Source organism: Ascaphus truei, chromosome 15 (genome assembly GCF_040206685.1).
Source record: "Ascaphus truei isolate aAscTru1 chromosome 15, aAscTru1.hap1, whole genome shotgun sequence".
Lineage (NCBI taxonomy): Eukaryota > Metazoa > Chordata > Amphibia > Anura > Ascaphidae > Ascaphus > Ascaphus truei.
In genome coordinates, this window is record NC_134497.1 from 4,507,473 (window position 1) to 4,713,819 (window position 206,347).

General features: G+C 48.9%; 6 protein-coding genes across 11 annotated transcripts; 4 read left to right on the forward strand and 2 right to left on the reverse strand.

Moving 5' to 3' along the window:
• The first annotated feature begins 19,400 nt into the window (after positions 1-19,400).
• On the forward strand, positions 19,401-38,285 carry LOC142466425 (adenosine deaminase-like). Of its 3 annotated transcripts, XM_075571323.1 has the most exons (12): positions 19,401-19,549; positions 21,993-22,054; positions 24,093-24,215; positions 24,945-25,088; positions 29,003-29,118; positions 32,105-32,229; positions 33,294-33,365; positions 34,071-34,172; positions 35,225-35,292; positions 35,834-35,963; positions 36,323-36,396; positions 38,051-38,285. In XM_075571323.1, exons 1-12 carry the CDS (start codon positions 19,514-19,516, stop codon positions 38,055-38,057), a joined length of 1,059 nt encoding a protein of 352 aa, XP_075427438.1. In that variant the 5' UTR covers positions 19,401-19,513; the 3' UTR covers positions 38,058-38,285. The 3 variants fall into 3 exon arrangements, with proteins under 3 accessions (XP_075427438.1, XP_075427437.1, XP_075427439.1); XM_075571322.1 differs by lacking the exon at positions 36,323-36,396; XM_075571324.1 differs by lacking the exons at positions 33,294-33,365; positions 36,323-36,396.
• Positions 38,286-39,981: 1,696 nt separating this feature from the next.
• LOC142466426 (serine/threonine-protein phosphatase 4 regulatory subunit 1-like) lies at positions 39,982-74,581 on the reverse strand. Its single transcript, XM_075571325.1, has 20 exons — positions 74,465-74,581; positions 70,507-70,551; positions 64,872-65,004; positions 60,874-60,980; positions 60,139-60,281; positions 59,683-59,829; positions 57,547-57,654; positions 56,507-56,572; positions 55,762-55,920; positions 54,669-54,838; positions 53,316-53,722; positions 52,091-52,305; positions 51,651-51,812; positions 51,215-51,400; positions 50,685-50,846; positions 49,773-49,873; positions 48,925-49,045; positions 48,052-48,186; positions 46,809-46,950; positions 39,982-43,672 (listed from the first exon to the last, which is right to left on the reverse strand). Exons 1-20 carry the CDS (start codon positions 74,469-74,471, stop codon positions 43,518-43,520), a joined length of 2,871 nt encoding a protein of 956 aa, XP_075427440.1. The 5' UTR covers positions 74,472-74,581; the 3' UTR covers positions 39,982-43,517.
• A 451-nt stretch (positions 74,582-75,032) lies between these two features.
• Positions 75,033-92,168, forward strand: RAB22A (RAB22A, member RAS oncogene family). Of its 3 annotated transcripts, none has more exons than XM_075571327.1 (8): positions 75,033-75,253; positions 78,585-78,619; positions 82,730-82,811; positions 89,615-89,686; positions 89,831-89,937; positions 90,645-90,754; positions 91,426-91,556; positions 91,746-92,168. In XM_075571327.1, the coding sequence occupies exons 1-8, from the start codon at positions 75,218-75,220 to the stop codon at positions 91,812-91,814; spliced, it is 642 nt and encodes a 213-aa protein (XP_075427442.1). In that variant the 5' UTR covers positions 75,033-75,217; the 3' UTR covers positions 91,815-92,168. The 3 variants fall into 3 exon arrangements, with proteins under 3 accessions (XP_075427442.1, XP_075427441.1, XP_075427443.1); XM_075571326.1 differs by having other exon boundaries at positions 75,037-75,253; positions 78,585-78,664; XM_075571328.1 differs by lacking the exon at positions 91,426-91,556 and having other exon boundaries at positions 75,045-75,253; positions 78,585-78,664.
• A 16,101-nt stretch (positions 92,169-108,269) lies between these two features.
• VAPB (VAMP associated protein B and C) lies at positions 108,270-146,079 on the forward strand. 2 transcript variants are annotated; one of them, XM_075571334.1, is made up of 7 exons: positions 108,270-108,740; positions 130,532-130,684; positions 132,789-132,892; positions 134,549-134,629; positions 137,991-138,164; positions 138,725-138,920; positions 145,852-146,079. In XM_075571334.1, the coding sequence occupies exons 1-6, from the start codon at positions 108,683-108,685 to the stop codon at positions 138,881-138,883; spliced, it is 729 nt and encodes a 242-aa protein (XP_075427449.1). In that variant the 5' UTR covers positions 108,270-108,682; the 3' UTR covers positions 138,884-138,920; positions 145,852-146,079. The 2 variants fall into 2 exon arrangements, with proteins under 2 accessions (XP_075427449.1, XP_075427448.1); XM_075571333.1 differs by lacking the exon at positions 145,852-146,079 and having other exon boundaries at positions 108,271-108,740; positions 138,725-139,018.
• On the forward strand, positions 139,812-144,381 carry LOC142466429 (uncharacterized). Its single transcript, XM_075571332.1, has 2 exons — positions 139,812-143,178; positions 143,243-144,381. The coding sequence occupies exons 1-2, from the start codon at positions 142,371-142,373 to the stop codon at positions 143,386-143,388; spliced, it is 954 nt and encodes a 317-aa protein (XP_075427447.1). The 5' UTR covers positions 139,812-142,370; the 3' UTR covers positions 143,389-144,381.
• On the reverse strand, positions 144,093-179,188 carry APCDD1L (APC down-regulated 1 like). Its single transcript, XM_075571329.1, has 4 exons — positions 178,874-179,188; positions 150,241-150,415; positions 148,834-149,365; positions 144,093-146,908 (listed from the first exon to the last, which is right to left on the reverse strand). Exons 1-4 carry the CDS (start codon positions 178,911-178,913, stop codon positions 146,150-146,152), a joined length of 1,506 nt encoding a protein of 501 aa, XP_075427444.1. The 5' UTR covers positions 178,914-179,188; the 3' UTR covers positions 144,093-146,149.
• Between the last annotated feature and the right edge of the window lie 27,159 nt (positions 179,189-206,347).

Consider the following 206,347-nt stretch of genomic DNA (forward strand, 5'->3'; position numbering starts at 1 on the left):
CAGAAATGTTGTTTCAGAACTAAACTGATACAAATAAGAATAAGACGTCTTCTATTGCTGCACAAAAGCATAGCGATAAGATGCACCCTGACGTACTTTGTTGTTGTACTAAGTTGTTTTTAAGCCGTTGTTATTAATGTTTAGTGACCTTTAAAATGATAGGTTATAGAGATATATTTTAGCTTGTGTACGTAATTTTAGGCAATAACATAAGAAGATATATTGTTTCTTTATTAGTAATCCAGCCCCTTATGGGAGGAACGATATGATTATTAAATGGGATAAGAAAGCATACTTTGTGACTAGGAGTCAGATCTGCTACCTGTAGCGGTCTCCGTGTGTGTACACCTGTATACAATAAAGCTCACGTGTTATTCTGCTGAACCCTAATATTTTATTGTTATTATTTCTAGGCTTTCACAGGGCCTATCTCCAAAAAATTTAATGTAGGCGATATTAAACACTGACTATCTAATGAATAATGTTGTCTTCATGTCTAGCAGAAGATTGTTTAATTGAGGTACATTTAATATAAACCCAGATCTATTCAGCAAAATTTGAATTGGGTCCATAACTAGGACAGTAACAATAGGGGGTAGTGCCTGCAACCTATATATTCTTAGCAAAGTTCTTTGAAGAAAGGATATGTAAATCCAATGATGTATATGTTTAATATAGTAGCAATATTGATCGCATTGTGAAAACCAGCAACAAAGACTAGCATTTGAATCCTACTTGTAGTCCCTTCACAACAGAGTTTAAAGCAAACTATAAAACCAGAGGAAGCAGCTCAGATCCCACTCGGAGTAAAGACAATTGGGCTGAAGTGTCCCCAACGTAAGGATCCAAAATGCCTCTCTCTGATACAATATCTTAGTTCTATGGCCACCTCTGTTGGGAATGGGAATATGCGCCAGTGCTATACATTTGAGTGACCGAACTGAACCTAATTTACATTCTAGAAAGTGTTCAGACTTTGGGTGATTGGTATCCTTGTTAGAAATGAATCCTATGTGCTCCATAATACGTAGTTTAAACATTCTCATGGTTAATCCCACGTATTGTTTGAGACAGCCACAAATGAGAAGGTATGCTACACAGCTTGTCTGACACGTAGGAAAGGATTTGACAGTATATTTATGTGTCTTGTCTTTATTCTGAAAGGTTAATGTTTTCTGGACATAGGGACAAATCGATGAGAAAAAATCCTTTATTCCGATTTGTTTTGTATGTTAGAAGCATGCTGGGTGAAACAAAGTTACCAGTAGTTTGTGATTGGGAAATTACTATTTTAGGATCATTTGTTACCATATCATGCAAATGGGGATTTAGAGAAAGAGAATTCGCCAACGCTTTCTAATAATGGCAGGTATAGCTGCAGATTGACTGCTATACCGGGTAATAAAGTACGGAGGTTCATTGGCGATGGCATTGGATTGTGTACTGATATCCATGTCAGTTTTGATGTTTGTCATTGAAATGAGATCAGTTCTGTCCATTGACAGTGCGTGCGTAACCGCCTCGTTCAGAACATGACTATCATAACCTCTTTGTAAAAAGCGATGGGTTAGGACAACTGACCTGATCATATAGTCATCCAATGAGGAACAATTTCTACAAAGACGCAGAAATTGTCCTCTCGGAATTCCCTTGAAAAGGGATCTGTTGTGGCAACTCTACTAGCACCCTCTCTATCCACCTTTAAGACCCACCTTAAGACACACTTGCTTAAAGAAGCATACGAATAGCACTGTAGATATTACTAAACATGATACATAAAGCTTGGCCCCCTGCAGAAGCACTTACCAGAACTCCCTCCTACTGTCTCTGTACGTTCCTCCTACATACCAAATGGATTGTAAGCTCCCCGGACGGAGCAGGGACTCCTCTTCCTAAATATTACGTTTTTCTGAAGCACTTATTCCCATGACCTGTTATTTATATCTATTTATTATTTGTTATTTATATGATTACCACGTGTATTACTACTGTGAAGAGCTATGTACATTAATGGCGCTATACAAATAAAGACATACCATACAATACAATACAACTCCCCGCATGCAACAAGGCATTACGGGAATGGTCTTTGCGATAAATATCGCTTTGAACCTTGAGGTTAAGGTCTACAAATAAACACAGATGTAAAAACTGAAAGTAATGTCTGTGGAAATGGTGAGTGAACTGGAAATTTAATCTATTATCTCCCAAATATTCAAAAAAGAGCATAAGATCCTCAACAGAACCATTCCAAATTATACGCTGGTCCTCAATGTAGCGCCTATAAAAACACTACATTGTGACAAAACGGATTATTATCTCCAAACCCGTGGGACATCTCCCACCAACCCATGAAGAGGTTGGCGTAGGAAGGGGCAAAGCAAGTCCCCCTCGCAGTCCCACGTGTTTGGAGATAAAATTGGCCGTCAAACTGAAGCTAGTAATGATTGAGTATAAAGACGATGATGTCTTAATAAAAATGTGATAAGTGCAGGTGATAGTGTAGATGTGTTTTCTACGTAATGACGGGTGGCAATAAGGCCATGTGTGTGTGAAATAATAGTGTTAAGTGAGGCCACATCTATTGTGACCCATAGATAGTTGGAATGCCAGGTGAAACCGTGACCGAGAGATAAAACGTGTTTGGTGTCTACTAGAAAGAAAGGAAATGTGCGGACTAAGGGTTGTAAAAAGTAGTCAACATAAATAGATAAGTGCTCCCCAAGGGACCCAATGCGGGAAACTATAGGTCTACCTGGGGTGCAGTGAGTGACTTGCGTACTTTAGGTAAGTGATGACAAATTGGTGTGACCGGACTAGTGGTGGAGCGATAATCCCATTCAGTTTTAGATCGGGTCTTTAATACGATGCCCTCGTGAATAAATTCGGAGAGCTCCAGCTGGTAATTTAAAGTAGGATCATGTTGAAGTTTAGAGTATGAAGTCATGTCATTAAGTTGTCTGAGGGTGGGGGTAGTTACCCTGGGGAGGATGGTTAGGCCTCCAGGGTGGGTAGCGGGGGAAGGGGGGTTAACCCCTTCATTAATATAGCGGTCACTAACCGCTTAGAGGATTAAGGCGTTAGTGGCCATTATTTTTTTATTTTTTTATTGAACTGTTGCTGCCCAGTAGTAACCGCTAAGGTAATGAAAGGGTTAACTCCTCCCACAAGCTCTCCCCCCCTGCAAGGCCTAATCACACACCAAATACCACCTTCACCCACCCCCTACCCACAATAAACCGGGCACTAGTTTTTAACCCCTTCATTGCCTTAACGGTTGGCCGCTAAGATAATGAAGCTGCTTGTAAATGTATTTTTATTGAATAGGATTGAAGCCGGGGCTCTCCGGCGCTGGTATTAATGTGCGTCGGCTCCGGAGACTCCCGGATTCAATCCGACGCGGGAAAAATACATTTTTTTTTCTAAGTCCCACTCTCAAATCCCATCTCGACACCCTTGGGACGGTGAGATGAGATCTGTGATAAGGTCGCTATTTCAGAGCCTCGATAAGATTATCGGAGCTACTGGAATAAGGTGATCTTATCAAAATGGCGCTATTTCGCTTCTTGAAGCTCCCGCTCGATGTGTTTGTCAGGAGCGAGACCACTCGGGGAAATGAACTCCCCGTACGAGTTTGGCAGGTCATCGAAGCTTTCTGAATTAGCAAATCTGCCCAATCGTACGGGAACTGCTCAAAAAGCTCGGTGAGTTGGTTATCAAACCTACGGGAATAGCCCCCTTGTGTGGGAGAGATTTGTGGTCAGATGTGACAGAGTCAGTTTTGTCTCTAGGGTGAGTCTTCAAAATAGATTGTCAGAGAATGTACATTCTGTTTTCTAAACCTGTTAGGCATTTTCTTATATGCAGATTTATGCCCCAAATAGAGTTTATTGTGTTTATAGTCTGACTTGTCTCTGTCAAACTTGTTTTGTTTGGTAATCATGATATTTTTCTCTAATTTGTTAATCCAGAATGCTAGTTAAGAATCTAATCCCTTGAAACTGTCACTGTGTAGACATGCTTGTAATGTGTCCTGTCCACCATGATCTTTTCTCTTTGTTTGTGCTGTATAATCTAGCCCATCCACTTCAACCAACAGTCACCAAGTATTCAACACCATTGTATCACAAAGTCACAGTTCTCACATACAAAGGATGGCCCTTTGGTCAAACTGAGCCCCCTGGGTATGCGTTTGGATTTAATATAATTTTCTAGAGTAACAATATCCCACCAGGTGCGCAAATCTTGTGTCAAATACAGCGAGAGCAAAGCATTTGGAATGAATCCTCACAGTATAGCTGGTTGGTTCCGTCAAACACTGATTCAGCTCCTTGGTTCCGAGTAGATACATTAATACAATTAAAAGCAAAGTGTGGAGATATCTCTGGACGGGAATCCATAGTGAGAACTGCCGAAATGTGTACGTCTTTGCTTCAAAGACGTTTCAAATATATAAATCTGTAGGTAACGTCCTCCAGTGAAAATTCTTCAATGCAATAGTCAGAGTTAGTTACACAAAGCCCACACTGGGACCCGGTGAATCAATGCAGATAAACAGCGCTTGTACTCCGCGTAAGCGGACAGTTGAAAAAAAATCGCAAATGATAATGTCCGCTGTCGTGTGCTCAGGAGTGGGATTACAAACAGTCTTATTATTTGATGTTCCACAGGGGGATATAGAATCCGAGGTACGGAACTTATAACACACTAAATAGGGTCCCGGAGGAATAGATATGGAAATCTTACCTCCTATTGTGGACCCAAGGATAGGTAGTGTGTGTTAGTGGCTGGGTGTGCGGCAGCCTGCTTGTGTACGGCGGTGTGTGGAATCCTCGCAATCCCCAGCCGCGTGCCTCCCGGACAGGACGATGACGTAGAGAAGCAGAGAGGATCCGGAGCAGCAATGAGAATCACATCCAAAAATGTTGCTAGGGAACCCAGGCGATTGCAAACATGTAAATAGGCTTTATTTAGACATACATAAAAGAGCAGACTCAAAAAAAGAGCCTCCCACGCGTTTTGCATATCAAGGAGTAAAATAGCATATATATATATATATATAGACACATAAATTGTAAAAGAATCAGACACAGCCGAGTATAACATACATTCATCATACAATTAAAACCCGTCCAATGAGATGGTGTAACTGAGCTCCCCACCTGAGCCTTCCCCCTGAGCGCCCCCCACCTGAGTCCTCCCCCTGAGCTCCCCACCTGAGACCTCCCCCTGAGCGCCCCCCACCTGAGCGCCCCCCACCTGAACACTCCCCCTGAGCTCCCCACCTGAGACCTCCCCCTGAGCTCCCCACCTGAGCCTTCCCCCTGAGCGCCCTCCCCATGAGCGCCCACCTGAGCCCTCCCCCTGAGCTCCCCACCTGAGACCTCCCCCTGAGCGCCCTCCACCTGAGCTCCCCACCTGAGACCTCCCCCTGAGCGCTCCAACTGAGCTACTCACCTGAGCGCTCCACCCGAGTTTTTCCCCTGCATTCTCCACATAAGCCCTCCCCCTGAGCGCTCCACCTGAGCTCTCCCCGAGCTCTCCCCCTGAGCCATGTGTTCAATGATCTAGCTATTAATACATTTCACGGAATCTTAGACCTTGGGCTCTATGCCAACCTCATGGTCATTAATAAACAAGTTACAACGTTGCTCTATTTGGACAACTTTTTTGTGTGGCCATGGGGAGTCTGGGGGTGTTTTCCTAGATGGTTAAGGGAATACTCGGAAATGGTGGCAGATTTCGGGGTTGCTTTAGCATCTGAGAAGAAGGAGAGGCCTTCCATGATCTTGATTTTCCTGGACATAGAGTTGGACTCGCTTGTAATGGAGTATAGGGTTTCACAGGTTACACTGAAAGCATTGAGGTCCAACAGGTCACACTCATGTCGTTAGTGTGATAGTCACAGGTTTCCCTACACACAGAAGCCAAGAACATGTGATATTAGCTTTGTGAAGGTTTGGCAGGTGATGGTTCAGAATATGGGATGGACGGACTACCTGGAACACAATTAACAGCTGTGTGACTCGAGTCCGCGAGTCACCAAATCAAATAATTGACTCTTTTAAGCCCATTTTCCCTTAAGCATTTCACGTTTGACTCCCACACAAATGTGTAAGTTAAGACGTTCTATGGTCCAACACCCTTGAGTAAATATAGGCGTGGGGACTCTTCTCTCTAATAATAATAATAATAATAATAATAATAACATAGTTATACCTGTTATTGCTAATGTTTGACATTTTGATCCTCTTGTCTTATTTTGCTGCTTGAGGTTCCCGTATTTATACATGGACGATGGACCTGTTACTGCCACTGACAGCAGTGATTTAATTGCATGGTGTGGGTGACAATTATGGGGGCTATATGAGAATAAGGATTTTACCTCCTACTCCTGATGTGACCTCAACAATGATTGAAGAAAAGGTTCTGTATCTCAATGTCCATTCACGTTATGAAAGTTATTCACCAAAACATATATTAAAAATTAAAGAGCGTCAGTGAGTCACGAAGACCACAGGACTTACATAAGGTCTGGTAGCACCGAAAATATGATGGACATAGTAATTTGGGGCATAACACTGACGAGACCTCACAGCATTTAATTTCTATACACACCCGCCATAGGAATAACCTCTATGTGATCATTGGTAATATGGATTATCTGGGTATAAATGAGCAGATTTCAGATTTGTTGGAAAATAAATATGACAAACAATTGGAATCTTAGAAACATATATATTTAGCCAATAACCCGGAGGGGACCTAGTGCTGAAGAAGAAATGGAACCCAGACACGCATCCCTTCTGAAACAGCATCACCTTTTTGAGCCCCGCCCTCTCTAGCCGTGAACCAATGGAATCTAGTGCCTGCCTGGTCACATGATCTTCCTCACAGAACTTTGGCTGTCAGTGCTGCAGAAGATTTCCCAAGATGCATTTAGTGAACCCCCGAGCCGAATTTTCAGCGATCGATTACAGGAGAACGGATCGATCGGCAATTTAGCAAATCGCTTGTCAGGGTGCAGATTGCATTGATGCACATATTAAATGGGGGGAAAAACAAACATTTTTTTTTAAACGACAGCTTGAACTGCATCTTTAAGTCCCTGTCAGATAAGGATTCCATTGTGATCAAGAACGCCGACAAAGGCGTTGCAGTCGAAGTCCTAGAGAGAGACTACTACAAACTCGAGGCTTTCAGACAACTCAACGCTCTTTCCTCATATTCCAAGTTAGATTGCGATCCTACACTTTCCTTTCATAATGAACTAATTGAGCTCATAGAAGGTTGTATCATGTTACAAGTTGTGTCCAGGGCTGAGTGGGATTTTTTGAATGTCTCCGATCCCATCAGACCTATTTTTCACCACCTACCCAAGATACCCAAGTCCCTCACTTCACACCCGGGTAACCTATAGTTTTTAGTATTGGGTCCCTAGGGGAGATTTTATCTATTTACTTAGATCACCATCTACAACCGTTGGTGGACACTACCTTTATCTTGGATACTAAACATGTTCTGGCTCTTCTTAATAATTTTGAATGGCAGGGTTCATACTTATGGTTCACCTTACATGTGGCCTCACTTTATATGGTAATAGCACACGAACACGGCTCATTAGCCATTAGCCACTTTTTAGAGCCCACTTTCACTTTATCACTTGCGCACATCGCCTGCCTATAAGATAGCATTCACTTTTTACTCAAGCACAGTTATTTCCTTTTTGACGATCGTTTCTATCTCCGAACACGTGGGACAGCGATGGGCACTTGTTTTGCCCCATCCTACGCCAACCTTTTTATGGGTTGGTGGGAGATAGGAATCCGTTCCGAGACAATGTAGTGTTTTACAAGCGTTACATTGATGACTTGCTTATTACTGTATTTGGAACGGTTCTGTTGATAGTCTGTTGCAATTCTTTATCTATTTAGCAGACAATGTATACAATCTAAAATTCTCTCATCAATATCATCACATTCAGTTCCTGGACCTTTCTCTTTATATTCACAAATCTGTCCAATCGGACATTTATCGTGAGGAGAACTCTCACTACTCATTGTTACATGCAAAGAACGGTCATCCTCGATCTCTCTTTCCCACGAGGTCAATTTTTATGTTTGCGTCAAAATAGTTCCTCTTTAGACGATTTTCCTAATTAATGTCCAGAGACATCAAGCATCGCTTTCGGAGAGAGGTTATGATCAGAGTGATTTGTCTGAAGCCTTTGAGTTTGCCTTATCAGTTGACAGAACAGATGTAATTTATCTAGACACAACTATCAATGAGTTCAGTGATCATGTGGCCGTAGAAAAACCAAGAGCAGACAGGTTGTCTCCAACACCGTCACTTCGGGTCCCCGTCATTTTATAACACAGTGTAGCAACCAAGCGTCCGCCATAGTCTTAATAGTTAGGAAACACTGGAGTATTCGCTCTCTAGATCCTCTCGTTCGAAACATAGAATCCCCCGACCCCAGAGTTGTCTGTAAAATGTCACAAACATTAGGCAGCATAATATCACCTAGTATGCTACATGCACCTGGGCAAAATATCAGTTTATTCCCTCATCTGAAAGGTTCATTTGGATGTGGCCGCTGCAAAAAACACAGATCGTTGACAATAAAAACAAGACCAGAAGCTTCACAATAAAATCCTTTATTACATGTCAGACTAATTATGTTGTTTATCTACTGATTTGTGGTTGTCAAAACAATATGTACGGTAGGACTGACTACTAGACTGTTGAAAGTACGAGTTATGGAACGTATAAGATTAATTGCTAAGACAGACACCAGTCACCCGCTCTCCAAACACTTTGCCAAATGTCCGTTAGGTTCTCTAAATGCATTCACATGTATAGCTTTGGAACAGGTCCGTGTCCCCAAACGTGGTGGTAATAAGACCAAATGAGTCTATCATTGGGGTGCATTCTGGATCTTTACCCCCAATACTCTGCGGCCGCATGGTGTAAACACGGAATGGGATTGAAACTATTTTCTTTGAATCCAACATCACATACGTTTCCCAGCTTGAGACGTTTTACTTTATATAATTATATTATTAATTTTCTGCCATCTATATAGGGGATATCAATGTGTTCATTATTGTTCTATATCTATATTTGCTCTGTAGGCAAGTTTAGCAATGGTTAAATACTGTGTTTATATTATATCTGCATATCATGCATATATTTTTATAAAATTTGTATATCATTTTATGGGTATTTAGCTCATGATATCCTCTTACAGTATCTCATTGATCTACTCCTGTACTAACTCTATAAAGAATATTACAATTGTTTAATTCATTGATTTCAGCCATTAAGATTCCATGAAATGTATTAACATCTAGATAATTGAACACACAGGCTCAGGGGGAGAGCTCGGGGGGAGGGCTCAGGGGGAGGGTGCTCAGGGGGAGAGCTCAGTTGGGGAGCTCAGTTGGGGAGCTCAGGGGGAGGGCTCAGGGGGAGGGCTCAGGGGGAGGGCTCAGGTGGGGAGCACAGGGGGAGGACTCAGGTGGGGAGCTCAGGTAGGGAGCACAGGGGGAGGGCCCAGGTGGGGAGCACAGGGGGAGGGCTCAGGTGGGGAGCTCAGGTCGGGAGCACAGGGGGGAGGGCCCAGGTGGGGAGCACAGGTGGAGGGCTCAGGTGGAGGGCTCAGGGGGAGGGTGCTCAGTTGGGGAGCTCAGGGGGAGGGTGCTCAGGGGGAGAGCTCAGTTGGGGGGCTCAGGGGGAGGGCTCAGGGGCAAGGCTCAGGGGGAGGGCTCAGGGGGAGGGCTCAGGGGGAGGGCTCAGGTGGGGAGCACAGGGGGAGGGCTCAGGTGGGGAGCTCAGGTAGGGAGCACAGGGGGAGGGCTCAGGTGGGGAGCACAGGTGGAGGGCTCAGGGGGAAAGCTCAGGTAGGGAGCTCAGGTACACCATCTCATTGGACGGGTTTTAATTGTATGATGAATGTACGTTATACTCGGCTGTGTCTGATTCTTTTACAATTTATGTGTCTATATATATATATATATATATATATATATATATATATATATATATGCTCTTTAACTCAATGTGCAGTACTATGTGAGAAAGCACCACTGAGGCTCTTTTTCTGAGACAGCTGTACTGACTAACCTTAAAACTCACCCCACAAATCAAGCTTCCCAACAGCCTGCACTCATGGTTACTGTCCCACACCCACAGTCACCCCTACCCACCATTGTGACCAAGCACTGCCATCTACTGCACTTAACCACCACCAAGGCCAGGCACTGTCATCTACTGCACTTACCCACCATTGTGACCAAGCACTGCCATCTACTGCACTTAACCACCACCAAGGCCAGGCACTGTCATCTACTACACTTATTCCCTCACCTGCTGTCTCTGTAACTCTCTCACAATTTACAATTTAGATTGTAAGCTCTTCGGGGCAGGGATTTCCTTTCCTATTGTCTGATTTTGCTGCACTTATTGTATTATTATAATTCCCCGTGCTGTATTCTTTGTGAAGCGCTGAGTACACTTTTGGCTCTATATAAATGAAGACATACAACACACACACACACACACACACACACACACACACACACACACACACACACACACACACACACACACACACACACACACACACACACACACACACACACACACACACACACACACACACACACACACACACACACACACACACACACACACACATACAATACATACATACACACATACATACATACATACGTACATACATACATATATGTCTAAATAAAGCCTATGTACATTTTTGCAATCACCTGGGTTCATGTGCAACATTTTTGGATGTGATTTTCATTGCTGCTGCTTCGGACCCTCTCTGCTTCTCTTTGCCATCACAGCCCCCCTGCCTGTAACGTGCAACCAAACACGCTGCCTCATCGAAGGACACATAACTAACTGCACACAGATCCGTGCCAATGCGAATAGTGACAATATCATGTCTGAATGTGCCCCACTCCTTCTTGGGCACGGTCCCCAACAGAGACACCCTTAATACAAGCAGAAGGGGGTCTACAAACCTGCCTCAACCAACCTCTTTCCATATTTCTGCCCTTGCCACTCCTGCCAACTCCCATACCAACTTTAAGTTACTTGCTCTCACTCCCGCTGCCCAAAAATGGAATCCAAATCTCTTGCTTGAAACCATCTCCGAGTAGCTGTGCTGCGTTCCCATTATCGTAACACTCTAACCAGCGCGCCATATTTTTCACGCTCACGACACCGCAAGCATGTGCTGTTGGAGCCAGGCAGACACGTCTTTGCCACTTCGCCCAGCCACAATGAAAGGTCCTGTATTGCACCCTCTATACCATCCACCATGGGAGGTCTTCTTCTGCACCCTCTATACCATGCACCATGGGAGGTCTTCTTCTGCACCGTCCACACCATCCACCATGGGAGGTCTTCTTCTGCACCCTCTATACCATCCACCATGGGAGGTCTTCTTCTGCACCGTCCACACCAGCCACCATGGAAGATCCTCTTCTGCACCCTCTATACCATCCACCATGGGAGGTCTTCTTCTGCACCCTCTAATGCAGGCACCATGGGAGGTCCTGTCGTGCACCCTCTATACCATGCACCATGGGAGGTCTTCTTCTGCACCCTCTATCCCATGCACCATGGGAGGTCTTCTTCTGCACCTTCTAATGCAGTCACCATGGGAGGTCCTCTCGTGCACCCTCCATACCATGCACCATGGGAGGTCTTCTTCTGCACCCTCTATACCATGCACCATGGGAGGTCCTCTTCTGCACCCTCTATACCATGCACCATGGGAGGTCCTCTCGTGCACCCTCTATACCATGCACCATGGGAGGTCCTCTCGTGCACCCTCTATACCAGACCTAAAGTAAGTGATTTAAACACAGCAGATTTCCTCACCCTCCTCATCATATAGCTGACCAACAGCCCTTCCTCCTCCACGCTGGTCCCATCCGACCCCTCCGTTACAGTAACCTTTCCTCTCCCCCCCATCCCGCACCACAGTGCTCCGTCCCACTGGAAGGGGCCACATGCAGTCCCCCAGCCTTGCCTGGCCATGGGGATAGATATCCACCTTTACAGCATGGCAAAGACGGGGAAAGGGGCTCAGTACCGCGGCCATGCAGCCCGTCCCTAACCCCCAAGGTTCTCTTTGCATACTGTACCATCAACACACAGATGGATAACAATACTACAGTACCTTTATGGAGTAATGTTTTGCTCATGTGGGCTTTGAAAGCAATTCGTGTGACAGAGAGCCCTCTAGTGGCAAACACCGGGTAATGAAACCTGCATCGGTGGTTGACAAGCAAAGTGGAGAAACGTACTTAACAACGGTTTCTGGCAATGTGCAAGAGATTTGTCTGGATGATCATATTAGCATCTCTCTCCCAACTCCCAGCCAAGATCCGGCACTAAAGCACTAAGGCTTTGGTCCCGATGCGTCCGGCGGCGCGCTCGGCCGCGGGCCACCAGCCCCTTTCCTCCAGTGTGGAGGTCCCACCGGCTCCTTCCGACGTGGCTGACTGCGTGCTGTGACGCGTCAGCCGGCCGATGCTGCAAGCTCCTGGTGATTTGCAGCTCTGACGCGTCACGTGGTGCGGCAGTCAGCCAATGAGGGAAGGAGGGGAGGGAAGGAGCTACGGAGGGGAGGCAGCATGGCAGGGGAGCAGGGAAGGAGCTGCGGGGGGAAAGTGTGTGTGTATATGTATGTGTGTGTATATATGTGTGTGTATGTATGTGTTGTGTGGGGGGGGGGCGGCACCACGGTCTCATCTCAGACCTGGCAAAGTTTTTGAGAGTCAAACAACGCCCCCGCCCCCCTCCCGCTTCCTCTCCCTACAGACCGCATACAGCGGTCAAGTGCCTCTCCACGCGCCGCCTGTCTGCAGTGCGGGCGCGAGGTCTGAGGCAGCGGGGCCTTAGCCCAAGGCAAGGGTGTGACGGGAGGGGTAAATATGGCTGCTGCACATACAGCTCAAGCCTGCATTACCCCTACCTGTCAATAATACAGTGTATTATATTATGTTATATATGTATTATATCTGTATTGTAAACCTGGTTCCAGCACCTCAGGGAACAGGGGTTAATGTGGTTGCAGGAGAAATGTTGCAGAGCTGCATGTCACCTTTCCCTGTAGCAGTTTATATGTTGGTCTTTTTAATGTTGCATTTCTACCCACCAATCAGGGGCTGGGCAAGTAGGCAGCACCTTCCTACCCACCAATCAGGGGCTGGGCAAGTAGGCAGCACCTTCCTACCCACCAATCAGGGGCTGGGCAAGTAGGCAGCACCTTCCTACCCACCAATCAGGGGCTGGGCAAGTAGGCAGCACCTTCCTACCCACCAATCAGGGGCTGGGCAAGTAGGCAGCACCTTCCTACCCACCAATCAGGGGCTGGGCAAGTAGGCAGCACCTCCCTACCCACCAATCAGAGGCTGGGCAAGTAGGCAGCACCTTCCTACCCACCAATCAGGGGCTGGGCAAGTAGGCAGCACCTTCCTACCCACCAATCAGGGCCTGGGCAAGTAGGCAGCACCTTCCTACCCACCAATCAGGGGCTGGGCATGTAGGCAGCACCTTCCTACCCACCAATCATGGGCTGGGCAAGTAGGTAGCACCTTCCTATCCACCAATCAGAGGCTGGGCAAGTAGGCAGCACCTTCCTACCCACCAATCATGGGCTGGGCAAGTAGGCAGCACCTTCCTACCCACCAATCATGGGCTGGGCAAGTAGGTAGCACCTTCCTATCCACCAATCAGAGGCTGGGCAAGTAGGCAGCACCTTCCTACCCACCAATCATGGGCTGGGCAAGTAGGTAGCACCTTCCTATCCACCAATCAGAGGCTGGGCAAGTAGGTAGCACCTTCCTATCCACCAATCAGAGGCTGGGCAAGTAGGCAGCACCTTCCTACCCACCAATCAGGGGCTGGGTAAGTAGGCAGCACCTTCCTACCCACCAATCAGGGGCTGGGCAAGTAGGCAGCACCTTCCTACCCACCAATCAGGGGCTGGGCAAGTAGCAGGGAGGGAGACCCCCAGCAGACAGGGAGGGAGACCCCTAGCAGACAGGGAGGGAGACCCCTAGCAGACAGGGAGGGAGACCCCTAGCAGACAGGGAGGGAGACCCCTAGCAGACAGGGAGGGAGACCCCAGCAGACAGGGAGGGAGACCCCTAGCAGACAGGGAGGGAGACCCCCAGCAGACAGGGAGGGAGACCCCCAGCAGACAGGGAGGGAGACCCCCAGCAGACAGGGAGGGAGACCCCCAGCAGACAGGGAGGGAGACCCCCAGCAGACAGGGAGGGAGACCCCCGGCAGACAGGGAGGGAGACCCCCAGCAGACAGGGAGGGAGACCCCCGGCAGACAGGGAGGGGGACCCCCGGCAGACAGGGAGGGAGATCCCTATGTAACTCGAGCTCCAGTTCTGGTTATATGTGCAGTTGTGAGTATGTGTGTTGTCTGGTTATATGTGCAGTTGTGAGTATGTGTGTTGTCTGGTTATATGTGCAGTTGTGAGTATGTGTGTTGTCTGGTTATATGTGCAGTTGTGAGTATGTGTGCTATCTGGTTATATGTGCAGTTGTGAGTATGTGTGTTGTCTGGTTATGTGTGCAGTTGTGAGTGTGTGTTCTGTCTGGTTATATGTGCAGTTGTGAGTATGTGTGCTGTCTGGTTATATGTGCAGTTGTGAGTATGTGTGTTGTCTGGTTATATGTGCAGTTGTGAGTATGTGTGTTGTCTGGTTATATGTGCAGTTGTGAGTATGTGTGTTGTCTGGTTATATGTGCCGTTGTGAGTATGTGTGTTGTCTGGTTATATGTGCAGTTGTGAGTTTTTGTGCTGTCTGGTTATATGTGCAGTTGTGAGTATGTGTGTGGTCTGGTTATATGTGCAGTTGTGAGTATGTGTGCTGTCTGGTTATATGTGCAGTTGTGAGTATGTGTGTTGTCTGGTTATATGTGCAGTTGTGAGTTTTTGTGCTGTCTGGTTATATGTGCAGTTGTGAGTATGTGTGCTGTCTGGTTATATGTGCAGTTGTGAGTATGTGTGCTGTCTGGTTATGTGTGCAGTTGTGAGTATGTGTGTGGTCTGGTTATATGTGCAGTTGTGAGTATGTGTGCTGTCTGGTTATATGTGCAGTTGTGAGTATGTGTGTTGTCTGGTTATATGTGCAGTTGTGAGTATGTGTGCTGTCTGGTTATATGTGCAGTTGTGAGTATGTGTGCTGTCTGGTTATATGTGCAGTTGTGAGTATGTGTGTTGTCTGGTTATATGTGCAGTTGTGAGTTTTTGTGCTGTCTGGTTATATGTGCAGTTGTGAGTATGTGTGCTGTCTGGTTATATGTGCAGTTGTGAGTATGTGTGTGGTCTGGTTATATGTGCAGTTGTGAGTATGTGTGCTGTCTGGTTATATGTGCAGTTGTGAGTATGTGTGCTGTCTGGTCATATGTGCAGTTGTGAGTATGTGTGTTGTCTGGTCATATGAGCAGTTGTGAGTATGTGTGTTGTCTGGTTATATGTGCAGTTGGGAGTATGTGTGTTGTCTGGTTATATGTGCAGTTGTGAGTATGTGTGCTGTCTGGTTATATGTGCAGTTGTGAGTATGTGTGTTGTCTGGTTATATGTGCAGTTGTGAGTATGTGTGCTGTCTGGTTATATGTGCAGTTGTGAGTATGTGTGTTGTCTGGTTATATGTGTAGTTGTGAGTATGTGTGCTGTCTGGTTATATGTGCAGTTGTGAGTATGTGTGCTGTCTGGTTATATGTGCAGTTGTGAGTATGTGTGTTGTCTGGTTATATGTGCAGTTGTGAGTTTGTGTTGTCTGGTTATATGTGCAGTTGTGAGTATGTGTGCTGTCTGGTTATATGTGCAGTTGTGAGTTTGTGTGCTGTCTGGTTATATGTGCAGTTGTGAGTATGTGTGTTGTCTGGTTATATGTGCAGTTGTGAGTTTGTGTGCTGTCTGGTTATATGTGCAGTTGTGAGTATGTGTGTTGTCTGGTTATATGTGCACTTGTGAGTATGTGTGTTGTCTGGTTATATGTGCAGTTGTGAGTATGTGTGTTGTCTGGTTATATGTGCAGTTGTGAGTATGTGTGTTGTCTGGTTATATGTGCAGTTGTGAGTATGTGTGTTGTCTGGTTATATGTGCAGTTGTGAGTATGTGTGTTGTCTGGTTATATGTGCAGTTGGGAGTATGTGTGTTGTCTGGTTATATGTGCAGTTGTGAGTATGTGTGCTGTCTGGTTATATGTGCAGTTGTGAGTATGTGTGTTGTCTGGTTATATGTGCAGTTGTGAGTATGTGTGCTGTCTGGTTATATGTGCAGTTGTGAGTATGTGTGTTGTCTGGTTATATGTGCAGTTGTGAGTATGTGTGCTGTCTGGTTATATGTGCAGTTGTGAGTATGTGTGCTGTCTGGTTATATGTGCAGTTGTGAGTATGTGTGTTGTCTGGTTATATGTGCAGTTGTGAGTTTGTGTTGTCTGGTTATATGTGCAGTTGTGAGTATGTGTGCTGTCTGGTTATATGTGCAGTTGTGAGTTTGTGTGCTGTCTGGTTATATGTGCAGTTGTGAGTATGTGTGTTGTCTGGTTATATGTGCAGTTGTGAGTTTGTGTGCTGTCTGGTTATATGTGCAGTTGTGAGTATGTGTGTTGTCTGGTTATATGTGCACTTGTGAGTATGTGTGTTGTCTGGTTATATGTGCAGTTGTGAGTATGTGTGTTGTCTGGTTATATGTGCAGTTGTGAGTATGTGTGTTGTCTGGTTATATGTGCAGTTGTGAGTATGTGTGTTGTCTGGTTATATGTGCAGTTGTGAGTTTGTGTGCTGTCTGGTTATATGTGCAGTTGTGGATTACTGTTTTCCAATAAATGAATTTGATAAACTCTTGGGTTTCTGTCTGGCGATATTGATCCCTGGTATTAGTCCTGGTCTCCCGTGTTCTGTCTGGCGATATTGATCCGGGTATTAGTCCTGGTCTCCTGTGTTCTGTCTGGCGATATTGATCCCTGGTATTAGTCCTGGTCTCCCGTGTTCTGTCTGGCGATATTGATCCGGGTATTAGTCCTGGTCTCCTGTGTTCTGTCTGGCGATATTGATCCCTGGTATTAGTCCTGGTCTCCCGTGTTCTGTCTGGCGATATTGATCCCGGGTATTAGTCCTGGTCTCCCGTGTCTGTCCGGCGATATTGGTCCCTGGTATTAGTCCTGGTCTCCCGTGTCTGTCCGGCGATATTGATCCCGGGTATTAGTCCTGGTCTCCCGTGTTCTGTCTGGCGATATTGATCCCTGTACTAGTCCTGGTCTCCCGTGTCTGGCGATATTGATCCCTGGTATTAGTCCTGGTCTCCCGTGTCTGGCGATATTGATCCCGGGTATTAGTCCTGGTCTCCCGTGTCTGTCTGGCGATATTGATACCGGGTATTAGTCCTGGTCTCCCGTGTTCTGTCTGGCGATATTGATACCGGGTATTAGTCCTGGTCTCCCGTGTTCTGTCTGGCGATATTGATCCCGGGTATTAGTCCTGGTCTCCGTGACAAAGGATTCTGAACTCCAGTCCTCAAGAACCCCCCCCCCCCCCAACAGGTCAGAGTGTAAGGATATCCCTGCTTCAGCACAGGTGGCTCAGTCAGTCCCTGCTTCACCACAAGTGTCTCAATCAGAGGCTCTGTCTTTGACTGTAACTCTGATTGAGTCACCTGTGCTGAAGCAGGGATTGATTGAGCCTCCTGTGCTGCAGCTGGGATATCCTGAAAACCTGACCTGTTGGGGGGGGGGGGGGCTTGAGGACCCCCTGCCCTAAGGGAAGAGCAGCAGAGACATACTTAAGCGCAATACAATATTGCATGAAAAATCATTTATAGATTGTAAGCTGTTTGGGCTAATAAATGGTCGTTCACTCTTTATGCTTTTGAAAACTCATAGGTCTCCTCTGCAAAATGTGGGCAAAAATGGAACATGAAGTTGCCCCAGATTTACTGAGGACGATGAGTTCAGTGGCAGGCAGTGGGAGTGGTTTTGCACGTCCCTGACGCTGTTTTGCTCGCTGTACGTTTCCCCTGATTTTGCCTGTGGGAGACTTTGATACATATCCTAAATCAGGGTCACCAACGGGCCAGGTATTAGGGGTACCCCTGCTTCAGCACAGGTGGCTCAATTGATTGCATCTTATTGCATATCTGAACTGCCCGCTTGGCATCAATCGTACCCTAAATGCTTTCATCTTCTTGGCGTTGCGATAGACATTTAACAAGACATTAATGATGATTTCCTGATCTTCCTTATTATCCAGGATATGTACCGGAGTTATTTATAAGCAGCGTTCGCACTGCAGGCAGCAAGTCTGGGCCACAGCCCCCTTAGTAACTGCAGTCTTGTAACATACTAACCAGCGTCCGACTAAGGTATTAAGGGCCCCCGGGGGGGAGGGGAACAGAATGTACGGCCCAGTATAGGGCCATAACACACAATGATGGACTCATTCATACTGTATATACACAGGCTTAGCTAGGGATTCACTTGTGCATATATACACACACACTCCGATACATACACTCATACATATAATCATTGATGCAGAGCAAACAGACTTGGATAGAGATATACAGTACATACTGTATACTGAGGGAAATGACACACTTACACACACAGAGCAGAGTGATGCAAATACACACTGTATTTATACACACACAGCAGACTGACGCAGATACACACATAACGTACATAATCTGATAGACACAGATCAGCTGCGCGCGCACACATAACGTACTGTACACACACACACACACACACACATGTACTGTACACACACACACACACACACGTACTGTACATACACACACGTACTGTACACACACACACACACACACACACACACACACACACATGTACTGTACACACACACACACACACACACACGTACTGTACATACACACACGTACTGTACACACACATACTGTACACACACATGTACTGTACACACACACATACTGTATACACACACGTACTGTACACACACACATACTGTACACACACACACACGTACTGTACACACACACTGTACACACACACATACTGTACACACACACACACGTACTGTACACACACACACGTACTGTACACACACACACCGGCTGCAACCGATCCATGATTTCTGGAGTCTTCTGGCCACTGTGGGAGATTTGGCTAGTCTGGATCCTGAGTGGCTACCTGATTTCCCCAGTCACCCAGTTGTCCAGCCTGAGCCGGACTCTAACCGTGTTACGTATCTGTCATTGAGCTGGCACACACAGCGCTGTAACGCTTAGCACAGCGCTGCTGCAAGGAACTTCCGGCAGTGATAAGGTTAATCACACACCTTCCCCTACAAAACAGGTTCTGACAAGGGAACTGCAACACCCAAAGGTCAAGGTACGACACAACACAACACAGCATTATATTCTGCTCCAACGCCGCGTGCTTCCGGAATCATCCAGGGAGCAAACGTTAGGACAATGGAACGAATGGTTCCCACTTTTAACAAGCCCAAGGTACGTATCCCGCATCTCTCACTGGGATTAAGGAACCAGGAATTACAATGGCTTTTAGTAAAAAGGTTAGGATTCATCTTGGAGTCACCGGTCCACCGGATTTATACAACCATTAATAAAACGCAGCAAATGATTGTGTCCGGAAGTGACCGCCAGTAATAACGGTGACCTGCATTAATAGCGGTTATAACACAATGGCCGTGTGATAGCGTCACTCCACTTGTAGCTGGTGAACCCAGTTTGAAAACCACAATGAGCTTCTTGTAATCCTGGTTAAATTACTCCCCCCCCCCTCCCTGCCCCCATTCCTATTCAACACAGTGGGAAGCAGTGCAACGCTCAGTTAATTATGCAGCACCTTCCATTAACTGGAAGGGGAGACCAGGCATGGTTAACTGTGCGCCAACCCGCGTTTCGCTTTATTGAATAGGAGGCGTATCTCAGGCACCAATAATAGATATTATTGATCATATAGCAGAATGAGGCTTCTTCCTGAATATACTGTGTGTTGTACACAGGGAATAATATTGTATATAAGGGCTTCATGAATAGGTGTCCATGTGTGTGTGGCGTGTGAGCACTAATGTATGTTGGCATTTTGTGTGAGCGCAGTAACACATCAGTGAGGGCATTTGGGGAGGAATTACTTCTAGTAACCATGTAATATGATGTATCTGAGTTTGTTCCCAAACCGATGTAGGGGTTCTCCTTCTTTGCACACCCCTGTAGTTTATGGCAGAAAGGGGGGTGATAGACAGCACTCTGACTGAAAAACTCAGCAAGGTTGCAGGGTGCACGGAACAGGAAGGGACCCTAATTCCCCTCACAAGTACTAACAAACCAAAAGATAGTACCAGCACTCTCTGTCTCACAGCTACAGATACTAACGAATACCAGTGTAGGGAATATGAATAATTTAATGACACTAATAATAAACTGAAATTATAGCAACAATAGCCAATGCGCCAATGAGAGAATTAATACCACCACGGAAAAAGTCAAAGTATAGGGGGTAGAGGGGAAAGAAGGAGAAGGGGAAAAAAACACATGCACTCCACAGGGCACGAGGAGCTGAGGACAGAGGGTTTGCTCACTCTCATTAACTGTTTGACATCACATATCTGCATATGCACTTTGTCTCTTTCACAGTCCATGATCTCTCATTAATTGTTTGATATCTGATGTCTGCACATGCCCTTTGTCCTCTCCATAGTTCATGATTTATATCTTGGGTTAGCTGAGTGTGGGATTATTTGACAGTGGGGAGGGAAGGCTAAGGGAAGTACCTCTGGGACCCTTTGGGACCAGGGGGAATGGGCCAGATGAAGAGGTCACCCCTCAAAACGTCGCCCCCCCTAGTTTGCTTTCCTTTTTCCATTTTGTGATTTTTTTCCTTTTGTTTCATGTGTTTTTTTCCCTTCTTGTTGCTATAATTTCAGTTTATTATTAGTGTCATTAAATTATTCATATTCCCTACACTGGTATCCGTTAGTATCTGTAGCTGTGAGACAGAGAGCGCTGGTACTATCTTTTGGTTTGTTAACACCTGTAGTTTAAATCTACCAGCTCTGAAGAGGCCAAAAGATTAGGGTCCATGAAGGAGACGCATTAGGGGGCTTTTGGCCTCGGGAATATTAGTAACAGTACTAACAGTAACAAGTACTTTTGTATCTTGTGTTTATATGCGATAATAATCAGTGTGCCCAAGTGCCTGTGCAAGGAAAATGTTATAAGGAGGAGTTCCGGAAGCGTTAAATAACACAGATTATAGCAATATGTAAGAAGCTGTGCCCCCCTGTGCATCACTTTCCCCTGCTTTGTTCCCGGTGAAAATATCCACTAAATGAATGTGGTCTAACTGCCTGACTTCTGCCCCAGTTTTAAGAAGCTGTTTCTTACATATAACATAACTGCGTTCCAAAAATGCGATGTGTCAAAATACACTTTCTACGCCCCAAAACTGCCCTAATATATAGCGCCCACTCGTAACTGTTTTATATTTTAACGTTTGATGCCGGTGCACATTGATGGAGAAAAATGTCTTGTGCCACTTCCGGCTAGTGCAGGAGTGGCCAAATCCAGTCATCAAGGGCCACCTGTGCTGAAGCAGGGATATCCTGAAAACCTGACCTGTTGGTGGCCCTTGAGGACTGGAGTTGGCCACTACATGAAATTGTAGTAATGTAGAAAAATGGTCATCGAAGGCAAAATGAATACAAAAACTACAGTGGAATCAGCCCGTCCGGTAAGGAAAGTGCGCGGATAACTACACTTAGAAATATTTAGTCCACTGACTTGAATGAGGTGTTAATGCGTCTTCTTATGGAAGAAGACAGCTTAGTAGACATGGCTCTACATATGCCTAAGCGTAGTTACCCCAGCGCCTTCATTGCAGAACGGTTGGAAACCCATTCATTCTCCTGCTTTGTGTTGGTTGTTACAGGTGGAGCTTCATGTCCACCTGGATGCGTGTATAAGGCCGGAGACCCTTCTCTACTTTGCAAAGTGAGTTCTTGGCTAGTTGATCTCCAAACTGATCTACATGGGGGGATTTATTTTGACTCCTACACTTCCTAAGAGAAACTACATTAAACTAAGATTACTGCCCATGTTTACTAAGCCGGTCTAACCCAGGAGAGGCCGTACTAAGCCGTAACGGTTATAGACTCCAAGGTGTATTATACTGCCAGAAAGGTATCTTTTAGGGCATAACTAGCTGAGAAAATATGGACCTATAGATCTCCCAGAGAGATCTCCCAGAGAGATCTCCCAGAGAGATCTCCCAGAGAGATCTGGAGTTAAATCAGCCGATTCCCTCGTGTTTATAACTAAATCACAAAATTATGGGGGGAAAAAAAATCTTGTTTTGTTATCCTAAGCGGTATATCTAACTTGTAGAGAATGATAGAGGTCAGTCACTTCTTGCCCTTTTCCAAAATGGTGCCAGGCTCATCAGCACCAAAATGAAGGATGCTCAACTGTGCCGCAGTACAGTATCTACACACAACACAAAATGTCACAGTAATTCAGCGGCAATATTGTTGCTTTTGATACATCCTTGTATATAAAGCAACAGTAAACCAGTAAACATGGCTACATCTGCAGGGCGAGGAAGAGTGGGGACTCCGAAACACGACTGTGTTATCCACATTTAGTCGTTTTGGGGTCTCTGGTTATTAGTCGGATGTATTTAGAGGAATTCTACACCCGTTGCAGGCGCGACTTGTGATAGATCTCATTATAATATTGCTCTGACCATCTCCTTCCCAAACTAATCATACACCCACTCCCAAAGCGCTCAGAAAGCAATTAGCAGAAAAAGATTGAGCTAAGCACCTTGATACATAGTTGCCCCCAGATACATAGTTGCCCCCGGATACACAGTTGCCCCCCGGATACACAGTTGCCCCCCGGATACACAGTTGCCCCCAGATACACAGTTGCCCCCAGATACACAGTTGCCCCCAGATACACAGTTGCCCCCGGATACACAGTTGCCCCCGGATACACAGTTGTCCCCAGATACACAGTTGCCCCGGATACATAGTTGCACCTGGATACATAGTTGCCCCCGGATACATAGTTGCCCCCAGATACACAGTTGCCCCCAGATACACAGTTGCCCCCAGATATACAGTTGCCCCCAGATATACAGTTGCCCCCAGATACACAGTTGCCCCCAGATACACAGTTGCCCCCGGATACACAGTTGCCCCCGGATACACAGTTGCCCCCAGATACATAGTTGCACCCTGATACCAATTACAGGGGCCATGTATCAGCGCAGATATAAATGCTAACAGAAAGCTGACACATTGCTCCGTCTTGTGCTAACCACAAATGTTTCAACCACCAGAGCTGACAGATTAATATTTTTTTAACGCAAATACATGATTTAAAAAAGTTTCATAGAGATCTGATACATCTCATTATAATCCGAGAGGTAATTCGTCCCTGACATCTTCTATTGGCCTCTCCCTAATCCCAAACGGCACCGAGTAAAGGCGTTGATACACAGAGGCAAAATAAAAATGACATATGTGCTGCAAATTTGCCGTGAACAATTCAAAGTACACTCACCCCCACCCATGTGACACACACACACACACACACACACACACACACACACACACACACACACACACACACACACACACGCCTCCTCTAATATCAGACTATTTAAAGCAGCAAATTGCTGGTTTTGGGGTCCATTTTTTCCCCTTTATATTTACCCCAGAAGATCTCTTTCTGCCCTGTCATGGGATGTTTTAGATTTCTTTGCTCAGGAGATAGGAGCAATTGAAATATTAAGTGCCTGGAAGGCCCAAAATGGAGGCTCGCCCTGGAGCCCGGCCTCAGAGACTCAGACTTTTAAGACAAAAATAAATAAAAGATGAGGGTTTTCTCAGGGGGCCGGTCACGGACATTGCATACAATAAAACGCATACTACAGAGTCCTGCAGGGTGGCCGACACTTCTTCCTGGCGACTGCAGCTATAGTAACCCAGAGGATACACGGAAAATGTTCTATTTTCACCCATAGAAAAAGACACCTGCAGATACCTGGGGACAGCGTTGAAAGTCTTCTGGAGAGCATTGTCTGCACGAACCCGGGGAGTCTTTCCCACTTCCTTTCCAAGTTTCATATCTACATGCCCATTGTTGCGTAAGTACACTATTTGACACTATTTTGAGTGTGTGTTTGTGAGCACACATGGGCCTCGCAAAGTACTGCAATGTTTACACTCACCGTGTTCACCAAATAAAGCGGAATCATTATTCCTGGGTATCTAATTAATTCACCCCGTGATTAAACACCTTTAACACTGTCACCACTTCGGCCCACGTACTGAAGAGTTTGTCCACAAACGCTTCACCGAAATATAATCCCCACGTCAGCACGAGATTCCGACTCGGACCTTGTGCCTCACGCCGCTTCTAACTGTTTGCCAAGCATAGGGTTTACCAGGTGTCCAGTACTGGACCGGACTGTCCTGTATTTGGACTATCCAGTAACAGATGTGAGGTAATACTGGAACCTCTGCTTTATAAAGTGCTCCGTTTCCATGGTAAATGGAGGTGCGGAGACGCAGCACAGGGCTAAACTCCGATGATACGGGGGCAAGCTGGCAAAACCGAAACAAACCTATTAACAGAAGACGATGAAGGAGAACGGATCTCTCACAGAAACATTAACTGGCGGTGATCCGATCAGACTATACAACCGTTAAAATACCTCCTGCGATCGCTGGCGGCACCGCCACTAATATTAACCCAGATCCAACCTCTCGGGCAGTCTTCAAGTGCCACGAACGGGTCAGTTTTTAAGGATATCCCTGCTTCAGCACAGGTGGCTCAAATGTAATGATGCTATTGCTTGTTGTTTTCTGTTTAGCGGCGACAGAGAAGCCGTGAAAAGAATCGCCTACGAGTTTGTTGAGATGAAGGCCAAGGAAGGGGTGATTTACGTGGAGGTCCGGTACTGCCCTCACCTGTTTGCCAACTCTAAAGTGGACCCTATCCCGTGGGGGCAGGAAGGGTAAGTCCACTAAATAGCGAACATGTAAAAGACGGCGAAACATGGGGAGGCCGTTAAAATAACTGGTACCATTTGTCTGTACATGTTGGGGACGTGTGCATTTAGATGCACATAAAAACAAGTCGTGTTTTGCCTTTGTAGGCTATGTTAGCTTTTAGGGTTCTTTATATACTGAATTATAGTGCACACAGAGCTCACACGTGTACATGTGAAGATGGGACCTATGAGGTTTGGAACGGTAACACAACCTACAATGATACTACATTACTCCTGACCTCTACTAGAACTTGGAGTGACACCTCTGTCTGACTCGCGTGTCAGAAACGTGCTCAGGAAATGTGGTTTCCCTTTATATAGAGAGAGGGCACAGACACAGAATATAACACACCCCATTACATTACGTGTGCGGGGAACTCCTCTCTAACACACCCCGTAACCTTTGGTGTTGGTTTCCCTCAAACAAAGGAGATGACACAGTGAAAGTATTTTGGGTGTACTTATCCATGCTAATCAATATAGGGCTGTAATGGAGCCCCCCCCCCCCCAAGGGAGAAGTGTCTGAGAAGGAGGAGGCCGGGAGAACATTTCCCCAAACTTGAAGGCTTTAGTCCAGGAACGGCCAACTCCAGTCCTCAAGAGCCACCAACAGGTCAGGTTTTAAGGATACCCCTGCTTCAGCACAGGTGGCTCAGTCATTGACTGGGCCACCTATGCTGAAGCAGGGATACCCGTAAAACCTGACCTGTTGGTGGATCGAGGACTGGAGTTGGCTATTCCTGCTTTAGACCGATAAATATTGAAACTTAAACCTTCAAAATCTGTCCTTAAGCACAAAGTTACTGTAAAGAAAAATCCATATACTGTATATATAGACACAATACAAATACCACACCGGAATCGGGAATACAAAATCAGGGGAAAGTTCACCTGTTCCTCCAGCAATGTCGTGTACCTCATCATGTGCATGAAATGCCCAGGGGGCTGCTACTACATAGGTGAGACGGGGCAGGGGCTAAACAAGAGAATTAATCTGCATCGCCACAGCATCACACGCGGAACAAGAGACGGCCCTGTCGGCAAACATTTCTCTGACTCTGGCCATAAGATGAACGATCTGAGGGTTGCCATACTCAAAGGTAATCATAAAACCCCGAAAGAGAGGCGGTTGCATGAATACAAATTTATGCAACTGTTCGGGACACTTAGCAGTGGCCTAAACAGAGATCGAAATTTTATGAGTCATTACTGACACAAGTGAACTCTCTTCCCATGAGCGCCTAAGACCATGTCTGTACATACTGTGCTATATGTATGCACACACAGCTGTCCCTTACACATACATATACTCCTTGTTTTTCCATCCCTATACACCAATAGGGACCACATAGTATCTACACACACTTTTTTAGTTTTCTACAATCTCTCAAATTTCCACACCTACCCACACCCTTTATATTAACTCCCACTCCACACACATCTTTTGTAAAGCACTGTATACACTGTGGGCTCTCCATTAATTTATATTCACACAGATACACACACACACTCTTATATCACTTACTTTCAGGAACCATTTAACACCTCTAGCCATAAATCTCATCCACACGGGGGAAGGACAAGCACAGATAACATTCCAAGAGACACTGTTTTTAAGTATACCCTTTGCTTGCTTCATTCATTGTAACATCGCCGGAAGAAGAGATCAGTATATCTCGAAAGCTCGTACAAATAAAAGCACCTCGTTAGCCACAGAACGGTATCGTCTATTTATTTTTTGATTATATATATATATATATATATATATATATATATATATACACACACTCTGAAATCCTATAAATTTCTTTTCTGCAGACATATTGATGTACTTTTCTGTAAATCCCACAGTCTGACAATTTAACAAACTATTTCGCTTCCTTAAACGAGTTTAACAAGGACTTAGCTTCATTTCCCCTTGAAATGAATTCCAAATTGCATTTGTTACGGGGGCCTCGAAATGGGGGAATGTTTGTCTTATCCCACTCTGTCCTTATCAGAGAAGCCATAGATAAGAGGAACAACGGGGGTCTCTGTCTGTGCAAACTCTTGTTTAACACACAGTGACATCATTCCCATACTAAGACACAGTGACATCATTCCCATACTAAGACACAGTGACATCATTCCCATACTAAGACACAGTGACATCATTCCGTGACTAAGACACAGTGACATCATTCCCGTACTAAGACACCGTGACATCATTCCCATACTAAGACACAGTGACATCATTCCCATACTAAGACACAGTGACATCATTCCCATAATAAGACACAGTGACATCATTCCCACACTAAGACACAGTGACATCATTCCCATACTAACACAGTGACATCATTCCCACACTAAGACACAGTGACATCATTCCCATACTAACACAGTGACATCATTCCCATACTAAGACACAGTGACATCATTCCCACACTAACACGGTGAAATCATTCCCATACTAAGACACAGTGACATCATTCCCATACTAAGACACCGTGACATCATTCCCATACTAAGACACCGTGACATCATTCCCATACTAAGACACAGTGACATCATTCCCATACTAACACAGTGACATCATTCCCACACTAAGACACAGTGACATCATTCCCATACTAACACAGTGACATCATTCCCATACTAAGACACAGTGACATCATTCCCATACTAACACAGAGACATCATTCCCATACTAAGACACAGTGACATCATTCCCGTACTAACACAGTGACATCATTCCCATACTAAGACACAGTGACATCATTCCCATACTAACACAGTGACATCATTCCCATACTAAGACACAGTGACATCATTCCCGTACTAAGACACAGTGACATCATTCCCATACTAAGACAGTGACATCATTCCCGTACTAAGACACCGTGACATCATTCCCATACTAAGACACAGTGACATCATTCCCATACTAAGACACCGTGACATCATTCCCATACTAAGACACAGTGACATCATTCCCATACTAAGACACAGTGACATCATTCCCATACTAACACAGTGACATTATTCCCGCACTAAGACACAGTGACATCATTCCCGTACTAACACAGTGACATCATTCCCATACTAACACAGTGACATCATTCCCGTACTAAGACACCGTGACATCATTCCCATACTAAGACACCGTGACATCATTCCCATACTAAGACACAGTGACATCATTCCCATACTAACACAGTGACATCATTCCCACACTAAGACACAGTGACATCATTCCCATACTAACACAGTGACATCATTCCCATACTAAGACACAGTGACATCATTCCCACACTAACACGGTGAAATCATTCCCATACTAAGACACAGTGACATCATTCCCATACTAAGACACCGTGACATCATTCCCATACTAAGACACCGTGACATCATTCCCATACTAAGACACAGTGACATCATTCCCATACTAACACAGTGACATCATTCCCACACTAAGACACAGTGACATCATTCCCATACTAACACAGTGACATCATTCCCATACTAAGACACAGTGACATCATTCCCATACTAACACAGTGACATCATTCCCATACTAAGACACAGTGACATCATTCCCATACTAAGACACAGTGACATCATTCCCATACTAAGACACAGTGACATCATTCCCGTACTAAGACACCGTGACATCATTCCCATACTAAGACACAGTGACATCATTCCCATACTAACACAGTGACATCATTCCCATACTAAGACACAGTGACATCATTCCCATACTAACACAGTGACATCATTCCCATACTAAGACACAGTGACATCATTCCCGTTCACTGAATAATGGGTCAGGAATTAGTCTCGGAAAACAGGCGGCGAGTGGAAACGCCGCTAATATTGTGCATTTGTTCCCACAGAGGGGATCTCACCCCAGAAGAAGTGGTTAATCTCGTTAACGAAGGGTTAAAGGAAGGCGAAAAAGACTTTACCATAAAAGTCAGATCTATCCTGTGCTGCCTGCGCCATATGCCTGGTAATATCACACACACACACACAGTGACACACACAGTGACACACACAGTGACACACACAGTGACACACACAGTGACACACACAGTGACACACACAGTGACACACACACACACACACACACACACACACACACACACACACACACACACACACACACACACACACACACAGTGACACACACACACAGTGACACACACACACAGTGACACACACACACACACACAGTGACACACACACACACACACACACACACACACACACACACACACACAGTGACACACAGTGACACACAGTGACACACACAAACACACAGTGACACACACAAACACACAGTGACACACACACACACACACACAGTGACACACACACACACACACACACAGTGACACACACACACACACACACACACACACACACACACACACACACACACACACACACACACACACACACACAGTGACACACACACAGTGAAACACACACACACAGTGACACACACACACACACACAGTGACACACACACACACACACACACACACACACTAAGACACAGTGACACACACACACACACACACACACAGTGACACACACACACACACACAGTGACACACACACACACACACACACACACACACACACAGTGACACAAACACACAAACACACACACACACACACACACACACACAGTGACACAAACACACACACAGTGACACACACACACACACACACAGTGACACAAACATTCACACAGTGACACACACACACAGTGACACACACACACACAGTGACACACACATACACACAGCGACATACACAAACAGTGACACACACATACACACAGTGACACACACACACACATACACACAGTGACATACACACACACACAGTGACACACATATACACACAGTGACACACACACACAGTGACACACACACATAGTGACACACACACACAAACAGTGACACACACATACACACAGTGACACACACATACACACAGTGACACACACACACACGATGTAATATGTAGTTACCACTTAGAGTGTAAGCTCTCCGGGGCAGGGATTGCCTTTGTTTGTTGCACTTATTGTATTAGTGCCGATGGGTCACCGGATCCGGCATTCAAGTCAACGGGACTCAGCACCGGATCCGGTGAGCTAACCTGTACCGGCAACAAATACTAAACCAGACAACAGGAATGGAAATCCCTGGCCCAGTGAGCTTGCAATCTAAGTGGTTGATGCGAAGCATAGTACCATTCTCACCATGTACTGATACATTTGCTTAATAAGACGCGCTGAATGACGCCTCTCCCGGTGAAACCTCGCTCACCATCACCTAGAAACATGTTCCACGTCTGTTTATACCAAAGCAGCGTGTTCAATTAATTTCCTGCGTCTCATCAAGACTATAAAACAGGCGATTATTGGATGTTTTTTTTATTCATCCTAACATTCTATGTAATTATTTCATGCACTATAATAATAACTTTATTTCAGATAGCGCCTTTCTCCCGATGGGACGCAAAGCGCGTTACAATCGCAGTGTAGCGCGCGGTACGCAGCATTGTACACAAAGCCCTTAAAGTTAACCCCAACAGATAAAACCCCTAAAGTTAACCCCTGACCCTAAAACGTTCCTTCTCACAGAAGTGGCCGGCAGCCGAAGGTCCCTCTGTGGCTAAACGCCGGCGGGGGGCAGGGAGTTGGTGATGGCGGGGCGGTTGCGATCAAAATTCTCATTCCGAAGAATTAGTAATGACTAAAAGGAAATTTGTATTAAAGAAAAGCAGTCTTCGCTCCCCAATAAGATTTTTTTTAAGACAGGATTGGAGCCAGGGGAACTCAGGAGCTGAACCCCACTATGTTTAGCGCCAGGGACCCCGCCCCTCCCCCCCCCCCCTTTTCCCGGTGAAGTTACTGGGTTTAAATCTCCCTCCTAGGGATACTAAAATAAGAGGAGCGGAGGGCGGGCGCTGCTAATCTGGTAGTAATGAACTAAACAATATCTCAAAAAAAGACAAACACACATGGATCTCCCAAAAAAATCTGGCGAGTTTCGTGCCACGCGGGGGACTTTGACAAAAGTCCTCTCCTCCTCTTATTTTTGCTTTGTATCCCGGCTGGAGCACGCCTCGCGTTTACTGCCTTCCTCATGCGAGTATGCTTATTTTTGGCTTCTCTAGACCCAGTGGGGTACACCAGGGACAGTTCGGGGTTGCCGGCGCAGGGGAGCACATTCTCATTGGGCGGTTCTCTTTGCCGGGAGCGCTATGGTCTGGATAGCCCCCCCTCCCTGCTACATTCACCCCCTCCCTGCTACATTCACCCCCTCCCTGCTACATTCACCCCCTCCCTGCTACATTCACCCCCTACCCTGCCATATAAGCCACACTTGCATTGGGTTTTACAGTATATGCTCAGTCTTGATTACAGCATTGCCTTATACCATTATATTATCGTCTTCATTTATGCATCAAGTGATTCATTTCTATTGCCTTATAATTCTTTGAGCATCAGATCTGGGATTTGTTCCCCATTTTTCGTTAGGGACGCTAAAATAATACTAAATCATGGGCCAATAGGAAGCTGCATCATCATCGGTTCCGGCTTCCTATTGGGCGGCCATTTAAATCCCCCCTTAACAACCAGGAGGCAATACTGGTACCGTAACCTCACCGGTAAGTATCTCAGAACCCAGGGGGGACAGTGGGATTGGGGGTTCAGCTCATACGAACCCCAGAGTTCCAATCCTACATAAAGAGGTTCAGATGACTGAACCGTGACTGCACTTTTAAAGTGCGTCATTGTACACCTTTATTTATACAGCGCCCACAGTGTAGTCAGCACTGTACAAAGACAGCACAGCACAGGGAATTACACTGCAGTAAGCGCAACAAAGCCAGGCAACAGGACAGGAAATCCCTGCCCTTTACGTGGGTTAAAGTCTCTACAGAGTTCACTGGACACTGGCTTGTGTTTCTAACAGACTGGTCACTGGAGATTGTGGAGCTCTGCAAGAAGCACCGGAAGGACTCAGTGGTGGCCATTGACCTGGCCGGAGACGAGTCTCTGCAGAGTGAAACCTCGCCTGCGATTTTTAAGGCTTATGAGGTTTGTATAAGATACGCTGCGCTGAAAACGTTTGGGAAAACAAAGGCGTCGGAAACCTGTGTTACCCCCCAAAAAGCAGGGGCGGTTGGTTTCTGATGGACACCAATAGAAAGTGGTGACAGGGCGCCCCGATGATGTGGCGGATTCCTGTTCGCCTGCGGGAATTGGGCTGACCAGGTGGGTATTTTTTTTTAAGTAGTAGGTGTCTTTGCCTGTGTTCTGTAATCGTTTTATTTTTAATGTAAAATAACACTAAACCCTCGCCTGGCAGAGAGGTCGGCGAAGATTTACTATAAACGGTTATATTATCTCACATTATCCGTCTGGTTCTTGGGATATTACGGTTTTATTCCCTTACACAGGAATACTTGTACGGGAGAAACAATATGGCAGACGCGGTTAGCATCACGGCACTGGCACAAAAAGAAAGACGTGACCAATTTCTGCAACTCTGGGGTGTATCGGGAGCTGTAATTAGTGCATTTCAACTGCGTGGGACCTGATTACAACAACGTTACAAATAAATAGCAGTTTCTGTGGGGTTTGCACGCTTCATCAATATCAGTTTATATGATATATTCTTGGACATTTGCTTTGGGCCTTTCACAGTCAGGCGTTTGGGCCTTTCACAGTCAGGCGTTTGGGCCTTTCACAGTCAGGCGTTTGGGCCTTTCACAGTCAGGCGTTTGGGCCTACACATTGGCAGCTCTAATAAACCAAAATACATTTTAAAAGCAGGCGTAGTATGCAAAGCTTCCTATGCTCCCAGGCAGAGTTGGTGTTCCACTCACACTTATTGACTCTTAATAGTAGTGTTACTAGAGGGGGTTGGGGAACAGCTAAACCAGGGGTGGGGCAACTCCACCAGTCCTCAAGGACCACCCACAGGTCAGGTTTTCAGGATATCCCTGCTTCAGCACAGGTCGTGCAGTCTTTCACTGAGCCACAGATTGAGCCACCTGTGCTGAACGCAGGGATATCCTGAAAACCTGGCCTGTTGGTGGCCCGGGAAGACTGGAGTTTGCCCGCCCCTGCTGTCGATTCTGACAACGATGTTCTTTCAGGAAGCCGCCAGGTGTGGGGTCCACCGAACAGTACACGCTGGAGAAGCCGGGCCACCTTCAGTGGTCAAAGAGGTGGGAATCAGTCTCTAGCTTTTACAGGCGACTCTCTTGGGCCTCGTCATTAAATCAGCGCAGACATTTAGACCCAACAAAAATTGGGAGTTCAGTAAAAAATATATATATATGAGTCTGCCAAAAGTTCACTTCCTAATGTATTGTGCTGGCGGTGGGTGATCTGACGGTGATCCAAGTCACATATAGAGAGGGAGACTGTGTGACGTCAATCTTCCTCCCTCTGCTCGCAGGGCCGCCGGCAGCTTACCTGGGGTCAGGGACTAGTCTCCACCTGGGCCCCAGGTTGTTGAGTGGGGGGGGACGTGCCTGTTTCCTGCCTGTCGGCGGCCCTGTAACTCCCCCCCTCTCACTCATGCTTTCTCCCACCCCCCCTCTCCTCCTCTCTTCCTCCAACCCCTCCCCCCACCCTCAAATATTCTCCAGCACTGGGGAGCATACTGCAAAGGGCAGGGGGGCGCTGAACTCCAGTCCTCAAGGGCCACCGGCAGGTCAGGTTTTCAGGATATCCCTGCTTCAGCACAGGTGGCTCAATCAGAGGCTCAGTCTAAGACTGAGCCTCAGATTGAGCCACCTGTGCTGAAGCAGGGATATCCTGAAAACCTGACCTGTTGGGGGGGGGGGTCTTTGGGACTGCAGTTCAGCGCCCCTGGATAGGGGACACTCTTTGTGTGTAACATTGATGTCTTTCTTCTGCCCTTGAAGGCTGTAGAAACGCTGCAGGCTGAGAGAATAGGACACGGTTATCACACCCTACAAGATCCTGCGCTGTATACCCGGTTATTAAAGATGAACATGCATTTTGAGGTAATGTATACGCTATGTCCGACTGAAGTGCTGTGTACAAGCTATACTTGACATCTCTGCCGACTCTCCCACAATGGATGGGAAACTCCCAAGTAGTCCTCTGGGAGTCTGGACATATCTCCTGCAATCACATCACACAGAAAACCTTTGCTGGAACAGATGCCCCCCCCACGGGTCACGGATTCCGCTGCTCTCTGCCCGTGGCTGCCGGGAGAAGAAGCCTCTCGGAGATTAAACTCTCCTCAACACCAGATATTGGGTACACGGTATTCATGTACCGGCGGTCCTCGGTTATCCAACGGGACCCGCTCTGGGAGTAGGGCTGGATAGTGAAACCGTTGTAAAGTGAGTCCCATGTTAATCAGTGGCGGTGAGCGTTGGATAGCGCATTCTGGCGTCGGATAACGGCCCATAGGGTTGCATTGTAAAGCGTTGGATATGCCATTCGTTGTAAAGTGAAACGTTGGATAACGAGGACGACCTGTATAGTGCGAAAAATGAAGATGATTTGGCCAGGAACTGGAAAGACGGCAACTTTATTTAGGATGCAAGTTTTGTCTTTCCTTATACATTTACAGCCTAGAAATGGGGGGACGATTCAGCGGGAAGGACCAGAGATGTGAGGATTGCAAAACACCATTATTTTAGCGGGTTTGGATAGAATAGTGATTGGGGCTTTGAGCCTGATGGGCTCTAAGCCAGGGTGACCAGCTCCAGTCCTCAGAGCCACCAACAGGTCATGTTAGCCCATTTAGTTAACCTGTTTATTCTTGCTTCCCAAATGCATAACCTTACATTTATCTGTATTAAACCTAATCTGCCATTTACCTGCCCGAGTTTCCAGTCTCTCCAAGGAGAGAAATGACATCCCGCTCTGGTTCTACTACCGTACACAATTTAGTGTCATCAGCAACATTGGGACTTTGCTCTCGATGCCAACCTCAAAGTCATTAATAAACAAGTTAAAAAGTGTTTACAAAATGTTGCTGGCTATGCAGGATTGTACCTTTAATGCAGATAACTAACATATAACTAATAATTTTCAATTACAGATGTGCCCGTGGTCTAGTTACATCACTGGAGCTTGTGACCCCGATTTCACAAAACATCCCTTAATCCAGTAAGATTTATTTAACCTTTTACCTGGTAAACATCAAACGATTTGGGTTTTGTTAATTGAGTATTAATATTATCAAGGTGAACTCCAAACAAATCAAGACTTAGATTTGGCACAGCAAGAGTGGGACAGAAAATTATCTGCCCGGCAAAATGACCTTCTGTACATTGATACAGAGAGCCCACAGATTATAGAGCTGCCACCCTGTTAAATATGTTACTGGTGGTTAATGATGCCAAGTACTGCCAGCCTGTCACGCTCAGATCCCAACCCAATTCTGGTTTTCCAAGGGTCAATTATCCTTATAGAGGGAGAACTATTAACAACCAGATTTAACGAAGATTAGTTAGATTGGACACAGTCTCGTGATGGCTTGGAATGACAATATTAATGGATGTTAATGCATTGTTAGCGATGTGTTGCTCCACTCACCCCCACATTGAGTAGAAGGGACATTGGTGATCAACAGCTGTCCTCGTATCTCAGAGAATTACCCAATTTTTTCTTTTATCGGCATCAAATTTTTTTTTTTTTTTTTTTACAGGCTCAAGAGAGATAAAGCAAATTATTCTTTAAGCACGGACGGGCCTCTCCCCTTTGGCACCACATTGGAGAAGGATTACGCCATTGCCAAGAAGCACATGGGGTTTAGCGATGAAGATTTCATGCGCGTGGTAAGGGTATGGACAAGGGTGTGGGTAAGCGTGTGGTAAGGGTATGGGTAACCGTATGGGCAAGGGTATGTGTAAGCATGTGGTAAGGGTATGGGTAAGCGTATGGTAAGGGTATGGGCAAGGGTATGGGTAAGCGTGTGGTAAGGGTATGGGCAAGGGTATGGGTAAGCGTGTGGTAAGGGTATGGGTAAGCATGTGGTAAGGGTATGGGCAAGGCTGGGGCAAGGGTATGGGTAAGCATGTGGTAAGGGTATGGGCAAGGGTGTGGTTTTCATGTGCATCATAATATCACCTCCATCCCACCAGATCATGCAGCTACTTTTTATATATTAAAGCTTCCTTCCCATGTTATGGCACAGGGCGCATTTCCGCCTTTCCCACGGATTTTAACCTCTTTTATACCTGCCACTGAACGGGAACCGTCTCATCAAAGGTGCAATTTTATATCACTGAATTATATTTATTTGACACATTTGCACGTTCACTAAAAGTGAGCACAGTATTATTATTTAATATAATTTATTCACACTGTATTTGTCTCAGAGGAGCGCCTTAATCACTTTTTCTTGCATTGAACAGGACCAAGCAGAAATCTGCACATCTTTATTTTAAAAAGTTAACTCTGTGCTTCTTTTTGGGGTCGATCACGTGAGAATAAGCAGCACAGCTTTGCTGTGTGAACACCCTACAAGCCGGCGCTGGGTCTGTTTCAGTAATAATAATAATAAAACAAATCAGAAACAGATGGGGGAAAAAATAAAACAAATAATTTGCTGGCACAAGCACGAGACGGAGCTCAATTTCAAAACAGACGGATTTTGTGATTAATTTTGCCCTTTGACAGCAATATCCGGATGTCCCAATTATTTTCCTACCTCTCAGTACCCAGAGGTTCTTTACCTTGCCGATATTGTATTGTATTGTGTGTCTTTATTTATATAGCGCCATAAATGTACATAGCGCTTTACAGTAGTAATACATATCATATAAATAACAAATAATATAAATAACAGATCATGGGAATAAGTGCTTCAGACATACTATAAAAGTAACATTAAGGAAGGAGTCCCTGCTCCGAGGAGCTTACAATCTAATTGGTAGGTAGGGGTAACGTACAGAGACAGTAGGAGGGAGTTCTGGTAAGTGCGTCTGCAGGGGGCCAAGCTTTATGTATCATGTGTCCATGATTATCCACAGTGCTATTCATACGCTTCTTTAAGCAGATGTGTCTTAAGGTGGGTCTTAAAGGTGGATAGGGGGCTAGTCGGGTATTGAGGGGAAGGGCATTCCAGAGGTGTGGGGCAGAAAGTGAGAAAGGTTTAAGGCGGGAGAGAGCTTTAGATACAAAGGGGGTAGAAAGAAAACATCCTTGAGCAGAACGCAAGAGTCGGGATGGTGCATAGCGAGAAATTAGGGCTGAGATGTAATGAGGGGCAGAAGAGTGTAAAGCTTTAAAAGTGAGCAGGAGAATTGAGTGTGAGATAAGGAAACCAAACATTGATGACTGCGAGGTCACGGTAGGAAATCTCTGTTGGGTGCTGAAGCGAGGCTGAACCCTGGCGGTCAGCTCTCACCCATCACTGAATGTGTCCGAGTCTCATGGAGCTTCAGCCGTCTCAGACGTCTGTGGATGTCTCCGAGTCTCATGGAGCTTCAGCCGTCTCAGACGTCCGTGGATGTCTCCGAGTCTCACGGAGCTTCAGCCGTCTAAGTCCTCAGTGGATGTCTCAGAGTCTCACGGAGCTTCAGCCGTCTAAGTCCTCAGTGGATGTCTCCGAGTCTCACGGAGCTTCAGCCGTCTAAGTCCTCAGTGGATGTCTCAGAGTCTCACGGAGCTTCAGCCGTCTAAGTCCTCAGTGGATGTCTCAGAGTCTCACGGAGCTTCAGCCGTCTAAGTCCTCAGTGGATGTCTCAGAGTCTCACGGAGCTTCAGCCGTCTCAGACCTCAGTGTATGTCTCCGAGTTTCCATGGAGTTTACATGTTGCGCGTTATAATCGGCTTGCGCCACATTTGGCAGCTATCACCATTCCTTGTCACGGGATTGTCACGCACGCGGTAACGCTTTCCCCTTTATCTGGATTTTCAGAACATAAACGCGGCTCGCTCCAGTTTCCTCCCCGATGAAGAAAAGCAAGAACTTCTCCGCAAATTATACAACGCCTATGGAATAACAGATTTGTAACCAAAATGTTGAGTTCATAAAACTGTAAATTGTTTGGATATAAAATTCCCATTAAAAGAAGCGCAGACTGCCTAAAACCTGCAGTTCTGCCAGTGCCGGTTCTTCTTCTCTTGACAATAAATAATGTGAATTGTAACAATGTTGCTTTTTTGCATCCAGTTCATTTTCTAGCTTTTGAATAGTGGTTTGATTTTCGCCTGCACCAGAATCCAGCCAGCCATATGAAACCAACACAGTGGGACAAAATCCCAAGTGCAAACCACTCAGGAGCTGAGCCGCTAAATCTCTGCAAGCGCTCAGGCAGATTCCCCACGGGTCACTCGGGCGGAAAGATCTGGGACAATGAGCCATGTGTGAGAAACACCTGTAGCCATTAATCCATCCCCTGCCAGAACGCGTTGTTGAGACTGTTTCTGACCTCTCTGGGAGCAGACGGGACGATTAACTTTATTTGGCTCCAGTCTCCCTCTTCTGGAGGAAAAAACATCTGGGAATAACGCTAGGTGGGGGACCACACAACCTACCTGTGTATTGTAAATATTTGATATATTTGCATTCCAAGCTGTTGATTTTGTCCTTGTTTTATTTCAAAAATCTTTTGTCTTACAAAATGGTGTGTGTGTGGTGTGTGTGTTCCTGATCCAAAAATGTCTAGGTTTTGAAATGGCCCAGATATTATTCTGTGCCTGTGCTTTATAGGATATGGGAGGTGCAATTTAAAAAATAGTTGAGCCTTGGTGTAAAGATCACAGCAAAATGTGGGCGAGACGGTGCTTTGCCGCCACTGCACATTTATGACCCCGGTTTGCAGGCACCAGCGGCTCTACTGGAAACTCTAATTTCCTATAGATCAGACAGGGTTTTTTTTTTTTTTTTTTAACAAAAATATCTCATCACTTCTATTCATCAGAATCTATTTCCTATCACACTGTCAGACACCCGGAACTGCAAAGATTTATTTCCATATTACAAGAGAAGTGGAAATATGCAGCGTAATAATTCAGCTTCTGACAGCTTTATTTAGAACAGAGCTTTATGTTGCAATAACGTGCAAATTCAACACCTTTCTGTCTACTATATTCCCTCCTGCACTGTACTGGAGACCCTCTCGCTGCACATAGTGGATGCTGTGTTGTTACATGGTACCACTGGCTCCCTGGAACATCTTTCACAGCCTCCTTTCTCAATCCGGACACAGGGGGAACTTATTTACAGAAACAAGATTCATTTTATATCGGTGACTGACTCTTAACAGAAAAGGAGCGAAGATCTCTCGCCCAAATGTAAAATATTTCTTATATTGATTGCCACTGGGGTCAGCCTCACTGGCAGCCAATAGAAGGCGGTGGCATCCTCATGAGACGATACTGCAGATTCCGACCCAGTCGGGTTTTACAGACAAAAAACATTGGCACTCTGCATGTCCCTGGGTACCTTAAATGCAGCAGCTCAGGCTCAAATCCTTCTCACGGCTTCACTGTCGGGAAGGTGGCAACAGGCGCTCAGCATGAGATATAGTGGTAATTGTGCTGGTAGGTTCAACAATAACAAAAATATCATGTATATATTATCTATAGACTACTGTTTTGCCTTTGGGTGCTCCAGGCTGCAGCTACTATGTAACGAGGTCTGGCATTCCTGGCTACAACGCCGTGGACCCCCTGTCAATCTACACGCTTGTTTTTGTAGGGGAGATGGCATTCCGCCAAACGCGATCTTACAGGAAGCGAGGACGACGTGATGGCGAGTGCCTGTGGCATTCTGGTGCCGCGGGCTCTCCGGGCGCTCAGAGTTAAATCCTGTAGGGATGCGAGATGATGCAATCACAACACACGTTTCATAAATCAAAATCTGCAAGTTTATTGAGATAAATACAAATTAATAGTAGTTACACAGAATCTATATTCTGACAGCCAGCGGTACTCCCAGAGTGTTTATACGTTCCGGCTCTGAATACTGTTTATGCAGAGCTGCCACTAGCAGGGCAGTGTACTGTTAACACGGGCCCTGAAGAGCACCCCCCCTCCCCCCCAACAGGTCAGGTTTTGAGGATATCCCAGATTCAGCACAGGTGGCTCAGTCAACTCAGCTACTGATTAGCCCCTGCTTCAGCAAAGGTGGCTGAATTAAGCCACCTGTGCTGAAGCTGGGATATCCTCAAAACCTGACCTGTTGGGGGGGTGGGGGTCTTGGAGACTGCAGTACCCCTATGCAGCCAGTAACACACAGCAAAACCTCTGGCAGCGAAGGGATTAAATGCTAAACCGTATCCCAAATACAGTATGAGAAAACAAAACATGCTCTGCCTACGCGTGCGTATAAAATGATCCCCGGTAATATTGCACCAGTATAACAGCTACATACATGTGCCATCGTCCATGAAAAGCGAGAGACGTCTTGTGCTGGCCTCGGACATTACAGTTATAACAGCGTTTTATACACTTGCGTATGGCTGTGAAAGCGATGCGGACTGATTATAACGGTTCAGTGTGGCGTAGTTTCTACAGAGAACATTTACAGCTGCCGATCTCCACCTTCTCCCTAATCCAACAGAAAAGACTACAGGGAGAAAGCATCCTTTTTCTTTTTTTTTGTATTTTATTTTTACTGTGGATTACAGGAATTCCTAACAAATGCATCTAAAGAAGACAAACTGCAAGACACGAGACAGAGTAGCATACACTTCAACCTGTTCCTTTCCTGGAGGGGCTGAAGAAATACTTTATTGGGGGATATGAAACGGTGTTGTAGATTACAATTGTACAGAAATTAACAGGATATGGTGACCCGTTCCTCGTTACGTTTGATAACATTTGCATATAAACATATCTTTAAAAAAAAAAAAAAAAAAGTAAAGTGCAGATAGGGAATGGCTAAATTATTTTCCAGTATAGCAACTCAAAAAAACAAAATCAGGTGGTCTGAGAGACGGTGTGTAACACAGGAAAAATAAACACACCGTAGCACAAAAACTGCAGAATGAGCGATTGTTACAGAGTTACGGAAATCCTGCCGTGCGCATCACCGGAGACCCAAGAAATATCAAAGGGTTGAAAAACTGGAATCGGTTCGTAGTTTACCCGGAAGTCATTCGTAATACTGCGTAATGTTTGAGATATACACACCCCCCCAAACAAATATTTTGCGCCACATTGCAGAAGACGCCGGAATAAGTCGCTCCGCAGTTCGCTTCAATGGTGCAAACATTATTTTCTGCGAGCGAGTTTGAGATTGTGAGTGTGGTTATACAGCAAACCTTTACCAGCTCATTAAGGGATCTTGAAGGAGCAGTCCTACCTCACTTGGAGAGAGATATATATATATATATATATATACACATTTTAACATGGTTGTGAAGCAGGGGATTCCCAGAGCTGAACCTCATTTCGTATCGCACCAGAACATGTGTATTTAACCCCCGTCTGCACCCCTCCCCCCCCCCCCCAACGCCAAGAGGAAGCCATGATGGATGACGTTTGCGACTCCTGACTGGCCTGCATGACACGGGTCTCTAAACCCCCTTATGGGAACGGTCTCCACATACATGTCCAATTTAAAAAAGGGGGGGGCGGGGTAAAAAAAATAACATAGGAGGGGGAATGCTCTGACACAAAAGGTCATATACATTAAGCACTTTATACACAATTTGTTCTGTGCTGACATGGTGTCATGAGTTACACGCAAGGAAAATAATAGCGATCAGTAGTACAAAAATACTGATATATATTTATTGAGAGAAATCAGTGCTGAATAGATCTACACAAGAGGCATTATTTGCAAACTAATCGGGTGCGCGGTTACAAGCCCATATTTGGAAGCCAAACCTGCACTGCGCTGGAAATAAGCCGCCGTTTTCTGGCTGTGTTTAAAGATGGAATCTGCATTTGGAGCCGTTTTTAAATTGTTCCCCGTTTCCTGGCAGAGGGGCCCTTAAAACCCATTCCTTCTTTAATTATTGAAAAACCCAGGCGAACAAGCTCGCAGCAAAATCCGAACTGCTTTGTGCAAAACCAGGGGTGGGACAACTCCACTCCTCAAGGGCCACCAACAGGTCAGGTTTTCAAGGTATCCCTGCACACAGGTGGCTCAATCGGAGACCAAACCACCTGTGCTGAAGCAGGGATATCTTTGAAACCTGACTTTTTAGGGGGTCTTGAGGACTGGAGTTGAGCACCCCAGACTGAATCTGGCTAAGGAAAGCAATTCCACAGATAAGTTGCTTACATATTTTTTGGGGGTGGGTAAAGGGGACTGCACCCCTAGAAAGCCGGCCTAACAAGTGATCCCCTATCTGGCCTTTTAGTAAGAGACATGTTGGAAACCGTGTTGTATATAGACCACAAACAGAAGCGGGCCTTTGCAGTGAAAACCTAAATCATTTCGCATCTACTTTGCCTTTAAATTCCTTTGTTGATCTGTTTTTGTTTTTAAATCACACTCCCCTCGCATTGTTTCCCTCTTTAAAGCTTTGTCTTTTTGTTTTTTTAATTACGCGCCTCCGCAATGCGTGCGCCCGTCCTACACACCCCGGCGTACCCCGCTCTGGTCCTAACGCTCTTCACCCCGAAGCACGTAAATAAAAATCGCGTGTGACTTTTCATCCACAGGTTTTTGTTAAAAAAATATATAAAATATATTTAAAAACATATTACAGAAGTAGGTCGTGTACAGGTTTGTCCTTCTTATACACGTATATACAGAGACACACGGGATTGTGGTGATGATGATGGTTAAGCCCTTCGTTCCTGGATGGGGCTTGCTATGAATCATTGCCCCCCCCCACACAGTGAATGGGGTAACCCAGGGGTGCTCAACTCCAATCTCAAGCCTCCTCCCCCAGGTTTTCAAGATATCCCGGCTGCAGCACAGGTGGCTCAATTAGTCCCTGCTTCAGCACAGGTGGCTCAATCAGAGGCTCAGTCTTCGATTAAGCCATCTGTGCTGAAGCAGGGATATCCTGAAAACCTGACCTGTTGGAGGCGGCTTGAGGACTGCAGTTGAGCACCCCCTGGGTTAACCGACAATGTGTAAAGGTGACAGAGCAACCAACTCTCAGCCAATCTATGCTTCGTGCACTTTTTTTTTCTTTCTTCCCCATGTGGCTTTTTTTTGTTATTTTTATTATTTTTTTTTTTATTAAATAAAGCGGTTATAAATATACATATATAAAATAAAAAAAAAAGAAGCTAAATAGTGCATTTCATGCCATATAACCCCTTCACTGCCAGAAGGGTTCCTGCAACACATTGCACAGCAACGTGAAGGGATAAAAAGAAAGCCTCACTCCCAGCCTCACCATACAAACCCCAATGTGCGCAGGATGCTGGGGCTGGATTAGTCACATGCATTGAACTGGGGGGGGGGGGGGGGGTCAGTCAGCCGGCTGCTCCAGTGTTGTGGTGTCCACGTGCCGCTTTGCCTCCGTGGCAGAGAAGAAGCGAACGTCTTGATCCTGGTCCAGTTGCATGGCTAGGACGGTTTTTTCCACGGCTTCGAGGTGGGGGTTCCCCGTGCTGGTGAAGTACGCTGAAAATACAAGGCAGGGGACACACCGGAGTATTCAGTCACGTGAACCAATATGGGCTGCGGCTCCGCGAGCAAAGGCGCCGACTCGGGTAACACGCAGTTTGAAAAACGCAAAAATGTCCGCCCTCATATACATTTGCCGCGGTCTCGGGCCTAATGGGAAGGCACTTACATGTGGCAACCACTTCCTTTCAAATCACAGCATCAAATGACATCCCACGGCCTCTCGTTACCGTGGCAATGTGACGCCGTGCGGCGTCACGTTGGCGACGTCTGCGGCGTCATTAGACACTGCGATTCAGAAGGAGGGCGGCAGTAAGGAGGCGGCCACCACAGCTAAGTGCCATGGGGCGGTGGACTTCAAAATCCACCGCAGTATGTATATCTATATCTATATATATCAAATGTAAATATTACTGTGTGCTCATCTGCATGTCTTAGGCAGGTCTGCAACCCGCCTTTCACCATTATCACCCAGCATACAGCACTTCCACTGCAGCAAGGGATTCTGGGAAATGACATGCAAATGAGCACACAGTGCCACTTTTTGCTTCAAAAACCATTTTATACATGGTTCCCTATAAGACATGCAAATGAGCATACAGTATTTTTACATTTGCTATATGCTTTGCTGTGGAGGGTTTTGTCACTTTTTTTACTCACCATAACTTAACTCATTATATATATATATACAGTGTTCGACAAATCACCCAAAAATCTACTCGCCCAACCAAAAAATCTACACGCCACCTAGCCCCGCCCCCAGCCTGCCATTAGTCCCGCCCCCAAGCCCCACCCCCACTTTTATAAAAAGGCGTAAATTGCTACTAAGAAGCGAGTGTGTGACTAGTCGGGTGGGTGAGTGTGTGAGTAGGGGATGGGAGGGTGACTGGGTGGGAGGGTGACTGGGTGGGAGGGTGAGAGGGTGAGAGGGTGGGAGGGTGGGAGGGTGAGAGGGTGACTGGGTGGGAGGGTGAGAGGGTGACTGGGTGGGAGGGTGAGAGGGTGACTGGGTGGGAGGGTGAGAGGGTGACTGGGTGGGAGGGTGACTGGGTGGGAGGGTGGGAGGGTGACTGGGTGGGAGGGTGAGAGGGTGACTGGGTGGGAGGGTGAGAGGGTGACTGGGTGGGAGGGTGACTGGGTGGGAGGGAGAGAGGGTGACTGAGTGGGAGGGTGACTGGGTGGGAGGGTGAGAGGGTGACTGGGTGGGAGGGTGACTGGGTGGGAGGGTTTGAGAGGGTGGGAGGGTGACTGGGAGGAGGGGCGCAGACGGCCCGATGGGAGGAGGGGCGCGGACGTCCCGATGGGAGGGGGGGCGCGGACGGCCCGATGGGAGGGGGGGCGCGGACGTCCCGATGGGAGGGAAGGTGCGGACGGACCGATGGGAGGGGGGGGGGGGGTGGGTGGATGGCCCGATGGGAGGGTGGGGCGGCGGATGGCCCGATGGGAGGGGGGGCGGCGGATGGCCCGATGGGAGGGAGGGGGGGGGGGGCGGATGGCCCGATGGGAGGGGGTGGGGGGGGATGGCCCGATGGGAGGGGGGGGGGGGGGGGGCGGATGGCCCGTTGGTGGTGGGGTGGGCGACAGATGGCCCTGCAGGGGCCTGTGGCAGACAGGCGCGGAAGGGGCTGGCTGCCGGAAAGGGGAGGAACAAGCGGATGACCTCACACGGTGAATAAGGATGCCGAGCAGGTCTTGGAGCGACACTAGGAGATCCACAGCACACCCAGCACTACGCGTTTCATCAGCTAAACTGATTCCATCCCATGATCCTTATTCACCGTGTGACGTCATCCGCTTGTTCCGCCACATCGAGTGTCCCTGGTGGGAACCCAAATCATCTGGAGGTGTGTTCCCGGGGAAGGAAATCTGTGGAGAGCCTGATGTCGTGAGTTCCTGTGGGCGGTGATTCACGAGGGCCAAATCGGATGCGGTGGAGTCACGGAGCAGTGTAGCAGAGCAGCGGCGTTTCCTGATCCTTTGGAGCATGAGTATTATCTCATAACATGCTTTTTTACTTCTTATGTTTGTGAGTTCATTTTATGAGCCTTTTTTGGGAATTAAATACCTTTTTGCACAGTACAGGCATACCCCGCATTAACGTACGCAATGGGACCGGAGCATGTATGTAATATGAAAATGTACTTAAAGTGAAGCACTAACTTTTCCCCACTTATCGATGCATGTGCTGTTCTGCAATCATCATATACGTGCATAACTGATGTAAATAACGCATTTCTAACAGGCTCTATAGTCTCCCCGCTTGCGCACAGCTTTGGTACAGGTAGGGAGCCGGTATTGCTGTTCAGGACGTGATGACAGGCGCATGCGCGAGCTGCCGTTTGCCTATTGGGCGATATGTCCTTACTCGCGAGTGTACTTAAAGCGAGTGTCCTTAAACCGGGGTATGCCTGTAATGCACTAGGATTGGGCGCTTTTTTCTTCTATTTTCTATGCAGGTGGAGAGGGAGGTCGTTGTGCCCTTTAAAGAAGCTGCCATTATCCTGATAGTGCCTTTTGTTTCTCTTATATTGGACATATTTGGACTTCAAAGGACCAATTATATAGTTTGGTATTGAGTGAGTCCACAGCACACCTTTGTGTAACAATTCATGCACATTTCATTTAGTGTCATTGATTTTACAGCAAGAGTATTATTGCTTTATAGGTCATTATTTTTATTTTGCATTTTCTCTATTTTTTGCTGTCACACTACACCCAGGCGCATATATATATATATATATATATATATATATATATATATATATATATATATATATATAGACACGGACGACAATGAATGAGTGTAAATCAGAAGACACTGGTTCAATTCCCGGTGTCAGTCAGACCTTGGGCAAGTTACTTTATCGCCCTGTGCCTCAGGCACTAAAAACAGATTGTAAGCTCTGTGGGACAGCAAAAATTCTATATACAGCACTGCGTACCGCACGCTATACCGTAATTGTGGCGCGCTTTGAGTCCCATTGGGAGAAAAGCGCTATATGAGATAGTTAGAATTTATTATTAATATACAATTATTATCATTGTCAAAGGAAATGTTATTTTCTATGGAAAAAGCGATACATACAAAATGAAATCACACGTTTTATCTTAAGACAAAAACAAAGTGCTGTACCTTTCTCCAGCAGGGTTTGCCTTAGTGCCTTAGCGAGCAAAACTCTTACGTTGGGGACGGGATCGGATGCCAGGCTGAGGAGGTTGGGAAGCAGGTGGGTAACAAACTGCTCTGCGGGCATACACTCCTCCTGTACCACGGCCTGCAAAAGCGCAAACCAAAATGCACTTAGGTTTCTTCACCCTTTCACTGCGCCTCTTGTTGCCAGAACGGGCGTCAAGATAATGGGAACATTGTAATGAATAGAAACAGTGCACTTTTTATGCAATTAAAACACCCAGTACGCATGCGGCGGGTTAAAGCTCCACTTACTATAGACATTTACATGTCTGAGGAAGCTATAAATGTACTTTCTGCCGTGAGAACTGGTTTATGGGAATTTTGCATTCATGGTTCATGGTTCACCGCCTTCAGTAGACCCTCTCCAAATGGCCCTAGTACACCCCCTGCCCCACACTTCAATTGTATCTGTCATAATACCCAAGAGCTGCCTTATACTGAGGTACTACTCCCCTGTTAGATGACAGTGAGGGGGAGATATACAGAGACAGAGAGAGAACGTGATAGAGAAGACACAGGTAACATTCTTCCCTTTCCCAAACCGCTGCTTTGTAAGAGCAGCCCAAGCGCAGCGTCTTCTTTATTTAAAAAAAGGGGGTCTCCGGAGGGAGCCGAACCGCGGTAATGTCATCGAGAGGGACCCCCTGCTTCCTGGGATACTTGCCTCGGAAGGGGCTGCAGGTAGCCGCTCCGGCTGGGCTAGCTGGGGTTCGCGTAATGGCGGCTTAACATTTTCTGTATCACGAGGGCCAATAGGAAGCCTTGACATCACCCCCTGCGGCTTCCTATTGGCCAGCGTGACCGGGACATTTAAATGGAGGATAAATCCCAGCACACCTCACGGAGGTAAGTATCTCCGGCGGGAGGGGATTCCCGGAGCGGAAAATCCACGTAGTTCAGTGCCAGAAGACCCCCTGCTTCAAACCTATTGAAGTAAACAAGAACCGCTGCGCTTGGGACTGCCGCAGTAAGGAAGACACGGCGCCAGTTTATTGCAGTGTTTTTATGGCAGAGATCACATGGTGATAGGGGTATATTTTATGCTCTGCGCTCCATTCTTAGTAATGCGGGATGGACGGAGGGTTTTAACCCCGCGTTGCAATGAACGACAGCCCACTTTTTCCTCTGAAGAGGGTCAACAGTACTTCGAACCAGTAAAGAGGGAGAAACAACCGCCACTCACTTGGCAGATGAAGGCAAATGCTTGGCGTCCCACCCACTTGGAAGAGTGTCGGAACTGCATAACCAGTTCGTTCATGAAATTAACGCCCAATTCGTTTTCCCCGTTTGCATAGAACTTCTGTAGCATCGCCACAACCTGTGAGAAAACAAGACTATTACACCAACGTATTTCAGTTCTCATGCGTCGGTGTGTCAGAAGCAGGCGACTGCACACACATTCTCCCCCCAGGCTGGCTTATAGGACAATGAAAGCATCACAGGACACCAGGAAAATGGGGGGAAAAAATGGTAAAAAACAAAACTATTTAACACCTACATCTACAATGAATACACCTGACATGGATGTTTCTCGGAGTACGGGTGTTGCGTGCGTATGAAAAAAGTCATGTCAAGTTGTTGACACTAAACATTTTTTGGATTACACCGGTTTTCACTTGGTGCTCACACCACATCTAAGGTATCCATTATAAAAAGACTATTGGTGAACGGATTGTCTGTAAAAACGAACAGGAAATCGACATCAGCCATTATCAGTATAAAACTATTTAAACAAACATAGAAATGAAAGGCACAGAAAGATGATTTGTTACATCATCTGCACATTTACTGGAAAGCCTAATCTAGTCCATGGGGTTCAATGCCAGTCCTCAAGCCGTCTCCCAACAGGTCAGGTTTTCAGGATATCCCTGCTTCACAACAGGAGGCTCAATCAGTGGCTCAGTCAAAAAAAACTGAAAACCTGACCTGTTGGGGGTGGCTTGAGGACTGGCGTTGAACTCCTGGTCTAGTTCGCCCTTCCAAATCATGTGCCACTTTTTCCCCCACCTGCAATATATAACAATACAGGTTAATGTCCTAAAGCACCAGGACTCACCAGTTTGAAAGAGATCCATCTAACCTCCGACACTTTATCCGAGCAGAGGGTCAACGCGATCACTCGTAAATAGTCATACACGTCTCTTGGGTTATAAAGTTCTAGGATGAGAATCAGCTGTCTGAAACACAGAACATACAGAGTTATACACGGTGTTATTGGGCTCAATAGCATTGGCTCACAAAGTTAAAATCACAATTGCCTCCAAGTCATATTGTATTCCTCAGATATTATCAGCGCCTACAGGGCTCATGACACTGCCTAGCGCAAGGGTGGCACACTCCAGTCCACAAAGGCCACCAACAGGTCAAGTTTTCAGGATATCCTTGCTTCAGCACAGGTGGCTCAATCGGTGGCTCAGTCAAAGACTGAGCCATCTATGCTGAAGCAAGGACTGACAGCCACTTGTGCTGAACCGGGGATATCCTGAAAACCTGACCTGTTGGTGGCCCTTGAGGACTGGAGTTGGCCACCCCTGGCCTAGCAGAACACCCCCGGCAGTAAATGTGTTTAAAGCAAAATGTCTACTTTTCAGTATTACACTGTTCCCAAATGACATCAGCCTGCCTGGGACTCATGTCAAAAATGAGCAAATCATACTTGCAACAGACCAAAAGCTTGTAAAATCCTATGAAGATATCCCCGATAAGATACAACGTTAAAGAAGAAAGTTAGGATTTAACGGGGAAGCCACCAAAGTAATTCAAGCCGAGGGCACGCGGTGGAGAAGCCTGTTTTTAATGGCCGATGTCTGCTAAGGAGCAATGCATCTTACACCCGTGTGGAACAAATCAGGAACGAATAAGTGATTACCATACATTTCTACAGAACAACTATTTCCTACTTACTCAGCCAACTCGTAACGGAACCTCCAATTCCTGACGTTATCTGTCGTCAGAAACTCCTGCAGCTGGTAAAGGTACTCCCTCCTCGTGTCCACATGGAGCAACTACAAAGACCAGTAAAAAAGAAGTGATGACACCAGGCACATACATTTATTTAACCTTTGGCACATTGTTAATTCTTCTATAACTACAATCCTATAATCCCACTACAGCTGGATGCAAATCAACTACCTAGAACAGGAGCGGCCAACTGCAGTCCTCAAGGGCCACCAACAGGGCAGGTTTCCTGCTTCAGCACAAGTGGTGCAGTCAACGATTGTGCCACCTGTGCTGAAGCAGGGATATCCTGAAAATCTGACCTGTTGGTAGCCCTTGAGGTCTGGAGTTGGCCGCCCCTGACCTAGAACAATGTGCTTTAGTGCCAGAAAAGTAGTACTGCCATTAAAAAAAAAAGCCACAATGCTTTCACCAACGGCGTTACCAGTTTGGTTAATCCCCTTGTATACAAATGTGATGCAAGAACTTCTGTATGTTTACGCTAATGTAGGCGTCTCCCTGACTAACTTGTGGTTTAAGTGTCAAAATGTTGCCTTCAGTATTCGGCATAATTTGAACATTTAGAAAGTACAACGAGCGAATGAGTAATACTTTTCCAATTCAATGTTCACAAGGAAACCTGAATCATCTTTCATGAGCGCTCACCTACAAAAAGCTTAATCCTACACACTATTCGCTGCGTGAAATACCTGTCCCCGTGAAACGCGCGCAGCACACGTAGGGTGAATGAACGTCTACATTCCTAAACACAGACCAAAATGATCAGGTATTCTCCAGCTTCACATGTTCAGCACCAAGCATATCAGTGTGACTGAACAAGGAACAGCAATGGCAGTTCAGACAGATCGTTCCGCGTACCTTCAGGAAGTCGTAGAGATGTTTCAGAACGCCGATGCGCACTTCATCCAGATCTTTCAAGAACCCGTTGAAAATCGGCACAAGGTCGTCCGCTGTTAACTTGTCGCCAAGGATGACCGCCAGTTCGTGGATAGAGAAGGCCAAGGTACGGCGCACCTTCCACTGCAGAAATGGAAACAAGCGCAACATGGCGGACATTTCTTATTACAACTAGCCTGGTGCAAGTGGAACTCGAAATGCATTGTCTGCAATTAGGGCACGGGCGGCCAACGCCAGTCCTCAAGGGCCCGATTATCAGGATATCCCTGCTTCAGCACAGGTGGTTTAGTCTTCGACTGAGTCACTGATCTGATGGAACCACCTGTGCTGATTCAGGGATATCTTGAAACCCTGAGCTGTTGGTGGCCTTTGAGGGCTGGAGTGGGCCACCCCTGGCAACTGGCTTTTCTGTTGCATCCAACGTCCCATCAGATTGGGCTGGTTGTGATAATCCACCATCTACTTCACATCACACGACGCCTGCTCATCACCTGCACATCAGCAGCTAGAGTTTCGTACGTGTCCTTCAGGCAATGCCAGTTCTGCCTCCCGAGCGTTAACGCCACCCCTGGAAGGCTGTATGCACAGTGCTTGGTTATTTCTGTGTCCACCGTCTGAGCACGAACTGGGTCAGTCATGGATAAATATTGGTCTAGTAAGGGCTGTGGCACCACGTCCTGGGGGGGGGAAGGGAAATAAACCAATTAAAGCTTACATTATAGGGCAAAGGGACGTCAAAATAAAAAAACAATTCTGTCCAGAAAAGGATTTCAAGATATCCAATTAAGATTATAGATATATATTAAAAAAATACAATTTAAAATGGTTTGCAATAGGAAACAGAATGTAATATTGTATGGCCGGTGAAAGCAAGAAGTGGGGTGTATTTTAAGAATTTGTAGCGATTTAAAAATAACGGATTCTGACTTGGACTTTAGATTTTTCATCCTCAGGACCGTCTGCGCTTTGCTCTTCCTGGAGAGGTCCACAATAAACATCAAGTTCGCCGGACACGTCTATCTCGCCGGACACGTCTATCTCGCCGGACACGTCAAGTTCGCTGGACATGTCAAGCTCGCCATCTGACATCTGTAATTATAGAGCCCATAAAAAAACCGAACACATCCCCAAAATGTTCAGCATTTTAATGCAGTGGAGTAAACCTGTAATACCAACTCCTTCAACGATTAAAGAAACGGCAACGCATTGCGCGCCCCCCCCCCCCCGAGAGGTGGAACGGCAACGCATTGCGCGGGCCCCCCCGAGAGGTGGAACGGCAACGCATTGCGCGGGCCCCCCCGAGAGGTGGAACAAAGACAATCTGTATTAACAGACAATCCTTTGATGTAGAAAAAAAAACTACTCACTGTGCTTTGATCAACACCAGTTGGTTCTGCTGATTCTGGTTCTGCTGGTTCTGGTTCTGCACAGGTTGGATGGTCTGCCTCCTCTGAGTCAGCGCAGGGATCCGATTGACACTCTTCCTGCTGTGGGGCGCTGTGCTGGGCGCCCTCCATCTCTTCGTGGCTTATGGAATCCAGCTCGGCAGCTCGCAGAGCCGCAGACAGAACCTGAACTTGAGCTGGAGAAATAAATCCCGATGAGAACTCGCGGCGGCGGCGACGTAACGCCGCGATCACGGACATTTCTACTTCATTTAATAACTGAAGAGCGGGAAACGGCATCAATATTATTACCCCCCTGTCCTCTCTGTTTCTGCATCCAAATCCTTCTAAGCAAATGTCATGCTACATTCTGCACATTTATCACAACATTTAGCATGGAGCAAAAGCCCCCTATGCTTACAAGGCTGGTCTCTGAAGTGGATTCAGAGCCAGTTCGGGACCCATTACAAGCTCTGTGCAACCTACTTCCCTTTGTCTCGGGAACCTTAAAATCAGACTAAGATATTAAGGAAAGCAATATTTATCACGCGCACGGAGTTACAAATGCAAAGCCCGACACGGGGCTGGGTGGCCTTGGAACGCTGCGGGAGGTTACATTATTGTATGGAAACTGGTGGCTGCATTCCCTCTAGGGCCACGATTACAGTGCCTGCGTGAGCTCACGCATGCGCGAAACATGCACGGAGGATATCGGGAGGTGTGGCCGTGACGTCAGCAGTTGGCCCTCATTGGCTGAACCGTGCACGTGATTCCGGCCATCGCACGGCATAGAAATGTATTTGTCTGTCCGAGAATCGCGCCCCCCATGGCCTGCCCCAGAGGCCTTTAGTTCGCGGCACGCGCAGGCACTATAATCGCAGCGTAAGAGTTCAATAAACAGAGATGCTACCATCTTGCAACATCTTCATTTGGAGTATAGCGGTTTCTCCGGTGCAGTTTTTGAGGGTCGGTCCAGATTAGTAATTTTGGGCGCTACAATGTCAAAGGACTATCAAGAAAATGCTTTGTAGTTGCAGCGGTGTGCGCGGTGCTTCTGAAAGCTCACGTGCGCTTGTGGTTCGACTATAACCACATCCTATGAATCCCTTGTTGGCCTATGGGATGGAAGCGACATATTGCAGAAAGCCATGCAGCCAGCTTTGCACGACACTGCGTGCAAACAGAAAGCGACGCAAGAGTTCTTCACCTTGCACATCCGGATCGTCCATGTGTTCCTGCAGGCTGCGGAGCACCTTCTGTATGTCACTGCTGGCCATGTAGCTGCTGTACGCCGGAGCGTGTTTAAGATAAAGATCCCTGTCCCTGCGAGCTTCGCCTAATTGAAGCAGCTCCAATTCCTCACTTATATCCGGCAGAGGGCTCCGCCAGAACATGAAAGAGTTAAACGCGTCCGCGATGCGCGCTGCGCCTGGGATGCCGTTGGAAGCAGGTTTCATGTTGCCCTGGCTCGTAGCGCCTTCCAGGGCACAGAGATAGGGGGCCAGTCTGTGCTGATGCTCTGCGATGCTCCGCAGGGGACATGCACTCTGCTCCATCTGGTCCTTGCTTTTGGGAATGCCGTGGTCTGGTGCGGTGTGTTCCTTTCTTCCAGGGCTGAGTGTAAAACAAAAGCACACCGAATTTGTGACTACAATGGTTACATTGGGCATGGCAGCTCATCACGGCTAGCCTTACAATATACGGGCTACCGATAGATAACACTTGTATGGTGTACAGACCCCGACAACCATGAATACTTTGTGCGCTATATTTTTTAGAATGGAAGCTTCTCGGACAAGGGACCTCATTAATCAAATGTTTCATCATTTTTTATGTTGTATTTTGCGTGTGTCCTTACCCACACATTGTACTGCGCTGGGGAATACGTTAGCACCATATCATAATAATGACCTTCATTAATAACCAGCAGGAGACTATTCAACAGTAGTTGCCATACTGGGGAAATAGAGGATAAAACATTATTTTTAATATGAAGTCATCCAAACAAAGAGTTAAGGAGCGGCTCAGCGAGTAACGACACGGATTCGAAACAACGACACGGAGTGTGAATCGGGGGGGTCTGGTTCAATTCCCGGTGTCGGCTCCTTGTGACCTTGGGCAAGTCACTTTATCTCCCTGTGCCTCAGGCACCAAACACATAGATTGTAAGCTCTACAGGGCAGTGTCTGTAACATTCCTATGTGTTGCATACCGCGCGCTATATTGTAAGTGTGACGCGCTTTGAGTCCCATTGGGAGAAAGGCGCTATATAAACTAAAGTTTATTATTATGATTATTTTCTTTTTGGGTCTTTCCATTTGACAGACGGGTGTAACAATTCTCAGCATGGTTTTTTTTTACCTAGCACAGAGGGTAACCAGATGTGCAAAACGTGGGCTTATACTGTAACGTGATTGAGAATACAAGAATGAGCTGCTAAATGTTACTTAGCTGAAGTATAACGGGGTGACCTGTGAACGAGGCCGTAACTCCTGAAGCGCAGCTGCATAATAAAAGAAACAAGATTACAAAATGCAGCGGACTCTGTGACGGAGATTACCTGCAAGGAGCAAGATGCGTGGCATCCTCAGGATAGAGAGAAGGTACCACGTCCACTGCGGGGGGTCGGATGCTTAGGGTCCCATCCTCTTTGACGTACAGTCCCGCATTGGAGGGATTAGCAAAGGTGGAAATGAAAGGGCCCAGAGACTGAAAAGCAGTCTGACGAACCTGTGAGAGAGAATCTTACTGGGCTGGATTTGTGGCTTGTGAGGATAAATCAGAAATACAGGAGTATAACAAGTTGGTGTAAACTAACTCCAGTCCTCAAGACCCACCCCCACCAACAGTGCTTCCCTGCTTCAGCATAGGTATTGGGTTTGAAACCAAAACAGAAAAGTCTGACATCACATGGGTGACGACATAATCACAAGAATAAATGATCATTGTTGGACAAAGATGGAGATTAAAAGACCACGATGACAACCAAGTGTGAGATGGGAGGATGAAATCAGAAAACTTGGGGCTACGTGGGGGAGTTCTCTCTCCATTTGCCTACATGGGACTTTCATCCTTTAAATTTGCACTGGAAGCAATAGTGTAAAATCTAACAAATACAATGTATCTATTTGTTCCTACACTGCGCGCGCATATGTGTGTGTGTATATATATATGTATATATGTATATATATATATCTATCTATCTATCTATCTAACACACACACCACACACCACACACCACACACCACACACCACACACCACACACCACACACCACACACCACACACCACACACCACACACTTTCCCCCTTTTTATGCTCATGTAGTGGGCCCCTACCTTCATACATCAGTCTAACATTGGGAGGTATAAAAAAACCAAAGCCTTTTAAGTAAGGTGAAAACCACTGAATACAATCCAAGTCTTTAAAACCCGAGAAAGACCCCCGAGCATGAATTATACAGCAATATATAATGTGGGTGTTTATTTTGCACTGGAGGGAGGGGTTGCCAAACATTGGGCAGCATGGTCTCTCTCTTTACACACAATACATGGCCTGAAAAGACCTTCACAGATTTGATGTGTGCAATCTTCTTTATCCTGTCCGGCCAAAGCAGTACATAAGAACATTACCGACAACAAAAACAGAACTCACCCATCTGCAGGGGTCGCTGATTAGATTTATGAAGAGAGGGGAGAGCTTTGTGCGCCTGATCTCACTGGAGGTTGTGTAGGAAACCGCCATGAAGCATTCCGCACAAACCTTGCGCATTCCCCACGCGCTGTCCGAGCACAGCTCCAGAAACTTTGGGATCTACCAAAGGAAACAAAGGCCTTAAAGCCGCAAATCTTCCCTTTTCGTATTGTTTTATTTTTTAAGAATCCTAACCGTTTAAGTGATCCGGTGCTGAACTGCGCCATTTTTGGCCCCGGGCTACATAATAATGAGGTTGAAAGACAATATCTATCAAGTTCAACCTATGTTGTATGTACTTAAAGTTTTAGTTGTCTGTGTTTTTGCAATAGGAAACCGCAATAGCTCTGAAAACGTCGCGGTTCCCCATTGGCAGGCGGCGGCGGTGGGTTTTGGCAGCCATTTTGAATTACTGAACGGGCGCTGACACACTGGCAACTAAAACCAAGTATCTTGAGAGGTTCCCAAAGTGAAAAATAGCGCAGTTCGACTAAGGAGGACCCTCCAGTTCTTTACAAAAAAAGAAGTAGGTTCATAAGATGATATTTGATTACCACGAGTCCAGAGACCCACCTGTCAGGGACAGACAATACCGGTAAATGCATTGTATAGCAAACCAATAAAATACACAACGTTTAGCGAGCACTGAATATGCTTCAAATAATGCAGGCGAGCCAAACTGAAGCTCACAATCTATTATACATACCAAGAATTTCTCTGTGGCTTCTTGGCCAACTGAATTGCAGACATCTCCAAAGTTTGCTGCACAAACCTAAAGAAAAACCATGGGTCCAATAAATCAAGGTCTGAACATTCATAAATGTTTGTTTTCTTTACTGGCAGTTTATGCTGTCATAACACTTATAATTGGCCTTCTACTCCAATTACCCCTAATGAGAAACAAATTGTGATGGCGAAACTGCTGCTTCTTTAAATTACCATCCGAGTGCATTTAAGGTTTGCTGAGTGCAGCCAAGGGCGTATCCTAATAACTGTGTGTGCTAAAAATGACTGATCTGATCGTACACGGAATAAATATATCCAAGTATGACTTCTATTAGTCAAGATTAAAGTTTTGTACACAGAATATGACAATCCGGATTCCAGCTGCTCCATTTCAAATGACTATTTACAGATAAACATATTTGGGATAAACATTCAGCGAGCCAACAGCGAAACACTTTTTTTTTTTTAAAGGCTGCCAGCAAAATGTTAAACTCAGATTTACGCACGCATATTTAAGCGTTAAGCTCTATTCTTATAGATCACTACATTTTTTGTTCCATGCTCCCCTACTCCCCCTCTTGCCTCAAGGTGATAAAGGCCTATTGTCATATCCTACTTGTGGGATTGTTACCAAAGACATGTTATTTCAAGAATGTATCTGAACTTGTTTTTGATTGTTTTCTCTGGCACAGAGCACAGCTGGTAATCCTGCGTGCTGAAAGGTGTCAGCTGTACAGAAAAGAAAAAACATTCAAAAACAAAAAATGACCTCTCGCTCAACCACAATACGAGGCTAAATACGTTCGTTCCAGGTAGGTGCACCTGGGGAAAATAGGGTAGAATGCAAAAAGTAATCCCACATGATATCCCTGGACATCATGTGTTTGAGAAAAGACCAGGTTTGAGTGCAGTTAACCTGGGGGCTTGTTTCTGATCCCAACTTTGAGATCACTTTCTGCCAGAAAAGAAAACAACCATCTTCTTTCAGCTCATAATAGAAATGAAAGACACTCGTCAAACCTTCCGAACTTGAAATAATTTCCCATCGCTGCAGAGATCGCAGAAACGTGGAAGTAACATCTGTTCGATGGTCTGTCTGCCCAGCATGGAAATCATTTTACAAATAATCTAGGCCAAAGAAAACAGTGAAGTCACTTACACATTGTGTGAATATAGCCCGAGACAGAGTTGTGAAAAACAATACACAAATACTCACTTTGGAGGACACTATGTAAATAAAATGACATTTACAATGTGACATTGTCAATGTGTGACATTGTCAATGTGTGACATTTAAATGGAGACAGATGTTGGTAAACGAAGGTTCTCATTGTTTAAGTAGGTGGGGAAAATGTCCTGTGATACGTGTTACATTAGAGAGGTACATAGGAGGAGGTTGGAAAAAAAACATGTCCATAGAGTTTAACCTACACTACATTTAGTTGACGGATACCCGCCCTAGATTTGTATTTATATTTATACAGAGGAAGCCAAACAAAAAACCCCAGTGACGTCTGATAAGGGGAAAATAAATCCCTTCCCGACTCCAGTAATGGCAGATTTCTCCCTGGATCGACATCCTTCTCATATTAACTTATTTGGTATATCCATGTATACCTTTCCTTTCTAAAAAGATGTCTAACCTTTTCTTAAACATATCTATTGCATCTGCCATCACAATCTCCCATATGTAGCAAATTCCACATTCTAACTGTAAAGAACTCTTTCCTATATGCTAGTGAAATCTCCTTTCCTCCAATCTCATAGGGTGGCTGTGTCATGTGTACTGTCCCTGGGATGAATAGTTCCCTGTATGGGTCTTCAGAGTATTTGTAAATACCTGCTCCCACCATATCAGTAATGTGACCATATATTTGTTTACAGAATATTCCTTTCTATAAAAAGGGTATTTATTGTGATGCAAACCACAGCCAAACTGAAACCTCACCCCCGCCATGTGCCGTCAGGGCCAAGACAAACGTGATACAACAGGCGCTTTGGCTTTGAGATATACCCAACGCAATAAGAATAATGTCCGCCAAATTCTTTGATGCTTCATGGTCGGGGGCACACAGGAATAGTTACTTTCAGGTGAGCACATGGAGTCAAACCAGAACCAATACATCTTTTTGAAACCCATTTCAGAATCACAAGATTGTGCTAGGCAGAGTGCACAGAAATATCTGTGTGTTACTGTCAGAATCAATGGTCTAGTACATTGTTTCCCAACTCCAGTCCTCAGGGAACCCCAACAGGGCAGGTCTTAAGGATATCCCTGCTCCAGCACAGGTGGGTCCATCAGCGGCTCAGTCATTTTGACTGAGCCACCTGTGCTGGAGCAGGGATATCCTTAAGACCTGCCCTGTTGGGGTTCCCAGAGGACTGGAGTTTGGAAACACTAGTCTAGTAGAAACACATTCTTCAAATGCCAATTGTTCTTAAAAACACGTTTTGCAATGCCTTTTATTTGTAAACAATCCATCCGTTACCTTCCTCATTGCGATACCACCCCATGTCTTCTTCTCAAGCACTTGTATTTCAGATGTTAAATGAGCAATTCATGCTTTTCTATTTTCACACTGGATTGAAGCGGGGCGTCTCAGGAGCGGAACCCCGTTAATTTCAGCTCCGGGGACCCCCTGCTTCCCGAGATAGACCTCCAAAGGGGGGAGCTTGTATCTCAGCAACGTTTAAAGCTCCCGTGTCACACGGGCCAATAGGAAGCCGCAGAGGATGAAGTCACGACTTCTTATTGGCTCGCAGGGAGCGGGATCTCTGAAACTCCGCCATTACGTGGACACCCCATACGAGGGTCTCTCAGGAAGCAGCGGGTCCCCGGAGCGGAAATTAATGGAATTCAACTCATCGCTTCAATCCGAAGTAAAAATAATAATAATGATAATGTGCAAAACAAAAACGATGGCTTCTTTAAATAAAAATAACAAATACATTAATTATCCCCACTTTCATATTCCCGGAAGTGGTAAAAAAAAAATATATGGCCCTCCAGCAAGGAAAGGGTTAAGGAACACACACACACACACACACACACACACGCGCTAAACAATCTTGCTGTGTACCTGTAATCTGCACACCGGGGCTGCCTGCACAGACATGCACAGAACATTGTGCCAGGATTCCTGCTCTCTTACTCACATTTACTGCCTCCACCTTGTACTCATCATCGTTGTCAAGAGCTGAAAGCTCCAGCAGGATGGGGCAAACCTTGTTCTCCACATCGTTCTGCTCGATCAGGTCTTGCTCCAGTAAGATCAGCAACGCTTCCTGACTCGCCTTTCTGACCTGCAGTTAACAACGTGTAATAAAATATATAACCGGACGTAATAATTTTTTTTTTTTAACAAACGCTTAACTTGACTTTGTGTTGTGCGTGTCTTCTTCGCGCTGGCCGGGTCTAGTTATAATAACGTGGAAACCTGACATTTGGTGCCTACACAATATGCTGTGAAGCGCTTTCCCGTGCTGAAGAAGACTTCGGCCCACTCAAACGAACGCGGCTTAAAGCGTCTAGCACCAGGCAGGCGTCCTCGCTGCACGGTGTGAACGGGGGCTGTTCTCGTGTAAAGTGAAGGGCCCCCAATCAGTGCTCACCTGGTTATTAGGGTCTGTGAGGTAGCGAACAAGAATGGGCATGAGGTATTCGGAGAACGCTCTGGGGAAATGTGGCCGGCTCTCCTGCAGAAACATGGTAATCTGGGGGACCTGCTCCATTAATTCGGTTCGTACAGTAGGTTCTGCAAGGGATTAAAAAAAAAAAAAGTAGGATTAAATGACACACACACACACACACACACACACACACACACACACACACACACACACACACACACACAGATTTACTGTAACAATATACACCTCTCCAGTAAACGTGTAATTATTTTACTGTACTCAGCCACATCTATTATCCATGTACGCACTACTTTTACAAGAAATAACTCATTTCTGCTAATTGTTCTCGCTCTCTCTGGAAACTCATCTCCTATGCCTCATCTATATGTTTAGTGCTTCAGCACAGGTGGCTCAATCAGTCCCAGCTTCAGCACAGGTGGCTCAATCAGTCCCAGCTTCAGCACAGGTGTCTCAGGCTTCACCTGAGCCACATGCACTGAAGCAGGGATATTTTTAAAACCTGACCTGTTGGTGGCCCTTGAGGACTGGAGTTGGTCACTCCTGCTCTAAAGCTGGCCAGTCTGTACCTGATCTCTGCCTCCCCTTTCGTTACACATTGCAGTATATTCATTTCCATTGTGAGGCCAACAACTGGGAGGGAGCGGCCAGTATTAACACAGGATTAACAGAGCGAGAGCAAAAAGCTGACCATCTGACCTGCATCTTCTGACAGGCGGACAACTATTTCCATCACAGTTAGGAAGTCTTCTTCATTGCTGCTGAAGTCTCTCAGTACGTCCAACAGCCCCCTAGCGATAATCTGCCTGCAAGGGGAACACAAACCGGACATATGATAACAGCAAAATACACCGCTAGAAGTGGCAGTGAGACAAGGAGGGTACCCTATAAAAAAAAATGTATTGTACAACAAGGAGTTACTTATTTGCTAACTTGACCTTGACCAGCAACGGATGGAACAGATAGCTGCATTATGTAGCTTGATGTTGCCACAGGGATGTTGATCAATATGAGATTTCATAAGTGCTTATGGAAATGGCCGTATTTAGAAGACCTTTACCTCTGCAGTAATTATTAATGGAGCTGCATTGCTTTGCTATTACAAAACCTGCCATTTTGCACATGGACATATATGTTATTTAGCAATTTAGAGGTATAGCAGGATTTTCTGGCTCAGAGACCGGAAATGCCTACAAAAGTGTGGCTGGCTAATTCAAGGCTCAAATATAAACACACGTACACACGTACACATACACCTTTTTATAGTGTGAACAGGTAATGTAACACTAAGCAAAAGGTAGGTACGATCTTTACCCAGCTAAATGTTTCTCGAATATAAAACAACTAAATCCAAAGATCTTTCATTATTAAAAAAAAAAAAAAAATGAAGTCAAGTCCAATTGGAATATTAGACTCAAATGTACCGATGGTGACAAATCTTGTTAAATAGGAGATAAAAATGGAGGCTTACGGGAGGGTGCATGCGCGGCTCGGCAGGTAATGGCAGAGTGAACCTGCAGCTCCCGGGACCCGCGGCCGAACAACGCATAAATCACAGACATATATCCCGCTCGCCCACCAATTCTGGCCCCGAAGGGTCCCCAGAAATGATGGAGATGCCTCCCTAACAAAAACAGCTGGACGCCCAGGTGGTAACCCACATCTTTCAGCGGAGCTAGCGGTGGCCCACAGCAAAGCAGGGTAATGGCGGTACCTCCGGTCCTGCACCCCCACCCCACGACGTGTCCTCCAAGCGGGGTGGAGGAGAGTGTAAACCGTCCAAACAAGACATGGAGGCACTTTCTAAAAATATATCCAGCATCTTCCAGCAAGAATTGCAGAAAGCAACCCTGGACTTTAGAAAATATCTAAATGCCCCAGAGGAAAGAACGAGCAACATAGAAAATAAGATGGATGAATCTCCACAATGGCAAGCATCATAATTAGTGGTTCATTAGCAGGTGAAGACCGCACCCGAGCAACTGTATATACTCTTAATGACAAACCAGATGAATTTAACCAGTACATTTTTTATTCAGTTGAGCGACTTGAAATCCTAAATCTGTAATTCCTGGAGGGGACATTAATGCAGTCCTGAATCCTGATGTAGACAAGTGGTCACTCCCAGGACCTTCCCAACCTCTTTAAACTTCACACCTATCAAAAATATTCAAATATCTCATTCAAGACATCCCTTTGATTGACATACGGAGGGCACAACACCAAAGACAAAGATTATACGTTCTCCTCCCCTCCTCACGACACATTCTAGAAAATCGATTATTTCTTAGTTAGCCCAAATCTAGTCACATCCATTCCAACCACAAATATTGGTTCCATTACCTGGTCGGAGCATACCCCAATTCAAATTGATTTATCCCTCTCTAATAAACTTTCTCATTTCACATGGTGGAGGTTTAAATCTCCCAGATATCAATGACAAAATGCACACAAGTCTCAAAGGTCACTTTGTGGTTAATGCTGGAAATGTAACAGACTCTTTCTCTCTTTGGGAAGCCAACAAATCTTGGATATCAGAGGCTACTTTATATCCATGACGTATCATAAAAAAATTAAAGGCTATTCTATATTTTGAGACCAAAATAAAATAAACTAGAAAAAGCCCACAAAACCAATTCTAAAAAGCAAATTCAAGAGATTAACGTGGTCAAAATAAGAATTGAGGAGACTTCAATTGGAAGATGTCGCAAGGGCCATTAAATGGACCAAGCATATCTTCTATGACAAAGGTAACGCATCTGCCAGACTTCTTGTGAACAAACTAAAAAGAAATGCTCTAGAATCTTGGCTCTTAAACGTAAGGACGGTAATGTAACCTATAACCCCTGCCAAATAACTGAGATACATAGATTTTACTGAGACCTATATAATCTGAACAAAGAATTAGTACAACGGTATTATATGGCTACACACCTTAAACAGATACCAGCGTGGCACATGGATAGGGGCATAACACGTTGGCTGGATATTGAAAGAACCATCTATTCTCCCATTGCCCCCCTCCCTCCTGAGGTGTGAAAAAGAAGGCCCTCCCAATTTAACATTGACTGCTCCAGTCAAACTTTACTTTAACAATGTGGAGAAAGTCTCGGAGAAAGTTCAGCTTTTCCTCCTCCCCTTTGAAATGTATCCCTCTTTTCCATAATCCAGATTTTCTACCAGGTTTACCGAACTCTGCTTTTAAACACTGGAAAGAAAGGGGGAATCTTCTAAATAAAAGATTTACTTAAAGAAGATAAGATTATTGAGTTTGGTGACTTGAGAAAAATTCTCTCTCCCCCAAAGAGTGTTACCTGAAAAACCTTCAGGCGAGACTTTTTCTATATACTCTCTCCGCTAATGTAAAATTCCCGAAATCGATTAACCATTGAAAATATTTGCAGCTCCAAAACCTCTCAAAGGCTTGATCTCCAACCTCTACAGCAAATCAGTCCCAATTGGAGGAATTCTCCAAACATAACGACATGCTGCAGCTGGAGGCAGACTTCCAAATGGAAATGCCACTGGAAGACTGCCAAGACACCTGGGAAAGGGCATCTAAAACCTCTCTATGCTCCACCATAAAAGTGAACATACAGTATATACACAATTCTGTCGAGGTGGTACATGACTCCGGTTAGACTGAAAACCTGATACATGGGGTCTTCTGATCCATGTTGAAGGGGCTTTAATGCGGTGGGATCTCTACCACATACTTTCTAGTCCTGCTCGATTATTCAACCATTCTTGTCAAGGGTTATTGACCTCCTAGAATTTATACTAATGTCAAGATCCCAAGGGACACTGTAGATACTAGCTAAACCACTCGAAAACCTAATTTCCCGCCACCAATCTCTTCTCTCCCATATACTTACAGCGGCCCACTGTTCAACAAGAGCCTCATGCAAAAAGCCTAGCGCCCCCTTAATGATTCAATTTACCAACAGAATCAACAAAATAATGCTAATGGAAAAATTCAGCCCTCCTAAATCAAAATATCCCAACATTTCACGGGATTTGGGATCCCAGAATCAAATTCTCATAACGTAAGGTCCCGCAGTGCCTGTAACATTAGAGAGATGCTATAATAGTGTACCATGTGAGGCTGTTCCCACCTCCCTGACCACCCAGGTGACCACTATTCACCAATGGCCTCTAACGTGACGAATACTGCCTGGCTGCTCATGGATGTATCCAATTGTTGTATTGTAATCTCTCCCTCCCCATTTGCCCAACCCCCTCTCTTTATTCTGCACCCCCAATCCTTGGAAAACAAGCAATAAAAAAACAAACAAGTTAAAATATGATGGTTTACACCAGTCAATGAGACAGCAGAAAGCGTAAACCTGCCTCCACCCTGTTGAGCAATCTTCTGCCCAGGAATAGCGACTTCCTTATATTTTTTTTTATAAGAGCCATTTTATATATATATATTTGGTCATTATTAAGATGAAGTTCAATGCAATAAAAATCATGCACATAACCAAATCCACTTAACCAAGTAGCAAGACCCACATAAGAACAAGGTTATGAGTCAAACTCTGCGTAAACAGTGATAAATAACAGTGATAAATAACAGTGATAAATAACAGTGATAAATAACAGTGATAAATAACAGTGATAAATAACAGTGATAAGTTTAACTACATTTGTATTCTCACGTGTCAATGTTCTCCAGTTTATTCCCATGCGCTTACCTGTTAAATATATTATCGCTAAATGCATATTTTTCCAGCCGTGCAAGGGGAGTTAGGTTGTCCTGCCCTGGGATATCCAAGAACGCTGTTATCCGCATGCTCTCACAGTCTGGCCCATAATCTTCAAACCCAACTTGGAAAATAGAAACAGAAAAAAGAATTACAACCTGTAAAACTGTGTTGACATAGCAATAATATTGCTGCATACAAGATGACATCGCTGTATGGAAGTTAAATGCAACTCTTTCAGTTACTACTTTGCATATATTATTAAATAAAAATAAATAAAAAAAGCAAGTGCTTGACTAGGTACAAAGTGTTACAGATGTGTTTCATGCATATAAAACACAGAATAACATGACACGGGGTTGCATTTCACACCTGCTTGCTTGGGTTAAGTTACAGAACGAGCAGTAATTGAAGCAGCAATGGTATAGAACAGGGGGGCTCAACTCCAGTCCTCAAGCTGCACCCCACCCCCCTTCCCAACATGTCAAGTTTTCAGGATATTCCAGCTTCAGCACAGGTGGCTCAGTCAGTCACTGCTTCAGCACAGATTGCACAATCAAAGACAGCCTTTGGGATATCCTGGGAACCTGACCCATTTGGGGGGGGGGGGGGAGAAGGGTGAGGAGGGGGGGAGGGAGGAGAAGGGTGAGGAGGGGGGAGAGAGGAGAAGGGCGAGGAGCGGGGGGGGGGGGGGAGGAGGGGGGGGGGAGAAGGGTGAGGAGGGGGGGGAGAAGGGTGAGGAGGGGGGGGGGAGAAGGGTGAGAGAAGGGTGAGGAGGATGAGATGGGGGTGGGGTGAGGAGAAGGGGAGAGAAGGGTTAGGAGGGGGGGAGAAGGGTGAGGAGGGGGGGAGAAGGGTGAGGAGGGGGGGAGAAGGGTGAGGAGGGGGGGAGAAGGGTGAGGAGGAGGGGAGAAGGGTGAGGAGGGGGGGAGAAGGGTGAGGAGGGGGGGGAAGGGTGAGGAGGGGGGGGGAGAAGGGTGAGATGGGGGGGGTGAAGGGTGAGGAGGGGGGGGTGAAGGGTGAGGAGGGGGGGAGAAGGGTGAGGAGGGGGGGGGAGAAGGGTGAGGAGGGGGGGGAGAAGGGTGAGGAGGGGGGGGGGAGAAGGGTGAGGAGGGGGGGGGAGAAGGGTGAGGAGGGGGGGGGGAGAAGGGTGAGGAGGGGGGGGGAGAAGGGTGAGGAGGGGGGGGAGAAGGGTGAGGAGGGGGGGGGAGAAGGGTGAGGAGGGGGGGAGAAGGGTGAGGAGGGGGGGAGAAGGGTGAGGAGGGGGGAGAAGGGTGAGGAGGGGGGGGGAGAAGGTTGAGGAGGGGGGGGGGAGAAGGGTGAGGAGGGGGGGAGAGAAGGGTGAGGAGGGGGGGGGGAGAAGGGTGAGGAGGGGGGGGAGAAGGGTGAGGAGGGGGGGAGAAGGGTGAGGAGGGGGGGAGAAGGGTGAGGAGGGGGGGAGAAGGGTGAGATGGGGGGGGAGAAGGGTGAGGAGGGGGGGGAGAAGGGTGAGGAGGGGGGGAGAAGGGCGAGGAGGGGGGGAGAAGGGCGAGGGGGGGGAAAGAAGGGCGAGGGGGGGGAAAGAAGGGCGAGGGGGGGGAAAGAAGGGGGGGAAAGAAGGGCGAGGGGGGGAAAGAAGGGCGAGGGGGGGAAAGAAGGGCGAGGGGGGGAAAGAAGGGCGAGGGGGGGGAAAGAAGGGCGAGGGGGGGGAAAGAAGGGCGAGGGGGGGGAAAGAAGGGCGAGGGGGGGGAAAGAAGGGCGAGGGGGGGGAAAGAAGGGGGGGAAAGAAGGGAGAGGGGGGAAAGAAGGGGGGGAAAGAAGGGCGAGGGGGGGGAAAAGAAGGGCGAGGGGGGGGAAAAGAAGGGCGAGGGGGGGGAAAAGAAGGGCGAGGGGGGGAAAAGAAGGGCGAGGGGGGGGAAAAGAAGGGCGAGGGGGGGGAAAAGAAGGGCGAGGGGGGGGAAAAGAAGGGCGAGGGGGGGGAAAAGAAGGGCGAGGGGGGGGAAAAGAAGGGCGAGGGGGGGGAAAAGAAGGGCGAGGGGGGGGAAAAGAAGGGCGAGGGGGGGGAAAAGAAGGGCGAGGGGGGGGAAAAGAAGGGCGAGGGGGGGGGAAAGAAGGGCGAGGGGGGGGAAAAGAAGGGCGAGGGGGGGAAAAGAAGGGCGAGGGGGGGAAAAGAAGGGCGAGGGGGGGAAAAGAAGGGCGAGGGGGGGGAAAAGAAGGGCGAGGGGGGGGGGAAAAGAAGGGCGAGGGGGGGAAAAGAAGGGCGAGGGGGGGGGAAAGAAGGGCGAGGGGGGGAAAAAGAAGGGCGAGGGGGGGGAAAAGAAGGGCGAGGGGGGGGAAAAGAAGGGCGAGGGGGGGGAAAAGAAGGGCGAGGGGGGGAAAAGAAGGGCGAGGGGGGGAAAAGAATGGCGAGGGTTGGGGAAGAAGGGTGAGGGGGGGGAAAGAAGGGTGAGGGGGGAAAAGAAGGATGAGGGGGGGTGGAGAAGGGTGAGGGGCAGAGAAAGGGGCTTGAGGTCTGGAGTTGAGCACCCCTGGTATAGAAAATGACCCAGCCTTTGATGATTGCGGTATGTTGAGGCCTGGGCTACCTATTCGTGCAGCTCTATCCTAATGGAAGAGTTGAGACAATCTTTCAGAAACCAGCACCCACCAGGGGAGTTTAATCTCTTCTTACTGCATGTGCAAGCACATCTTTAATTCCTTCCCAAGTATAATTCGGTCCCAGCAAGCAAGCTGGGTATTATGCCGGTTGCTTAGATAACACTTCCCAGTACGGCATAGGAAGCGCTTAAAACGTCTGCTCTCCAACGCTACCAAATGCGTGGGTAACAGAAATGTGACTTGCCACAATGTGATGTTAACTTATGTTACCGTACAATGTCAGAGGAGCATGCAACAGAGCATGCAACAGAGCACATGGAGAGATGTGAAAAGACCTGCCATGTATTCTACAGCTGCCTGTTTTAAGGTGGTGTACTGCTTGTTAAAGAGATTATCTTCTGATAATAAAATAAAGACAAACAGCCCCAATGCTACAGCCAATATGACAAATGATATGGCTAAATACTTATCTGTCTTTCTTCTCATAAGCAAGGTTCATTTAGTTACATTTGTTGGCCAAAGCATTTGAAGCCTGCGACGACGTCACCGTATGGCGCTTTTTATAGGTTTTAGCACTGCGTGAAAGCGTTCTCCTAGGCGGCGTCCATACTCCGCGGACACAACAAAGGAAAGGCCATACCTATATGAGGCAGGCCATAGAGCGCACGACAAAGCGCGACCGTGCGCCAGACTTTAGAGCAGACAACATTTTTTTATTTATTCGCGCTATGGCCGGGTCATGTGAGCGGTTCAGCCAATGAGGGCAAATCAGCTCCGTGGCATCACGGACACGCCTCCTAAAAAAAATAATTCAGGCCACGGATTGCTCAAGCAACAGGCGCGCGTGACGCCATGCGCTCCTACTATGTATCCGAGGCCTTAACCTCTCTAATGGAGGGAGAAATGTCTTAATAGACTGGTCAGTCACAGGAGCATAACAAGACCTGCTATCTAAAAGTGATATGAGGGGTCACAGACCCCCCAAATAATTGTTACCAGTTGACATTTACAAACGTACACGACCCCTGCAAGCTAAAATTTGAGCTTGCAGGAGTGTGTTTTTTTAAACAATTATACAACAATATATGCAATACATGCCCACAATTACTGACAATGTTTAAAGGAAATAAAATTAAAACAAAGAAATCAAAACTTAAAAAATAAAATAAATAAAAAATTAGCCTACCCTTGTATTTCCAAAGTGACAGTCACAAAAACAATACAATGTCTCTCTGTTTCAACAAATCACCTGACAAACATTTTCTGTATTCCCCCTGTCGCAATGAACCATTAGAGACCAGAGCATGGTGTCACAACCGTTTACAGAAACGCAAGGAGCAGAATTCACAGATTTGTTGTCTTCATGCAGCATATGATGCAAACACGCACACATTTCCTTTGTGCCAGCGTGCCATAATATCAGATTATGTTTACTTCAGACACCAGCTGGGAAGGAAAAATGTCTAATTTCATGGCGTTGTAAATATTTATTCATGCACACTTTGCTGCTGGTAATCACGTCAACAAGAGAGTGGCCCAGCTTTAAATCACAGCATAGGACAAGGGTGGCTCAGTCAAAGACTGCACCGCCTGTGCTGAAGCAGGGATATCCTGAAAACCTGACCTGCTGGTGGCCCCTGAGGACTGGAGTTGGCCACCTGTGGCCTAGGATACAATCAAGTCTCTGGGCATTTCACAATCTAAGATTTTCTGATATATTATTGTGACTGCATTGCCAACACTTTAATCCTATTCAGAAGCATTTCTAAACTTGATTTTATCCCAAAGAAAATGTATGACACTCATGAGTTTACCGCAAGGGGTTCACTATAATTAAACTAAATTGCTTACCACCACCAGCAGGAGGTGGTGATTGGGACAAATATAGTCAATGATTAACCTGCATTAGACCAGCAGAAGAAAAAACATTTCTAAGGCCTCGGTCCCGCTGCGCTCGGTGGCGCGGGCGGCCACAAGCGAGTTCCCCACCAGCAGGGGAATCCTGCGGAGCCGGTCCCCCCTGGCTGCACAGCTTACTACACGCTGTGGCGCGTCAGCCGCTATGGGATACAAGAGAATGGTGTTCCCTAGTGTTGACGCGTCACGTGGTGTGGCTGTGAGCCAATGGGGAGGGGAGGCTTCGGGGAGCGGGGAGGAGAGGCTTCGGGGAGCGGGTAGGAGTGTGGAGTGAAAGCAGCGTGAGTGCCTGTCTGTGTGTGTGTATGTGTGTGCCTGAGTGCGTGAGTGCCTGCCTCTGTGTGTGTGTGTGTGTGTGTGTGTTTGTGTGTGTGTTGCTTTACTTACCCGAGCCGTGGAGGGAGGGGGGGGGGGAGAGTAGCGGGTCCCTCCGCTCATGCCACGCCCCCCCTCCCGCTCAAACCTCCCACTCCCGCCCACCTCCGGCTCCCTACAGACCGCATATCGCGGTCTGTGTATATCAGCGCCCCGCCTGTCTGCAGTGCAGGCGCGCTGACTCTGGGAGCGGGGCCTTAGCCTTAGGCAGTAAGTGAATCAAATGCCTTCTACCTTGTGGCCAGTTTACAAATCAATATTTCAAATCAGCACAGAATTAGTGTTTAATACCAGTAGTTTGTATTAAGGATGTACAGGCATACCCCGGTTTAAGGACACTCACTTTAAGTACACTCGCGAGTAAGGACATATCGCCCAATAGGCAAACAGCAGCTCACGCATGCGCCTGTCAGCACGTCCTGAACAGCAATACCAGCTCCCTACCTGAACCGAAGCTGTGCGCAAGCGGGGAGACTATAGAGACTGTTACAGATGCGTTATTTACATCAGTTATGCACGTATATGACGATTGCAGTACAGTACATGCATCGATAAGTGGGGGAAAAAAGGTAGTGCTTCACTTTAAGTACATTCTCGCTTTACATACATGCTCTGGACCCATTGCGTACGTTAATACGGGGTGGGTATGCCTGTAAAATTCTCATCTGGGCTCATGGCCCAAAATGACATGAAGGCAGAAGTCCTGGGACCTTCCTAACAATAACCCCAAGAATCAGAGCAAAGAAACCGCACTTACAGTCGTCCAGATCGTCCTGCAAATCGACGAAATACAACGGGATCCCTAAGAGGAAGCAAAAAACAGGAAGTTAGTGGGACAACGGTTTGTAAGGAGGGAGTTTAGGGCCCTTTTATCCTACCCTAAATTACTGGAATACTTCCTGCCACATGAAGGGATGCAAGTGTGCTCATCACTTTATAAAAGTACAGTCCAATGAAAATGACATGCACCTGTGCATACACATACTACATATATATTTTCCATGTATCATTTTATTGGCATTAAAATAGATTTGCTGTAAGCTTTAGTGTCTCCTATTGAGAGAATGGCTACATTATTCTTTGATCCATTAAAAAGGAACATCTATATTTTTACAAAAAGTATGTTTGTTAATTAGCACTCCACAAAGAACTAAATGTATAAATATACACTGTAGATAAATTGGTGCACGGAGGCAGGGGGGACCTCTGACCCCTCGATAGAATCAGATATATACACAGAAGGGCCCCAGCACGCAAATAGATACAATAGACAATTGTCAATTTGAATAAGTCAATAAAGATATTTGGCAAAATTTGTAGCAGCTGTACCATATCCCCAAATGCAGGGTCTTGAGATCACATCTCGTGAAACAACAACTACAATAAAGTGGAGGGAAAGGAGTGGTTGGCGGTGAAAAAAAAAAGGGGGATGAAGGATAACAACAATGTGACAACAAAAGGAGGAAAAAAGGAAAAACGTACCATACACGTGAAAATGTAGGGTGGAAAAAGTAGGAGGGAAACGAACGTTTCGGGGCCTCCGACACCCATTCTTCAAGCCCCTTCCCACAGATAAAAATGATCTGTGGTACTTCCCTAATTTAACACCCCATAAACACCAAAATCTCTTTTTTTCACCCCCAACCACTCCTTTCCCTCCACATTATTGTAGTTGTTGTTTCACGAGATGTGATCTCCAGACCCTGCATTTGGGGATATGGTACAGCTGCTACAAATGTTGCCAAATATATCTTTATTGACTTATTCAAATTGGCAATTGTCTATTGTATCTATTTGCGTGCTGGGGCCCTTCTATCAATATTTTTAGGACAAAACCAGCAGCCAGAGCTATGCAGGGCTCACTTAAACAATTCGCATGCGTGTCATTGGATCTTGACAGCTTAAGAAGTCCAATCCCCCAAAAAACGACATTTTAGAAAAGAAGTGTTTGTAGATAAAGAAGAGCGCACCAATGATCCGTTAAAATAATTAAGGATGCCCTCACACCACCTGTGCAATCTGGGTACCCAAAACCAGCGATGTCATCCAGCAGGACACGGCCACGGAGAGGGCAGGACACGGCCACGGAGAGGGCAGGACACGGCCACGGAGAGGGCAGGACACAAGCGTACAGAGGAACCGCACAGCGATTTCTGCCCGCATCGTTGGTCAGTCAAGGACTCCACTGACGTCCGTGCTCTTTTAAAGCACGTTGCTTGCGAGTGCAATGATATTATTTGATACCTTTCTATAATAAAAGTTCATACACCACTGGTGGCCCCTGATGTGCTATTTTTTTAATTTTTATATATACAGTAGGTCCAAAGTTGATGCAAGGGTTTGGGGGCGATAGCTCTTGAAGAGGAAGCCCACAGGACAACTTTGAAACTTTATGACCATCTTACTTAACACCTCATTAGGACCTTGCCCTTCTTTATAGTTACATAAATATATATTTTTACACACATGCACATTTTTTACACCAATGCAATGGACACCCACAGCCCCAGTGAGACACACACAATGATGATTATTTATATAAGCACGGGAAACGGTACACCCTACCTGGAACATATGAAGGCATTGCTGCCTTTAGAAATTTAGTACAGACACCAGTCTATTTATCCAGCTCTATAGCATCCTCCCTCGTGCCCCCCATATTTAGTTGGCAATGATTGTATGCAAGTTACTTAGGACTCAGATAGCGCTATTAAGGTTTAGGCTGGCATATTATTGTTGGGTTAGTCTGAACAACTGTTTGATTTTGGGGCAGATTAAAATCAGGCTGGACTTGCCCCTTAATTGTCCATCTGTCAGTTAAATAAGGCTTGATCAATTTATATAAATCTCCACCTGTCAGCCCCCGTCAACATTTGCAACATGAAAAAAGGTACACTTTATTTTGTACGTCAGGGCCTCATGCAAGAGCTTCCACGTGACAGCCTGAGGAAGCATGTAACACATGCAAAGAGATCACCAATAACATGTGTTTGGAGATAGATATATATATATCTATCTATCTCTCACACTATAAGTGGTGTTAAATCACCCATGACCAGCCGATAATTATCAGGAATGTAAGCAATCTCCCAAATGCGTTAATTGGCTGAAGGTTCCCGGCTGCACCCACAGACAGAGCTACAGCCCCTGCAGCCGGGTGTAACAGGTACAATAGGTGGGCAGATTCCCCAGGGAGCTCGCAAACTAAAAGGAGCCACCCCAGCACTGGCACCGCACAACAGGCTGGCACCTCATAAACAAATGATAATGTTACATATGAAGGCCTCTCCCTCCTCCATGTTACTTCCTGCGAGGCCTCTCCCTCCTCCTCCATGTTACTTCCTGCGAGGCCTCTCCCTCCTAATGTTACTTCCTCCGAGGCCTCTCCCTCCTCCATGTTACTTCCTCCGAGGCCTCTCCCTGCTCCTCTGAGGCCTCTCCCTCCTCCTCCTCCTCTTTTACTTCCTCTGAGGCCTCTCCCTCTTCTAAGTTACTTCCTCTGAGGCCTCTCCCTCATCCTCCATGTTGCTTCCTCTGAGGCCTCTCCCTCCTCCATGTTACTTCCTGCGAGACCTCTCCCTCCCATGTTACTTCCTCCGAGGCCTCTCCCTCCACCATGTTACTTCCTCCGAGGCCTCTCCCTCCTCCTATGTTACTTCCTCCGAGGCCTCTCCCTCCTCCTATGTTACTTCCTCCGAGGCCTCTCCCTCCTCCTATGTTACTTCCTCCGAGGCCTCTCCCTCCTCCTATGTTACTTCCTCCGAGGCCTCTCCCTCCTCCTATGTTACTTCCTCCGAGGCCTCTCCCTCCTCCTATGTTACTTCCTCCGAGGCCTCTCCCTCCTCCTATGTTACTTCCTCCGAGGCCTCTCCCTCCTCCTATGTTACTTCCTCCGAGGCCTCTCCCCCCTCCTATGTTACTTCCTCTGAGGCCTCTCCCTCCTCCTCCTCCATGTTACTTCCTCCGAGGCCTCTCCCTCCTCCATGTTACTTCCTCCGAGGCCTCTCCCTCCATGTTACTTGCTCCGAGGCCTCTCCCTCCATGTTACTTCCTCCAAGGCCTCTCCCTCTTATGTTACTTCCTCCGAGGCCTCTCCCTCCTCCTATGTTACTTCCTCCGAGGCCTCTCCCTCCTCCATGTTACTTCCTCCGAGGCCTCTCCCTCCTCCATGTTACTTCCTCCGAGGCCTCTCCCTCCTCCATGTTACTTCCTCCGAGGCCTCTCCCTCCTCCATGTTACTTCCTCCGAGGCCTCTCCCTCCATGTTACTTCCTCTGAGGCCTCTCCCTCCTCCTCCATGTTACTTCCTCCGAGGCCTCTCCCTCCTCCATGTTACTTCCTCCGAGGCCTCTCCCTCCTCCATGTTACTTCCTCCAAGGCCTCTCCCCCCTCCATGTTACTTCCTGTGAGGCCTCTCCCATGTTACTTCCTCCGAGGCCTCTCCCTCCTCCATGTTACTTCCTCCGAGGCCTCTCCCTCCTCCATGTTACTTCCTCCAAGGCCTCTCCCCCCTCCATGTTACTTCCTGTGAGGCCTCTCCCATGTTACTTCCTCCGAGGCCTCTCCCTCCTCCGTGTTACTTCCTCTGAGGCCTCTCCCTCCATGTTTATCAGGCACCGGCACAGGTTCTCCCTCACCCCCCGCCACACACGGTGACGCGGCCGCCTCCCTCCCCCCTCTGGGTGGGACAGGTACATGAGTCCGGGAGACACTTACCGGCCATCTTGACGGCTGAAGCCGGGGGGGGGGGGGCGGGGGGCAGGTGAGCGCGCGCTCCGGCGTCAAGGGGGGACGCGCACGCTTTGCCGTCGTCGTGCGTGCACTAGCGCGCGCGCGGACCCCCTCCCTCTGGGTAGCATTGGGGACGTCGACATGACGTCAGCCGCGGGGCGGGGCGCGCGCAGGGTGTTATTGGCTTCCCGCCCTTTTTTCTTTCCCTCTGAGGAGGAGGCGGTCGCCATGTTTGGTGCCCCGGGGGAGGGAGACTGGGAGGAGTGTCAATGCATTATCAAATAATAACGTGTCGGATATCTACTCATGTACCTGATATTATATATTATGATTATTATTAATAACACTGCTTCCTCGCGTGTTGTGGCTTTTAAAAATAAATGAGTGACGAACACACATTGCTTCCACTTGTGTCTGTGTTAGTTGCGTGTCCGGGTGGTGGGGCGGATGTCTTTATCATAACAAGGGACAAAGTACAAATCTAAAGTAAAGCAGTAAATAAATGGCGGCCCCGGGCGGAGGGGAGGGGAAGATGGCTGCCCGGGGAGGAGGAGCTGCTGAGGGAGGGCAGGAGGGAGGCGGCCTGCTCTGTGACAGGGCCCCGCCGGGAGCCCCGAGGTGCCGCAGGCCGGAGCTCCCTCCTTCCCTCACACACCGGGGCTGACAGGAGCACCGAGGTGTCCCGAGTGCTCCGCTCCTCGGGTCTCTGCCGCTGCTGCTGGTTATTGTGTTGTCGCCATGGCTGTGAGGGAGCTCAAAGTGTGTCTGCTGGGGGTGAGTGAGGAGAGGGAGAGGGGCAGCAACAATAATAATACGGGCAACAACTAACGTCTACTCTGTACATGTTGCACTCTTATAGTGTGTGTGTATATAATAGTATAATGTATGTGTATAATAAATACACACACATGCACAATCCACTAGTAAATACTGTATATTTATATATATTTTGTGTGTATAATAATATATATATATATAAAATATATGTGTGTGTGTGTGTGTGTGTGTATGTATGTATATATATATATATATATATATATATATATATATATATATATATATATATATATAATTACACACATGTATGTACAATCCACTAGTAAATATATAGTGTGTGTATATATGTATGTATATATATATATATATATATATATATATATATATATATATATATATATATATATACATACTGCAGGCCTGGGAGAAAAATGATCATATACCCACTGGGATTTTTTTCCCTCGGGGTATCCTGCGCTGTCGGGGATTAAAATGGTGATGTCTGGTTTACATTAAACCTGCTCTCTGGCCTACTCACGTGTCTGGTATTTTGCAGTATACCAAGTATGACCTGATGTACTGTTCTGGGTGGCGTGCCCGTCTTAACGATATAGATATATGTAGGGGTATCGGTTAGCCGAGCTTAATATATATAAAACCGAATAGCCGATACCGTTCTGTGGCTAACGAAAGGCTTTTATTCGTGCGAGCTTCCGAGATACGCCGGCCTCTCTTTCCGGCGGTGTTACAATGGATAAAGCAGGCAAAGGGTTTTACGTAAAAACAGCGCGTCCTGGGATGTTACCTGTGCTTATCCCTCCCCCGGGTGTAGATGCGACTTATGACTAGGTGTTAAATATTTCCACTATATTTAATAAAGAAAAAATGTGTTTATATCACGAGACTCCCATGAATGTTATAGGGACGGACATTCGGGGTACTCACAATATGATTCTGGTACCGGCGGCGCGGTATTGGTGACGCTGGGTACCGGCTGCGCGGTATTGGTGATGCTGGGTACCGGCCGCGCGGTATTGGTGACGCTGGGTACCGGCTGCGCGGTATTGGTGATGCTGGGTACCGGCCGCGCGGTATTGGTGACGCTGGGTACCGGCTGCGTGGTATTGGTGACGCTGGGTACCGGCTGCGCGGTATTGGTGACGCTGGGTACCGGGCGCGCGGTATTGGTGACGCTGGGTACCGGGCGCGCGGTATTGGTGACTTTGGGTACCGGGCGCGCGGTATTGGTGACGCTGGGTACCGGCCGCGCGGTATTGGTGACGCTGGGTACCGGGCGCGCAGTATTGGTGACGCTGGGTACCGGACGCGCGGTATTGGTGACGCTGGGTACCGGCTGCGCGGTATTGGTGACTTTGGGTACCGGCCGCGCGGTATTGGTGACGCTGGGTACCGGCCGCACGGTATTGGTGACGCTGGGTACTGGCTGCTTGGTATTGGTGACGCTGGGTACTGGCTGCTTGGTATTGGTGACGCTGGGTACCGGCTGCGCGGTATTGGTGACGTTGGGTACCGGGCGGTATGTTTGACAGCTCTGGGTACCGGCTGCGCATTGTTGTAACTAATTATTATTAGTGCAATAGTATCTTTTGGTACCTGTAGCATTGTTACTTGTTGGTAGCTGCTTGCAGACAAGGTGTTGAACCTGACTCGTTGATTAAATAGCTACGTTTATTACTAGCCCGGCTGCTACGCGAGCATTGTACATCTGTGTCCAGTTGTGATAACTTTAAATTACCCCGCCTAAGGTCGCGTCCATACTGCGCGCGCGGCGTGAACTAAAGGCCGTACCTCTGAGGCAGTCCATAGAGCGCACGGCCGCGCGCGTGATGAAGTGCAACCGATTTTTTTCGGTTCATCCAATGAGGGCGAACCAGCTACGGGAAGTCACAGCCACGCCTCCCCATCCCAAAAGGCCACTGATCGCTCAAGCGGCAGGCGCGCGGCCATGCGCTCCGTTCCGTGCGCCTACTATATCCGCGGCCTAAGGCCGAGTCCATAGACGGACAGGCCGTGCTGAGGCGTGCGGACGCTCCGCGCTGAGCCCCTGCATCCTCAATGAGGATGCCTTGAGAAGGGGCTCACGCGAGCGTCCGCAGGCGTGCTGACGAGTTGGAGTTTTCAGCCGAGCGCCAAGCTGTTTTTCAGCGCGCTGTCGGCTGAAAACCTCCAATCACAGCACAGCAGCGTCAACGTGTCGACGTCAGTGCGTCGCGGGCGATTGGCCCAGCGACGTCACTGCCCCGCCTCCAACCACCTCCCCCCGGCTCCGATCGCGCCCGCTGGCTCGCCTGTATGGGCATGAAATCGCCCAGATTTCAGCAGGCGAGCCTCAGCGCGGCTCGGATCGCGCCCGCTGGCCTCAGCGTCAGCGCGGCTCGGATCGCCTCTCTCTTCTATGGCCCGGGCCTAATGCATCTTCTTGGGGCTTCTCCGTCATTCCGTTACCGCTGCCTGTTACGCGGTTTAACTTTCCGGATCCTGTACGTGTACTTTAGTCGGCAAGTAACTTCATAGCATCGTCATCCGTGAAGGCTCCTGCTCCCAGTCAGCAGATCTGCTAATGTTTGTTTGTAATGAAACAATTGTAATAATCCACGTCAACAAAACATCAGTTAAATTATGCGCGTGGTACAATCCGTGCATGACATTGCTGCAGTATTGAGGCTAAATTCAACGCACTCCGGCCCGAAAATACCTATTGAAGTCAATGGGATCTTTTCCCCGAACTGCCACATTCGGGGTGTCGTGAATCCACCCCTAAACCCAGTCACATATTGGCTTTAGATTAGTGAGTACAAAACAAGTTTCATTGACATCCTTTTGGTGACACGTGACATTCATGTGTTATCCATCCCACTTACCTTTTTGGAGAATAATATTCACTTTATTGCATATAGCGCTTTTCCTCCAAGGGGACTCAAAGCGCGTCACCATGACAGTATTGCCCGCAGTACGCAAAACCCAGGAATCTTTACAGATACGAAATCCCCAACGTCGCCTCTCTGTGAAATACGCAGGTTTATTTCTCCTAAATAAGTTGAGCCTGAAGAAATCGGTGATTAACCTCTGTTACATTTGAGTGCTGTGCCATGCGTTTCTATTTCACGCCATAAAAGGGATGTTTCCACGATAGAAAGTGAATGATGTAAATCGTTTTATGCTATATTTAATTTTGTAGCGCGTGCTAAGAACGGCGTAGAGGGTATTTATAAAAGGGTGAAATGAGGAAATAGCTACTTAAACTCAATGTATCTGCTTTAATTCTTGCTGACGCTGCTTTCTCTTGCATATACCATGTCTTCTGTAGGATACGGGCGTGGGCAAGTCCAGCATCGTATGGAGGTTCGTAGAAGACAGCTTTGACCCTAATATTAATCCCACTATCGGGTAAGGGAAGCAGTAAAAGGTGCAAAACGCTGTTTGTTTGTTCATGGTCTCTGCTTGGAGCTGTCTTTATTCGGACAGTTCAGATGATGCATGGTAAAGAAGAAAGATAAGGGTGGCTTGGTTTGGTTTGGGGGGGAAAGTGTCTGTATTGTCCGGACTGATTCAAAGTTGTGAGAACGCTATTGAAGTGGGAAAAACCATACTGCTTTCTGTTTAAAGGGCCTTTACTTAAAGCTGCAGACAATCAATATTCTACATGTGTTTTTTTTTTGTTTTTTTTATCAGTTCTGTGCTGTGAGAAAATACTTGTAGCATTATGTTTTTTTTCTCTTTAAAATCACTCTGAAATACATTTTTAATGTATTATAATGTAACAAGCCGTTTATGTTTTCAATAGCAACCATTTACAAAGTCACATCCCCTTCCTCTTCTGACACAGGCTGTGGCACACCCCTTTTTGAGCCCTGCCTTCTCTAGCAGTGCACCAATTGTATCTAGTGACTGCCCGGTCACATGATCTTCCCCACAGAACTTTGCATCTTTGGTCCTTTTCTGCTGCGCTGACAGCCATTTAGTGAACCCCCGAGCCGATACTTTGCCGATCTATCACAGGAGCACGGATCGATCGGCAACTTAGCTTATTACTTATCAGTGTGTGGATTGTATTGATGCACATATTAAAAGGGGGGGGGAAATAAAATAAAAAATGGCAGCTTGGACTGCTTTAAAGAAGCTTTGCCTTTAAAAAATAAAAATAATAATCATCCCATCCCCCCTTAGGTAGGATGCAGGGGGTCTCTGGAGCTGAACCGTCTTCATTTCCGCTCCTGGGGCTCCCTGCTCCCCGAGATACTTGCATCTGAAGGGGTTGCCTGTATCTTCTGTTTAATTATCCTGCGTTGCGTGGATCAATAGGAAGCCGCAAGGGATGACGTCGCCGCTTCCTATTGGTCCGCGGGGAACTTTTTTTTTTAAGCAGACATTTTCTGTTCCCAGCTGGAGCCGCATCACCTTCCGACGTCAGTATCTCCGGAAGCCGGGGGTCCCCGGAGAGGAAATTAGCTCGGTTCAGCTCCAGAGACCCCCTGCTTCAAACCTAGCAATATAAAAGACCCAGGAGGTAAAGCCACCGGGAAAATTTTCCGCCACTCGGCAACACAAATACATCATATATTTTAGACGCCATTAGTTGCTCAGGGCCCAACCTTTGGAACCTCTCAGGTCTCTGCTTCGTGTGCTTACGGTATTAACATCTATAAAGAAGCCTCCTGTTGGGACATTAAGAGACATCACCACCCGCAAGGAATCGTGCTCCAACCTGATGCGCTTGCGAGATCGCCCAAATAGTTCAGTACTTGTTCTGCGTCCCCTTTTTGTTTGGTGTAAATAGGCGTTTGCATACCTCCCATACGCCTTGCTTTGTGGGTTTGTCCCAGGTGAATAGGTTTGCCTCTCATTCTAAAGCAGCAATGCCGTCTTTTGTTTACCTGTTATCTGTTATTATTTTATTGACGTGATTTGAACCAGGCTGACCGTGGAGCTGAGCTGGGCTGTTTTTAAAGCTCCTGTATGCCCCGGGTTTAGCCCAAATACTCGCCGGTCAAGTTATCAGCGTTTCTGCTGACCTTTTAAATGGGCATCCAATAGGAAGCCCCAAACAATGACCCTGCAAAGCTCCCTATTGGGCCCCCCGGTTTGGACGGCTCTTATTAAGAAGAGATTGCACCTTCTCACCTGGCGGGAAACCCCACCGAGTGTAAAAGAGGATTATAAAAATGAGAAATGAATGCACACACAAAAAAAAGAAGCTTAGTGTAGTCATTCAAGAGAGCAGGAGTCCAGTAATCTCAAATGTACTGACACAGATATTCGGAGTCATTGGCATTGTATGGGAAGATCCACTGTAATTCCCGTTCAGTTGATTTGCACCAATGAGATTGGTACCACAAATAAAATATAATGCCCCCTCCCATCTGGCTAATTGGAATAGTCTCGTTGGAGCAGGTGACGTATTCTCTATATGTTGTGATCCAACAGAGCCAGATAGTCGGCCGTAGATATTTGCTGTTGTGTTTTTAAGACTCGGTGACATCCCAAGTTAAAGATGGACAACAAGTCGGAGAGACGAGCCTGGGCTTTTAATCCGTAGCTGTTAAATTTCACACTGTATTGGCTTCTAGGAGCTTCTGCAGCATTTTCTACCCAAAGTGCAACGTGCAATGCATGCATGCAATCCTACAGAGAGAGCGTCACATTGCAACATACAATGCATGCATGCAATCCTACAGAGAGCGCGTCACACTGTGCAACATGCAATGCATGCATGCAATCCTACAGAGAGAGCATCACACTGTGCAACATGCAATGCATGCATGCAATCCTACAGAGAGCGCGTCACACTGTGCAACATGCAATGCATGCATGCAATCCTACAGAGAGAGCGTCACACTGTGCAACATGCAATGCATGCATGCAATCCTACAGAGAGCGCGTCACACTGTGCAACATGCAATCCTACAGAGAGAGCATCACACTGTGCAACATGCAATGCATGCATGCAATCCTACAGAGAGCGCGTCACACTGTGCAACATGCAATTCTACAGAGAGAGCGCCACACTGTGCAACATACAATGCATGCATGCAATCCTACAGAGAGAGCGTCACACTGTGCAACATGCAATGCATGCATGCAATCCTACAGAGAGAGCGTCACACTGTGCAACATGCAATGCATGCATGCAATCCTACAGAGAGCGCGTCACACTGTGCAACATGCAATCCTACAGAGAGAGCGCCACACAGTGCAACACACAATGCATGCATGCAATCCTACAGAGAGAGCGTCACACTGTGCAACACGCAATGCATGCATGCAATCCTACAGAGAGCGTCACACTGTGCAACATGCAGTGCATGCATGCAATCCTACAGAGAGAGCGCCACACTGTGCAACATGCAATGCATGCATGCAATCCTACAGAGAGAGCGTCACACTGTGCAACACGCAATGCATGCATGCAATCCTACAGAGAGCGTCACACTGTGCAACATGCAGTGCATGCATGCAATCCTACAGAGAGCGTCACACTGTGCAACATGCAATGCATGCATGCAATCCTACAGAGAGCGGCACACTGCAACATGCAATGCATGCATGCAATCCTACAGAGAGAGCGGCACACTGCAACATGCAATGCATGCATGCAATCCTACAGAGAGAGCGTCACACTGTGCAACATACAATGCATGCATGCAATCCTACAGAGAGAGCGTCACACTGTGCAACATGCAATGCATGCATGCAATCCTACAGAGAGAGCGTCACACTGTATTACACACAATTGGCAGATAAAAGCACAAAAAACACAGCGCACAACGCTCACAGTGCATTAAAAATTATATTGACATAAACAATAAATAAGGTGAGTATTGTGCATACATCAAGATAGTTTTAAACACTATGAGCGTTGTGCGCTGTGTTTTTTGTGTTTTTATCTGCTAGTTTAGGGGGTTCCTGAGCCCTCCCTATACCGCAGCTGCAGACGCTCAGATTTGTTCAATTAAGGTCACGTATTTTACCTTATATATTCATCACTTCACTTATAACATTAGCTGCGCACTTTTTTCCTCACTTATTACACACAATTACCTGCACAATGCATTGTTATTATTCTGTATATTTTATAAACTGGTTACTGAGCCAAGGAAGATAGCGGTGATACCTTTTTTAATACCCCAACTCATGATTACAAAGGGCCCATCACATCTGCAGAACCTTTGTGGTTCTCTGAGCTTGCACTCCTTTTAACCACGCGTTGGCTATTAAAGGTATCGCCTCTACCTTTCCTGCTCTGTCCTGCGGAACCAGCCTGTGTTTCAGCTGCTTGCTGTAACTGTGGATATAATACACTGCACATGTTCCTGCTCACGTGGTATTCCCAGCCTGGCGTGGCCCAGTGTACTCCGTGGTATTATTTCTTATGCTGCTTGGAGTTAGTTTGTGAAAGCCCCGCCCCTAGCGAGGACTTGCTAATAACGGGCGGCTCCGCCGGCTTTCTTCCAGCGCATCTTTTATGACCAAGACGGTGCAGTATCAGAATGAATTGCACAAGTTCCTAATCTGGGATACCGCTGGCCAGGAGCGGGTAAGTGGAACCTAACCTTCTAGAATAGTCACTCCTCCTTAAATATACCCCTGCGTGATGTCTGGATCCCCATAGCATCCCAGAGTGGGGCCCAGCATACAACAATGATGTTGTAACTCTTTAGGTGTGTGTGTGTGTTGTGTGTGTGTGTTGCGTGTATGCAGTAAGAGTTGCGTGTATGCAGTAAGAGTTGCGTGTATGCAGTAAGAGTTGCGTGTATGCAGCAAGAGTTGCGTGTATGCAGCAAGAGTTGCGTGTATGCAGCTAGAGTTGCGTGTATGCAGCTAGAGTTGCGTGTATGCAGCAAGAGTTGCGTGTATGCAGCAAGAGTTGCGTGTATGCAGCAAGAGTTGCGTGTATGCAGCAAGAGTTGCGTGTATGCAGCAAGAGTTGCGTGTATGCAGCAAGAGTTGCGTGTATGCAGCAAGAGTTGCAGCCTATTTGTTTAGAGATGCCCTTGGCCTGTCAGAGCTGTAAGTGACATCCGCCTGTGGCGTTCCTTCCTCTTGCAAGTTCCCACAGAACGCAGGAGGTGGCTGTGAAGGAGCGGGGCTCAGTCACGAGGTCTCACCTCCCAAACTATTTCAGCACCGACTTCATGGAGCGTGTGATGGAAACGTGAAGGCGCGACGACTGCAGGGGTGTGGGCGTATGCTGCTTGTTTACATAGACTAATTTATGCTACCTTGGGTATCGTCTTTACTAATAAACGACTTTGCTGCTACGAATTCCCCCCGGACCGAAGCTTTCCTTTACGTTCTGCTAAGTCGGAGTCGCGTTGATATGTCACAGCCCGGCATCCAGGCCTCGCCATTTCATCCCGGTGACCGGTCAGACTAGAGTTTGGCACATACTACATCAGGAGTGGCCCACCCCAGTCCTCTAGGGCAGCGGTGCGCAAACTGTGGGGCGCGCCCCCTTGGGGGGGCGCACGATTATGTAGGGGGGGCGCGGGCTGCATGCGGAGAAACCTGGGGGCGGGCAGAGCTGTGCACGGGCGGCCAGAAGCTCCGTGCAGAGGCTGCTTCTGTGTGATGTCTGCCTTGCTGTGGGGAGGGGCTTCTCTCTGCACACAGACAGCCCCTCCTCCTCCTGTCCCACTTTTCAGCGTACATGGGGGACTGAAGCAGGCTTAAAAGTGAAAGTAAGTATTTGTGTGTTGTGTGTTGTGTGTGTGTGTAGAGGTGGGAGACATATTGGGGGGAGAAAGAGAGCCATGGAGAGGTGGGAGACATATTGGGGGGAGATAAAGAAAGCCATGGAGAGGTGGGAGACATATTGGGGGGAGGGAGAGAGAAAGAAAGCCATGGAGAGGTGGGAGACATATTGGGGGGAGGGAGAGAGAAAGAGAGCCATGGAGAGGTGGGAGACATATTGGGGGGAGATAAAGAGAGCCATGGAGAGGTGGGAGACATATTGGGGGGAGGGAGAGAGAAAGAGAGCCATGGAGAGGTGGGAGACATATTGGGGGGAGATAAAGAAAGCCATGGAGAGGTGGGAGACATATTGGGGGGAGGGAGAGAGAAAGAGAGCCATGGAGAGGTGGGAGACATATTGGGGGGAGATAAAGAGAGCCATGGAGAGGTGGGAGACATATTGGGGGGAGGGAGAGAGAAAGAGAGCCATGGAGAGGTGGGAGACATATTGGGGGGAGATAAAGAGAGCCATGGAGAGGTGGGAGACAGAAAGAGAGCCATGGAGAGGTGGGAGACATATTGGGGGGAGATAAAGAAAGCCATGGAGAGGTGGGAGACATATTGGGGGGGGGGGGGAGATAAAGAAAGCCATGGAGAGGTGGGAGACATATTGGGGGGAGGGGGAGAGAGTCATGGAGAGATGGGAGACATATTGGGGGGAGGTGGAGAGAGACATGGAGAGGTGGGAGACATATTGGGGGGAGGGGGAGAGAGACATGGAGAGGTGGGAGAAATATTGGGGGGAGAGATATGGAGAGGTGGGAGACATGTTGGGGGGAGGGGGAGAGAGACATGGAGAGGTGGGAGACATTGGGGGGAGGGGGATGGAGAGGTGGGAGAGAGACACTGGGGGGAAGGTGAGAGAGAGACACTGGGGAAGGTGAGGGAGAGACACTGGGGGGAGGGAGAGACTCAATGGCTAAACAGTGGGATGAAGGTCAGGCAGAGATGGCAGAATTGAGGGGCTTGGGAGGATGAGTTTTGGGGGGCTGGGGGTTCTTCTTTGGGTCAGAGGGGTCACTTCGGAGTATTGATCAGCAGGGGAGATTCATCAGTACCCCCCTTGAGTTTGGTTATGGGGTTCCCTGATCCCTGGGCAACGTTTAAAACAGGAATACATAAATAATACATAAATCTGGTAGGTAGGAGTGGATGACACTGGGGAAAGCAAATGGGAGAGGGAAGGGATGTAGCTAAGAGGTGGATGAATGCCCCCTCAAATGGACTGCCTTTGTGCACCAGAAAAAAACATATTACCAGATGCCAGCAAACAATAAAATAAACAGTGATCCAATACCAGGATACGCCTGCGCGCACGCCTGCAGCCCAAGCCATTTGTGAACTTGGCTGCAGGAGATTGTAGGCGCCTGGCGGGGGCGTCACAAAGCTGGTTCGCCCTCATTGGCTGAACCAGCTCACGTGCGCTGACGTCATGTGATTTTGATTACATCAGGCAGGGGGGGCCCGAGAAATTTCATGGATGAAAAGGGGGGCTCGGCATAAAAAGTTTGCTCACCCCTGCTCTAGGGCCACCTGCAGGTCAGGTATTGCCTCTTCATCCCTTTCCTGCTCTTCGTTTTCCAGAGTTTCTGAGGTTACAACATCTTTGCATTTCAAGGGCAACCCCTGTGGCAAAGTTACAGAACCCCCCAAGCCAAACCCCAGGGCAGGACGTCTGAAACAGCCAGGCAGGGGAGACTGCCGGAGAATGAACGCTATCCCAGGTCACATCTGTTTTCTTGCTCCAATGAGAGGCGGGGGAGAATATTTTACCTGCTGGCCTTTCTTTTTCTTGGTGGAAAGAAATAGCTGTGTTTGTTATGCCAGGAAATGAGAGTAACACACGATAGATCATCAACTGAGGTTAGACTCGAGTCTCAACCAAGCAGAACAGACTTCAGAAAACCGTCCGGGCAGCGGGTCACAAAATGTGTTTTTTTTATTTTATTTTAAATCGCTTTACTCGAAAATATCTATCGATCGTCGTGGTAGAGGTAAAAGTAATTAACTACATTCTTTGTGTACCGAGGAAAAGGCGATTTAAATGTTCTTTTTGACAGGAAAAATTCTGTGCAAGTATTGCAAAGTATTTTGATGACAAGTTCTGAAGATTAGGCATCTTTAATGAGTTTTTCTATAGAAATATCAAGTAGTGCGTTTAGGGCGTTTTTTTGCCAAAAATGCACCTAATGAGTTCTATCTCTACAACGACCGTGTTTTGTAATCGGAAAATGTGTTGGGGCATCAGGAAGAGGCTTGCAACTGATGTACCTGCGAGGTCCTTGGGGAGGTCTTCATGCAGTAGGGGGTTTCCGAGGCCTGGAGATGATGGGGGGGCCTTCATGCAGCAGGAGATTACAGAGGCCCGGAGATGATGGGGAGGTCTTCATGCAGCAGTAGGTTACAGAGGCCCGGAGATGATGGGGAGGTCTTCATGCCGCAGGGATTACTGAGACCAGGAGATGGTGGGGAGGTCTTCATGCAGCAGGGATTACCGAGGCCTGGAGATGGTGGGGAGGCCTTCATGCAGCAGGGATTACCGAGGCCTGGAGATGATGGGGAGGCCTTCATGCAGCAGGGATTACAGAGGCCTGGAGATGATGGGGAGGCCTTCATGCAGCAGGGGATTACAGAGGCCCGGAGATGATGGGAGGTCTTCATGCCGCAGGGATTACTGAGACCAGGAGATGATGGGGAGGTCTTCATGCAGCAGGGATTACCGAGGCCTGGAGATGGTGGGGAGGCCTTCATGCAGCAGGGATTACAGAGGCCTGGAGATGATGGGGAGGCCTTCATGCAGCAGGGATTACCGAGGCCTGGAGATGGTGGGGAGGCCTTCATGCAGCAGGGGGTTTCCGAGGCCTGGAGATGATGGGGGGGCCTTCATGCAGCAGGGGATTACAGAGGCCCGGAGATGATGGGGAGGCCTTCATGCAGCAGTAGATTACAGAGGCCCGGAGATGATGGGGAGGTCTTCATGCCGCAGGGATTACTGAGACCAGGAGATGGTGGGGAGGTCTTCATGCAGCAGGGATTACCGAGGCCTGGAGATGGTGGGGAGGCCTTCATGCAGCAGGGATTACAGAGGCCTGGAGATGATGGGGAGGCCTTCATGCAGCAGGGATTACAGAGGTCTGGAGATGATGGGGAGGCCTTCATGCAGCAGGGGATTACAGAGGCCCGGAGATGATGGGGAGGTCTTCATGCCGCAGGGATTACTGAGACCAGGAGATGATGGGGAGGTCTTCATGCAGCAGGGATTACTGAGGCCTGGAGATGGTGGGGAGGCCTTCATGCAGCAGGGATTGCCGAGGCATGGAGATGCTGGGAGGCCTTCATGCAGCAGGGATTACAGAGGCCTGGAGAGGATGGGGAGGCCTTCATGCAGCAGGGGATTACAGAGGCCCGGAGATGATGGGGAGGTCTTCATGCCGCAGGGATTACTGAGACCAGGAGATGATGGGGAGGTCTTCATGCAGCAGGGATTACAGAGGCCTGGAGATGATGATGGGGAGGCCTTCATGCAGCAGGGATTACAGAGGCCTGGAGATGATGAGGAGGCCTTCATGCAGCAGGGATTACCGAGGCCTGGAGATGGTGGGGAGGCCTTCATGCAGCAGGGATTACTGAGGCATGGAGATGCTGGGAGGCCTTCATGCAGCAGGGATTACAGAGGCCTGGAGATGATGGGGAGGCCTTCATGCAGCAGGGATTACCGAGGCCTGGAGATGGTGGGGAGGCCTTCATGCAGCAGGGGATTACAGAGGCCCGGAGATGATGGGGAGGTCTTCATGCCGCAGGGATTACTGAGACCAGGAGATGATGGGGAGGTCTTCATGCAGCAGGGATTACAGAGGCCTGGAGATGATGATGGGGAGGCCTTCATGCAGCAGGGATTACAGATGCCTGGAGATGATGAGGAGGCCTTCATGCAGCAGGGATTACCGAGGCCTGGAGATGATGAGGAGGCCTTCATGCAGCAGGCATTACTGAGGCATGGAGATGCTGGGAGGCCTTCATGCAGCAGGGATTACAGAGGCCTGGAGATGATGGGGAGGCCTTCATGCAGCAGGGATTACTGAGGCCTGGAGATGGTGGGGAGGCCTTCATGCAGCAGGGATTACTGAGGCATGGAGATGCTGGGAGGCCTTCATGCAGCAGGGATTACAGAGGCCTGGAGATGATGGGGAGGCCTTCATGCAGCAGGGATTACCGAGGCCTGGAGATGGTGGGGAGGCCTTCATGCAGCAGGGATTACAGAGGCCTGGAGATGATGGGGAGGCCTTCATGCAGCAGGGATTACCGAGGCCTGGAGATGGTGGGGAGGCCTTCATGCAGCAGGGATTACCGAGGCCTGGAGATGATGGGGAGGTCTTCATGCAGCAGGGATTACAGAGGCCTGGAGATGATGGGGAGGTCTTCATGCAGCAGGGAATTACAGAGGCCTGGAGATGATGATGGGGAGGTCTTCATACAGCAGGGATTACAGAGGCCTGGAGATGATGAGGAGGCCTTCATGCAGCAGGGGACTACAGAGGCCTGGAGATGATGGGGAGGTCTTCATGCAGCAGGGGATTATCGAGGCCTGGAGATGATGGGGAGGCCTTCATGCAGCAGGGATTACAGAGGCCTGGAGATGATGATGGGGAGGCCTTCACACAGCAGGGGATTACGGAGGCCTGAAGATGATGATGATGGGGAGGCCTTCATACAGCAGGGATTACAGAGGCCTGGAGATGAGGAGGAGGAGGAGGCCTTCATTCAGCAGGGATTACAGAGGCCTGGAGATGATGGGGAGGCCTTCATTCAGCAGGGATTACAGAGGCCTGGAGATGATGATGGGGAGGCCTTCATGCAGCAGGGGACTACAGAGGCCTGGAGATGATGGGGAGGTCTTCATGCAGCAGGGGATTATCGAGGCCTGGAGATGATGGGGAGGCCTTCATGCAGCAGGGATTACAGAGATCAGGAGATGAAGAGGAGGCCTTCATGCAGCAGGGATTACTGAGGAAGTCTGTTCAGACCGCATCGGGAAGAATATTGGTATGTCCATACCAAGTTCCCTGTGTATATGGATGTAACAATAAAGCTGCTGTTGAATGAATAAAGTTCCAGGCGCCCATCATTGCTAGATCATCGCCCACCCGCCGGAATCCAGCACCCTGACCACGTAACCACATCTGAGTAAGCCACGATAAGAGACAGGGCTGGGAGGGTTACAGATGCAATAAAGAGGGCCCAAACTTGCTGGTTACTGCCCCCAAACATGGAGTGGTATGTATGTACTGTGCAGTTAGTGCCCTTCGTACTGTGTACTGAGCAAGTGAGTGCCCTTCGTACTGTGTACTGAGCAAGTGAGTGCCCTTCGTACTGTGTACTGAGCAAGTGAGTGCCCTTCGTACTGTGTACTGAGCAAGTGAGTGCCCTTCGTACTGTGTACTGAGCAAGTGAGTGCCCTTCGTACTGTGTACTGAGCAAGTGAGTGCCCTTCGTACTGTGTACTGAGCAAGTGAGTGCCCTTCGTACTGTGTATTGGTAAATTGTAACAGGCCAGTATCTTTAATATTTTTGGGACTATGTCTTCTCATTGTTAATATTTGCTTGCAGTTCCGTGCGTTGGCGCCGATGTACTACAGGGGCTCTACGGCCGCCATCATAGTTTATGACATCACGAAAGAGGTAAGCACTTTCTGACGGCGTTGCTGGTGCTGCCAGAAAGGGGTTCTGCAAACCCATTGGTTTTATTTCCCCCAATGTGACGTACATGGGGATGGGGGGGATTATTCTGCAGATGCAATTAACCCTTTCTTTCTGGTGTCACAGGACACTTTTTCAACGTTAAAGAACTGGGTGAAAGAGCTACGGCAGCACGGGCCCCCCAACATCGTGGTCGCCATAGCCGGAAACAAGTGTGACCTCAATGATCTCAGGTAGTTTGTCTTTTCTCAAACGCGCAGACCAGGAGTGGCCAACGCCGGTCCCCGAGAGCTACAGACCGGTTCTGCAATGTTAAAGCGCCAATCCTTTTATTATAGGAATGAAGCAGGGGGGTCTCCAGGGCCGAACCCCCGTTAACTTCAGTTGTAGAGACCCCCGTCTTCCGGAGATGCTTACCATCTGCCGCCCCGTTTGGCTAGCAGGGTTCACGTAATGGCGGAGTTCCAAACCTCCCGCGCCCTGCGGACCAATAGGAAGCCGTGACGTCATCAGGCTCCGCTTCCCACGGGAGCTTATAACTTTGCTGTGATACCGGCATGCCCTCTTAAAGGTCTGTGTCTCGGGAAGCAAGGGGTCCCAGGAGCTGAGAATAATGGGGTTCAGCTCAGGAGAGCCCCCTGCTTCAATCCTATGTTAAAAATAAAAGCGAATCAAATGCTCCTTTTTAAAGGTATTAGTCTGCTAATTTAATCTATCGCACATATCACAACACCCCAATGGGGGAAAAAATACTAAAAGCCCCAATATACATTCCATGGAACGCAGAGCTGATTATTTGTTTTTCGGTTGTTCTAAGTGGGTTTAGTTCCTAAAAAAAAAAACAGCATTGGGGTTTCTATTAAATTTGAGCGGGTTTTTACTTGCCTGTGTTTGTCCGTGCCCTACACCCCCAAATTAAGTGATTATTCCCACGTTTTAGGGAGGTCGTGGAAAAAGACGCGAAAGACTACGCCGACTCCATCAACGCGATTTTTGTGGAGACGAGCGCCAAGATCGCGATAAACATTAACGAGCTGTTCATAGAAATTAGTAAGTACCAGCGCCGAGGTTTTCATATCCCCTGAACCCTCTGTTCGTGGTCTGTAATCCCATTTACTTCGGTTCCATATTTGATATGGAATTTCACTCCGGATCTGGAAGGAATGCCACGGATCTGGAAGGAATGCCAGTGTTCTGTTTACTTTGCACATCCTTTCGTCGTTCGTACCTAGACCAAGGGGGTTGCTAACTCCAGTCCCCAAGGGCTACCAACAGGTCGGGTTTTCAGAATATCCCTGCTTCAGCACAGGCGTCTTGGTTGAAGACTGAGCCACTGATTGAGCCGCCTGTGCTGAAGCGGGGATATCCTGAAAACCTGACCAATTGCTGGCCCTTAGGCCTGGAGCTGGCTACTCCTGACGTGCAAAGTGTAAATGGCAGAATGGGATGCTGGGAGTTGTAGTGTGTGTGTGTGTGTGTGTGTGTGTGTGTGTGTGTGTGTTTAGGAGAAGGCTGTGCTGGTCTTTGGATTTGTACAATGGAAAAGCCAGGGATTCGCTGCAGAGCATCGCAAATCCATCTACCAATAAAAGGGGGTCGATCAATAATACAGCAAAGCGATTACTTGCGCAGAGCGGCAGCGTTTCTGTGCGCACCTGGGAAAATCCGGAGACTGGGGGAGAGTAGGAAGTGTTATTACTTGTTCATTTTCTATTCCGTAGAAGTGAAGCGAGGAGAGCAGCTCTCCACAATAGTGGTCAAGTGGTCCGTGTGTATCCATCCAACCGCTGGCTCCAACACAGCCGTCTCCGGAACCGCGAGGCCGGCGGTGTGGGACAGAAACGTTGGATGGGTAATACTCGCCACTGTTTTGGCTCGCTGCCGTCTTCGCTTCATTGCTGTGGGGTTTAACCGTCGAGGTTCAGCACTCGCTGGTATCTTTAGTCCGCGACTCCCGTAAACCTTTTTTTTTTTAATAGAGTTGTTGATTTTCTACCCGGCGACATAAACTGCATTGACATGTATTGTATGTTCCACGCAGGTCGGCGGATACCTTCGGCCACCGCTACTTCCGGAAAGGGCTTTAAGCTTAGGAGGCCGTCGTCCGTGACCGAACACAAGTGCTGCTGACTGCAGTGTGACTGGTGTTGCTGCGGAATGGTAGGCGGGCCAACTTTGATACTTTGCCATTAATTACCAGCCGCCGCCTGCCTCCTCATTACTATGCACCGGGAGGTCCGGGGCCCCGGAGGGCCACGGGTGCATGCTTCCTGCACTGCTACACGTTCCTGCCAATGGCCAACAATATGCCGTCACTAAAGGGAAAACGACTTTATTTTGTTTCTGTTTTGGGCGCTGTTCACCGTGTCCACTTTGCCTATTTCTACCGTTGTGTTTGTGTTTTATTATGCAGTGTAAAAAAAAAAGGGGGCCATTGGAAAACAATCTTTTCAACTTGAGTGGGGGGGGAAGAGTGGGGGGAGGGAGAGGGGAAGAGTGGGGGGAGGGAGAGGGGGAAAGTGTGGGGGGTGGGGGGAGGGAGAGGGGAAAAGAGTGGGGGGAGGAGAGAGGGAAAGTGTGGGGGGAGGAGAGAGGGAAAGTGTGGGGGGGGGAGAGGGAAAGAGTGTGGGGGGGGGGGGAGAGAGAGGGAAAGAGTGTGGGGGGGGGAGAGGGAAAGAGTGTGGGGGGGGGGGAGAGGGAAAGAGTGTGGGGGGGGGGGAGAGGGAAAGAGTGTGGGGGGGGGAGAGGGAAAGAGTGTGGGGGGGGGAGAGGGAAAGAGTGTGGGGGGGGGAGAGGGAAAGAGTGTGGGGGGGGGAGAGACAGGGAAAGAGTGTGGAGGGGGGAGAGAGGGAAAGAGTGTGGGGGGGTAGAGAGAGGGAGAGTGTGTGGGGGGGGGGAGAGAGCGGGAAAGAGTGTGGGGGGGGGAAAGAGTGTGTGGGGGGGGGGAGAGCGCGGGAAAGAGTGTGTGGGGGGGGAGAGAGCGGGAAAGAGTGTGTGGGGGGGGAGAGAGAGGGAAAGAGTGTGGGGGGGGGAGAGAGAGAGGGAAAGAGTGTGGGGGGGAGAGGGAAAGAGTGGGGGGGAGAGAGAGAGGGAAAGAGTGTGTGGGGGGGAGAGAGAGAGAGGGAAAGAGTGTGGGGGGGGAGAGAGAGAGAGGGAAAGAGTGTGGGGGGGGGGAGAGAGAGAGGGAAAGAGTGTGGGGGGGAGAGGGAAAGAGTGTGGGGGGGAGAGAGAGAGGGAAAGAGTGTGTGGTGGGGGGGGAGAGAGAGGGAAAGAGTGTGGGGGGGAGAGAGAGAGGGAAAGAGTGTGAGGGGGGAGAGAGAGAGGGAAAGAGTGTGGGGGGGGGAGAGAGAGGGAAGAGTGTGGGGGGGGAGAGAGAGGGAAAGAGTGTAGGGGGGAGGGAGAATGTGTTGTATCATTAGATATAGGATTCGTTGTATCTACATTTTAATTACTTAGCACTTTTAAACCCCCGTCGGTGCTTGAGGGGGTCTGTAAAGCAATTTGCAATCGAATGGGTTAATGCAGAGGGTTCAAAACACCCCCGTCCCCCCCTCCTCCCAACAGGACAGGTTTTCAGGATATCCCTGCTTCAGCACAAGTGGCTGTGTTTTAAAGAAATCCTAGTTACCCTGCTTGTGTTATAATAAGTGAACACTGACATTTAACTGTTAAAAAAAAAAAGTTCTTTTTGGATTAAACACAGAAAATCTAAGCATTTAGATCATTCTGTTTTGTGTTCGTTATTCTGATATTCTTAGGCCCATATTCGGTAACAGGAGCGAAGCATTAGCATGTCCTTACACCCGTTCCTGGGAATGGGAGTTAAGTCGTGCTGAAGCTTTGCACCCTTTAGTAAATACTGACCTTTGGTAAAAAATGATGAAAACCAGAGTTTTTCTAAGTCTTGTTATTTGCGCGAGATTGTAGCCAGTGCGGTGGTTGGAATATTACAGCACATTCGCCAGCAGATACATTCATAGTGCTACTGCACAAGCGTGAAAGGAGGCACGACCTAAAGCAGTGTGTTTCAGCAGGGGTTCTAGGGGTATTAGAGAGGGTTGGGGTTCCTTACAATGCATCTGATCTCAGACGCGCTATTAGAGAGGGTTGGGGTTCCTTACAATGCATCTGATCTCAGGCGCGCTATTAGAGAGGGTTGGGGTTCCTAACAATGCATCTGATCTCAGACGCGCTATTAGAGAGGGTTGGGGTTCCTTACAATGCATCTGATCTCAGACACGTTATTAGAGAGGGTTGGGGTTCCTCAGAATTACACAATATAATTATAGGGTTCCTTCACCAAAAAAATGTTTAAAAAAAACACTGCCCTATGAGTATAAAAGGGTATAAGAGAGAACAAAATAACAATGAATAATGATGTCCGTGTAACTACGTGATTCCAGGTGGGAATTCCCGATCCTCAATCCTGCCCAAAAAAGACAACTAAAAAACACCCACAGTATCGGGTGTAATAAGCCACAAAAAAGTTACAGCCGGGAACAGAATTCACGGTGCATAGAGACGAGACTAAGTGTAGGTCTCTCCATTTTCTTTTCATACGCGCAACAGAAGGCTATTTGAAGTCCTATTTGTTGTTTTTGTGGCCTTATTAATGACACTCGCGCCCGTCTCTGGGGTTGCAGTCTCTCGGAAGCCGCCAACGCAATGTAACAAAGCAAAGAATGTTTCGTGACCCCGCGGTCGGGCGGTTATATAACGCACTAATGGCGGCTTCCGTTCCTGACGCCACACAAGTCCAGCCGCTATTTCTCCTCTGGTTTTTAGCAGGAATGGGGTTGACATGTATGTTCCAGGCCGTCTGCCCGGGCCTTCAATAAGGAAATGCCAAGAACACTTGAATGCTTTTTCAGAAACGTCCGTCCGTGTCGTTGACATTAATCTCGCCCGCTCTGAGCTTTGTTTGCATAGCATGAACCCCAGATTCCTATGGCCGCCCACCCGTTAATCCCCATCTTTTCTTTAGCGCATGTTTTGGGCTTTTTTGCGCTGTAATACATCACGAACCACGTGGGAGGGAAAAAAAGCTTTTAATAAGAAAATTGACGCAAATGTAAGGGGGGGAAAAAAGGGTCATGTCCCGTCCCATTGCCATCTGCAAAGTATTACAGGGATGCGCCCAGCGGAAGACTGGCCATGTGGGGGTGACAATTAAACCAGGAGGGTCTGTAAGGGGCGTGGCGCAACCCTACAATTCTCCCTGACCTCTACCTACGCCCGCCGCCTGGCGTATGGCAAAGAGGTTGTGGGGTGGGGTGGGGGGGGGCTGGAAAGGAAGTGAGTTCTGGCAAGGAGTTACTATGAAAGAGAAGACCTCGCCTCAAGTGCAGGGGGGCTCAACTGCAGTCCTCAACCAACCCCCACCCCAAACAGGTCAGGTTTTCAGGCTATCTCTGCTTCAGCACAGGAGGCTCAGCACTAGGGGAATTATGATACATTAAGGCAGAAGCGTTCTTCCTTCCCATTGTTGCCCAAATCAACTCTGGTTCCTCTTCAAATCTTACGTAATATGTATATGTGTATGTGTATATATATATATAAATATATATATATATACACATATATATATATATATATATATATATATACATATACATATACACACTCTAAACTAGGATCCTTGTTAAGCACAGCTGGCGCAGTCACTGATTGAGCCACCTGTGCTGAAGCAGGGAGATCCCTAATACCTGGCCTGTTAGTGGTCCCTTGAGGGCTGGAGTTGGCCACCGCTGTGCTAAGCAATCTTCAGCAACACGGCATCTTGTCCCGCTGAAAGACGCCTTATATATATAGCCCACACAAGTCAGTGTCTTCTAGCCGGAGTTTGCTTCGTGAACATGGGCCATGAGTATAATATACATTTCCTTTCGGACAGGGCGGTGTAATGGTGCCGGCACACGCGGCGCGTCTGGTCCGAGTTCTGCGGATAACTCCGTACGTCGCAGCAATGCCACTTTCATGTGTTTTTACCGGGGTGGGGGGGAAAACCCATTGCGAGCTTCCTCTCGCTTTCAAGTATTTCCTGGGTGCAGAATATCGTGGCGAACGCATGAAATATTACAGTGGTGACCATTGTTTGACGTAAGAAACAGCATCAGATCTTAAACAGGCGGCAGTTTTAAGAGGCGCAGGTAAATCCTTCCAGAAGTGAAGTCCCCGGTAAGAATTGCTATCTTCTGTGGCCATATACATTAATACAGATTGATTGTAGTTCAGAGATAACATAGTCCACTGACCCTTAACATCTGTCCATGTAATATGTGGTTTTTTTTGTTTGTTTTAAAGATGGCTGGTTGATTTTAATTAAAATTAGCTGTTTGGCACTTTTGAGCACATTTTTAGGTATTTGTTTTTTTTAATACATTCAATTTAAATGTGAAAATCTATATTCCGAAGGTGTTGGGAAAATAAAACCGCAGTATTGGAGCACTCGCACAAGTAGAACTGTCTGTGGCAGATTCCCATTTAAAAAAAAATAAATCTAAAGTGAGATGTTTGCAAACCTTTTATATAAACCACTAGCCCATTTTAAAGGATGTCAAAGCTTTACTCTTCCCCCCCAACCTCTCTCTCCTCTCTCCCCTTTCTCTCCCCCAACCCTCTCTCTCATCCCCTTTTCTTTCTCCCCCCCATCTCTCTCTCTCCCTCCCCCCATCTCTTCTCTCTTCCTCCCCCCTCTTCTTCTCTCTTTCCCCCCCTCTTCTCTCTTCCTGCTCGCTCTCTCCCCCGCTTCCTCTCTCCCTCTTCTTGTCTCTCTCCCCCTCTCTGTCTTTATTAGCGGCATAAATCACTGTAAGTGTTATATGGGGGGGGGGGGGGGTTTCTTTTTTTATATTCAAGGACATCACTTCTCTCATCAGCATGGCAAATAGAGCAGGCCTGCCACTCCCCCGGAATAACATGCTAACGAGGCCCTCGTTATCTCTACGCCACAGATGTACATTTTAAGAAGTGTTGTAAGATTGTATAGGAAAAATAGGTTGGAATATTACATTTCTAGTCTCAGAAGGGAGCAGATTAAAAAAAAAAAGGATTATTCCCAATATCCTGCGATGTAAAGCAGTGGGCTCCCTGCCTTCTAGCGCCTGGTTTCCGCGCGCAATACTTTTTTGGCACGCTTGATTATACAGTTACCGAACATCTAGTCTTTAGCGGGTGTAGCGCTCAGTGCTGGTTACCCTTTGGGCCTGTAGAAGTGGCCAGCAGGCTCTGCACAGAGAGGTGCAGACAGGCTGGGACGGGGTGTACGGGCTTGGTGCATTCCTTTTAAAATAATTGCATGGAGTAGGAAGTAAAAAGCAGGGTGACTTCAATAAAAACCGGCATGTTTGCAAATAGGATCCAGATCAGAGCGTCCCACGTAAGAGCAGCACAGTATGGAGTGAAAGCGCTGAGCTGTATAAGGCCTCGGACATGGTCAGCGCGCCGTGATGGGGCGTGCTTACCCTCGGCACTTGGCCCCTGCAGCCGCAATGAGAGCGGCTTTAGCAGGGGCTCGCTTACCCTTCCGCAAGCGTAAGTCTTGGCTAAATTTTACATTTTCGCGCTTGGCGGAGCGCAGGGCCGGTCACGTGAGCGGTTCGCCCAATGAGGGCGAACCAGGTCCGTGACGTCACTGGCCCGGCCCCCGACACGCCCCTGGACGGCGCGCGGTCTAAGGCCAGGGAAAGCACCCGCTTTCCCTCAGCCTCTGCGCGCCTCCGCACGCAATCAGTAAGCATGGACGCAGCCTAACCCAGGGGTTCTGAACACCAGTCCTCAAGACCCCCCCAACAGGTCAGGTATTCAGGATATCCCAGCTTCAGCACGGGTGGTTAAGTCTTTGACTGAGCCTCTGATTGAGCCACCGGTGCTGAAGCTGGGACTGATTGAGCCACCTGTGCTGAAGCAGGGACTGATTGAGCCACCTGTGCTGAAGCAGGGACTGATTGAGCCACCTGTGCTGAAGCAGGGATATCCTGAAAACCTGACCATTGAAAGTTCCCTGTCCAGCAGTAAAGAAGTTAAGTTCACCCTCTTACGGGAAGCAGGGTCCCCCCCGGGGTTTACCGTGTTCATTTCAGCTCCCCCCCCGGGGACGTTACCCGAGATCCATATCGGGGGAAGTGCTGCCAGTACTTCCTTGGGTTTAATTCCCCACTGTCACACGGGCCCAACTGCTTCCTATTGCCCCCCCCCCCCCCCCATCACCCCTGGACATTTAAACCCTCTGTGTGGTTTCCCCTGGAGGGAGACGTGCGGCGCTACCTACAGTGCCAAGTATCACGGAACCCGAGGGGTCGCTGGGGCTGTAGATGGTGCATTCCTGCCGGTCTAAGACGTAGTTTCACCGCGACCAAGTCTGCCCGGTGTTTAGACACCACATCGCTGCCAGGACATCTCTCCGCCGGCCGCTTTGCCGCCACAATAAGCCCCTAATCTTGCACCTTACCCTCAAACCCCCCTAATCTTAACCCCTAATACGAACGATGCCCACTACTCTAACCCGCTAAAAACCCCTTATCCTGTAACCCTCTACGCTTAACCCCTAAAAGCTCGTTGTCCTTAACCCCTAAAAGCTCCTTGTCCTTAACCCTCTATCCTTAACCCCTAAAAGCCCCTTATCTTTAACCCTCTACCCGTAACCCCCTAAAAGCCCCTTAACCCCCTATCCATAACCCCCTAAAAGGCCCTTATCCTTAACCCCCTATCCATAACCCCCTAAAAGCTCCTTATCCTCAACCCCCTAAAGCCCCTTAACCCTCTACCCTTAACCCCCTAAAAGCCCCTTATCCTTAACCCCCTATCCATAACCCCCTAAAAGCTCTTATCCTTAACCCTCTATCCTTAACCCTGAAAGCCCCCTATCCTTAACCCCCTAAAAACCTCTTATCCTTAACCCTCTATCCTTAACCCCTAAAAGCCCCTTAACCCCCTGAAAGCCCCCTATCCTTAACCCCCTAAAAACCTCTTATCCTTAACCCCCTACCCGTAACCGCTAAAAGCCCTTTAAATTATCTTCCCTTATTGGCGAAACGTCCAGCGGCCGAGTGTCAGGCGGGTTACATCGCCGGCCAAACGACGGCGGAGAGACTTGGTCGCGGCGACACGGCCGTGACCCCCTGCCCCATTCCCGCCCCCTGCTTCCCTATAAATAAAGAGAAACTGCTCATTTTAAGGATCGCTGCGTAGAAACGTGCGCTCTTCACACGCGTCTGTCTCACCGCTGGGAGATACAAAGTTGTTCGGAGTTTTTGCTGTGGGCGCAAATAGACATTTTTTTTTTGGTAATGCGCATATGCTGCAAATTGTTGACTGTTGCCCCTTTGAAATAGGGACTTTAAAAAGAGGAATATTTATTTACCCGCTTCCTTACAAAGGGTGATGTGAGCAGTGGCCCTTTTCATTCTACGGCTGTGTAATATTTACAAGTGTAACTAATATTCTGCATGACCGGCGGTATCATAACTAGCATTTGTAATATTTTAATTGCAAAGCTTCAATGAATGTTTAAAAAAACATGTAGATTTTTGTATGTCTGACTTGGGCTGGCCCCAGGAAAATGTAATCCTTGTAATAATCTGTTTTTTTGTTTGTGCGCTAACATTTTTTTTTTTTTTTAATTCTGTATTTGGCATCTAATTGACAAGCGAATATATCACCTTTTTTTTGATTGAATACCATTGTAAACTGCAGGGCCCCAGTCCCAGGGGTGGGCAACAACTTCAGTCCTCGAGGGCCACCAACAGGTCTGGTTTTCAGCATATCCCTGCCTCAGCACAGGTGGCTCACTCAGCCCCAGCTTCATCACAGGTGGCTCCACCAGTGCTGAAGCAGGGATATCCTGAAAACCAGACCTGTTTGTGGCCCCTGAGGACTGGAGTTAGGCTGGGGCGGCTAAGCATTCCATGATCCAATGTCAGAATGTAAATGAAATCACTACAAGTTTATATAATGTATCGCTCAAAAAAAAAAGGATGTGAGCATTTTTTTTTATATAATAAAAGGTGTTTGTTTACAACAACGACTTGTTTGTTGATTTCCCACCCCCCCCTCCCCCCCCTCCCTCCCCCCCCTCCCTCCCCTCCTCCCCCCCTCGCTCCCCTCCTCCCCCCCTCCCTCCCCTCCTCCCTCCCCTCATCCCCCCCTCCCTCCCCTCCTCCCTCCCCTCATCCCCCCCCTCCCATCCCCTCCCTCCCATCCCCCCCCCTCCCTCATTTGTATTAAAAAAATACCACACTTATCAATGTATTTTTGACTTGATTATTTTGTACTGGGCAGCACCGATTACAGGTCGCTGGAGATCCGTCTTGCTACAGTGTGTACATTGGGGTCTGTTTTCACCTCCCTAGGTTGTTTCCCCCCTCCCCCCCTCCTAGTTACTGTCTTTGACTGAGCCACTGATTGAGCCGAAGCAGGGATATCCTGAAAACCTGACCTGTTGGTGGCCCTTGAGGACTGGAGTTTGGCCGCCCCTGCTGCTGTCTTGCACATAGCTACCGTTAATCGGAGCTGACCAATATGTTTAAAATGTTTACTTTTTTGTATGGCCAATCGCATCAAAACACGCGGTGTCTGTTTTTACGGTTTTAAGAGTTTTAAGTGACTCAAAACAGCAAAAAAAAAATGTAAAAAGTGCCATTTTTGAACGATTTTGAGAAAATTGGCAGTTCATCGGGACATTTGGTGAAAATCTGAGCGTATGGTCACCCCTCGGGTCTGTAATTTTGGAGAGGAGAACACTTGTTATACTGGAACTTTAGGGGGAGGGGAGAGGGGGGGGAGCGGGGTTCTCCCCCTCAGTAATAACTGAGCAGAGGGGAGCGGGGTTCTCCCCCTCAGTAATAACTGAGCAGAGGGGAGCGGGGTTCTCCCCCTCAGTAATAACTGAGCAGAGGGGAGCGGGGTTCTCCCCCTCAGTAATAACTGAGCAGAGGGGAGCGGGGTTCTCCCCCTCAGTAATAACTGAGCAGAGGGGAGCGGGGTTCTCCCCCTCAGTAATAACTGAGCAGTGGGAAGCGGGGTTCTCCCCCTCAGTAATAACTGAGCAGAGGGGAGCGGGGTTCTCCCCCTCAGTAATAACTGAGCAGAGGGGAGCGGGGTTCTCCCCCTCAGTAATAACTGAGCAGTGGGGAGCGGGGTTCTCCCCCTCAGTAATAACTGAGCAGTGGGGAGCGGGGTTCTCCCCCTCAGTAATAACTGCCAGATTTTCAACCCGTTTCTTTGACTGCCGTGTAATGGAAATGCTGCCGCAAAAACCCAATTTTCTTCATCTTTCGCTCCTGGGGTTACCACGGTGACCTGTAGCCTGCACTGGGCTGAGGGCAGAGCTCCATTTTAACCACCCGGACACTTCATATTTAAAACGCTGCCCAAACAAAGTTAAAGTATACAAATACATCTACAGACAGAAACATATTGGTCATACCAAGTAAAAATGATGGTGTCTCTGTCGATATAGAACCATATTATTATTATTCCTGCAATAAGCCACCTGAGTGTTTGTAATTAAACACTTTCATTATTTCATTGCACCCTACATAATACCCGGGATACAATGGCCCAGGTTAATGAAACCTTGCTCAAGTTAGCGCAGCGGTTCCGTGGGAGTTACCGCGTGCTAAAGCTTAGCGCCCCTTAGACAATCTGGGCCTCTGAAGGCTAATAAATAGAATGTACACATGAGCCGTGGAGCTCTTTAAACATGACTGTGTTGGACACGTTGATATCACGCACACGTGTGTCTGGCTATACATATACACGGAACTCGCAGCCTTAACGTTCATGGCTCAGAGTTCCGAATATTTCTGCGGAGATCCCCCCCCCCCATTCCCCTCCCCCAGCGACGGATCTAACGCATTCTGGGCCGTGTCATTTAATGCAGGTATCGGTATTCAGGGCGGATGTATTTTTCTATACGAATGGTCACAGTAAAGTTGGGGTAAATGTATTGGAGGAGTTGAAATGCTAAGGCACAGAGGGCGGCAATAGCTGTGTAACTGTGGGGCGCTTCAAAAAGAGACGTTTATTACTAAAACGTGTCTCATTTCCTACACCTGCATTATAACTCCCAGACAAGGGGGGGTTAGGGTGCCACGTTTACATGTGTATAATATGGGACCCCCCCCAAAAGCACACACAATCCCCCCCCACAATATACACAACTCCTCCCCCCCACAATACACACAGAGCCCCTCCCCCATAATACGCACACACAATCGCGTCCCCCACAACACACACACAATGTCCCCCCCCCCCCACAAGGTACACAAACCCAATCCCCGCCATAACACATACACAATTGCCCCCCCCGCCCACAATATACACACAATCTCCCCCCCACAATACACACACAGTCCTCCCCCACAATACACACACACAATCTCTCCCCCCCTAACACACACACAGTCCTCCCCCACCCTCATAATCTTTCCCCCCCCCACCATGCACACACGCACAATTCCCCCCCCCCCCCCCGCCATACACACAGTGGCGCGGCAGCTGAACGTGGAAGTTCGGGCCCAACTTCCAGCGCCGGCCGGGCCTCCCGCTGCCACCAGGCCCGGGACACCTAGCTCTCCCCCCCCTGAATATACCGGACAATTATGCGCCCCAACAGACCTTTCAGGGACCGCAGGACAACGCGACGGAGAAAGGCCCATTCCCGTGCGCGCGGGACAAACAGGGGCCCTGCGTGGGGCTGAATTCCCCTGAACGCGACGTGTTGCGCACGCCTCTGCACAAGAGGTGCTCTTCTTTTACTCTCCGGGGAATATTCTGTGCTAAATGCGCAGCACTGCAGGGGCCTCTGGCAGTTGGATAATTATTTCAACGTTTTGCATGATTAATTGTGTATAATACCATGCAATATTTATACGTTACAGGAGCGTTCTGAATAAATCTGCGATCCTGGGACGCGCGCTGATTCTGCGTCCCACAGGTGCCTTTTTTTTAAATGATGTTTTCTTTATTTATAGGGTGACATTGTTGTGGAATGGGGAGCTATTAAATCTGCTTTATCACAAACATCTGCTAAAAAAAATACATTTGCTAAGCGTGTCACACACTGGAATTGCGTGCTGTGTTACTTCAATGTGTACATATTCTAACACAAAAAAAACCAAACTAACAAAAAAAAGTTGATGAAAATATAGTTACGTCAGATGCTGCCCTAACAATAACTTCGCAATGGTTTAGTTACGCGACACTGGATAATGGATACGGCGGGTATTTTCAGGAGATAGAATAAAACATTCATTGTGGTCTGTTTAAAAAAATGAAAAATACTGCACACGTTTTTGGTCTATTAAAGCAGCGGTTCAGGCGGCTTTCCCCCGTTTAATATTTGCATCAATGCAATCCGCACAGTGATAAGTAATTAGCTACGTTGCTGATCGATCTGTTCTCCTGGGATAGATCGGCGAAGATTCGGCTCGGGGGGTTCACTAAATGGCTGTCAGCGCAGCAGAAGAGGACCAAGGATGTAAAGTTCTGTGGGGAAGATCATGTGACCAGGCAGTCACTAGATACAATTGGTGCACTGCTAGAGAGAGGGCAGGGCTCAAAAAGGGGTGTGCCAGAGCCTGTTTCAGAAGAGGAAGGGGATGTGACTTTGTAAATGGTTGCTATAGAAACAAAAAATGCTTGTTATATTGTAATTAACAGGGATAAGCAAACTTTTTATTCCACGCCCCCCTTTTCACCCATGATATTTGTCGGGGCCCCCCTGCCTTATGTAATCAAAATCACATTAAAAAAAACAGCTTTATTACACGTGCGTCCTCCCCTGAGAAGGAAGGGCAGCCGGTGCAGTGTTTCTCATCATCAGGGGATCCAGCCCGGAATCCCGCCCGGAATCCCGGGAGCTTCCCGGAGAGAGGCAGAGGAGAGGGGCGGTGAGAACGCTGGCGACGCCGGATCCCTGCCCAAACTGGGCCGGTTCATGCTTTTAACCGATTGACACAATGTTCTCTCTCTCAAAGACTGCTCAGGGGTTACGTGGCCAACACCATGGCCACTGATTTGGGGCACGCATCGCCCCGAAGAACTGCTCATTCACAATTCTGCACTATTGTGTGGGCTTTATATCTTTTCGGTGTGTATATATATATATATATATATATTTTTTCTCATGTGTTTCCATCATTTGGACTGGTTTGTTCTCTGATATTCACGTTGTATGGTTTTATTATTCTAATTTTCTTATTGCTTTAATTTTTATTTAGTAATATTATATAAGCACTATTTGATTATTTAATCATTTAGCCCTATTCACCATCACATTAGAACTCACTTATCACACTTATAGCGCTACTCTTTGTTCCTTGTTTTTGATATACTGTATGTATATATATATATGCGCTCCCCACGACCTGCAAATCTACAATACGGGATTGAAAAAGCAATCCATTGAGGGTTTTATAACTGTTTTTTACAGTTTGTATACACTGGGTTTGCATTGTTTCACACATATTCACGTTGGATTCAGTTACACCGCACCTATAATTCACTATACTGTACGTGTTAGATGTGACCAGGTGTAAAATGACAGATTCACAAGTCTCTAGAGATTTTATCTGTAATACTGTAGGTCCACTGGACTTTATTTCACACCCTAATTGTAGGACTTTCACTTGCACGTTAAGTATAAGTGCCACACTTTATTCTCCTTATAGGGAGACCGCGGTGACTGTTGATGAGTTATATTAGAGTTGAATGTACCAGTTAATTTCACACAGCATTTCTTCCCTCAATTAGCAGCAGTGCCTCCTGTGTGGCTGAAGCAGGGTGCTGCAGGGGTAGGGTGCTGCAGGAGCAGGGTGCTGCAGGGGCAGGGTGCTGCAGGAGCAGGGTGCTGCAGGAGCAGGGTGCTGCAGGGGCAGGGTGCTGCAGGAGCAGGGTGCTGCAGGGGCAGGGTGCTGCAGGGGCAGGGTGCTCCAGGGGCAGGGTGCTGCAGGAGCAGGGTGCTGCAGGGGCAGGGTGCTGCAGGGGCAGGGTGTTGCAGGAGCAGGGTGCTGCAGGGGCAGGGTGCTGCAGGGGCAGGGTGCTGCAGGAGCAGGGTGCTGCAGGGGCAGGGTGCTGCAGGGGCAGGGTGCTGCAGGGGCAGGGTGCTGCAGGAGCAGGGTGCTGCAGGGGCAGGGTGCTGCAGGGGCAGGGTGCTGCAGGAGCAGGGTGCTGCAGGGGCACTGTTGAAGGGCAGACACCGGAAGCAAAGACTTCTCTCTTGACAGTCCTCATCCGACTCCATCCTGCTTTGCTCTGGCGGCTTTCTTCAACTGCCGCCGTCCTTCCGCCCGCGCCGACCAGCATGATCCGCCACTTGCCATCATGTTCCGCCGTTCCGCTGCCCGCCATCATGTTCCGCCGCCCGTGCCCACCATTACGATCTGCCGTTCCGCCGCCTGTGGCCACCATCATGTTCCACTGCTGCCACCAGGCTGTACCGGCCCCGCGCCCCCCTTAATAAATCTTGCACCCCCCCCCCAGTTTGCGCACCCCTGTTATAATACATTCAAAATGTCATTCAGAGGTTTTTTTTTTTTTTTAAATGCTACAAATATTTTCTCATAGAACAGAACTGATTTATTAAAAAAACGCACGGTTTGGTGGACACAGATTAAGTCGAACATCTGCAATTTAGTGCACAGTTACGATTAGAAAAAGCAGCTAATTGGAATGTTATAAAAATATCAGAAGTTCCAACGAGTATAATCTGCGGCAGCTGGAGACAAAACGCCTTTTTTTGTCGCTTAATCCTCCCCCTACATTCTTTTGAAGTCATCTATCTGCCTTTTGCAAGTTTTGACCATCTTTTTCCAAGGCGGTCATTTACCAAACTCTCCATTCCTTACCGGCCACGCTTTCAAACTATTAGTATGGTGTATTTGGAAAGCACCAACTCCTGCCGGAGTGTAGTACAAGGACGGTACAGAGTAATGTGTAAGGACAAACATGCACAAACATATACAGAAGGTAATGAGAGGCCTGCTCGTCGTGAGAGCTTACAATCTAGAGCAGGGGTGGCCAACTCCAGACCTCAAGGGCCGCCAACGGGCCAGGTATTCAGGATATCCCTGCTTCAGCACAGGTGGCAGCCACTGATTGTGCCACCTGTGCTGAAGCAGGGATATCCCTAAATGGCGACTAGTTTACTGAACAGTCGGTAAAGTCTCGAGGGAGATGTTGAAAGCACAATCCCAGCAGATCCCAGTCTTCCATTGAATTGCATTGCGAAGGAAGTAAGAGAAATAGGCGCTTCAGACTCTTGGCTGTTTCATTTCGGACATTTTTTCTTTCACCCTTTCAGCGCCATTTTGTTTCCCCGCCCTCGCATATGCAGCCGGGAGACTTTGATGCATGACCGCGTATAAATATTGTTTTACTTTGATACCCCAGTTTCTTTTTTTAGGGGGCATCACATATAGCTTGCCACGTGGTGGGGGTTCTTGTATAAACGGTATTCATGACCACTCAGGAGTGCAGGAACTATTTATTGGGGTGCTGTGCATACACAATCAGTAACATACATACTTTTCCATGTTGTAAAAATAAATACCCAATGGGGTCTACAGCACCCTTTATCCCAGCACCCATGCAAACACTTAGAGGAGCAATCCATGCAATACCCTTCATGTGTGTTTTGCTCTGTTGTATTAGATAATACTTACCACCTTGTTCTTATTTTAAAAATTCAACTCTAAATGCCATTTGTAGTGAGTTTTAATATACCGACAGTGCCGGATTTCCCATTTGGCCCGGGCCTAACGTGGCAGAATTTGGAGGCAGCATGCGTGACTGGTGCTTGCCGTCCGCGAATGCGCCTGCGTGGCCGGCAACGTGAGGTCACACGGCATAACGTTGCCACGGGACGGCGCAGGGCTGGAAGAGGAGGTTGGCACCAGGAAAGTGCCTTAGGGCGCCATTTTTTTAAATCCACCACTGTATACTGAGCATCCTGTGATTCCTATAGCAGGCTTTATCCCACCTCCCCCGCAGTGCAAGATCTTTGTAACACTTTCCTGTTTGTGATAATTTGTTGCCAATGTTCCCAGCAGGTTGAGCTGCAAACTGTAACAATAGATAATGTTACTTTTATTAATATAACAATACACTGTAGCTTCTGAGTTACACTGACTGAAGGATTGATTGAAACTGAAAGGCGGCCATTTAGTGAACCCTGGGAAGCAGGATCTTTGCTGATCGATGACAAGAGAACCAATTTATCGGCAGCTTAGGTAATTAGTTTTCCATTGGTCATCACTCGAGTCTAGGCTCAAAGTTGATCTTTCCTGTCTTGCCTTCATATACTTCCTGGGCAAGCTACCTGTCTACCCGAACAAGCTCCTCACCCCCACCACATGCAGCACCTATCATCTGAGATCAGACTCCAAAAGACTGTTCATGGTCCCAAGGTTCAGCAAAGTATCCGGCCGCTCCTCCGTCTCTTACAGTGCACCTCACAACTGGAACAGCCTACAGGAGACTCTCACAGCCGCCACCAGTCTAAGGCTGAGTTCAGGGTGGCTGCTACGGACGCTCCTCCCCGCGTGCTCCTGCAGCCCAGCGATCTGTGTTCAGGCTGCAGGAGTCGGTCGCGGAGTTTGGGGGCGTGGCGGGGGCGAGGCGAATGTGTCACGGAGCTGGTTCTTGGAACCAGCTCACGTGACGCGACTGTAGCCCGAAATATCATTTCGGGTTGTAGCGGCAAAATGTCGCAGCGTCAACGCTGCACTTTGCCGCCGGTGGAGTTTTCAGTTTGAACACTCCCACTGAACAACCCGAAATTGCGACGGACGTACGCGCGCACATCACATAGCAGCCACCCTGAACACGGCCTAAGGTCTTTCATAACTAAAGCTGTCTCACATTTTAATCTGGTTTCTAACTGTTACATACGCCCATAATATATATTATCTCTAGCTGTGCACGCAATGTCTTGTATATAATGTATACCCTGCTCATTTATGTAACTGTATTTGTAACCATGTATCTGTCATCATAACTCTATGCCCAGGACATACTTGAAAACGAGAGGTAACTCTCAATGTATTACTTCCTGGTAACACATGTTATAAATAAATAAATAAATAAAATTTACTAAGCGGTGCTGTTCAATAAGACACCTTCTGGACCATTGATTTGGACGTCTGTAAGGTGACGTCTGGCACTGGAAGATGTCTTACGGAGTAGCACCTCTTACTATTATTATCTTTTATTTAATGGCGCCAACATATTAAGTAGTGCAGTACAATGTTCCTGGTAAAACATGTTATAAATAAATAAATAAATAAAGCTAATCAAAGGCTAAATATATTAAAACAAAAATATACATTTCTTGCAAACTGCTTGGATTAATATCCTCTGTAAATATTTGCATTATACTTTATTTTATGAATGCAACTGGGCATCATCACCCACCCCCACCGAGACTGCATGTCTCCCTGCTGCACCCGAGCCCCCCCAATCCCTGCACTGGGGGTGGGAGGACTCAGGCATGCAGCAGGCCGGCTCGCGCACACTGCGCACGCGCCGTCCGGCGGTTGGAACGTTACCCTGGGACGTCGCGAGCCCAGCCTTGCAGTGCCCGTGACGTCAGCAGGCTGCCTCGCGCTCCCCAGTCCCCCTTTGCTGCATCACCAGCTGCTCTGCTCGGCTCTATAGCATTGCACAGGCCCCCACCCCCCGGAGCACCCACCTCTTACCACCATCACCCGCTTCCCCTCACATTGCACCCACAGCTAACCCCTGCACCTTACTGCATTGCTGTCTGCTGAAGAGGTGAGAAGGGTGCTGCTGGGGGGAAGGAAAGGGTGCAAGCTCTCTCCATTTGCAAAAGGAGGAGGAGAAGGAGGAGGAACACCCCGCCTAGGAAATTACAACAGTGCAAGAAAAAAAAAAAAAAAAAAAAAGGACACGACACCCAGTGCAGAGGGAAGCACCCAGAAACTGCTGGTGGAGAGACGCAGGGGGTGGGGGTGCAACATGGCGAAAACCGAGCAGATCCTGGTCCTGGAGCCGCCGCACGAGCTCAAATTCCGAGGTGAGCAGCGGGGAGGGAGGGTGCATTCTGCTGGGGAGGTGGCAGCCATCTTTTCTGGGTGGTGGGGCCTGGGTGGCAGGCTGCACCCCCACGCCCTTCATCTGCTTTTTTTGCATGGCAGCAGGAGGGCAGGGGCTATTCTTTTGGGAGGGGCTGGGTGGGGGGGTGGGGGGGGGGTGCTCCACATATGCATGCCCATAGCATACAAAGGTGTAAAACCCAGGGGATGCATCACCCCTCCCCACACCCCTAATTCCAGCCCCCATGCACGGCTGCTATGCAACACACACCGTGTATTTTTTTGTTTGTTGCTAAACTTGCAATGGGAAATCACTGCAACATGAAGCACTCCCTGGTGTTGCAAATCAGATCTATGTCTAGCTCTTATTTATAGAGTGCCCACAGTGTACTCCAAGCTTCACAAAGTATGCAACAGAATGCAGGGGATTATAACACAAAGGCCCCCAATAGAAATGCGTATCCCTGTGCCACAGAGCTTGCAATCTGAGTGGGAGGCAGCAGGTGGGGGAGTGCGTGCGGTAGATGGCAGTGCTTGGCCACCATGGTTGGTAGGAGTGACACTGGGCTAGCAGCCATGGATCCAGACTATTGTAATGCTTCAGATGCAGAAAGTAGGGTCTTCAATGTTTTTTTTACACATGAAAGGGGCTGACCTTGCACAATATCCTCTCTCTGCTGACATTGTGCAGGGAAATAAAGGATCACATTTCATGGCTACACTGTTTGCAATCCATTGTTTTCTAGTGCAAGCTTGTTCCAGCAGTTGTGATAAGCATAGTCCCCCCACCCCCCTATATTCTGCATGCAATGGGGTTCACAGCACAACTTGGCTGCTGTTTGAAGAAAAAACAAACATTGAAATAATATGTGTAATTACTTCTGTTGGAAGAATTCACATGACGTCCTAGATTTTCTTTAGGCCTCATCCCACATATTATGTTTTTTTTTTTTTGTTATTTATGTAAGAATCTGGCTTTTTGTATCTTATCAATTCTTAGTGTGAATATATATATATATATATATATATATTTTTTTTAATCGGGAGTCTTAAGTATATGTATTTTAGGAGCAGAATGTAGAGTATAAATCCAGAGGCTTTGAGCCTGCTAAGAAAAGCAGTGAATCATGGTGCCTATATGGGAACACCCAGTTAGTTCACCCAATGCGGCTATATTTAGTAGAATTATTTAAGTTTCCATGTGCACTGGGTTAGCCGGTGTTATGCAAGGTACAAAATCGTAATGAAATCATGATTGCTTCTGCAAATTAAATCCGGGCTGCTTGTTTGTTCTTTCTGATTTGCAATAACAAGAGGGCAGTGTACTTCCCATGTATTGGGAATGTCTTTGCGTTTCACGAAATATCTAAGTATTCCTATTATATTTGTATATATTTTATTTGTATAGCGCCGTCCATGTACATAGCGCTTTAAAGCAGTGACACAATACGAATAAGCGTGTCATACATAAAAGTACACTTTAGGAAAAGGAGTCCCTGCCCCGAAGAGCTTACAATCTGAGTGCTAAGTCGGGAGAACTTGGAGACAGTAGGATGGGTGTTGTGGTAAGTGCGTCTGCAAGGGGTCATGGTAAATGCATGGAATAAAGGATGCAATTAATTCAATTATGACCCAAGTGCATGCGTTCCTCCGATTTGTCCTAAAGGGTTATCTATTAGGTTATTTATTTATTAAATATTTTACCACGTAGAATACATTTTGTTACTGCTCGTTTTCAAGTACTGTCATGGATATATCGCTCAACACTTTAACCTGCTAATGGATTTTGTGTAGGGCCCCAGGGCGAATCTGGCCTGTACCCCTGATATGTGGTGACATTGTTGCTGGCCTATTGTGATCCATACAATGTTCTTTAATCTGCACGGTGTCTATCCAGGCTGGGCTGAGGGCATGCAAGGAGTTGACCAAGATGCAATATTGCAAGATGCTCCTTTTTTTTGTGCTCCCTGCACACTTTTGCTGAGTCTTCTCTTTCCCCAGCGTATCTTTTTGAGTATTTCATACCACCTGATTTGGCTCCTCAAATGCATCGTGTTTTACATGACATGCAGCCACTGCAGGGGAGGCATCTTATTTCTGTTGCTTGGGCAGCCTCCAAAGAGGTTAGAATCCCAGCGACACTTGTTATCCAATGAAGGGTGAGTGAGTTGAAAGGACAGGAGCATCCTAATAAGCATAGTGTTGTTCTCCGGTCAATGGTGGCACGCAGCCACTAATCTCACAAGCCTATACAGATACACTCAGGACATCTGTCCACATCTTACACACCGTCCCAAACCTGCTATGACTTCTAACATCCTGCAATCCCATTGATACTTATTATTATTTTTATTTTTTGGAAACCTATTCATAACGTAGAAGAGCAGGGGTGCTGAACTCCAGTCACTGTGTGTGTGTCACTGTGTGTGTGTCACTGTGTGTGTGTCACTGTGTGTGTGTCACGCTCAGGAGACGCCAATAGTATATATATATATTTTTTTTATCCTCAAAAACGCGGTTTGGTAAGTGTTGCGCTTGCATGGCAGAAAGTTGAAACAGGCATGTTTATTATACAACGGAATTGGCAGCCTCGCGCCTCCCGTAGGTGGCTGCGTCCCCGTAGTTTTCGTGTGAACGCTGCAGTTGATGGCGGGGCGGCGGCACCGCTCCTCGCGCATGGCTTCTCCACAGATTCTTGCATCACAGACGACGGGTAGCCCACCGGATCAGAACACCTTGTGCGTTCCCAGCGCCACTTTAAATTGTATTTGAACCAGTCACATAACTTTAAAAAAAATGCAATTTTGTATCTCAATGTTTATGTAGCAACCAAGAGATTTACAAACGCTTATTAATAACATTCCTTTTGTGTGTTTGGCTTATTAATACCTATTTACTATTTCCCTGTTGTCAATGCATCAGTAGATCTTGATGCAATCAAATTCTCTATCTATCTCCTATATTTAGCAATCATGAACTTATCATGTTATCTGTTTCAACCTATGACAGTTTTCATAATGGATGATTTGTGAGATATTTACAAATACCCATTACAATTATTATTAATACCTCGAAATTATTTGAAATATTTACGCTAACTGGAAATAACTTTGTATACCCCCCCCCCCCCCCTCCTCCTAAAGGATTACGAACATGACTGTTGTATGCTAGGCCCCACCCTGGGTTGCTATGGGGATTCAGACATCACACACGGGAATTTAAAGAGCGACTATTCTAGAAGGTTAAGTTCCAGGAAGACATGAGGAGAGGAGCCTCGGGGAGAGTAGATGGTATAGACCAGGTCTCCTTATTGATTATCTTGTAGATAGGGACAGTACCAGTTAATTTGGGATCCCTGAAAGAAGGAATGGAGTCCCGAACAATTAATCAAAAGGAATATGGCACGCCAATGGTGGCCTCGGAAAAGATGAGTGCCGGCGGATCAGCTCTAGCCACGGATCGCCGCTAATCTTCATCGGTCTGTGTGGAAGTGGCAGTTCCCAAGCGGGTCAAGTAAGGAAAGACCCATCGGGATTACCGTAGGGGCCCAGAGTAATAGGATCCAATACCGGTGATGGTTCCGAAGCATCAAGGTGGACCGGGTCCCACACTTAGAGTAAACAAGCCAGAGTACCTGCATTGAGGTGTTAAGAATGGGCACTGGTTATAAGAACAGTAAGATATTTTTATTTATTTTTTTTGCTGCACAAATTTGAGGGACCGCGTTTCCCAACAAGAAGCATGGTAGCGACGTTGTGCGGAGCCCGTTGCCTAGTGGGGCGGAGTGTCCCCTCCGGACTCTCGGACAGTCTGCAGGATACAGGTCAGCATGGGCCACGCCCTGACCCCGCCGGTTTGCTATGTGTGGGACTGTGTCACAGAGAGACAGAAGCACGTGGGACAGGGAGTTACCGTATCACTCCCGGAATCGTGAGTACTGGACTTTTTCACTGCAGATTTGGGGAGATGGCGGCTGCTACCAGTACCCCACAGCTAGCGCACTTTGACACCCCCCCTGCTGGGTTTTTGTTATTACCGACGGAGACACAGAATTCCTACAAGCTGCTTGTTCTGGATGTCGACGTCCAGGAGGAGCCTTGTCCACGTGTGCGGGAGTGTGGATGACCTTACCTGCAGGCACGTGACCCTCATACGATATAGTCATGGATCTATGCTGCTGGAGGGAATTTGGAGACAGACGGGGCCCCCCGTCCCCGAGTTGCTAACGGAACTGGAAGCGCCTCCTCCCCGTTACCTGTCGATCTGGATCGTCGGATGGAATACGCAAACCTGTGAGCTCAACCCCAGAGAAGAGAGGAGCCATGTGTGTTCTGCCCAAGTAATAGGATTAATACCGTTGATGTTTCCGAAGCAACAAGGGGCAACGGGTACCGCACTCAGGACAACGAAGTCAACGTACCCTTCATTGGAGTGTTGAGACTGGGCACTGATGGAAGAACTGTATTCATGTTTGTCTGTTATAACACACAGTACAACGTTACTATGTGTAGGCGCGATCCCTGTCCATGGAGACACAATGTTCTTCAAAAGTTCCTGGCGCCCGTTATTCTACAACCTCGCTACCTCATCGTCCCGCCGCCTGAATCCAGCGCCCGGAGTCATACCGACCAGGCATATAATACACCCCCCGATGTGATCTCACTAGAAGCCGGGCTGGGAAGGTTACGCCCTTTATTTAATTTATATCTCTCACACACACTGTGTGTCAACCTAAAAATTACACACAATCTACTGTAAAAAAAAAAATATATATATATATATATATATATATATATACACACACACACACACACACACACACACACACACACACACACACACACACACACACACACACATCTTATGCATATTAATATTAAAATCAGGGCAACAAGCTAGAGAAATATTCAAAATATAGCACATTCTATAAGAATGAAGAACAAAAAGGGGAGGATTTTGAAACCAGAGCCTTCTAAAGGCTACTATTCTCTTAATTTTGTATCAATGGAACAAAGTCCAAAATCTTCATTCCGAGCTATAAGGGGGTATGGTGTCTAATTTGGGAATCCAGTAGGTATCTCGTTTTGGTTGTTCGTAACTCTTATCGCCTCCGCTACTATCCAATGTAACATGTTCAATACCCCTAACGCTTGGTCTCATGTGCGTTTTTGGTTATGGTATGTTTAAAAGTCTGTTGACACACGGAGGAGAACCCTTTTTTAAAAAAAAAATATTTCTCATGGGTCGTTCTTTTTGTTCTCCCGGCATATATTTCTTACCCACACGGGCCTTCCAGAAGCTATACCGCCACGTATGTGGTTGTACAAGTAATGACATTTTGGGATTGTAAAGCCTGTGGAACTAAAAGAGAAAACATTCATTGTATCCTCCTCCCCTGAAGGTACCAATGGAACACTGCTCGCACCTATTGACACCCTTCGGTTTCGTAACCATCCATTTTATCCCTAATTTTCAATGGGTTCCCATTTTCCACTTGGAGCCAATTTTTTATTTTTCAAATAATTTTGCCGTCCTGTAAACGCTCTTAGGCCGCACTTGTAGTCCTTGTGACATCACGCCGCGGTCGCTGAAAAAAAAAAATCAAATTGAATTGACTTCCAGTGATCGCGCCCAAGCCGTCACGTCGCTCCTACTATAAGCGCACGTGACGGATTCAATACATTTGTTTTGACGCGATGTCGTGTTGCTGGGACTAAGCGCGGCCTTGGGCTTTGGTGGTAAATTTGAGTTCAGAATTGGATCGCATTAATATCTGCGCGTTTTCCCATTTTTTTTTTTTTGCTCTAACCCAGGTGTGGTCAACGCCAGTCCTCAACCTGACCTGTTGGTGGCCTCTTTCTGGATATCCCTGCTTCAGCACAGGTGGCCACTGATTGAGCGACCTGTGCTGAAGCAGGGATATCCTGTATACCTGACCTGTGGCTCTTGAAGACAGGAGGCAGCCCCACCGCTAATCTAACCTCTCCTGCAGCTAGCTCCTCTGCATTGCGTTATTAACGGGATATTACTATCCGTATCCCCGCTCTTCTGCGTTTTTCGGACATGAATAAGATTCTAACTTAAGCCCCAGTTCTCGCAATAGCTACATGAAGTGTTTCTGACTTAGATCCTCTCGCAATAAAAAGACCCCTCAAGGCCAATTGTGTTTCAAAATCTTTTTTTTTTTATCGCACCAATTTTTTTTATTGTCTGAAATTGAAAGTATTTTTCTTGCTCCCCTTATGATTTCTGGAAGCAAAGAAATAATTGTTCCAATCAACTCCTTTTTAACGATTTAGTAGTAATCTCATTATGTGGACACACACACACACACACTTGTGAGTCTGAATGATAATTATGGAAATTCCATTGCTTTTGCATGATAACTTTCTTGAATCAAAACAAGTATTTTCTTAAATACCCAATACAGTTTATATTAACCAATTCCATGTCTTTTGAAACAAAATGATGTATGAATTAGACAAACAATGAGGAATTAAGAGTCTGGGGATGGGAAAAGAAGTGAAACCCTGGTTTTATCAGCTAAATTAAAGGGGATAATTAGAATCAGGTTTTTAAATAATTGGGTAGATCCTGAGGTGTGAGTTTGGGAGGCCCCACCCTATATAAAGATCAGAAACGTAAGTTTGGTCTTCACCATACAGGTGTGTGGAAAACACGTCATGCCACACTCAAAATAAATTGAGGTCCACCGAAAAGCAGTTATTGATGCTCATCTGTCTAGAAAGGGTTACAAAACCATTTCTAAGGAGTTGTGGCTCCACCAACTGCCAGTCTACAAATGGAGAAAGTTCAAGACCGCAGTTACTCTTCCCAGGAGCGGTCCTCCTACCTTAATCTCTCCAAGAACAAACTGTCAAATTATCCAGGAAGTCACAAAGAACCCAAGCGTAACGTCCAAGAATCTGTAGGCCACTCTCGCCTTGGCTAATGTGAGTGTTCAACTATCAGAAAAAGACTGAACAAGAATGGTGTTGCTGGAAGTCTAGCCAGGAGGAAACCACGGCTCTCTAAAAAGAACATTGTTGGGTCTGATGTTCGCCAAAGAGCACATAGATGATCCACAAGACTTCTGGAACAATGTTCTCTGGACAGACGAGGCAAAGGTAGAACTTTTTGGCCTCAATGAGAAGCGTTGTGTGGCAAAAAAACAAACCATACTGCATTCGAACAGAAGAACCTCATCCTAACCATGGTGGTGGCAGTGTGAGGGTTGGGGGCTGCTTTGCCAGTCTATGACCACCGCTGCTTCTCTGCGACTCGCCCTGCCACCGCCCACTTTGCCGCTAAGGGTAAGTGTCTAAACCCCTACCCTAACTGCTAAAACCCCTTCAATTAACCATTTTTAAAACCCTTAAATGAACCCCCTAGTCTAAACCAGTAATAAAACTGTCCCTCGGAAGCGGCGTATCGCCTACGGCTGAGGGTCCGTCTGCCGCGGAACGGCCATGACCAAATCTCCCATTTCGCTGCTTTGCTGCCTCAGGACCACGGCTGCCATCATTGACACATCCTTGAGTTCTGCATTGTATCAGAAGATTCTAGAGGAGAATGTCGGGCCATCCGTCCGTGAGCTGAAGTGAAAGTGGGTCATCCAACAAGACAATGATCCTAAAGGTCTACAGAAGAATGGCTACAGAAGAAGAAATTCTGCGTGTTAGAATGGCCAAGTCACAGTCCGGACCTAAACTCCATGGAGATGTTGTGACAGGACCTGAAGCGAGCTGTCCATGCAAGGAAGCCCTCAAATGTCACTGAGCTGAAGCAGTTCTGTAAGGAGAAATGGGCCACAATGCCTCAAACCCGATGTGCGAGACTGACCAGCAGTACAGGAAGCGCGCAGTGTAAGTCATTGCTGCTCACGGGGCGCCAGCAGGAACTGAATCTAAAGGGGCACTTACTGTCATACGTGGATACTGAATGTTTAATCATTTGTGGATAAATGTTGAAAAAGCATCATGGTTTTTGTGTCATTTGTTTGATCAGATTATCTTTATCTATTATTAGGACTTAGATTAAGATCGAATAACATTTTAGGTTTGAAATATGTGAAAATCCTAAGGGGTTCACAAACGTGTGTGTCTGTGTGTCTGTGTGTCTGTGTGTCTGTGTGTGTGTGTGTGTGTGTGTGTTATAGGGGATGTGATTTTTTCTTTTCTTGTACTGAGTAGATATTTATAGATGTTTTATTTTGACGAATAGAAATACATGACTTGCGATCAGAATAGTATCTCGTTAGCCGCACATTTACCAATCTTTATTTCTTTAAGAATTTAACACTTCTCTTTTCCCGATCAGGTTTTATTCACCTTTAATTTAATCCAAAGAATTTTTGATTTTGTTTTTTTTCTTATGTAGATGAAAGAGCAATTTTCAAATGCATCATATTCTAAACATTCCTCAATTGACATGTCTCGTCTGGAGACGGGGGTTAGCTCTGCTATCCCAGTTAATTAGCCCCGGAAAAAAAACAAACGGAGCCTATTTAGCAATGTTATCGTCTTCCCTAAACAGCTGTGGTCAGACAGAAAGCAAACGTGTCTTTTTCTTTGGAATTGAAGACTTTGTTTTTATGTTATTGGGGCACGTAACCCTCCCTGCCCCCGTTGGAGCCAGCAAAAGGGGAAATAAAGGGTTTTTTATGTACAGACACTCAACATTTTACAGAGAGTGGCACATAGAAAATCAAACCCAACCAATGTCCCGTCTCACCATGTTTACAAAATAAAATAAATTTAAAACCAGAGACAGAACATAAAACACAGACAGAGCTTAGTGCACATCCATTGAAACTCATACACGGTACAGTGCCTAAATATATATGTATAGATATCTATTAAATAAAATGGTCTTTTAGTTTAACATTTTGGCCAAATTGTTGTAAGCCCCTGAGCCACTGCACGACAGACCACATTTCCAGGGGTCCCTAACACTAATATAAATTCTTAATAACCTGTGTAATAACAGGAAGAATGATTTATAATAAATCTGTCAAAATGAGTTGCATAGTTCTAAGTCTGACTGAAGCTTTTATTAACCTGTACATTACCAGGAAAAGCACTCTGTATTAGAGTTGTCACAATCAAACTGCAAGCAAGCAAGTTCCCCTGAGTGGGAGATGCTATGGAGTGAGCTTTTAACCATTTAAACGTGGGAGGGGGTGAGCTTAAATTAGGTAGGAGGTTGCCACCCTCCAATCAGCTAAGACTAACTGAACAAGAACAAGAATTGTAAAACATACAGGACACCTACAAGCTCATATTGAACCCCCAAAATAACCACAACATATATATAAGCATATGTGTCACAGAGGAGTGCTACAGTAGCACTCCTCTGTGACACTTATATGCTTATATATATGTTGTGGTTATTTTGGGGGTTCAATATGAGCTTGTAGGTGTCCTGTATGTTTTACAAAATAAAATATACACAAAGAAGGGGGGTAACCTTACTTAAAGGTGCCTGATTTTTATTTTAAGTCTGTGACCTGGTTTTTAACGTGTTAACCATTTCATTGCCCAAGTACGGCCCCTTTTAAACTTCATCACGTTAATGGCTATGCATTTCTCTAACCCAGACTGGGACCAGACGTGTTTATTACGGCAAGCGGAAGCTTACAGGGGGCTCTGTGTTAAAATGAATAAGAACTTAGGCTAAGGCCCCGCTCCCAGAGTCAGCGCGCCCGCACTGCAGACAGGCGGGGCGCTGACCTACACAGACCGCGATATGCGGTCTGTAGGGAGCGGGAGGGGGGCGGGAGTGGGAGGTTTGACAGGGAGGGGGGCGTGGCTTGAGCGGAGGGACCCGCTACTCTCCCCCCCCCCCCCCTCCCTCCACGGGCTCGGGTAAGTAAAGCAACACACACACACACACACACACACACAGACAGAGGCAGGCACTCACGCACTCAGGCACACACATACACACACACACACACACACACACACAGACAGAGGCAGACACTCGCACACACATACACACACACACACACACACACACACAGACAGGCACTCACGCTGCTTTCTCTCCACACTCCTCCCTGCTCCCCGAAGTCTCTCCTCCTCCCGAAGCCTCCCCTCCCCATTGGCTCACAGCCACACCACGTGACGCGTCAACGCTAGGGAACACCATTCTCTTGTATTCCACAGCGTGTAGTAAGCTGTGCAGCCAGGGGGGACCGGGACCGGCTCGGGAGGATTCCCCTGCTGGTGGGGAACTCGCGTGTGGCCGCCCGCGCCACCGAGCGCAGCGGGACCGAGGCCTAAAGAGTGACACACTTTGAGTGCTCATTTGCATGTCATTACCCAGAATCCCTGGCTGCAGTGGAAGCATTGTGCGCTAAAAGATAATGGGAAAGGCAGCGTTGCAGACCTGTCTTGAGACGTGCGAATGTGCTCACAAGTGTTTTTTTTAATTTTATTATTCACTTCAGTGTTAAGCTGAAATCAGTTTCCTTGTGACAATGTAAGCACAGATAAGCGAAACAGTATCTAGTACACACAAGGCACATGTGCAAGTCACAGTGGATAAGCCCAGCTCAGGAAGACTCCTTTGCTGTCTGTGTGTTATAGATATAGATATATTATAGATATAGATATAGATTATATACATATACACACAGATGTAATAACATACGTGTATGTTATTACATCTGTGTATAAATATACACACATACATCTGTGTATAAATATACACACATACACCTGTGTATAAATATACACACATACATCTGTGTATAAATATACACACATACACCTGTGTATAAATATACACACATACATCTGCGTGTATGTACTGTATATATTTTATCGTTATGGGTGAGGTGGGCATGGACTATTTCTCTTTCTCCCCCTCTCCCCCTCTCCCCTTCTCCCCTTCTCCCCCTCTCCCCCTCTCCCCCTCTCCCCCTCTCCCCCTCTCCCCCTCTCCCCCTCTCCCCCTCTCCCCCTCTCCCCCTTCTCCCCCTTCTCTCCCCCTCCCCCTCTCCCTCTCTCCCACTCACCCCCTCACCCCCTCTCCCCCTTCTCCCCTTCTCCCCTTCTCCCACAAACCAAACTCACAAACCAAATAAACGTCCATGCCTCGGCAGTGGCTGTGTATATTTACATTTGTTGTATGTATATCTTTATAGTATACACTCCAGGTAGATGGCTTTACTCGGCAGTAATACACGTGATGCACTATTATAACGCCCAACGGGAATACGCCCTTCACACACACAACAATAGAAAAAGGGGGTCCCTGCCCCGAAGAGCTTACAATCGGAGTGGAGGGCGTTCTGGCAAATGCGTCATATATACATACATACCCCGCATTCACGTACGCGCATATATACATACATACCCCGCATTAACGTACGCATATATACATACACACCCCGCATTAACGTACGCATATATACATACATACCCCGCATTAACGTACGCATATATACATACATACCCCGCATTAACGTACGCATATATACATACACACCCCGCATTAACGTACGCATATATACATACATACCCCGCATTAACGTACGCATATATACATACACACCCCGCATTAACGTACGCATATATACATACATACCCCGCATTAACGTACGCATATATACATACATACCCCGCATTAACGTACGCATATATACATACACACCCCGCATTAACATACGCAATGGGACCGGAGCATGTATGTAAAGCGAAAATGTACTTAAAGTGAAGCACTACCTTTCCCCCACTTATTGATGCATGTACTGTGCTGCAATCGTCATATACGTGCATAACTGATATAAATAACGCATGTGTAACAGGCTCTATAGTCTCCCCGCTTGCGCACAGCTTCGGTACAGGTAGGGAGCCGGTATTGCTGTTCAGGACGTGCTGACAGGCGCATGCGCGAGCTGCCGTTTGCCTATTGGGCGATATGTCCTTACTTGTGAGTGTACTTAAACTGGGGTATGTCTGTATTGCACATTTTCTGTGGGATGTAGGCCTTGGATGGTGGTGATATGGGGGGGGGAGATTTGATTACATATGTGTTTATTTTCTGGGTTGCTTTTGTCATTTTAAAATAAAACTACATTTGAGAAGACGGTTATATTACGTATTTGTTTTTTTTTTTAAATAAAATGCAGCACGTGCTCCTTTTTATAAGATGTAGTAGTGGATAATACTTTACATGGACGAGTGGTTTCTCTTAATTGCGTCTGTAACACGTGATGCCAACTTGTGCTTTCCAAACTGTTGAACATTGTGTAATTATCCGCTGCCGGGGAACACGTGATTATTCTTATGAGCTTTTGTACATGTATGTTCCCATTGGTTACTTGGTCACGCTTTTCCTGGAAGTCTCACTAGTAATTGCATTCTGTAACATTATTCTCCATTCCCCAGATTTGGTTCAAACAGCTTATTAACTCAGGAAATGTGCAACCTCAAATGTAATTTAAACTCGAAAGATGTTCTGTAGCTGGACTTATTGGTATAATTTGTGTGCGTGTGGTTATTTTATGTTGGTTTACTGAAGCTCTTCTGCAATGTTACTTTTATGTCTGACGCACTTATTCCCATGATCTGTTATTTGTGCTATTTGTTATTTTAGATGATTGTCACGTGTATCACTGCTGTGAAGCGCTATGTACACTAATGGCGCTATATAAATAAAGACATACATACAGTGTTTCCAGTGCAGCCAGGGGTTCTGGGTAATGACAGGCAAAGGAGCACAGTGTGTCACTTTTTTTCATCCAGTTTAACATGGACCCATATAATTACATAAAATCTTCCGCCTGGCAACTCTTCCATCTTTATTGCGCTGTTTGTCCCGTCCATCAACAAAGGGAAGAAACTCAAGTGGACGAGAGCATGGGGTGGGGGGGGGGGGTGTGTGTGTGTGTTTATTCCACTTCCTGTGTACATTACTGCAGTGTGGACTGGGCTGCTAGGTAGTCGTTACATCTCATTAAGTACAAAGTGCTCCTTCTCTCCTCTCCCCCTTCTTCCTTCTCTCCCCTCCTCCTTCTCTCTCTCTCCCCCCCCCCCCCTTCTCCCCCTCCCAAGTCCTTGCTATGCACGGTTTTGATTCTCCACCTTCCCCCCCCCCCCCGGTGCGTCCGTTCTCCCTGCTGCGATCCATGGACCAGACATCTGCCAGCCAGCGGTGTCCCCAGGAAAGAGAGAGAGTCACACGTGTGGCGGGAGAGGAAAGGCCTGGGGGGTAAGGAAGGGGTTACATCACCAATCGGAGCGCAGCACGGAGTGCTCCCAAATGGTGACATCTGTGCAGTGTATAAAAAATGTTTATCTGCATGGGCTGTATTCTGTAAGGGAAATATTTCTTTGGGCCATCCTAGGGCAAAAGTGAAATAAGGACAGTGGTGTGTGTAATAAGTTAAATGTATCTGATTTAAACAGGTGGTTTTTATTTATTTAATATTTTTTCCATTCAATATCTTTTGATGATGATGATAACTTTTATTTCATATGGCGCTTTTCTCCCGATGGGATTCCAAAGCGCTTTAGAAAAACCCGTCTCTAGCGCGCTGTACGCAGCACATAGGAATGTTACAGACACCGTGCCTGCCCCGCAGAGCTTACACTCGATGTTTTTGGTGCCTGAAGCACAGAGAGAGAAAGTGACCTGCCCAAGGCTTCCCTGCTACATACTCGGTGACCCGCCCTTCTTTGGTTGTTATCTGAGTCTGTGGCTTTGCTCCCAGAGCCACACCTTTTAGCCCTGGTCAGACGGTCAGTCCTCAGCTACACACACAAGTTGTTGTTTTGATCGGTGTAGTGGAGGTATGGTGCTATCCCTAATTACGTTGGCAATGTGAGATCCACGTTTAGAACTTGGCAAGCGTTCAAATAGAAGTGACTCCAAATGGCATTTGTTCTCTGGTTGTGACCTGCTCTGTATCTCATTTCCCAATATCGGGGCCGTGATGGGCTGGCGCTCCTGGGCGCTGCGCGGTAATAAAGACGCGGGGGTCACCTACATGTAACTAGAGATACGTGAATGCCTTCTGTTCAGTTTTTTTTTTTCCGGGTGGGGAGCGGTTTCAACCGCTTTCCCCTGTCATTTCAGAACATTGTGAACGCTCGCCCTTGCTCAGGTATTAACGAATATTTGTATAAATATCTGTATGAACGGTCATTCCGTCTCAGGCCCCTGAGACCCCAATCGTGCCAACGTCTTCAAATGTTCTTTTGCACAAAAAAATGTAAGTTTGGAGAGAGGGGGGAGGGAAAAAAAAAAAAAAGTAAGTGCCCATTTCGCCTGTTTCAGAAACTTGAGTCTCTGCGGGTAACTTATTAAACACCCCAGTGCTATTCGTTCACTTTGGTGCTAGGCGCTAACCTCTGTAACCTCTTCTTCCGTGCGGAGTTCTCTACCATACAAATCTCTACCAATTAGAAATGTGCAGAATCGCACCGGACGGACCCCTCTCTTTGTAGCGGTATCGCAGACATCTTTTTAATACGACGGTCACAATAAAATAATGAAAAATCTCATAACATTGCAAAAAAATAAATAAAAGTTTCCGGGCTGCAGGAAGCCTGGCCTTCTCATCGGGGTTAAAGGAACCCCATTGTTTGCTGTTCTGGTGCTGACGGGGTGACACTGAGTGGGTGGCAGCACAGCTGTGAAGGTGACATATCTCGGTTGTCAGTTTAATCTTGCTACATTACCCTTCATTTGCAAGCACATGGCTAGTTGGCTCTTAAGTTTCGGAAGGAACAACCCGCTGACGATGTGTATATGTATCTTCATACATCCTTGTGTATCCTATATGTAATCCCACTTTATTTCCCTCTATATTAAGCTTGCACAAACTTTTTCTGCGCCCCCCCCCCCCTGCCTGCTCTCCTTCCCATTGCCCCCCGCCCCCCGTGCTCGCGCCCTTTTCGTTACCTTGTCTCCGGCGTCAAATGATGTTGCGGGGTCACGTGACGCAGCGTCGGCGCAGGCCAGGGAAATTGCAGAGGCATTGCATGATTAATTTAAATGCCTTGGGGGAAGCGTGCGAGGCCTCTGTAACTGCCGTGGCCCCCCCCCCCCCCTGGAAAATCTTGCGCCCACACAGTTTGCGCACCCCTATATGATGTATATCGGGGGCGGGGGCCTGAGTCCACCTCCCCTTAACTATTTTGCTGTTAACAGTGCACTAAAATCAGACCTCAAACCAGGCACAGACATTGGGGGTAAACCTTTTCTTTTATTTAGGAAAAACTGGGGAAGAGGGCCAGGCCGTACCCCCTGGTATAACGGGGCGAGAGGCCTCTAAACCGTAACACAGATTTAAGCACAAGTTCTATAATAACACTTCCCAGTACCCGGCGATTGTCCCAGCGATATATCCCTGGGGCCCCTTTTAGCCGGTAGCACGCTGTGTGATGAGCAGCGATGCAGGCCTGTGCTGCGATATCGGGGAGGGGGCCAGCTGCTTATATGCTGGGGTTCCGGTAGGCAATTTGTACCCACGCAGATTGCTCCCTTGGATCAGGTTACTCCTCTCTTTCTTGCCCTTTGTGGGCTCGTGGCGGTCCAGTCCCGTGGGGTGCGGCCAACATGCGGTTCTGTACTGCTGGTAACTCTGTCCCCCTCAGCAGTGGTTGCATGCAAGGCCGCCTGTGACGCGGTCCCTGTGGGATTCCTTGCGCCTGCGGCTAGGATTATACACGTTGCCTCATTCTCTGGGATGAGTCTCCTCTCTCTCGAGTCACCTCCTCACACCTCGCTCCCCGCAGGCCGACAGACTCGCTCCTTTCTGCCCTCGTGGCATTTTTTTGTTTTTTATTCCTCTCTCTTGGTCATTGGTTTGAGCATGTCACTTGCTCCAATTACAACAGCAGAGGCTTCTGGGAGCTGCAGTCTATCTGCTGCTGCTCTGCGATTGGTCTAATCCCAGCTTTGCACGCGCACACGGTCCTTTCCTGTATCTCTCCCGGCTGCTTTTGTCCTATCGAGGTACTGAGGTCTGTGATAGGTTAGTCCAAGTGTTGGCGCTGCGCCCCCCGCGGCCCCCCCCCTGCCAATGCGCCTCTCGTGTTTGCGCCCCCCCCGCCTTCCTAGCGCGTCAAATGACACGCGGGGTCGTGGTGACGCGGTGTCAAATGACGTCGCGGGTCATGACGTCATGTGGCCCCGCTGCGTAATTTGTCGTCGCCACAGCAACGCGTCTTCTGCGCCAAGGTAGGATAGAGTACAGAGGCCTCGTGCTGTCCCCGGCATTTAATTTAAATGCTTTCACGCATGCAATATGAATGTCTTAGAAACGGCCTTTATTAGTGACGATGTACCCGTTACAAATTGCAGCTTCACTAGTCATTTGATTTATCGGACTCCTGAAGGGGGGCATTGGTATAAACGCAGCCTGGTAACGGGAGAGGGGAGATGAAGGCACAAGCTCAATTAGTTTGGGGTCATTTTTCAAGGTCAACATTTTTACAATCTGACCGTTTTCATGGAATGTTCTCTGAGGTTTCCAATGTCGTATGATCTGACCGGCTGGCGGGAGGTTATAGTAAATGAGTGCACAGATATTTACACACACGCGCGCGCACACACTTTTGAGTCGCTTTAAAAAAAAAATCCTAATCACTCATTTAGTTCCCTGTTTGAGAATGTGACATAATGTATCTCTTTTTTTTCCCCTTTGTACAAATAGTTTTAATGAGTTTTCAATAGGGGAGGAGAGGGTATTAAAAGAAAAAAGGGGGGAGGGTGCGGGGGTACCGTCACCCACAAAATACGGTTATTATTTCAAAACACTTAAAACAGCGTAGTTAAAATCTTCAACTACCAATCAACCTCCTTGAATAATCTGTATACACTTCTGCAGATGACTAGGAGCGGCTTGTGAAATAATGTATCTCTGACACAGATATAGTATATACTGCCACGCCTGAGGAATGACGTGTGCTGCCATACTCCACGATAACCATTTGTATCTCCTAGTATTTTTTGGGGGGGCTGCCTTCCCTTTCAAATGCGACATCCCTCGGCGTGTTTTAGGCATGTTGGCGGGGTGCTTCCATGACAGACGCACGAGACAGTGTGTGACAGCGTGCAAGGCTGTTTAATATAGATGTCTTTTTCTGGTGCTGGCAAATAAAAATAAGCTGCTTGTTTTGCCAACTTGTGTAATTGTAGCTATTTTTCTCTTGTGCTAATTATACCGCTTTTTAAATAGCTCCATTAGCAGCACTATCGGCCTGTGAGAGAGAATTCTTCCTTGTTCTTGTGTTAATGGCTACTCCTGAAGATACAAAGTAACGTGCTTTTAAATGATTAAAAGGACAATCTCCTCCCCCCCCCCCCTAAGGCCCAACATTCCAGTGACCCGTATAAGGGGTCTCATGTGGGTAACTGATTTTCTTACCCAAATCGGACACCTATAGCTGTGTATATATTAAAGTGAGACTTGGGAGGCGTGTGATATCCCACACCCCTTTGTGTGATGTCACTGTGTGAACAGCAAGTGTGCAATAAATATCAGGTTATCAGTTTTTCCACTTTTCCCCCCTCTTTTGATAATATATATATATATATATATATATATATATATATATATATATATATATATATATATTATTATTATTATTATTATTATTATTATTATTATTATATTCCTCAGGCTGCAAATACGCAACCTTCCATTTGGCCTCGTCTCCAAATCGCGCTAATGCAATTTCTGATTGTGTCAGGGCAGCCCTATAGAAATGAGCCCCATGGGATTTGATGGGCGTGCGAGATATTGATGCAGTATTTCTTGCAGAGCTTTGCAGTTTACCCTGACGGCAAAGGGGTTTGTCTGTAAACGTCCTGCTCGCGGGGGCTGGGGAAGCATTACATGGCCACCCCTGCTATAGCTCTCTGGTCTTGTAATGTTATATATATCTATTTGGGAAGTGTGTCTGCCAAAGGGCCAAGGTCAGTGCATATGAGGTGTATAGTATCAGCCAGCGGAGCTACCCATATACTGCGTTAGAGGTTGTTTTTAAAGCAACAATACTACATTTAGATTTATTTGTTATTTTTTTTATATGTAAAGCTTGTGACAATATACAATTCTACATTGTTGCCTAAACTGGCAATTGTTCGTGTTCCTAATCTAATGGCTGCTTGAGTCAGTAACTAGCCAGCTACAATGTATCCTTGTATTACTAAGGTAACATTAGCTGTTGTTCGTTTGCAGCTCAAACTGCTGGGAACAATGGCAACAAATGATCACAAACAGGAAAGTGTTGCAAAGATCTTGCACTGCTGGGGAGGTGGCTAAAGCCTGCTGTAGAAATCAAAGGCTGCTTTAAAACTCAATAAAATGGCATTAAGAGTTGAATAATACAAATATATTGTAGGTATTATCCAATACTGCAGAGCTTATTTATATATATACTTACAAAATTCCCCTACTCACAATTAAGGCTATACACCCATCGCCCCTCCTTCCATCTCAGCACTAATTTCATGTTCTACACCTGGCCAACTCTTGCTTTCTGCCCAAGGATGTCTTCTCTCTACCCCCTTTGTATCTAAACCCGACTCCCATCTGAAACCTCTCTCTCACTGCCCCACGCCACTGGAATGCCCTTCCCCTCAATATCCGACTGGCATACTCTCTCTCCACCAGAGATTGAGAGAGAGAGAGATTGAGAGAGAGAGAGATTGAGAGAGAGAGAGATTGAGAGAGAGAGATTGAGAGAGAGAGATTGAGAGAGAGAGATTGAGAGAGAGAGATTGAGAGAGAGAGATTGAGAGAGAGAGATTGAGAGAGAGAGATTGAGAGAGAGAGATTGAGAGAGAGAGATTGAGAGAGAGAGATTGAGAGAGAGAGATTGAGAGAGAGATTGAGAGAGAGATTGAGAGAGAGAGATTGAGAGAGAGATTGAGAGAGAGAGATTGAGAGAGAGATTGAGAGAGAGATTGAGAGAGAGAGATTGAGAGAGAGATTGAGAGATTGATTGAGTGAGAGATTGATTGAGTGAGAGATTGATTGAGTGAGAGATTGAGTGAGTGAGAGATTGAGTGAGTGAGAGATTGAGTGAGTGAGAGATTGAGTGAGTGAGAGATTGAGTGAGTGAGAGATTGAGTGAGTGAGAGATTGAGTGAGTGAGAGATTGAGTGAGTGAGAGATTGAGTGAGTGAGAGATTGAGTGAGTGAGAGATTGAGTGAGTGAGAGATTGAGTGAGTGAGAGATTGAGTGAGTGAGAGATTGAGTGAGTGAGAGATTGAGTGAGTGAGAGATTGAGTGAGTGAGAGATTGAGTGAGTGAGAGATTGAGTGAGTGAGAGATTGAGTGAGTGAGAGATTGAGTGAGTGAGAGATTGAGTGAGTGAGAGATTGAGTGAGTGAGAGATTGAGTGAGTGAGAGATTGAGTGAGTGAGAGATTGAGTGAGTGAGAGATTGAGTGAGTGAGAGATTGAGTGAGTGAGAGATTGAGTGAGTGAGAGATTGAGTGAGTGAGAGATTGAGTGAGTGAGAGATTGAGTGAGTGAGAGATTGAGTGAGTGAGAGATTGAGTGAGTGAGAGATTGAGTGAGTGAGAGATTGAGTGAGTGAGAGATTGAGTGAGTGAGAGATTGAGTGAGTGAGAGATTGAGTGAGTGAGAGATTGAGTGAGTGAGAGATTGAGAGATTGATTGAGTGAGAGATTGATTGAGTGAGAGATTGATTGAGAGATTGAGTGAGAGATTGATTGAGAGATTGAGAGATTGATTGAGTGAGAGATTGATTGAGAGATTGAGAGATTGATTGAGTGAGAGATTGATTGAGAGATTGAGAGATTGATTGAGTGAGAGATTGATTGAGAGATTGATTGAGAGATTGAGAGATTTCAGATGGGAGTCGGGTTTAGATACAAAGGGGGTAGAGAGAAGACATCCTTGGGCAGAAAGCAAGAGTTGGGCAGGTGTAGAACATGAAATTAGTGCTGAGATGGAAGGAGGGGCGATGGGTGTATAGCCTTAATTGTGAGTAGGGGAATTTTGTAAGTTAGACGGCATTTGATAGGGAATTCAGCAGGGGAGGCGCTGGGACAGATTTAGGAGCAAGTAAAGTGATTCTAGCAGCAGCGTTGAGGATAAATTGTAGGGGAGGCAGGATGGCCGGACAGCAGGAGGTTACAGTAATCGAGCAGTAGAGCGACAGAGCAAAGGGCGTATCTACATTGTGACTGTGAGGGAGCAGTAACGTGACCCCTATGCAGCGTGCTTGTAATAACTGGGTGTATGATAGTGCTGCGGGCAGTAAGGCCAGGCGTGGGAAGAAGTACATTCATTTAATATGCAACTTAAAATAGTGTTTTTTTTTTTTTTTTTAATTTTTTTAAAATAAATTAACTTTTCGGACTAACTGTTTTTTGATTTTTTTTTACCCTTTTTGCACGGATGTGGGCGGTCTGATTTTGTATCAGTACAGCGTGAGATTGACAACATTTGTTGCAGGGTGTGAAGCGTTGAGGGGATTTTGACACCATCTTGACCCCTACCCTTCCTCGCTTGGAGGTGTAGCCGGGTAACCCTGGGATTCTCTCGCTCCCTATAAATAGAAAACCTCACGGTAAACGCTGGTCTGTGAAAAGAGGCAGAGGTGACGTGAGTGCGAGCCCTGGGGGAGCTGGAATATCCAGTCTGACCGGTACTTGGCTGATAAAGACGTTCGGCTTTCTTCTTCCCCATGCAAACGCTCGGCATTGTCCAGCTGCAATAAAATGCCTTTTAACTGCTTCACACGCCAGAATCCGCCATTGTTGGGCCGATAAGTGCTCTCTACAATGGGCCTTTCTCGTTGTGCGCTGGCCCTTATGTGCTTTCTGAAGATACTGAAACACTCCTGCTGTGTCGTCCTCATGCAAGTATTGATTTTGGAGCAAATTGATTTTGGAGCTTTCCTTTTTTCATTCGCTGTGTGTTTATTCGCATTTTACCTTTGTATTCATAACATGGAAAGTGCGTACGTACACCCTCAAACGGGACGAACAAATGAAGCTATATCTATATATCGATATCACATACCAATCAGTCCTATTTATAAGGTGTTGATCGGATACAATGGGCCCTTGCTGGCTCAGGACTCCGATATAGTAGGCGCGCATGGCGTCACGTGTGCCTGTAGCTTAAGCGATCCGTGGCTCTTGCGATTTTCTATGACGCGCGCGATGAGGGAGGGGGAGTGACCGTGATGTCACGCGAGCGGTTTGCCCTCATTGACTGAACCGTCCCACGTGATCCGGCCTTCGTGCGACAAATATAAATAATTGTCTCGCCAAAAATTCCTGCCGTGGTATCGCGGGCTGCGTGGCCTGCCTCCCTTAAGGTGCGGCCTTTTTTTTTTTGCTACCGCGACCAGTACGGACGTGGCCTTGGGTCACAGGCGGGGTTTCGCAGTGAATACAATGGACCATATCAAGAAGCGCGTTCCCGGAGTCCTGAATACGATCTCCCACCCAGTTTAGGATTCGCAGATTATGATAACGCATTTGTTTCTGCCTCCACCTCCGTGGGTTTAAATGTTCTTGGTATTAGGAAGGCAAAGTGTTGACGCGTACTTTCAATAGATAAGGAACATTTATGAGACGGCCACATCAACCATTAGCTTACATGAAAGTGTGTGTGTGTGTGTGTGTGTGTGTCCACTTTATCTGTACATTGAATATTTGTTCTGGCTTTAGCGGCGCTGTGGATTATATTAACGTGAGCGGTCCCCAAGGGGTCCGCCGGTGATGCTCCTGGTCACAACTTCTCGCCCTTTGCGTCTCTCCGCAGGCCCCTTCACAGACGTCGTCACTACAAACCTGAAGCTCAACAACCCCATAGATAAAAATGTATGTTTCAAAGTGAAGACCACGGCGCCACGCAGGTACTGCGTCAGACCTAACAGCGGGGTCATTGAAGGCGGGTCGTCAATTAATGTGTCGGGTAAGTGGTTGTAATGGGGGAATGATGTGGCATAATTACGTTTCTGTGCATAGCAAAACATTATGATATGTCAGTAGTTGTAATGGGACGGATTTTTATTTATAAGCCTATTTTTTGTTTTATAAACTTACATTTCCATTTTTTTTAAACACAATTTTTTTTAAAGCCTCACTCGGTTTTTAGAGCAGAAAAAAAAAAATGCCTGCACCGTTCTTTAATGCGCTTTATCCCAATGCCTCGCGTGTATTCCCCCAGAGTACTTTCAGTGCGCTGAGCTTGTGCGAGATATCTGTGGCGTGTAGGCACTCGCGGGTTATTGGAAAATAAAAATAATTTTATTCAATGGTAGACGTTTTGGTGAAGATAAAGGTCGGTACAGCACCAAAACAGGGATGGGCTTTAATCACCTGAATTACAGATAACAATAACTTTATTTCATAAAGCGCTTTTCTCCCAATGGGACACACAGCGCGTCACAGTTACAGCACATAGGAATGTTACAGACACTGTCCCTGCCCCGTGGAGCTTACAATCTATGTTTTGGGTGCCTGAGGCACAGGGAGATAAAGTGACTCGCCCGAGGTCACAAGGAGCCGACGCCACAATTTGAACCCGGTTCCCCTGCTTTCAGTCAGTGTCTTTAGTCACTGAGCCGCTCCTGCGAAGATACAAAGTTACAAAGATACAACAGTACAGATATATAGTTACAGATACAAAGTTAAAGGGTTAATTTTAGAGGCACAGCAAAACTAAACGCGAACTGTAAAAAAATTGGAAGTCTTGTTGGAAAAACGTTCCGTGGCTTCATGGCCAGAATTCCAGGTAAAATCAAGTAAAATCTGTACTTTGTTTCAAATTTATTTTTTTAGCATTAATAAAATTATAATTATTTAGTAGAAATTCACAAGTACACGAGCGATTTGAAAGGCTGAAAAACTAATCAACTACAGGGGGAGTTTCTTTTTCTGTTTTGTTTAAGCTCGGTCCCAACGTCCCAACGGTAAACGTGTTCAGTGTGTAATTAGGCCAGTGGATTGGCAATGAAATATAATCTTACCGGCGCAGAGCTAATCTGCTGAAGGAATTCGCAGAGGAATTGAACCGTTCTTTGGGAAGACAAGATCTCGAATTTGAAAGCGCACGTTTATTCTCCTGGCTTTTTCATGCCAAATTGATTACGGACAAAGATTCGAAGTGCTTCACAATTACAATATAGTGTGCGCTGTGCAGAGGAGATTACAGGCGCGGTGAACTCTTACGACCCTTTTGAGCTCATCAGATGCTCAGTTAACACGTGAAACAAGTCGGTTTCCTTCCCTTTTTTTAACGTTTGACGGAAACAGGTCACGTGCGTTGCATTAACGCTTTGCTTGCTACACTTCTAAGGGGATGGAAGGTTCTATTGATATTTCTATCTCGCCATTCTTCTAAATCGGTCCCCCTTTTCTCCCCCACCTCCTTTTCCTCGTCGCTGCCGGAGGGCAGAAGGACGAGTTGCTACTGATGCATCCAAAATTAACTTGGAAGAGAAACCGTGTCGGAAACCGTCTTTTATTAAACGTAAATCCCCGGCTGTTCGATCATGCCGGGGGGTTTATGTTTTGGGCGGCGTTTGCCAAAGAGTGTCGCAGAAACTTGCTTGTGATGCAAACTGATTTCCGTAGTCTGAAGGCTCAGCATGAATACCCAAAAGACTGAAATGATGCGCTACAAATAAACACAGATAACCGCTATAGTTAGGAGCTCCTTGATGCGGAAATGTCTCTATTTCCTCCCCCCGCCCCCCCACTATTTCCTTAAAGTAAAACGTCCTGTAAGCCTCTGCAGTATTATTTTATGATTGTTTTTTTTTTGGGATGCATTCATTTTTTTTCTGCTCTAGAGAGGATTTTTAGCAAACGATCTCTTACGATCCTGGCTAGGCTCTGTCTCAATATTTGGATTGAGTTTGGGTTTTGGAGATCCACAAATGAAATGAGAAACCTTTTTTGGGGGGGGGGGGGGGGCGGGGATGGTACATTTCAGTGGATCCTACAATGCACAACTCTGTTAAGTAATTGAACCTCACCGCTGCTAATTTAACCCTGTGTTTTCCGATTTGCAGTAATGCTACAGCCATTTGATTACGATCCTAACGAGAAGAGCAAGCATAAGTTCATGGTTCAATCGATAATTGCACCAAGTGACACTTCAGATATGGAAGCCGTAGTAAGTACACGAAAAACAACTTGAATACAAAGTGCAGACGCCGCGCCACTTTACACAACACTACATATTTTACTTGGCTATTTTTAAAAAAAAAGTTGTTTGTGATGCGGTTTGTTTGGGCTCACAGAACGGTTCTCCCCACACGCGTTCGCCGCACCGCATCTTGTCCTGTAAATGGCACCGCGCACACAACGGGCTGTTTTTTTGTTTGATAGAAAAGGAAAAAAAAATCTGTGGAATTGTTTCCACGTAAAGGACCGCTGCGCTCCAAGACGCGCTCTTATTTGATCACAGCAGGGGCGGCCAACTCCAGTCCTCAAGGGGCACCAACAGGTCAGGTTTGATTGGAAGCATGTCCCAGCTTCGGCACCGGTGGCGCAGTCAGCGATACATTACATATAAGGGGCGTCCTTTTTAACCTGGCCTGTTGGTGGCCCTTGGCGACTGTCGTGGTTGTACGTTTGGGGACATGGAGGTCTGAGGGCTTGGGACGGGATTCATTTCCACCAGCCAACAACCTTACGTGTCATGTCATTGTGTTCAGGTCTGCGCTGGCAAAACCCTTCTCTTTCCCTCTCCAACGGTGCGCTGTTTCACTCTGAGTGTGCGCAAGCAGCTGTTTATGCGCCCCCACGCCCAGGGCATGGTTGGAAATACATTACAGTGTAGCAGGACGCAGTAATAGAAGCGAACCGGAGCTATAAATATTCCGCCATGTTCCACTGGTGCTGAGGCTCTGTTGTTATGTCTAGTTCTGGGTGTAACCGCGGCCCCCCTAACAGGAGCGGTCGGTGCCGTTTTGTTTTCTCTTTCATTTTTTTTTTAAATACAGGATTGATGCAGGGGGGTCCTCCGGCGCTGAAGCCCATTCATTTCGGCTCTAGGGACCCCCTGCTTCCCGAGGGGGGGTGGGTGTTTCCGTAGTATCTCTGGAACTAGGGGGTCCCTGGAGCTGAAACCAGTGGGGTTCAGTTCCAGAGACCCCGTGCTTCAAGCCTGTAAAAAAAACAAAACTTAACAGCCGGCATGGCTTCAAACAGAAAAACATTTTTTTTTAAATCCGTTCTGTAGTATTCGATAAGTGACATTATTTTTTTTTATTTTCATTTTTTGTACACTTTTTTTTTTTTTTTTTAATTTAACCCTTTATAACATTTTTAATTAGTTTTTAATTTACTGATCATCCTATGATTCCAATAGCAGGCTTTATCCCACCTCCCCAGCAGTGCAAGATCTTTGTAACACTTTCCTGTTTGTGATCATTTGTTGCCAATGTTCCCCAGCAGTAATTTGTTGCCAATATTTCCAGAAGTTTGCAAACTGTAACAGTACATAATGTTACCTTGGTAATATACGGATACATTGTAGCTGCTGAGTTACACTAACTGAAGGATTGATTGATTGAAACTGAAAGGCGGCCATTATGTTAGGCACACAATCAGGATTGTGACAGATTTATAGCAGGGGCACCAAACGATTGCCAGTTTAGGTTACAATGTAGAATTATACTTTGTCACACGCTTTACATATACAAATAACACGGAAGGGGGGGGGGGGAAGTAGTATTGCAGCTTTAAACTCTGATTTATCTAAAACTCATCTGAGGAAATCAAGCGATTCGATTATTATATCTGTTTGTTTTTTCAATTATTTTAGTGGAAAGATGCAAAACCAGATGACCTCATGGATTCCAAACTTCGCTGCATGTTCGAGCTGCCGGCAGAGAATGATAAACCGGTGAGATGTCACAATCACTCTCAATGGCAGCACTGAGCACTGTGCATTTAAATTCTATGCCCCTATGGTGCATTTGACCCCTTCCCCCCCGGGGCACTTGTTGACCCCTTCCTCAACCCCCTCCCCCCCCACAGGATGGGGATGGGAGCAGTGTAGGTTGGTGATGGGGATGGGAGCAGTGTAGGTGAGTGATGGGATGAGGGGATGTTAGGGAGATGGGAGCAGTGTAGGTGAGTGATGGGATGAGGGGATGTTAGGGAGATGGGAGCAGTGTAGGTGAGTGATGGGATGAGGGGGATGGGAGCAGTGTAGGTGAGAGTGATGGGATGAGGGGATGTTAGGGGGATGGGAGCAGTGTAGGTGAGGGAATGGAGCAGTGGAGGTGAGTGATGGGGTAATGGAGTGATGGATGGGAGCAGTGTAGGTGGGTGATGGGGATGGGAGCAGTATAGGCGAGTGATGGGATGAGGGGGATGGGAGCAGTGTAGGTGAGAGTGAGGGGATGTTAGGGAGATGGGAGCAGTGTAGGTGAGTGATGGGATGAGGGGGATGTTAGGGAGATGGGAGCAGTGTAGGTGAGAGTGAGGGGATGTTAGGGAGATGGGAGCAGTGTAGGTGAGTGATGGGATGAGGGGGATGTTAGGGAGATGGGAGCAGTGTAGGTGAGTGATGGGATGAGGGGATGTTAGGGAGATGGGAGCAGTGTAGGTGAGTGATGGGATGAGGGGGATGTTAGGGAGATGGGAGCAGTGTAGGTGAGTGATGGGATGAGGGGATGTTAGGGAGATGGGAGCAGTGTAGGTGAGTGATGGGATGAGGGGATGTTAGGGAGATGGGAGCAGTGTAGGTGAGTGGGATGAGGGGGATGTTAGGGAGATGGGAGCAGTGTAGGTGAGTGATGGGATGAGGGGGATGTTAGGGAGATGGGAGCAGTGTAGGTGAGTGATGGGATGAGGGGATGTTAGGGAGATGGGAGCAGTGTAGGTGAGTGATGGGATGAGGGGATGTTAGGGAGATGGGAGCAGTGTAGGTGAGTGATGGGATGAGGGGGATGTTAGGGAGATGGGAGCAGTGTAGGTGAGAGTGAGGGGATGTTAGGGAGATGGGAGCAGTGTAGGTGAGTGATGAGATGAGGGGGATGTTAGGGAGATGGGAGCAGTGTAGGTGAGAGTGATGGGATGAGGGGGATGTTAGGGAGATGGGAGCAGTGTAGGTGAGAGTGAGGGGATGTTAGGGAGATGGGAGCAGTGTAGGTGAGTGATGGGATGAGGGGGATGTTAGGGAGATGGGAGCAGTGTAGGTGAGAGTGATGGGATGAGGGGGATGTTAGGGAGATGGGAGCAGTGTAGGTGAGAGTGAGGGCATGTTAGGGAGATGGGAGCAGTGTAGGTGAGTGATGAGATGAGGGGGATGTTAGGGAGATGGGAGCAGTGTAGGTGAGAGATGGGATGAGGGGGAGGTTAGGGAGATGGGAGCAGTGTAGGTGAGAGTGATGGGATGAGGGGATGTTAGGGGGTGGGAGCAGTGTAGGTGAGTGATGGGATGAAGGGATGTTTGGGAGATGGGAGCAGTGTAGGCGAGTGATGGGATTAGGGGGATGGGAGCAGTGTGTAGGTGAGGGATGGGGATGGGAGCAGTGTAGGTGAGGTAATGGAGCAGTGGAGGTGAGTGATGGGGTAATGGAGTGATGGATGGGAGCAGAGTAGGTGGGTGATGGGGATGGGAGCAGTGTAGGCGAGTGATGGGATGAGGGGGATGGGAGCAGTGTGTAGGTGAGGGATGGGGATGGGAGCAGTGGAGGTGAGTGATGGGGTAATGGAGTGATGGATGGGAGCAGTGTAGGTGAGGGAATGGAGCAGTGTAGGTGAGGGAATGGAGCAGTGGAGGTGAGTGATGGGGTAATGGAGTGATGGATGGGAGCAGTGTAGGTGGGTGATGGGATGAGGGGGATGTTAGGGAGATGGGAACAGTGTAGGTGAGTGTATTGTATTGTATGTCTTTATTTATATAGCGCCATAAATGTACATAGTGCTTCACAGTATGTGAAAGTGTAGGTGAGTGGGATGAGGGGGAGGTTAGGGAGATGGGAGCAGTGTAGGTGAGTGGGATGAGGGGGATATTGGGGAGATGGGAGCAATGTAGGTGAGTGATGGGTTGAGGGGGATGTTTGGGAGATGGGAGCAGTGTAGGTGAGTGGGATGAGGGGGATGTTTGGGAGATGGGAGCAGTGTATGTGAGTGATGGGATGAGGGGGATGTTAGGGGGATGGGAGCAGTGTAGGTGAGAGATGGGATGAGGGGGATGTTAGGGAGATGGGAGCAGTGTAGGCGAGTAATGGGATGAGGGTGATGTTAGGGGGATGTGAGCAGTGTAGGTGAGTGATGGGATGAGGGGGATGTTAGGGAGATGGGAGCAGTGTAGGTGAGTGATGGGATGAGGGGGATGTTAGGGAGATGGGAGCAGTGTAGGTGAGTGATGGGATGAGGGGGATGTTAGGGAGATGGGAGCAGTGTAGGTGAGAGTGATGGGATGAGGGGGATGTTAGGGAGATGGGAGCAGTGTAGGTGAGAGTGATGGGATGAGGGGGATATTAGGGAGATGGGAGCAGTGTAGGTGAGTGGGATGAGGGGGATGTTGGGGAGATGGGAGCAGTGTAGGTGAGAGTGATGGGATGAGGGGGAGGTTAGGGAGATGGGAGCAGTGTAGGTGAGTGGGATGAGGGGGATGTTGGGGAGATGGGAGCAGTGTAGGTGAAAGTGATGGGATGAGGGGGATATTAGGGAGATGGGAGCAGTGTAGGTGAGTGGGATGAGGGGGAGGTTAGGGAGATGGGAGCAGTGTAGGTGAGTGATGGGATGAGGGGGATGTTAGGGAGATGGGAGCAGTGTAGGTGAGTGATGGGATGAGGGGGATGTTAGGGAGATGGGAGCAGTGTAGGTGAGTGATGGGGATGGGATGAGGGGGATGTTAGGGAGATGGGAGCAGTGTAGATGAGGGGGAGGTTAGGGAGATGGGAGCAGTGTAGGTGAGGGGGATGAGGGGGGATGTTTGGGAGATGGGAGCAGTGAAGGTGAGAAGGTGAAGTGCAGACATGGAAAGGGTTTGGAAATGAAGGGCCCTTTGTTCTAGTAAATGTAATTTACATGTATTTCTTTTGAAAACGCATTGTATTACATTTATAGAACATTTTCAGACTTTTACTTTAACAAATGCATTGTGATATATATGTGGTTTACGCTAGAAATATATCATCGTTGGAGTTTCTTTTGTGATCGCCCAAATCGAGTATGTATGTACCAAAGATTAATTTTATATTTTACTTGTTTTTTTTTTTTTTTTATATATATATATATATATATAGCATGACGGAGAAATAAACAAGATCATACCTAGCAGTGTAACAAAGACAGAATCTTCACTCTCCAAATCACTAAGTTCTAATCTGGATGACTCTGAGTATAAGAAAGTAATGGAGGAGAATAAGAGACTGCAGGTGGAAATCCAGAGGGTACGGGACGAGAGCAAGCAATATAAGGTAAATGCCCTTGACATAACTTTGCAAGACCGGATATGCCGGTCACCGTACGGTCACGAGACGTCTACATAGATATCGCATTCTGTTCTTTATCTTTTGGAACCTCACAAGTCTGTTCTGCAGAGACATCTTGTTCAAGCTACATTCATCTTTTAGCAATAGGGTGTCCTGCGGCCCTCGAGGACCGGTTTTCGGCCACCCCTTCCCGTAGTGTCTACGTCATGGGCTGGTTTTCCAGCAGGCGCTTGCCTCCTGGCCTCCCCGCTGCGCAGCGAACGCGTTCCAAACTGACGCGGAGTCTCCTCCTGTTCATGCCGGCGGTGACGTCACGGCCACTTCCGGAGTGAGGGGTTGGCCGCGTGGCACTCCGATGCCGTGGCACGCAATGGGTTAATGCATCTTGCTGCGTACGGACAGAGTTAGCCTGCGTTTTATTTGTCATTCTCATCTGATGTTCTGGGGCCAATCGGCTTCCAAAAATAAACCCCCAAACCTGCTGTTTATTTTAATTTTTTTTTACACAAGTGTCCCTCCCCCCCCCCTTTTTTTTATTGTTGCAGGAGGAAGATGGGTTGAGGATGAGGAAGATGCAGCCGTCCAGCGGCCCCGCGTCGCCCTCCTCCAGCCTTGCACGGGAGGAAGGGATAAATACTCGGATACTCGCCTTGGTGATCTTGTTCTTCATTATCGGTGTAATTATAGGGAAAGTGGCCTTGTAAGACGGAGCATGCGAAACGACGCATACGGTCGCCGCCGGTGTGTAGCCATATCAAGGAAACGTAAATTTATTCATAACGATGTTTAAAAGATGGAGAGAAAAAAACAAAAAAACAAAACAAAAACAATGTAAAACATTTCACAGGTCTTGCCTTTAAATTACCCTCTGCACAACTATATCATACGCGTATAGAATCAGACCAAGTGTACAGAGTGATTCATTATTAGAAAGAGCATTCTTGATTAAATAACGAGGAAATCATTATTAATACTGTAACGTCATCCTGTAAAAAATTGAATTTTAAAGGAGAGAGGAAGAAAAAAAAAAACCACACCAACGAAAACACATTTTTAACCCCGGGTTACATGGCGGAGGGTTCCCTCTTTTAAAAAAAAAAAAAATGAAAGGGGGAAAAAAAAAGACAAAAAAATGGTAAAAAAGAAAAAAAAATGAAAAAATGTTTAAATCAATTTATTTCTCGACTGCTGGCGCTGACCCCCTGTGTCCAGCTGGGTCAGAGTGGGTAAAGGTGATAACATTGTTTCGAGAATATATACATATATATATATATATAAATATATTAATCCTTACATGCTGCTCCATAAATTATAACGTCTGTCTGCTCAGTTGAAATGTTTCCGGTTTCTCGGGGATATTTACCCGGCGCCGGATTTGTACAGGGTCTGTTATTCAGTCTGACGTCACACGGTGTGTGTGACGGCGTTGTCACCTCCTTTTGGATGTGTGAAGGTCATTCGTGGACACCTATTGTGGTTACCTAATTGCTAAGGTTTAGCCGTGAAGAGCTGCGCTTATTATAGTGTTCTGGAAGGCTGGCAACCCTCGCCGCCTAACGGGATCCATACTTTAATAAAAACCCACAACCAAGGGAATTTAAATGGTTGGGGGGGGGGGGGTGGGGGGGGAGGGGATTGGAGATTCGGACTCCGAGAGTCTGACTTGTATCGGACAGAAATGACCTCCGATGTGTGCAGCCCTGAATCCGCCGCCCGCCGGGGGAACATCCCACGTGGGTTTGGGATTCCGCCATGCTCTTTACCGGTGATATACCCGCTGCCAGCACCAACGCCGCCATGTTGGTTGGCTTACGATTTATAAAGCCTGCTCTGTGGAGTCCTGGTCCGAAGCATCAGGTATGGCCTTCTATTAATGTTTCTGGCGGGCTAAGACCAATAGTGGGTTATCTCAAAGGGTCCAAGCAAGCGGGAACACCCTGTGTGGTGACGTAATGCCGCAGAGCGCTGTGGCCCTTGCAGACGTAATGCCGCAGAGCGCTGTGGCCCCTGCAGCCGGGAAGTGGTTATACGTTTCCAACGCCTCCCAGGCCCTGTGTCTAATTATAGGTCCCGTCCCATATCGGATCAAAGGGAACTAATGTCCACGATATTTTGAAATCCAGGTTAGGACTTTATAAGAGTATATAAGGCATGGGTACTCCAGTCCTCACGGGCCACCAACAGGTCAGGTTTTAAGGATATCCCGGCTTCAGCACAGGTTGCTCAATCAGTGGAGCAGTCTTTGACTGAGCCACCTGTGCTGAACCATCCCTGTTGGTGACCCTTGGGGACTGGCGTTGACCACCCCTGGCATAAGGCATTGTAAAATACATTTTGGGAGTTGGAAATGTTTGTTTAAATGCGTGCCCTGACCCCTGTAGAGTTAGTAGTCCCCCCCTGCTTGTCTTGCTGCACTGTATCCTACCTACCCTAGCCGGTCGCACACCGAGGCTCGCACACAACCCGACGCCCAAGGGGGTGGGATGAAAACGCTTCTTAAAGAGCCCCCCTGCTTTACAGGAAATCTTCTAACTAATATTTAAAATATGATTGGCTGGAGGAGGTCACCGAGATTTGAAAATTAACTATATCAATGTCATTAGGTGACTTTGGTGTCTAGTGGAACCGCACTTTTTACCGTGTTTCTGGCGTAGGATCGGGTGGCGTAGGATCGGGTGGCGTAGGATCGGGTGGCGGTTTCCCAAAGGAAGAGGAATCTTCTGCTCTATTTATTTTTCTTTGGATTATGTCCGGTGCAACTTTGTGTCACCAGTGCTATTCTGCCACCAGGTATTGTGACCGGGCTGCTCGGGGGAGACACTGGGATTGTGTAGGCCAGGGAAAGCCAGTCCTCCAACGGCCACCAACAGGTCAGGATTTTAAGACACTCCTGCTTCTGCACAGGTGACTCAATCAGTCCTTGCTTCAGCACCGGTAGCTCGATCAGTGGCTCAGTTGAAGAGCCAGCTTCAGCACAGGTGGCTCAGTTTTTCGACTGAGCCATTGATGGAGCCACCTGTGCTGAAGCAGGGATATCCTGAAAACCTGACCCTGTTGGTGGCCCTTGAGGACTGCAGTTGGCCTCCCCTGCAGTAGGCGGTTTGAAAGCCCCTGTGGGTTTGTGGTTGTGTTGTATCTGATTGCCTGTCGCACGCTGCACGCTGCTCGGGTAGCCCTGGGCCGCTGCGCAGTACATTCTGTAAGGCAGGACAGGACTTCCACGGAAAAGGCTTCAAACTGCGCATTGAAACAGGCGTCCTACGCACCGCTGAGAGGTCACCGCAATACCCGGCACCCGTCCCCCGCGTCCGCACATCTTTTTTACCTCTCCAAGGACCTTCTCCTCCAGCTTTTATTTTTTTTATTGTCCAAAATAAATCATGCCACGTGAGTCTGCGGACCTCGTGTTAGGCAGGACGTAGACGGGAGCAGCGATGCTAATCTCTTCTGTGCTTGGAAGTGACACTTATTGCTGAGAAGATACAGTATCCCCGCGTTTTACCGCACACACACGAGGGAGATTGTGTTGCCGACCAGAGTTTATTTACATTTTTTTTTTTTATTTTAGCGCTGAAAGGGCCGGCAGCTTATTGTGAGCGCAGTATCCGGAGCAGCAACTAACTCGTAACATCATCCCTGTTCCATCAGCAAAGGGTTAAAGGGGCAGTCCCACGTGGCAGATACAAAGTTGCTGTGTCTTTAAACAGCGTGTCTATGTACATTTTTAGTTTCTTGAGAAAGTTTTAACCATCCCTTCACAGTAAAAATGTTCCGTTTTATTCTGGGAAAAATGAAGACGTTTGTTTTCCGCAGATCCTGTTAAATTCCTTCTGTGGCTAAACGTTTATAGGACAGTAATTACCTGATAATTTGGCCATCTTAATTACCTTTTTAGTTTATTTTCTAAATTTGATAAACCTTGTATGTACTAGCAAACAGTCTTATCGGGAAAGAGGATAGGTAAACCATGGTAAAAACCCCACCAAAGTATTTGCTTACCACGGAACCATTAAAAGTAAAAAAAAATTGTCAAATACTTCTAGATGTCTGTAATTACTTTAAATTTAATTTGTTAACAATATCACAAACGTTGGTTCCCTTCGGTCCTGGGTGAGACGGCCTCTTTATGGGTGTAATTTAGTAGTTGCCCCTCTGGATCGGGACGCTTTGGGGTGTCACTGCATGTAGGCAATGCAGACAGACTACGTTTCAAGGGGTGGGCCACCACGGGCAGGAAAGTGTGCCACTACAGGGCAGGAGAGTGTGCCACCACGGAGCAGGAGGTTGTGCCACCACGGAGCAGGAGGGTGTGCCACCACGGGGCAGGAGGGGTGTGCCACCACGGGGCAGGAGGATGTGCCACCACGGAGCAGGAGGGTGTGCCACCACGGGGCAGGAGAGTGTGCCACCACGGAGCAGGAAAGTGTGCCACCACGGGGCAGGAGGGTGTGCCACCACGGGCAGGAAAGTGTGCCACCACGGGCAGGAAAGTGTGCCACCACGGGCAGGAAAGTGTGCCACCATAGGGCAGGAGGGTGTGCCACCACGGGGCAGGAGAGTGTGCCACCACGGGGCAGGAGAGTGTGCCACCACGGGGCAGGAGGGGTGTGCCACCACGGGCAGGAAAGTGTGCCACCACGGAGCAGGAGGGTGTGCCACCACGGGGCAGGAGAGTGTGCCACCACGGGGCAGGAGAGTGTGCCACCACGGGGCAGGAGAGTGTGCCACCACGGGGCAGGAGAGTGTGCCACCACGGAGCAGGAGGGTGTGCCACCATGGGCAGGAAAGTGTGCCACCACGGGGCAGGAGGGTGTGCCACCATGGGCAGGAAAGTGTGCCACCACGGGGCAGGAGGGTGTGCCACCACGGGGCAGGAAAGTGTGCCACCACGGGGCAGGAAAGTGTGCCACCACGGGGCAGGAAAGTGTGCCACCACGGGGCAGGAAAGTGTGCCACCACGGGGCAGGAAAGTGTGCCACCACGGGGCAGGAAAGTGTGCCACCACGGGGCAGGAAAGTGTCACCACGGGCAGGAAAGTGTGCCACCACGGGGCAGGAAAGTGTCACCACGGGGCAGGAAAGTGTGCCACCACGGGGCAGGAAAGTGTCACCACGGGCAGGAGAGTGTGCCACCTTTCCTGCTATGGCAAAAGCAGCGAGCAGCAGAAATCCAGAAAATACTTTTTTTTTTGTATGTATATAAAACTTAAGAGTCCATCTTGGGAAAAATAAAAGAAGTTGTCCGTAGTGACGTAGCGCTGTGCAGATTAATTCCTTTTCTGACTAGCATCTTAAAGGGGGGAAAAATATGCACGCACACATATACACATATGCACGCACACATATACACACACACACACACATATGCACATATACACATATGCACACACACACATACACACACACACATATGCACATATGCACGCACACATATACACACACACACATACACACACACACATACACATATGCACATATGCACGCACACATATACACACACACACACACACATATGCACATATACACATATGCACGCACACACATACACATATGCGCACATACACGCCCCCTCCTAAATACATTTTTTGTTATTTTGTGCTGTTCACCAATAAGGAGGGGGAGGAAAAAATTAAATTGTGGTCATAGGCGACGCTTGTCGCACGCACTCATTTAAAGTGAGAGACTGCAGAACAGCGCGAAGGTAGCGTTGTGGGTGGAGTTCATACCCTTTTAAACCAGCAAACCACACTACTCCGGTTTTTTTATTTATTTTGTGGCGGGTACTTATGTTCACCTTAATAGCTTCAGGGGTTACCACCAAGGTAAACCGCGCAGCTCCTGTATTCTGGGCTCCTCGCCTGGCATCCATTAAATTAACCCCTAATTCTCCTGGACAATAATACTTGGGGTGGAAAATATGGCTGCGGGGTTCATCTTTCGTATAAAAAGCTAAATATGGCGCCCGGCGTCGCCTAATGGATAGCCGGGGGTTTAAATGATTCTGTCGTTTCTTGGAAAACAATGGCAATCTATTTTGCTGGCAAACTGGGGAGGTGCGAGGAGGATTACAGTCACTCTGCAGGGGGAAAAAAACACAATTTAAACTGGTCCGAAATCTTGGATATATTTACGAGTAGCTTCTCCCCTTATTTAGAATAGACGCAGGATTTGTAAGTAACGTAATAAACTACTTTTATTATTTATTTTTTTTACAAAATTATTTGAATACACTGACAATGTCTAACAGGGGGGTGTGTGCCTTGTTACTGCATTAAACAAAAAGCAACATTGATTAAGAAATGTACATTTAAGCACCCGGGTGTACGTAGGGCGTAAACATACCGGCTGTTTTAAAAGAGGCAATCCAAGCAGCACTTAAACAAACCAAGCCGATTTTATTCGTTCCCCCATGATCGATCAGCAAAGATCCTGCTTCTCGGGGTTCACTAAATGGCCGCCTTTCAGTTTCACTCAATCCTTCAGTCAGTGTAACTCAGCAGCTACAATGTATTCTGATATTACTAAGGTAACATTATCTATTGTTACAGTTTGCAGCTCAAACTGCTGGGAACATTGGTAACAAATGATCACAAACCGGAAAGTGTTGCAAAGGTCTTGCACTGCTGGGTAGGTGTATTTTAAAGCCTGCTGTAGAAATCAAAGGATGCTCAGTATATTAATACTCATTCAAAAATGGTATTACGAGTTAAAAAAACAAAAAAAAAAAAACAATAAATAAAAAGTAGTAAGCATTATCAAATACTACAGAAGTGATTTATTTTTATTGCTTGGATTGCTCCTATTGTAAAGTTCATGTGAAATCTTCAAGATAAAAATATTTAGTATCTTCCGAGACATGGTTTTGAGACGTTAATTCTACTATGGCAGAGTGATGGTTAAACAGATTCCATGTTCAGCCTAAGCATAATGATTCTTATACAACATTTTAATAATCCCAATGAGAGTTCTGGTCCTTTTTATTTACTTTGGACAGCTGATGTATCCCTGCCGAGATACGAACCTGTGACCATGCCATGCAGCATACCCGTTACAGATTCTCCTGGCGGCAGACGTTTACCTGTACCATAGTGCCTGCTGCTCACCCAGCCCATTGAGGATTTAGAGGTGTAATCCCACAGTCGGACAGTTTAATTTCTTTGGGGGGGCCCTGTCCTCAGAGAACAAAACAAAGATAAGGGGAGGGGGTTGGACTGCGACTCTTGCTGATCGCACGCACACAGCCAGAGGAATTCAATCCCCTCCGAAGTCTCACTTTAATAAATAAATTAATACAAATAGGTGTCAGATTCCGGTTTAAAAATACAATGAGAATGCAGACGGGACCCCTTGATGATGGCGCTGGAATGAGTTCACTTTGGTCCTGGGAGGGATTGTCGCTGTAAGGGAAGGCGCAGTGTATCATAACCCTGAAGTTCTAAGCGACCAGTGATGGGATCAGCTACTGCCATGTGCAAGCCCCCTCTCCCTCCCACGTCATGTTTTGAGGCTATCCCTGCTTCAGCACAGATGGCTCAATCAGCGGCTTAGTCAAAGACTGAGCACACTGATTAAACTACCTGTGCTGAAGCAGGGACATCCTGAAAACCTGATGGGGAGGGGTTGGTCTTGAGGACGAGTTGAGACCCCCATTTACATTCGTCTGTTTCTTCCAGCATAGGGTCTGGAGGACCCTTGTTAACCCTGTCCTTGCCAGAGGTGCCTGAAGAACAAGGCGTGGCCGGCACCACTGAAGAAGACATCACCTTTTGACAGATTGGGAAACCCATTTCACCCCCCCCCCCCACATCCCCCCGCAGGGAGTGCAGTACCCAGATCAACTATGTACACAATCTTGTAACAAAAGAGGCGAAATAAAGACTTTCTAAATAGAAAAATAAAAAGTCTTTGGTGTAAGAGTCCTGGGGGAGGGGGGAGTCAGAGTACTGCGCCTCGAAAAAGAACCGGGCCGGATCAGTTCCGTCTGTAAATCAGCGCTATAATAAACAGCGAGAGCAGCACCGTGGGACGTGGCTGTAATAAGGGCGCTGTGCTCCGTGTCCCGCCCAGAGGGCTGTGCGTGGTTGGGCCGGGGGGCTCACCGGCGCACTGGATAAGTGGGGGCTGGTAGGACGTTGGGCGTTTGCGCGGTGTGTCCGGGCTGCCGCCGTCCGTCGGCCGCTCGCCCATGTACAGCAGCTGGCGCTCTCGGGCGTCCTGCTCTATTTTAAAGAGCTCGTGTTCCGTGTGCGGGAGCTGGATCCCAAGCGCGTGGCACCCGCCCGTGGCGGTTATATCCTGTTCCACGCCGACCGCCCAGCTCCCAGCATCACCGCAGCTGCCGGGCTGAGAGGCGTTCAGCATCCACAGGCTGGCCTGGTTCATCGGTTTAACCCAAGCCCGGCTCACTTTGAAGACCAGCTCCGTGCCCCCTCGCGCATTCTCCGCGTGGACCCCTTTGGTGTAGTGGCCCGAGGCATAGAGGGTGAACGTGGGCTGCTTGCAGAGCGGGTCATCGTAGTGGTAATAGTAGCCTTCCCACGATTGGTTGGCGCCATGGAACGTCAAGTAGCGGGTGAGGAAGAGCACAGCCGGGCGCACCTCGCACTGAGTGCTGACCCATTTCCCGGTGAGACGCGGCGGCGGCAGCGGTGACGTCTCGGGTAAGATAGGGGGGCGGTGCTCGTCTGATCGGTATATTATCCCGCAGACCTGGCATGGGTGCACGTGATGCTGTAAAGACAAAATAAAGAGGGATTTGTCCCAGACGAAAGCTGCTATATACAGTTTTATTGAACGGCGTAGAAATAGCCGTGTTAGTCCAGGCGCGATAGTGCCGAGGAAACGAGCACTTCTCGGAGAGCGAGAGAACTCGAAAGCTGATCTTATAATATCAATTGTTAGTCCAAATGAAGAAGGTTTCGCCTAATACCGAAGTACTCATTTACTCTGCACTACATACAGTTCACAACGTCAACCTTATTCACATGCAGAATTTGCTTATTATTTTATTATTAGGCTTATTATTAATGTTTGTGCTTTAACATCTGCACACTGAATATCTGCAGATTAGGTGCTGATGTTCCGGAGATGGACTCAGCCCTGCGGAACCTACGCCAGGCATTTCAATCTGGTCCCAAATGACCTCAACGCAGGTCGGCGCGCCAAGTATCTTCGCTAAATACATGTACACATCTGCTCCTTCCTTATTGGGTTTGTACACTTCCCCTTTCCCCAGCTCTTTGCCACTAGATGGAGACACCGGCATCGTTCTGGGATGCGGTCCAACGAGGGATGTGAAATTTAATATGAAAGTAGCAAATGGGTCACATCCATGCAGAACTGTCACTCCTAATATTTTACACACACTTTAATAATGTTCAGTATGTTGTCCCAACTACAGAGGAACTGCATCGGTGCAGATGCTCAATAACATTTTCGTTTAGATGGAGGGAGAATTTTCGAGGGCGTCCAGCGCTCGCAGTGTTAAAGTCTGCGGCAGCGGCCCAGGTCCCGTATGCTTTACCGCTACCGTTGGGCTAATGGGGGCTGACAGAACATAGCACATTACTGCTAAATAATCCCAGCAGTTGGCATCGTTCTTTCCTGAAAGTCAGGAAATGCTTCGGTAATGGGTGGTAATTTCAGGTCAGCTGGGGTTGCGCTGAACTTTTGAACAACTTGCACATTTGAGAACGGAGGCATCAAAGATGGGGGGGGGGAGGAGGAAGGGGGGAAAGGAGAGAAGACCCCTCCTCTCCCCCCCCCCTCCCACACACACACAAAAAGAGTGGTTTCTGGGCTCGATAAATCATATCAACCAATGTATGAGAGCAGTCATTCCCCCACGTGTATAAGGATTACAGCACGCTCTTTATTTACAGAGGTTCTGTGTTGCAGCCAGCATGCACTTTTTAAATGGTGCAGATAGAATATACCATAAGCATATCAATATACTAAAAGCCAGCGCTGCCTCGGATGAAGGGAACCTAATGTAAATACCACTGAACGGCAGTACTCAGGCTCTAGGGATTAACGGGCGCTGTTTAGAACACTTTATACCCGATGAAGGACCCTGAGAGGTTGGAAAGCTTGTGGTACTGGTGTTACACGGTGACGGACCCTGAGAGGTTGGAAAGCTTGTGGTACTGGGGTTACACGATGATGGACCCTGAGAGGTTGGAAAGCTTGTGGTACTGGGGTTACACGGTGAAGGACCCTGAGAGGTTGGAAAGCTTGTAACATTCAACTACTTGTTGGTCCAATAAAAGGTATCATACCCGCTGCTCCCTCTCCCTCTCGTGTTACTACATGGAAGAAAGGACCACCACGGCCCCCCCACCCTTTGTAAACACTTTAGAAGTGTTGGGCTGTGTAATCTTTCACTGGTTTGGAGCTGTCCACACAACACTGACCTTAGTACCTTTCCAAGGCACTGTCCCACATTCCTTATGCAATGAGACTGTTTAGACATCTAAAACCCATATTTGTCCTGGAGAAGCATAGGTTTGTGTAAGGTGTGATGACTTTTAATGGACCAAGAGAGGAGTTCATGGTGACGCTATTGGGTTCAGAGCCTTTGAAAGTACACAGGTGACTTGGTCAGGTGTTCTGCAGACATGATTAAAAGGTAGAGTTCAGCCTATAATGCCACTCACCATGGCGCTCTGCAGGGGCTGCTGGTATCCTGTTGGCCGGTAATGGATTCTCTCTGACCTCTCCGTATGAATGTCGCCCAAAAAGAGCTTCTCGACCAGGCCCCCCATCTGCTGAGCGTTATACTGCTTCTCCAGTCGCACCAAGCTCAACTCGTGCATGGTGAAACCAAGGGCAGAGGTGCAGTCCCTGCCGGCTTTGGCGCTGAGAAGCTCGTACACTCTGCCCGGTGCCCAGGACCTGCCCGTGGACACAAACCCAGCACAGGTCCTATTCATCCGAGCTCGGATGTCGCTCATGGCTTCTTGGCTGTGGAAGACGACCCCCACTTTGTGCAGGTGGTAATCTGCCTCCGTGGCCCCCCTTGTTATCCACGAGGCCTGACGAAGTCGCAGCTTTCCCTTGATCACCAGGGAATAGGAGGGTTCCCGGCAGTGAGCGTCCGTGTAGTAGAACTGGAGAGCTTTGAGCAAACGGTTGGGGTAGAAGGTGTAGGATCTGGTGAGAAACTCTGGGCCGGGTCGAACCTCACATCTAAAGGACATAAAAACAGAAACAGTAACTGACGGGCGCCTTATTGACGCCTTCCCTACAGCGAGGGGCCCTTTTGGCACAGATCTGCCACTTTTGCACAGTGTCTGTTCAGGAGATTAATTTGCATTTAGGGTATCACTTTAAAGGTGAAGTCCCTCTTGGGCACAAATTAACCACGTGACATGTTTAGGGAGCTCAGGCTGGGTGCTTGATGCCTTTCTTTTATATCAGACACACAGGTATTTTTAAATAATCTTTTATAGTTGGTCTGGAAACACGGTGAGACGAGGCTTGGGTGGGGTTTCATTTCCTCTAGCTGCTCCACTTTGTGTTATAGCACTGTGCGGAACAGGAGTTTGCACAGGCAAAGCCCCTCTCTCCTTATCTTTATCAGCTTTCACACCGTAGGCTAGAGGCTGGGTTAACTCTTCATGAACCAGCAACCCCCCCCATTCCCCCCTCAAATTCCCAGCTGCCGAAGGATAATTTTTTTTTTTATATATATATTTTTTCTAAAGGAAGCAAGACAGCCAAATATTTTCTTTCAGCCATAATTCCATTTGTTTAACCCTTTAATAAGTGCCCCCCCCCCCAGCTCATTGTGATCATGTGACCACGACGTCGCTGATGACGCGAACTGAAGAGCGCAAAATGCGTCGCTGTCGCCTAGAAAACGAGCTTAAAAGCCCATGACATCACGGGCGGGGGGTCCCTGGAGTGGCTTTAAAATGTAATAATGTGCAAACTTTTTGGGCGGCGATAAACCTTTTTGCATGCGTCCGTGCACACTGCGAGGTTTGAATGGCACCTGGCTTTGAACACCTGCGGCACTGCAGAAGTGTCAAGTAATCTGTGGCAGGCGTCACTTTTCTCACCCGGTGGAAATCCAGTGTCCTTCTACTCTGGGTGGCAGCAGGGCAGTAATGCGGGCACCATCCTGCAGGTGGCGCAGTTGGTACTGGCACTGTGGCTCCCAGTGAAGTCTTGCAGAACCGAGCTGCTGATCCGGTGGAACTGGCACATCCCACAGCTTGTTACTAGAAGACAGGGCTGGGAATAAGAGGCGGCAATTAGTCCCACTTAGGAACACAACAGTAATACAAAAGTGACATTACTTGGGCATTTAACACCTAGTCATCTATTCCTAATGGTTATTATTATTATTATTATTTATGCCAATATAATAATAATATTATATTGAAACTCCCCTGCATTGAGAATCCTGGGTGTAAAAAGAAAAGCAAAAAGGTGGAAAATCTGTAGCGTCCAAGCTTTAAAAAACGATTTCCAACTACTTGGGACAAAATACTGTACAATATCACCTTTATATCAATATCACCTTTATATCAATATCACCATTAGATCAATATCACCATTAGATCAATATCACCTTTAGATCAATATCACCTTTAGATCAATATCACCTTTAGATCAATATCCCCATTAGATCAATATCACCATTAGATCAATATCACCTTTAGATCAATATCCCCTTTAGATCAATATCACCATTATATCAATATCACCTTTAGATCAATATCACCATTAGATCAATATCACCTTTATATCAAGATCACCATTAGGTCCTTGGTGATGCATGCACCTTTGAAGCTGAAATCCCATTAATAAAATGATGTTGGGATGGGTTGGATTGTTTTTTTGTAGACCATGTATGTGTTGCCGGCCAACGCTGGCATAACCGGGGTTAACGGAAGATCGTACTTTGTATTCAGCTGCCTTTTGTTATTCCCCGTAGGAATGTGTCCGGTTCGATGTAAATATACATATTCGTTATTTCATTACTTTTCCTCTCTGTTCCCGTGTGGGTTTTGGTGATGGGACAGGAGTCCGGAGTTGATATCACAGGCGGCAGCACCATTCTGCCAGCGGGACACGCGGGGAGGAATTTCCTGGAACAAAGGCATCTCTCTGTGCCTGCCACCCAAACAGTCACAAATTAGCAGTTACTGTATGTGATGTGTGCAAATTACTAGCGGGACCTGCTCTGGCGAAGACGTTAGGGCAGGAGCGGCCAACTCCACTTCTCAAGGGACACCAACAGGTCACGTTTTAAGGATATCCCTGCTTCAGCACAGGTGGATGAGTCAATTCAAATGTCCTCTCCTTATCCTCCCTGTTTCTTAAGAAGATGGGATCACCCTCTACAAGAATTCACCCCCCCCCGCCCCCTATAGATGTTCAAGGGACTCCCTTCTACAATAATTCATCCCCCCACCCCCATAGACATTCATGGGATCCCACTCCCAAACATCGCAATTACCGGTATGTTAAACCCTCCGTAGAGATTTGTATCACAGCGCCAAATGATGTCACTTTAGGGTCCCAGCAGGAATACCCTCTGTAAGTCTGGAGTAGCCGCGCCCTGGGATTTGATGGATTGGGCTGGTTTGTTCGTCTGGAGGTTTCGAGACGGGATGGCACCCATTTTAAACCACTTTGGAGACTCCCTAATCCCTCTTGAAACTGGCCCGCCCCAAACAATACATTTTCTTATCATCCGGCAGCGAGAATATAACATAACGTGACAGGCGGGGATTATTCCGACTGCGCACTTCCAGAATTCCCAAGACGTTTAACCCCTTCTATTCCTGGAAGCCAGAACCTCGACGGACATTGGTTTCCTGGGGTGAGATTATCCGACGGTAACCTAACCTTTGGAGTGCCTTGCTGCTACCAATATCCACATGATCCCCTATTCCCAAAGGGGTTCAAATTGTACAGGCTCTTAAAATGTATAGCTCCTGGTTTCATCAAAATGAAACAAATGTAAGCAGATCTGTTCTTTTTAAAACGCAATACCTTGTGTAAATTGTATTGTATTGTATGTCTTTATTTATATAGCGCCATTAATGTACATAGCGCTTCACAGTAGTAATACATGTGGTAATCGAATAAATAACAGATAATATAAATAACAGATCATGGGAATAAGTGCTTTAGACAAACATAACATTAAGGAAGAGGAGTCCCTGCCCGAGGAGCTTACAATCTAATTGGTAGGTAGGGAGAACGTACAGAGACAGTAGGAGGGAGTTCTGGTAAGTGCGTCTGCAAGGGGATCAAGCTTTATGTATCATGTGTTCAGAATGTTCACAGTGCTATTCGTATGCTTCTTTAAGCAAGTGTGTCTTAAGGTGGGTCTTAAAGTGGATAGAGAGGGTGCTAGTCGGGTATTGAGGGGAAGGGCATTCCAGAGGTGAGGGGCAGTCAGTGAAAAAGGTTTAAGGCGGGAGAGGGCTTTAGATACAAAGGGGGTAGAAAGAAGACATCCTTGAGCAGAACGCAAGAGTCGGGGTGGTGCATAAATCCTAAATAACAAAGGTTGCCGATCATTCACCAGCACAAGAAAGATGCAGCAGGTACGTTTAAAACTGGCCGAATCCCCAGCGGATATGTCGTCTAGATCACCACGAAGAAATTAGGCGGCTCTCCACTGGAGAAAGCGAACCAGGGTTCACTAAATGGCCGCCTTCAATCCTTCAGTCAGTGTAACTCAGCAACTACAATGTATTGTTCTATTACTCAGGTAACATTATCTATTGTTACAGTTTGCAGCTCAAACTGCTGGGAACATTGGCAACAAATGACCACAAACAGGAAAGTGTTACAAAGATCTTGCACTGCTGGGGAAGTGGCTAAAGCCTGCTGTAGGAATCACAGGATGCTCAGTATATTAAAGCTCATTAAGAGTTGAATAAAAAATAAATAAATAAAGTAGTATTATTTAATACTACAGAACTGATTTAAAAAAACAAACCCACATAGGATATTGTATGGATTGCTCCTTTAAACTCTGGCGCTGCACCCTGCGCCATGCACCCTGCGCCATGCACCCTGCGCCATGCACCCTGCGCCACGCACCATGAATGTCGTCTTGATCCAGAGAAAATATCTCCGTAGAAGCATGGCACATTCCTGCTACTAACCGCGTTTATACATCGCACCCGGGCTTTATCTAGCGCCTGCGCGTGAGAGGTACAGGATGCAACATGGCACATTCCTGGCTACTAACCGCGTTTATACATCGCACCCGGGCTTTATCTAGCGCCTGCGCGTGAGAGGTACAAGATGCAACATGGCACATTCCTGGCTACTAACCGCGTTTATACATCGCACCCGGGCTTTATCTAGCGCCTGCGCGTGAGAGGTACAGGATGCAACATGGCACATTCCTGGCTACTAACCGCGTTTATACATCGCACCCGGGCTTTATCTAGCGCCTGCGCGTGAGAGGTACAGGATGCAACATGGCACATTCCTGGCTACTAACCGTGTTTATACATCGCACCCGGGCTTTATCTAGCGCCTGCGCGTGAGAGGTACAAGATGCAACATGGCACATTCCTGGCTACTAACCGCGTTTATACATCGCACCCGGGCTTTATCTAGCGCCTGCGCGTTAAAGGTACAAGATGCAACATGGCACATTCCTGGCTACTAACCGCGTTTATACATCGCACCCGGGCTTTATCTAGCGCCTGCGCGTGAGAGGTACAAGGTGCGACATGGCACATTCCTGGCTACTAACCGCGTTTATACATCGCACCCGGGCTTTATCTAGCGCCTGCGCGTGAGAGGTGCAAGGTGCGACATGGCACATTCCTGGCTACTAACCGCGTTTATACATCGCACCCGGGCTTTATCTAGCGCCTGCGCGTGAGAGGTACAGGATGCAACATGGCACATTCCTGGCTACTAACCGTGTTTATACATCGCACCCGGGCTTTATCTAGCGCCTGCGCGTGAGAGGTACAAGATGCAACATGGCACATTCCTGGCTACTAACCGCGTTTATACATCGCACCCGGGCTTTATCTAGCGCCTGCGCGTTAAAGGTACAAGATGCAACATGGCACATTCCTGGCTACTAACCGCGTTTATACATCGCACCCGGGCTTTATCTAGCGCCTGCGCGTGAGAGGTACAAGGTGCGACATGGCACATTCCTGGCTACTAACCGCGTTTATACATCGCACCCGGGCTTTATCTAGCGCCTGCGCGTGAGAGGTGCAAGGTGCGACATGGCACATTCCTGGCTACTAACCGCGTTTATACATCGCACCCGGGCTTTATCTAGCGCCTGCGCGTGAGGGGTACAAGATGCAACATCGCACTTTCCTGGCTACTAACCGCGTTTATACATCGCACCCGGGCTTTATCTAGCGCCTGCGCGTGAGAGGTACAAGGTGCGACATGGCACATTCCTGGCTACTAACCGCGTTTATACATCGCACCCGGGCTTTATCTAGCGCCTGCGCGTGAGAGGTACAAGATGCAACATGGCACATTCCTGGCTACTAACCGCGTTTATACATCGCACCCGGGCTTTATCTAGCGCCTGCGCGTGAGAGGTACAAGATGCAACATGGCACATTCCTGGCTACTAACCGCGTTTATACATCGCACCCGGGCTTTATCTAGCGCCTGCGCGTTAAAGGTACAAGATGCAACATGGCACATTCCTGGCTACTAACCGCGTTTATACATCGCACCCGGGCTGTATCTAGCGCCTGCACATGAGAGGTACAAGATGCAACATGGCACATTCCTGGCTACTAACCGCATTTATACATCGCACCCTGGCTTTATCTAGCGCCTGCGCGTGAGAGGTACAAGATGCAACATGGCACATTCCTGGCTACTAAGCGCATTTATACATCGCACCCGGGCTTTATCTAGCGCCTGCGCGTGAGAGGTACAAGATGCAACATGGCACATTCCTGGCTACTAAGCGCATTTATACATCGCGCCCGGGCTTTATCTAGCGCCTGCGCGTGAGAGGTACAAGGTGCGACATGGCAACACAGACAGAACTTCCACTTCTATCATGCAACACAAAAGAAGTTATATACTGTTATATATTGTATTGTTTGTGTGTTTGGAGAACGCTAAGGCCGCGCTTATAGCGCCGGCGACGCGACGGTGACGTCAGGCTGCGGTCGCTGGGAAAACCAAATTGAGATGACTTCCAGCGATCTCGACCAAGCCATTGCTCCATCGCGTCGCGCTTACTACAAGCGCACGTGACGGCAGCAATGCATTTGTTTTGACGCGACGACGCGTCGCTGTCACTATAAGCGCAGCCTAACTCTCCCTCTCTCCCTCTCGGTGACACCATGATGGGCCCTAGTTTGAAAGAGAAAGGGAGACTATGGGCGGAGGGTGTACGTACATCTGGGGGTGGGTGTTTAAACGTATTTTTGTCACTTGCTTGCACAGCCATCACCCCACCTGGCGAAGGGGATGTGACCCGCAGAACAAGGAATTTGTGATCTGTAATGTGTGAGTGCGATCTAAAGGAACAAGGATGGATTAATAACTGGGAGAGCGGGATAAATACCAATTCTGCAGATTAATGATTATATATCTTATACTATATTAGTGAAAGCACTGTATGCCTCCCTGCCTGCCTGCCTGGATGTCCGGTGTCCCTAGGGGAAATCTGATTGGTCCCTTGGCCCGCCCCCACACACCTCTCATTGGCCTGAGGTGGAGTGACGGGCCAAAGGACACACAGGGACACACACACATACACAGGGACACACACACAGGGACACACACACAGGGACACACACACAGGGACACACACACAGGGACACACACACAGGGACACACACACACAGGGACACACACACACACACACACACACACACACACACACACACACAGGGACACACACACACACACAGGTACACACACACAGGGACACACACACACACACACACACACACACAGGGACACACACACACAGGGACACACACACACACACACACCACACACACACACACAGGGACACACACACACACACACACACACACACACACACACACACAGTAGGGGGGGGTGTACATTAGCAGCATGTATAACCCAGGGGGTGGGGCTCACATACCCGCCGGTCCCGGAGCCTCCGCCTCTTCCTCCCCGAACATCAGCCTCCACACCCACGCGCACCTCCTCCTCTCCCCGTGTCTCCCTGTTTCCCGCGCTTTCAGCCCCCCCCCCCCCCGGCGCCGCTACAGTCAGCGGGGGAGCGAGAGCCCGGGACACAGCGGGGGAGCGGCCACAACACGCTGCCTCCCGCCTCAGATCCACGTGGGAGCTTCCGGACGGGTGAGTGAGCGGCCTTCACCTCCCCTCACCCACCCCTCACCTCCCTCCACCCCCCCTTCACCTCCCCTCCACCCCCCCTTCACCCCCCTCCACCTCCCCTTCACCCCCCTCCACCTCCCCTTCACCCCCCTCCACCTCCCCTTCACCTCTCCTCCACCCCCCCTTCACCTCCCCTCCACCCTCCCCCTCCCCTCCACCCCCCCTTCACCTCCCCTCCACCCTCCCCCTCCCCTCCACCCCCACCCCCTTCACCTCCCCCCCTTCGCACCACCTGCCCCCCCTTCCCACCACCTCCCCCACCTCCCCCCCCCCATTCCCACCACCTCCCCCCCCCTTCCCCCCACCTCCCCCCCCCATTCCCACCACCTCCCCCCCTTCCCCCCTCCTCCCCACCACCTCCCCCCCTTCTCCCCTCCTCCCCACCACCTCCCCCCTCCTCCCCACCACCTTCCCACCACCTCCACCCCCCCTTCTCACCACCTCCCCCCTCCCACCACCTCCCCCCTCCACCCCCCCTTCCCACCACCTCCCCCCCTTCCCACCACCTCCCCCCCTTCCCTCCCCTCCCCCCCCTTCCCCTCCCTTCCCCTCCCTTCCCTTCCCCTCCCCCACCCCTCCCCCCCGTTCACCTCCCCCCCCACCCCCCCCGGCGCCGCTACAGTCAGCGGGGGAGCGAGTGCCCGGGACACAGCGGGGGAGCGGCCACAACAAGCTGCCTCCCGCCTCAGATCCACGTGCGAGCGGCCGGACGGCTGAGGGAGCGGCCGGACGGGTGAGGGAGCGGCCGGACGGGTGAGGGAGCGGCCTTCACCTCCCCTCACCTCCCCTTCACCTCCCCTTCACCCCCCTCCACCTCCCCTTCACCCCCCTTCACCTCCCCCTCCCCTCCACACCCCACCCCCTTCACCTCCCCCCCTTCGCACCACCTCCCCCCCCCTTCCCCCCTCCTCCCCCCCTCCTCCCTCCTCCCCCCTTCCCACCACCTCCCCCCCTTCCCCCCTCCTCCCCACCACCTCCCCCCCTCCCCCCTCCCCCCCACCACCTCCCACCTCCTCCCCACCACCTCCCCCCTCCTTCCCCCCCTTTCCCCCTCCTCCCCACCACCTCCACCCCCCCTTCCCACCACCTCCCCCCTTCCCACCACCTACCCCCTCCACCCCTTCCCCTCCCCCCTTCCCCCCCTTCCCCTCCCCCCCTTCCCCTCCCCCCTTCCCCTCCCCCCTTCCCCTCCCCCTCCCCCCTCCTCACCACCTCCCCCCCTTCCCCCCTCCTCACCTCCCCCTTCCCACCTCCTCCCCCCCCCCTTCCCACCTCCTCACTCCCCCCCCCCTTCCCACCTCCTCCCGCCCCCGCACACCTCTCATTGGCCTGAGGCGGAGTGACGGGCCAAAGGACACACAGGGACAAACACACACACACAGGGACACACACACACACACGTAGACACACACACACACACACGTAGACACACACACACACACACACGTAGACACACACACACGTATACACACACACGTATACACACACACACGTATACACACACACACGTATACACACACACACGTATACACACACACACGTATACACAAACACACACACGTATACACAAACACGTAGACACACACATATAGACACACACACACACGTAGACACACATGTAGACACACACACACACACACACACACACGTACACACACACATGTACACGTACACACACACACATGTACACGTAGACACGTACACACACACACACACACACATGTACACCTATACTCACACACATGTACACGTACACACACACATGGAGACATACACTCACACACGTACACACACACGTATACATACACACACGTATACACACACACGTGTATACACACACACGTGTGCATACACACACATGTATACACACACATGTGTATACACACACAAACATGTTGTATACACACAATATATACATACACACATGTATACATACACACACATGTATACACACACACATGTATATACACACACACACACATGTATACACACACACACACATGTATACACACACACACACACATACAATGTATACACACAAACATGTATACACACACACACACTATCCCCAGCACCACCACATCAGCACACCGGTATCCCATGCCCCCCCAGCACACTGGCATTCTCGGCTCCCTGCCATTCCCAGCCCCCATCAACACCATCAGCACCCACACATCGCCACCTTTGCACCTCCCCCATCGGCACACCCACATCCGCACCCCCACATCAGCACCAAACCCTCCCAAATCAGCACACCGATACAATCACCATCAGTACAGCCACAGCAGCACTACCACCGCACATGGGCCGTGTGGAACACTCCCCACCCAAATGCCACCCCCACACCACAAACATCCCGGGCAACGCCGGGGCTCTCAGCTAGTATATATATATATATATATATATATATATATATATATATATATATATATATATATATATATATATATATATATATATATATATATATATATATATATATATATATATATATATATATATAAATAATATAACCCCTCTAGCACAAAGGAGTTACGTGACTATAAGAGCACAGCAAGCACATGGAACTTATTCTCTGGCTCAGACTTTATCGTGAATTCTTCTTTACATCTTCGCTTTCATTTTTTATTTCTGGACAGATCATCTGAAGCAAATCATTGCTGAGCTGATAATCCACAAACAGTTTCCTTCCCCTGGCTGAGAGGAGAGAAGAGAGAGGGGAGAGAGAGAGAGAGAGGAAAGGGGGAGAGGAGAGTGAGAGAGAGAGGAAAGGGGGGAGAGAGAGAGTGAGAGAGAGAGGAAAGGGGGAGAGGAGAGTGAGAGAGAGAGGAAAGGGGGAGAGAGAGAGTGAGAGAGAGAGGAAAGGGGAGAGGAGAGTGAGAGGAAAGGGGGAGAGAGAGGAGAGAGGTAGAGGAAAGTGGGAGAGAGAGGAGAGAGAGGAAAGGGGGAGAGAGAGGAGAGAAGAGAGTGAGAGGAAAGGGAGAGGGACGGAGAGGAGAGGGGGAGAGGAAAGAGAGAGTGTGAGTGTTTTGGTGTTGGGACTTCGTGATATTACACAGGGGAAGGGGGGAGTGCGGTGCAGGGATTGGGGTCCCGAGTACAGTATGAATGTCACTCTGAGCTGTCACTGACAGTGATGACGGAGGCGCTGCCTCTTATTATTATCATAATAATATCATAATTATCATCATTATTATCTCAGCGCTGTAATAATGTGAGGAGCGCGTGCTTTGTGAGGAGCGCGTGCGTTACGAGGAGCGCGTGCTTTGTGAGGAGCGCGTGCGTTGTGAGGAGCGCGTGCGTTGTGAGGAGCGCGTGCGTTGTGAGGAGCGCGTGCGTTATGAGGAGCGCGTGCGTTATGAGGAGCGCGTGCTTTGTGAGGAGCGCGTGCGTTATGAGGAGCGCGTGCGTTATGAGGAGCGCGTGCGTTACGAGGAGCGCGTGCGTTACGAGGAGCGCGTGCGTTACGAGGAGCGCGTGCGTTACGAGGAGCGCGTGCGTTACGAGGAGCGCGTGCGTTACGAGGAGCGCGTGCGTTACGAGGAGCGCGTGCGTTACGAGGAGCGCGTGCTTTGTACACAGAGCTGGAGCCGCCGATGATAAATGGGGATTTCTAGGCCAAATCTTAACAGAAAATGTGGAACTAGCACTTTAGCACTGCTGTTTAACACCTTCACTGCCTGAGGCCTGCCACACATTGCCAGGCCACGGGCTCAGCTTCCACGTGTTGTGCTCACATGCACAGTATTGTGTGAACACACACACGTATGACAAAACAGGTAGGACATCTTTTAAGAAAGGAAAAGTGTACGGATAAACCAAATAAGTAAACATGGGAAGATGTTGATCCAGGGAGTAATCCGATTGCCAATTCTTGGAGTCAGGAAGGAATTAATTTTTCCCCTTATGAGTTATCATTGGATGATATGACACTGGGGTTGTGTGTTTGCCTTCCTGTGGATCGATAAGTAAGTATAGATATAGGATAAAGTATCTGTCGTCTAAATGTAGCATAGGTTTTACAACACACAACACACAACACACAACACACAACACACAACACACAACACACACAGTATTGTGTACTCTGTGTCCTATTTAAGAAGTGCCCCAGGAATCCCGGAGTGGGGTTGTTGCTGTTCTCTTCCTGCAGGAATAGGAGGTTTTGGCTTTGTTTAATATAAAACACATGAAGCTTAAACTATAGGACCTGACATTTGAATTATAATCCTTTGCTCTCCATCTTCCTTTCACAGCTGTAAATCCTTCTTTGTGGGCGTGCTTTAAACAAGGATAAAGCCCAACATCGAAACGTGTACCACCACCGCCATCTTTAATATCCCCCATAATGCAGCCACCTCACAGTAATTGTACGTGCTAGTCGCGTGGGTGATACCCAACCAGGCAGAGAATGCATTTCCCGAGTCTCAGTGAGGAGGGCTGAGGGGGGGGGGGGGGGGGGAGCTGTGTGCGTAGCTGGGGAGGTCTTAACTTAGGCGGAGCGGCCTCCCTCCTGCAGCACCGCGTTGCCATGACAATGCGACGCCATAACATCATGACGCTGCAGGAGGAGGGGCCCCACTGTGGGCATAGCGCCTTGGGCTCCGTCAAAGGTAAGGCTGGCCCTGCGCTATACACCGACCTTGACCCCTTGCAGACGCACTTACCAGAACACCCTCCTACTGTCTCTGAGTTCTCCCCACTTACCACTTAGATTGTAAGCTCTTCGGGGCAGGGGCTCCTTTTCGCAATGTGTACTTTTATGTATGTAGCACTTGTTCCTATTATGTCACGTGTATTACTGCTGTAACACGCTATGTACATGGAAGCCGCTATATAACTAAAGATATACATACATCTGCTTTCTTTCACTGTCCGGCTGGTCCCACCAGGCTCTGCTCCTGTATTCGCCTGCACACGCGTGCTGGGACGCCGAGGTGGGACGCCGTGCCGGGACGCGGAGGTGGGACGCGGAGGTGGGACGCGGAGGTGGGACGCGGAGGTGGGACGCGGAGGTGGGACGCGGAGGTGAGACGCGGAGGTGGGACGCGGAGGTGGGACGCGGAGGTGGGACGCGGAGGTGGGACGCGGAGGTGGGACGCCGTGCCGGGACGCGGAGGTGGGACGCGGAGGTGGGACGCGGAGGTGAGACGCGGAGGTGGGACGCCGAGGTGGGACGCCGAGGTGGGACGCGGAGGTGGGACGCGGAGGTGAGACGCGGAGGTGGGACGCGGAGGTGGGACGCGGAGGTGAGACGCAGAGGTGAGACGCGGAGGTGGGACGCGGAGGTGGGACGCGGAGGTGGGACGCGGAGGTGGGACGCGGAGGTGGGACGCGGAGGTGGGACGCGGAGGTGGGACGCGGAGATGGGACGCCGTGCCGGGACGCCGAGGTGGGACGCGGAGGTGGGACGCCGAGGTGGGACGCGGAGGTGGGACGCGGAGGTGGGACGCGGAGGTGGGACGCCGTGTCGGGACGCGGAGGTGGGACGCGGAAGTGGGACGCGGAGGTGGGACGCGGAGGTGGGACGCGGAGGTGGGACGCCGAGGTGGGATGCCGAGGTGGGACGCCGAGGTGGGACGCCGAGGTGGGACGCCGTGCCGGGACGCCGAGGTGGGACGCGGAGCCGGGACGCCGAGGTGGGACGCGGAGGTGGGACGCGGAGGTGGGACGCGGAGGTGGGACGCGGAGGTGGGACGCGGAGGTGGGACGCGGAGGTGAGACGCGGAGGTGGGACGCGGAGGTGGGACGCGGAGGTGGGACGCGGAGGTGGGACGCGGAGGTGGGACGCGGAGGTGGGACGCGGAGGTGGGACGCGGAGGTGGGACGCGGAGGTGGGACGCGGAGGTGGGACGCCGTGCCGGGACGCGGAGGTGGGACGCGGAGGTGGGACGCGGAGGTGAGACGCGGAGGTGGGACGCCGAGGTGGGACGCCGAGGTGGGACGCGGAGGTGGGACGCGGAGGTGGGACGCGGAGGTGAGACGCGGAGGTGGGACGCGGAGGTGGGACGCGGAGGTGGGACGCGGAGGTGGGACGCCGAGGTGGGACGCGGAGATGGGACGCCGTGCCGGGATGCCGAGGTGGGACGCCGAGGTGGGACGCGGAGGTGGGACGCGGAGGTGGGACGCGGAGGTGGGACGCGGAGGTGGGACGCGGAGGTGGGACGCGGAGGTGAGACGCGGAGGTGGGACGCGGAGGTGGGACGCGGAGGTGGGACGCGGAGGTGGGACGCGGAGGTGGGACGCGGAGGTGGGACGCGGAGGTGGGACGCGGAGGTGGGACGCCGTGCCGGGACGCCGAGGTGGGACGCCGAGGTGGGACGCCGAGGTGGGACACGGAGGTGGGACGCGGAGGTGGGACGCCGTGCCGGGACGCGGAGGTGGGACGCGGAGGTGGGACGCGGAGGTGAGACGCGGAGGTGGGACGCCGAGGTGGGACGCCGAGGTGGGACGCGGAGGTGGGACGCGGAGGTGGGACGCGGAGGTGGGACGCGGAGGTGGGACGCGGAGGTGGGACGCGGAGGTGGGACGCCGTGCCGGGACGCGGAGGTGGGACGCGGAGGTGGGACGCGGAGGTGAGACGCGGAGGTGGGACGCCGAGGTGGGACGCCGAGGTGGGACGCGGAGGTGGGACGCGGAGGTGGGACGCGGAGGTGGGACGCGGAGGTGGGACGCGGAGGTGGGACACCGTGCCGGGACGCCGAGGTGGGACGCCGAGGTGGGACGCCGAGGTGGGACACGGAGGTGGGACGCGGAGGTGGGACGCCGTGCCGGGACGCGGAGGTGGGACGCGGAGGTGGGACGCGGAGGTGAGACGCGGAGGTGGGACGCCGAGGTGGGACGCCGAGGTGGGACGCGGAGGTGGGACGCGGAGGTGGGACGCGGAGGTGGGACGCGGAGGTGGGACGCGGAGGTGGGACGCGGAGGTGGGACGCCGTGCCGGGACGCGGAGGTGGGACGCGGAGGTGGGACGCGGAGGTGAGACGCGGAGGTGGGACGCCGAGGTGGGACGCCGAGGTGGGACGCGGAGGTGGGACGCGGAGGTGGGACGCGGAGGTGGGACGCGGAGGTGGGACGCGGAGGTGGGACGCCGAGGTGGGACGCCGAGGTGGGACGCGGAGATGGGACGCCGTGCCGGGACGCCGAGGTGGGACGCGGAGGTGGGACGCGGAGGTGAGACGCGGAGGTGGGACGCGGAGGTGGGACGCGGAGGTGGGACGCGGAGGTGGGACGCGGAGGTGGGACGCGGAGGTGGGACGCGGAGGTGGGACGCCGTGCCGGGACGCGGAGGTGGGACGCGGAGGTGGGACGCGGAGGTGGGACGCGGAGGTGGGACGCGGAGGTGGGACGCGGAGGTGGGACGCGGAGGTGGGACGCGGAGGTGAGACGCGGAGGTGAGACGCGGAGGTGAGACGCGGAGGTGGGACGCGGAGGTGGGACGCGGAGGTGGGACGCGGAGGTGGGACGCCGAGGTGGGACGCGGAGGTGGGACGCCGTGCCGGGACGCGGAGGTGGGACGCGGAGGTGGGACGCGGAGGTGAGACGCGGAGGTGGGACGCGGAGGTGGGACGCGGAGGTGACGCGGAGGTGGGACGCGGAGGTGGACGCGAGGGGACGCGGAGGTGGGACGCGGAGGTGGGACGCGGAGGTGGGACGCGGAGGTGGGACGCGGAGGTGGACGCGGAGGGGGGGACGCGGAGGTGGGACGCGGAGGTGGGACGCGGAGGTGGGACGCGGAGGTGGGACGCGGAGGTGGGACGCGGAGGTGGGACGCGGAGGTGGGACGCGGAGGTGGGACGCGGAGGTGGGACGCGGAGGTGGGACGCCGAGGTGGGACGCCGAGGTGGGATGCCGAGGTGGGACGCCGTGCCGGGACGCCGAGGTGGGACGCGGAGGTGGGACGCGGAGGTGAGACGCGGAGGTGGGACGCCGAGGTGGGACGCCGAGGTGGGACGCGGAGGTGGGACGCGGAGGTGGGACGCGGAGGTGGGACGCGGAGGTGGGACGCGGAGGTGGGACGCGGAGGTGGGACGCCGTGCCGGGACGCGGAGGTGGGACGCGGAGGTGGGACGCGGAGGTGGGACGCGGAGGTGGGACGCCGTGCCGGGACGCGGAGGTGGGACGCGGAGGTGGGACGCGGAGGTGAGACGCGGAGGTGGGACGCCGAGGTGGGACGCCGAGGTGGGACGCGGAGGTGGGACGCGGAGGTGGGACGCGGAGGTGGGACGCGGAGGTGGGACGCGGAGGTGGGACGCGGAGGTGGGACGCCGTGCCGGGACGCGGAGGTGGGACGCGGAGGTGGGACGCGGAGGTGAGACGCGGAGGTGGGACGCCGAGGTGGGACGCCGAGGTGGGACGCGGAGGTGGGACGCGGAGGTGGGACGCGGAGGTGGGACGCGGAGGTGGGACGCGGAGGTGGGACGCGGAGGTGGGACGCCGAGGTGGGACGCCGAGGTGGGACGCGGAGATGGGACGCCGTGCCGGACGCCGAGGTGGGACGCGGAGGTGGGACGCGGAGGTGAGACGCGGAGGTGGGACGCGGAGGTGGGACGCGGAGGTGGGACGCGGAGGTGGGACGCGGAGGTGGGACGCGGAGGTGGGACGCGGAGGTGGGACGCCGTGCCGGGACGCGGAGGTGGGACGCGGAGGTGGGACGCGGAGGTGGGACGCGGAGGTGGGACGCGGAGGTGGGACGCGGAGGTGGGACGCGGAGGTGAGACGCGGAGGTGAGACGCGGAGGTGAGACGCGGAGGTGGGACGCGGAGGTGGGACGCGGAGGTGGGACGCGGAGGTGGGACGCGGAGGTGGGACGCGGAGGTGGGACGCGGAGGTGGGACGCGGAGGTGGGACGCGGAGGTGGGACGCGGAGGTGGGACGCCGAGGTGGGACGCCGTGCCGGGACGCCGAGGTGGGACGCGGAGCCGGGACGCCGAGGTGGGACGCCGAGGTGGGACGCCGAGGTGGGACGCCGAGGTGGGACGCCGAGGTGGGACGCCGAGGTGGGACGCGGAGCCGGGACGCCGAGGTGGGACGCGGAGGTGGGACGCGGAGGTGGGACGCCGAGGTGGGACGCGGAGCCGGGACGCCGAGGTGGGACGCGGAGGTGGGACGCGGAGGTGAGACGCCGAGGTGGGACGCGGAGGTGGGACGCGGAGGTGGGACGCGGAGGTGGGACGCGGAGGTGGGACGCGGAGGTGGGACGCGGAGGTGGGACGCGGAGGTGGGACGCGGAGGTGGGACGCGGAGGTGGGACGCGGAGGTGGGACGCGGAGGTGGGACGCCCACTTTACCTGCTTATTTTCAGAACGCTTTTGACTTTTTCCTCTTCTACGGCATAATCCGTAACGTTCCTTAACCCTTTACTTGCCGCTAACGCCATCACTTACGGGTCCCCGTGGCAGCAAAGCAGCCGTCGTCCTTTCCGCATTAGATTCACACTTTTGCACTGAGCGGTACCGCAGATCTGTAAATAAACACGCGAGATGTGCAGTCCCCGCAGGCAACGCCGCTGTTTGACCTCTGTATTTCCCCGCAGGAAAAGAATTAACCGAGATCTAACACAACATGTCAGTGTCCACCCCCCCCCCCCCCGATCTCACCACGCATGTCAGTGTCCCCCCCCCAATCTCACCACGCATGTCATGTCAGTGTCCACCCCCCCCCCGATCTCACCACACATGTCAGTGTCCCCCCCCAATCTCACCACGCATGTCAGTGTCCCCCCCCAGATCTCACCACGCATGTCAGTGTCCCCCCGATCTCCGCCACGCGTGTCAGTGTCCCCCCGATCTCCGCCACGCGTGTCAGTGTCCCCCCTGATCTCTGCCACGTGTCAGTGTCCCCCCCCCCCGATCTCCGCCACGCGTGTCAGTGCCCCCAATATCCGCCACGCGTGTCAGTGTCCCCCCTGATCTCTGCCACGCGTCAGTGTCCCCCCCCCCCGATCTCTGCCACGCGTGTCAGTGTCCCCCCCGATCTCACCACGCATGTCAGTGTCCCCCCCCAATCTCACCACGCATGTCAGTGTCCCCCCGATCTCCGCCACGCGTGTCAGTGTCCCCCCTGATCTCTGCCACGTGTCAGTGTCCCCCCCCCCCCGATCTCTGCCACGCGTGTCCTTTCTTACAACGACCGGCCCAAGAAGCCAAAGGCTAATGAGTTTGGAGATGCTGAGATGAGGGACTATATCCAGCCCAAATATGAAATCAAAGACCGTGAATAAGAAATACAGATACACCCCCCCCCCCCCCCCTGCGGAACGACCACCCTGAACAGAGATATATGGTTTTGATGAGGCTCCTGGGGCGTTGGGAAGCGTGTATTTGCAGTTATTTTGACGTGTGTCTTGGTTATGGGTGGGGTTTTTGGATATAATGGGGTTTAGAAGTTTACATCCACTGTTTAAGCCGCAGACGCCAGCCAAAGATTATGAGCCGGTCCCCGCCCTCCCCACTGCTGCGAGAATTAAAAGCACCCTCTGTAAATGTAATTTGGGACTGTAAGGTGAACTATGCTAATTCCTGCTTGTCCACTATGGAGACAGAGTATATGGCTCGGCTCCTCAAACCCACCTTAGCAAACTTGACACCCTCTATAATTCAATTTGTCATTTTGTTCTCCAATGCAACTACAACACACATCACTGCGAAATGCTCAAAGAACTAGATTGGTCATCACTCGAGTCTAGGCGCAAAGTTCACCTTTCCTGTCTTGCCTTTACATCCTTCATGGGCAAACTACCCAGCTACCTGAACAAGCTCCTCACCCCTACCACATACAGCATTTATCACCTGAGATCAGACTCCAAAAGACTGTTCATGGTCCCAAGGCTCAACAAAGTATCCGGCCGCTCCTCCTTCTCTTACCGTGCACCCCAAAACTGGAACAGTCTACAGGAGACACCAGTCTAAGTTCTTTCATAACTAAAGTTGTCTCCCATTTTAATCTGGTCTGTAACTGTTACATACGCCTATAATATATATTATATCTAACTGTGCATGCAATGTCTTGTATATAATGTATACCCTGCTCACTTATGTAACTATGTATTGTAACCATGTATTATTTGTAATTTAACTGTATGCCCAGGACATAAGTGAGAACGAGAGGTAACTCTCAATGTATTACTTCCTGGTAACACATCTTATAAATAAATACATCCAATTGAGCAGCACTATATTTTTTCCATGTTGTATGACTATTGTATTATCTACAGGAAGATAAAATTGCAAGAAAAATGGAAACATCCATTGTTCTCCCCTTGTCTCCACGTTCGTGCATCATTTAATAATACCCAGAGCTCGTTCTAAAATGGTCCTGTCGTCCAGAGAATGAATCGGTTGTTCAAGAACTTGAGTTTACAAGATCATCCCCAACCAAAGTTTAACGTGCTCCTTCCCAAGGAAGCAATGTGAATCATAACAGCTATTCCACTTATGCAAACATTTCTACCTGGCCCCACAGGACTTCCTACGAACCCGCAGTGTTTTCACCGCCCTTTCTCCTGGAGACTAGCTCCTGACACATTGTGCAGTGAAGAGCAGTGAAGCTCAAGTCCATGAAGAGTAGACTCCACCAAAGACACAGCTGGACGGTCTTTCGGGGGCAACAAAGGAGTTAAGATATGTGTTGCACATGTAAGCCCTGAGAGGCCAGCGATGGGATTCAAAGAATAGAAAGACACAAGCGTGCAAGGATCAGAGCTGGGGTTTGCAATCCCAACGGCAGAATGGGATAAGAGACGCTATACCGACTACAATAAGCCAGTAGTTTATAGGCGTATGCTGCCAACCGTCCTACATCTCTGCGAACATTATTAACACTACATACGAAAAACGGCGTTATTTCTACATCGCTGCCCTCTGCGGGGTTCGAAGCGCAGTGACTGCCACAGCTGATTTATTAATTACAGTAGATATGTCACGTTACTAACGAGCGCTGGCGGATTCCGTCTTTTGAAACTGAAGCCAGGTGGCAGCGCGCTCTTAACGATTAAGCAAAAGAAAAACACGCACGGGGCGCGCAGTATAAGTTAGCCAGTGTCTAAATGTTATGACATGCAGCCCTTTCCGTGACACATCGCGAGCTCTTTAAAAGCAGTTGGAAGGCCAATGTTTGCATAAGAGAAGTGCCCGTGTGGAATGAGTTGGGGTCAGACCGGGAAGGAAAACACTTTGCAAAAATTATTACAGCACTTTGGAATTTTTTTTTTTAACTTAGCAGGCTTAGCAAGCGGCGCCCGGCAGAACCGCGCCATTCTTCCCGCTGGGCGGTGTGCCGGGGGTGGTCTGTGTGCGGATATTAATATTTATGTAGCATCGCCATCCAGGTATTCAATGGCTCATATAACAGTCACTGGAGCACAGGGAGTTTATATGGCAATAGGTGCATCAAACATGAAACAGTTATTGGCCCAAAGAGCTTGCAATCTAGTAGGTATGTTGAGTCTTACTGGGTCAGTAAGAGTAACTGGAGGTGTGAGTAAAGTGCAGAGCACTGTCTGGCCATGAAGGGGGAGTAGGTATTAGTGTAAGGAACTGAAAACCTGACCTGTTGGTGGCCCTTGAGGACTGGAGTTGGCTGCCATGAACCAGACTGGTGGGGTACAAGTTTTGGTAAAAGGAAGCGGTTGTTGGCGCGGGACGTCCTGTTATTTTGTATGGCGGGTACAGGCACAAAGCTGGTCAGTAACCTTCCTAACGTTATTATTATCGGTTATTTGTAAAGCGCCCGCATATTCCGCAGCGCGGTACAAAGGGGGCACAGATACAGAAGGTAATGAGGTCCCCTCTCGTCGTGAGAGCGCAAAGGAGCAAACCGCGCAATATGCCACGTGTGGTTTTATGTAAATCAGTTCTGCAGTATTAGATAATACTTACTGCATTTTTATATTCAACCCTTAACGCCATTATTAATGAGTTTAATATACTGAGTATCCTGTGATTCCTATAGCAGGTTTATCCCAACTCCCCAGCAGTGCAAGATATTTGTAACACTTTCCTGTTTGTGATCATTTGTTGCCAATATTGCCTTAGTAATATCAGGATACATTGTAGCTGCTGAGTTACACTGACTGAAGGATTGATTGAAACCGAAAGGCGGCCATTTAGTGAACCCCGGGAAGCAGGATCTTTGCTGATCGATCACGGGAGAACCAATCGATTGGCAGCTTAGGTAATTCGTTTTCAATAAAAGGTAATCAAAGGCGGCATATATTAAAAACCAAACAAACAAATAAAATAAAAATATAATCCCTTCTATTTGACTAACTACAATAGCAGCAAAAATACGTAATCCCAGCACTGTAAGTTTAGCAATATGTACACACACTAATGACACAATTCTGACAGCCAAGTGAGAAAAAGCTATGAAAACAAAGGGCAAGACAAATGATCTGCAGGAATGGGTTATACAACAGTGCGCCACTGTATACACTGCTTCAGCTCGGACTGGTCCCGGGGAAACTAGGGCTGGAAATTCATGAACTTTCTGAATACAAACAGAGGACACGTTCTGGAACTTTTTTTTTTTTTGTGCAGAGAAGAAGAAATTCCTCCTGGAGAATATGAAATGACTACGAATTGTGCTAGCGACTCACCGGGAGAAGGAGGGGTGTGTGTGTGGGGGGTGAGTGAGCGGGGGGTGAGTGAGCGGGGGGTGAGTGAGCGGGGGGTGGGGGGGTGGGGGGATTAGATAAGTGAGCGAGGGGGGGGGGAATTGCCAAATTCCGGGGGGGGGGGGGGGAATTGCCAAATTCCCTTATTTAGACATGGATTATTTATCGAATTAAAAATAAAATCTTTCTTTGCTTAGTGCAGTACCTTACTTGCCTACAAAAAACATCACAGTGTGTGTGTGTGTGTGTGTGTGTGTGTGTGTGTGTGTGTGTGTGTATGTATGTATGTATGTATGTATGTATATATATATATATATATATTTATATATATAGACCATACGATACCGGTTGCAACACGACCTCAAGGGACAGCACGCAGGTAAGTAAATCAAAAATGTTCTGTATTTGATAGAAGACACAAAAACCGACGTTTCGGTCCCCCATGGATGAGTAGGTCTGTTCAGCATATAAGCAAATAGATCCGGAACACTTGAAGTTTTCAATATACTGTAGGTGAACTTATTAAGCTGTGATTGAGGTTTCGGCCTCAAAACAACTTAATAAATTCACCTATATATTGAAAGCTCTGAGTGTGCGGGATGTATTTGCTTTTATAGATGGAGATACACACACACACACACACACACACACACACACACACACACACACACAGTGACACACACACACGCACACACACACACACACACACACACACACACACACACACACACACACACACACACACACACACACACACACACACACACACACACACACACACACACACACAGTGGGTTTTTTGCTTTCCCTTCGAGCACAAACTGTTGAGTTAGGCGGTTTTCAGAGCCAGAAACATATCGGAAGAAGCCAAGGTTGGAGCCCAGAAGCTGAGCACATCTGGCAGAGCAGACTCTGGAAGGGGCTTTGCTTTAAGTGGCTCGCTTCCTTTCTCCGCAACGCAGCGCATATCACTTATTAAAGACAAAGCCTTGGTGGTGGGTGACAGACCCACCAATGGGAAACGCAACCTGGAGAGCTGGTTTGGGGTGGGAGTAAAGGAGAACTAGAATTCAGGGGGAAGATGAAGCTTGATGCAGGATCACAGAGGGGTACAAAGTAACGGTCCAGAGGTCTTCGGATGGAAGGCTGGAACATTACATGGTGTGTGCGGCTAGTACACACACAACCTTTTATATATGTGACCACACATTATTAGGCGACTGGCCCGTTCTTGTGGTTTTCCAAGAGGATCTGGATTTAATCAGGCTGCAAGAACACTACAGAGAAGCCGGCACTGCAGGTGTTACATTGCCTTTTGTAGGAAGTGTCTTCAACCAAGAACAATTAGAGCCGAAACCGAACCAAGGGAAGAGCGTCCAGTGTAATGAACGGGAAGTACCGCGGAGGAAAGAGGTTAATGATCTAGGGCCGGGAGGCCAACTCCAGTCCTCAAGGGCCACCAATAGGTCAGGTTTTCAGGATATCCCTGCTTCAGCACAGGTGGCTCAATCAGAGGCTCAGTCAAAGACTGAGCCACCTGTGGTGAAGCTGGGACTGATTGAGCTACCTGTGCTAAAGCTAGGGATATCCTGAAAACCTGACCTGTTGGGGGGAGGGGTTGAGGACTGGAGATGAGCACCACTGACCAAAGGTATGAACAAATAATGTTAAATTGTATACTTAATATCCGTCACATGTGCTGAGAATATTATTAGTAATCATCATTTATTTGAATGGCGCTAACATATTCTGTAGAGCAGTACAATGTGGGATGGGAGGGCAATAACATTGTGTGAAATAAAGAGGCCATATATGTTCAGACACACTGAAGCAATAGGAAGGCAATCCCTGCCCCATGAGCTTACAATCTAAAACAGGGGTGGGGCACTCCAGTCCTCAAAGGCCACCAACAGGCCAGGTTTTCAGGATATCTCTGCTTCAGTACAGGTGGTGCAGGCAGTCTAAGCAGGGATATCCTGGAAGCGTGACCTGTTGGTGGCCCTTGAGAACTGGAGTTGCTCACCCCTGATCTAGAAAGATTAGAGCGGAGACACACGGGATATTCTGCGAGTCGCTATGCGAGGATTTGGCTGTCATCGGGGCGCTCTGGGTACGCGCCTCTAGGATGAAAGGAAAGAGTATGTTGGAAAAAGAGATGTGATGTATTGCTTTGCAATAGGCAGAGACACTCCTTCATACCACAATACAAAGCCTAATCATAACTCAGCTGGAAGCAGGGCGCTGTAACAGGGATATAAAAGGTGTGAGTAAAACTCGGGGATTAATCATCTCGCCTCCCGCTGGGATCAGCTAAGAGCGAACATGTAAGTTACCCGGGCAGGTGCTAAACCCTGAAATACAGCCCCGATCCAGTGAACGCCGGGGAACGTAGCGGCCACAGTGAATTCAAAATAAACAGCGGAAACACGAAATTAGTGAAGCGATATATCAAGGCGGTTTCCGGGCCAGCAAGAGGCAACACAGGCAAAACCCCCCCCAGCTGCTGTGAACTTTGTGAAAGGGGGGGCTCGGAGAAAGGAGTTGTGTGTAAGTTATAGGAACGTATCCAAGCACTTCTCACCATCCGCAAGCGATCTGCTCTACCGAACACAAGCAGGCCCCAGAGACCCACCTAATAATGCACGGTCAGGGGGACAAGGGGAGCCAGTCCTGTTTCCCAATCCTTCTCTCTTCTTCTTGGTATGCATCTTTATTTAAGGAGCGCTTCACAGCAGTAATACACGTGACATAATAATAGTATAACAGAGAGTGGGAACAAGCGCTTCAGACATAAAAGTAACAATAGATGTCCCTGTCCCGAAGAGCTTACAATCTAAGCTGTTATTAGATAATACTGAACATGAACACAGCGCTGCACAAAATATAAAGGTTTTGTCCCCACTGGCCGCGATGGCATGAGCGCCGCACACAAGGTACAGCCCTCTACGGGGCGGGCCCCAGTTGGCGTGTGTGCGCACAAAGCGTGATGCGCGACCGCCTTTGCCAAAAGACAAGATTTTTGGCACGGTGCTGGTTCAGCCAATGAGGGCGAACCTGCCACGTGATGTCATGGTCGCGCACCCGCCACACGCCCCCCTCCCCCCATCGTGATCTCCTGCTCTTCTCCTGACGCGCAAACCACGGACCACAGGTCGCGGCTGGAACTGGTGCACGCGCCGCCAGGCGCTCCGACGCGCGCGTAGCCACCAGGACCGTAGCTTTGGATGAGTACAAGGGTATATGCTCCAGACATACATGGGAACAATGCGGAAGGCGGTATCTGCCCCTTACTGACCGAGTCGGGGCTCAGTACCGTGCGACCCGTGGGTCAGATCTGGACCTTGAAGAGCAGGACTGCCAACAGGAGGGGGAAGAGCCCGAGCGGCCATGCTGGCAGAGGGGGCCAGGGCGGCCCACCCCCGAAGTTGGGCATCACTGCGGTGATGGACTGGCTGGACCCCGTCCTCTGCTGGTCCCACAACAGGCCGCCAGGACCACTCCCCACGCAGCAGAAGGCTTCACCTCCCCCTGCTCAACAACCCAGGTCAGCATTTAAGCCGTGGGTCCCGGGAACGCGCCCGGTGGCCGGGGGAAGGGCGTCGGAGTGGCCGATGGACGCTCTGCTCCTGCTGATTTCATTGCAAGTTTAACTCAGCACGAGGCGGAGGCGAAAGAAACCCCAAGGTACGGATGTTACAGACGCTTACGTCGAGGTACGGTGATTTATAAAACAAATGTTCGATATATACAAAGAATTGTAGCCGAACTGGTTCATTATTATGAAGAAAAGGGGGAAAAATAAAATAAGTACATGTAGGTACTAAACCTTTTTATTAGACCGACAATAGCTTCCAGCGATTCCCAGATCCATTCCTCAGGAACCGGCAGAAGAACAGGTTTTAAGGATATCCAACCTTCAGCACAGCTGGTTCAGTTAAAATGTCTGAGCCACTTGTGCTGAAGCAGGGTTATCCTTAAACCTAAACTGTTTTGAGAATCACTAGTTTACAGTACATACGTTTTCCAACCTCACATGGTTCTTCCGGTATGACAGCTGTACTTGCTGATATATATATATATTTATAATGAGATGTATCACATTCTGCGTCTCTGCCCCAGCTTGCACCTTGGGGAGAGTCAGTAGGAGGAGTTGGGGGAGAGTTACATGGGGCACTGATTATAATGAGATGTATCACATTCTGCGTCGCTGCCCCAGCTTGCACCTTGGGGAGAGTCAGTAGGAGGAGTTGGGGGAGTTACATGGGGCACAGATTATAATGAGATGTATCACATTCTGCGTCTCAGCCCCAGCATGCACCTTGGGGAGAGTCAGTAGGAGGAGTTGGGGGAGTTACATGGTGCACAGATTATAATGAGATGTATCACATTCTGCGTCGCTGCCCCAGCATGCACCTTGGGGAGAGTCAGTAGGAGGAGTTGGGGGAGTTACATGGTGCACAGATTATAATGAGATGTATCACATTCTGCGTCTCAGCCCCAGCATGCACCTTGGGGAGAGTCAGTAGGAGGAGTTGGGGGAGTTACATGGTGCACAGATTATAATGAGATGTATCACATTCTGCGTCGCTGCCCCAGCTTGCACCTTGGGGAGAGTCAGTAGGGGGAGTTGGGGGAGAGTTACATGGGGCACAGATTATAATGAGATGTATCACATTCTGCGTCTCTGCCCCAGCTTGCACCTTGGGGAGAGTCAGTAGGGGGAGTTGGGGGAGAGTTACATGGGGCACAGATTATAATGAGATGTATCACATTCTGCGTCTCAGCCCCAGCATGCACCTTGGGGAGAGTCAGTAGGAGGAGTTGGGGGAGTTACATGGGGCACAGATTATAATGAGATGTATCACATTCTGCGTCTCAGCCCCAGCATGCACCTTGGGGAGAGTCAGTAGGAGGAGTTGGGGGAGTTACATGGGGCACAGATTATAATGAGATGTATCACATTCTGCGTCTCTGTCCCAGCTTGCACCTTGGGGAGAGTCAGTAGGAGGAGTTGGGAGGAGTTACATGGGGCACAGATTATAATGAGATGTATCACATTCTGCGTCTCAGCCCCAGCATGCACCTTGGGGACAGTCAGTAGGAGGAGTTGGGGGGGAGTTACATGGTGCACAGATTATAATGAGATGTATCACATTCTGCGTCTCAGCCCCAGCATGCACCTTGGGGAGAGTCAGTAGGAGGCGTTGGGGGGAGTTACATGGGGCACAGATTATAATGAGATATATCACATTCTGCGTCTCTGCCCCAGCTTGCACCTTGGGGAGAGTCAGTAGGAGGAGTTGGGGGGAGTTACATGGGGCACAGATTATAATGAGATGTATCACATTCTGCGTCTCTGCCCCAGCTTGCACCTTGGGGAGAGTCAGTAGGAGGAGTTGGGGGGAGTTACATGGTGCACAGATTATAATGAGATGTATCACATTCTGCGTCTCTGCCCCAGCTTGCACCTTGGGGAGAGAGCCAGTAGGAGGAGCTGGGGGGGGGAGTTACATGGTGCACAGATTATAATGAGATGTATCACATTCTGCGTCTCTGCCCCAGCTTGCACCTTGGGGAGAGTCAGTAGGAGGAGTTGGGGGGAGTTACATGGGGCACAGATTATAATGAGATGTATCACATTCTGCGCCATTCTTTTCCCCAATAAAAGCACCATATCTGAAGTGGTGCAACTCTAACATCACATGCAAGATACTGTAATTAGTTGTACCGGAGCTGTGCTCCAAAAACCCGATCTTTGTGTCAGAAGACGTTTCTTTACGTTGAAACATAGTCTCAGCTCTGGTTACGTTTTGCCTCGTACGTGAGGATTTTTTAGGCTTCCAGTCACAAATATGGAACAAAGTGGGGAAAAAAGACAGAAGTCCAGCAAAATGCATGAAAGCCGCTTGAATTTGTGACATTCACTAATGCTACACACCCATCCTTTCCCCAATGCTTAATATGCGGTTAATGGCGCGTAAACGATCACAAATGTTTGGGGCCATTGAACCCTTTGGCGTGGAACATACTGCTCAGTAAATATAGATATTGTGAAGCACGACAAAGGAGAGAAGACAGAGATGCACAATGTGATACATTTTATAATGATGTATGCCCCATGTAACCACTAACCGGGAGGAGGGGGGGGTGAGGGGGGTGAGGGGGGTGAGGGGGGGAGGGGGGAGGAGGGAGGTGTGAGGGGGGAGGGGGGAGGGGGGGTGTGAGGGTGTGAGGGGGGGGGGGGGAGTGAGGGGGGGGGGAGTGAGGGGGGGGGGGAGTGAGGGGGCGGGGGTGTTACTTATCAGTCTCATGGCTGCAAAGTCTGGAGAAAACTTCTCTCTAAGTTCTTACCACTTAGATTGTAAGCTCTTCGGGGCAGGGACCCCGTCTGAAACGCTTATTCCCATCATGTCCCGTGTATTGTAAAGCGCTATATGTACCTGGATGTCGCTATATAAAGATTTGCGTACTGTATATACAGAACTATTTCGGAAGGACGGCACCAGGCGTGGAGTTTTCCCTTGTATCGCTACAGTTTGAGTCCTGTTCTGGGATCTGTTTGCTGTATTTGTTCTGGGATCTGTTTGCTGTATTTGTCCTGGGATCTGTTTGCTGTATTTGTCCTGGGATCTGTTTGCTGTATTTGTCCTGGGATCTGTTTGCTGTATTTGTCCTGGGATCTGTTTGCTGTATTTGTCCTGGGATCTGTTTGCTGTATTTGTCTTGGGATCTGTTTGCTGTATTTGTTCTGGGATCTGTTTGCTGTATTTGTTCTGGGATCTGTTTGCTGTATTTGTTCTGGGATCTGTTTGCTGTATTTGTCCTGGGATCTGTTTGCTGTATTTGTCCTGGGATCTGTTTGCTGTATTTGTCCTGGGATCTGTTTGCTGTATTTGTTCTGGGATCTGTTTGCTGTATTTGTTCTGGGATCTGTTTGCTGTATTTGTCCTGGGATCTGTTTGCTGTATTTGTCCTGTGATCTGTTTGCTGTATTTGTTCTAGGATCTGTTTGCTGTATTTGTTCTGGGATCTGTTTGCTGTATTTGTTCTGGGATCTGTTTGCTGTATTTGTCCTGGGATCTGTTTGCTGTATTTGTTCTGGGATCTGTTTGCTGTATTTCTTCCCACTGCTTTGGCTGCAGATTCTCAGCCTGTGTGTATAATTCCCCCCGCTGTCCCGTCTCCCAAACTCACCAAACTGCTCCTTATTTCACTGAGTAAATAGAAAATGACCTGCACTTGATCATGCACAAAACGTCGGACCCAACTGCCCTTCAAATTAAACGCCCTTTAATCTCACGTGGTCAATCTTCCATGTGACTGATTACCAGCGATAGGGATGGGGAAACGCCTTGTGGATATGTAATTACCGCAATGCCATGCAGCCCCTGGTCAGCTGGAGATGGAGTGGCCAACTCCGGTCCTCAAGGGCCACCAGCAAGTCAGGTTTTAAGGATATCTCTGCTTCAGCGCAGGTGGCTCAATCAAAGACAGAGACACCTTTGCTGAAGCAGAGATATCCAGAATACCTGGCCTGTTAGTGGCCCCTGAGGACTGGAGTTGGTCACCCCAGCAGCTTCATCACAGGTGGCTCAATAAATAAGTGGCTCAGTCTTGGACTGAGCCATCTGTGCTGAAGCAGGGATATCCCGAATACCTGGCCTGTTAGTGGCCCCTGAGGACTGGAGTTGGCCACCCCTGCAGCTTCAGCACAGGTGGCTCAATAAGTGGCTCAGTCTTGGACTGAGCCATCTGTGCTGAAGCAGGGATATCCTTAATACCTGGCCTGTTGGTGGCCCCTGAGGACTGGAGTTGGCCACCCCTGCAGCTTCAGCACAGGAGGCTCAATAAGTGGCTCAGTCTTGGACTGAGCCATCTGTGCTGAAGCAGGGATATCCCTAATACCTGGCCTGTTGGTGGCCCTTGAGGACTGGGAGTTGGCCGCCCCTGGTTTATACCTTTGATAAATAAACCCCAGAGTGTTTTCATTTGCGTTCTGTTCAGTACATCGCTAAGAGGAAGCCATCAAGAAGTCAACTTTGTGGACGTTATCGACTTGTACAAAGGGGCGATTGTGAAAAGTTCTGCTCCTTACACCACAATGGTATCCGCCCAATTTAATCGCGGCCCATATGATCGAATAATCAGGAATTGTGATTGTTAACCCTTTAATGGACGGGCTCTGGAGTGTTGTAGGATTTCTCCACGCACTGGAGGGATTGACCCTTTCATTGCCATGCGGGACGGTACACCAAACCCAACCCATGAAATTCATTGCTCAGGAGGAGCACAGAGAGGCAGCGGGTTTATTTACTTGGGCAGGTGACTTAACCACGAGGAAAAAATAACCCAAATTATTTTAGCAGCCTGTGTATTCCCCTGGATTTAATAACAAGTCAATAATCAGATGTCACTTTCTTCCAGAGAAGAACTTGTGCCTTTAATGGAAGAATTCACATTATTCTGGATTACTGGAGATCCCAGCACCAACAAGGCACCATTATCGTACCCTGTACCCCACACAACATTTCGCTAAAGCAATAAGGCACCTTGTTGATGGGCACTGAAGGGATCAATCTGTTGGGTGCCTATATCAGCCCAATTCCCAACAGAGATCCCCTGGGAGAAACTGCAGGAGAAAGACGTTACAAAACCAGGGTACGCCCCGATGTCCCATGTGGGGGGTTACCCAATTGAAATACAATACGGACTTTGCCACCTACCTGCAAGGCACCCAAGCACCCAGTAGCACTCAGTCATCATCCTTCAGCCCAACAAATCCTGTGCTAGATGGAAGTCTAGGTGGGAATAGAAGAAGCTTTGGGATCCAAAAGAATTCAGAATGGATCAGCACATGCACAAAACTCTGCAACCACCCCAGCTTGTCCTTAATGTGTGTTTCAGCCCTGAGTGACCAGTGACCTCTGCCTGGGACACGGGGGCCAGGTTGGGAGAGAAGTGCTGTGTTCAGCTGGTCTCCTGTTGTACTCTGTAAACTTCTCTGTCTGCTCAGCTAGTAGCAATGTGTCCATGGGGCAGCCTGGAGCAGCCAGTGTGTGAGAGTGTGAGATGTAGCCCTGCAGTTATAGGTTAAAGCAGAGAGAAGAGGTGGAGACTGGCAGGTCCCACACTCACACATCTCACATTATTAGTGCTGCAGTATATATATATATATATCCAAGCTGTTCATTCATACTTTACAGCCCTCACCGCTCCCCACACATGCACATACAAACATACAGAGATATTCACACACACACACACACACACACACACACACACTCACACTCACACTCACACTCACACTCACACTCACACACACACACACACAACACACACACAGACACACAGACACACAGACACACAGACACACAGACACACAGACACACAGACACACAGACACACACACACACACACACACACACACACACACACACACACACACACACACTCACATACAGAGATATACACACACACACACACACATACAGAGATATACACACACACACACACACACACACACACACACACACACACAGATATTCACACACACTCACATACAGAGATATTCAAACAGACACACACCTACTCATATACAGAGATATTCACCCCCCACACACCTACTTATATACAGAGATATTCACCCCCACACACCTACTTATATACAGAGATATTCACCCCCACACACCTACTTATATACAGAGATATTCACCCCCACACACCTACTTATATACAGAGATATTCACCCCCACACACCTACTTATATACAGAGATATTCACCCCCACACACCTACTCATATACAGAGATATTCACCCCCACACACCTACTTATATACAGAGATATTCACCCCCACACAGCTACTTATATACAGAGATATTCACCCCCACACACCTACTTATATACAGAGATATTCACCCCACACACCTACTTATATACAGAGATATTCACACCTACTTATATACAGAGATATTCACCCCACACACCTACTTATATACAGAGATATTCACCCCACACACCTACTTATATACAGAGATATTCACCCCCACACAGCTACTTATATACAGAGATATTCACCCCCACACACCTACTTATATACAGAGATATTCACCCCCACACACCTACTTATATACAGAGATATTCACCCCCACACACCTACTTATATACAGAGATATTCACCCCCACACACCTACTTATATACAGAGATATTCACCCCCACACACCTACTTATATACAGAGATATTCACCCCCACACAGCTACTTATATACAGAGATATTCACCCCCACACACCTACTTATATACAGAGATATTCACCCCCACACAGCTACTTATATACAGAGATATTCACCCCCACACACCTACTTATATACAGAGATATTCACCCCCACACACCTACTTATATACAGAGATATTCACCCCCACACACCTACTCATATACAGAGATATTCACCCCCACACACCTACTCATATACAGAGATATTCACCCCCACACACCTACTTATATACAGAGATATTCACCCCCACACACCTACTTATATATAGAGATATTCACCCCCACACAGCTACACACATACTGAGATATTAACCCCCCCCACACACAGATACACACATACCTACACACAGAGAGATATCCCCACACACACACCTACAGAGATATTCACCCCCCCAACACACACATACCCACACACACACAGAGATATCCCCCCCACACACACACCTACACACATACAGAGATATTGACACCCCACACAGATACACACAGAGATATTCACACGCACACACGCACACACGTCACACCTTTCACCGTTGTGTCCAGTATTTTTGGAGAAGCCACCTGACGACCCTATTCTGTGTTGGTGTGTGAATGTGTGTGTGTGAGAATATGTCTGTATGTGAGTGTGTGTGTGTGTGTGTGTGTGTGTGTGCGGATATCTCTGTATGTGAGTGTGTGTGTGTGTGTGAGGATATCTCTGTATGTGAGTGTGTGTGTGTGTGTGTGTGTGTGTGTGTGTGAGGATATCTCTGTATGTGAGTGTGTGTGTGTGTGTGTGTGTGTGTGAGGATATCTCTGTATGTGAGTGTGTGTGTGTGTGTGTGAGGATATCTCTGTATGTGAGTGTGTGTGTGTGTGTGTGTGTGTGTGTGTGTGAGGATATCTCTGTATGTGAGTGTGTGTGTGTGTGAGAATATCTCTGTATGTGAGTGTGCCCATGTGTGGGGAGCGATAACTTACAACAGAAATAAAGACCTCGGGCATATTTTCCTTTGCCTGAAACCTCGTGTGTTTCACCCCACACTGTTACCCACAAACCAAGTGATAAGAATAAAGCATGGAACTGCCACCCAGCAGAGGTGGTTATGAAACGGAATATAAAGAGGCATGGGGCAGCAGAGGGGCAGCAGAGGGGCAGCAGAGGGGCAGCAGGGGGCAGCAGAGGGGCAGCAGAGGGGCAGCAGGGGGCAGCAGAGGGGCAGCAGAGGGGCAGCAAGGGAACAGAATCACACTGGAGATGACGTGAGTTCTATATGTTGGAAATACATACAGAGGGAGTGGGCAGGAAGGGTGGGAACGTCTCTTTATACTAGGCAAGTTACGCTAGCATACTCCCTGTGCCTTAGGATTGTAAGCTCTACAGGGCAGGATATCACCGTGCTGGTAAAATGCCCAATGTACAGCTCAGCATGACCTGTTGGTGTTATACAGGTAGCCCTCGCTATCCAACGTTTCACTATCCAACGCTACATCCAGAACGGATCCCGGTGGATAACCGAGGACCGCCTGTATAACCGAGGACCGCCTGTATAACCGAGGACCGCCTGTATAATCGAGGACCGTCTGTATAACCGAGGACAGACTGTATAACCGAGGACAGCCTGTATAACCGAGGACTGCCTGTATAACCGAGGACCGTCTGTATAACCGAGGACCGCCTGTATAACCGAGGACCGCCTGTATAATCGAGGACCGCCTGTATAACCGAGGACAGACTGTATAACCGAGGACCGCCTGTATAACCGAGGACCGCCTGTATAACCGAGGACCGCCTGTATAACCGAGGACCGCCTGTATAACCGAGGACCGCCTGTATAACCGAGGACCGCCTGTATAACCGAGGACAGACTGTATAACCGAGGACCGCCTGTATAACCGAGGACCGCCTGTATAACTGAGGACCGCCTGTATAACCGAGGACCGCCTGTATAACCGAGGACCGCCTGTATAACCGAGGACCGCCTGTATAACCGAGGACCGCCTGTATAACCGAGGACAGACTGTATAACCGAGGACCGTCTGTATAACCGAGGACCGCCTGTATAACCGAGGACCGCCTGTATAACCGAGGACAGACTGTATAACCGAAGACCGCCTGTATAACCGAGGACCGCCTGTATAACCGAGGACAGACTGTATAACCGAGGACAGCCTGTATAACCGAGGACTGCCTGTATAACCGAGGACCGTCTGTATAACCGAGGACCGCCTGTATAACCGAGGACCGCCTGTATAATCGAGGACCGCCTGTATAACCGAGGACAGACTGTATAACCGAGGACCGCCTGTATAACCGAGGACCGCCTGTATAACCGAGGACCGCCTGTATAACCGAGGACCGCCTGTATAACCGAGGACAGACTGTATAACCGAGGACCGCCTGTATAACCGAGGACCGCCTGTATAACCGAGGACCGCCTGTATAACCGAGGACCGCCTGTATAACCGAGGACCGCCTGTATAACCGAGGACCGCCTGTATAACCGAGGACCGCCTGTATAACCGAGGACAGACTGTATAACCGAGGACCGTCTGTATAACCGAGGACCGCCTGTATAACCGAGGACAGACTGTATAACCGAAGACCGCCTGTATAACCGAGGACCGCCTGTATAACCGAGGACCGCCTGTATAACCGAGGACTGACTGTATAACCGAGGACAGACTGTATAACCGAGGACCGCCTGTATAACCGAGGACCGCCTGTATAACCGAGGACCGCCTGTATAACCGAGGACCGCCTGTATAACCGAGGACAGACTGTATAACCGAGGACTGACTGTATAACCGAGGACCGCCTGTATAACCGAGGACCGCCTGTATAACCGAGGACCGCTTGTATAACCGAGGACAGACTGTATAACCGAGGACTGACTGTATAATCGAGGACCGCCTGTATAACCGAGGACCGCCTGTATAACCGAGGACTGACTGTATAACTGAGGACCGCCTGTATAACCGAGGACCGCCTGTATAACCGAGGACAGACTGTATAACCGAGGACCGCCTGTATAACCGAGGACCGCCTGTATAACCGAGGACCGCCTGTATAACCGAGGACCGTCTGTATAACCGAGACCGCCTGTATAACCGAGGATCGCCTGTATAACCGAGGAACGCCTGTATAACCGAGGACAGACTGTATAACCGAGGACAGACTGTATAACCGAGGACCGCCTGTATAACCGAGGACAGACTGTATAACCGAGGACCGCCTGTATAAATGTCAGTTCTTATGTTATTCTAAGTAATGGTGTTGCAGTCTCCCTCTAGTGGTTGGTCCATAGACTAGCAGTATAAATCTGTTCCTCTCACCTGGTGTAAGTGAGGGAGAGCTGCTTCTATGTGAAAGAAATACCGGCAGGTGGCAGTCCTGCCAGAGACCCTGTGTGTGGGTGTCCCCTGTCTCCTCATGAATAAAGCAGAGAATGTGAAACCCTGAGCCTCAGATTGTCAGACCACCCCACACCATGCACACGACGACACTCTGCAGGAGCTTACAAGCAAGGGGACCCCACCCTACTAATATCCCGCCCTACTAATACCCCACCCTACTAATACCCCACCCTACTAATACCCCGCCCTACTAATACCCCGCCCTACTAATACCCCGCCCTACTAATACCCCGCCCTACTAATACCCCGCCCTACTAATACCCCGCCCTACTAATACCCCACCCTACTAATACCCCGCCCTACTAATACCCCGCCCTACTAATACCCCACCCTACTAATACCCCACCCTACTAATACCCTGCACTTTATTATATGCACAGATCATGTTATCAATAAAACACTTCTATTTCTGGATCTACCTATACATTAACCGGGGCGGCCAACTCCAGTCCTCGAGGGCCACAGCAAGTCAGGGATCCCTGCTTCAGCACAGATGGCTCAATCAGTGGCTGTCAATGACTGAGCCACCTGTACCGAAGCAGGGATATCCTTAAAACCTGAACCGTTGGTGGCCCTTGTGACCACCCCTGTACTAATATATATATATATATATATATATATATATATATATATATATATATATATGTACATCGCAAAGGAGTCGTGATAACTTCCCAATAACACACTTATTGTGTCTCAAATCAGCCACCGGTCTTCAAGCTGCTGTACTCAGGTGAACGTTCCGAGCTGCTGTACTCAGGTGAAGGTTCCGAGCTGCTGTACTCAGGTGAAGGTTCCGAGCTGCTGTACTCAGGTGAACGTTCCGAGCTGCTGTTCTCAGGTGAACGTTCCGAGCTGTTGTACTCAAGTGAACGTTCCGAGCAGCTGTACTCAGGTGAACGTTCCGAGCTGCTGTTCTCAGGTGAACGTTCCGAGCTGCTGTACTCAGGTGAACGTCCCGAGCTGCTGTACTCAGGTGAACGTTCCGAGCTGCTGTACTCAGGTGAACGTTCCGAGCTGCTGTTCTCAGGTGAACGTTCCGAACTGCTGTACTCAGGTGAAAGTTCCGAGCTGCTGTTCTCAGGTGAACGTTCCGAGCTGTTGTACTCAGATGAACGTTCCGAGCTGCTGTACTCAGGTGAACGTTCCGAGCTGCTGTTCTCAGGTGAACGTTCCGAGCTGCTGTTCTCAGGTGAACGTTCCGAACTGCTGTTCTCAGGTGAACGTTCCGAGCTGCTGTTCTCAGGTGAACGTTCCGAGCTGCTGTTCTCAGGTGAACGTTCCGAGCTGCTGTACTCAGGTGAACGTTCCGAGATTCAATCAATGGCAGACAGGCAGTGCCGTGGTTCTCGCACACAGCCAGAAACTGGCACAATAGGTACAGCTGGTTTTGATAGGTAAAAGACATAGACATAGATACAGTATCCATTAATTAGGGGTCGTTAGAGAGTATTGATCGCGCGGGGCTATGGTGGAGCCTGTTACGTAGCAGTACGGGACACTGGAAGTTGTCCATATGTAACCCTAAATTCAGGACAGCTTGAACAATACCACGTACACCCATCCTTATCACATGAAACCTTTCAGTACAATTCACCGCTCGCCCCTCTATCACTCACTTACTTCAATTAACACCCCTCCCCCCCCCCCTACTTGTTTTTAGAAATACCCTTTCTGGCTGACCCCACCTTTAAGCAGATCTGTTCCCCATTCCCTGCGTATTCTGTGGCTCTCTGCAGGTGTCTGTTTGTATTGTCACCGTTTTTAGCTATTCGGAGCCCATGCGATTTCTCTTAACTGAAGCCAGTCCCGCGGGAACCGAGGCAGCGGTAAACATTTTAGGTTGAAATGTACCTAGTCCTTAAACTCATCTTAATGCAGGGGTTCTCAAGACCCCCGCCCCCAACAGGTCAGGTTTTCATTATATCCCTGCTTCAGCACAGGTGCCACTGTTTGAGCCACCTGTGCTGAAGCTGGGAAAGCCAGTAAATCTGACCTGTTGGGGGGGGGGGGGGGGGGGGTCTTGAGGGCTGGAGTTGGGAACCCCTGCTTTAATGGAGCCCCCTACAGAGATCCGAATAGACGTTCCACGTTCACTTTGACAAGTGTCAGCCCCGTGGCTGAGACCCGTCCCAGATAAGAGGGGTTGTTGCGGCAGCGTATCTCTGCGCGCTGGCCTGGCGAGCCGCTCCTCGGGCCGATTACACGCACTCCCGCCTCTTTCTTTGCCGTTTTATCTTCTAGGCAACACGCTTTGGTCATTCAGATCAAGGGCTGGTAAGAATGGCGCCTGTCGGCTGTCACCGAGCCCGGCTAACACCAACTCGTTAAGAGAAGGCCACGGACCTCTTCCAAGGAGAAAGAAGGCGACATATATTCTGAGACCGCTTTGTATTCGGCAATATCCTTATATTTTATCATTGGAATTACACCACGTATGCTTCCTTTCTTCCCTTCACTGCCACCTGGGCCAGCAACACGCGGGAGGGGAGGGGGGGGGGGGGGCAGTCTCGCTCACTACGGGGGGGCAGTCTCGCTCGCTGCGGGGGGGCAGTCTCGCTCGCTGCGGGGGGCAGTCTCGCTCGCTGCGGGGGGGCAGTCTCGCTCGCTGCGGGGGGCAGTCTCACTCGCTGCGGGGGGCAGTCTCGCTCGCTGCGGGGGGCAGTCTCGCTCGCTGCGGGGGGGCAGTCTCGCTCGCTGCTGGGGGGCAGTCTCGCTCGCTGCGGGGGGGCAGTCTCGCTCGCTGCGGGGGGGCAGTCTCGCTCGCTGCTGGGGGGCAGTCTCGCTCGCTGCGGGGGGGCAGTCTCGCTCGCTGCTGGGGGGCAGTCTCACTCGCTGCGGGGGGCAGTCTCACTCGCTGCGGGGGGCAGTCTCGCTCGCTGCGGGGGGGCAGTCTCGCTCGCTGCTGGGGGGCAGTCTCGCTCGCTGCGGGGGGGCAGTCTCGCTCGCTGCGGGGGGGGGCAGTCTCACTCGCTGCGGGGGGGCAGTCTCGCTCGCTGCTGGGGGGCAGTCTCGCTCGCTGCGGGGGGGCAGTCTCGCTCGCTGCTGGGGGGCAGTCTCGCTCGCTGCGGGGGGGCAGTCTCGCTCGCTGCGGGGGGGCAGTCTCGCTCGCTGCTGGGGGGCAGTCTCGCTCGCTGCGGGGGGGCAGTCTCGCTCGCTGCGGGGGGGCAGTCTCGCTCGCTGCGGGGGGGGCAGTCTCACTCGCTGCGGGGGGGCAGTCTCGCTCGCTGCTGGGGGGCAGTCTCGCTCGCTGCGGGGGGCAGTCTCGCTCGCTGCGGGGGGGCAGTCTCGCTCGCTGCTGGGGGCAGTCTCGCTCGCTGCGGGGGGGCAGTCTCGCTCGCTGCGGGGGGGGGGGCAGTCTCACTCGCTGCGGGGGGGCAGTCTCGCTCGCTGCTGGGGGGCAGTCTCGCTCGCTGCTGGGGGACAGTCTCGCTCGCTGCGGGGGGGGCAGTCTCGCTCGCTGCTGGGGGACAGTCTCGCTCGCTGCGGGGGGGGCAGTCTCGCTCACTGCGGGGGGGCAGTCTCACTCGCTGCGGGGGGGCAGTCTCACTCGCTGCGGGGGGACAGTCTCGCTCGCTGCGGGGGGGGCAGTCTCGCTCGCTGCTGGGGGACAGACTCGCTCGCTGCGGGGGGGCAGTCTCGCTCGCTGCGGGGGGGGGCAGTCTCACTCGCTGCGGGGGGGCAGTCTCGCTCGCTGCTGGGGGGCAGTCTCGCTCGCTGCGGGGGGGGGCAGTCTCACTCGCTGCGGGGGGGGCAGTCTCGCTCGCTGCGGGGGGGGGCAGTCTCACTCGCTGCGGGGGGGCAGTCTCGCTCGCTGCTGGGGGGCAGTCTCGCTTGCTGCGGGGGGCAGTCTCGCTCGCTGCTGGGGGGCAGTCTCGCTCGCTGCGGGGGGGGCAGTCTCGCTCGCTGCTGGGGGGGCAGTCTCGCTCGCTGCGGGGGGGGGCAGTCTCACTCGCTGCGGGGGGGCAGTCTCGCTCGCTGCGGGGGGGGGCAGTCTCACTCGCTGCGGGGGGGCAGTCTCGCTCGCTGCTGGGGGGCAGTCTCGCTTGCTGCGGGGGGGCAGTCTCGCTCGCTGCGGGGGGGGGGCAGTCTCACTCGCTGCGGGGGGGCAGTCTCGCTCGCTGCTGGGGGGCAGTCTCGCTCGCTGCTGGGGGGCAGTCTCACTCGCTGCGGGGGGGCAGTCTCGCTCGCTGCTGGGGGACAGTCTCGCTCGCTGCGGGGGGGGCAGTCTCGCTCGCTGCTGGGGGGGCAGTCTCGCTCGCTGCGGGGGGGGCAGTCTCGCTCGCTGCGGGGGGGCAGTCTCGCTCGCTGCTGGGGGGGCAGTCTCGCTCGCTGCTGGGGGACAGTCTCGCTCGCTGCTGGGGGGGCAGTCTCGCTCGCTGCGGGGGGGGGCAGTCTCGCTCGCTGCGGGGGGGGCAGTCTCGCTCGCTGCTGGGGGACAGTCTCGCTCGCTGCGGGGGGGCAGTCTCGCTCGCTGCGGGGGGGCAGTCTCGCTCGCTGCTGGGGGGGCAGTCTCGCTCGCTGCGGGGGGGGCAGTCTCACTCGCTGCGGGGGGGGCAGTCTCGCTCGCTGCGGGGGGGGGCAGTCTCGCTCGCTGCGGGGGGGGCAATCTCGCTCGCTGCTGGGGGGCAGTCTCGCTCGCTGCTGGGGGGCAGTCTCGCTCGCTGCGGGGGGGCAATCTCGCTCGCTGCTGGGGGGCAGTCTCGCTCGCTGCTGGGAGGCAGTCTCGCTCGCTGCTGGGAGGCAGTCTCGCTCGCTGCGGGGGGGGCAGTCTCGATCGCTGCGGGGGGGGCAGTCTCGCTCGCTGCGGGGGGGCAGTCTCGCTCGCTGCTGGGGGGGCAGTCTCGCTCGCTGCGGGGGGGGGCAGTCTCACTCGCTGCGGGGGGGGCAGTCTCGCTCGCTGCGGGGGGGGCAGTCTCGATCGCTGCGGGGGGGGCAGTCTCGCTCGCTGCGGGGGGGCAGTCTCGCTCGCTGCTGGGGGACAGTCTCGCTCGCTGCGGGGGGGACAGTCTCGCTCGCTGCTGGGGGACAGTCTCGCTCGCTGCTGGGGGGCAGTCTCGCTCGCTGCGGGGGGGACAGTCTCGCTCGGTGCTGGGGGACAGTCTCGCTCGCTGCTGGGGGGCAGTCTCGCTCGCTGCTGGGAGGCAGTCTCGCTCGCTGCGGGGGGCAGTCTCGCTCGCTGCTGGGGGGCAGTCTCGCTCGCTGCTGGGGGGCAGTCTCGCTCGCTGCTGGGGGGCAGTCTCGCTCGCTGCGGGGGGCAGTCTCGCTCGCTGCAGGGGGGCAGTCTCGCTCGCTGCTGGGGGGCAGTCTCGCTCGCTGCTGGGGGGCAGTCTCGCTCGCTGCGGGGGGCAGTCTCGCTCTCTGCTGGGGGGCAGTCTCGCTCGCTGCTGGGGGGCAGTCTCGCTCGCTGCTGGGGGGCAGTCTCGCTCGCTGCTGGGGGACAGTCTCGCTCGCTGCTGGGGGGCAGTCTCGCTCGCTGCTGGGAGGCAGTCTCGCTCGCTGCGGGGGGCAGTCTCGCTCGCTGCTGGGGGGCAGTCTCGCTCGCTGCTGGGGGGCAGTCTCGCTCGCTGCTGGGGGGCAGTCTCGCTCGCTGCTGGGGGGCAGTCTCGCTCGCTGCTGGGGGGCAGTCTCGCTCGCTGCTGGGGGGCAGTCTCGCTCGCTGCGGGGGGCAGTCTCGCTCGCTGCTGGGGGGCAGTCTCGCTCGCTGCTGGGAGGCAGTCTCGCTCGCTGCGGGGGGCAGTCTCGCTCGCTGCTGGGGGGCAGTCTCGCTCGCTGCTGGGGGGCAGTCTCGCTCGCTGCTGGGGGGCAGTCTCGCTCGCTGCGGGGGGCAGTCTCGCTCGCTGCTGGGGGGCAGTCTCGCTCGCTGCTGGGGGACAGTCTCGCTCGCTGCTGGGGGACAGTCTCGCTCGCTGCGGGGGGCAGTCTCGCTCGCTGCGGGGGGGCATTCTCGCACGTGACGGCGGCAATGCATTTGTTTTGCCGTGACGTCGCATCGCTATCACCGACGCTATAAGCACAGCCTTACGCTGTGCGCAATATGATGGCGCTTTACAAATAAATGCGAAGATTACAAAGCACCGTATTGATGTATGGATGTATGATGTATGGATGTATGATTATGGATATATGATGTATGATGTATTATGTATGATGATGTATATATGATGTATGATTGTATGGATGTATGGATGTATGGATGTATGGATTTATGATGTATGGATGTATGGATGTATGATGTATGGATGTATGATGTATGGATGTATGGATGTATGGATGTATGGATGTATGATGATGTATATATGATGTATGATTGTATGGATGTATGGATGTATGGATGTATGGATGTATGGATGTATGGATTTATGATGTATGGATGTATGGATGTATGATGCATGAATGTATGGATGTATGGATGGATGTATGAATGTATGGATGTATGATGTGTTATGTATGGATGTATTATGTATGAATGTATGGATTTATGATGTATGGATGTATGGATGTATGATGCATGAATGTATGGATGGATGGATGGATGTATGAATGTATGGATGTATGGATGTATGGATGTATGGATGTATTATGTATGAATGTATGGATTTATGATGTATGGATGTATGGATGTATGGATGTATGGATGTATGATGTATTATGATGGATATATGATGTATGATTGTATTGATGTATGGATGTATGATGAATGATTGTATTGATATATGGATGTATGATGTATTATGTATGATGATGTATGATTGTATGGATTTATGATGTATGGATGTATGGATGTATTGATGTATGGATGTATGATGAATGATTGTATTGATGTATGAATGTATGATAACTAGATTTTCTCCTGACAAAGGGTTACCCTGAAACATTGCGGATTCCTCACAAAGTGGCAGTCGTTTTATTTTGCTTATATCATTATATTTTGACTTTTTCAATGCTAATATATTATACATTTTTGCTTTAAAAGTCCCTTGCGTTGTTTTTTTTGTTCGTGGTAACTTTGGAAACGATTGCATTTGGAATATTTTTCCACCCAATGAAACAACTATCTTTGTACTTTATTTTTCAGAGTGCACCATTATTTCATTATCTCTCCACAAGATAAGTAACCACGTGCCTGTGTGAATGGGCCTTTCAGTGTCTTGGCTCTGACTGCGCGTTCGCATGATAAAGAGCGCTGCAGTGTTATTCGCAAGCTTAGCTGGGGTCGGCACTGTTTTCCAGGCGTCTCGGCTGCTACCTGTTGAACTTGGCTGCTATCGATTTCAATAAGAATTTATAGCTGTCCACGTCGCGTCCCAGATCCAGGTGAACCACCCAAGACAAACAGAAAGCCGATCGGGGGGAAGGAAGAGGTTAAAATATCGTGTTCGTGTCCTGGCAGACGTGTGTGTCATTATTCAATCCCTTTGCTGGCACAGAGAGATAATGTTATTTTGCCTGGATCTCCGAGGGAGTTAGTGGTTGAGGCAAGAGTTGAACTCACAACCTTGGGTATTAGAATCCAGCGCCCTAACCACAGTGCCACACCTCTACCAACAGTCCCACAGCCACAGCTCCGAATGTCGTCTTCCACCAACGCTTAGGCAATATGGCCCATTTAAGTGAACGGGTGTTTTATGGAATAGCACCGTTTAGATAATACAGGCCTATATCTCTAATATTGAATAATACATGATTACATCTATAACTCATATTGGAGGGGTTGTACCTGTCGGCCCTGACCTCTTATCTATTTATGTATCTTTCTACTGCAATGAATTGTGGGCCCCTCTGGCAGCAGAAGAGTTAAAAATAATAATGTATCTACTATATATTGTGGAAAGCTGCCTGTGTTTGCATCGGGACGCCTTTTAAGATATCGTAACCACAGTTTGCGGGATGGTGCCTGAGAACGAGGAGCAGGATTTTGTCTAGGTTTGGAGATTGGATACCTTCTGTTTTTCATTCTATGAGTTATTCCAATTTCTCAAGCAACTCAGCCACTGGGTGTTGCACCTGGTCAGCTGTGTATCCTGACATCACGCTGGTGACATCATAATGCACATAGCCTGGTGGCAGATAAGGAGGTGTCAGATAGCTATAAAGTTTACACAGAAATCAGAAGATGAATCAAAGAGAGGACGTGAGGAAAAAGGAAGAACGCCGGAGAAGGAGAGAGGGGCGGAGAGAACTGGGGACATCATTAGGTATTAAAGGAAATTGATGATGGGGGGAGAGAGAAGGGGGAGAGAGAAGGGGGTAGGGAAATGGGGAGGGATGAGGTTGGTTTCTTAGTATTCCCGAGTAACGCATGGTACTTTCAGCTAGCATATATATCATTTCATTTTTTTGGTTGCAAGCGTGTCTTACTGTTGCCTGTTTTTTGTGTGGCCGTCCTAAATGTGTGAGAACTCCGAACTAGTTATCTGGTGAGGGAGAGGAGGGGAGACTAATGTACCGGGGAGGTCAAAGGTGAAATGGGTTAAAATAAGTGCTGTCTTCTACGCAAACTCTCCATGCTCCCAAATCTGTGTCAGACCTAAATACTGTCTGAACTGATCTGCAGAACAGAAAGCAGAGAGAGAATCAAGTCAAACACCCTTCCTGCAGGCTCTCTGCTTTGTGTCCCGGGGAAGGTATTTGTGTTTGAAATGTGTGTATCAGATAGCCCTTCCCAAAGCCTGTTACCATCACGTATGGAAATGTGGCACTTTCCGTGGGGGCCGTGGGCCACGTTGGAGACCTCTTGTGATTCTGCCTAATTTAAACAATATGTGTATGCCTGTATACAGAGGGGCCTGGTGCTATACAATATCACTGTGCTTTGCAATAATATACAAAGTGTCCTGCGGGTAACTGTGAGCTTATAATGCACAAAGATGGATTTGCAAAATGCATTACATCCCACTTTATTCACGGTTTAATGAAAAAGGTGTACTTTTTAACGACGCCTCTGCAGGAAAGATACACTGATATATTAACCTTGTATCTAATAGTTACATCCCTGCTGCAGAGAAACTTAATTATTTTTCTAATGTCACATGGGTTGTAAGTAGCTTTGGCAGGAATTGAACCCATGTACTTCTATATCACTCTTGTCGGTTCAATCCCCGCCCTGGCCACTTACACCTCCCGGCATACATTTTCTTCAACTTTCTTTTGAGCTATAAAGTAATGTGCTACATTCTGCCCGTACCAGGGATGCTAAATAAGTGACGTAACATTAGCCAACAATCTGAACAAGTCCTGTCACATAGCAGTGACCTAATTAGTAAGATGTAATAATAGCTTGTTTTTATATAGCGCTGCTAGTTTTACGCAGCGCTTTTCAGAGACATTTTGCAGTCATTGTTCCTGCCCCGTGGAGCTTACAATCTATGTTTTTGGTGTCTGAGGCACAGGGAGATAAAGTGACTTGCCCAAGGTCACAAGGAGCTGACACCGGGAATTGAACGAGGTTCCCGGCTTCACACTCAGTGTCAGTCAGTGTCGTTACTCACTGAGCCGCTCCTTCTCCCAGGCTCCCTTGCTTCACACTCACTGACAGTCAGTGTCTTTACTCACTGAGCCGCTCCTTCTCCCAGGCTCCCCTGCTTCACACTCACTGACAGTCAGTGTCTTTACTCGCTGAGCCGCTGCTTCTATGATCACACCTTCTTTTTAAGGACATAATCCTAATCCGTGGTGAGGTAGTTCCCAACCAATCCTCAAGAACCCCCCAAAGGGCCAGGCCAAGTTTTAAAGATATCTCTGCTTCAGCACAGGGTGTTCAGCCAGAAGTACTGAGCCACTGATTGAGCCACCTGTGCTGAAGCAGGTATACACCTAAACCAGACCCGTTGGGGGATGTTGAGGAGTTGGAAACCAGTGTCTCAACGGAAGACTCCTACTACTAACTCCCAAAGTAGGCACTGAATCATTCTGCACAGGTGAAGCACACGTCGCCCATATCAAACATGGCGGCTCTTACAGAGCTGCATGGTGTCCGTCGACTTTCTTAGGCCAGGTCCATAGTACTGCAGACCGCGCTGAGGCATCCACGCGGGGTGCAATCAAATTGCCTAAAGGCATTGATCGCACAAACAGTGCGGACGCGGGCGAAAGCAGGAGGGGGGCGCGTGTTGCGCAAGAAATCAGTTTACACGGATTTCTTAGCACCCAATGAGGGCGAACCAGCTCCGTGACGCCCCTAGGCACGCCCCCAACGACGCGTCCACCATGGATATGCAAAACGCACCCGCTTCACGCGGTGACGTCACAGCCTTGGTCCGCCCCCGCGCGGGCGAAGGCTGTCTGGCCCGGGCCGTACACTTGATGCTGTTTCGAGTCAGATCCTGAACTATAACGCAGTTGTTTGGGTAACAGACGAGGTCTTTTTATTTCCATTTAAATCCATTTGCCAACGCTCCCTTCCCTCGGGTGTCTGGCGTTTCCCGTTTCCTAAGATCTGACTAATAATGGTATTATACAGTTCCAATGTCCGGACTGAATTACTATTATTATTATTTAATTACACGCTCCGTATTTCCCAATGGCTTCCATACCAAGTGCTGCTTTTTCGGCCGCGTTGACGGAATCTTTTCGTGGGAACGCGACGAGTCTTCTGCATGAGAACAGTAAAAAAAAAAACCCAGGAAAAAAACACATTATTCTCTTTTGAAACTGACTTCAAGGAACCACGGGGGCCCAAGCCACGGAGACACGACGGGGGCCTGCTATGCTGTCACCCGCTGAGATTGTGTCTTTGAAAACCCTCCCTTCAGCAGGGCTGGGGTGGTTTTCATTTGGGATCTATATATATATATTAACAAAAAAGAATTCCAGCCACAAAGCCTCGGCTCAGAGTCTTATAAAGTTTATATTAAAAGACGGAACAACGGATAAAATATAATGCGATCCCCATTGAAAAATGATGCTTGGGTAGAAAACATCCGTAACTGTGACTCTGCTTTCCCAACAATATGTTTTTTAATTTTTCTATTTAGACTGTGAGAACCCCCCTCCCCCCCCCCAAAAAAACAATATCGGAGTTGGCAAATATCTGGAATTTCAACCAGGAACCCTTTCCACGAGCCCGGAATGTTCTGGAGACCGTAGAGCAATGTTTTTCATCCAAGAATCCTAGAAACCATGGGGTCCCTCGGGGCGTCCCTAAAGGGTTTCCTGCAATTTTCAGGTCAAATAAAAATTGTCCCAAATACAGAAGAACTTACAATGTATCTGATCTGAGACGCGCTATTAGAGAGGGTTGGGGTTCCTTACAATGCATCTGATCTCAGACATGCTATTAGAGAGGGTCGGGGTTCCTTACAATGCATCTGATCTCAGACATGCTATTAGAGAGGGTCGGGGTTCCTTACAATGCATCTGATCTCAGATGCGCTATTAGAGAGGGTTGGGGTTCCTTACAATGCATCTGATCTCAGACATGCTATTAGAGAGGGTCGGGGTTCCTTACAATGCATCTGATCTCAGATGCGCTATTAGAGAGGGTTGGGGTTCCTTACAATGCATCTGATCTCAGACATGCTATTAGAGAGGGTCGGGGTTCCTTACAATGCATCTGATCTCAGACATGCTATTAGAGAGGGTCGGGGTTCCTTACAATGCATCTGATCTCAGATGCGCTATTAGAGAGGGTTGGGGTTCCTTACAATGCATCTGATCTCAGACATGCTATTAGAGAGGGTCGGGGTTCCTTACAATGCATCTGATCTCAGATGCGCTATTAGAGAGGGTTGGGGTTCCTTACAATGCATCTGATCTCAGACATGCTATTAGAGAGGGTTGGGGTTCCTTACAATGCATCTGATCTCAGACGCGCTATTAGAGAGGGTTGGGGTTCCTTACAATGCATCTGATCTCAGGTGCGCTATTAGAGAGGGTTGGGGTTCCTTACAATGCATCTGATGTCAGACACGCTATTAGAGAGGGTCGGGGTTCCTTACAATGCATCTGATCTCAGATGCGCTATTAGAGAGGGTTGGGGTTCCTTACAATCCATCTGATCTCGGATGCGCTGTTAGAGAGGGTTGGGGTTCCTTACAATGCATCTGATCTCAGACGCGCTATTAGAGAGGGTTAGGGTTCCTTACAATGTATCTGATCTCAGACGCGCTATTAGAGAGGGTTGGGGTTCCTTACAATGCATCTGATCTCGGATGCGCTGTTAGAGAGGGTTGGGGTTCCTTACAATGCATCTGATCTCAGACGCGCTATTAGAGAGGGTTGGGGTTCCTTACAATGCATCTGATCTCAGACACGATATTAGAGAGGGTTGGGGTTCCTACAATGCATCTGATCTCGGATGCGCTATTAGAGACGGTTGGGGTTCCTTACAATGCGTCTGATCTCAGACGCGCTATTAGAGAGGGTTGGGGTTCCTTACAATGCATCTGATCTCAGACACGATATTAGAGAGGGTTGGGATTCCTTACAATGCATCTGATGTCAGACGCGCTATTAGAGAGGGTTGGGGTTCCTTACAATGCATCTGATGTCAGACGCGCTATTAGAGAGGTTCGGGGTTCCTTACAATGCATCTGATCTCAGACGCGCTATTAGAGAGGGTTGGGGTTCAGCAGAATTTTACAGTATAATTATAGGGTTCCTTAACCAACAAAAGGTTGGAAACCACTGGAGTCAGTGGTGGATTTCACCCTTTGCCGCCCATAGGCTCACTCTGGCAAACTGTAGCCCAGCTTCAGCACAGGTGATTGAGCCACCTGTGCTGAAGCTGGCATATCCGGAAAACGTGACCTGTCAGTGGCCCTTGATGACTGGCGTTGGCCTCCCGTGGCTTGTCTATAGACACCCCTTCGTAGCTTTAAATTGGAGCCCTGCAATAATTACAGCCCCCTCCTTGTCCCTGCTGCCTGTCCTTGCTGTTCTGTAACCCCCTCTATTAACCCTTTGAGTGCCATGGTCCGTGGCCTCCTCCCCTATAAAAACGAACAAGTAGACAATGACGTCATAGGGCCCCCCGGAGTACCAGCCCCCCCAAAAACGTAGCAGCTCCCTCCTGCAGCCCCCTCCGAGTGGCAGCCAAGGAATTCAGAAGTCATCTGGGGAAAGACGCTTGTGAGATACTCAGCGCCGTTTTACTTTGCGGCATGTGGCTTTGCAATACGTGGCTTTGCAATACGTGGCTGGCACCAGGCGGCGCATATCTCAGTCTGCATGAAAATGACGACCCTGTGAGTGATGAATTCATCTTTTTGTTTTATTTTTGCCAAACTCTCTAGTAATTGTGAGTGTAATTTTACCCCGTCCTCTTCACAAGGAAACTGTGTGATGTGCCAGGACGGTCGGAAAATTCCTCCCCCCTTCACGTCAGACATCTGAGGACCTGTCAGGCTGCGGTCACCTCGTCTGCTTATACATTTTCTCTTATTATTATTATTTTACCCCTCTCCTATTATTAGTTGTCGTTTCCTCCCGCAGGGCGCCGTGTCCTGGAGGGAAACCATTGTTCCTGAGCACAAACAAAACAATGTGCACCCTCCTACCGTCTCTGCGTGTTACCGACTTACCACTTAGAGTGTAAGCTCTTCGGGGCAGGGACTCCTTTTCCGAATGTTACTTTTATGTCTGGATTCCCACTATGCGTTATATTATTATGTCCCGTGTGTTACTGCGGTGACGCGCTCTGTATCTGGGTGGCGCTATATAAAGAAATACATAGCGATCCTTATATTTATTTATTCTGGGCGTCTGCACCCAGGAAATCCACTTCCAATTCTTCCATTTTACACGGTGCACAGATTATAATGAGATGTATCACATTCTGCGTCTCTGTCCCAGCATGCACCTTGAGGAGAGTCAGTAGGAGGAGTTGGGGGGAGTTACATGGTGCACAGATTATAATGAGATGTATCACATTCTGCGTCTCTGCCCCAGCATGCACCTTGGGGAGAGTCAGTAGGAGGAGTTGGGGGGAGTTACATGGGGCACAGATTATAATGAGATGTATCACATTCTGCGTCTCTGCCCCAGCTTGCACCTTGAGGAGAGTCAGTAGGAGGAGTTGGGGGGAGTTACACGGTGCACAGATTATAATGAGATGTATCACATTCTGCGTCTCTGCCCCAGCTTGCACCTTGAGGAGAGTCAGTAGGAGGAGTTGGGGGGAGTTACATGGGGCACAGATTATAATGAGATGTATCACATTCTGCGTCTCTGCCCCAGCATGCACCTTGGGGGGAGTCAGTAGGAGGAGTTGGGGGAGTTACATGGTGACAGATTATAATGAGATATATCACATTCTGCGTCTCTGTCCCAGCATGCACCTTGGGGGGTGTCAGAAGGAGGAGTTGGGGGAAGTTACACGGGGCACAGATTATAATGAGATGTATCACATTCTGTGTCTCTGTCCCAGCATGCACCTTGGGGAGAGTCAGTAGGAGGAGTTGGGGGAGGAGTTACACGGGGCACAGATTATAATGAGATGTATCACATTCTGCGTCTCTGTCCCAGCATGCACCTTGGGGAGAGTCAGTAGGAGGAGTTGGGGGAGGAGTTACATGGGGCACAGATTATAATGAGATGTATCACATTCTGCGTCTCTGCCCCAGTATGCACCTTGGGGAGAGTCAGTAGGAGTTGGGGGAGTTACATGGGGCACAGATTATAATGAGATGTGACAAAAAAAGGGGGGGGGGGAGTGGGTGGACTGGGCGCTTCCCAAGTGATAATAGATTAGTGTAATAAGTGAAACACAGATAATACACAGGAGTACTCCTGACGAAGCAGTGTGCGAAACGCGTAGAGTTTACTGAGGGAACCTGCACACTGAAGGACTGGCAAATCCATTGCTGACACCAGACCCATTTTGGCTTCCCGCCCTCACCTGTGACGCGAAAGCGGAAGTGACGCGACGGCTGTGACTGATGCGGAAACACACGGCGAGGTGCAAGTGAAGCACTGGGAAGCAGCTCCACACTTTACCATTCTTCTATCGGCGGTTCTCTCCACCATCCGTTTAATATATGGAAAATGTGAGTTTCCGTAAACATTTGTGATGAATACACTATCTATAGTTCAAACAGTATGCACTATTGTGGTTTTCTTTTATTTACATACCTTATCCATCCACTGAGGAATATCCTGATTTCTGAGTTCTATAATGAGATGTATCACATTCTGCGTCTCTGTCCCAGCATGCACCTTGGGGAGAGTCAGTAGGAGGAGTTGGGGAGGAGTTACATGGTGCACAGATTATAATGAGATGTATCACATTCTGCGTCTCTGTCCCAGCATGCACCTTGGGGAGAGTCAGTAGGAGGAGTTGGGGAGGAGTTACATGGTGCACAGATTATAATGAGATGTATCACATTCTGCGTCTCTGTCCCAGCATGCACCTTGGGGAGAGTCAGTAGGAGGAGTTGGGGGAGTTACATGGTGCACAGATTATAATGAGATGTATCACATTCTGCGTCTCTGTCCCAGCATGCACCTTGGGGAGAGTCAGTAGGAGGAGTTGGGGGGAGTTACATGGTACACAGATTATAATGAGATGTATCACATTCTGCGTCTCTGTCCCAGCGTGCACCTTGGGGAGAGTCAGTAGGAGGAGTTGGGGGAGTTACACGAGGCACAGATTATAATGAGATGTATCACATTCTGCGTCTCTGTCCCAGCATGCACCTTGGGGATACTCAGTAGGAGGAGTTGGGGAGAGTTACATGGTGCACAGATTATAATGAGATGTATCACATTCTGCGTCTCTGCCCCAGCTTGCACCTTGGGGAGAGTCAGTAGGAGGAGTTGGGGGGAGTTACATGGGGCACAGATTATAATGAGATGTATCACATTCTGCGTCTCTGCCCCAGCTTGCACCTTGGGGAGAGTCAGTAGGAGGAGTTGGGGGAGTTACACGAGGCACAGATTATAATGAGATGTATCACATTCTGCGTCTCTGTCCCAGCATGCACCTTGGGGATACTCAGTAGGAGGAGTTGGGGAGAGTTACATGGTGCACAGATTATAATGAGATGTATCACATTCTGCGTCTCTGCCCTAGCTTGCACCTTGGGGGGAGTCAGTAGGAGGAGTTGGGGGGAGTTACATGGTACACAGATTATAATGAGATGTATCACATTCTGCGTCTCTGTCCCAGCTTGCACCTTGGGGGGAGTCAGTAGGAGGAGTTGGGGGGAGTTACATGGTACACAGATTATAATGAGATGTATCACATTATGCGTCTCTGTCCCAGCATGTACCTTGGGGAGAGTCAGTAGGAGGAGTTGGGGGGAGTTACATGGTACACAGATTATAATGAGATGTATCACATTCTGCGTCTCTGTCCCAGCTTGCACCTTGGGGAGAGTCAGTAGGAGGAGTTGGGGGAGTTACATGCTGCACAGATTATAATGAGATGTAACACATTCTGCGTCTCTGCCCCAGGGTCCAGCAATGCATTGTAGGGTTAATGCCTTCAGTGCCGGGGAGCATACAACCCAAATCATTGCAGGTCTCTCTGGGTTAACTGTGCAGCCCCACATAGAGCAGTTAGGGGAGGAGTTATAGAGCAGTTAGGGGAGGAGTTATAGAGCAGTTAGGGGAGGAGTTATAGAGCAGTTAGGGGAGGGGTTATAGGGAGCGGTTATAGGAGCAGTTAGGGGAGGAGTTATTGCGAGAGGTTATATGAGCAGTTAGGGGAGGAGTTATTGCGAGAGGTTATAGGAGCAGTTAGGGGAGGAGTTATTGCGAGAGGTTATAGGAGCAGTTGAGGGAGCAGTTATATGGAAGGGTTATAGGAGCAGATAGGGGAGCAGTTATAGGGAGCGGTTATAAGAGTAATTAGGGGAGGGGCTATAAGGACAGTTAAGGGAGGAGATATAGGAGCAGTTAGGGGAGGAGATATAGGAGCAGTTAGGGGAGGAGGTATAGGAGCAGTTAGGGGAGGAGATATAGGAGCAGTTAGGGGAGGAGATATAGGAGCAGTTAGGGGAGGAGGTATAGGAGCAGTTAGGGGAGGAGGTATAGGAGCAGTTAGGGGAGGAGTTATAGGAGCAGTTAGGGGAGGAGGTATAGGAGCAGTTAGGGGAGGAGATATAGGAGCAGTTAGGGGAGGAGATATAGGAGCAGTTAGGGGAGGAGGTATAGGAGCAGTTAGGGGAGGAGGTATAGGAGCAGTTAGGGGAGGAGTTATAGGAGCAGTTAGGGGAGGAGGTATAGGAGCAGTTAGGGGAGGAGATATAGGAGCAGTTAGGGGAGGAGATATAGGAGCAGTTAGGGGAGGAGATATAGGAGCAGTTAGGGGAGGAGGTATAGGAGCAGTTAGGGGAGGAGTAAGTTAGTGGTGGTCGGATTTAAGAAAATCAATTCAGTTGAATTCAGTTGACGCTGGCACAAATGAACATTTTTGACCCTTCTTATGGCACAGAATCGGCATCGTGGTGATGTACCGGCCCTGAGAGACATTGCGCGCGGTATTAACACCCGCCTGCACCCTGCAGATCAGCGCGGATATCACTGAATTGCAGCTGACATACACCCGCACGGTTGGAAGCAGATTGTCTGTATTTTGAAACCCCCTTTTATTTTGGGACGCTTGCTAATGACCCCCCTCCCCCCCCCCTCCACACGTCTGGACGCAGATAAACCAAACAGTTCGTTAGTAACAATTTATTGAAAGCAGCTGCCTGTCCGTCTCTGAACATGGGAGGGAATGAGGGCGTCAGACCTCATGCTGCCCCGGTCCCTTCCAATTCTCCATGTGATAGCAATTTACAGGCCGAGACCCCGGCGTCTGACAGCCAAATTAGTGGCCATGTCTCCTAAATATCAGGGACAAATGGCCAATTAACCCGCGGGGACGGTTCCTGTGGAAAACAGAGAAGTCAGCAGTTTGGGGATAATAAGCGCGTTCCGCGAGACGCTGTGCGCTGTGTGAGGGCGATCTTCTCTCCCACAGGACGGGACCTCGGGAAGCGCGGCACGATAACACGGCGGACACATTTTTCTCATACTTTTACCGCGCTTAAACCGGCTGTCCCATTGTTTTTTTTTTAAAAAAAAATGCCAGAATTGAAACGCGCTATTTTTTAAACCGCGCTCTCCGGGGGAAACAAAATGGCGGTTTGAATCCCCCCCGGCGGAATCTGCGGCCTGCTATTGGTAGATGGAGATACCGGGGATGTTTCTGGTGCTGCTTTGCCGGTAAGTATCCTGGGAATTGGGGAGGGGCTTTCACAGAGGGGTTCAGCCGCAGGGACCTCCTGGTACAGAAAAAAAGGGGGGGGGGCCTGCTAGGGGGGGGGGGGGGGGGCCTGCTAGGGGGAGGGGGGCCTGCTAATTTAATGTTAATCTCTATTCTGCCAGATTGGCCAACAATGCGTTGGGAAGCGATCCGACACGTGATCCCGGAGAACAAAGGGCAGCAATGGGTTAATACATAGGGGGCTCAACTGCAGTCCACAGGCCCCCTCCAACAGGTCAGGAATTGAGGATATCACAGCTGCAGCACAAGCGGCTCAATCAGTCCCTGCTTCAGCACAGGTGGCTCAATCAGTCCCTGCTTCAGCCCAGGTGCCTCAATCAGCCCCTGTTTCAGCACAAATGGCTCAATCAGCCCCAGTGTCAGCACAGGTGGCTCAACCAGTCCCTGCTTCAGCACAGGTGGCTCAATCAGAGGCACCTGTGCTGAAGCTGGGATATCCTGAAAACCTGACATTGAGGACTGGAGTTGGCTGCCATTGGGTTAATAATGGGTTAAATGTGGGTGAATGTGGCCTTCAAAAATAACACTGGCTTAGAGGGTTTCTAACTTGCAGAGTGCATTTATGACACAAATACTCGTTTTCTAGCAGGCTATTTGATAGTGGTCACCCCACCCCACCTCACTTCACCCCACCCCACCTCACCCCACCCCACCTCACCCCACCCCACCTCACTTCACCCCACCCCACTTCACTTCTGTTTCACTCAAGCCAAGGGGCAGTCACGTGATTACGACTGAAGCGATCACATGACCGGAGATCCGGTGCAGGCCAATCATGTGATCTCTCCCTTGTGATAAGACTGTTCCCCAGTCCTTCAATCTGTACGTACCGTTTGCAAAGTCATTATCGTGCCATCGTTCGATTACATGGGAAGTATGGGGGGAGCCGGAATTTAGGGGACCCCAAGAAAGGGAAAATGTATTATACATAATAAGTAAAACCGTTATCTTAGGGGGGTACAGATACCTTAGGGTTGAAACGGATACTTTAGGGGGTACAGATACTTTAGGGGGATACAGATACTTTAGGGTTGAAACGGATACTTTAGAGGGATACAGATACTTTAGGGGAGTACAGATACTTTAGAGGGATACAGATACTTTAGGGGAGTACAGATACTTTAGAGGGGTACAGATACTTTAGGGGGTACAGATACTTTAGGGGGTACAGATACCTTAGGGGGGTACAGATACCTTAGGGGGGTACAGATACTATAGGGGGGTACAGATACTTTAGGGGTGATACAGTTACTTTAGGGGTGATACAGCTACTTTAGGGGGTACAGATACTTTAGGGGTGATAGTTACTTTAGGGGGGATACAGATACTTTAGCGGGGATACAGATATTTTAGGGGTGATACAGATACTTTAGGGGGTACAGATACTTTAGGGGTGATAGTTACTTTAGGGGTGATACAGATACTTTAGGGGGGTACAGATAGTTTAGGGGGTACAGATACTTATGGGGTGATAAAGATACTTATGGTGTGATAGTTACTTGAGGGGTGATGCAGATACTTATGGGGTGATAGTTACTTGAGGGGTGATAAAGATACTTATGGGGTGATAGTTACTTGAGGGGTGATAGAATCATTCTGTGGCGTGTTACACAGACCGGAGCCGTGTCAGTCGCCCGCTGGCAGTGTGCTCTCTATTGCTCTCTTTGGCCAATAGTGAACCTGCTGTGACGCTGCCTTCTCCTTATTGGGGAAGATGTAAGCCCCATTCATTGGACGGCTACACCATACCGTGTATCGTGCGCTTGCTGTTCAGGCGCTGCTATAATCAGGCGGCTGTAATTATTGAGGGGGCTTGTAAATTAGCCCCCATCCTCCTAATTATAATAAATGGTGGTAGCGAATAGTCCTGCTCAGTATAACTCTACACGTCCGCGGGTTCATTTCCAGCAGGCCGGGGGGAGGGCCCCAGCGGCTGCTTTGCACAAACACGCGGCCCGGGACAGGGCACAGCGCGGAAATCGCTCGCTTTTATCCGCGGCGACATCACAGAAAATATCAGCGAACAAAGGAGAATTGTCCGCCCGGCAGATAAGAAACGCGCAGGAAAAACAAAACCCCACGTCCAGACACATAAACATCGCTCAGGGAGCGTGACGCCACGCAATACAACTTTGCATGCGCCGTATCTAACGGCGGTGGGAACCCCGACATGTGAGGGCCCCGCGGAGTTACCCGCTCTGCTGCGCGATGGGTCTGCAGCGCATTGCTTGGCAGGGCGTCAAAGAGGCAGCTACCCTTTCTAACAGGGGCGGCCAACTTCAGTCCTCAAGATCCCCCCCCCCGCCAACAGGTCAGGTTTTCAGGATACCCCTGCGTCAGCACAGGTGGCTCTATCAGTCCCTGCTTCAAATCAGGCCTGTTTAATCAGTCCCTGCTTCAGCACAGGTGGCTGAAGCTTGAACTGAGCCTCTGATTGAGTCACAGGTCACCTGTGCTGAAGCTGGGATATCCTCAAAACCTGTGGGGGGGGGGGGGGCAGAGGGTTGAGGACAGGAGTTGAGATCCCCCCCGCCTTAGATTCCATAATTGCTTTTAGCGCTGCTACATACATAGATCCCTTCATTGTTATATATTTATATATGTGTGAATTGAATTTAAAGTATCACATGAAGAAGATAATGTGACGTGCTCAGCGCCACATTGTAACGTACATGGGTTCTTTCACTGCCAAGATAGTGCTACTAATCCAGTGTAACCCCCCTTCTAAAGGCAACTAGGAGGTTGCAATGTATCGGGTCCCACCCTGTGTTGCCATGGGATCATGACGTCACGGAGGGTATATTAGAAAAGGGGAAGGTGCTAGAAGATTAGGTTCCTTGAGGCCAAGAGGAGAGGAGCCTCGGGGAGAGTAGATAAGTAATGTTTGTAACGTAATAGTACCGACCAGGCCCCCTGTTCAGTCTGTATGGAAGTGACGGTTCCCAAACAGGCCAAAGGTATTGGGTGACGTAGGAAAAACCCACCAGGATTCCCGTAGGGGCCAAGCGTAATCGGACTAACATCGATGAGTATCCTGAAGCTACAAGGGGTACCTCCATTTCAGTGTTGCGTGGGTACCAATGGGAAATCCATATTCACGTACAGTATGTTGGATATAAAATACAGTGTAACGTTGTGACTGTGTGTATGAGCGGTCCCTGTGATTGGCGACACGAATACACGACAGTTGTATTACAAAGGTTCCAGGCGATCGTTACTCTACGCCCTCGCTACCTCATCGCCCGCCCGCCTGGATCCTGCGCCCTGAGTCACGGTAATCCATTTTGCGTACTCAACCTCTGCACAGCGATTGTAATCTCCCGAGGAGCCGGGGGGGGGGGGGGGGGGGGTTACTCCAGTCTTTCTCCATGAAAGCCCGGCGGATACCTTTATCTCAAACGCCTCGCAGCGTTTATCTGCAACACGCTCAGGACACGGAAATTCAGCACAGGCTAAAGGCAGGAATGTGGTTACTATCAGGTGGTGCAGAAGACTAAATCTCCACCAAATCCCAGGCTCCATTCAATCCACCGCCTCTCCATGTGCCGGCACGTTCCCGTACAAAGCAGGGCGAGGGGGGGGAGGGGGGGGCGCTTCAGGGGAGGGGGGGGCGCTTCACGCTATCTGGCCTTTGTTAGCAATGTCTACAGGTTTGACATAGTGGGCAGGATGGAACAAAGGCTGATACAGCATATCTGTAGGTCAGAAGGGCTTTCCGCAGGGCGTTATATCGGCCTGACAGTGAGGTATATATTGGGATTTAGCTGAAATCTCCATCCTTCCGTACTCTGTAGGGTATTCATATGCACAATGGAGTTATCTATGAAACCCAAATGCTCATCTTGATATTAAAAGGCACAATCCCTGCTAGTTTGTAACAAAAAAAAACATTTTGAAAACAATGTAATTGTCATTCTTAGAAAAATGTAATCGTACCTTTTGTTCTCGTTTCCTTGTAAATGAAGATGTTATGTTTTAAGGCAGGATTGACGTAAAACTGGGGGCGTTTTATTGTACATTAATGTATCAAAGTGCTTTACTCTGATTTTGCTCCAGCTTGCACCTTGGGGAGAGTCAGTAGGAGGAGTTGGGGGGGAGTTACATGGTGCACAGATAATAATGAGATGTATCACATTCTGCGTCTCTGTCCCAGCTTGCACCTTGGGGAGAGTCAGTAGGGGGAGTTGGGGGGGGAGTTACATGGTGCACAGATAATAATGAGATGGATCACATTCTGCGTCTCTGTCCCAGTTTGCACCTTGGGGAGAGTCAGTAGGAGGAGTTGGGGGGGAGATACATGGTGCACAGATTATAA

What these genes read in the sequence shown, in the direction of transcription:
- LOC142466425 (XM_075571322.1), top strand. Translation starts at nt 19,514, where the DNA reads ATGGAACGAATGGTTCCCACTTTTAACAAGCCCAAG. An exon ending in ATCCCGTGGGGGCAGGAAGG is followed by an intron (nt 25,089 to 29,002) that starts GTAAGTCCACTA and finishes TTGTTCCCACAG; the next exon opens with AGGGGATCTCACCCCAGAAG. An exon ending in AGATGAACATGCATTTTGAG is followed by an intron (nt 34,173 to 35,224) that starts GTAATGTATACG and finishes TTTCAATTACAG; the next exon opens with ATGTGCCCGTGGTCTAGTTA.
- LOC142466426 (XM_075571325.1), bottom strand. An exon ending in AATTATTTCAAGTTCGGAAG is followed by an intron (nt 56,573 to 57,546) that starts GTTTGACGAGTG and finishes GTTTTTCTTTAG; the next exon opens with GTTTGTGCAGCAAACTTTGG. An exon ending in ACGCATCTTGCTCCTTGCAG is followed by an intron (nt 53,723 to 54,668) that starts GTAATCTCCGTC and finishes TTTTACACTCAG; the next exon opens with CCCTGGAAGAAAGGAACACA.
- RAB22A (XM_075571326.1), top strand. Translation starts at nt 75,218, where the DNA reads ATGGCTGTGAGGGAGCTCAAAGTGTGTCTGCTGGGG. An exon ending in TGTGACCTCAATGATCTCAG is followed by an intron (nt 89,938 to 90,644) that starts GTAGTTTGTCTT and finishes CCCACGTTTTAG; the next exon opens with GGAGGTCGTGGAAAAAGACG. An exon ending in GGGACAGAAACGTTGGATGG is followed by an intron (nt 91,557 to 91,745) that starts GTAATACTCGCC and finishes TGTTCCACGCAG; the next exon opens with GTCGGCGGATACCTTCGGCC.
- VAPB (XM_075571334.1), top strand. Translation starts at nt 108,683, where the DNA reads ATGGCGAAAACCGAGCAGATCCTGGTCCTGGAGCCGCCGCACGAGCTC. An exon ending in CTTCAGATATGGAAGCCGTA is followed by an intron (nt 132,893 to 134,548) that starts GTAAGTACACGA and finishes CAATTATTTTAG; the next exon opens with TGGAAAGATGCAAAACCAGA. An exon ending in ACGAGAGCAAGCAATATAAG is followed by an intron (nt 138,165 to 138,724) that starts GTAAATGCCCTT and finishes TTATTGTTGCAG; the next exon opens with GAGGAAGATGGGTTGAGGAT.
- LOC142466429 (XM_075571332.1), top strand. Translation starts at nt 142,371, where the DNA reads ATGCAGACAGACTACGTTTCAAGGGGTGGGCCACCACGGGCAGGAAAG. An exon ending in CACGGGGCAGGAAAGTGTGC is followed by an intron (nt 143,179 to 143,242) that starts CACCACGGGGCA and finishes GCAGGAAAGTGT; the next exon opens with CACCACGGGGCAGGAAAGTG.
- APCDD1L (XM_075571329.1), bottom strand. Translation starts at nt 178,913, where the DNA reads ATGATGACTGAGTGCTACTGGGTGCTTGGGTGCCTTGCAG. An exon ending in GGTGCTTGGGTGCCTTGCAG is followed by an intron (nt 150,416 to 178,873) that starts GTAGGTGGCAAA and finishes TCTTATTCCCAG; the next exon opens with CCCTGTCTTCTAGTAACAAG. An exon ending in AGCCCCTGCAGAGCGCCATG is followed by an intron (nt 146,909 to 148,833) that starts GTGAGTGGCATT and finishes TTGTCTTTACAG; the next exon opens with CATCACGTGCACCCATGCCA.